This window comes from Sinohyriopsis cumingii, chromosome 6 (genome assembly GCF_028554795.1).
Source record: "Sinohyriopsis cumingii isolate HCF-2022 chromosome 6, ASM2855479v2, whole genome shotgun sequence".
In the NCBI taxonomy this organism is placed as follows: domain Eukaryota; kingdom Metazoa; phylum Mollusca; class Bivalvia; order Unionida; family Unionidae; genus Sinohyriopsis; species Sinohyriopsis cumingii.
This window is the reverse complement of record NC_142966.1, coordinates 40,752,706-41,041,063: the sequence shown is the minus strand read 5'-3', so window position 1 is coordinate 41,041,063 and position 288,358 is coordinate 40,752,706. Positions and strand designations below refer to the sequence as shown.

Below are 288,358 nucleotides of genomic sequence, written 5' to 3'. Positions count from 1 at the left end.
ATTTCATTTATTAAATTGTTATTGTTTAAATTTCATCTTTGTATTTCTTTTAATTTAACTGTCGGCATTGCTGACTGGGGGCTCGTAGCCATAAATATATTTAGTCAATAAATAATATAGTGTCCAGAATTAACCTTCTGAATAAGGACCAGGGGAACTTCTCATAACTCGTTAAAGTCTATAAGAAGAACCCCACCCCTAGACAACCAGGAAACCCCCACACTGAAAATGGGATTATCCCAGTACATTTGATTAATCATGTGAATGTATATGTTGAATGGTATTTTCAAGTTCAAACAGTGTCAAATATGCAATGTATCAGCAGTGAGTCACCTTGTTAACCTGTTATGTATAATGATAACAGAGAAAAAATTGAATCAAGATACAATGTCACGACTACTAACATTGTTGTTCTGTGTAACCAAATAAAATATAACAAAATCTTTGATGTGTTTCTTTATCCTTCATTCAATAAAAATGAAATGTTACAAGTTTTGTGTCTGATTCATCATGCAACAAGTACATACTGGAACAAAATAATATATTAAAAAGTACACGTAACACAAAAATACAACAAAAATTTAAAATGCTTAGGATTAGGAAATCATAATTATGCAACCTTTTCTAAGCTGTATACTTTCCTCCTTTCTTCAGTTCAAGAAAGATCATCTTAGAAAACACAAATGATAAACTTCACTGCAGCAAACACTAATTAATTTCACATAAATTGCCATGTGTGTAATTGAAGTCTATAGATGAATTAATTAGAGAAAGTTCCTAATAACTGAAGATGATATCCTCATCAACTTAAATGCATCTTCCAGCAAATGAATAAATCTTCTTAAGTCACAAACTCAGTGTTCTAAAACTAGCTGACAATTGTGATGACTGTAAATGGCATAAATGAACTGAATTAGATAATTCTGCCTAACAGATGCACAGGACTATTACAAGTTTTGTGTCTGATTCATCATGCAATAACATACTGCAACACAATAACACACTAAAAAGTACATGTAATACAAAAATACAAAATAAATTTAAAATTATTGGGATTCAGAAATAATAATTATGCAGTGTTAAACCTGAGATCTGTTATATCTATCTATAACACATACAAGCACCCAACTGCAGTGTCAAACCTGAGATCTGCTATATCAATTTACAACTTGCAAGCACCTAACTGCAGTATTGAACCTGAGATCTGCTACATCCATCTTTATCACACAAGCACCCAACTGCAAACAACGTTGAGCCTGAGATCTGTTATATGAATCTATAATACACAGCACCTAACTGCAAATAATGTTCAACCTGATATATGCTATATTAGTCTATAACGCGCAAGCACCTAACTGCAAACAGTGTTAAATGTAATTTCACATAAATTGTCATGTGTATTTGAATTCAATAACTGAATTAAAGAAAAGTTCATGATGATTGAAAATGATATCCTCATCAACATAAATGCGTTTTCCAGAAAATGAATGAGTCTTCTTAAGTCACAAACTCATTGTTCTAAAACTATCTGGCAATTGTGATGACTCTGTAAAAGGCATAAATGATGTTGTTGTTCTAGGGTTTAACGCCATTTTTCAGCACAAGATAGGCTATACATGGCGGCCAGTACAACTGCTGGAGGAAGAACCCTGGAAAACCCAGAGAAGAACCACCGACCCACGAGAAGCTACTAGCAGGCTTTCCCACGTACCCACGCTAGCCGAAAGGCATAAATGAACTGAATTAGATCATTCTGCATAACATATGCACAAGACTGTCAGACTACTCGTCACAACTTTCAAAGTTTCATATTCTTCTTCAAAAAAATCAAAATATCCACATTCTCCCCAGTCAGAGAGGTTCTTTGTGCTGATACAACATCTCCAGCAGTTGAAAAGACTCTTTCAGATGGCACTGATGTTGCTGGAATAGTCAACAACATCTTGGCTAGTTTGGCCAGCAAAGGGAATGATGTTTCGTTGAATTTCCACCACATCAGTGGGTTGTCACCAATATGTATACTAGATGTCTCATTCCTATAACGTGTTATCTCTGTGTCAGCCCTCTGAAAGAGGGACTTTGATGGCTCCACCTTGACCACGTACACGTCTCCAAAAAGATCTTCAAGTGCACCCTTTTTCACTGGAGGCTCATCAACTTCAACCTTCGCTGCTGCTGCTGGTCTGTTATCTCATTCTGTAACTTGTACTGCAGGAAGCTGTGGTAATGGGGGAAGACTAGATGGTAGTACAGGAGTGAGTTCATCAGTCTTCTCTGTCTTCACTACTGTTTCACACTGTAATAAAAATCAAAATTATATAATACGTACTCCTTAAGTTAATACGAATCTCGCAATTTTATGTCAATTAACATTTTAGCATTAATTCACTGGCATTTAATATAAATAAAACATGATTTTATCAATATAAGATCAATATTGAATATTAAGAAATATTTGTGTATATGAAGTTATGAACTTCAAACAATGAAGTTATGTAATAGTTTGTGTGTTTGCTCTGTGTGTGTGTGTGTGTGTCAGTGTTTCAGAGGGAGATGGAGAGAATCGGATGACACAAGAACTTTGAAGGTGACTCTGGGGCATACCAAGATCAGTGGTGCATCTAGGGTAACCTTTGGGGACAAGTGTTCAATTTTAACTACCAAAAGAAATTTCATATATCCTTAAAATCTTGAAAGGGGACAATAATATTATGTTATACTTCAACTGCTGCATGTAGATAACACAACGATACTCATATGTAAATTTTTGACTTACCTCATTGACCTTCACTGTTTGCATGACAATGGAAGCATATATTTGGATCCTTGTAGCATCGTCTACATCAGTTAGAGCCCTAAATCTTGGATCTAGGGCACAACTCTGCAACAGAAACTGCTGCATGTCCTTGTCATTGTATCTTTTGTCTAGGTCTTGGGAGATTGCCACCTTGACTGCCTTCACAAGTGCAGAGTCACTTTCTTGCACTTCCATTGCACTAATAATACAATGTTTAAGAGGAAAAATCATTGATATGGCAGGTGCTGCTTCATCGCACAATATCGTTGTAATGGTTTTCATTGGTTTGAGCAGTTTGAGAATATCCTCTGCATTTGATACATCATCCTCTGATAAAGTGTTCAAGTCCGTCTCCCTCTGTCTGATTTCCTTACTTAATAGAGTAGCTATAATGGCTGGCTGCTGCTCTAAAAATCGACCAATCATAAGAACTATTCCAACGCGTCTGGACATCTTGGACAAGTTTGTGTTTAGGAAGCTGCAACAGCTCTTGTTTGGATTTCAGCAGGGTAGTAGCAGTTGTACTGCGATGGAAAAACGAGACAATGTGCCAGATCCTCCCAAGAAGGCGTGACATCTGATGAACTTGCAACCCTCTCTGGGTTGCTAGATTTATAGTATGTGCAAAGCACTTGATATGTGGTGTGAACTTTGCCTCTTGAATAGCAACATCCATGTTAGCAGCATTATCTGTTACTATGGGGAGTAACTTGTGGGGCCTTTCCAGTTGCCATTCCTTACTGGCATCAACTAGTACTGCTCCTATATTTTTACCAGTGTGAGACTCATGTAAAGGTCTCGTCTGAAGAACAAAGCTTTTCATGCACCATTCTTTATCAATCAAGTGAGCTGTGATTGTTATGTAACTCTCTGTAGCCCTTGAAGTCCAACCATCTGTAGTAATGGCCACTGATTCTGCCTCTGATATGGTGCTTTGCACTTCTTGTCTGGTGTGAAGGTATAGGTCTGGGATAACTTTCTCTGCGAAGTGTGTTCTTGATGGGATGATGTAGCGAGGTTCTAGGGTACGAATCAACCACTGAGAAAGGGCGCATATCATGTGCAATAAACATCGCTATATGCTTAGTGATTGTCTGTGATCTTTGCGATGATGGAATTAATGGAGACTGAAAAACTTCAGTCAAACTGAGCTGACCAGTGGTTGTTGGATGTGATGGCTTAGGAGTAGGAGAAACACTGACCTTGGGAGCTGAAATCTTGTCATCTTTAAAAGGAATTCCAATGGCAATGGTTGGGTGGTGCCGTTTTAAACGTGTAGACATATTTGTGGTGTTTCCAGTATTCCTAAGAGCTGTAAAACACAGTTTGCAAACACACCTGGACTTACTTGTCTACTTTTCTTACTCCATTCTCATACTCCACAGGATATCCAAAATAGTTCCAGGCCGATGATCTTCTAATCGCAGGTAACTCGAGTTCAATTTTTTCGGCCTTTTGCGTCTGCTCCATTTGACCGGATGTTGGAATCACCTTGGTCACCCCGCTGTTTGTAGTTCATTGCATGAAAGCATCCCAAACGTCTTAGTGATTAAGAATAATCATAAGTTCTATCACCGGTTCCACACCCATACCGATAGTTTAGTCCCACGCAAAGAGAAAAGAATTGACACTTACATTATTATAATAATTTTAAGAAAAAAATTTTTCCTTCAGAAACTATTATTAATTTATGTCTTTGATTATATTTTTAAATTATGGTATTATTTAAAAAACAAAAAATAATGTAATTTCCTAGTACAAGGAAACTCTTATCTATAGAACTGGTCCGGGTGCGGGAACGGAGATGACCAACTGAATCTGACACGCTATACTTCCTGTGTATACAAAACAACTACCGTGACAGTTTGGTCTAATGAGCTCCTAATTTAATTATCATAACTGCTGAAGATTTATGTAGCTATTATAAGGTAGATATCGTTTTGTATCAATTCTTCACCTTGTGTATCGATATGTGTATTGAAATGGCAAAAGTATCGATGCATCGATGTATCGATGAATCGTTTCACCCCTATTATTTAGTGTAAATTGTCATTGTATTGATTAAAACATCCGATTCTTGTGACTATACCTATGGCTAGACAGCTTCAGTTAATATAAAACTAGCAACAAAATTATACAATAATATAAATACTCAGTAAGTTGTGTATTGTGTGCAAGGGATTAAATAAAATAATTTTTGAGTTGGATCATAATTATACCAGTAAATAAAGTGGAGTACAATGATAATGTGCTAAAAGCTAAAAACAATGTTGATCAGAGATTATCTGTAATTAACTAACTTTACCTTTCTATCAGACCAGACAGCAGAAAAGTAAAATTATTAGTAGAAGAATTTTGTAGATTAAGGAGTAAATTTGAAAACTGGAGGATCCTATGGCCAAGATGAAAGAGACATTAAATCTGACTGCTGCAGCAATGTTAAAGATCCAAACAGTAATCGGATGAAACTGATTAAGTTGCAGATGGAGACATTCAATAGTGACAATGTGCAGGATTTAATCAAATTATAGGCCCTGAAAATCTTCACAAAAGAGTTATCAGACAGGTCAGTCTCTGAGAAAAAGATTGGTCAGGAGAAACACCAGTTGAAAAACAGCCACTTGACGATGAAATATACTTCAACAGTTGATTGCACACAACTGCCCCAATATATCTTGAAACATTTTCAAAGAAGAATTAGAAAATGTACAAAAAGTATTGCTAAGAGAAAAAAAAAAGAATATCTCTTGTCAGTTAACACGTTCTTTGTTGCATATAAAAAAATTTTTTTTTATAGGAACTGTTCGTTAAGTCATGAATCATGGAGAAACTTTGTTCATCGTAGTTCATGCACTTATTCATGAAGCTTTTGTTGAACTTTCATTAATTATGATCATTTCGTAGGGGATGTATGCTGTAGGGGATGGCCTAACTGTTTGGCTCAAGGGTTAACAAGTTAATGCACATGCAATCTACATTTTCTATATCAATCTTGTCACATGTAAACTGTGCGTGTGTGTGGTTTGGATTTTTAATGTAGCTTTAACAATTTTTCAGTCATATTGCTATGATGTCCAACCCAATCACATTATCCCAACGTCCGGCCAACCAGTCATGCACTACCCTCTTAATGTTGAGCGCCTTGCAAAGCAGCTGTTGGTATCATTTTTACAAGTCTCTGTTCCCATGTAGCCAGCAATAAGCTGCTGACCATGATTTATTTTAAAGTCAAGCAGTTACCGTTCTTTGGCTCTCTCTCCGAGTGATACTCGGCTCGTTTGGAGATTCTTTCATGGTCAGGAAGACATTACAAAGGGATGTGTCAAATAAAAACCTGAACCTCAGCATTTCTAAACATGGTTATTCTTGTTAACAAAAGTCTTCTTGTAAAGTTTCTCATAACTTGGAATCCTAAACCAAGCTCAGTACCTCAACCCTCCTCACATCCACAATCTATCTGAAATTCATGATTGGCCTCTCCCATACTTTTATACCAAATTTGGTTGGCTTTGCTGGCAAGTACTGTCTATGAGACAATCTGCCTTCATATGCTGTCATACCCTCATGAACAACTTGATCTTTGGGGGGATTATAATATTCAAGACACTTTGTCATGTCCAGGATGTCTCAGCGGAGGGTTGTTAGTAATATCCTTATCATCAAAATATTTTGGGAGCTGCTCATATCGTCATTACACCTGTACTCCACAAGCTACCCATGTTCCAAGCAATTTTATATTCTGGAATTTGCATTATACTAAAAATGATATGTATTCCAAGAAATGCCTGTGAAACCAAAGCAGGTAACCACCTGGGATATGGCATATCGTTAATCTGTTTTTAACTAGAATATTTCTTCGGGAAGAAACTGCAAAAAGAGATCTATCCCCCTTGCATTTTAGTCTAAATTAAATGTTTGACCCGAAACAGCTGTAAATTAGTCCATATATTTTGGCACCATGTGCTCCACCCAAACATGACTGTCAGGCATTTCATCCTCATCTTCAGATAAACCTAATGTCAGGTGTCAAGACATAACTTGTAGTCAAGTCCAATCCTTCATCTTGAATCTGATTACAATGTCATCACTTTCAAATCCTTCAAAACTTTTGTCCGAATCATTGTTGGAATGCATGAATGTTGTCATTTTGTAATACTTTCACAACTGACCTTCCCTTCAGTGGCAATTCATCCTTACATGCTGTAAAACAATTAAAAGAATACTTCTATCTTTTTAAGGAACAACGATCTTCATTGGCTAACTATTGCTATTTAAAAAAGACTAGATACATGCAATTTCATCTAATAATGCAAAGCTTTAAAATGAAACATTTTTATGTGTCCATGGTTCCTTACTATTTAAGTTGCACAATTTTGTCTACACCATTATATGGCCTTAACATTGTTCAAAATATTCTTTATTTTCTATTGCAACTACTGCATATAAATGGAAACGTGTCAAAAAGCTCCAATCAAAAGAAGCAGCCCTGGACAAAAGAGGAATTAATAAAACATGCTGAGGAGTTTTGGACCACCATGATGACATTTCAACTACTTTCTATAAACAGAAACATGTCAAAAAGCCCCAATGGAAAGATTAAGCCCTGGGCAAAGAAAGAACTAATACAACATACTGAAGAGTTTTGGACCACCATGATGACAGCAGAATTCTATTCATGTTATATGGACATCGTAAACAAAGTAGTGCCAGGGTGCCTTAAGTTAAATGACAAGGCACCAGGTGACCTCCATAAGCAACTGTTCATGGAAAGTTCAACAGGGAAGAGTATTAGGTACTTTAATGATCAGTTACAAACTGATCTTTTGAAAGCCATGTTACTTAGTAGAAAGGACCAGCATACCTTTTCAGAACAGATTGTACATCGTATAGAATAACCTATATTGACATACATAGGAAGATTTGGAAGGTTTGGTCCAGACCATTATATAACCTTAATATTATTCAGAACAGCTTTAATTTCATTTTCTACTTAACGAAATGGAAATGTGTCAAAAAGCCATAATGAAAAGGAGGAGCACATGTCAAAGGATGAATTAATACAACATACAGAGGATTTTAGACCACTACTGTCACGGAATTGTATAAATTATTTATTAAATACATGTATTCGGGTTTCATTTTTTGTGTACAACAATTCCCGAGGGTGATTTATTTTACTGTGTTGTATTTCAAATATTTTGCAGCACACGATAGGCTATGCATGGCGGCCAGTATTAATGGTGGATGAAGAACCAGGGAATACCCAGGAAGAACCACCAACCCACGAGAAGCTACTGGCAAGCTTTTTCACATACCCACTTGTATTTGTCAAGTAATTTATTTGAATATTTCATTATTAAGTCTGTGCGTTCGTATGTTAATTAATCCAATGTTTCGATTATATATACGCACACATTATTCATAATTAATTGCTCATTCAAGTCATTCATTATTAAACATTGTATTTATATCGTCTAAGTGTTCTGTTGTGAATCCGGAAATCCCATCTTGTGCTAACCATGATGACAGCAGGATTGTGCACAAAATATTGTTTTCGTCATTTTCTACTAATAGCACAGTATACACAGGTATTTCACCCAGACTATTACTCACTCTCCTATGTATTTTAAGGTAGATTCCATTACTAACCGACACTGGTTGTTTTGAATCTCGTCAAGGAGTGAACGTTCTCCACTGTGTTCTACAGCCATAGGTGTAAGTGTTAAATTTACATTTTGTTTGAAGCTTATTCAGGTTTTAATGTCATATCGTGTAATGATGCATTTACTACTATGCCGATTTGAAACGCAAATTACAAGTTGCTATTAGAGTTTAATTTATTAGCATATATCTAAAGATTGTTCAGAACCCATTATGACCAGTTTTGTTTTATTGTCTGTACATGTGCTGGAGCCACCAATACAAGGGTGTTGTATGCTGTCTGTATGTATGTGTATATGTAATTCTGTATATGTGGATCCGTGAAGGGTGTGAGCAAAGATAAAAGTGAGCCAACCCAAGGACTCTGTGAAACTGCGGTTCATCAGTTTATGAATCATATGTCTGTACAAGTGTCATGAGGCATATGTTTGTTCCAATTGATGTTTCAATCGAGTACATTTTTAATTACTTGAGATTATTTAGAATTTAGGAGATTATGTGAATCTCACTTACAGCACATATTATTTGAAACGTATCTGAAGATTATTTGAATCTCACTTTCCATATGTCAGATTACATGAATTATATTTTTGTTTTTCAATTTGTGAATGTTTAGTGTAGAGGGATCGTGTCACGGAATTGGGTAGGAGTTATATCAATAGTATCAATATGTATATGTTATCAAAAATGTACTCTGGTTTCGTTGCCACATACAGCATCACCCAAGGGTGGTATATTTTTTTTGCTTAGTTATTTTGAAATCCTGAGCGAAACTCAGACCATGCTGCATGAACAAATGGCTTGCAGCAGGGAAACTAAGTACCTAGCTGTGCATCTGTCACAGCTAGTGTACTTAGAGAGCAAATTCTTGAAAAACATCACATTACGCCAAGCCTTGTCAGGACGCTTACCCCTTTACAGGAGCAAATCTCCAGCTGTAGAGGTAATGAAATTCTTTATTATTATTCGTCTATGTGACAGAATTGTTTTTATACTTTAGATGTTTTAGAACCTTAATGTTTCAAAAAGACTTCTATCTGCAAACATATTCATTGAATGCAGTAGCTAACGAGTGGGAAACATATTTATTCTAAATTCTACGGAGAGTCAATACCTAGGTTATACAACGCTATATTATAACTACTATGGTCTGGTTCAAGTTAGCTATTTGTTGCAACCGAATTGACAACTTGTATTTAATTATACAATGTTCGCATTAAACGTTTAATGTATTGGGTAATGAATTCATGTGCGCGCATGCGCTACATATATGACTGAAGAAGTACTTAACCGTGTCATGTGTACTACACGGTTAAGTACTTATCATTTTAGCTGCCTAAATGCCATGCCTTGTATATGGTTTAATGTGGAGTCACCAGCAGTAGAGCTACTTTATACATGCCTGCCATGCCATGTACATCGTTCGATGTGGAGTCACAGAACTCTGTGGGGGTTCCTGTGACGTATATGCTGTGTTTTGGTGACGTTGGGTCGGAAGAGTGCACTAGTTTTCTTGGTGCGAGGGACCAGGGCTTCACGACCAACAGGTCTGTGATGCAAGGGATTCTTCAGCAGACAGAGGAGCGGACCATGCGTGGGTGCTTCTCTAGCCATTTACTAGAGCGCGTGGAACCAGAGTTAACATCTTGGTCGTCAAATGGGCGCCACGATAGTTGTAGTGTTCCATGCTATTTCCACAATTGTATTTGTCATTCATTCCTATTGTTATATCGTTATATGAACGATCGATAGGTTCATGTCATTTATTCCTATTGTTATGTCGTTATATGAACGATCGATAGGTTCATAATATCATTCATCCCTATAGCTATATCGTTATATGAACGATCAATAGGTTCATAATGTCATTCATCCCTATTGCTATGTCGTTATATGAATGGTCGATAGGTTCATTACTCCATTCATTACTATCGTTATATGAATGATCGATAGGTTAATGTCATTCATCCCTATTAAGTTGTTATATGAAAGATCGATACGTTCATAATTACATGTATTGCTATATCGGTATGTCGTTATATGAACGATCGATAGGTTCATAATGTCATTCATCCCTATTGCTATGTCGTTATATGAACGATCGATAGGTTTATCATTCCATTCATTACTATCGTTATATGAAAGATCGATAGGTTAATAATGTCATTCATCGCTATTAAGTTGTTATATGAAAGATCGATACGTTCATAACTACACGTATTGTTATATCGTTATATGAACGATTGGTAGGCGAATAATTACACATATTGCTATATCATTATGTGAACGATCGATAGGCGAATAATTTCATTCATTCATATCGTTATATGAAAATATTATATGAACAATCGATAGGTTTATAACGTTATTAATTCCTATTGCAATGCCGTTGTGTGAACGATCGATAGGTTTATAATGTTATTAATTCCTATTGCAATGCCGTTGTGTGAACGATTGATAGGTTTATAATGTTCATTCCTATTGCAATGCCGTTGTGTGAACGATCGATGGGTTTATAATGTTATTCATTCCTACTGCAATGCCGTTGTGTGAACGATTGATAGGTTCATCATTTCATTCATTCCTATTTCAATGTCTGGTTACGATCAATAGGTTCGTAATTTGCACTGCTTTTCAATATCGTTTTATGAACGATAGGTTAGTAATTTACACTGCTTTTCTAAATCGTTATTTGAACGATACATAATTACATTCTTTTCTAAATCGTTATTTGAATGATACATAATTACATTCTTTGCTAAATCGTTATTTGAGCGATTCATAATTACATTCTTTTCTAAATCGTTATTTGAATGATACCTTCAAGACTTTTTATACTGAGGTGTAGGTCACTTTTATATTGTTGATCGGTGATAGGAATTCACGTTTGTTTTGAAATTCCATTTGTTAAATTCATGTCTTAATTTTTCTCGTTGAGTTAATTGTTGATAGTTCCATGTTAGGAACTTTATAATTTTCCTTATCTTTTGATTATAATGGTGTCAGATTTGTTACATTTAAATTGCGTTTATAAATAAACATCTTGTAAACGCAGTTGCTTTTGGTGTCTTCCCTAATCCAGTCCCAACCCGGCTTCATCCTGTGACAGATCGGATCAATCGTATGTTAAGAGTGTGAAAGAATCAATGTATTTATAATATATATGTTTTTATTAATTCATTTTATAAATTTCCATTGTCCATCACAATGTGTTTGCGTTGTTCTTTTAAACCAAAACCCACTCCATTTCTATTCTGTTACAATTTTAATAGTGCAAAACAGTTATGTAATGTTTTATTTTGTAATATTATAGCTGTATTGCTTGTTGTCAATAAAGTAATAACTATCCCTTCTTTTGCAATTTTCATTGCCTATTACATTAATAGACTTTTCATTGCCTATTACATTAACAGACTTGGAAATATGTTCACTAGTTGTTCTGGCGACATTTTTTGAAAATTGGCGATAAAATATTGAGGTTGGTGATTTTTGGGGCAATAACAAACATTCATTTGTTTGGTCCTTTAAAGAGTGCCTTTGGAAGTGCCTTCAATAACACAAACCTTCATCAAAGCAAGCGGAACACCTTTGCGCAAAGAAAGTCGGTAGCAAATTTAAAGCATGGTTTAATTTTTCATAGTGACTGGAACATGTCAATTGTTCCGTGATATCTGGCAGTCAAGTTAAATGAAGGTGGGGCATCTCAAGAATGCTAAACTTCTCAATTTGTTCAAATGTTTTCATTTCGCTATGAATAGCCTCATCCCTTTGGTAGCATCGGCATCATGGTAGTCTCTTGGGCTGACCAAAATATAGGCCAATTTAAGTACATGAACATGTAGCATAAAAACAACTATACAGCAATGTGCTACTAGAATAATAAATAGTGAATTGTTTCACAAAACAATTGTTGACAATGGGATACAGATCAAATGAAGACTACAGGTTTTTTTACATATACTTTACTTGTGTTTTCTAATGGGATTTGACTGCTATATAAATTTCCAACATATGATTACTGATATGCATGTATATTATGTAACATTGTGGAGTGTACTATACAAATGTAAGTTGTCAAGATACAAGTGTAGTTTACACTAGTTGTCTTCATGCAATCAAAATTTCAACAACAAAAAATTCACTGCATAAATCTAAGTCACTGACGACAGGCCATGTCTTACAAATTTCACTTGTATGCAAAATTTTAATTTATTTTCAGCCCCAACCCCTTTAAACATCCACTTTGGTCAACAATAATGTCCCAATAATGCTGAGATAAATGGATAGTACCATTATTATGAAAATGGCAATATTTTTTAAACTGGCAACAAAATATTATGGTTCATGATTTTTCTGGCTTATGCCAGAGATGGCACTCGCTTTAAAAAAGTATTCACCAGAAAACTTTGTAGAATATCTTTCTCTGTTCTCGAGGGAGACTAGATTTTATTCCGTTCAACAAAAAAAGCAGTGAATTAACTTTTTTAATGACTGTTATCAACTTGTATTTTCCAGCACAAGATATGATCTATCATAATGCAAGGTAGTTTTTCATTTTCAGACTCTTGCTTATCCATTCCTTTTATCATTACTTTGAAATAATTTTTCTCAACTTCAAACTACTGTCGCACAATTAGCAAGATTCCAAGCAAGCTCAAGCGACACAACCAGAATTTGAAAAGTGCACAACAGCATTGGAAAATGCAGTGTCTGAAATGAAGGCGGATTATACCCATACTAAATAATTAGGCGGATTCCACATGGAACTTAAGCAGACACCAGGCGGAATCTGCCTAAAATGTAAAAACTAAAGAAAGGCAGACATGGAAAATTGGAGAAGTCAAAGATGAATCCATCCAGAGTCAACCTAACTCCAAGATGGACTTCAGTCAAATTTCCTGCTATATAGTACATCTTTGGGCATAATTTTGGGCTATGTGGTGGAATTAGGAACTCAGTCAATGGCATCTATTATATGAAAGGATGAATCTGGACTTAGTTTATTTTCTAACCAACATCTAAACTGTAAGAAGAACTTAGTCATTTACATCAGTTAAATATGGCAGAATTAGGGCATGGCTTTTGTGTGTCTGTAAAGTTAAATGACTGAAAATATAGTAATATTTTGTGATTGTAATATCATTGACATTTCAATAAAAATATCAATTAGATATAATAAAAAGTATTGTTTCTTGTACAATTCAAATGATTTTCAGCAGCATTTATATTTCCTGTTTCTGATAGCTGTAATTTTATTGTTTATTTTGGGCACAATTTGTAACTTCTTTCCTCATCTTTCCTCGTTAAATTTCTTCTTCAAATTTGATACTGTATTTTTGTTCAACTTCAATTGGATTTAACTGCCCTCAAACAAGTTTTCATCTGGTTTTCCGTTTTAAAACAGAATTTAGTTTTACTCCTGACCTGAATTTCCTCGATATGGACCCATTTTTTAATATCTCTGAAACTTTTTTTTTAATGATACTCTATCCCATCCCATTCAGCAACAAGCTTTAAATAAGTATTTGTTTCATTTATTGTTAACAGATGATCATTGCAAAAAGCTTTCCGATTAGTAATATTTTTGTACTTGACCAAGGAATCGTCGCATAACAGAAACTGATGGGGAATGAGCATCTTTGCTAAACATGGCGATTTGAATTTTCGAGCAGGATATGAGATTGAATAACCATTTGAAAAATGTGCGGCACTGAGAACTGCTTGAATGCAAAGTTGATGGGAACGTAGTTGGTCAATTTGTATGAAAACTGAACGCCAGGACTAGAATTTTGCTTTTTGTGCCATAAAGAGCTTTAAAGTAGCGGCTAACATGCTATATAGGACAAGGAATTGAACAAGGAATCAGGATGATTTCGAAGTTATATAACTCCAAACTGATTAACTTCAGAGTTTAAGGAAGGACAATGTATACATCACTGGTGGGAATTGTTGCCCGATACCCATGTCTATCAAAGATAGTCATATCTTTGCAGAATTTTCTTGGTCAAAAAGTAGAATCTACTTTCAATATCGTGAGGCGATATTGTGTATATTATCAAAATATTCTAGGTGTGTTAGAATTCAGTGTAAAATAAGAGTAATTATATCACGATGAACGTTTGTCACGGCTGCTTATGGAACGAGGACTTGGATGTCATAATTACATCTTCAGTATAATTGTTTTCATGCACACTTAAATGTCACCTTGGTTAATAAAGTCCTGTTTAATTTGTATCCATTATGTCTTTGAAACCTTCTGAAATGTCTGAAACACTATTGAAGCTTCAGTACAATAATATATAATGATCAAAATTTTAGTGAAATCTTACAAAAGTTTTAGTCAAATTTCTGGTGAAACCTCACAAATATTTCAGAAATTTTTGCAAGACCTCACCAAACTTAAAAGTGAAATGAAAAATACTTAAGTGATGCCATCATGGATTAGATTTTGTATGCAAGAAAGTAAACGATGATAAGAAAAAGCTCAATCTTATTTAATATTTTCTGTCAAAATAAAAAATTTGATCGATTTAAAAAAAATTACTGAGAATATTTATCACTGATTCCCAATAATGTCTAAAAATCATTAGGCAGTTTAATAGAAATCTGAAGGAAACTTTTTTATGGTCTAGGCAGAAAGTGCTTAAAAACCCCATCTGAAATCAACCTTAACATTTTCATCATTGGATGGGGTTTCTGCAGGTATTTCCATCTAATTAGGCAGAAGTAAAGATTCCGCCTAGTAACAGTAATTTGCATGTTTTAAGCTATATTCCACCCTGAATCTGCCTAAAAGTTATAATAAGGGTAATCTAGGCTAAATAAGCAGAATAAACAGATTCTGCCTAGTAAACGGAATAAACATTCCTCCTAATAATAGACAGAGTAATTTGCATATTTCGGGCCATATTCCACCCTGAATCAACATAAAATGTATAATAAGAGGAATCTAGGCTTTAGGTGAAATCCGCTTTAAAATTCCACCTGGAATCTGGTTAAAGTCAGGGTGGAAGTTTTCGTACAGGAATCACGTCATTGATGACAACTATAACCAATTTTACGAATAGAACTATGAAAGAAGATATAACCTAAAATATAAACATTGGTGGGTGGAAGGGTCAGATCACTAATACTTGTGATTATACAAATATTAGGTACAAAAAGAGAAAATAAGGTATCCTACATTATTCGAGGTAAACATTTCCATTTAATACACTATTTAAAAAAATGCAGGCTGATAATTTGTAATGTGGTAAAAACAAACAGGCCCTAAATCTACATAAAATAGTTCAAGAACTCAAATATCTCAATTCTACTTTACAATCAAGTCAAACTGTTTTTACCCAAAGACTTCAAGAATGTACACACAAATTAAACATTACAAATCTGTTTTAGTTTAGCAAAAAAATAGATCTTGTACGCAGCTTGACAATTTTTCTGTCATACTGCTACAATGCCTGCATCTGCAGTGTGGCAGTTTATAGTGATGTCTAGCACTGGGGCATCATGCCGCAGTCATGTAGCATGATGTCCCACCCAGTTACATTATTATTGCTAATAAGTAAATTCTGACTGACCTTGACTGACCGTTGTATCCAGCTGTCCAGTAATCTTTCTTCTATTAAATACCTTAGAATCCTCAAGTTTAGCAATATTGCCTCTCAGAAGAGAGCACCTGTGTATTCAGAGACTGCAAACCTTGGACTTCAACCGCTCACGAGTTAAAGGCTGCACAACTTCAAGAACAGACTAATTCAACCGTCTACGGAAACCTGTACCACTGGGAACTAAAGCTTGAAGCTTTAAGACTATTGGGCCATCTGAAATTTGCACAAGAAAATTAAATTAGAAAAAGACCAGAGCTATAATAACTTTGAAAAGATATAAATAATTCATAAGAATAATAGAAAATATAAGTAGCAGCATTTTCAATGGTTTTTAAATCCTTACAGTGCTATATAGCTTTGTAGCTCAGGATCCCTCAGTGCTAATTTGAGAAAAATTATTTTAAATTGCCAGGATGTTTATTACAGACACACAAACCATATACAACAATAATTATGTCTGAACATTTGTACAAGTTGAATCGTGTAACTATATTATACTTAAGGTGCAAATACAGGTAAATGTACATTTTATATTTCATCTGCATTTTTCTATATATTCTTAAGTTGACAAAAGGGTGTGTTCTTCATTAATAAAAATTTTATATAGCAGAAAAACTGGCAATCTACAGTGCAAAACTAGCCCTAGCACTTTCAGAATCTACCAATTCCTTTTTCAACAGCACAAAAACGAACAATTACAGACAAAAAAAAAATACCCCACACAAATGCAAGTACAATAGAAAGTCTGCATTGTGTTTGGTGTAAATTGATTATAAAATAAAGGCTGAGCAATGTTGAGCATTCTTATGTTATAGTACTTGCTAAGTAAGGCAAGAAAGGCTTAAGGACACGCTGTACTAATTATACAAAAGAACTGAACCAGTCTCAATATGGGTCAACAAATAAGTATTTATGGGTTTGGTGGTCCATAACTGGTTAATAACGAAAATTAAAATTTTAGTAAAAATATCTTTTGAGAGCTTATCCTATATGTAATTTAAACAAAAATATAGACAAAATTCTATTGATGCAATTTTAGTATTTTTACAGGCTTGACTCAGTAGTACTCAATAATGAAAGTAGCACCTGATTCATTTGGTTCAGAATCAATAACATGTGTTTCATGCACATGAGGATAAACAAAATGCCACTGCTCATGGTGTTCACACATAAGCTTGCACCAAGGTTAGTTGTGCATGGAGAATTTTAAGTCTCATCATCAGCACCAAGAAATTTTAAGTTATTGAACTTTGAATATGATAGTGTTTCCATATGCTTACTATTGGAGCTGAATTAGTACCTCGAGTCCTTAAACAATTTAAACAATTGATATGACTCAGAGGCATCAGTGGGTTTGCTATTGACCGCTTTCTACTAATTTTACATCCCAGATGTAATATTCCATCCCTGATCTAATATTTTGCTGAGCTTACTTATGTTAAAAATTGCATGCATTTATGTTAGAGCAAAACTGTATCATATATATATATATACACACACACACACACATACAGTGGGCCCCCAAGTGGCCAAGTGTTCTAAAGTGCTTTCCAGTACGGATCATAGCCATCTCACCTCTGTCTGCGTGGGTTCAAGTCTCGGATTCAGCCAATGTGGGTATGTGAGAAAGCTTGCCAGTAGCTTATCGTGGGTCAGTGGTTCTTTCCGGGGTTTTCCTGGGTTCTTCTTCCACCATTAATACTGGCCGCCATGTATAGCCTACCATGTGCTGAAAAATGGCTTTAAACCCCACAACAACAACACACAGGAAATGAACCAAGGGTAATTGAAACTGATGCTATGGCCAAAATAAATATGGGTTATACAACACACATTGCAATTTCCACGAGTCAGAAATGGGTCATATTTCAATTCCTGGTGTGGAAAGCAGAAAATACATACATGTCAAAGAACATGCAATCTAAACCATTTAGACATTTATACACGGACTCCTCAGTAATTGTGCAACTTCTATCTATTCTTAATGGACTGGGTTCATCTTTGGCTCACACTTCTAATCACTGAATGCATTTTACATGCTGGAGAAAACATTTATTTAATATCCAATGCTTTGGATGAGGAATGACATTATGTATACTTTGAGCATAGGCATAGTCTGGTTCCCTGCTTTGCAGTCCACTATTCGTATAGTGGAGTGCAACGCAGGGAGCGTAGGAAAAAAGGAACCAGACTAGCATAGGCAATGTTATGATGAAGTAGCTTCCCATAATCTTGCGAGTTCTTGCGGGATTTCCACTGAACTCGCCAAGATATCATTTCTTGTTGCACTACAAAGTGATCACCAGATTAAAACAGCGTGGACTAAGAATCATTCGTGAAGAAAGTGAAAGAAGTAGAACACAAAAGAGTAACTGGATCTAACTTTAATGAAAAACAGGAAATAATTCCCTTGACTGGAATACGGCACATCCATTACTATTACCAGTGTGACTTCTGATAGCATGATTGCAAAGATTGCAAAGTGAATAATCTTTTCATGACAGGGTTTAAGAATTTCAAAAAATCTGCCCTTGCAATAAATTTTCACAAGATAGCTGGAGAACACATTTATCACACAAGACATTCCTTCATAACAAAGAAATCCATAAACTTGCCGACACAAATGCGTTACCTGGATTACAAAGTCAGGAGGTCATTGCAGATTTTGTCGGTTTTTAACTTCTGGCAATAAAAGAAAGATCTTAAAGTTCAAGTGTAACTTATTTGAAAGAAGATTAATCTTTAGCATTTTTGATTTTTGGATAAATGTGTGAAGTACAATGAAACCGACGATAGTACACATTTTGTGACAGGCAGTAAATAAAGTGATATTTGGTTAAATATATTTGGCTTTTTGTATTGGTTTCTATGTGTTGGTCTATAATATTATACTGCTACAAAAAGATAAGGAGACTTAAAAGTACGACTTTAAAAGAAAAATGAACTAGTAAAATTATTCTTTGAATGGACAATGCATTTGTTTGTTAATTGTGCATGTTGGTTTAATCAGGTTTTTAGAAAGAGAGAATGTTGTGCAAGTTGCAATAATTCTATTGCAGGCTGAAAAAGTATGGGTGAGATGAAAATTTGTCAGTACATTTTTGACCCCCCCCCCCATTTTTTATTTGGCCTTCAGTTCTGACAATAAACGTTTTTTTCACCCTCAATTTTACACCACTGGGGGATACACTGCACAGGTCTCGCTAGGATTTTAAAACTACGAGTCCAGGACTCCCATTCTGGTAAAAAAAAAGGAGTCAAACCATCAAAAGTTGCAGTCCCTTCTTTCCTACAGTATCAACACACACGTGAATCTATTTTTAGATGGCAACGTTTTCATAATGTAATCACTTACTATAATATAGTTTCATTACAACAGTCCATTAACAAGATTGCAAATTTATGGTTTATTTATTTGTATACGTACTTGTAGCAATTTTAGTCAAATAAATAGTATCTGATTTGCTGTTTTTTTCCCATATTTACGCAACTACATGTCAAGTCAGAAAAAAGCTTAGACCTTAAAGCGCATCTTGCGAATTCCACAACATAGCATTGTCCCATACGTTTCTGACCTACATAATTTGCATTTTAAAGTTAAATCTTTAATAAAATAATACATAGGCTTTGGTTTCAATGATTTGTATATTGTTTCTGAATATATTTGCCCATTGATTTAAGAAAACAGACAATCTAATAAACTGGTACATCCCAAACTCAGTGAAGTCCGCCATTATTTCCCGTTAGGCCCAATGGTTCACTTACAATTTCAAACTAATTTTGTGATGAAATAGTGTATAAGAGGCAGTTAATAAATATCCAGATCACTGATTCTGATTTTAAAAGACAAGTTTGTATGTTTTATCATCAAAGGATATCAGAGGAAATTGATAGTTGCTACCTTACTCAGAAAAGGGTTAATGGTCAATCAGCTATCAAAACAATGCTTGTGGGCAAGAGTTTGTAAACATAATTGATATAAAAACTAGGCCTAGCTACTGATGCCTTGATAAATACATTTCACTACAGCACTAGAACTAACCGGGCTAAGGCAAGTGGCATTTTAAAAAAATATGGTATGGTCAGTCAATGTACCTCTTAAATAATCACAGGGCAAAGTTGTTTTCGCTGTCCTAACAGAAGAAGACAAAGTTTACATTTTTAGGCAACTTGTTACCCACTTACGAATGGCATTTTGTCCAAGTCTGAACATGTCGATTCTGAGGTCACGTGCACGGCTTATTCCGCTACATTCAGAAAGAACATAGCGAAAGCTAGAGTTGTTTATTTGATGTACTTTTATAAATGACCACATGTACGTCTAGGTCTTTCTGCCTCTGAATTCAATCACTGTAAATATCAGTACATTTTCCCAACCGGCCGCTACTCAAAGCCTTTGAACTGGCTGCCCAGCTATTGCATCTTGTTCTTTCTTATGTACTCTTATAAAATGGCAACATGTATGTACATCAAGGGGTCTTTCAGTCACTGAATTCTGTCATCGTCAATATCAGCACAGCTAACTGATCAACACATTTTCCCAAAAAGCAGGTGGCTGAAGCAGGACTGGCAAGTCTTTGAATTTTGCTGCACACCTATTACATACGTATGGAGGACTCCTGCCTCAGTGATTTTCTGCATCCTAGATAAATAACTGGCATCCAAATACGCATAATTAAGCGTTTCCGAGATCTCTGCTCTGTACATATACGAACGGATCAAGGAAAACATTTGGATGCTGCAAAGCCTGACTGATGACTGTATCTTGCAAATCAGGAGCAAGCAATTCAGAATAACGTGCATTTCCAGACTCATGTTGTGTGACTATAATGACTACTGCACATGCACAGACAACACAACACTGACCTGTCAAGAAGGTAGTCAGTCTGATATATAGGGCAGGAGAGAATAGTGCAATTTAAAAAATTACTTTTTAAAATTAAATTGGGTAAAATCAATGAAAGTGGACGTATGTGAAGCAACTGGATGAAAATGGCATTCCATGCAATCAGTGTGAAATAACATCTGCTAAACATGGCAACACAAGTACTGTACAATACCATCTCATCGGAAATGAGCAGTTATTTTATTTACAATTCAACCACCTCTTAAAACAATTGCAATTCAAATTGCCATCGTCAAAAAATTTTCTTCAGATTTATACTTTTAATACAATTCATTGAAGACTGATAGGTAGCAGAAAGATGTTTTGGTAAAATACTGACAGCCATTATGTGGTGTAGTTATCTCGGCAAATAAAATAACATTCAAGTTCAAACCACATATATAATTAGTAGGTTTTGAATGCCTTAAAAAGATATCACTAACGAACAAAAGTGGGATACACATGGGCTCTATCGAAAAATGAATGCGTGTGGTACATGCTCAAGAGACAACCATCTTGTTACACAATACTTCAATATGTTTGTCTGCTCTTTCCCACAAAGCATCTGAAGACTTTTATACTAATATGTCCACTAATAAGTCACCAAAACTAAAAGGCAGCTATCAGCCCCCTTTTTAGCTGCTAACTGTATCAAATGGCATGAACATCCATTCAGATACACTGAGGGATTCACCTTAGTTATATGTCCAATTACACCTTTATTGCAACCTGTCATCACTGAAGCATTATCCAATTCAAAGGCAATACAGTTATTCCAACTTAAATTTCTTTTTCAAATCATCATCCAATGTTGAAATGTTTTCCACAGCAGAGGCTCCATCACATGTTGGCACTGATGAAAGTACTTCAGTTACAATCCCTTCTGTGCTCTCAAAATATCAAACAACTGGGCACAGCTACTCAAACATTGCTACCTTCAGTTGCTATATTGAAGGGCTGGGATGAAATATGGTTAACAATAGCTTCCGGTACTGACTTGCAGTGTTGTAATACGTTAACAGTCATTTTTTGTTCTGCCACAACTATTCGCTACTAACGATTTGGGAAACACGCACTTGAGTAGTTTAGAAGCATAGTCAGATGCAGCACTTTGCAATTTTACACTCTAAATCGTTGCCATATGATACTGGTTTTCCACTCCTTGCTAAATGTCTCCATTCATTCAGCTGCTTAGAAAAATCTACTTAGATTGTTACTGCAGTTTCTTTGGGAGTGCTTTTAATTTATTCAACTAATGTTATACATTATACAAGTTAGAAGTAAAATATATGATGCATAATTTTACAAAACAAGCCCTGTGATAAAAATTACACTAATGCCAACAAAAGGAAACAAAAAGGTGAAAAACTGACTAATACTGCATCCTAATTATTGATTAAATGTGTACAAACCTAAGGTAAAGTCAGCATTTTTTCAAATTTATAGTATTCGATAAACACACATACCTAATGTCATCTGCCACAAAGTCCAATAATTCATCCTCATTTTCTGATAAAGTTCTGAAATCTTTTACTGTCTTCTAGTAAATCATCATAAATGTCATCTGATTCCCTTTCCTTGACCTCACTGTCATGTGCAGATGCTTATTTTGAAACTGAGCTTGGCTTTGTAGGTAACAATCTGATCATAGTTTCTGAAATCTAGGTTGCAATTGAACACGTGCAAGCTGTGCAAGATCAAATAACCAACCACCCACCCACCCAAATACTAGCCCCTGTCCCATACTCATAGCTCAATGAAAGGCTTGTCACTCGTGAAGACAAGCTATGGAATTAATTTCGATTATTTACTAACAGTCGCACCACTGCTGGCAATGAAAAAGTACACATTCTCAGCATAAAACAATTTCAGCTTCTTGTTGCCAAAATATACATTGCCAAAGAAGGGTGCCATTTTTTTTCTCCATTACATACTAAATAATTGTAATGTACATCGCTTCAGTCAAAAGCCAAAAAGGGACGGTGCTTATTCTATCACAAACTCGCTACCAAGTATTCCAAGGGCCTTTACTGACAGAAACAATGCAAAATAAATACTATACCAATTGAAATTCTATTAAATGTTCTGACCCTTTCTTACCAAAGACATAAAGTCCGACACTTTAAGCCATCCTGAAACATAATTTTACTTATAGCTGTGAGAAAAAAAAGAAAACCACTCCAAGAAACGTTACAACTGTCTTACCCCAGCAGCCCGCTTACATACTCTTGCTAAAAATGCCCCCCCCCCCCAAAAAAAAAAAAACCCAAACAAACACAAAACTGATATTCAATAAACGTGATCTTTGGGAAATGAACCTCCAAACATTGTTCCCATTTGAAATGCACTCGCACTGCACGTTCGGCGAAGTCACCATGCGTCACGTCTGAATACATATATGAATACTTTATTTTTTAAAAATTCACATAACCGTGAATATTCAATATTTAATGACAATACGTTGATTACTAATGCTGTATGATAAAAACGAAAAAAGTAAAGAGACTTTTGGGCTACGTTTCTAATGGAGTCACGAGGTAATATGACATACCGGCCTACAAGCAGTTCGTGCACGTGCAACATGTCACCGTTAAGTTCAAGAAAATGCATTACCAAAACTTTGCATCTCTTTTATGGTGTGTCAATATATTTTAATGACTGCATGCATTTACAAGTCAACATGTAAATTATTTACTGTACTTACTTGTAACACCTCCGTACGCCAGTACGCCCAATCTAACAATGACTTTCTACACTATGGCGTTCCAGACTAACATTTTCGCGCGAAATGTTTTCATCAACTAATGGCCAAAATACGGTACCGTCTTGGAACAGTGAGACGGAAATCATTGGGACCGACAATTTTAAGTTTCGTGGAAAAGGGACTGAAATTTTCTTTCGAGCAAGAATATTATTAGTGTTTCTTTTACGCGGAATATATTTTTACTTTTAACTTATATAATGTATAACATAGGTTGAATAGGTTGAATAAATTAAAAGCACTCCCAAAGAAACCGCAGTAACATTTAAGACAGCGTTACATTTCTAGATCTGAAGATGATACCTTTGCATTGACAACTGAGTACAGCAACTGTACTAGTCTATGTGAAATTGCAAAAGATTATAAAATCTTCTTTGCTAGCATAGCATCTGCATCTAACAGCAGCCTTCACAAAAACTTACAATAGAAGCAGCAGAGAGACTGAGCCCACCAACTATTTCGTTCCAACAGAACCCTCTATCGAAAACACTCTTGATAGAGGGTCTTATTTCACAAAATAAACCCTCTATTCAGAAAACTATGATAAATAAGCCTTCTCTGCTGACTAGAAGAGTTATTTCATGAAAAATAACTAACTATAAAAATACTTCTTGACTCCGGGGTCTACTAGACGAAACACTTGGTGGCTCAGTCTCTCTGCTGCTCAAAATGTAAATATTCTAGGATTTCTAGTTAAAAATTGTATCTAATCCAACTCGATACCGTGTCCGAGGATCATGTAAATTTATCGTCACAAAGCCGTATGGTTTTGCCTGAGCACGACTAAAGAAATTTCTGAATTTATTTATGTCCATGTCACCGCTGCACCAAGTCCGATGAATATTTTGTAACGTGTGTGCGTCAACGCCGTTAAATATCGCGAGAACGTTACAGTTATCTCTGATCACTTTTGGTATTTGTGTATATCGTTGAGTTACATAAATCACATCAACGTTTTTATGCCTGCCGCGTGAAAATATCCTGGCAGGGTTTGATTGTTTGTCCAGCATGATATCATCGTACACGACTAAATTATTAATACTCCCATCAATATCATCGATACTCGGTGCTTCATCAATATCAGTTATAAAATCAACAACATCTTCTTCACTTATCGATTTTGCACTTTCGTTAAAATCTTTTAACACACTGTAGCATCGCTGATCGTCCACTGATGGTGCTATCAAATATAATTTATCCCACTTCATCCACTTCATTATTAAATTAAGTAGCAACTATGTCTTACCCGACCCAGATGGGCCTATAATAATCATTCGAATTGAATTTGGTAGCACTGAGTTATGTTTAATTGGCTCTCGTCGCTTTGACGCAGAAAAGTCAGTGATCTCCATTAGACATATCATAAAATAAATATGAATTTATATTGTGTGAAATGCCGAGCACATACCCCAACTGCGGATATGACAACAATTACAACAAAAAATAATCGACAAGCGCTTACAGGCAAGTGTGAACGATGCGGTATAGCGAAGTTTAGATTTATTAAAAAAAAAGGAGGTGACATCGCAGCCAAGTTAGGAAAATTACCAGGGGGTCCGTGGGCTAAATACCCAGGAGAAAAACATCTTCCAGGATATAATTACTGCGGTCCTGGAACCCGACTTGATATCAGACTTGATGCTGAAGATCAGCCCAATCCAGGTGAGTATCCGATAAACGCTATTGATAAGGCGTGTCATGCTCATGATGTAGCTTACCGAAGCAAGGATTTACAACAGCGCCATCTCGCGGACGTGAAATTAATTCACGCGTTAAATGCCATCCCTGATAAATCTTTCAAGGAGAGGTCAGCATCCTGGTTAATAAAAACTGCAATGAAATCTAAGCTTGTATTAGGCGCTGGTAATTAATTATAATGGAGTCGATTTATTATTCCCCAAGAGGATATTGGAGAGGTAACGCAGCAATTAGTAAACTTGCCAGTGCAGCAAAAGTTACAAAAGTTGCTGCTAAAAACTGGTTATCCCGACAGGCAATATGGCAAATTTATCTGCCGCGTCCTAAACAAATTCACTTTGCACATTTTGATGTTAGTGTGCCAAATGAGGTTCATCAGGCTGATATATTATTTCTGCCACATGATACTATCCGAAGACGTACATACAAGTACGCGTTAACTGTAGTTGATGTTGCAAGTAGATACAAAGATGCTGAACCGTTAACGACTAAAACAGCATCTGAGGTTGCTTCTGCGTTTAAACGAATTTATCAACGTGGTCTGCAATGACCAAATTTATTACAAGTTGATCCTGGTAAAGAATTTCAAGGTGCAGTATCATCACTGATGAAACAACATAACGTCACCATCAGACGAAGGCATACTGAAATTCACCGTGATCAGGCAATTGTTGAGCGATTCAATAGAACACTTGCTGAGCGGTTATTTGGATATCAATACTCGAAGGAATTCATTCAGGATACAAGATCTCGCGAATGGGTTGCAAGATTACCAAGCGTGATAGCTGCACTAAATAGCGAGATCACACGAACAACCAACATGAAACCTGCCATCGTGATCACAAAAAAACATATACCCGTACGACGTGATTCTTCAGCACAGCCAATACTGGGTAATGTTACAGTTAGATATTTATATGAACCAGGTGAACTTGAAGGTGATAAACGAAGAGCGACTGATCCTATCTGGAGTGTTACCACACACAAGATAACCACCGTGACAAGATCCACTGGCAGACCAGCAATCTACAGGTTGGATTCAACTGCTCCTCAACGTGGATTCACACGTGAGCAATTACAGGTGATTCCTGAGGATACGCAATTACCGCCAAAATCACTTCAGTGATTTCGATCACTTAACTAGCGCCTCTACGTCGATTACACTCAAGACAGGTCAACATGATATTATCACGTGTATGACCGCGATTGTTATCTTTTCTGTCTACGGTAAATTGTCTTGAATTTTTATTCGAATACTGCCATAGCATTATACAATTGCAACTCGCACAGTGATTATTCTGCTGTTGTTTCAGCGCTCTGATAAATTTAACATCAAGATCAAAGTCGTGATTATTTTTCTTGTCACTCTGTTTGTAACCAGAGAGTTTTTTTCTTATTACATCACCATCGCTGTTGTTTTCATTATTAATTTTATCAGCGTTTGATTCATCCAAGACAATTCTTCGCAGTTGAGATATTCTTCTGACTCTGGACACAGCCAAGTAGACTAAGTTTGACCATTCAATTCGATCATCAACGATCCAGACAGTTGTATCACTGATAGTCAGTCCTTGAGATGAATGAATTGTCATTGCGTATCCTAGCGTCCACGGGGATTTATTCATCTTTGGTGCATCTTTGACAGCATTAATATCAACTAACACAATATCATTCGGTACTAAATTCTGTTTTTCTGTCCCTGACTCAGTCAGGCGTCCTGGTATATCAACATCTATATTTTGTAACCGCGTATCAGCTGGTCTATAACATAACGGCGTTGGCAGCATTGGAAACTTTTCCTGTTGTAATTGAAATAGTTGTTATTGAAGTGTGTCTCTGACTATCTTTCTACTTGCTACTATCAAATCGTCTGGTTTCCACACGCGTAAAAAGTCGCTCATCGAAGTTTCAGGCATCATCTCGCGCATAATTTCACATTGAATTTTATTCGGTTGTAATCTGATTAATGTTTTAAATTCTTTCAACGTTGCATCAAGTGCTCTGTGATCATCAGACACTTCTTCGTAATAATCAACAAAATCTTTTAACCAATCATGCGGGGATGCGCCGACAAACGGAGGTGGTTGACCGTGATCGCCGCACATAATCACTGCAGTATTTTTCGTTAGCAGCCAATCAAGAAATGATTTTAATGTATCTAACGGTACCGTACATATCTCATCCCAAATTATTTTCTCGGGAATATATTTTGTTCCCATTCGATCTGACGTCCACACACCGCCGCTGTATTTGAAAAAGCTGTGATAAGTGCAAGAATTGACTCCTCGCTGTTTCATCTCCCTGGCGAGCCTGTGTGTAGGTGTTAGCACAATCACATCCGATTTTCCAAATAATTCAATCGCTCGAGTTGTCTTACCAGACCCGCCCGGCCCGTTTAAATAAACGGTTTTGTGTCTAGTGATTGGATCATACACAGATGGTGCGTTCGACATTTCTGACATTTCTGATGATTTACAATAATCATCCTTAATTGCAACATCAGCGGATTCACAATATTCGTGTAACATCTCCGCTTTTATTCTCCACGAACTCCATGATTCATCGCAAAAGTCTTCGACTTTCCTTGTAAAACGAGCCAGCGATTCTGAATATTTTTTATTGATATAAAATGAATCCGTTGCAACTCTAACTGCGGTGTCAGGAAATCGATTTATCATTGATAGTAAATTTATAGAAACATAACCCAGCATTGAAGATCTTAAATGTGTGTATTGAGGCGATTCTCCGTCGATATAACTTACAATTGTGCCCAACTTTCTTCCGTCGGACAAGAACACATCCTCCCAATTACAAAATATATTTCTCGCAACAGCGTCAGCAATTATAAAATCCAATTCAGCATCATCGATAATCAGTCGCGAGTGATGCATTTTATGATCAAATGCTGCACCCTGAGTAAATTTACCGATTATTCTTCGTCCAAGATCTTTTGCTGCTTTTTCACTATTACCGAGTTTGATCTTGAGAACTTTAGGAGCCTCACTGACAATGACATCCATCGGGGTATTTGGACTCTCTCGTGCATACTCGCTGATAACTTCATCTACACTGACAAGCTCCGGTGTTGGCAACCAAACTGAGGTCTGCGGTCGATATGATATGATTGCTTCACTGACAGTCAGCGATACCAGTATTCGGCTGTCAAGCATATATCGCAATAACACTATTGGTACCCAGTGCTTTTCACTGAAGTGTCTGCCAAACCAAACATAACAGCACGGATGAAGCCCTTTAGCAAAATTCAAACGAAGTCACACGAGCAAATCCTGTCAAATCAAAATCGGGTCATCGAGTTCGTGGTATGTCCAAATCGCTTAAAGTATTCGCTGCACTCGCCGTTCCCGAGAAAATTTCCTGGGTAGCAAGCAATCATATCCACGGAAATCATATCCTGGTAGTCATACCGGGTATTCCACAACCCGCCATGCCCATACTCGACACAACTCAATTGTATATCCGAAAGAAACTGACTTCGGGTTGGTCTCCACGAATTTCTTTCTCTGGCGGCGTGAGCGGCAACACTTGGAACTGTAAAACAATTAACCAATAACTGCTCAATGTCTTCGGAAACACTTTGTGTTTCCACGCTTGCGTTTCTCACATATTTCTCTGCGAGTTTTTTCATTTGTTGTTGCAACGACTCCGTCCGGTATAATTCCCCGTTGGGTTTTACAAATTGATCATACTCGGAATCTTCGGAACTCCTAAATAACCACACCGACACAGGGTCGGTTTTACTCAGCGTGTAAATAGCATCAAATATATTTCCGGAATAAAGTTTGACAACACGATCTCGTGGAAATATTGTAACCGCATCAGTCCAGGCATGAGAGTTATGATCAATAATTTCAATCGGCGATCCTGACTTTTTATAATGTTTCGAATTATATAATATTTCCCCGGTTAGTGTTTTTACTGTTATTGCACATTTTAATTTACTTGATAGCACAGCAACATCATTTATTGATGCCCCAGTATCCTTGACTTGCTCAGCCCATGCTGTTATTTTTTCACGTCGCAGATCGGTTAAACCGTTTCCTCGTTTTGCGTTTTTAAAATGTTCCATTACTCGCTCGGCTACACAATTCAGCGTTGAAAACCCTTCGGATTTTGATGACGTCTTCATCGGGATGAGTTTATCAATTTTTTTTTTTTTTTTACCGGATAGATTCCATAAATGACTGCGGTTACAGGATACGCTCGAGCGTAATATGGTTTATCAATTCCGGTCAGCATTCCTGGTTTACAACCACTACTTAACAGAATGGTTTTTCCGTTAGCAAGAACAGGGTCAAGTTTGTCACGGATAATCCATTCATCGGAATCTGTTTGCACAATAAATTTTATTCTGAAAAAATATTTCTTGCTGTGTTCATCGCTTTGATGAATATCAAATAGATAATCAATAATTGTTTTTGTTCGGGCATCAGTCATTGTAGCATCGATGACTTCGTCAACGACATTGACAGAGTCAATATCGCGGATAATTTTAAATGACGACCATACATGAGAAGCGCCGTCGTCGCGGAATTCTTTTTTACCCTCCCTGATAATATTAAATAGATCAGTTAGATTCCGTCGTCGTGGATCTCTGTTTAGCTTGTCAAGATCGAATCTCCCAGCACCAAATAAACCCTTCATATTATATTTAAGACAAATATTTAAATAAGAAATATATATATATATATATATATATATATATATATATATATATATATATATATATATATATATATATATATATATATATATATATATATATATATATATATATATATACAATGAATAACTGCAAGTGGTTAAAAGTTGGATCTGTAACAGTCTGTAATAAGCCTTGCAGGAAGGAATTCTGCGGTGAACATATAAAAAGCATCAAACGAGGAAGCACAGGACCTATCCCATGCCTGCGATGTGGCATTGGTGTCAGGGGTAAAACACAATTATGTGCGGGATGTGGGGGGAAACGATACCGGGAACTCAAGCGATACTACAATAAAAAAAAATAACGGAGATGCGCTGAAATCTGAGAGTGATTATATAACTAAGTTTTCAGACAAATTATAAATTAGACAAATATATTATTATATAAATGAATCAAGAATTTATTCGACTCCAACCATTAAAAATTATGAAGCATCACGTGAGGGAATAGTTAGAAGCAGCAGGTTGAAAAAACCAGTTGGCGTTGTTAATAATGCTGGTTATCTCCGATTTACTGTTGGAAAAAAGTTATCACATTCACAGGTTTGTATTTGAGGTATTTAACGGAGAGATCAAAGACGGTCTTGTAATTGATCACAAAGATAATAATAAACTTAATAACTCTCTCCAAAATTTACAAGCCATCACGCAGAGCTAGAATTCTGCACGAGGTAGCACTGGTAAATTTGTACAAATTCCCAGAGCTGTCAGATCTCTCAACAAAAATACTAATAAAGAAAATATATTTCGCTCAATGGGCTTAGCTGCGAAGTATTTTGGTATTAACCCCCGTTCGGTTCAACGTGTTGCAGAAAATATTATCAAATCAACTTTTTCAAGTAAATTTGATAGCTGGATTATATTTTCTTATGTAGATAACTCTGCAGCGACTGTGTGAAAATCGAAGGATTTTTGAAGTCAATGATACAATTATTTCCCCCTTGTCACCTTGACAGGTACGAGCAGACGATTTTCTGCACAAGGAAGTAAATAACTTCCCTTTATTTCCCCTTGATTTTATCAAGGTGACAGCGTCAAGAATGATTTTATCCCTGACTTTGTCAGGGATAAACGCGTATTTATCTTTTTTTTGCAGACAATATCACTATTTTATTACACTTGTTCGGGTTTATGGTTCATCTGTATTTTTCACACGATCATATTTAAGAAAAAATGTTTTAAAATCACGCTGAGCTATTTTTGAACTCCCAGGTATCAGTCGGTTTATATATAATATCGTCCGAATAATATATGGGGTTTTCGAAACCCAACGAAGTTGCACAACTTTCTCCGTTATCGCCCAGTTCAGGGTTGGTCTTTTACCACCCAACGGGATTGATTTTCGGGGTGGGGGTGCAACTTCGTTGGACGTAGAGTATAACCCCGCATCTGTCTGTGTTGTCTATATGTTTGTACCGTCCTAGGATAAGTTATATATGCAATTGTAAATATTGTAAATACAACTGCTGTAAATATGCTTCTACTGTAAATACAACTGCTGTAAATATGCTTCTACTGTAAATATTGTAAATACAACTGCTGTAAATATGCTTCTACTGATAAATCGATTCATAATAAATCGCTGTGTTTGTGCCGTCTTAAGATAAGTTAGAATTAAGTTATATGTTTGTACCGTCCCTAGGATAAGTTAGAATTAAGTACTAGGATAAGTTACATGTTATGTGTTGTCCCCATATGAACCTTGCTAGCATATCAAATGGTAAGCTAGGGGGTTCACAAATGGGGAATGTCTCGTCGTTCGCAAACACACCCTCTGGGCTTTCTAGACTGTTATTTGGCAGTTTAGGAGCTCATTGTTTCCGCTCCTGAGTTTGGTAGCCTATCATATGATAAGCTAGAAACTCAAAGGAGATGTGATGTTTTTTTATTTTAAATATATAAAAATATATACAAATATGAATCACGAAAATATCAATAATGTGATTGATGCTATTAAAAAAATTAGAAAAACAAGGATTTAATATATTACTAAATCCTGAAACAATTCTCTCTGATTTTGAATCATTATATGAATCTAAATGCGCAGGGCGTTATATTCTTCCTGCTCAATATCGATTCATAAATATGATCCAAAATAATTTGTATAAATCGCTGGCCAGCGTAGCGGAGGCACAAATAAATGAATTTGTTCCACTGTCTCGTGCAATCGAAAAGATCAGGCTGGCACTGGCAGCCGAGTATGAAACTAAAAAGATAATAAATAATCGCGTCCGAAAATTGAAACATTGTATGTCCGCTGACGAAGTCATCGCTGACTTTGTCACTGACGAGGAAGTAAATACCTCACCTTGATTTCGTCATTGACGAAGTCAAATACCTGGAAGTGAAATCGAAATTTAAAAAAAATATTACTTTTTTTTTTACTGTCCAAATTATGCAATTGTCCGATTTCGTTGGTTGCTACTAGCAATTACCCTGTCAGGATCAGTGAAATGGTCTGTGGTGTAAAAATCATATATATGAAAATCAGCAACTTGGACGATTTCGTTGGTTTTTACTAGCAATTGCCCTGTCAAAATTAGCAACTTGGACAGTTTCACTGGTTTTTACTAGCAAATACCCTATCAAAATCAGTGAAATTGTCATTTTCTCTGGTTGCTACTAGCAAATACCCTATCAAAATCAGCGAAATTGTCAGTGTTAAAAAAATATATATAATATTTGAAAATTGTAAAGAATTTTTGGAAATGTCTTTGACATTTCTAACGCTTGCACTTTCACTGCAATATCTTATCGAGATGATCCCGCGAAATACACGAGTGAGCATAATTCATGATTTGGTCTGGAAAACATGTGATCGCTATGATATGATTCTCTTGTAGTTGTTTCAACTGCGATTCTGTCAGTAAAAAATTATCATTGCCGTATTTATCAATAACTATTTTAACTTCACATAATTTCATCATTGATGAAATCGACGACGATCCGCTGAATATTTTCCTGATATATTCTTCAAGTGTTTGTTTGTCGTATATGAAACATTTCACGTGCTGATACATGCTATATTTTTTTTTTCATTTAATATAATTTATTGTGACAGTGCTGTCATTGATGGTGATGTTACCAACAGTGCCATCATCGTCGTCGCTGTCACTAACAATAAAATCACTGTCAGAGAGATCACTGTCACTAACAATAAAATCACTGTCAGAGACATCTTCACTGTAGGTGGAAACACTTTGTGTTTCACTGTCAGAGACATCTTCATCATCATCATCATACTTCTGGTAATTCTTCGAATTTCTCGGAAACGCTTTGCATTTCTTGTAAGTCGAAGATTTTTGGGACATTATTATGATATGATATTATTAATTGAAAATCGTTTCAGGACTTGAAAATCGTTTCACGATTTCACCAGCAAATTAATACTAATAGTTTCATTTGTCAGGTCCAAAAGTCTACCCTGTTGGTCAGTAACTTTAAAATTCATCCTTGTCAGCGTTGGATTTAAACACTGTAGAAATACTGGATTGATTGGCTCTTGTACAATCAAAAACCCAGGTGGTTCTTTAGGAGTAAATGAATATAATATAAACCCTTGCTGGGCTTGATTTGATATTGGTGTGTCTATGTTGTAACTGCCATCGATTACGTCACACACAAGATTGACCGCGACGACATCAGTGATATTTACGATTCCCGGAGAAATATGTCTGCCATCGCTCGCTGTGGAATTGTCATATCTGAGGATAGTTGGCGGTGGCAATATTCGCTTGTGCTGGTCAAGTATGTCATCGAAGTATTCATCGATGACATCAATGATAAATTTTCTCAAGATGACCGGGGAAACGTATCCTGGTAATTTAAAATTCGGTAGCTCAGATTCTTTCAGCGAGTACTTATTTAGAAATCTTTGTTTATCACCGGGTCTACTGTCAATTACTGCCTGAATTACTCGCTGGTTAATATATTCCATATCTGCGACAAGCTGATTTAATATCTCAATTTGTTTAATAATTTCGCTGCGTGAACTTATATCGGAAATGTGTACATTTCCAAGATGTTCTTGGAAGCGTTGCCGTAGATGCGCTAGTTGTGTTTTATGTAATTGATTAATAATTTTAAAATATTCAGTAATTTCGCTTAGACGAATAGGAAGTGCATCATACGACCTATCTGGATTTTACCTATAAGCAAAAGCCCACACAATATCGCTGCCATCTTCATAGAAGTTAATCAAGTTACTACCCAAAGTTGCACTTTTTATATTGTCAAGATGTTCTTTGTATGACGGGGTAATTCCGTGATATGACTTATTATCAGTGATATAATCAGACCTTTTTGGTTCTGGTGGTGTCGGTGGTGGATTTTCAGGCCATCCTAATATTGTTCTGATTGAACTGTTATAAATGTCTACGTGGTAACCTGGTGAAGCGACTTCGATGATCGTTGACAACGTTGGCTCGTGTGCGATTATTGATATTTTTGCTTCTTTTCCGGTGATACGCTTCATTTGGCGCTGTATTTCTTTGTTGATTTCTTCTATCTGATAAGGCCCTGTTGGTAAATGAATGACTTTCCAATCTGGAATACCGTCGGGGTTTTTCTGATACGAAAATACAAATGAATTATTTGGCAACTGTCTGTGAAATGATGTCGACCTGATGTTGGGCCAACTGGTATATACTCGTAATTGTGCCAACGCGATTTCTTTTGCTGGAATTGCAGTTGGAAAATTAATATTAAACTCTGGTTGCGTTGAAGATATTGTTATCATTGATGTTTTTACCGGAGCTGTATTTGCGGCTATGTCGAGTAAAGCTCGATGCTGAAGTGGTTCTGTCATTATTTATCAGTGATGTTTTTAAATCCTCATATATCTTGGTGAGCTCGGTGAACTCGGCCGTGGATATATTGCTGTCAGCGACGGATTCCGATAACGCGTTAGAAAGTTTTGAATAACCCCGCTGAGTAAGTTCTAATTTAGTTGTGTATTCACGGAGTTTGTTACCAGCGCAAGATGATATTTTTTTCGCGATAATACTAGCGACTCCGGCAACTGTGGTTGTCGCTGACACAGCAATGGTAACAGCGATTGCTGCTGTAACCGGAGTCAACCCTGATAATATTACTCCGGTTGATGCAACAACCGCAGAAACAGAATACACTAGCACATCTAACACGGTTACTCGACGTTTATATTCTTTTACTTTTACCGTACACTCGTTGATGATATTTTTTAACTCTGGTATTCACGTACCTGATCGTATCTGTATTGTTGAGTGTTTAATGACTCTGTCATTTTATTATTTTACGCGGTAACCAATTGAGGCGTTTCAGCTACAAATTCCAAACACCACCAGTAGGATGTTGCGGTTAATTTCTTGTCTGCGGCTTCAAGTATAAATATTTCTTCGGTTTCCTTGTTTAGTATGATAGTCACAACCCCGGAATACTTATCGGTGGAATGTCTCCAGGGATATGTTGTGAAGATTTCAAATTTTGCAGCACTAAACACAGACAGTCTATACACGCCATTGGCTGTTGATAGTATTATTTTGTCGGGACCATGTTGCGAATCCCGATGATACCGTGTATACGATGTTGGTGTATACGGGGGTATTTCCAGTGGGGACTTTAATCAGACTGGTTTTGCTAACAATCTCAGGAATACCCGATACGATATCCTGCTGTGTTTGTTTGATCGTGTCAATGCTATTTTGTATCAACGCGATTTGATCTGAAAAACGTTTATCTGTTCTGACTACACCTAACCGGGTATTAATCTTGTTGATATCGTTGGCGTTATTAGTAAGACTTGGTATGATTTCAGAAAGTTTCATGTCGATGACTGGAGGAACCCCAAAGAACTTATCAATGGACTCATCAGCTTTTGCGAAGTTTCTTCGAAGTCTTGTAAACGCGCTCACGTGAACATCATACTCTGCCCGCAACGTAGTTAGTTTACCGTCAATGGTGTCTACATATTGTTTGTTTGCGGCATCTTCCGGGGATGTTGGATCTCTTAAAACGGTTATTTTGTTACCGTTCATGCTGAGTTCATCTGTCATTGTATCACCGGTCTTCGCTACACGTTCCCCTGCGGCTTTTCGTGCATCATCCCGAAGCGCCGCGATTGATATCAGCGAATCTCTGATTCTGCCGCTGTCAGTGAATACAACGATGTTGTCTGTGGTAGCTCCAATAACCCTGCGAATTATGTCATTCCACTTAATGTTACTGGTTTTTAGCTTGCCATGTCGATCTTGAAAAATTACAACCTCATCTGGGTCTATCCCGGTTAACGTTAAAAGATTATCAATTTCATCTTTGGTCGCATACTTTGATAAATCGATATCTTTTTTTTCTTCCTTTGTTCTGCTTGATCTTCCGTAAATATCAACCATTATTAGTTATGCTGTTGTTTAAATTTGGAAATCACATCTGTGGTGTATTCATGCACGACTTTGTGAGGAGAACTCGCTGATTTCGAGATTGCATCAAGAACATTTAATACTTCACGGCCACATATCGGAGGATCGGTTAGTGTTTGTGTTGGTAACGTTGAATACCAAACTTTCGCCGTTGACGCGGGGATGTTTTTTGTATATCGAAGAAACTCAATTGGCGGTGCTAGCCCGTACGAATCAAAATAGATAATTCCACGTGGATCGATCGCGTAAGCAACCCAGTGAGTTCCTGGACCGTTGCTGTTATCAAGATTAATAATTCCGGTTTCTGGGTTATTCGGTCGTGCTGGTAATTGATCTTTCATAAAGACGCCTCTGAAGTTCTTTATACGCAATTGTTTAACAGCATCAAAGCAAATCAAAATTTGACATCGGTGTAAAAATGCTAGCATTTTTCAAAACGCTTTGTGTTTTTAGAACCTTTTTGGGTACCATGATGGCGGAGTTCCTGGGAGTCTTAGCCCGGATCCGCGGGTTCCCTTTTTTTGTATCCTCGCCCTGTGGCTTTCTTTAGTGCCATTCCAGCAGCGGTTCCAACAGCTCTTAACGCTGCAGCTTTAGCGACTGCTGGTGCTGCTGCGGAAATTAATGCTGGTATTGCCGCGAGAAGAGCAAATATACCACCGGTTTTAACCATATCTTTGACCGCGGCAGGAGAGAAATCAAGTTGAGTTCCAGTCGTTGCTTGCTTTGCTTTATTGAAATGTTTTAGTTGGGTTTTAGTTAATGACAGTTTGTTTGGACCGCCCATTACTTGATCGTGTTTTAGTGTTATCGTTGTCCCACATGTGCTCGCGTTTTTCGATTGTAATTTCTTCACCTGACCAGGAGTCAGAGTGACATTAACATGACTGTATGACATTTTATTTAATACGAGATTAATCTAATTGTTACGTATCTTCGGAAAACTACAAGTTTTCTACTGGTGCATCAACAAGTATCATTCGTCCACTAGCACCTTCAAGAAACATTGCTTTATCGGAAAGTATGACCGCGATTGCTCTGTAATTAGCTATAACTCCTGCGTCTCTATTTACGGTAGCCCGAAAGTGAATATCAACGACAGACTGTCTGGTTAAATCAAGATGCTCCAGCGAGAAGTAATAGATTGGATAATGAGATATAAAATCCAATTGTGATATTTGCAAACCAGTGTCGATATTTAGATCACGCGCTAGATATTTTGTCAATCGTTGATATGCACGTGCAACAAGATTATTACCAAATTTTAACAGTATGTTCTCAGATGGTTCCTGATGTCCGTTTATTCTCAGAGAAACGTCAGTGATACCAAGTTGATCAAATATCATATGCGAACGTGTTTCATTACCCACTCGTGCAACATCCTGAAGAGCAATGAAAATATGTCGTGGCGCTGCAACTCCCTGCTGTGATGCTATATGCCATGTGAATAAACCGTTATTGGTACTTTGAGCACTATCTGTGGTTGTTGTAAGCCACGATAGCAGCACTTTACCACCTTGATCCATAAAAGAAAGCAGTCGCTGTTCTTCAGTAATTGCAGGAGTCATTACCGGCATCCACAGCGATAGTTTTGTTACGTTTACCTTACCAGCGTCACCTAGAGGTCGCCATAGCGCATCATTGTCGTCGGCTTTTCTAACAAGCACAACTGTATGTTTTGCTCCAAAACTCACCTTTCTGACATCTCTGCAAAATCCAAAGATGTGCGACAGCGGAATGGCACATGAAAAATTTCTACGATTACCTTTTAGCATTTGTCTACGTGCAGCGAAACCTAAATTAAATTCTGCATTAGCACCATGAACCACCGGATTCACATCAGCGTCAGCATCATCGGCAAAGTTTCTTGTTCGTCTAATATCGTACTGATCACTGTTAGGATGATTAGAAGTATCCTTGGCAAACATCATTGATGGACCAGCTGATCTTGTATAATCATCAGAATATCTTGCTAGACCAATTATTGTTGTAGCAACATCGACATCCTTTTGAACTGATTCAATATTTTTTCCATCAATCATGTAGATAGCACTGTCAAACAAGGCCATAATTCCGTCATTAACAAAACCGATTTTAACCTCAGGTCCGTATTCTGCATTGGTTGTTCTTACAATTTCACTTTCTACCTCAATAAATGCTTCAGCGGGCAGGAAATATTTACTTGTATCCTGAACCTGAAGTTCAATTCGTCCTTGTTTATTTGGTTCTCGTGCGTCATAAGAATAATACTGATAATCACGTACTGATTCATTTTTAAGAACCGGTTCGTCTATGTCGAATGCTGGGTCGGATTCCTGTTTAAACATTTTATTATAGAAGTTATCGTCTAAAACGAAGACCACTTCCCGCAATCAAACTTGTATTTATTTGTTCAGGATTTATCAGCGCTGCTAGTTTTTGATTTGCGGCTTCATTTATTACTTTACTAACATTTGCTGGCATGTCTGCGGTGGCTGATAATTTTACCGGCGGCGGTTTTCTACGTATCAGTCGTGCTAGTCTGTCCTTGACTGATTGAAATGCTTTTCCGGCAAGGTCACCAACAGCGCCAATAGCTTTATCTTTAATAACATCAATGGCTTTCATCGATAATTGTTTTACGATCGGTATTGCTTTAGGTGCTATTCTCGCAAATAAACCCCGAACAACATCGCCTAATCCGTTTCAATAAGTCATCCTGTATACAGGTACTCGTGAATTTACCACCCTGACCATGACTGGTCTACGATGAGAATTGTGTACAATCATTTTATTTAATTGTTATTTCTCTAATCGCTGTCGACGAGTTCATCAATAAGTTCTCGATAGATGTGAGTATCCATGATGCCGCCTTGAAATAATCGCTGACAGATATCAGCCGCTTCATTAATTATTTCTGGTGAGTTATTTCCGGCACGCCTTCCTCCTAAGAGAACTTCTAGCTGTGATACATCATTGATGATATTATCAGGACAAGTGACCACCAAGACCACTACCGGTTACACCCGGGTCAGGCGATGGTTGTCTTCGTGGTCGAAATCGCTGCTTCGTTGGTGTTGAAATACCCCCTTTCATTTCATTAACTCGCTCAACAAAATCATCATATTCGCGCTTATATTTTTAGCCGATCTGTGAAATACCTTTATACTCACGAAATACCCTCGCGTTCCACTCATGTTCTGGAGTATTTTAAAATTCTGGCTTTAGAAGCTGATGACGCATTTGATATCCCGCTGCAGCGACCTTAACAGGATCGGCTATAACTTCTGCATAACCCTGCTGAGCAAAATATTTAGTTTTTAATTCTGGTTTAGTAGATAGATTCTCGACAATATTTTTAACGTCTTCGATTTCAGCACGTGTTTTGTTAGCAGACTCCATTGCTTCGCTGATCTGTTTTGGTAATTCCGCGATAACTTGCTGTGTTGCTGTTGTGGCTTCAGCGATCTTTTTGGTTGGCTCAGTAATTGGTTTAAATAATTCTTCTGCACCTGTTGCAAATTCAATTTGTGCTTGTTGCCGCGCTTGTAATTTTTGTCTTACACTGTCTCGCACAGGAATAATTTTTTTTATTGCTTCTAGTCGCTCTCCAGCTAGTCTAGCAGAGTGTGCTTCTTCAATGTTGGCCATTATTGTTAACTTAAATTTTTAATTCACAGCAGAAATCCTAGAATGTTTACATTTCTAGCAGCAGAGAGACTGAGTCACCAAGTGTTTCGTCTAGTAGACCCCGGATTCAAGAAGTATTTTTATAGTTAGTTATTTTTCATGAAATAACTCTTCTAGTCAGCAGAGAAGGCTTATTTATCATAGTTTTCTGAATAGAGGGTTTATTTTGTGAAATAAGACCCTTCTATCAAGAGTATTCTCCATAGAGGGTTCTGTTGGACGGAATAGTTGGTGGGCTCAGTCTCTCTGCTGCTATAGATTAAACTATTTTTAACGTTGTACGGCATAAGACATTTTAATACTTAGACACTTCAAATTCAACTGGATTTTTTTTACAAGGACTTTAATAATCTAATCCATGTAGTGAAAGAGTCCTTGAGAATATCTCAGCAAGGCTTATAAAAGATAATTCCGGTGGGTTTTTTAATCCTTGTGTTGCTACTTTGTCTTTATCAAGCGACTTCTGCCTGATGTTCTTAAATTAGCTGAAGTTAGATCACTTGAGAGAAAGGATAGTAGGGCCGATGCAAACAATTACAGACCTGGTTGTATACTCAGAACTGTGTCCAAATTTCAGAAACAACACTCCATGTTTAGCTTTAAAACTTTCCAAGGTTCGACTAAAATTCGCAATGGAGCTCTTTTACGAGAAAAATAGACTAGTTTTATGAGAAATGGATTTAAAATATTTACCATTTATAATAAATGTTTGACAATTATTGAACATGATTGGCTTGAATTACCTTTTCTTTTTATATAAAGAATTTAAAGACTTTTTGTACATAATGTAAATAACATAAACGCGAATTGTTATAAATCATGCATTCATTAAATTCCAAAACAAAACGAACTTTTGACAAAATAATGAAATACCTAATTTGTATTATTATTATTATTATTATTATCCATATATAGTGTTATGCTTATTTGATTTAATTTAAATTTGATTTAGTTCAATTGTTTGTTAGTTTTAAAATCTTTTTATTTTTCATTTCATAACATGTCGTGATAATGTAGTTTTGTTTACTAGGAACTCGATATTTTTTCAGAAAATAGTTTGACTTTGACTCTTTAGTTGCAAACACCTTAAGCTGACTTAGTTCCCGACCTTGATTTCAGAAATCACTGAGACAAGTAAACAACTTTTTATTTTTATCTTTTTCTTTGAGAAAAATGATTGGTTTTTTATTCGAGTCAAACTGGGGGCCTACGTGCTTTTAGACGTAAATATTTCTCGAAGATTCTGGAAAGTTGACCCTCATCCGGGAATCCGTTATGCGTTTCAAGTTACTGTATAACACTGGTCAACAGTGAAATCATTACTGACTTGAAAAGGCCCTAATCTGTAGTATTTTGGTGTGCCGAACACGAATATAACCGTGAAAAATTTGTATTGGCTCTCGTTTTGAAGATATTCATATACCTCATTTTCTATGTTTCACTGTGTAAATTTCTCCAGTAGGACTGCAGAAACATCCGGAATAATGATGTAACATTGCATAATACCATCATGCTCACATCATCCACAGTTGATTGCATCATTTTCTGATGCAATGCAATACTAATGCCATGCGGCTGCTGAAGTAAGTTGACGTCAGCAGTGTACTATACATGTGTAGGCCTATTATACTAATGCCAGGCGGCTGCTGAAGCTGACGTAAGCAGTGTACTATATAAAGCCCAATCAGATAGGTTCAGCATTTAAAATATTTTAGACATTGTGCGAGACAGTTCAAGCTACTGTTACATAAAACTTATTATTTTATCCATTTACGTACAATAAAGAACAGTAATGCCTCGAAAGTGTGTTAATACCGCGGACAATTTTTGCTATATTTGTGGGGAAGTGACATTTGCCAACCAGAAGAAAAGTATCAATTCTCAAGTGAAGAAGGCATATCATCTTTACTTCGGATGCAAGGTTGGTGACCAAGACAAGCCTTGGGCTCCGCATATATGCTGTGCTACATGTACAACACAGCTTTCACAGTGGTTGAATTGCAAAAGGTCATCAATGCCGTTTGCAGTCCCAATGGTGTGGAGAGAGCCAAGCAACCACCTAAATGACTGTTACTTCTGCTTGGTTCCTCCTCTTTCCGGCGGAATAACGAAGCGAAAGAAGTCGAGAATAGTCTACCCAAACATTCCGTCTGCATTGAGACCAGTTCCACATGGTGAGGGACTTCCTATTCCAGAACCTCCAGCAGAATATTCTCTTGATTCATCTGACGAAGACAAAGGTGAGTCGACCTGTTCTTCTCCTGGTCCATCAGCATGCAGTGATCCAGATTTTCACTGTGGTGCATCATCAACCCCACACAGAATAACACAGGAAGAACTAAATGACCTGATTCGTGATTTGGACTTATCAAAGAACAAGGCAGAATTGCTAGGATCAAGACTCCAACAATGGAATCTTCTAGAAGAAGATGTCACAATTACTGCATATCGAAAGCGCCACCAGCAATTGGAGCCTTTCTTCAGAAAGGAAAGTAATCTGATATTCTGTTCCGATATTGAGGGCCTCATGAATGCTTTAAAAATCACTCATGACCCACAAGAATGGAGACTATTTGTGGACTCTTCGAAACTGAGTCTCAAGGCTGTGCTTTTGCACAATGGAAACATTCTTCCATCTATTCCAGTAGCGTATGCTGTCCACATGAAAGAGACATACGATAACTTAAGGCAGCTACTGAATTCCATTGAGTATAACAAGTAGAGCTGGCACCTCTGTGGTGATTTGAAGGTAGTTGCCCTTTTAATGGGACTGCAGCAAGGATATACAAAATACATGTGTTTCTTATGCGAGTGGGATAGCCGAGCAAGGGAAATGCACTACATGAGGAAGGAATGGACTCACAGGCAGAATGTAGCCATTGGAGAGAAGAATATCCAACACCCAGCTCTGGTTGAGGCTCAGAAAATCTTGCTACCACCCCTTCACATCAAACTAGGTTTGATGAAGAACTTCGTGAAAGCCATTGACCGGACTTTGCCAGCATTCCGATACCTGCATGAAAAATTCCCTCGACTCAGCGAAGCAAAGATTAAAGAGGGAGTTTTTGTGGGTCCTCAGATTCGAGAGCTTTTCAAAGATGACCGGTTCAACAACTTGCTGGAAGGTGACGCGAAACAAGCATGGAATGCTTTTCGCCTAGTTTCTACAAACTTCCTCGGAAATGTTAGGGCAGAAAACTATAAGGAACTAGTAGAAGACATGTTGATGAAGTATAAGAAACTTGGCTGCAATATGTCTCTAAAGATTCACTTCCTTCATTCCCATTTGGATTTCTTTCCTAGCAACTGTGGTATTGTTAGTGATGAACACGGCGAACGTTTTCATCAAGATATCGCAACAATGGAACAAAGATACCAGGGAAAATGGTCCACTACAATGCTGGCTGACTACTGCTGGACACTCCTCAGAGATGCTCCCGAACAGCTGTACAAGAGACAGGCGAAGAAATCTAAGATGTAGTCAATGACTTGATTTTTTATAGGTAGGCTATTACAGTTGACCTTTTACTATTGGAATGCATTTCGTTATGTAAACATTAATTTCTTGCAGATTACAAAAAAACTAGAGCCAATTTTGCAATTTGACTGTCATATTCGTGTTCAGCACATAAAAATTGATAAGAATTGACTAATTTTATTTCAGTAACATGACTTTTGTAAAAATTTGTTGTCCAGTGTAATCTTTGTTTTTAGAGATATCTCTCAGTCGGGCTTAAGAACTCTGGGACCTAAAGGTGTTCTTTTGTTGTGTCAGTTTGGAGTTATTTTAATGTTTATTCAGATTATTTGGATTCTAATGGATAATTCTCTTTACTGGAAAAATTTGAGTGCTCATACAGAATTCTTGGACAATAACATTTCAACACCGGATTTGTGAATAACACAGATCTTAAAACACAACAAAGAATACAGTACAAGTCATCGCCTTCCATCCTGGAGTCTTCGTCGGGACTCGAACTTTAATTCATTAGAACATTTCATAATTAGGACTTCTAAAATTCAATTCGTGGATTATTCTTGGATTATTTCTGGATTTGATTCTTAAAACCGTAAGTTTTTTTCTTCTGGGAAATAAATTATTTGTTATATATTTTTTTTCAAAGCTTGTTGCGTTCACTCTTTCTAAATACGTAACAATATGTAGCAGTGTGCCGGCTAAACATTCTAATACAATGACTACTTCACAGTTAATTATAAAAGCACCTTACTTTACAGAGAATAACTGAAGCACTAGTATATAGGTATTATATTCCGATTTCAAACCCAGTACAGTATTCAAACGTAGCTGCGAGAGAGAGAGAGAGAGAGAGATGCAGAGGGAGGGAGGGAGAAGTAAAAGATAACATGTTTATCGCGAAAATTTTCTACGTATACACACACACACACACACACACACACACACACACACACACATGGACACAGACACACACCCACACAGGAAGTTAAGTGGGGCACTTCAGCCTCACGCAGACTTCTATGTTAAAAACAATGTTGCAAGTGGCTTACTTTCATTGGGCGGAACACTGGCAACAACGTTGCAAGGGGCTGACCTCAATTGGGCGGAATACTGGCAACAATGTTCTAATTGGCTGACCTGAATACGCTCTACCATAGATAGAGATAAATACAGTAGAGACATTGACATATATAACACATAAATATAGACTGATGAACATCAACCTATCACACAAACAACTAAACAACCGAATCAAATAAAAAGATAGGCGAGAAACCAAATCTTTTCGAGGCATATGAGACTTTGGGTTTCCTCTATTTTCATCCAAACCCCAAATATAATATCCACACAAACGGATGCGCACGCATACAAACACACAATCTACTATCCACACAAAAGGGAAGGATAAAAAAAACAATATCTACTACCAAAAATACCCCAATATTTACTATGAAAAACAATATCTACTATCCACACAAACGTACGCGCACGCATACAAACACACACTCTACTATCCACAAAAACTTGCGTGAACGAATATAAATACACACACACATCGAAGGGAAGAAGAAAAAGAAACCCAATATATACTATCCACGCAGAGGGAAGAGGAAAAACCATCCCCATTTGTACTATCCACACAACGTACGTGCAAGCATACATACCCCAAACATACTATCCGCAACCGGGGAGAAGGAAAAAAACAAACAAATATATTATCCACACAAACGTACACGAACGGATACAAACACAATATCTACTATCCACACAGAAGGGAATGGTAAACAACCAATAGCTACTATCAAACACCCAACATCTACTATCCACACAAACGTACGCGAACGCATACAAACACACACATATACCACAGAGGGAAGAAGAAAACACAAACCCACATATATTCACACAGAGGGAAGAGGGAAAAACACGATATATACTATGCACACACGAGAAGGAGAAATTCAAACACAATATCCACTATTCACACAAACGTACGGGAACGCATACAAATAATATATATACTATCCACACAAACATATGCGAACGCATACAACCACACACACACACACACACACACACACATCAGTAAAGTAGTGAGTGTTTATAATCGCGCTACTCCACATTCACGCCAATTGGCAACTTGAATAATCTCTTTACTAGAGTTTTTTTTAAAACCCTGATAAGGGCTGTTGCTTTTTTTTCAGCCTCACACAAGCAACGTCTACTCCAGTCCTGCTTCCAATTTACATTTGTTCTCGGGAACGCAAAGGCGGATTGAATGGCCTCATCATCCCAGTCTTCACTTTGTGCGATAGTGAAGACTGCCCTCCGTCTTTTATTTATAGTCGGGGATGATGAGGTCTCCTAATCTCTGGCACTGGTACTGGTGGCTGTAGCTGATGTTGTTGTTGTCGTGGTGCTGGTTATCGTGTTAGTTGTAGTGGTGAAAACGTCCTAACCTCAGGCTTAACCTCACACAAAGGTCTCAGTATGAGGTGAGGCAGGATCGTTCTTTTGTTGTCCTTCTCTTCATCTTTCTTTCTCTCCTCTTCCTTCTCCTTTTATCTAGCACTTTCTGCTATGGACTGCATGGCCAATTCATCTAGTATGCTCCTGACATACTCCAGGTGCATCTGAAGTTAAAAGAGTTTTGCGATTCTACTCATTTTTCATGTTGATGAATCAGCGATGTGTAGCCAGACTGACGTGCGCTTCCTTTTACATTTGTCAAGCACGGACGTGAAGGAAAATATCCCCTGATACCAAAACTTGCAAAACCCATATCATCACCAAAACAAATATGGAAAAAGCGGGTCAAAAGAAACACTCGCTCACTTTTTACCTACAATCACAAACTACAAACAAAACACACTATTTGACAAGACAGGGAAAGGAAGTGTTGATAAACACACTTCTATGTTTTGGACATAAATCAAAGAAACAAAGTGCTTATAGATACACACAATAATATGATTGGCAATTGAACTAGTATCTCTTTTCTAGAGTATTGGAGTGGCCCTCAATAGGGCTGTTTTTGTGGACAGGGAGTTATGGCAATCTTTTATCGTCTAAGATTGCATATATATGACGGCAGGCTTTCCCATAGAGAATAAGTGTACGTTATGCACACAGATGATCATACTGCAGTGGTAAATCTAAATTGTTTAGTCACTAACTTGCACATCACACTCCGTTCAAAAGTTTCCTCTTGAACTAAGTTTAAGTTGTGTAAAAGAGTTTCGTAACCCTCTAACTCTTCCTCTGCAATCTGTTGCAGTAAGCATACCTTGTAGAAAATACAATCAGTAACAAACCAATCTTTCTCGCCCACACGAAGCTGATCAATGTCTGACCACTGGAACACTTTCACCTGAATCAGTCCTTTTATAGGATTCAGATACCAGTGGTTTAAACATCGATGACGTAACGGATGCAATTATTCTTTGCGTTGAACTTGTATTTTGACCAGCTCTCGGTAAATGCGTTCTCTCAACTCCAAAAACCAACCACGAATGTTCTCTTGTAAAGTATACATGATCATGTCAGTCAGTATTTATACCCATGTTGGCGTAGCTTCTTAGTGTCCTTATTTTATTTAATAGATTATCCTAGATCAAAAGTAATGGACATTGCGAGTAATTTCTTACCACTGACATTCAGGGTAACCGTCAAGAATGGTAATAAAATAATCTTCTTATGTAAACGGTCTAAAGCGGAATAATCGGATTAATGCAGTGACCTCGTACAAGTCTTCAATGGTGTGTTGTAAAAACTGATTTTTTAGTGTCACGTTGAGGGTAGCAGAGAGGACTTCCGTGAAATAAGCATCCGTTAAATTCGTACACGATCTGAGGGTTTTCTAAGTCTCAGCCATCCACAGAATACGGTCCGATGATATTTTCTCCTCTTCCGTTTCGGGCATGTTAAAATCCATTTGTCATCCTTGTCGCACAAGTAATGTAGCCAGCTAGTGCTTTGACCGAGTATCGACGTTTGCCAAAGTTCGTCGTTTGAGGGCTTATGGCAGCAAGGGTGTTTTCGGACATGAATCGTTGGCGGTATACTAAGGAACACGCTTTGACAATGGTGCAGGCTTCTTTCAAAAGATCGATCCCTCCGTGCACCATGAACATTCTCAAAATTTTCCACAGGAACGCCGTAAAATGTCCACGTCGGAACGACAATGCTTTAACATTTCTTCTTGAATGTCGAAGGGGTCCGAGGCGTGAGTGTGGTACCAAACATAGAAAGCTTCTCGTTGTTCGGTGCGCATGTTGTCGGGGTCGCAGTAGTGAGCCTGATGTAAATAGGATAGAACGGCATGTTTATTGGCTTGCGTATTGAAAATGGGATGAAAATAACCTTTGGCCATTTCTGTCATTCCAAAGGTATGGTCAAATAACTCATCGAGTCTTTAAAAACTGCACTTGCCACACTTGCATGGAAATGATCTGGCTCCGTTCAAAGTCACTTTAGGACGTTCGGTACTTATTCCGTATACTATCTGAGAAGAAACTTGCCGTGACATGGCGATGACAATCTCCGTAACGTTCGATGTCCTCTAGGCTCCACATCTCGTCGATGGGGTCTAACATCCATTGGGCGAAAGCGGCCAGTGTATTAGATCCGCGAAATATTTTTTCACGTTCTGCAGTGAGGGCAATGACTATATATATGCTCTTGGATGCACTTCTCGCACGCTCGGTGAGCCACGCAGAAATTAGGAATGTAAATGCCAGCCCCTTGCATTCATTCGAAATCGAACAAAGATGAAATTCCATTTCTTCTTGTGGTTATCGTCTTTTTCCTGGTGTTTGGAATGGTATTTTTGAATGTAACATTCGTGGTCCAAGTCTACAATTTGGTAACAAATGTGACATCGTTTCTTTCCTGAACATATGTGAGCCTTGGCATTATTGGTACGTATGCCTTGTCCACAAGTAGGGCACACTATCAGGAGCTGACAACACTTTTCTTCTGTGAATCATGCGTCTTCAGATCTTGTTGATAACAGGCAGGTATGAGAAAAGTTATGTGACACTCGTTCTTGTCCTTCGTCAGAACAGGATTGAGAGGCCAAACATTCCTGACATCTTGATCCACAATGCTTGTGTTGCTCTCGATTGCTATAGCCATAGTCACATTTCTCACAGTAATAACTGTATCACAGGAAGCCGGTGATATTGCAGACCTGCCAACCCTGACGAGTCCGTCTCAGTAAGGCAGTTGATTTTTTTTTTCGTAAGACTTACCAGTTTCAGTAAGGTGCAACAAAATATCAATAACTACTATTGTAAACCTGGAAAAGGTAATCAACAGTTTGACGCAGCGAAGATATTCATTATGTTCAACTGAAAAGTTGGTTAAGTACGCTTAGACTCTATTTATCACTAGTACAGTGGCACAAACGTTAGTTCCGAACCCTATGCAACTCAATGACTAGTTGCTATCTCTCAACTTGACATAATTCTTGGAAATTCTTTTTCCATTTCACATGAAGACGGCAATCGTATCTCCCGCCCGAAACATACTGAAATTGGCAAATGATGACCAATAAACGTAATTGTGTCCTTTTCAGCTTTTATTCACAAGAATCTGAATACTCCTTTTTATTATTCTGTGTTTTTTTAACATTTTATAGAAGCTTGTTCTTTCTTTCTGGACGCCATTTAAAATTTTGTATAATCAACGGTTTTAGCATGCAGACGCTTTGCGTGAACACACATGTGCAGTTTAAAGCGTCTGGGGTGCTGCTGTAAAACTAGTCTGGTTCCCTGACTTGTTTCACTAATCCTAATATGAAACCCGGATCGATATCAAAGCGGATGAACCTATTATCAGGATTTTTCGGCAACTATCATTTTCCCCTAGTTTTTGCCGTAAGTCCATATTTTATGGGTAATTTTCGTATGACTTACGGCAAAATCGTAAATGTTGGCAGGTCTGATATTGGTAATGGCATCGAAATGTTCATCATAATGATAGACGTGAATTTATTTTCCGTCTTTGAAATATTTGCCCCGAAACAACAGAGGTCCACGCACTTCTTGATGATACACTTTCAATGTGTAACGTGCAGGGAAGACGTATTCAATTTTTGCATTTCAGGAATATAACAGGGTGCGTCGTTGGGTAGCCCTGCTTGTTGTAACAGTTCTGCTTCTCTTCGTTGTTTGGCTCGGTCCGATTGTCGAATAGTTTCCAGGCTCTTTTCCAGTATGCCGTGTAGTTCTTGTCGGCACACGTTCATCCCACCACGATGGCCCTGGTTAAACACGTCTGGTCTTGAGGATTGTTAATTTAAACGAGGCTCCTTTTGGTGCTGCAAAGGATATCCAACAATAACACCGTTCTGCATCTGGTCCCTTGAGGAAGAGAAACTTGGGTCATGAACAGTGTGGGTTTACCATCGGTGATGTGAAACTTGTGGTTTGATTGTTGCACGTGTTGAATCTTGTCGATGACTTTGGAAGGTGTCAATTCTGCTGGGCCGCTGAAGTAGAACCAAACGGGGAACTTCAGGCTATCGTGATAAATGATAAGTGTCAAGCGATCGTTTTCGTTGGCTTCACATTGTCGTTTCAGTGTGGTCAACAAAAAATCCAATGCATAGATGATGGACTCTTCTGCTTTCTCCAGTTGTACTTCGGACTTGAAATCGTTAACCTTCACCGTGTACGTGTAGGCCGTAGTCCATAATTTTCTAGAGACCCGCTTTTCCGTCTCTCGAATGTGGTAGCACGTTTCCGCTCATACTGGTGGACTTTAGTTGGGTGTAAACTCTCTGAGCCTGGATTCGGTCGCACTCATATCATCTTAAAAATCGCTGCCATGAATCTGAGCCAAGACTTCAGCTACTGTGTAAGGCGATAAATCACATTTCTGCCTCTTACTTTTTTCTCCATTGTCCACGAAATGATGCAATTGTTTCATCTTGACTGCAAAAAGTCAAATGACTACATTTGAAACGCCCAGTACAATGACGTTACTGAAACTAGAAATGTTGAGGCTATAAATGTACACTTGGGGTATTCAATAGGAATTTTCACAAGCTGTAGCTATAAATAGATACTAGGGTTTCCAAATCGGATCGTCACACAAGTTGTGACTATAAATAGATAGTGGGTTTTATAGAAATTTCCACAGGTTGTAGCTATAAATAGTCGTTATTTTCAAAGGAATTTCCCACAAGTTGTAGCTAAAAATAAATACTAGTTTTTACAAAAGAATTTCTTACCAGTGGTGACTATAAATAGATACTATGTTTTTCCACATATTATTTTTGGTAGTGTAAGAGATAGTTTAATTTTGATAGTAACTATTATATAATCGACTTTATAATGGGTGTAATGAATTGTATTTTTGTGGTGTAAAGGATAGATATGTTGTGAGATTTTATCTCATTCTCTTACATTTTAAGCGCATATATAACGATTGAAGTGTGTGTATTGGTCTTTGTGGTTGTGTGCGTGCGCGTACATGTGTGTGTTTGTATGTGCGTACTTGTGCGCGCGTACGTTTGTGTGTGTATGTGTACGTGTGTTTGTTTGTGTGCACGTGTGTGCCGTACATTTGTTTGAATGTGTATGTATTAGTCTTTCTTTGTAGCTATAAACTCCCTTTAACCCTATCAAATTCATTTCACCTACCTACCTACCCAATGTAATGCGTATTCAGGTCACCCACTTGCAACATCGTTGTAATTATTCCTCTATTGTCAGGTACATTGACGTCACTGAAGCTAGAAATGTAGAGGTTTTCCATAGGAATGTTCACAAGTTTGAGCTACAAATAGAGACTAGGGTATTCAAAGAGGATCGTCACACAAGTTGTTACTATAAATAAATAGTAGGTTTTTCATAGGAATTTCCACAGCTTTTAGCTATAAATAGATAGTGGGATTTCATAGGAATTTCAACAGGTTATATCTATAAATAGATCCTAGGTTAGTTTTTAGGACTTCCCTACAAGATGAAATTATAAATAGATAGTGGGTTTTTAACAGGAATTGCCCACAAGTTGTAGCTAAAAACAAATACTAGGTTTTTCCAAAGGAAGTTCATACCAGTGGCGACTATAAATAGATACTAGCGTTTTTCCACATAGTATTTTTGGTACTGTAAGAGATAGTCTATTTTGTGAGATTTTATCGCCTTCTCTTACTTTTTAAGCTAACACAGCGCGTTTGGATAGTATGATATAATGGATTGTATAGTGGGTGTAATGGACAGACATTTTGTGATGTAAGGGATAGATATTTTGAGACGTTTCATCTCCTTTCCTTATATTCTAAGCGAATGCACAACGATTGAATTGTGTGTGTGTGTGTGTGTTGTGTTGTGTTGTGTTGTGTTGTGTTGTGTTGTGTATCTGTGTGTTTGTATGTGTTCGCGTATGTCTGTGTGAATAGTATATTTCGGGTTTGTTTTCCTTCCCTACCGCGTAGATAGCAATTTTGGTGTTTGTTTTGATCCTTTTCCCGTGTGTGGATAGTTTATTTCGGGTTTCTATGCGCTGAAGTACGTTTATGTGGATATCATATTTGGAGTTTGTTTTTGCCTCTTCTCTCGGTGTGGATATTATATTTTGGGTTGTTTTTCTTCTTCCCTCTGTGGTGTGTGTGTATGCGTCCGCGAACATTTGTATGGATATTATATTTGGGGTTCGTAGGCGTGCACATACGTTTGTGTGGATAGTAGATATTGTGTTTATGTTTTCTCCTTCCCGTGTGTGGATATTAGATATTGTGTTGTTTTCTTTCTTTTCTCTTCCCTCTGTGTGAATAGTATATTTGGGGTTTTTTTTCCTTCCCTCTGTGGTGTGTGTGTGTGTGTCTGTGTGTGTGTGCATTCGCGTACGTTTGTATAAATAGTTGATTTTGGGGTTTGCATGCTTGCTCGTACGTTTGTGTAGATAGTAGATATTGGGGGTTTTCGATAGCAATTATAGGGGTATTTTTTATAGTATATATTGGGGTTTTTACTCCTCTCTTTTGTGTTAATAGCAGATTGTGTCTTTGTATGCGTGCGCGTACGTTTGTGTGGATAGTAAATATTGGGTTTTTTGACAGTACATACTGGTGTATTCTTGAATGTAGATATTGGGTTTTTTGCCCTTCCCTTCTGTGTGGATAATAGAGTGTGTGTTTCTATGCTTTAGCGTACGTTTGTGTGGATAAAACATGTCAGTTTTTTATAGCAAATATTGAGGTATTTTTGATAGTAGATATTATTTTTTTTACCATTTCCTTCTGTGTGGATAGCAGAGTGTGTGTTTGTATGCGTTCACTTACGTTTGTGTTGATAGTATATTTGACGTTTGTATGAAAATAAAAGAAACCCAAAGGCCTTTTTTAAGGACCACTCATATGCCTCGAAAAGATTTGCTTTCTTGCCTAATTTTTTTAGTCGGTTGTATAGTTGTTTGTCTGATAAACTGATGTTCATCAATCATTGTATATGTGTTATATACGTCTATGTCTCTAGCGTATTTGTCTCTACCTGTGGTAGTGCGTATTCAGGCAGCCGCTCGCAACATGTTGCCAGCTTTCAACCCAATTGAGGTCAACTGCTTGCAATATTGTTGCCAGTGTCCACTACCGTAACGTCAATTCCTATTGAGTATAAACAGGCCCATGATCAATTCCAGTTTGATGATATTGTGCCGTGACCTTTTTTAACATAGACGTCTACTTGAGGCTAGAGTGCCCAACTTAACTACTCACTGCGTGTGTGTGTCTATGCACATAAGTGTATTACTACTAGATTCAATTTTCACTTGTAACAAGTTTTATACAATAAACTATTTTCTCTACTCATTTTACCTTTTTACACTCTGTTATCATTTTAAATTATTTTTTTCTCTTATTAGCAATCTCTTAATAACAAAAAGATAAAAACAAAAGTTAGGAGACCAATAGTTCTTGAACAATTCACTGCATTAACACCTTTGAAATTGCGCTGCTTTGTAGATGTGTATATATTACTACAAGATTTTTCTTTTCTAAAATACCCAATAATAAAATACATGAGGTCATAACTCCATATGGATATATCTGAGCTTTATTAAGATTGTGGTTGTGATTTGAAAATGTAGCATGAAACATTAAAATAGATGTCTGTGAAGTTGCTACTTGTCATCAAACCTTTTCCATGTACAATCGATATATGCATATTTTTCTGACATGTAATAGAATTTCATTTCTTTATTTAAATGCACCATGTTTGGTGTTTCGCTGTTAAATATAAATTTATAGATATGATTTCAGCTGCAATAAAAAGAGATTGATCAATGTTTCTCTTTTGTTTTGGTCTATTATGGCAATAATAATTCGTCAGTCCGAAACCTGAAATCTTTGCAGATGATTACGCATATACCTTTGTTTAAAAATAAAATTACTAAATATTTTTAAAAAATATAACTTTTTCATGTCGTTTTTGGCTCAGTAGTTTAAGTTTGGTATCTCGCCCAACTTCAGCCGCGTTGGTGATTTCAGCACGTGATTTGCACTTTCACTGTTATTAATTTATCCTGATTAATACTGCATTATTTACTTCCCTTATAAACTGAATTACCAACCGTTATACAGTTTACATTAACGGAACCCGGCCGAGTCATATCAAAGACTTATCAATTTATCACTTTTATGGAAACTATCAAAGCGTAATTGTGAATGCATGTTCTAACGTGTTTATGTGCTTCCGTGCTAGCATCATTGAAAAGCAGTTCTAAATCCAAATGGTTTTTTTACCAAGTTAATCCCGTGAAAATAGAATATCATTGAAGTCCGAAAAAAATTTCATTTAATAAAATATAAATATCCAAGTCCTTGAATACATTCACATAATCCAGTCGGTACTGACTGTTTAAATGAAAGATTTTCCACTCTGTTAAATCCAACGAACACATATTGTAAATAAATCATTATTTCTTTTCAACGACTGTTCAATAACTGGCATAGACTAAAGACTAGGATATGTGGTGCATGAAGTCTCACTCTATAGTCTCTATTTAAGGAATCAATTCAACAGAATCTAATTCACTAAAAGATTCTCGAACAATTAAATCGTATTATTTTTAAATAATTCAAACAGTCATTTCATGACCTTCTCAATATATCTAACCAATCTAAAATTAGGGCATGCATGATATCTCTACAGCGGAAATGCATTCTTAATTTCATATGATGAAATCGTGACATCCATTCAAATTACTGCGTGGAGTATTTGACCTAAATAGTTGTTGACTTGACCTTGGCTATTGGCTTTAGTTTACGAAATGAGTTTCCTACATCGTAGTGGACATGTAGCTTTTAATAATGCTAGCCAGCCACTGAATTATAGAATGTAAAATATAAATGTCATAAACCCAACTGACTTAAATTTTAAAACAAACTGTAGTATAAATTTAATAGATGATACAGATCCCAGTGACATCATCCTCCTTAAAGAGGAGAAAGATTTATGCAATACAACTTTCTTACATCTAAGCTAAAGCATTGATTGTAATTAATATTGTATAAGAATACTAATGATACAATCATGTATGCAAAAGTAGTCATATTGGGCTTTTTTACCCCTTTAAGTCCTGACTAAAACCCGCAGCCTCTATTCCAAAATTTGGCAAGAAAGCTGCAAACCCGTTGTTCCGGACGTTTTGGTCTCTCACCACGACAAAACCAGTATGTTCCTCCGAGCCAACGTCACCACCGACAGCCGCAAACATGTTATAAGAAATCTCAGTGAGCCCAAAGAATCGGCATCTACACAAACATGATGTGAGAATATTATCGAAAATAGTCATTTTCAGATAATTTTACGACTTTTTTAAAATTTGGTACACATGGCTGAAAATGTGACTGTTGTGACTAGATAACTCTTACCACTGTCTAGTTCCAGCAGAGTTATCTCTCTTAAATGCAGCGGAGTACCTGGTTTTGTCCTTGTGAAATTGACAAGCTAACATTGTTCTCTGTGACAGTGTGTGGCATGCATGCTGAGGTAGGATAGAAAGTATACTTATTTCACAAAACATTAGCATTGAGGTCTATGGAAAAACAATTGGTACCGTGATATCTCAACGGTGCATTGTACATCGGCCGTAAATGGCGGAGGCAATCGTAATTATGACTACGTACCAGAGAGATGCCATTAAAGGTGTATTTGAGCGAAAGTTATTTGCGCAAACATGGACCGGAAGTGGAAACAGTGTTGAAATTTGAACAACTTAAATTGGATTGGATGTGGTGGATTCCCATCGCATCCAATGAAATTCACAGACCCAAAGGACATACGTATCTGCTATATCAGCCAAGATGTAGATAGGGTTAACATATCGGAACCTGGACTAGTGAAGATGGTAACTTCTGTGTAAAAAGTGTTCCTATATTTTATCTTTTTAAAGCCATATCAGAATCTGAAGCTTAAGATAAGAGGGTTTACCACGCTATCTTGTACCAAAACGTAAATTGCATACAAAGTATGATTGTAATAAACCGATGGTTTCTAAATAGTTAGAGGGTATAATTGTACTGTATTGCACACACACAGAGATGTGCACATACTTCATTCAAACTGCTGAATTGCATGTGGATGCGTGTATCGTGGGAGGTACTGGTGTAAAAATTTGCCAGAAGTAGGCCAATGTAGTCTACACACTCCCACTCTCTCGCGTGCTGTATTTGTGTTAATCCAAACACTATAAATCGTGTTCTCAGAACTAATCATAAGCATATCAAGACGTTCAGGTAAATCAGGTGAAGATCAATAAAGCCCCACTATATATGTGTCAGGGTGCAATGGGGTGCGAGAGAGAGAGAGAGAGAGAGAGAGAGAGAGAGAGAGAGAGAGAGAGAGAGAGATAATTGACCAAAGAAAAATCGGTTATCCCATATCGGGTTATCTAAAAGAGCCAAAAAAATATAACCATTTTAATATATTAGCACCGCATCTCTGTGAGTGCACTTACTGAATTTGATAAAAGATATGACTGGGTAATACTTGGAAGATTGTTGTGGTAGAGGAAAGAACCCGGGAAAACCCCTGAAAGAACCACCGACCCACGAGAAGCAACTGGCAAGCTTTTTCACATACCAACACTGGTCGAATCCAAGACTCGAACCCACGTAGATAGAGGTGAGATGGCAGTCATCCGTAACGGAGAGCGTTTTAGACCACTCGGGGCCCCTATACTTGGAAGAAAAGTAATTAATACAATAAGGGTAAGACTTGGGAGACATGGGATTTATACAACATAAAAGCCAGGAATAATGTCTTTAAAAATATAGAACTATCAAACTATTAATAAATTATTTTAGAAAATGTCAGGTCCTTAGGATAATATATTTTGTTGCAAAAACCCTTGTCATTGGGCTTCAAATTAGACTGAGAGGTAGGGTACATTGACCAACTTTTGGCAATTCCGTACACCAGTAACTCTCACTATACATGCATTCACATCCAATTTAGAAGTTTGAATGAAACAAGTTTACGATCGTTATAAGACCTAAATCCAAAATATAAATATAGAATGATGTAATTTGCAGCAGCAGGAGTATGAAATAATGATATCCTGTACTTAATTATATACAGGTATAATGAAAAGGTAAAAGTATCTGTAGAGAAAGAGGGCAATAACTCGGGATTCAAAACTGTGTCGTTATTCCAAGTTGTCGCCCAATGCCTCTATGGGTCTTGACGACCGACACAAAGTACTTGTTGACACTTGATTACCACGTTTGATTGATTGATACGGCTTTCAAAGTTTGCAGGTGTCCATTATGATCGTCTTGACAGAAGACAAACAAAAGAAACGTTGAAAGTGTTTCGTATGAAATGCGTTTCTTCGTTTTAAACCACCTGTGGTAAAGCGCGGCATGCGGGACTATTTATCTTACGATACTTACAAAGGTAATGTCTACATCTTCATATATGTAGTGCTCGTAATGCCGGGTTACATGGAAAATATGTACTAAATGCTAATCAGATATCTAATACGGCGACAGCTCACTTCTAATCTTAACGCCGGATGTACTGGTACTTGACATACTGTTCATACTGTTACACTATGCACCTTGCATTCGTTAATGCCTAACATACACAGCACATGTAAACTTGAATTTCGGTTTCATTATCCGGTTTCTTTCATAAGAAACTCCTTTTTTCGTGGGTTATGTTCAAAATGGGGTCCCGCATGATTGTTCGTTTTAACAGATTTGGCAAGAGACATCTGGAATATGGAGCTCCAGGCACCCTCCGAAGATGTCTGCTGAAAAATTGCAGATGTCTCCAAATCAGCAATACATTCATGCAAAATTCATTTCTTATTCCAAAGGGACACAGGTTTTTCAATTCGGGTAAGGGAATCAATGGCATATTCTCGTTCAGCAAAGCTGACTATATCGTCTACGTCAAAACTGGAGACGTTATTCATGCTGGTACCGACGCCAACGTCAGAATCATCCTCCATGCGAAAGATGGCAACAAATCGAACGAGATCCTTCTGGACAATGTGTTTAAGGACGACTTCGAAAGAGGCAATATTGATGTATTCAAGCTCAAAAACCTCTCTCATCTGAAGGATATTCAGAGGATAGAATTTTGGAGGGACACGTCCGGGTTCGGAAGTAACTGGTTCGTGGATCACATAGAGATAGAAAATATGAAAACTCGAGAACGATTCATGTTCCCGGTCTTTCGTTGGATAAAGCCTCACGTGCATTATGTCATCAGAGAAATGGACAACTATTTGCCGCAGGACGATCCGGAAATAGACTCTCGTACACAGGATTTGGAGCAAAAGCGGGAGGTATATGAGGTCGCCCAAAAAGTTTCAGGAGGCCCAGCACAGGTAAGGTAATGGTGTGCTTATTTAATATTTAGAGATAAGACAATATCGTGAATAAGGAGACAAAAATATTGAAAACACAATTTATGTGCTGCCGTTTAAAAAATTTCTTCTCAAAATAAACTTGTGAAATTGAAGCCATACTGATAACCTGCGACCCAAATCAACCCAAGAACAGAATATATAAATGTATGGTATTGATATGGATTATGGTGTTTATATGAATATGATAATCGTAAATCACGTGTTAGGCGAGCAAGTGTAAGGCTAACACATCCCAGTTTCAAGTGTTTATATTGATACGCCACTCTTCTCCTATTGTTTAAGTTAACACCCATTTAATTCAGAGCGATTTCTTAAGAATGTGACTGCTAGACTTCTCCGTAATCACGCGTCTTGTGAATTAGCTGGAAATGCAGTTAAAGAAAAATATATAAATATTGGCAACATTTGATTAAAAAAAGCCAAAATTCACGCTAAAAATTCGATCAAGAGCCATCGACAGTAAATGGACTGTATAAATGAACAGAATTGTAATCGTAGCCTGATTAATTATTATTATTATTATTATTATTATTATTATTATTATTATCGAAGTGACATAGCGAGATTTAGTGCAATGACATTTCTCGTTTATACCAGAATTTGATTATGAATGACTCCCCATCCTCTACACCACCCTCAACCCCCATACTTAGAGCCAACTATCTGCTGGGGGTGGGGGACAAAACTGTTATATCTTTGGGCGTTTGCACTGCCGGGTGTGTGCAGACAGCTCCAGAGGAGGTAGGATGGTTTAGGTTGAGAATTTGAGGTTTGATGACAGGCAATATTGAAACAACCGGTCCTTTGTGACAGATAATACTGAAAAACAAAAGCAGAAAGGCTTTTAATCACGGCACATACCACATAATTGCCCTAAGCTGTGCCAGAAATACATTTTTTGTTTGGATACGGTTCACGTTGGCTCATTGAAGTTTACGTTACCAGAGTTATCATATGGATTAGCAACTCAGGAACGTGATAGTGCTTGTATTTACAGTGCATTCATTTGAATAGAGACCAAACATCTCGCCTAGACAGTGTTTCCAACCCTTATTAATTCAGACCAACTTAGATGATTTTCTTTGAAGAATGAATTTAATTTAGCGGTAGGTTACTACTACATATTCTCGGGATGCACGACGGTTAACGATAGACGAGTTGGTGAACAAGCTATTTCACAACGGATCGCAGTTTCTCTATTTCGATCACAATATTGAATAAGTCACAATGAAGATATAACACAAAGGTTTCATGAATGGGTGTGTTCAGGCGTTTGAACAAGGTCCCAAGCGACATTTGAATGGATTTCTCGGTTTACGTTTTCTCTTTTCCCGTGATCTTTTACTCTTGAGGAAACGTGCAACTGAACACTTCATGCGCTCCCTATCTCTCGTTGTTGTTGCTGGTGCTGTAAGGGTTTAACGCCATTTTTCAGCGTAATATAGGCTATACATGGCGGCCAGTATAAATGGTGGACGAAGAACCCAGGAAAACTCCGGAAAGAACCACCGACCCAAGAGAAGAGATACTGGCAAGCTTTCTCACATATCCTTAGGACCTTAGGCAGTCGAAATCTTTTGGGCCCCCTCACAAATTATCTCCTAATACGTTTCATCAATAGTATTTTCATCCGTTGTCGTGAGGCCCTTAGGCCGGTACCGACTCTGCCTATTTGGTAATCCGGCACTACACATTGACCGAATGCGAGACTCGAACCCACGCAAACAGAGGTGAGATGGCTGTGATCCGTAACGGTGAGCGCTTTAGACCACTCCTCGAACCCACACAGACAGAGGTGAGATAGCTGTGATCCGTAACAGTGAGCGCTTTCGACCACTCGGCCACTCGCCCCCCCCCCCCCCCCATGTAACCCATTTGTTATATAATTACCTCAAGGAAGCTCCACTTCATACCCCTCTCCAGAATGTAACCTATTTGTTATCTTAATTTACACCCGGGTAGCATTACATAATCCTAGCACCAGAGTAGAGCTTGATCAGCTTAAACCGACATATCAATTTGAAGAGCAGCAGCCGGATATTTAAATACCATGTACTGCTTATTGTTCAAATTCTTATAAGAAGCGACTAATGGGGGCGACCTGTTCTCACCTAAAATGCGTCCCATTATCACGCAGGGCCTAATTGGGGGTCCGGTGGTTTCTGGATCCCAGGCTAAAATACCCCCCACCAAAAAAAAAAAAGAAGAAACAACCGTACTCACGCAAGCATTCATTCGACCATCGTTTCATTCTTGTGCATTTTTAATGGGTATTATGCACATTATGAGTAAACATACACATAGGGCGCAAAGGAGTTTTATGCACAAAATTAATGCCGCATTCACCGCTTTGTCAAAAAGGTCTATATTGTTATATATATATATATATATATATATATATATATATATATATATATATATATATATATATATATATACATAGCATAAGTAAATTATTCTCTTGACACAAACCCTTTTCCTAGGTGATAATTCTGCAAAACATTGTGTACTAAACAGGCTAATGCAACTGAAAATAATTGCCATCCAAGTCGTTTTCGAGATATTCGACTTGCCCTGAACCCACCTGTTTATGTCTATGAGAAGGGAGTGGGGTGGGGTGGTCAGCTCGTCTTCCTAGTCGACTCTTGGTATTTATCTATCTATATACTGCAGAGTAACTATGTGAGGTTTACTGTATGGCTGACACACAATGTTGAAAAGCAACAGGTCATGTAAGTTTTGTCACTGACAAAATGCATGATTTACGTGGACAGCTAAATCATAACAAAGTTGATATCTGAAGCCTACGTTTCGTTATTTGGAGTTTGTATGCATTTCTTCATGTTATTTCCTTATTGATTTCATAAATGTTTACTATCATATTTTAAGAGCTGTTGATCCAGAGAGAGAGAGAGAGAGAAGTAGTAATAATAGTAGTAGAAATACTAAGCAGGCCTGGATATGGAAATACAGGTTTGAAGAAGATACATAAGGGCAAACGTATTTCCTATATTGGAAACTAAACTAGTTCCAAAAACATTTCTCCACTGTGGCGGTAATGTGGTATCACCATGTTGCAACATAATGTTTCTGCCCTGATATATTTCTGTAACTCGTGGCATCATCCTGTTCCTCGTTTTCCGCACTCAGACATCAGAAACATGTCATGATATATCAAAGATTTCAGTTTTACACAAGCTGTGTTTCACCATGCATCATGCGCATGCCCGGAACTACTTTAAACAGTTGTTTAAATGTGTGAAAATATTAATATATTTAACTTTTGGGATGTATGTTGGCAAAAAGCAGATTGTTAGCTTCGCTAAATATTTTAGTTACTCAGCAATCATGAAACACAAGCATAATCAACACCACCAGTTTTGCAAACAGTTAGCAGTGCTAACATCGTCGAAGGCGAGCTCACCCAAGATCATTTCAACTCCTTGGTACCATTTAATCACAATATAAATTAGGCCAAACGCCAAAACTGCTTACAGGTTTCCGCAAAACTGATCCCTGCAATTGATCGGTCGCCAGCCACAAAATAAGCAACATTTCCGCCAATATTTATGCATGTATGATCAAGGTAATGGTGTAAGTAAATTTGCATGTTTGTGTTGACGCTACTGTGAAATAGCAAGATTATTTCTCTTGTATAATTCCCTAATTTACGGGCAAACATAAATCAAAAGTGATAAACAAAATCGAAAATACACAATTCATTACCATCTTAAGAGCGAAAATATCGCATGAATTTTAACAATATCCAGAAGCCCACTTTACATCTAGTACCTTTCACCAACGAGGGTAATTTCTGTTTGGATTGTCATTATTACTTTTGCCAGTACCTTCAGAGAACACGTTTTATTCTGGCATGCCGCTGTCCGTAAAGCCAGGTGCATAACTTTATGGATGGGCTTTTTTCGCAATTAGTTATTCTTGCCACAAAGTAAGAATAGCAAATCAAATTGCAAAGTAATCATATCTAGGGGGAATTGTTCTATAAAAATGAGCTATCAGTGATGATTTACAGAAGCTCAATTCATTGTCAGAAGTTCCTCAAATGCGATTTTAGTAGAATAAAACTTTGTTTTGACACCTAAAAGACATGCCCGATTTTAAAAATATGGTGCCGATCTTCATGTGCATGATGTTCACTGTCAATAATTTGGAACGCAAGCACCTTGAACTTTTTTGTGTACAAGGTGGTAATGTCTGTGGATATTTCGTGCATGCTAAAACCCACAGATTTAAAAACACAGAGAAATGTAATTTTTGTGCGATGCAAAAAATGTATGGTCAGCGAAAATGTCATTGTTCTCAAAGCATCAAACATTGAAACCCAAGACAAAAAAGGACCTTTAATCACTTCTTTCAATAGAAAAAAACCAGCAAGCAGCGCTTTTTTCCTCTAATGATACGACTAGGTAGGTAGACTAATATATTTTTTAAGAAAGCAAACATAAATTTAAAAAAATCACAAGTGGAGGATGAACTTTTCTGATGTGACTTTGTTATATTTGAGTTACAATGAGTGTACTGCGTATCAGAATCCGTTTCTGTAGCGGTTCTACTGGTGTTGATATTGTGAGCTTGTACCTTCTTACAAGGTGTCCGCTTTATTTGGCTATCGTTATCTAGAGGGTGATCGCCCTCGGTATTGTTGCCTGGATCGAGTATATTTTAAAATAAAGTGTGAAAATATAGATGGAATAAATATATATCTGAGCAGATATATAGAACAGAAGGACACAAGCCCTCTTATATGGAAAAACAATTTTTTTTTTATAAATTACATAAACTGGGATAATACATTACATTAGGAAGATGCACTTCTTTTCTAAATAAATCTTTCACCTAATTTCAAACTCAATATATTTATATAAATAGCCAACATGTTTTAAATGATAGAATTAGTTCATCATATAATCGAGTGAACGATCGAAGTCATTGCTTTGTACAACTTCATAACCTGCTTATGCCGGTCCACTACAACTTCACCGCGGTGGTTCCTTTAGGTCCTTTCGCTTTTCCCCTTTTCCAACCTCCCTACTGTCTCGCCTCTTTCGACCCTCAAACTTAGTGTGGGTAGGTGGATACGTAAGTACGTAGATAAGTAGATAAATGGATAAGTAGGTACGTGTATACGTCAGTGGATACTTCAGTGGATACGTCCGTGAGCTACTTCCCATTTCAAAATAAACAGATAAGCAACCTAAATCTTCTGTCAGTTTTCCCACTGGGAACAGATCATTACTCCCCTCTCGTTATGTCAGATATCGTTCTATCAGAATTCAACAGACCAAAGGCTATCTGGTCAAGCTAAACATGGCATACCATAAACAAACCTAGTTTCAAAAGATTAACGTACTTCCTAATGGCTATTTGATCACTGATTCCCATTAACATTACACGAGACATAACAGTTCCGTTCTCATGTCAATTACACAAATGAATGAATGAAATTCATTATACGCTTAACAACGTTATTTTCAGCGAACACACACATTCAAGTCTTTATCATCCACGAAATCATATAAGATAGGTGAATTCGAACGGATTCTCGTTAATCATATCAACTAAAGTAATGCATGAAATCTTAGAATACCCAATTTCTATACAAACAATACGACAAATTCCAACAATTCGTCAAACTTATATAAAAGAGATCATTGTACGAATTCAGATAGCTGAACTCATAGTTACGCTCATATCGAGAATATTGATCTACGGATTTAAACAAATAAATTCATGCAAATGTAAGCAAATAAATTCAAGCAAATCATTATATTGGTATTAACGAATTACATGAAATTGAGTCAAATACCTTGTGCTTTCAAGCTTTGTTCGCTTCTACCTCCGAATTGTGTCCTTTGACTTTCCATACACCCAGACATCCGCTCCGTTTGACAAATGTTTCAGGAGAGAATTTCTTATAAATTCAATCTCGGAGTCCCTTATAGTTTCACTCTTGCAGGAAAGATGCAGACTGACTAGATTTTTTCGATGAGTGCCATTTAACCCCAAGAAATTTCGTATTTAGCGTAACCAATCAGGATTAAATATATTTCCCGCCTTTTATAACTAGGCGATCGCTTTGCTAGCAATTCTTATTTCAAACAAAATATTCGTGTGGAATTTATTTGAAACGTAATCTGCTTAACAGGAATGAGAAGTCACGTGCGTATGATATGTGGTGGCATGCTCGTATAAAACGTACGATAAAATCTCTGACAACACCAAATAACATTATCGGTACTATAAATGGACACAAGGAGTGCAAGCGTGACCCCAGCTCGACACGAATTTTCTCACGCTCATTTTATCGCTTCAAAATCGCAACAAGACAGAAAGACTACAATCCGGCGAATTGACCTTTGTTTTCACCATTACGGTCACAAACCCTTTCTAGCAGAATCCATCAGATGGAAGTAGCCCATTCTATCAGTTTCTACCATGCATTAAATAAGTGTTAGGGTCTAATAATCTAAATCGATTAGTTGAATTTGCTCAGAATAATGAATTCATCATGAAAATGTTATTTACATTATTATATTACTACCATTTTCAAAAGTTGTAAAAAAAATGCTCTCACTGTGCATTTACATACATACATACATACATGCATCCATACATCCATACATACATACATACATACATACATACATGCATACAGTTACTGATAGCGTTCAGACTTTCCTTGCATTATATACACATTATTCCTGATAGTTTTAGTATTTTGTGTTACCTGTCTGTCTGTCTGTTTGTCTCTCTCTCTCTCTCTCTCTCTCTCTCTCTCTCTCTCTCACACACACACATCACCATCAACATCAACATCAATGGTTACTCAGTGGTAAAAAGTTTTTCAGCTTTTCTTCTTTCCTACTGCTTTTTTTTCTCTCTCTCTATAATTATCATCATCATCATCATAAATAGTACAACTCTAATACAAGTATCATATTTTCTTTTTCACTATTACTATCTGTTATGAAAAAAACTAAGTACAAACAACAGATGATCCTACCAGGTGGCAACATATAGAAAGTCGGTCAAACACATTTTTAAATCTACCGGTTCCAGCATCCGTCTGGGCTTTAATATTTGGAAGTGTGATGCCATCATCAACCGTTATTTCTACAATCCGAACTTTAAATACATATTTCTGTTCTGGAAATTTATATAAAATTATCATATGATACAGTCGGAAATAAAAAGCAAGTTAAACATTTTATCTTGTGAAATTGCTTTCATAATGTTATTCAGCCCGTGGTAGAATGGGCTACTTCCGTCCGATGGATTTTGTATGAAAGGGTTTGTGACCATAATGGTGAAAATAAAGGTTAATTCACCGGATTGAATTCATGCGATGGTCGTCCGAGAGCTATGCGTTGGTACATTACTGTCTTTTGAATGGATATGTGTAGCTTTGAGTCTTCTTGCGATTCTGAAGCAATAAAATACACATGAGAAAAGTCGAATGGAACGGATGGTTGGGGTCATGCTTGCACTCATTGTGTTCATTTATAGTACCGATAAGGTGATTTGGTGTTGTCAGAGAATTCATCGTACTTTATTGATAAAACGCCAGACTCATGTGCTCGTATCTAGCCGGAAACAGCGGTCTGGTTATATTCGCCGATGGCAGGTCTTAAGATTATTGCACAAGGAATCTTTGCTAGCCAAGGTTCCGATAACACTATCTACACCTTGGCATATCGAGTAGATATTTCTGTGTTTCCGGTCTGTGAATTTCATTGGATGCGGCGGCAAGCCACTGCATCCAATCAGAATTAAGTTGTTCAAATTTGAACACTGTCCCTACGTGATCGAGACAAGGGGAGCGAAAAACTTGAATGAGCTGATAAATAAGTACTTTTCCAGTGCCGGTACGTGTTGTCACCAATACCTTTCACCAAAATAGACCTGTAATGGTTTCCCTCTGGTACATAGTCATACTTTCGATGTTAAACGTACAAAATATCCTTTTCAGGTCAATTGCCATCACCGTTTTCGGCCGTTGTATAATGCACCACGCTATTGGTTAGCTGAAAGTACAAACTAATAACACATGAAATCCAATAGATGTCGCTAGGACAAAGCGCCGTATAGCTGTTCAATCCACAAAGGTGCAGATTGGGTTATCGGAACCTTGGCTAGCGAAGATGTGGCACGACGTAGCAGAGTAGTTAAAAGGTATTCCGATTTTTCATTTGTACTGAAAACAGGCGATGTCATTAGGTGTAAAGACTCGGCATAAACACATTAAACTGATCATATCCTACTCAAAATGAAAGAATATTCCTACTTCAAATAAAGTACATGACCTGCTTTTTATGTCTCATGCCACTACCGATTGCATAAGTCCACCACCACCCAAAAAGCAAACAGTCATTGAATATAGCGCAGCCATCAATGGTTTTGTAATGTTAATAATTATGTGTCTAGTATAAATACATTGTATTCTGTTCATGTTAGAAATTAATCGTCACGATGAAGGAAACAGAAGTCAATATTTATCCATTCAAAGAAACGTAAAGAATCGTTTCATCCCATCAGGATCAAATTTAAAAAAACCCCCAAAAAACAAAAACAGAACTTCTATCAATAGTCCCTACGATATTGTCATTGATTGGTCCCACGTTCTACTTTTCACCTTATCTTTCTTCGGGCAGCTAAAAAAGAAGAAAGAAAAGCATTTGCATACCCGGTATGACATGTCAAAAGTATTCAGTCCCCTTTCCTGCACAGATTGACAGTTTAGCGACCTCTTAATGATCACAGATGACGTGAATTCAGATTTGTTTTCTCCGCTTCCCTTTTGGTATTTAGCTATGCATGCTTATAAAGTTATTCTTAGATCTAAAAAAAAATATACAGAGAGGAAATATGATATCGCGCGATATTGTCGTGAAATGGCGTTTCTATATAGTCATTAGAACACCCTGCAGGTCTTCAAGTCAGTTTGTCGACTCAACAATTTTACAGTTAAAATATAAAGTTTATTTTTCCTCCATGTATCGCACCATCCATACACCTGCCGGTAATGGAAAACAAATATAGTGACTGTCTTTACTAAGATCAATAGGGCACTCTAGGAATGAAATAAAAATCATAGTGCAAATTGTATTTTAACTAGTATTGTATTAATTAGTTTCTAATGTTAAGATCCAATTAAACAACACGCTTGTATACATGAAGCTACGGTTATAATCCAAGCCGATTTCAGAAATATATCTACGCCTTATGAACATCGAGATTAATCATCACTCTTGCAGTAAAAGCATTGCATACACTTGTACACAGTTTCTAAACAAATACCCTTCAACATTTTATGTTTTAAATACTGAAGCCCCATTTTACACAAGGAAGCCCCATTTTACATACTGAAACCCCATTTTCACTTCACATCTCAAATTACTTTCTTCAATATTTGGGTCTGTTGTACACATCTTTCTTACTGTTTCGTTTTAACAGTGATTTTGTTTCAATGTGTATCCAGCAGGCATCAATAATTCAAACGTAGTCATAATGTCGTGAAAAGGTTTTGCTTTATTATTAAGAGTCAATGCTAGGCAATCATTGACCTTTTTATTAATAAACACCTGTCAATGTCAGGCTGTTATTGACAATTTTATTAAGAATAAATACTAGCCAATTTCAGGCTGTCATTGACATTTTTATTAAGAATAAACACTTGTCAATGTGAGGTTGTCATTGACACTTTTTATTAAGAATAAACACTAGTCAATGTAGGTCTCTCATTAACATTTTTATTAAGACTAAACACTAGCCAATGTCAGGCTGTTTTGACAATTTTATTAAAAATAACTACTAGCCAATGTCATGCTGTCAATGCCCTTTTTATTAAGAATAAAAACATTAGCCAATGTCAGACTGTCAATGACCTTTTTCTTAAGAATAAAAACACTAGTCAATGTGAGGCTGTCGTTGACCTTTTTAGTAGGAATAAACACTAGCCAATGTTAAGCTGTCATTTTACTTTTTTTTATAAAGACTCAACACTAGTTAATGTGAAGATGTCGTTGACTTTTTATTAGGAATAAACACTAGCCAGTGTGAGCAGGTTTTAAACGAAATAATTATTCCTATTTCATTCTTCCTTCTATATTTACCCTTGAGGAATCTTTAAACATTTACCAAACAAGGCAATGCAAAATATATATTTGTGGAGAAATTCTAAGAAAATTGCAGAAAGTATACCCTAGTCATAAACTGATTTCATTAAGGTATTCATATTTCCACCTCATGAGTCCGTATTCATATTTACACCTCATGAGTCCGTATCTTGTGCTGTAGCTTAAATTATTCTACGAAGGCATTCGGTTCCATTCTACGAGGGCATTAGCATCCAACAGATTACTGAAAAGTGTTTTGTTCTTACTGTTTTACAGCTTCGCGACAGACTCACTCTCAAAAACACTTTGATAGGCTTGTAGGAAAGTGGGATTGAGTAGTAAAAAAAGGTTGCATGGCCTTGAACTTTCTTGAGGCAAATATTATCCAAATCAGAAATAGATTGTAAAGCGCGTTCTTCATCAATCTCAGTCGTTTTCCGGGTTTTGTAGCAAGGAGGGCAGGGGTCAGGAATTTCCATAAGTTTACTTTCAATTCGCTCTATGCATTTCAATAAATTCAATGAATAGACAGTGCAGCCTGCTAAAGAAAAAAAAAATGAAATGAAGAACTTTCATTGTTTCTTTGATTCTGGTCATGTAAAAGATAAAATTAAGTTAGTAGATCAATCCCAAAAGACTGAAATGTATGATCATGCTGGCCATTAATGAATATAACTGCTGCATTTTGTGTCATTCAAATGCAGCTGGTAATTGCGATTCGTGATATTTGCAGTACAGTCCTGTGTGTGCGTATGTGTGTGTGTGTTTGTTTGTGTGTGTGTGTGTGTGTGTGTGTGTGAGAGAGAGAGAGAGAGAGAGAGAGAGAGTGAGAGCGAGACAGAGAGAGAATAGGAAGTCCGCGTTTTATGCATATGATATCACATTTGGTTTATAGTATTATTCAAACGATGTCTAAGTATCGTTACGCGAAGACGTACCTCACCAGATATTCAGTCATGGATTATGACTTTGGCAATGCACATAGGAATCGTTTCATCTGTTTTCTTCGTTCTCTCATTTTTTCGTGGTAAGTCTACACAATTGGCAGATTTAGCATTTTAAAAGTTGTGCTCGGGGCCATCCTTTTGGTACGTACGCAAAAATCTGGTAAAGTTTGACCCCTCCCCCTCCCTGTACACATGCGCACTATTTTTACACACCCCACCTGCGTACATACGTTTGACGCATCCTCACCCCGAATTCTTTTGAACGGCCTATATTTAATCCAGGCAGAAACAATCAAGGATTAATAATATTAACATATTTAATAAAACAGATAGTCCACCGACGTTAAATGTCTGTCTGCATCCAAGAAATAAACAGCGTAACTTTAAACAGTTTGTATAGTGTCCGCTAAAATTCAGTCGAACAGGTTACGTATTAGACAAATTATTATCGAGGTTTCACCCCCTCCCTGTTTCCTATGCGTAGGTACATTATCAGCAGCCCCCCCCCCCCCCCGCAAGCGTGTGTATTTGGGTACGTACTAAATGGACGGACCCTTATTTTGCCTGTATTTCTACTGAAGTTTTATGGGGAGAAATCCTCTTTTTTGTTCTCGCTATTCTAGTGAGATGCTTTCCGATTTACGTATGAAAGAAGAAAGATAGAGCCAAAATTTAATATCGTACCGTATATACTCTTTTATACGACAAGTCTTACTGCTAACTGAACAGACTCAAATCTGCCTTCGTATAAAATAGATCTTGATCTGCAGGAGCGTTGTGCTACGGAAGATCGTGATCTCTGTTTCTTGCATTTTGAGTATACAAGGTACCTAAGACTGAAAAGCTACTTTTGCATAGGCTGGTGTTTTATGGTGCAGCAACACATGCCCGTTATTCGGCACCTAGCTAATTTAGAGTAACATGCCTTGACTAGGGACATTACAGTATCCAACCTAAGCTGATTCAGTACTAGGATGGAAAAAAAACACCCCCACCTCCCCCCCCCCCAAAAAAAACAGGCATACTTTTTTCGTCGCAATTCCACACACAAACCATTTAGCTACGGCGGCTCTGCGAGTGTTGGCACCATGGCGTATGACTAATATCAATCCTTGTTTAAAGACTATCAGTTCCATATCTGGCATAGTGAAGAAAAAGTCGCAAAGAAATCATGATCATGTCACAGCCTTAGAGATCAATTTTGTTTACACAAAAAGTTTTTTTCCCCGAGATATTTATTTAAATTCGATATTTTAATCTAATGTCAAACGATTTCATAACAAGACGCATTTCATTGTTAACCTGTGAGTGTAATATATTTCATATTGTTTTAATTTGTTACGTTTTTTGTTATGGATTCACATGAGCATTAGTTAGGGAATTAATCACTAAAGTACACATACTTGAGGATACTGTTTTATTCATGCTTCTTGGTTCAATTGACAACCCTATGCAGAATCTAAACACGATAACGCACGATTAATTCTCTTTCTCTTTTTCACGAGCAAAATGATACATGATACTCATCAGATACAGATGTGCATCGCACCAAACCCTTGATATATATATATATATATATATATATATATATATATATATATATATATATATATATATATATATATATATATGAAACATAACCCTTAACATAGGCATGCATTTTATTCAAAGATTTATTATGTGATGAAAAAACGATACTTTCCATCGTTCACTCGAGAAAATAAGTTTCCAAATTTACAGAAGGTTTCTTTAATTTTCTTTATTTTACATTTTAATTTGTAAGATATAGTTTATTTGCACCCTCCCGTTGTTATTATTATATTTTTTTTGGTACCTTCTGCAGATTTTGAAAACAAAAGGCATCGAAGTCATATACAAAACTCAGTCATTTCATTCATCAATTTATCATTTCACGACAGATATAATGTAGTTCACCGTCTATGATGGTCTTAATAGTAGAAATTTTGGAGCTCCGTCTCTTTAAACACATGAATACTAAAGTTCATCCGTATAATTGTGTTCAGTTTGTCTTAGAAATAAGAAAACTATACATTGCAAATATTGGTTTCACACATAATTAGTCCATCTACATATGCCTGTAGACATGTATGCCTAATTTCATTTGTGTGTTTGAAATCATTTCTCCTTAATCGTCCTAAAAATCAGAAAAAAATTGCTTTAATGACATGCAAATCTATTAGGTAATCTTCACAGGAATAACAGATACACCCTTCTTTACTTTGCCTTCCGTAAGTGGTGCTTGCGTTACGTGCAAAAAAGCGTTTACTGTCATAAAAATAAAGAAGAGAGAAAGAAAAGAAAAACGAGCTGCAAATTTTAAGATTGTATTACGACGAATTCTATGTTTACTTTAACAGTCTGAACATGTAATGAGATTTCTACAAATCGACAGAAAAATGATTGCCAAATTTACATTACGTTGTTATTTGTAGGTCTTTTTTTATGTGCACTCTTTCTTGCTGATCTCTCAGGACAGATGAACTGACGGTAGGGACAAAATCAAGACGATCCCTCTAACAGCTGTCAGGGCTTGTTTAAATGAGGTGATAAACCGGAAGGGTGTGCAAGATACGCGTACACGTTATTTAAGTAGTATTTGCATAAGGCGTTCCAAAATATTACATGTGGTAGCATTAGTACGGTCACCTGCCCGTTGTATGAGCCTTCCATCGTTTTGATAAATGGTTTTTACTGGTTCACCTAATACAACTACCCTATTTCCTGCTATTGCCAGGGTTGGAAAAAGCGTTTGACAGGAGAAGTAAATAAAAGAGAAGTATATACAAATGCTGAGGGTGCAAATGACAGCTTTTATGCACAATTTGTTTTGCCACATCCACTTGCCTAATATAAAAAAATCATATTTTTGGATAGCTATTTTTAAAACAAAGCATAAGGATATTATTTACGTAACCTGACAAGTAAATGGCAACCCTACCCCAAATCTATACCTGCATTTTTCACGACTGAAGGTCATTCTTGACACCAAGTGAGCATGCTCACAGTGCAAACACAAGCCCTTTCCCTAGGTGATAATTCTAAGATATATCGTGTACTATACATTTAATGCAATTCAAAATAGTTGCCATCCAGGTCGATTCTGAGTTATTCTTCTTGCTTTTAACCCACATGTCTACTGGTATGGGTGGCCAGCTTTTCTTCCTAGCCGACTGTTGGTATGTCATTGTCTACATACTGTGAAGTCACTATGGAAGGCGTAAATGACTTTTATCTGTTTCAAGAACAACACAAGCTTGAAACGCCTAATTCACAAATATAGCTATGTATTTAATTATTAAATAATAATTTCTGAAGATTTCACACCATAACCTCAAGTTCAGAAATTCGACATAGGCCAGTTTACGAAACTACCCCCTGCCATTGTCTCGCGACAACTAATTAGCACAAGCAGTAAATACGTTGCTGTACGATACATAATTACAAAGTTTCAACTGCATCATCCTACCTATGAATCAGTCTTTCTGCTTTAAATAATCAGTATTCTACTTTATCCGCACATGACTACTTTATCAGCACTTGATAAACTCGTGCACACTGTTTTGATATGCTTTTCTGGTATTTTGATTAACGGAAATTGAAGAAATACAGACTCACGAACTCGAGAGCAAAGTGGGCAGGGACCAGTTTTTATGCACAAATTTAATGCCGCAATCACCGGCCTAGTATTAAAAAAAATCATAAAAGTAAAATACACAGGTGGGTCAAAAGGTCCATATTTTGGATACCTGTATTAAAATAAAGCATAATAATATTATCCACATGACCAGAGAAGTCAATGGCAATTTATAGCAAGAATGTTTATGGAACCCAACTCCAAATTTATAGCTACAATTTTCATGTCCGAATGTAATTTTTGACACCATGTGATGCTCACAGTGGAAACACAAGCCCTTGTTCTAGATATCAGTTTTAAAAAAACAGTGTGCACTAAATAGGCTGATGCAATTGAAAATAGTTGTCATCCAAGCCGTTTTTTTAGGTACTCGACTTGCCCCAACCCACGTGTTTACTGCTGTGGGAGGCTAGCTCTTCTTCCTAGCCGACTACTGGTATTTATCTATGTACAGTAGAGTAACTATGGAAGTTGTACATGCCTGACACCAATGTTAAGAACAACACAAGCCCGAAACACCGAGTTCACAAATATATGCATAGCTTTAATTAGTAAACAATACTAGCTGAAAAAGACACACCATAGCATTTAGTTAAGAAATTTGACGGGGGCCAATTTTCGAAACTAGCCGCTTCCACTAAAACAGATACGCTGTTCCTTGATTTGCTTTGAAATAGCGGGATTTAACAGATTCCCAATTTAAATTTTTTGTTATTGTTTGTTTTTTAATTCTGTTGCACAATATGCATATAAATGATAGTACCCAGTCGAGTTTATTGTAATTGTGTCGTTAAAGTTCACATTATAGCTCCGGTCAACTCTAAATTATATCCTCCTGATATCCAAACACGAAGTACTTCTATAATTAGCACAGATAAAAACTGGTTACAAAATAATGATTGGATGATGATATGATAGTGACTTTTATGCTCAGTGTCCCGTGTTAAATGCTATGATATCGACCTTATACTCAGTGTCTCATGTTAAATGACATGAAAGCGACTTTTATACTCAGTGTCCCGTGTTAAATGATATGCACGGAGGAGAAAGTAAGAATAAATTGTACACTAACTAAAATGTGGAGCGATTCTTTTTGGAATGAAATCGCATTTTTGTGAACAACCTTGCTATTTATTCATACGTGTACAATACGCCAACAATTAGATCGTACACACCAGGCTATAGGCGCATCCATCAAAACTGAGAACCGGACTTCAGTTAAGGGCACAAAGGTTCTCTATACAAACGCAGATGGTTTAATACACATACCTGGCAATCCATCCGTCATATAACCCTGGAATCAACCATAGTCGAATGCGTCGCTCCGTATTCAACTATGGATAAGGAATTTACGTCGCGTGAATATATAAAATTTGTAAAACCTAATTATGAAAGGAAAATGTGGCATTGTTTTTATTCATGTTAATAATGGTGTGGTATTAGTTATATAATATGTAATAGAAAATGCTTAAAAAATATATCTAGGCTTGTTTTTACTAAGTTATATCTTTTTAGATTTTGTTTTTGAGTCGTTTCCATATTTATGTTTAGCACATCACTATTTCATTTTACCCTGAATAAATAACCAAAGACATAACTGTTTTTTTATATAATTTTTTATCCATTTATGAAGCGGCTCAAAATTGAAATATAAATTTAAAAAATGACAAATTGGAAGTTCCAATAATCTAGCTTTGATGTTTAAAATTTTAACTTCTTGTCAAGAATCAAGCAAAGTGCAAAATACGACAATATTTAAAAATGTAAAAAAAATCATATGTTTATCATTCTCATGTAATCCTACTATGTTATATATATATATATATATATATATATATATATATATATATATATATATATATATATATATATATATATATATATCGCATACATGTTTTCTTGCCAGTAGCTTCTCGTGGGTCGGTGGTTCTTTCCGGGGTTTTCCCGGGTTCTTCCTCCACCATTAATACTGGCCGCCATGTATCGTGTGCTGAAAAATGGCGTTAAGCCCCACAACAACAACAACAACATACATACTTTGTTCTGGAGGAAAGCATCAGCCTGACGGCCTCGACTTCCGCCTACGCCATATTGAACTAGTTTTCTGTCCACTAAGAAAATAAAAACATAGAATTATATGCAATTTTGTGTTGGGAAGAATCTTTACACAGAAAATAAATTTGCTTTGTACTTTCAAGTATCAAATATCATCCTAAATTGGCCTTGTCCGAAGTTATCTTCATGTGTTATATACTGAATCGAGATTTAAACTGTTACTTGTACTAGCGCCAAAGGGCAGCCTCCAGCAATAATAAAATATAAGCAAAACAACCCCCACCCCCACAACCAAACAAAACAAACAATATACTCTTAATCTCTTATAGATGCAATCATGGATTAATTAATTTTTGTCCTTTTGGATTTTCAAGTCCCTTTCGTACAAGAATATTCACTTTTTGAATCAGATAATTTTACCATGGAAGAAATTCCACAAGGACTCATGAATCAGATAATTTTACCATGAAAGAATTCCACAAAGAGTTAAGCCGGTTGAGTTTCCTAACTCCTTAGCGATAAAGACCTTGAAAAAAAAAAAAAAACATGAAGCCGATTATAGCGGGCAGCTGTTTCTTTGAAACTGCGTGATAACTCCCGGTGTGGGCTATCAATCCGACTCTTGGGAATGTCAACTTTGGCCAACATTCCAACCAAACATTGCTCCATTTCATATTTTAATGTTTGAGATTTGAATCTCTGAAAAATATACATACAAACTTAACTTTGGCGGATACGTGTTTTGCAGAGAGAGAGAGAGAGAGAGAGAGAGGGGGTGGGGGAGGGAGAGGTGTCCCCAATGTTTCAATTGATATCATTGAACCAAGTTACATTCACGACGTACCCTAACCAAAAAAGGGAACATCTAAAAAAATATCCCCGACCGTCTGAGTAGCAGTGTTCCTGTTATTATCAATAAAAAGGATACACTTTTAAACACTTGATATTTGTTTTCTTTGTTAGACATTATTGGTGATATCTGACATTTTTAGTACACTTGAAGTCAGATATCAGCCATACGACCGTCTTCAGTATAATGAATTATCTATTCCGATCAGTCGACTCAAGGGTTATATCTGTAAATTAAAAAAGACATGGATGAATTTGTTTGACAGCAGTTTGATGGTAATTTTATCAACAACAATGGTACTGAAAACACTACATACGAAAATGAAGATCAATATTGTCTAGATGTTTTAAAACTAATCATGATTGACGCGTTGGCTTGTTTAGCTAATTAGCCCGGCAACTTCTGATGACCTCCTCCATCTGTCTCTCTTTCGCAACAGAGAGAGAGAAAGACAGACAAACAGACATACAGACAGACACACACACACATACGCACAGGCAGGAGCACTGCATGCACGCATTAATCTAACACAGATACTTTTGTTGTAGACGCGTAAATCTTGAAAGACTTAGGATCTACACCCAGTGTACTGGACTTAGCAACATTCTCCCCGCGCCCAGATTCAGATTTAACAAAGCAAAATATGCACTCATTTGATTGAATTTAACAATAAAGGGGAGTTCGAAGCCGTGGATACCTCATTTTATTGATTTCTAAGGTACATAAAGTAGAATTTACAAATTCGAATGACAAACTATATGTCAGCTATTTTCCTAGTGGTAATTGTAGATATATGGTCGCACGACGGTATGTTTCGCATTAAAAAGTAGTTCATCGAAGAGTTTGTTAGCATTATCAACCACTGATCAAGGTTACAGGGTTTAATTTTTGCTAATTAAATTATACGTTACATGAACTATTCATTATCAGTTGATACATTTAGGCAAGTAATATTTTCTAAAACATAAGAGAAAACCCAAAAGGTGAAAAGCCGGGTAAACAATAACATAAACTCGATGAAATTTCATGCAGTTGTACAAGAGAGAAAACAATATATTGTATCGGAAGGTGTAATCTCGCCGTCGACCACGCTGTACTGTGTGCTACCCTGTATCATACTGTACTGAGTAATACTTTCAACCACTCTATACCGTGTGCATGCCTTCGACCATGTTGTACTGTTCTGTATGCCTTCGACCACGCTCTACAACGTGTTGCGTTCGACCACGCTGTACTGCACTAGCCATGCAAGTCATATTACTCCATACAGTCCACACTCTATTGTTATATGGAGGGCAAAGAAAAGAGAATGAGAATACAAGTAATATTGTTAACCAAATTTGACAAAGAAGGGTAGTATCAACAACAAGAAATGGTATAAAAAAACAACGTGCCCATAATGAAATAAATTATGAGAACTTTGTACAAAGCAAACAGGTTGTTATGTGTGTGTGTGTGTGTGTGTGTGTGTTTGTGTGTGTGTGTGTGTGTGTGTGTGTGTGATTTGGAATTTTAACGTAGCTTTAACAATTTTTCAGTCATATGGCTACGATGTCTGCAGTGTGGCAGTTTATAGTGATGTCTAGAACTGGGGCATCATGTCGCAGACATGTAGCATGATGTCCCACCCAGTCACATTATCCTGACACCAGGCCGACAAATCCTAACACTAGCCTCTTAATGCTGAGCGCCAAGCGAGCAGTGTTAGTACCATTTTTGTAAGTCTTTGATGGGACTCGGCCGGGGATCGAACCCACGACCTCCCACAACAAGTTGTTGCAATTAATATGAGCCTACTTAATAATTCAAAATATGTCTGGCCAGTGCGAACGCAAGTTACGCAATTAGGTTGTTTTAGGAAGCCGCGCTGTCTCAGTGGCAAGCGTGTCAGACTCGCGAAAACAAGAACAAGACATGGACGGAGGTGTCACTGGGTAAGGTACGCTCGTTCACTTGCCTAGGTACGAAATACGCTTTCAGGTGTTGATTTGTCTTTAAGCGAAACTCAATAATTAATAGCCTAATCATTTTTTAATCAAGCCGTACCAATGAAGTAGTTCATTCCCATCATTAAAATGTCTGTCTCTAGCCTGACATGTGTTTACTTACGATGTAAACACGAGGTATACCCACAGGCGTGTGTAAGAACTATAAAATGCCAATTAGTTGGCGGATGTTACGGGCTTAAATGCAAAGATAAACACTTGCATCTTGCAATGATTCAGACAGACCGCATACTAAAGCAAAGCACTGAAGTCTTTTTTCCTAACTTATTCTTTTGTTTCGGAAAAGTTGGGATTGTTTCCAAGAGCACTGGGTTTGGTATTCTCCAAGACCTCCAATTTATCATAGGAAAGGTCATCGCCGTTGGAAACTTAAGTTGCATCTAGAGCTATCTGGGAGAGGCTGTAGTTGCTTTATCAGTTGATATATTAACCATTCAAGAAACAAATCAAAAATACTCCCAAAGGGCTCCTGTGTTGAACTCTCAAACCGCTGGCTTACGCTTCGCCTTTGTGTGCCTATCTGATTGTTAGAGATGTGAGGGAATTTATGAATTGAAAAGTATTCCAAGCCCACGGACTTGCGTGAAGGTAGCATTTCTGGCAGTGATTTATTTAAAAACTGCGTGAACAATGAGCTCAGAAGCAATTTATCGGACGATCCATTCATATTTGTTGTTTTTCAGTGTGACTTTCTGATTTTATTGTCTGGAATTTTCGAAAGCGTTTTTCCAAACATTTTAAAAGTTCATACTAACAAGACTCTGCAATGTGAGTATACTAAACGTGGATAATTTTGATTTGTGTTCTCCTCGAAACCCGAATAGAGGATCGAGAGTTAGTGCTTTTACGTGTCTTATGTATCTTTCAAGCTCTAATGTCTGCTTAAAATTTGCAAACAATTTTATCAATATTACATTTCGGGACAGTATTCTGAGGGTGAAATGGACGATGAATCAAAAATCCGTTTTCCCGCTTTTATATATTTTGGGATTAATCGCTTGAACTTAAGCAATAGCGAAAACAAAACCTCGTTACACATATCAAATTCACGAGTGACACATCTTTCAACAAGGGTCGGAATAAATAATAGAAATAGAACGAATCTGTGAAGCGAATCTGAACTATTCTTTGGACATTTTTTAAAAGCTATTCAAGTAGTTGTATTAATATCACGCTGCAAGATTCACATAATTTCGCGCCGATCTAAGGTTAAAAATAATAGACACGATATCGTTGATGGATACCGCAACTTTGATATGAATTTTCATATGCGGTTAAATTGATTGTTACCATTTCTTTTCCATAAATTTCTTTGAATTTCGAGATCTTTAAGTATAACTGTTCTTCGTCGACTTTACATCAGCTTCAACACCATAGAATATCTTTCATTTCTTGATAGATTCCAAGTTTTAAACTTTGTTAAATATGATGCCCGAATTGTGCTACGTTAAGGATTTGTGTCCTTTATCCTCGAGCAAATAATATAATGGTATACCCACCGGTAGATGCATCATAAATTTTATATTTTAAACATGTGGCAGTAACAGCTTTCGACAGAAGAACTATACACAGTGTCTATAATTCTAGTTTCTTTCGTTGTAGTAACTGAATCATGTTTTAAAATGGATAACGTAAAGTATGAAATATTTGTTCGTACTGGTGACAAACTGTTTAGTGGAACTGACGCTAACGTGTTTATTGTTCTTCACGGCGAGAACGGTAAGAAGTCTGATATCACCAAACTTGACTGCTTTTTTCGCAACGATTTGGAACGGGGACAACTGGATCAGTACTCCGTCAAATGCATAAAATTAGGTAAAGTCAATGCAATAGAACTATGGCGTGATGACGCTGGTTTTAAGAGTAACTGGTACGTGGACTACGTTAAAGTCGTTGATACGGCAAGCTCTGATGAGTATAGTTTCCCGATATTACGTTGGATAAAAGCAGACTTTCACTACAGAATTGCCCATCTCGACACTAGTTTGCCTGCAGATGACCCACAAGTTGGACAGAGGATTGAAGGGTTGAGGGACAAAAGAAAAGTTTACGTTTTGAGGAAAGGACCATACAATTTACCGGCACAGGTAATGATTGTGCTTATTTTTTTTGCATGCTTATTATTCTTTCTTAGAGAGCAAACATTCATTGGTTAACACGCATGCAGGGCCGGCCCTAGGTCGGCTGGACCGATTTGACCCATTCAAGCCCCGCGGTCGCTGTGATCCCGCGCCTTATTAATTTTTAAAATATATCTATTGAGATATAAAAAATTAAAGCTATGGAAGAAAATGTTAAGTTCAGTATCATATAAAACGTTTTACAAAGTTTATTTCCAAATGCCGTGCTCACAGGGGGCCCCGCCAAAATGATAAAATTCGGACCCCGCGTTTGCTAAGGCCGCTCCTGCACGAATGGTTTGATACTGTTGTTGTTGTTGTTGTTGTGGGGTTTAACGCCATTTTTCAGCACGATAGGCTATACATGGCGGCCAGTATTAATGGTGGAGGAAGAACCCGGAAAACCCCGGAAAGAACCACCGACCCACGAGAAGCTACTAGCAAGCTTTCTCACATGCCCACATTGGCTGAATCTTAGACTCGAACCGCCGCAGACAGAGGTGAGATGGCAGTGATCCGTAACGAAGAGCGCTTTAGACCACTCGGCCACTCGGGGCCCCGGTTTGATACTGCGATGCTTATCTATACAATTAGGTTAGGACCCAGGGCCAGCTCAAGCCATGTGCAAGCACTTCGACAGGGAGCCGTTTTCAGAGGGGCGCCAAATCGGAGAAGAAAAGGGGTGCAAAAAATCAAATATGGGAGATAAAATAAAACAAAACTTCTGTAGTTTTCTTCATATGGAAATCATTTTATCTAGTCATAACTTACGTCAATGTCTTACGAGCTTTCGTATCAGCAAATATTTAAATTAGGGGTGAGGATGGGGATACTAATGAATGTTTCACACAAGGCTCCGGATTGCCTCGCTTCGGCCCTGCTGGGACCATAAGAAACCTTGGGACATTCGACACCTACATACTACTCAAGAATCCCAAAATCCATCGCACCCGTATCCCCAACCACGATAAGCCACTGTTGTTCAGTGTTATGCGTGCTATATTCGTTACCAGAAGGGTGTGGGGGCCCCGAGTGGCCGAGTGGTCTAAAGCGCTCTCCGTTACGGATCACTGCCATCTCACCTCTGTCTGCGTGGGTTCGAGTCTCAGATTCGGCTAATGTGGGTATGTGAGAAAGCTTGCCAGTAGATTCTCGAGGGTCGGTGGTTCTTTCAGGGGTTTTCCCGGGTTCTTCCTCCACCATTAATACTGGCCTCCATGTATAGCCTATCGTGTGCTGAAAAATGGCGTTAAACCCTACACCAACAACAACAACAACCAGAAGGGTGCTGGATGGCAACATGATCAGACCTGGGCTGATAGGCCGCTGTATGATTTCTCCAGTCAAGGCACTCTACTACAATTGCCTGTGCACGATTTAAACTTTCATGTTGTCAGTTACCGTTAGACACTAACCAGCCATCCCCGATTGTATTTACGACAGGGCAGAGCAAGGTATGTTTACGTCTGCACTTCCGCGGATAATCGAACTTTCAATGGTATCATGTACACATATAACTGAAAAATGGCAACATAAATATAGAAACGACAACAATTAATAATAAAAGAATATAATCGGACTAGAACAGGAACAAATACAAGTGAAAATTTGCCTTTGAAGTAGTTATTGGCGCCATAAAACATTTGATTGGCACTAAACAAAGGAAAACCTACTGTTTTGTTGAATCAAACTGCCCTTGAAACCGTCTAAGCTACTGTTATACATGACATTTTAGTTTTTGCTTGACTTTGACAACTTTTGCCTCAATCAAAACTGTAAAATAATTATAGGCTGGACTCAAACAGAATGGTCATTCTTATGTCAAAATGGTTTTAATGGCAGATAATTATTTTACGGTTTTTTTTAATTAATATGAGCGTACCTTCCCACCTCTCATTTCCATTTCTGTCATCTGTCTGATATTAGTACCAGGAAAGAACTACACGTTAAAGTCACATATTCATAACAGAGTACCAAGCGTGTAGAATTTCAAAAAGCAAATATGTATTACTAATTAAAGAAGTTTGCACCATACAAGCTGCAATTGGGAGATGCAACGATATTTTGGAAGCATACGAAGGACTAGTAACCCCGGTCGAGTCATACCAAATATTTTTAAAAATGGTACTAATGGTACTAGGCACTCAGCATTAAGAGGTTAGTGTTAGGACCGGTCAGCCTGGTGTCAGTGAATGGGTGAGACATGATGCTACGTGTCTGTGGCATGATGTCCCAGGACAGCGGCGTCGCTAGGGTTGGTGTCACCCAGTGCGGTAAACTCATGGTGTCACCCCTCCAGACTAGACCGAGCAGTGTGTGCTCTGTAAAACTTGCAATTTTTCATTTTGGTGTCACCCCTCTGAGATGGTGTCACCCGGTGCCGTCCGCACCCCCCGCACCCCCCTAGCGACGCCACTGCTGCCAGGACTATAAACTGCCACATCGCAGCGATATGACTGATCAATTGTTAAAGCTACATTAAAATCCCAATCCACACACACACACACACATATACACACACACAAATATTGCATGGATATCAAGCTACGTTAAAAATCCAAATCACACACACACACACTCGCGCGCGCAATATCTTTCACTTTGTCGATTCTATTGCTTCCATATCTCCAAGTTTCAATTTCTCAGAATATGGGAAAACACTCGGGAGTTTTGCCGAAACTGATCGATGTTTATGGTTACGCAAGTATTTCAAATCATCTTCGAACCAGATGTCAGTTTTGTATTGTTTATATGTAGACAGTTTGTTAGAAAGTTGTAATTTATTATTCCAGCCTGATAGAAAAGCATCTACAACCTTTTGTTTAAAAATTGGAACAAACTTTGAGCTATTTATAGCATCAGGAATATCCACACTTCGCCAAAACCAAGTCTGTTTAAAGACTATTTAACCCAGTTGATACTATTATTTGATTCGAGTTCAATGTACAACTGCCTATATTCCATGCTCAGTATAATACTTGCATAATTTTTAATTCTAAACCAATAGCATTTCTAGCCTTATATATTCAAGTTGGATTCTTCCAAGTTCACCCTGAACACCGCCGTCAGAATTAGATATCTGATATTTAGCAAATATTTTAAAAAAACCTTCCTTGTACACGATCAATGGCGGCAGCGAGGTGAGAACCCTATATCTCTGATGCGTAATTCAACGCTGAAACAACATAAATATAAAAATGTTTCAAACATACATTATGTAATTCATAATGTAATACGCACACCAAACACCATTTGGAGACCCTATGAAAAGATGACGATTGCACATTGTGCAGTGTGTGTGAACTTAAGTTCAAATATCCTGGGTGACATGGAGTAAGGTAATTCTATAGAAGTTTGTTTCCAGAATTTATTCTGGTGGAATAATGTTAATTATTAGCTCCACCGTGCCAATCAACCTCCTTTAATCACACTGGTCAACAGTGAAATCATTACTGACTTGAAAAGGCCCTAATCTGTAGTATTTTGGTGTGCCGAACACGAATATAACCGTGAAAAATTTGTATTGGCTCTCGTTTTGAAGATATTTATATACCTCATTTTCTATGTTTCACTGTGTAAATTTCTCCAGTAGGACTGCAGCAACATCCGGAATAATGATGTAACATTGCATAATACCATCATGCTCACATCATCCACAGTTGATTGCATCATTTTCTGATGCAATGCAATACTAATGCCATGCGGCTGCTGAAGTAAGTTGACGTCAGCAGTGTACTATACATGTGTAGGCCTATTATACTAATGCCAGGCGGCTGCTGAAGCTGACGTAAGCAGTGTACTATATAAAGCCCAATCAGATAGGTTCAGCATTTAAAATATTTTAGACGTTGTGCGAGACAGTTCAAGCTACTGTTACATAAAACTTATTATTTTATCCATTTACGTACAATAAAGAACAGTAATGCCTCGAAAGTGTGTTAATACCGCGGACAATTTTTGCTATATTTGTGGGGAAGTGACATTTGCCAACCAGAAGAAAAGTATCAATTCTCAAGTGAAGAAGGCATATCATCTTTACTTCGGATGCAAGGTTGGTGACCAAGACAAGCCTTGGGCTCCGCATATATGCTGTGCTACATGTACAACACAGCTTTCACAGTGGTTGAATTGCAAAAGGTCATCAATGCCGTTTGCAGTCCCAATGGTGTGGAGAGAGCCAAGCAACCACCTAAATGACTGTTACTTCTGCTTGGTTCCTCCTCTTTCCGGCGGAATAACGAAGCGAAAGAAGTCGAGAATAGTCTACCCAAACATTCCGTCTGCATTGAGACCAGTTCCACATGGTGAGGGACTTCCTATTCCAGAACCTCCAGCAGAATATTCTCTTGATTCATCTGACGAAGACAAAGGTGAGTCGACCTGTTCTTCTCCTGGTCCATCAGCATGCAGTGATCCAGATTTTCACTGTGGTGCATCATCAACCCCACACAGAATAACACAGGAAGAACTAAATGACCTGATTCGTGATTTGGACTTATCAAAGAACAAGGCAGAATTGCTAGGATCAAGACTCCAACAATGGAATCTTCTAGAAGAAGATGTCACAATTACTGCATATCGAAAGCGCCACCAGCAATTGGAGCCTTTCTTCAGAAAGGAAAGTAATCTGATATTCTGTTCCGATATTGAGGGCCTCATGAATGCTTTAAAAATCACTCATGACCCACAAGAATGGAGACTATTTGTGGACTCTTCGAAACTGAATCTCAAGGCTGTGCTTTTGCACAATGGAAACATTCTTCCATCTATTCCAGTAGCGTATGCTGTCCACATGAAAGAGACATACGATAACTTAAGGCAGCTACTGAATTCCATTGAGTATAACAAGTACAGCTGGCACCTCTGTGGTGATTTGAAGGTAGTTGCCCTTTTAATGGGACTGCAGCAAGGATATACAAAATACATGTGTTTCTTATGCGAGTGGGATAGCCGAGCAAGGGAAATGCACTACATGAGGAAGGAATGGACTCACAGGCAGAATGTAGCCATTGGAGAGAAGAATATCCAACACCCAGCTCTGGTTGAGGCTCAGAAAATCTTGCTACCACCCCTTCACATCAAACTAGGTTTGATGAAGAACTTCGTGAAAGCCATTGACCGTACTTTGCCAGCATTCCGATACCTGCATGAAAAATTCCCTCGACTCAGCGAAGCAAAGATTAAAGAGGGAGTTTTTGTGGGTCCTCAGATTCGAGAGCTTTTCAAAGATGACCGGTTCAACAACTTGCTGGAAGGTGACGCGAAACAAGCATGGAATGCTTTTCGCCTAGTTTCTACAAACTTCCTCGGAAATGTTAGGGCAGAAAACTATAAGGAACTAGTAGAAGACATGTTGATGAAGTATAAGAAACTTGGCTGCAATATGTCTCTAAAGATTCACTTCCTTCATTCCCATTTGGATTTCTTTCCTAGCAACTGTGGTATTGTTAGTGATGAACACGGCGAACGTTTTCATCAAGATATCGCAACAATGGAACAAAGATACCAGGGAAAATGGTCCACTACAATGCTGGCTGACTACTGCTGGACACTCCTCAGAGATGCTCCCGAACAGCTGTACAAGAGACAGGCGAAGAAATCTAAGATGTAGTCAATGACTTGATTTTTTATAGGTAGGCTATTACAGTTGACCTTTTACTATTGGAATGCATTTCGTTATGTAAACATTAATTTCTTGCAGATTACAAAAAAACTAGAGCCAATTTTGCAATTTGACTGTCATATTCGTGTTCAGCACATAAAAATTGATAAGAATTGACTAATTTTATTTCAGTAACATGACTTTTGTAAAAATTTGTTGTCCAGTGTCATCATTTGGGCTAATTAACTTCATAACCAACGACAGGGGTCTGCAACTGTTTTCTGGTGAACTCACCAGTCTGTCCACTCATCGTTGACTCGCCAACCAGTAACATGCCTTCGAAGTTAGTTAAGCATAACGAAGTCCACCTTCATTTGCATCGTGTCTGGCAAATCCTGATTAGAAACCCAGAAGAACTGGAGAATGTCAATAGGATAAAAATGGCTCAAAACCAGATAGAAGAGATCTTCCATGAAGACGTGAAGCAAGAATAGGCACAGACTACAACATAAAATGAAGTAAGATGAAGAGAAAATACAGCATCAGCAGGAGGAGGAAGATTCATGGATTGCTGAGTTGACACCAATGAGGTTTTTTCTCCTTCCGAAGAGGCTGGCTTTATCATGTGGGAAAGACTGCAGTGAGATAGGGCAATTCTCTCAGTCGTTAAGGGATTGCCAAAACAAAACAGCCCCTTTCCAGGCTACCCCAACCAAAACAAAACAGCCCTTTTCTGGGCTAACCAAATCTCTAGAAAAGAGGGACTGATCAATTGGCCAAAGCTTTATTTTTGCATGTTTGTGAGTTTTGGTATTTGTGTCTTTCAAACAATTCATTGCACCTTGTGTGTATGTATGTGTGTGTTTGCATGTGAGGGTATAGCAGTGTGCCTGTAAACATTTACTACCATAGCTTGTTTGATAGTGTGTTTTTTGTAAATAAGATGCATATGTTTGCTTCTTTTCCTGAAAGAAAAGCCTCTATCACCCACTGTGTGATTGTATGAAATAAAGTTGAGAAAGAGTTTCTTATTGGTCCGTGCTATTATTTATTTTGGATCGGTTGTTTTTTTATATTTGTTTTGTGCAAGGGGATGTTTTCGTTCACCTCCGTGCTTTAGGAACATAAAGCGTAGCGTTCGTTAATCGATTTCCCATCGTTGACGTATCAACATTAACAAAATCAGCCGTCTACAGAAACTTTTGGAGCTCCAGATGCGCCTGGAATGTGCTCGTCGCCTTCTGTACCAACTGGCTATGGAGGCAATACAGGAAGCGAGGAATCTAGAGGCAGAACAAGAAAGGAGGAATATAGGAAGAAAACGTCAATTCTACCCATTTAACTTGCGAGGTCAAGCCTGTATTTACGACAACGTCGCAGAGCCAACCACCAGAACATAGGGTTTCTGTCCATTAAATCGAGAACTCAGATCAGGAGTTGGAGCAACAAAGCCAAGAGTGGTAAGAACAGCGGCAACATCCACAAACTTATCATATACGTCAGAGGAGTATAATCTTTATTAGTCCTCCAACAAAGGATTGTAGTTCTGAAGCCACCTAGCCCCCTCTGCACATCCAAATTTACCATTATATGGAAGAATGACTGCAGTCTTTTCTGCGCGTGTGTGATGCTCGGCCCTAGAGGTGTAGAGATTTACCAGATACACTGGAAGAAAAAACTACTCTTTTCTGAGCCAACCAGATCTCTAGAAAAGAAAGACCGATCAATTTGTCAAAAACAATTTGTGTTTGTGTTTGTGCATGTACGAGTTTGTTTTTTCCCCCAATAAAATATCTCTTTTTCTTCTCCAATATGTTTGTATGTGAGGGTTTAGTGGTGTGTATATAAACTCTTTGTTCCCTCGCTTGTACGATAGTGTTTGTTTCGCATGTTTGGCGTATGTATCTATGTGTTTGTGCATGTCTTTAGACAATTTTTTCTCTCATCAAAGAGTGTTGGCATGGAGGATAGTTTGTTTTGTTTGTAATAGTGTGTTCGTGTGTAAAACAATGGAGAGAGAGAGAGAGAGAGAGAGAGAGTTTTTATTAGGTCCGCCATTACTATCTATATTTCATATTAGGGTCTTGTATGTGACATGTAGTTTGTGTGAAGGGATTTTTATTCCCTAACGTCTGTGCTTCAGGCATATAAAGCGGTACGTTCGTCACTCGGATTACCCTCGTTGATTCGTGAAAACCAACAAAAATGACTTCAGTGACTGATTTGAAAGACGTTTGAGATTGGATTGTGGATGTGGAGTGTGTTCTAGAAACGATAGCGGCCTATTGGAGGTATCCAGTCAGCCTACACTATGTCACATGACAACTGACAGCTCTAAAAGCAGCCAGGAAATTTGTAAAAGAGGTGATGGACGAAGAAGAGAAGAAGATGAAATGGCTGTTGACATTTGAACATTATAGAGTGGGTAAATTGAAGCAGGCGTTTGATAGCATGGCGAGAGTAAAGCATTTTTTTGTGTGCAAGAAACTGAGACCTGCGTTGATTGGTCATACCCACCAATACGTACTCTGGGAAGGGGACCAGAAGCCCTAAACAAAGCTGAGAACCTTGTAAGAAACGTATTAGAAGAGAAAGAGAAAAGGTACTGAGCAAAGAAACAAAAAAGGAAAATATAAATGAATAAGGAAGACTTTGAATGACTGAATAATAATTGGATGAAAGTCCAGGAAAAGTGTAGAGTTATGGGCATTCAGGACTAGATGTCTGAGAATATAGAAATGAAGAAAGTGAAGTTGGTCGACAGAGTAAACAACTGGTGGAAGACATGGAGATCAGTCAGGGAGGAAGTAAGGCTAAGAACCCAACGGTGCACTTCATGGCCATTCATTTGCCTCGAAAAGATATAATCTTTGACTATTGCCTCCCAAACAAGAAATTGTCTTTGTATTGTATAAGTGTTTGTTTGTGTCTGTTGACAACTTCAACTTAAAAGCCCCCTACTCATTACCCTTCACACGTACCCCATCAACCTTTTTGAAGCTTTAAACCCTTCTGAGGCAAAAGTACCATTCCCATATTAATTTCCTGTTTGAGTCGATAAACATTAAGCAATAATGATTTCCATACTTACCTAGGGTAGCGCGTATTGAGGTCAGCCACTTGTAACGCTGTTGCCATTTTCCCAGTGACGTTAGTACCGTTACGTCACCCATGTTTAATTTCATTTGAGGGCATAGTGTCCTTTGGACTTAGGCCTATGGAACGATCCCATCGAGGCCCCTTCGCCACATACCACTATTATTGTTGTTGTTTGTTAAACGCCATTGTACAGCACATGAGAGGCTATAACTGCGACCAGTTTATCTGGTGGCAGAAGAACCCGGGATAGCTTTCTCACATTCGCGCATTGTCCGAGCAAGAACAAAGCGCTGAATGGAATACTGTCCTCTCATTGGTTAAAAGAAAATGACGTCCTGTATTTATAACTTATTTTCAGTTGGCCAATGAGAATATAGTATTCCATTCAGGGCATTGTTTTTGCACATTAAGCTGGCGCGATCAGGTACATGTCGGGCGGTACCGTGGGAAAATGATTTGGCATTCTTTAAAGGTATGCTATTAAGTCAAACTTTTGATAATGGATATCCAGTCAGATGCCTAGGCTAAACATCGGTAGCAAATTTATTACGCTACGCGATATGTGGCTTGAAATAACAGCGTTTATTCTTAAATGGATAGCGCGAGAAAGGAGAGAAGTGTCATCTGTTGTAGTTATTATATAGTACATGTATGACAGGTTTGATTTACGCAACGATACGAGCCCTTGTGCTCTGACAGAGGTGAGATTTCAGTAAAGGCGAGCGCTTTAGAATACGCGGCCTTACGGGGACCCACAAAGATTTAAACGACTTACTTCCAATTACTGCACAAAATCGGACATATGTTTAGCCTATACATGACCTTCACCTTTTCATAGCTATCGTCTTAACTCATTTTGAGTATCTCTCCAATTTTTTTTATGTTGTTGGTCAGTTACCCTAGCTACCTAGCTGACTTTCAAATTCCAAGCGTATAAAACCTGGTTCGGAAAACAAAAATTGCTATTTTGCCCACAGCTCCTGAAACTAGCACAGCTAATTCTCTTAGTCGTCTGCTCAAACCTTGTAGGTCATACATACCGTAACCCAAATGACTAGTCTTGTTGTAATAAAAATGGGTACTGTAATTGTCTTTTAAATATATAAAAAACTTTATACAGTTATCGTGAATTTGTTTTGCGAATTCAAATATCGTTACAGAACATTTTCATGAATATATGTTGACGCAAATGTAATACGTTTTGGGATATCGATCTTATCATTTTTAATAAAGACTTGGCTAAATTCTCGAACATTTTATGCCCGTGAAAATGTCATAATTTGCAACAAGTCCTGATTGATGTTCTTGTCAACATGTCCATGACGTAACCCATGAATTTGAGATACATAAAGCAGATCAAAAAATAATAACCAATATCAACAGATGAAAAATTTATGACAAGTTTGATACGGCCTACCCATTCAAGCCATTTCTACACCCACCCACCTCAATTGTCCCACACCAGTGCACTGGTTTGAGGTGGGATGGTGGTGTCAGTATTGATAGGCTTTTTGTTTCACCCCATACAGTCTTTCGACGCATGAATGTAACTATGTCCTCCGCTTTTCTGAGACCACGTGAGCGCGGTGCTGGCCGTGGAGCTTGTTTCATTTATTTGCTTACTCAATTAAACTTTTAAAATTCTTTCAGGGTTGGGTTTGATCGAAGTAGTGTAAAGTACGAATGTAAGGTAGAAATAAATAGGATACCCTGCCAATGTGTTAAATGCGTGTCACGATCCAAGTCAAATGTGAAAATGTTTACACTTGCTTAGTATTCAAGTTCCTTAGGTTAACCATTACAACGAAAAATTCTGCAACTGACATGTATCTAATACAAAGCGTCTACTAAGCTTGATTAAATTAAATGTACCTTGTATTTATTTTTTATATTTTGCTCTGCTGAAACCAGACATATTGGATATTGGATAAGACATGAGTTACTCTATAAAATGATTGCCGAATATGGACATTAGTATTTGTGTCACCTCTGGCTGCGTGGGTTCGAATCTCGGATTCAGCCTATATGGGTATGTGTGAAAGCTTGCCAGTAGCTTCTCGTGGGTCGGTGGTTCTTTCCGTGGTTTTCCCGGGTTCTTCCTCCACCATTAATACTGGCCGCCATGTATAGCCTATCGTGTGCTGAAAAATTGCTTTAAACCCTAAAACAACAACAACAAAAAACAAGTATTTGTGTGAAAAAGGTATAGGGTGGACGAGAGGTCTAAAGCGGTCGCTTTTTTCGATCAATGCCATCTCACCTATCTGCTGGAGTTCGAGTCCCGGTCACGGCCAGTGTGTTGGTGTGTGAGAAAGCTGTCAATAGCTTCCCGCGGTCGGTTGTTTTTACCGGATTTTACCGCGTTCTGCCTCCACCAGTTTTTGCTGGTCGCCATGTATAGTCTATCTTGCGCTGAAAATCGGTGCTAAATCCAAAACACTGACAAAAACAATGACAGCAACAACTTTTTAGATTTATGTTTGGGTTTACGCCAATGTTTTGAATAAACTAAATGAAAACATATAAGTGGCTTGTAATGAGGCAAAACTTCGCCAAATCACAACAAAAACTTCGATAATCAAAGCCATTCCTGATCTCGTATGTATAAATCAGCACACCAGATTCGATTTTAATAGACATATGATTTCTAAATTAGCAGCCTAAGGTATGTGTTACGGTTCTTACGTGCAACTGTTCTTTTGATCACTGTGAGCGGCAAAACGATTTTCGATTTATATCTTACAATTCAGTGCCAGAATAATTGTTTCCTGAAATAAAAATGTTGTTCATTCCACTTTATATTAAAATGATACTTCCGTTAAATGATGGCTTTTTCTCCATTTAAGAAGAGGTACAGACTTTATGTTGACTTGAAATCTAGTGGACCGCAAATACAACGGGATCGAACTAGAGAAATTGTGAGGCCTGTATTAAGCAATACATAACTTTATCGTGCGGAATATGATGAAATGACAAAAGAGTCCCACCACGCATCCACCTCCCCAAAAAGGCGAGAATACATTTTAGGCACAAAAAATTCATTTGCAGTGGGTACCATTTAGACATACAGTTTGTACACACCCCTCCGTCAACCCCCACCCTTTCTTTCCAAAGCGTCGACAAATGAAATAATCCTCTGCTTGAAACTCATTTTCAGATCAAGTTTGGAAGATGTTATCATGGTAGGGATTTCAGAGTGCTTTTGTCTGTTGAATGAGGTTAAAGGACATACTATGTAGGTGACGCACCGGCTTATGTTATGTTGACAGAACGCAGTACTTTAAGATAACCGAGACCCGATGAAAGAAAGATAACGCCTCCTAGTTTCTTATCGGGGAAGTTAATTTACGTGACAGTTCACTGAGTCATATACTTGAGTACCATCTATGCATTAGCTCTCTCTTTCTCTCTCTCTCTCATATATATATATATATATATATATATATATATATATATATATATATATATATATATATATATATATATATATTACTTATTTATCAATTACAGCGTCATTGAAATGTTTCTTGGATAATTTGATCATAATTTTAAGCACGGATCCGTTCAAGGACGATGACAGACATCGTTTACATTAAGGGTCACTACTTGTATGTGTTATATTGGTTTTGATGGAAAATCAGTACACAGTGAAGTTTTGGGTTTGCAAGAGGCGACAGCAACGACATGGCAAACATAAATTTAAGGATATGGTTTTATATGCTAGCTTTACAAAGGAAATGACACCTTTTAAATCCACAAGTTAACAAAGTCGCGTGTCCGTTTACTAAATTAAGTACGTAAATACTGTAATGACACTAATGTACCTTTATGGTACATAGAGTCGATTTTATTGTTGTATGGGAATTAGATCCATGAAAATGGTATACGGTTTCCAACCTGTAACTGCTTAACTACAATCACCTTCCATTTGTGTTAAGTCGATGAAGACATGTAGAAACGCATCAATAACGAGGCTACATGAAGTGAAAAGTCACTGCCCGACAGCAGAACGAGGCCAAGAACACATTGAAACATATCAGTTTGTTATATACTATCTGAATGTTTCATACTTAAAAAATGATAGTCTATACTCTCTATCCCTCACTCGTTTTTGCCAGTGGAGATAAACAGGTGTGTGCGTGCGTAGTCCAAGTGGCGTCACTCGGGTTGGTGTCATCCAGTGCGGTAGCTCATGGTGTCACCCCCATGGTCCTCCTTCCGTAACAGACCATACAGAATCCTTAGTAATGTCATTTTGGTGTCACCCCCTCTGATGGTGTCACCCGGTGCAGTCCGCACCCCCCGCATCCCCCTAGCGACGCCACTGCTGTGCCTGCTAGTCATGTATTTAACTATGATCGGTTATCCGCTTATGAAATCCGACTAGACCGAGCAGTGTGTGCTCTGTAAAATTTGCAATTTTTCATTTCGGTGTCACCCCTCTGAGATGGTGTCACCCGATGCGGTCCGCACCCCCCCCCCCCCCCGCACCTCCCTAGCGACGCCAGTGTGTAGTTCTACTCCTGAACAGGGTCTTTCTGACAGTTTATAACTGGAGTTAAACATGTATGTGTGTGCGTGTTTGTTGTACAGTCCCACTCTCTTAAATATCTATCCGAATGACTAAGGAAAATATCTCAAAGGACTCGTGAGAATATATCTGGGGACTCGTCAGAATATATTTAGGGTCTTGTGAGAATATCTTGATTCTCAGTCATTGCACTCAATTTCTGAAGAACTCCAATTACTGGCCTTCCTTAGTCATGATCTTGTCCTCTCGTAATGTATAAAAATTGGTCTTCAGATGGAAACAACTGTTAGCAAAGTTGTATAGAAACTGGAACGCCAAGTGAAATTAACTTAAGCTTTAAAGCCACGATTTTTCTGGGCATAACCTTTTACTACAATGGTAATACGAAATGAGCTGTAATAAATATAAAAGGGTAGGACGCTCAAATCTTGATTTTAATTCATAGTCTCTTTGTATCTCAGAAAACACTCACCTTAATACTACACTATCTGTTTCAAGGTGACGCAAAACTGATCTGTTTTCATGAATGTAAAGTGTCGAGTGCTACTGTTATCAATTTAGCAATACATATTTGGTCTTAGATTGGAATACTATTTAATGGAACCAGATTATGTTATCAGAATGTCTAAATCCGTTCCGGAGAAACCACTGCGTTGTAGTAATATAGGAATAATCGAAAAACTTGACCTGCATGCTATATCACTTAACATATCTGCATCCATGCTTAAATTCCACCAAAGCCCTTCCCATATACCTAATAGTATTCTAGATACAACGCCTTCAAAGAAATCCAGAAACTCGTTAGTTACTTGGCGTTCATATCTTCATGATACAAGAGATTCGCTTTAGAATTCAGTCATGTGATATATGTAGCATGGAAAGTCTCCCATGAATCGACCCTAAAGGGAAATCTAAAAAGAAAACTACGTCTTACGGAAAGATAAAACTTATTTACACAATGCCATCCAATTGACCACAGTCATAGAATATACTATTGAAAGAGAATTAACCTGTCTTCGTTTTAAGTTCACATCTTCTCATGTTCAAACGTGGAAGATACAAGGCTTTGACTATTAAAGACAGAATGCGTTCTTTCTGCCCAAACAAACTTAAAGATGAAGCACGCTTATTTTATATAGTTTTGTTCGCTCAAACTATTTCTAACCCACAATCCTTTATGTTTGCCCTTTTCTGACGGGGAAATAAAAATAAATAAAGCCACCTCCACCTTAAACGCATTTCGCCCCAAACTTGCAGAACCGTAGCGTTTTGGTGCAGGTAAAGCCAGCTTCTAAAAATGAAAGAAAGTTGCTCACGACCATACCTTTGTAATGATATATTCTCCATCGGTTAGTAATATCTGTGAGCACCTGGGCCCATACAAAATATTCCCAGTCTCATATATTCATATCACTATATTCCTCGCGGTTTGTTTGGTTTTTTCTCGTTAGGCAATCACGCTTATTTTCAAGCAAATGTATGTCGTGCTACCTTTGGTTCCACACTACTTAAAGTAGAAAGCTCCAATTTCTCGCAGCAAACGCCATTTGTTTAACTTTAGCCGTGTTCCATTGTCCTTACTTCTAATCGCTTACAGTAGCTTTTGAATGTTTTACCGAGTACAAAAATTATGTTAATGATCTAATAAACTTAGCAGCTGATGAAAGTTGTACTGAAGAAATAATTTATGATAGTTAATGAAACCTTGAAAAGCTATTACAGGTAAATAAATTTTGAAAAATAAAATATCACTGGCTTCGCATTTCTATCTACGATGCATTTCAAACGCGATCGAATGTTGGCATCGTGGAATTGTAACAGGATGAAACCATGTTGATATTGGATATAGCGAAAACATTGACCACAGTTCTGTAATGTGATATTTATCTTGTGGCGTCTAGTCGATGATCTTGATATATTTCTGGTTCCACGGCCTTCACTGAATGGTCAAGGAGTAAAACGCGCTTGACCTACTCCTACCAATATGCCGAAGGATCCTTCGATAGCCTTTTTATCCCTGCAAATTAGCTGGTTCCAAACCTTTGGTCCCTCACTGCGAGTAAACCAATACCGTTCTTTCAGCCACAATGGGCCGCATTATCCGGGTTACACGAAAGCCCATAATGTTATGACTCATCATGAAACAGCGAAAATATGCAATAACTGAGCCGTGCAATATATAAGACATGGTTAAGTTCGAATATAATGACATACGTTACACGTGTGGGCGCATGAATTGTCTTCATTGTACATAACATTATTTCCCATGGACGACTGTACGAGATCATTGCAATAACCACGTACATACACGAATCTGAGTTCGACAAGAATAACCTCGCGGAATTACTCATCATTTAATGCAAACTATATATAATTTAATTCAGTTCGTCAGTTCAACTACAAAATGTAAAGCGAAACTTTATTCTGTATACTATATGGTCACGTTCGAGGCCAGAGAGCTTGCGGTAATCCGGCTTCTCACTGCAGGAACTTTGCGCGTGCATCACTGGGTGAACCGAGCTCGGTGTTTTGAAATGACCACGGCTATAAGCAACAATCATCATCGGGTAGTTATTGTTGTTGTGGGGTTTAACGCCATTTTTCAGCACACGATAGGCTATGGCATGGCGGCCAGTATTAATGGTGGAGGAAGAACCCGGGAAAACTCTGGGAAGAACCACCGACCCACGGGAAGCTACTATCGGGTAGTGGTGTACGCGGCAAAGGAACACGATAACATGTTCGTTCATATATAATGTACTGACATTAAGTACACACAGTTCAGTGGTAGATGGAATCAAAAGCTTAAATAGCTATTGGAATTTATTTATTCTCAGGCACTTTTGGATTTTTTGCCGTCGTATTTAAAAGTTTTGTCTCAGAATACCTGTCACGGAATAAGGCAAGAAATGACTTGGTTTCCCCTTTGAGCGATTTGATCATTTTGGTCGTACATGTTTACAAAGTTACTTGGGGTGGATAATTGTTTTTCTAGGTAAGCGACTGAACTAGCATAGTCGTAGATCACTAGCGGCGAGACACTAAAAGCACGGTATTCACGGGTATTTTACCCGTACTAATACACACTCTCTAAGAGATTTAAGGCAAGTTACTTTTCAAACGGACACACTGGTCTTTTCGATCTAGTCAAGGAGTGAATGTTCTTCATTTTTGTTCTACAGCCATAGGGGTAAGTGGTCCATTTGTATTTTATTTGATCTGTGAAGCATCTTCAGTTTTTAATGTCGTATCGTGAAATGATACCTTTACTACTACGAGGTTCTGAAACGTTGTGAACTTTTGGATTGTTACAAGTTGCTATTAGGAGTTTAATTTAGTAGCATGTATCTATAGATTTTAATTCCGTACCTGTTATTATGACCAGTTTGGTTTTATTGTAGCTGTCTGTACGTATGTGTGTGTGGGTATATCAGGATGTGTGTCTGACCATCTGTGTGTCTATATGGATCTGGAAGATGATGTAACCATCAAGGACATATAAAGACAAAACCGCTAATTTTTAAATTTGTGCGCATGGTGGATCCATGAAGGGTGTGGGCGGTCGATACAAGTGTGGGCCAACCCAAGAATTCCGGAGAAATGTGTAGTTTGCAAGTTTTTACAAATATTTACGAATCATACGGCTGTACAAATGACCTAGTCGTATGTTTGTTTCAATAGATTATTTTTTTAATTGAGTTATAAGTCATTTTGATTACATGAGATTATTTGAATCTTACTTTCATCACGTGAGATTATTTGAATGTCACTTTCATTACACGAGATTTGAATGTCACTTTCATTACACGAGATTTGAATGTCGCTTTCATTACACGAGATTTGAATGTCGCTTTCATTACACGAGATTTGAATCTCGCTTTCATGAAATGAGATTACATGAAATTATTTGAATCTTACTTTCATTACGTGAGATTAAATGAATCATTTTTTCCTATGTGTGAATGTTTCGATAAAGTAACTGAACGAGACATACGTTTAGAGCGTGAAAGAATCACTGTATTTGTTGAATATATTTTTATTAATTCATTTCATAAATCTCCATCTTTTATCACATTTGTGTTGTGTTGTCATTTGATCCAAGCATCAATTCAGGTCTATCCTGTTACAGTACCATTAGCGTCAAGCATGTAATGCTACAAAATTGTTCAGTTGTATTGGGTGTCATTTGTATTCGTGCTTCTATACTTAGGATGTGCCAATCCTTAACCACTCTTTCACTTAAGCCATTTGTAGCCAAACATTCATTTGTGCAATTTTAAATGCTATGTCCGGTACTTGAACATTTCTGGACCATTCGTATTTTGGTTCTACTGGTCACATACCAGAGATTATAGGATGGTTTGTTGTCCATCGTAGAGCTATCGCTAATCATCCTCTACTACTTGGAGGGTTGACAGGACCACACAAACATATTATTCAGTGACCTACTTGTTTTTAAAAGAAATGGGCGCTTTTCGGACATCCTTTATGGCCGCCTCAACGGACATTTTGCAAAGCTTCTTATCGCTACGCCTCCACAAAGATGTTCATGCTAACATTGTTGTTATCGCTGAAAGGGTCTAGTTTGTCCTAAATGAAAATGATGCCGATTTTATGCCCAATAAGGTCATTACGACAGCTATCTTGAAAAAAATCTTGCTATCGTTATTCCGTCCGAGTTGATTGTATTATGAGCATGGGGGTTTTCACTAAAAACTTTCATTATCATTTCTAGTTGGGTCTAAAACAATGATGCAGATCTCGCATCGAATATAGTCACACAGACACCATGTTGAATATTTGTTATTGCTGCCTTCCCTTGGTGGATTCACATGTCAATATGGTGTTTTCAATAAATGACTTTTAGTCACGTCGAATTGGTTCTAAAGAAACGGTGTCAATCTGATGTCCAAACTGGAAAAATCTTGATAACGCTAAATCTCTCGAATGGATGGTCATATCAAAACTGGACCACAACGTGTAAACAGTCCAGCAAATGTTGATCACTAGCGCGTAGAGTCAATTTGTTACGGACAATGCTTGCTCAGTAATAAACTGTGACAAAGGCTAATCAAGGGTAATTGAGGCCTAGGCTCCTGCCTAAAGCAACGTGCGTCATCAAAAAACGTGTCGTACAAGATGAATTTTAACATAGGTTATAAACGGTTCAACTTTAAATTCTCGGCGACAAAAACAAGGGTACTTGTCGATGAGAACCCCGCATTACGGTATGTGGAAGGAATAAATTACTAGGTGCGACTAGATAGATAAATTTGTGTTCGACTGAATGCAAGTTATAACCTGAGGAACTAGAAATTGTACAAGAATAATCAAAAAGGAATCAACAAATGCAGATTTATAACTGATTGAAATCAATAAATCGTGAATCAGTATACGATATGTGTGTTTTTCATCATCCTTATGAATGGCAAAGCTTTACATAAGTCTGAAATATGAAGGAAAAAAAGAAAACGTTGATAACTGAAAAAAAAATAACGTATCCGTTGTTGTGGATATCCTGTGTCAATGGTTAAAGTATTTGCATATTTTTTATACCTTTTTTAGATCATTGACAATGAGCATTATTAAATACAGTTCTGGACGATCCTGAAAATCCACTTACTTGCACAATCATCACCCAAACGTGAATAAAAATTAATAAATGTAAACAATTCCGAACTGTAAAAATGGTTGATTGAGCAATCTACATACACATTACAAAAAGTGATGAGTGTAATTTTGTCACGTGGATGTTCAGTGGCAAACAGATTGTTGCTACATATGCGTATGTAAAATACAACAATGGATATGCGTATGTAAAATACAACAATGGATATGCGTATGTAAAATACAACAATGGATATGCGTTTGTAAAATACAAGTCTACTCATATAATATAGAGGTTAAAGCATTGAAGGAAAAGGAAAATAATTTCCATCTGTTCCAGACAAAAATGTATTTATGTCGGAAATTTCAAGTACTATAGAGACTAAAATGTGGAGTATTTTGCTCAAAATAACACAAGAAAGTTGCTTTATGCTTTACCAGTTTTAAATGAGGACGCGCGTCGTGTACATGTCAGCGTTTGAAGCAAGCAGGGAATCGAGATCAAATATATAAACCAATCCATTCGGTAATTTGACGGGTTTAACATTGCGAACGCCCAAAATAAAACTATTGAAACAGTCATACTTTTAAAATACAAAAAAATTTTGACACACAAGTTTTCGTACTCTTTGTTCTCTAACTTTGTAATCAATTATCAACTTCTTCTGTAGCTCTGAAAGTATGTTCATATGGAATTCATTTCTCGGCAGCTAACGGGATCGAAACACTAATTATAGAAAGAACTTAGTGCCAGTCTATTGAAACATAAACAATAATTTTAGTTCCCATACAGACAACGCATGCTTCCGTTCATTAGAGTAAAAGAATTTTTCAGCCTTGAAAAGTTTTCCGCAGTATTGTTTTAGGTTTATGAATATAAACATGGCGATCGCTTGATCTACACCTAATAACGTAAGAATGTATATGATATATTGTCAGTATGAAATTAAATAAAGGATGTTTATGAAATTAATAGTGTAATACTAAAATAACTGAATCCATTCATCGGTCAATGCGTGCATCACAAAATATCTAGTACTTTATTTTTGTTCTCCCACCAGTAAACTAGCTGTAAAAGTATTAGTCGTTCTGTACTATTGCTCATACAATGATCTTCGAAATGTTTTTGAATTTCCATGCAACAGATTTCACTATTCAAGTACATCAAATGATGTATCCATATAATTTGTTTAACAGTTGCCCATTTTTTTGGTGCCTTAACGTATTGGCTCATTATTCATCCCTAAGACCTTTTAATTACGGTGCCGTACTAAGCAGGTTTCGGAATCGTAAACCATCGATTGTGAGACGGGCTTGCTAACCACTGGGCATAGTCCTTGGCAAGGGATTACAGACATTGTTTAGCGCGTCCTCTTTATTGGAGTTGCTTTTATACATACGGGTATGCTGATGCCGTTTCTATTTACTAAAGTAAAAGAGTACTTCCTTCTTTGACCGTCTTCCTCAGCTTCGTAAATAAAAATTAACCATAATAGCAGACTGGCGTGTCATGCATGTACGATGTAATATGAATAGTGTGCCTGACAAAATCGGACTGTTTCTCACCTAGATTCAAGGCAAAAATCTTGTTTTAATAGAAGTTTCATGTACCGGTCTCTCGTGAAGTAAATAATAATAATAATAATAATAATAATAATAATAATAATAATAATAATAATAATAAATAATAAGTGTACACACCCAATAAATCTTGGTTTTCGATAATAGCATGTCCCTTTTCAACAACTTGTGCATTCATAGTAGGGAGGTCGGAGGTCGGGTATAAGACATAACTTTTAAAGCAAAAAGCTTTCTAAAAGGAAACGAACGAAAAATTACTTCAAATGATTGATTTTATTTGCTCCATAGTCATTCTTCTTCAGCCGCATCTCCACGAAAACGCATCTGACACTTTATATGGTCGGCCCAGAGTGTTAGAAGCTGATAGCAGGGGCAACAGTTCAAGACTCACTGGTTGATTAATTTTCAAAAATATTTACTTTAAATTTGTTTTCTGTCTGATTCAAAATGTCAAAAATAGTACAACTGGGATTATGTGCAATGTAAAAATGACGAAAATCGCGTTTACAGAAGGTCAAGCCTTGACGTAGATAGGAGTTTCAGAATAAAAAAATATCTGCCTAACCTTGAATAATATGGTAATATTGCGCGTTAGTGCGCAGTCGCAAAAGCACATGACAGGAAGACCTCTAGATGCTTTCACCATAATTTCTTTTGGAAGAAAAGATGAAAAAAATCATTTTATTGCTGTCGATAAAAGATGAAATCGTTTTAATGCACAATAACGTATTATGTTAATATACAAATGAGATTTCGACCCAAAACAAAATTTGACCAAGTCTCCAACAAGTAAAAAAGTAAAACAGTTTTGATCCGCTATAGATCAAGCGAGTCATTTCTGGTGTAATGGGCTTATTTGTCATTTGGGTCATTCAAAATGTGACTGTTTACCGTGAGAAAGTTTATTCTCTCTCTCTTTCTCTCTCAAACACACTGTAGCTATGTTATAAATTTTTCGTAGATTTTGTGTTAGTGTTGTTTTGCATATAATTTTCTCTTCCCCACACGAAGATATCCCTTCGCCGGAAACGTGGGGAAAGAAACCGTTTTGCATTTACACACACACGCACACACACGTTTACATCTCTCGGTAAACACATACATACATACATACATACATCATTGCTTTATCGCGCATAGCTCAGTTTCTATTACACTGTTACATGCATGGCCATGCAACTTGATGTGTACATTCACATTTATCACTTATGTTTACACATACAATGTAACTGCGATTGTAATGACCTAATTTTCTGGCGAAAGTGGCAGTTCCAAATGTGTGGATTATGTTCCACAGCGAAGCATGCGAGACATCATTCAACATAATTCCTGTTTGTTCATTCTGAGCACAAGCCTTCAAATTTGTATCTACTTAATACATTAACCCCTGGTGACGAGTTTACGTGGCAGGAGGTATTACCTACTGCTGAGCTCTGTAGCGTCAAGGTCATGTATGATACACTAAAGTGGGTGGTATTATAGAAAGGTAGAAAGATGTAGCTCTACAATGATACCAAATAATCTGGAAGTTCAATGCACTACAAAATAGAGAGGGAAAAACCTCATTTTTTGGACCGGATTTTTTCCACCCAAAATAAGCCTGTGTTCGGAATCCGATTTCGTGTCCGGATTTTAGACTTTTTTGTCCCAGATATAAGGTAGACCGGTATGAACTGCAAACAGACAGATGAACCTTTGCAAAAAGTAGGTTAAGCAGGTCATTTAGACTAAAGAGTGGTCTCGATACGTAAATAATGGATTCGTTAAGCGCACAAAATAATCCAATTTTTACTCTTCTGCTCATGCGCGAGCCAAATAGCCAATTAAAAACGAAGTTTCTAACAGAACTAGGCATTGTGTTATTGGAAAATCACCTGGAACTTGATGTATTAGGATGTATTCAGAAATAGCTCTCAAAATAAGTTTTCTTCTCGAATTTCAGGCGAAAACGACAAAAAAACTCCAGGAGTTCATGTGTTAAACGGGTGAAAGACGACAAAAATCTTCCATTTGGATTAAATTCACATTTTATGCAAGTTGTCTCAAGTACAATTTTGTTCTTGTCCTTCACATGACTTTGTGGTAGCCGCAGGAGCTGGTATGGTCGCTTACAAATATATCTAATACTACATGGGAGGACACTTCTTCCATTTCTCCTGCGATCTGTTGTGTTTAAGAATTAATACTGATATCTTAGGTTGCACTTCGTGTAGCGTGCTAACTTTGGCACCAGTGTTTATCATATATAAAAGAAAGTTAAGAAAATTGCATAACAATTTAGGACAGCAAACTTCTTTATGCTAAAAATTAAGCGAATGTTTTTGGGGAACGCATTTCTTGCCCTGATTTATACAGTGAATTCGTGGTGGGGTGGGAGGTATAAGGGTACAATCACAGAGCGGTTGAATCGGACAGCTAACAAGACGTAAATCTTTAACATATGAAGGTTTTAGTGATTGTGAGTTTACCTGTCCTGGCTTGCTTATTTATTTTTTATTTCTGGATTCAAAAGTTATTTTAGGGAATTGGCGCTTGACTAAAATTTCAGTAGTCACTGAGATCAAACCTTCCGTGCCCGATTTTTCTATTATCTACAAACTTAAGTGTTTGTGCAACGATAATGAAATTTGCTACTTAGCCAAATATATGTATTATATATCATCGAGAGCGTAGCCTTTACAAATAAGTCATTCGTCATTGCGTTAATGATGTGTTTCAACAATCGGTGACAGTGACTCCCTAATAGAAACAGGTCATGGTAAGTTCAATAACTGACAATTTTCATTAGCTGAAGATTCATGGGGAACTTATTTTCAATAGACTAAAATATAAAATCACTTGTGGCGTGTTTGGAGTTTTGTTTGAAGGTGTTTGACTGACACACTATTGGTTCACAAATTATGGTCTGTTCGCACCGGAGAGAGAAAGAGAGAAAGAAAGAAAAATAGAAAGAGAAAAGAGAAAAAGGTTTTAGAGAGAGAGAACGAAAGAAAGAAAGATAAAGAAAGAAAGAAAGAGAGAGAGAGAGAGAGAGGGAGAGGGAGAAGGAGAGAGAGAGAGCTTTATATATAGATTCTGAATAAAAGAAATAACATTATACATTAGCAGGGGAACCCTACCCTTGGTATGTGACTTTATAGGGAGGTGGATGGTATCAAAGGCAAATCACGAGACAGGTTTATTACGTAACCACCAAAATTGCAAGGCTTAGAAAATCATTACTACCTCTCCCCGTTCTTTCATCTTCATTTTAGAGTTCATTATTGGAGCAGTTGTTATCAGCGTTTACCTATTTTACATGCACAAAAGAAACTTAATAAAGTATGGTTATATGGCTGCTTAATCTCACTGTCTTGTCAGGAACGTCTGAAACACACAAAAGATCATACAAGACTAATGAAACAATAATTTTAGTGCTCTGTTAAATCCGAGATCACGTATCAAAGTACGTTCCTCCTTGAGTGTAAAAAATAATAATAATGGCAATCGATGTTTCGAAAAGAAGCTCACGTTAGTGTTACATCCCGCGAACGATCAAACAGATCAGACGCGACAATACCAGCAATACCTGTGTGAACTCAAGTTTCCTAACATATAATTTTATGACTTTAGAACTTAAAATAAGTAACATAAAAACGTGAAACCAACAATTTAGGTAAAATCAACAACTTATTTATTTCTTAAGTTACAAAGTGTAAATTTAAGAAACACATACAATATTGTGAATTAGATCACACATAATCCAAAAGAAAACAATGTTTCGAATATATTCCGGTAGACTTGAATGTCCTGATGTATCACAATAATGTCTTTGACTGATTTCTCACTAATCTCAAAATAATGTGTTAATCCAGTCAATGAACACTTTAGAAATTCCAGTGAGTTTAAATAATTCCTGTCGAATTATATCTGAACGCAACTACAAACTCTGATCATAAATTCCACATAGACTGATATGAAATAGGAATGAATACATGTTTAGAAAGCCTCTGTTTATAGAACTTCACTTGACTTTAGGTGCAACAGACTCTTCTAGAAATCCCTAGGTGTAAGCCTTTTCTAATTGGAGAATTCCATCAAGTTGTTTCTGGGATATTCTGAATCCAAAAGCTATGCCAGCATCTTAATGCAACTAACAATCATGGACAAACCTTAGCTTTGTAAATATATTATTTACTAATGAATATTAGCTTAAAGTACAATCCACAATCACGGACAAAAGATTAAGCACACAATAAAGATATACATATCATTACAAATGTGTCATAATCCGGTAAGATGATTTTGAAATTTCCCGCTGTGCAACGAAAACTTAAGATTCCGTAAGTCACCTACGCAGACTTGGAATACTTGAACGTTCATGAGGAAGCTTCGCTTTACTACACTGTTGTCAGATGTGATGGAGCTACTTAACCACGAATGTTGTATCATGGCCAGTAAAAGTGTTGATGTGATTGTAACAGATACCCATGTGTTCAATGAAGTCGTCAGAGAAGCACTAATGAATATTTTACTATCAACACCACCTGTGTATTAGTCAATGACGGAATTACCGCAGAAATTATTTACCGAAGAAGATAATCGATTCTTAAAAATTGTATGCTAGCCATTTATTACAGCCCAAGATAATGCGACGAGCTCGTTATAAAAATACCAACGGACTCTAACGTTGTGAATAAAATATGGCACAAGTTGACAATCAGGAGAATTACTAAAAGATCACAGGCATCCGGTCATGCGTGGGAGCCGCATCAATGCGTAATCTAACGATTTAACAAGAGCGACGTTTATAACGACATAACATAGTATTTAGAATGTATGGAAATATAGACGAGGGGAGAAAACATACAAAACAATAAAAAACGTTTGTTTTGTGTGACTCAGCCAATAATAACTAGCATATGTATGATTCGCAAACTCAAACCAGCTTCCGGAAAAAGTATTGGTGGAACAGTAAATGAACCTGTGGATCGACCGGAAGCAATTGTGGGGTCGGTTCACACGGAAGAAACCGCACGATAAGTCATTAACGAGGCCGCATCGATTTATCGGCGGTTGCTCACCAACGATATCATGGACCCGGGACGTTTCGCTTGTTGATGCACAAACTTCGTGACGACATCGATGACTTTTACAACATCGATTACGAGTTCTTAAGCGTTTCGCGTGTTATGCGAAATCAATGCCGCGATACAGTTACCACAATGATTGCAATTATATAAACGAAACCAGAATTGTATGTGACTGATTTCTGCACTTGTCACCGCGGTCATGTCTCGCACACTCGAGATCGCTTTAGCATAGTTGAGTATTTATCGCTAGTGGCCTTATATTCGATTGTGGTCATTTGGGGACTTCATCGTGAAGAACTCTTTTGCATTTTCATCGTATGGTGGCGCCAGCTGAACCGCTATTAAACACATGAAATCAGACAAAGGATTTCATTAATAACCTAGCGCTATTTTAAGATCTATATACGCGAACATAAGCCTACAGACAGATCCGCCATCTTGATCGACTCTCCAAAGAATACGGTTGACATCGGACAGTCGTTGTTGAGAACAGTTATTGGTTGGCCTAACATAATAATGAGATTTCAGCGGATGAATTTAGAATCAGCACCCGACAGTACCAGTTAGAATATCGCGCCAGATATTATCAGGATTACCTCAACAGTTCAATTTAATGCAAACTGAAACGCTCCCAGCGGCAGTAATGAACCCTGAGCTTTCAAAAGCATACATTTGAGAGGCGTATCCTCCCAGTGTTCGATATTGTTCGGATTCACCCAGAATGTGGCCAGGGGGATTCGATATTAATTACTCCCTCAGCACATGTGTATATTCCTTGCCAAAAAAAAACAACAACAACAAAAAAAAGAATGGATTACACACTTTCTTTTCTCCTTTGTGGACCAGGTCGAGCATATGTTAGATCTACGACGGAAGGCCTTGACAATACAACTGTACACTAAAGATCGACCTGATACTGAATACTATGAAAGTCGTATAAAAACGTGTGTTACTCGTGCGTATTTTAAAACACGAGAAAAACCCGTTTACATGACATAGTACGGAATGTCCTTGGCGATGTTTTCCAGGGATTTTTTGCTGTTGTACAAATGTGCTTGTGGCCTTGTCCTCGTGCGCTTCACCGATCTCTAAACAAGTTTCACTAAGTGTCGTTGATAGTATCAAAAATGTACTGCGAGTCGGTTAAAAGATCTAGGAATGTGTGCTTTTCAATTGATTTGAGATCGACTACCGCGATTAGTGACTTGAGCACCATCAAGCGGGGTTGAACGAAACGCACTTATACCTCCATGAACAGCAAAAATGCCTGCCCCTTTTAGCAAAATCATTAATGATACTGCTCAACAACGTCTGGCTGATTCAGTGATTGTAATTTCAGTAATGAGAAAGAGAATATGGTTGTGAACTAGGCCTGGACGCGAGTGGCATAGCCACCGAAACAGGTATTAGACAAAACGAATAACCTAGAAACAATGTCTGACTTCAAATCCTTTTCACTTCGATCTATCATCACAAGCACTTCCAGGTCAAACGCAGTATCCGGTAGTTCCGCGTTTGATATGGATGTGCTTGTGATGATAGATTTATAAGTGAGAAATATTTGTCGTATTTTGTACTCAGATAAAGATCATAAACAAGAGGGACGAATAAAATTACAAGCGCATGGTACGTAGCGTTGTTTTCTTCTGTGTGATGCCTTCTTGAAAATCGATGGAAAGCCAAACGCTCTCCCAGGTACCAATTACGACCCCAATGATAAGGTTGGATTTGCATATAATAGCGTCATGGCGTTGTTCAGCAGCAAGGAACAAATAAACTCATTTATCAAAATGCCAAAGGAAAGAGCAGAAGGCTGTGTTCTCTATATCCTGAACATAACCTATGTCATCGATGTTGCAAAATACATACATTAAGGGAAATCCGCAACAACGATGTTTCATGCCTTTAAAACATTTTACATTTTCCTTACTCGTTCCGAAGCAAATCATTAAAAAATAATATTTAGACGGGACCTATCACTTCAAGACTGAGTATTCGAAAGTATTTGTGTTTTTGCTCATGGTTTTGCTTTCCCATGGATCATTGTTTAATATGGAATTTTTGGTTGGTTTTAAGGCACTTTTAATACGTTATTATTTCATTATCGAGGAACTGGGAGACAAGAGCCTTTTCCAAGGACACATTGAGGCAGCCGACCCATGCCGGCCTGGGAGTGCCTTGAACCAATGACCCTTGGATTACGTCTCCGCACCACGACTCCGAAATAAAATTGTTACGATCTCGATCAAATATCTACAACGAATCTCACTGCATTTATATTTGCAAGTTCTTAATCTACAGTAACAGGACTGAACAGATCTTTGGTCAGTTATATAATACATATGTGTGTATGCAGTAGGGATTAAGGTACGTCATCACAATGACTAGATAGTGCCCATTATAAAAGTTGATATGTAAATATATTAACATTCTGTAAAAGGTATATAAAAAAGATGGGGTAAAAAAAATATTAAAATCCCTTTTACATTTGGTTAAAATTTGTTATATCAACGGCACTTCCTGAAAATATCCAAGATTTTTCTGGTGATACATCATCATAAAGTTTCTTCATCGAGCTTGCATTTTAAAAAAGAAAGAAAACATCTGACTCACAAAATGGAATGAATTCGTCACACTGGACAATACTATGTTCCACAATTAGTGGACATTAGCATGTACAGGAGGTATACATGAATCAGGCACGTGTGTCCGATAAGCGACCATTATAATACCACCCAGTTTCTTGAAGTCTCATGTAAACGTGAAAGACAGTGTATATTAACTGCTGCATCCAAGTCAAATATGGAGAATCCCTCCCGTGTGGTCAATATTGCCAGACCCACTCACCCCCGCCAAAGAGTCAACATAAGTAGGAATTTTGAAAATTCAAACAATAACCAACAGGATGAACAACAGCGAAAAAAATTGACTCCCCAGGGCACAACAAAGAAGACATACGCAGAAGCCGTAAAACGGGGGAATCAGAAACAGTGACCATGAGAAAGACACTGACAAACCTGGTAAAGATTTTACAAGGTCTAATAGAGACGACATCACAAGACAAAATAATAAGAGGTTCCACAGATTCAAAAGTAGAAGAGAGTGGAAAAAAGAAACAAAGCGATGAAAACAAATTAAGAGAGGTAAAGAAACAGTCTTAAACCTCTCACGTAGAATATTAACTGATGATGACTATATACGATTAGGCAAAAGGGTTAAAATTTTGTCCCAAACCAAAATGTCACAATAAAATTAAATTAGCTGAAGACATTTTTAATTTCTCTAGACGCTTAAAATTAAAAGAATTTTTTTTTATGATAAAGCATACAACAATTCAGAGAGTAAATCGATTTCTTTTCATTCTTAAAAAAATGGGTTATTTTGATACAATTAAATCATCTTTTACACCAGCCAGTGGACGTGATTCATATTTAAGTTTTTATATTGACGCGATCACAAAAGAGATATTAACTGATAATCATAAAAAGCAATATCATAGTAATATTTCTAAGGACGAAATTAAGTCTTTATATAATCTAATGAATGACGACAGTATAGTTATTAAAAAGGCTGATAAATCAAACACTATTATTATTATGAATCAAGATGATTATGTTAAAGAAGTTGAACGTCAATTAAATGATGAAAAATACTATAAACATATTGACAAAAACCCGTCCATAGAAATTAAATCAAATATTTCAACATGCATTAATGAGATTGCTAAAAATAATAATTCCGTAATTGAGGAATTTGATACTTTCCCTCTTAACATACGTACACCTCAATTCTACATATTACCCAAAACTCATAAAAAATCCTGACCATAATTTACCTTTAAATTATCCAGGACGACCAATTGTATCAAGTTATAATTCATATACTGAAAACCTATCCAAATTTATTGATAGTGTTTTACAACCTTTAATGAAATCACTTCCTTCATGCATTAAAGATACCACTGATTTCATTAAAAAGTTGAAGTTTATTCCACAGCTATCTGATAACTCAATCCTTGTATCATTAGATGTAACATCACTATATACCAACATTCCGCATGCAGATGGTATTGAAGTTTGTAAATATTTTATTAATAACAATCTTAATAATAGCACACTATCTAGTGAAGATATATGTAAAATAATAAAACTTATATTGGAAAACAATTATTTTCAATTCAATAATATGAATTACATACAAATAATGGGTACAGCAATGGGTACTCCTATGGCTCCTTCATACGCTTCCCTTTTCATGGGTAAATTAGAAAAAGATTTTCTTCAAAACGAAAAGTTTAATCCATCTGTTTGGTTCAGATTTTTAGATGACATATTTATGATCTGGAACAATTCAAATGAAGAACTGAAAAAATTTATTGATCGCCTGAATCATTTTCATCCGACAATTAAATTTACTTATACTGCATCGAGTACGCATGTTTCATTTTTAGATGTAAATGTAATAAAAAATATTGATAAGACTATCTCTACAAATATTCATATCAAGGAAACTAATATCCACCAATATGTAGAATATTCTTCATGTCATCCCATGTCATGTAAAAACGGTATACCATATAGCCAGGCCAAAAGATACCGACACATTATTTCAGACGATTGTCAATTACAAAATTCTTTGAATAAATTACGAACTTATTTCCAAAATAGAAATTATCCTACATACATAATTGATTCTGTACTGAACAAAGCCCGTAATCTTACTCAACATGAGGCTTTAAACACAGCAGAATGTAAAATAGAGAGAGATGTAATTCCTTTCACAATACAATATAATCCTTCATTACCTAATATAGGTCGTATAATTAAATAGTATAGTCTCCTAAATTTATCCAATAAAACTAGCGTCAAATCACTTTTCAAAATTAAACCAATTCTCGCTTATAGAAGACCCAAGAATTTGCAAGATTTTTTAATCAGAACTAAACAGACAGAAAATAAAAAAATACACTTTTCGTCATCTAAATGTAACAGACACCGGTGCTCTCAATGTGCAAACATAAAAGAAAGTACTTCATTCAGTAGTGCTAATACGAAAGAGGTATTTTCTCTACGCGATAACACTAACTGCATATCAACTGATGTGATTTATTTAATAACCTGTAAAAATGTAGCATGCAATATGTTGGACAAACACGACAACAAGTTTCTAAGAGAATGAATAATCATCGCTTTCATATAAAAAATTATAGAGATCCCCAGTTTTCCTCTAATGTTTCAACACACTTTAACACCAATAATCACTCTCTACTTGATTTTTCTTTCATGCCAATAGATATTGTGCATGGTGACATGAATAGACTCATAAAAGAAACTTACTGGATTCATAAGTTAGATACTCTGTATCCTAATGGACTTAATGCTAATGCACTATATAAAATTGTATAATTTAAATTGATATATTGTATATCCTTTATAACAATATAATTATATGTATGACTGTTTGTCTTTAGTTTATTTTATTAATGTGTAATACATTGGAAATTTAATGTCATATTTAATAATAAAACCTTAAAAGCAGCATTTATGATTGAACAGGTGCAAATTAAATTATTCATTCTATTTGCACTAAATAATTTGTACACCCTTTATCACCCGTCAGGAAGTGACAATCAACCTTGATAAAATAAAAATTACATAATCAGCATATAGAACATGGGTGTACTTTTTCTTGGGTACGTAATGCAATAAAGTAAACTTTTAAACAAAACAGGCCAGATAAGTGTTACCCTAATTGTTCTCAGTGACACCTATATGAGTATAGCACCCTCAGAAAAAAGTTAGCTCTATTCTATTTCGTACGAAAATGATAAAATATAGAACTTGGCTTTTAGTACAAAGTTAAACAAATGATTTTTTTAGTATATTTATTCAACCGTTGTTCATGTTTACTACCAGCCACATGAATACTAAGTGCTCACAAAATGACCCGATACCGTCTCCTTAACCTCTTGACCTCAAGTATTCGCTTGCATTACATTTCAGAAAAGTTGTATGACGCGCCGTAGCGAACAAAAGTGTGTCCAATCAGAACGTTGCCTTGAAATTTTAATGTCATATGTCCAGAATTCCAATTTCACTTGTTGTATCCATTTTTCTAGGTCGAGAATTTAGATTGTATCCATTGAACTAAAGAGTAGTGGTTGACAGTTATATTTGCTATGTCGAGGTTTTAGATTGTGTCGTTTGAATTGCACTGCGGTGGTTGAAATTTAAATGTCATACGTCGAGAATTCCTAATTTACGTATTGGTTCAAAGAGTTAATGTTGAAAGTTCAATTTCATATGTTGAGTATTTAGATTTCATCTACTGAATTACAGAGCGCTAGTTGAAAATTTGAGTCCAATGTCGAGTTTTTAGATTGTATCTTCTGAATTACACGGCGGTAGTTGAAATTTTAATGTCATATGTCTCGAGTTTCACTTTAAAATGTTGAATCACATTGATTGTGCTGAAAGTTCCATTTCGTACGTTGAGTTTTTAGATTGTATCTATCAAATTAATATCGAGTATTAAGATACATCATTCGTGTATTCGACTATGAAGGACCATTAGATTTCCTGCATTTACAGTTTGAAAGTTACCATTCACAGGTCGAGAATTACTATGAATTTCTTCGCTAGACGTCGCTCTCGTGAACAGACTAAGTTATTTTCAAACAAGGAGGTTGCTTCTCGTAGCTGTGAAATTCAACAGATCAAAAATAAATACTCGCCATATGAAGTGGAACTTTCATCACAAACAGTTACATACAACGTTTGAATTAGGGATTCTCGGCATATGATATTGAAATTTCAACCACCGCTGTTTAATTCAAAATATACGCTGTAAAACGCCGCCGTAAGAAATATAACTTTAAACCACCACTGCATAATTCAACATATAAAATCTAAAATCTCGATCAAAGAAAATGGAACTTTAAGGACATGCAATTTGATCCAACACATGATATTGGATTTCTCGACACACGTCAACGAAATTTCAACTGCAACTTTCTCATCGGACCAGCTTTTGTCCGCTACGGCGCCTCATAAAGTTGCACACGGGTAATAACAGCTACGTAAATGCGGAGGGTTGCAAATTGATCCATGCCATCACTTAACCTCCTGATCTGACATTTTATTGTGCTTGTCAGAATTGTTATTTTTATATGGTGAAATGATGTGTTGGTGTTAAAAGTAACATTACACAATGTCCACTTTAACAATTCAAAATGATATCGAGTATTATGATACATCATTCGTGTATTCAATTATGAGGCGCCGTTACATTTCGTGCATTTACAGTTTGAAAGTTACCATTCACAGGTCGAAAATTGCTATGAATTTCTTCGCTAGAAGTCGCTGTCGTGAACCGACCGAGTTACTTTTTATAAAAGAAGGCTGCTTCTCGTTGCTGTGAAATTCAACAGATGAAATCTAAATACTCGCCATATGAAATGGAATTTTCATCACAAACAGTTGCATACAACGTGTGAATTAAAGATTCTCGACATATGATATTGAAATTACAACCAGCACTGTGTAATTCAAACTATACACTGTAAAACGTCGACATATGAAATATAACTTTAAACCACCACTGTATAATTCAACATATAAAATCTAAAATTTCGATCTAGAAAATGGAACTTTAAGGACATGCAATTTGATATTGGATTTCTTGACATACGACATCGAAATTTCAACTGCAACTTTCTCATTGGACCAGCTTTTGTCCACTACGGCGCCTCATAGAAAAGGATCATTGAGCCGCGAAGGACAACATACTGGTACGCAAACCACACCCGAATGAATCAGCCCATTTCATTCCATGCTGAACATATATTTAATATTTGATTCTGAAACAAGATTATGTCTGGTTTTATGCTTTATTCGTAATATATTACAGAATAACACGAATGGATATTATGAAAAAGAGACCAGTAAGCTGTGAATGACATCATACCAGTACGCAAATCACACCCGAATGAATCAGCCAATTTCATTAACACGATTTCGTTTGAGTGACTACTACGGTTCACCCCGAAATAAGTTCGGTTATGTATTCATAATTGAAGGTCGCGTTCCTTCACAATGTAGAGGTTGTATATTTAGTTCACAAGTGCTCGACGCAAGCTTAAAGTTGAAAACAACAGCAACAATACATCCATCCCCAACCCCCCACATCCCAATAAACTGAAGGGAAAATCATATGGAGTTGAGTGACAAAATTACCTCAGGTTACCCACATGATTCGTTCTGACATAGGATCCTTTCTATCGTTCTATACACTTTTATAGTATGATAGAAAGGGTCCTGTGTCAGATCGGGTCATTTGTAATCTAAGGTAATTTTGTCACTCGGTATGATTTTGTTCCCTTCAAATTATTATTTTTTCAACATTAAGCTCTAGTCGAGCACTTGTGATTTAACTGAATAAATTATCACTGAGATTACACCCATAATTTAAAAAAAAAATTACATCCATAAACAATAAAAATATATTTCGTACAACTTAAAGACTGAAATACACACTCAAATCATATTCTGAATATCCATACAATAGTCAACTTTTAAAAGGGTAGCCATTTTATTAGCAGGAGATATAGGTCAATAGCTGTTTGCTGATACAGACCGTTCTTGTGCATTTATCCCCTGAATGATTTCAGACTGCTTGGAAAGCAGTGACGCGCGCGCGCACGCGTGTGTGTGATTTAGACTTTTAGCATAGATTTAAAATGTTTAGTCATATCGCTACGATGTCTGCAGTGTGTCAGCTTATAGCCATGTCTAGCATTGGGTCATCAAGGTAAAGACATGTTTCGCACCCAATCACATTATTCTGACACCAGGTCCACGAGTCCAAACACTAACCTTTTAATGCTGAGCGCCAGGCGAGGCAGCTGCGAGTACCATTTTCACAAATCTTCATTTTGACTCGGCCGGGTTTGGAACCCGCCACCTCCCGCATCCGAGGCGGAGGCTGACGAACTAATCACTGAGACCACCAGAGCGGTCAAGCCGTGACAATTTGACAATTAAGTTATAAAATGCAAAGATCAAATTGAAATTCATAGCAATAGAATAATACATTTCAAGATAAAATGCATATCTTGTGTACAAGTATTTTTGTCAGTTTATGTTGTTATTTTGTCCTTGTTTGCTTGTTTTATGTCGGTGGAAATGCTTTGGAAATATCGATCGTTTGTATATTCAGTTGTTAACATGAACTTGGACTTTAAATTAGTCCCCCTTTTACCAATACGTAAACGTTTTAATTGTAAGTCCTAAATTTGTACACGGAAACGTGTCACATATATCTTCTTCATATCTTGATCACCTCCTTCACAAAAATATTGCGATTTTAATCTTTTAAGCATTTTATTCAGACCGTCGACGTTAACTAAAATGGCTTGCATCTTGTATAATATTTCCTGTAATGCCGGAATTAGAGACAGATTTTCTCTTTCATACCATTCAGCCGGATAATTGCAAATAAATGAATATACAAGTTCGTATACACGGTAGCATTCTGAGTTAGTAGATAATCAGCAGTAAAAAAAACAAAACTTTAAGACAGTTTTTATTTTATTACATGCATTTAAATTGTTGATCATTGTATGGTGGCGATGCCACAAATTGTCACTATCTGGTGTGCCCCCGCATGTTCAAGGAAACAAGTATTTATTTAATACTTGGGCGCTGAATCAAAACTTGTTGATTCACGGGGTAATGTACAAAGGATTGTATTGAAGGTGTATAGAAAATCAGGATGAATAGCTTGCAATGTTAGGTTTAACTTTTTTTTGTCACCTTGGCAACATTCATGATATGACAAAGATTTATTTGAGCTAATTGGTTAGAGTGTCCGCCTCGAATGCGGGTGGTCGCAGGTTCGAACACCGGCCGAGTCATATAAAAAACTTACAAGTATAGCACTAGCAGAAGCCTCACTTGGCGCTCAGCATAAAGAGGTCAGTGTTAGGACTGGACTGGTCGGCCTGGTGTCAGGATAATGTGACTGGGTGGAACATGATGCTACATGTCTGCAGCATGATACCCGAGTGAAGACCTCACTATAAACTTCCACACTGCAGGCATCGTAGGATATGACTAACAATTGTTAAAGCTACGTTAAAAATACAAATCACACACACACACGCGCGCGCGCGCGCGCTCACGCATTCACGCACACGCACAACGATTTTATCAAAGTACTATCAGACGACAACAACGACAATGTTCCTCTAGCCTGCATTGTAACTGTTAAAGTAAGAATATTGACTACAAGGTTAACATTTATGTATTCGAAAGTACCTGACAATAGAAGCAGCGATGGTGTAGCGTAAAAGTGATATTTAAAGGCCTTACGACCAGCTCATTCGTCTGGAATGCATTATCAAGTTGGGGTTACTTGCAAGGTTTCATAGTATGTTCGTTTCTAGTGATTATATCCCGATAACAAGTGCTCCTTGATAGAATAAAGCATTAGTGCAAAATAGTAAATAACAACCCATTATATCAGTGAATACTTGGCCACTCAGGGCCACCCGCAGAATTATTTTCAGGTGGAGTGGGTGCAAATATGTATTGTACAGCTATCAAGTTTTACGAATGTAGACCAAAACATGTCAGGAGGTGAAATCCGAGTGGAGGGTGGCAAGTGCCCCGTTCCCCCATCTCCACCCCCAAGTGCGGACCACTGACATCTAACCATGTAAGCTACAAAGAAAGTTTTTAGGGAGAAAAAACAAACTCACGAAACTAATACTTGTTTAGGTATGTGTATGCGTCTTGGTCATTACTCCGTATATTTGGGACAAAAATGTTCACATTATCACTGCAGAAACTATACATTGTAATTACTGATGGTATTACCTTGATAACATTACTGCAATTATAAAAAGGAAAAACAAAGTTATGTAACCAGCTGGTACTAAAACAAGCAATTTATTTCTTATTTTAGCTTACAATACTTCCCTGCATAATGGCAATGTTCAAAACATTTTAAACAACAAATGCATATGTCCCTCCATACCACAGTGGCCTTCATTTCAAACCAATAACCTTACAACTATTTATTTGAAGTACGCATTTTTTTTCTAACTTGAGATTTACTCCCCTACCTACCCACACTGGCTGGCGTTGGCGTATGTCTGTGTCTGTGTGTGTGTTTGTGTGATTTGGTTTTTTAACGTAACTTTCATTCATATAGCTACGATGTCTGCAGTGTGGCAGTTTATTGTGATCTATAGCACTGAGACATCAAGCCGCTGACATGTATCATCATGTCCCACCCAGTCACGTTATCTTGACACCAGGCCGACCAGTCCTAACACTAACATCTTAATGCTGTTCGCCAACCGAGGCAGCTGTTAGTACCATTTTTACAAATCTTTGGTACGACTCTGTCGGGGTTTGAACACGCGACCTCCCGCATCTGAGGCGGACGCTCTAACCACTAGGCCACTGGAGCGGTCTTGCGCTGGCGTCTGCACATATAAAAGCCTCTCAACCATTCGTTATTCCTAGGTCCTAGGCAACATCTTGGATTGGGTTTTATAGCAACGACCATTGGGGATGGACTAAGGGGCTTACTTTGTAGATTTATGTATGTTTGGTAAATTAGGAAACTTGGTGAAAGATGCATTTTGATGAGTACTGAAACCGCATCACAAAAATAGGTCAATGTGACCCATATCTCATGTTTCACAAACTTGGGTTACATGTTATGTTTCAAGTTTATTTCTCATGCTTTATTGATGCTTAAATGATCAAAAAAGAGGATAGTATTCATCTCTCTTAGTAGTACTAAGATCGATACCTAAGTTGTTAGAAACACCGGACTCGTTATCTAAGGTTCACTCAAGCGATGCTGGGTTGACAGCTGTGGTATGTCCATTGGAATAGTATTTAGGTCCTTTTTTCCCCAGCAATGCTTTACCCACTAATGTATTCAATTAAGCCAAACCGAACAACAAAACATGTAATTTTCACATTTTCCTGAATTTGAAGGGAAAAAAAATTGCATTTGGTTCATAACTCGTAGGTTTGATTGCGCACTGTATTACATTCTGTTATACAAAGAAAAATTAATTATGGCGATGAGGTACATCATGATATTACATTCTCATCAGATAATTAGATCACTGTGACACGTCGTTCAGACTTCACTGATTTGGGTCCCATTTTTGTGCCTTAACTATTCATGCTTGAATCATTAAACTATATGATTATGTACATTTCTATTAGTACCACACATGTATAAAACAAATGTCCTGTGCCCTACATTTCACATTTTACTGGCTTAGGTTAGATTTGTGCGTTGAGCTCACGACCAAATTATGTTTATAGTATGCTGTGTACATATACCAACCTATCTAGAAACAAGAAAGCTGGCGAGGGTATGCATTTTGTCGTGCACGACTTCCTCTTGTCCGAAGTAGGTCATTATGATCCATATTTTTCGCTTCACAGACTTAACTTACAGTTTGTATTAAATGTTCATTGCTGATAAATGAGGGGTACATCTTTTAGTTTATAGTGCATTCGTACCCAGCCGTGGTAGCTTAGTTGGTGGAGCGTAGGACTTGTAAACCAAGAGTCACAGGTTCGACACCCACCCTGCCCAGAAAAGGGTCGGCTGCTTCGGTGTGTCCTTGTGATAGGCGCTTAGCTTCCATTTGCTCGGTATGATGTAGCCAATAATGTGCTAAAAGTGCCGTTAACACAGACAAAAGATGAAAAAGGAAAGAAAAGGGACAACCATAGCGATATTTGGAGCAATGTGTGGTAACGAATTGTTACTGCTGGCGTAGTTGGCGAATCATCAACCTTTTCCAAGAAGACGGAAGTTATCACCGCTGTCGACAAAATGGGCAGATCATAATGTCGTTTATTAATAAGCCTGTTTCTTGTCATAGATTTTACCGTGGTCTGCTACATCGCGGGAAATATATGCAGTTTGTAATGAAAAGATATGACCACGGAAATTTGTATATGAATGCTAATAAGATATCTGTAACATTTCCTGTTTAATTTTCCTGTACTTCGTCTACGTGCTCAAGCAGCATAACCCCCAGACATCTAGGCCTATCGTACGTTAAATTAATTTCTTGCAAGGCAATTTTCACCTTTTAGTGTAATTTAATGAATAGTAATGAGGTAGTTTGAGTAGCAAACAGCATACAATAAGGTGTGTATGCCGTTCAACTATGAGACGATAAATCAAAGGTGCCGCTGTTGTTTTGTTTTTGTTTTATTTGATTTATTAACAAACCGCTTTAATCAGTGAACGTATAGAAACAGCAAGGCCGACAAGTCTTTACATTATTGATTTAAAGTTTAATTTGATCGGTAATTGATTTTTATTATTTGGCTTAAACGCAGTTAACAGGGGCGGATCCAGGGATATTGGTTTACGGTGGTCTAAACAAATGAGCATCTGGTATGGAGAAAGTCTCTAGACTCTTTTCGCCTCTCCCCCACCCCCGTCTGCCTCTGGTTAAAATAATGAAAAAAAAAATAAATAAATGCTGCAACTATTTCCGTTGCTAATTCTACAATGAAGAAGACGATTTCTTCGCTAACTTAATACATCATATGAGTATTTGCCATGAGACACTATATATAACGAATATATACGTCTTTTGAGTAGAGTGGAAACACTATGTTATTATGAGTGAAATGTTCCCATTATTATATTAAAGCAGAACTTGCATGATATACCCTCCCACCATGTTATGCGATATGGCATAATAATTGAGAAAAGTTGCTTCCAAGTTGTGATTTTTTTTAAAAGTCAAATTAATGACTGTCTAAATATGAAAAAGAAAATCGTTTAAGGAATAATTGTATTGCACGACTCATAAAAGGTAGGTGGGTGGGGGGACACTACTCTAATTATCACGAAATGGTTAAGACTGCTAATAGAGGTGCCCATTTGTTGTAGGTATCATGTAATATTTGACAGTGAGTGTGTGAAAGAATAACGTATAATTAAAATTAATCCATAACTTTTGTCCACACGCATTGATGATGTGAACAGTAATATCGCATATGTATGTAGTGAGAAAAGAAAGGTGACTGACACATGTATAATCCATAAAGAAAATATGAGCTGTTCTGCACATACTGTTTGCAAATAAAAGGAATTTCGGTCAGCACCGAATAACTTTGACAACGCTTCCTATGAAAAGTACGGAGGCCTTTACTGGCCATAACCATCATGGTATATATGTATGTATGTATGTATGTATGTATGTATGTATGTATGCATGTATACATATATCTTGGTATTCTTGCCCCCCATATTAAACACCCTGCCACATTAAACCGTCTCCTATCATCCTGCTTTCTATAGCATTGCATGTCTTTGCATATGACCGCAATGTACCGCCATAAAACTATTCTACAAAGTGTTTAAATGCTACACACACACATACCAATACAAATAACTATTTATATCAGATAGCAGCAAATATCACCAAATCACCACTAATACATACATAACTAAATTTACAAATAAGCGTAAACTTTTTTGATTGTCGCGTGTTATGCAATTCTTATTCTGCGTTTGATGTGATGCAGTTCTCGGTCTAACATTTAGGGATATTTTTTCTTTAAAGCCACGCGTGACGTATATTACTTTTTACAAGTCCGTGTCGTATGTTTACCAATCGACATGGAGATGAGCAAGAGCTGCGTTTGTCTTCAACCCATATTCATTTTTTTAAATATTCAAGCGCCCCAGCTGAACACCAATGTTCACCCAAGTCTTATTTTGATCTAATGCACGCTTTTTCGTCTCGTTTCCGCTTACAATCGCGGACCAGCCTCTCTTCATTCCCTATTGGATAAATTTGTCCACCACGTGCTAATATTGCTATTATTAGATCAGTCGCTAACGGAATTTGTCGAATGTATCACATCACTTCTTTTGGACTATTCACAAAAAGAACGGAATTATGAGCGGCTTCGGTGACAAAATTAAGGAGAGGCACCTCTTTATTCTAAACTGAAATTTTAAACGTCGTTTAAACGTAACATCATGATTATTTCGTCGAACAGTTTATGTCAGATAGCCTTTTTAACAAATTATTTCCTTCCTTCGAAATATTAGTTAAATTGGAAGAAAGGTGAAATTTATCAAACATGGTGGATCTGGGGCTTTAACAGTTCCGTCCACAACTGTAATTTCAATATGGATAGTTTGGTAGCCATAGGAATAAAGGTATCTGTGTAAAATGACTGTCAGCGCGATATTTCAATACTATCTCAATACTGTGTTCTATTGCGCGTCACATGCAATATCAAATTACCTGTTTTATATCATATAAAATACATTCTCTGCATAGTAGATTAACCCAGAGGCGTAGCTGGGGGGGGGGGGGGGGCAGGGGGTACATATGTCCCCGGGCGCCAAGGTACATTATAATAAGTAAACAAGGGTAATATTTAAAAATGTGATTAAACGGGGAGGGGGCTGGGGCGCCAATTTTATAGTTCGTCCCCGGGCGCAAAATATCATAGCTACGCCTCTGATTAACCGTACACCTTTAAACGACAGTTTTCTAAGATAATCATTTTTTACTTTTCACTTATTTACGTACAATACGTGAGAACTAACCAAACATACCCAACCAACCTTTTTTACGCATATTCGCATTACTAATAGACCTTAAACTTCGTTTGCACATGTTGTTTGCATTAATTGATACAGTGAGCATTTGAGATTTTAGAAAGTTGATATAACAAGCATTTAAGATTACTATCTTTAAATAAAAGACTGGATTGATTTCGAGTTTAGCCATTAGGATTCTTCTTGCGTATTTTTTTTCATTTTTGCATTTAAACGTGAGTTCTATGCCTTTGGCAAACATGAAATTGAATGGTAATAGCTCATTTAAGATAAGTCATTGCTTCTTGTAGAAAATTGTAGTTATTTTCACCAAATTAAGGGAAGTAACTCCTCAATGATTACTCAAATTCAGTCAGGAATATTCTTACTCTAATTTATGTTTGTTTTTTCTAGAAATAACTGGTGAAGATAGCAAACTTCCGGTTTCAATCTAAACTTTGACATTTTAGCTGTTAGGGATGAAAGCTAGTTAAATGAAAACAGATTTATGCAGCATGATTCAAATATCATAAGTAGTGTTTTATCTGACAATGACATCTTAAGCATTGTTCATTGTGTGTGTGTGTGTGTGTGTGTGTGTGTGTGAGAGAGAGAGAGAGAGAGAGAGAGAGAGAGAGAGAGAATAATGAATGAATTATGTCTAAATATGTAAATATAAATTTGAATAACATATATAAAGAAAATATATTTCCAGAACAAGATTTTTTTAAAAAACTCTTAATACATTTCAATATCTTATTATCAGATTGAAATAAATACAGTTACAACTTGAGCTTACATTCTCTCCATGTAATTTTGTTTTCCTGCCGTAAGAACTCGAAAAATCCACGCATTACGTGACACTAATGACCTCGCTCTTTTTCCAGCAGCACACATTTGCAACTCCTTTCCTGACATGTCACTCGGCAATAAAATACCCCTTTAAAGTTTCAGGATGATTATAAATATTGAAAACAATCTTACTTCAACCTATCATGATAATGTATGGTCCATTTTTTTGTCTGATTCTCTTTAATCCACATCATCAGTATCGTATGTCTTAAAAGAGACAGCTAATCAAAATGGTTGTTTCCATTACGTATTTGAAATAGTGTAAAGGATAAAAACAGTTTTAAAATGGGAATTTATGGGAATTTTGTCAGAATACAAAGTAATATTCTCTAACCTGGATGATATATATATATATATATATATATATATATATATATATATATATATATATATATATATATATATATATATATATATATATATGTATATATATATGTATATATGTATGTATATATGTATGTATATATGTATATATATATGTATATATGTATATATATATGTATATATATATGTATATGTGTATATATATATATATATATATATATATATATATATATATATATATATATATATATATATATACATATATACATACATATATACATGAAACTGCCGAAAGGATTCGTAACACAAATTTAAACATTTTGTGCAGGTGAGTTTCTCTTGCTTTTAAATATCATTATGTGTGATTTTCACAGTAAAATGTTATATTAATATGGATGTTATGCATGAAAATGGGCTAATTATGCTTATTGTGTTGGTACTGATACACCATGCCTTGCGAAGACATTGTATGTGGAATGCCCTAAATTGTGGGAACTAAAAATCTTAGAACTCAGAATTAAAACGAACCTAAATTTCAAATTTCTGGATAAAGTATTTTAAAAATATAGCAGAAGTTTTTTTTTTTGAATCATTTTTTTTTGAAGTTAAGAAGATTTTTTTTTAACGACAAAGCAGATTTGCTTGCTTCCATTTACTGGTGTCAGCAGAGTGAGGAAACATTTCACCCATAACCCATTGACCATATGTTTTATCTTCATACAAACTATGAACAAAATTATCCAAAGACACCAAAAAATAATCGTGTCATTTTCAAGTTCCTGTCTTTTAGCATCACGTTTGTTACCATGCTGAGAAAATGCATAAAAACACAGGAACTAACTTTTCACCATCCTATGGTACAGAGGCAGTGGCGTAGCAACCTTTCAAACAACCTTTTCAACAATATGACAGTGGAGGCCAATCACTATTAGACAACATTTTTTCTTTGGGGGGGGGGGGGCATTTTTGCGGGGAAAGGGGATGGGTTTCTTGCTACGCCATCGTACGGGAGGGGAGGGGCTTGTGTGAGATTAAATACTACTGTTTTGTGAAAGAAATGCACGTGAAACGTTCAGAAATATTTTTGTTGTTTTAAAGATGCTTACGTCTTAAATATTTCATCAAAAACAATATCTCTTTGCTCTTTAGATCACCGCTCCGGTGGCCTACTGGTTAGAGCGTCCGCCTCGGATGCGGGAGGTCGCGGGTTCCAACTCCCGCCGAGTCATACCAAAGACTTTTAAAAATGGTACAAGCAGCTACATCGCTTGGCGCTCAGTATTAATAGGTTAGCGTTAGGACTGGTCGGCTTAGTACACACACACACACACACACACACACAGAGACACACACTGCTCTTTCGATCAAATTCGAACAATTGTGCAATTGTTTCTCTTGTTTTCATATCATCATGTGGACTATATCATATGCATTATGAATATACAGTCGTACTTTTTACATACTTGAGATTTTGTTTCTCTCCAGATATGTAAAGACCGCATTGGTTCTATTTTAAGCAGACGACAGTACACGTTTGTAGGTGACCTATATCTGAATTATAAGAGACGCCTTAAATAGGAATTGTCAGCCTACATGGTAAGGGCAGCACAAAAATAACTTGATTAAGGTGGCTAACCGTTACTTACATATACAGATACGATTAGACTATATACATAAATATATTTAAGCACAATGCAAAATAAAAGTAGGCAGGTGTAAAGAAACTTGCAAATGATGAATTGGATAATTGGATAAGTAGATATATTTTTGAGAGCCATTTAAATGACGGTTTCTTTATTCAAAGAGTTCGATTAGAATGTATAACTATGTGTCAAAATCTACATGACTGGAAGAGTTAATTGTCATTATCATAAAGCAGTGCACGCCTAGATGGTAAGATCTTGCCCTGGGGTACGTTCAGTTAGAATTTACAGTGTCATCGGTCGACCGCCATATACCTGGCAAAGTTTCCGTTCGACGCAAAAATCGTAAAATGACATTTCCTTCGTTAAGTATGTTACAAGGTAAATACTCTAGATTTGGCAGCATTTCCCTAATTATAAATATTTAACGGAAATCAGTTCTCTTACTGACTCTGTGGAAGGGAGGCCTTGAAATATTCCCTTAAAAGGACCCTTTACTCTTCCTATTTTCTTCAATCTTTCTTCTTAATCAAAGCATTATTTTAGTGATCAGATAAAAATAATAAATAGATTTGACTTCGGAATGAATATTACTAAAATATCACACTTTAGGTCAATATGTTCCATATTTCCAATGAAATTCGCATACTATCATCCGCCTCAAGTCTGTAAAAGCAATTATGTGTGCATCCCACAGACTTTCGGACAAATCCACACGTGTGACCAGTTGGTAGTTAACGTTTGTTTTAAAAAACACAAAACAAAAAACCAAAAACAACCCATCTAACCCCAACCACCCAATATGTATTCCAATTACGTTTGAGCTTCCAGTCTCACCTCCGCTTCAAACTAGGCGGCTTACCATCAAACTTGAGATTATCGTCAATGATACGAACGATAAATCTTATTTAATCGCCAAAGATACAATCGATAATTCAATATTTTGGGGATTGCTAAAATGTTGTTTTGAAAAAAAAATAATATTTGGAATAAATAGTTGTCAGAAAAGGCAATTTTTCAGACTTAAAAATAAAATATTGTCCAAGAATTATCTAAGAACAGCATTGCTCCTGCAGTAAAATTTTATTGTTTTCTATTTGCTAGCTGAATAATAATGATAATAATAATAGTAATAATAACAACAACAATAATAGAGTTTATTTGTAATACAGACTACTGCCTAATGATACATTCCCATATAGCATGCGGTACAAAAAGATGCTATAATAAGTAACAAAATAATATCGTATCTATTGGAAGTGATATACATGAAAGTAATCATTTTTGCATTTTTCGAATTGGGCTAGAAACAAGTATATATTACACATTAATCACACAAACGAATTTAAGTGTAACCCTAAAGCCTGCATGGAGCAAGATTTGTGATATTGATATAAAGTCTAATGTAGCAGGGGTCGTTCATATAACGGTTTCTCTAATATTTAAAACTGCTATAGTAAACATTGCTTAATTACTCATCAGAATTTTACTAGAATCATTTTGGATAAAAGACCTAAATGTTTTCAAAAGTTGGATTTTTATATACAAAGGTGGGTAAATATTGTTTTGTTATTTCTCCATATAGCGGACAAGCAGTATTAAAATGGAAATCATTTTCGACGTTAACGTTATAAATTTGGCACAATCTTTCCTCATAACTTCTCGTGTTACCTATGACTGACAAGTTCTCCACTCTAAGCATAATGATTATATATCAAAAATAGCTACTTAGAATTGTTGGAATACTACTATTACTACTAATAATGATAATGATAATAATACTAAAATTACTTCCTTGTTTCTTTCTACGCTCAGCTTTTATTTGTGTCATTATCGTACGTCTGTTGGTGTTCGTGTGTTAATATTGGTTTGACACCGACCCGGTACGTTTTCGGGTGTTCGTGTGTAAATATTGGTTTGACACAAACCCGGTAAGTTTTCGGGTGTTCGTGTATAAATATTGGGGTGACTCAAACCCGGTACGTCTGCGGGTGTTCACGTGTTAATACTTATTTGACATCGACCCATTACGTATTCGGGTCTTCGTGTGTTAATATTAATTTGACACCGCCCCGGTCACTGGACTTGAAAACCCTTAACTTCATCTATGGTTTCACACTATCTCAGCGCGTTGAAACAAAACTATTTACTTTAAATTGCTCTTTGAACTTTTGAACTTTTATCGGTGATCAAGACCGCGAAATACGTACTTTGGGTGGGTTTGGGTGGAAGTGATAGCCATTGATGTATGTCTTTTTCAACATACAAACAATACCTGGTGTGGTTGGGCAAATCTCGCTGTCAAATGTTTTGCATTAAGGCATGTGTTTGTTCAGGAAGTCATCCTTGAAGTGGACAATTTAGTGAATTTCCTGACAAAACTCGTTGTGTTGTCAAGTTTAGAGTTAAATCGTAATCATCATCAAAACAACACATACACAACAGATAATGCAAAGAAAACCCAAAATGTATTCCAAAAATTACGCCATTTAGCTCCCTGCCTATTTGTCCCGAAAGCATGGATAATTTGGTAAAGGCACTGAATTTTTATACTGATGCACAGTGAGGAATATAACAAACTAAAATACAGTTATTTGCATATTTTGTCCAACTCCAGTATAACATTTTTTTCTTCTTACCTTCTATTGATAGTCGGATAAGTGTATTATAAGGCTGAGAGTTCATAAGAACAATTACATTGTAATTCATTACGATTTTTCATGTACATGTTGCTAATGCAAATCTGTAGAAACCTGGAATTTACAAAGACAGTGTAATTCTACATCTAAAACATTTCAGCTTCGTAAGAAATCTTTTCTAGTAGCATTGGTTACATTAAAACACACACACACACACACACACTGAAGACTAAGGTATTAATATCAGTTTCTTTTTTCTTGTTTATGCATTTACTTGTTTCTTCGTGATTCGGGTCTTTATGTTTTAGTCATTAAGTACTTATTTTACGTTTTGACAAAGAGATCTAAATTCAGAATAGCTATCTAGATTAACTAAAACTTCGGACAGTCCACAGCGTAATCAAAGTGAGTGAAACCTCCGAGGAGTTCTGGATATCAATGCTTTAAACAAAATGTGTCAAATCTCATGTTATTTTTTTCTTCCCCACTACACACACTACAGCAGAAGGTTCGTGATGCGATAAGAAAGCATGTAGTTTACTCCAACCATTACTTTTGGTGTAGGAGCATTAATTTTAAAATAGATAATCTATTAATTCAATGTGAAATGTTTCGAGGATTATTTTTATTTAACTCTTTTATTTATAACAACAGACTTCTGAACAGTATGACGTAATATGTACAATTAATGAATCAAGTGAATTCAGTTGGCTTTATATAAATAAGTACTATGTATTTATAAGATTTCCTAAGAACTTAAACTGTCTCCTATTTAGCCGTTTCGATACGTTTGTGCCTATCTGTCGAAAGGTGAGCTTGACAGTTGAAAATGAGGAGGAGATAACTATGTTTTCAGGTGCTGATCACAGTCTTGTGTATCGGCTATTGTTCATTTAGTAGATTTCTCTATTTTTGGGGTGGGGGTGGGGGATTCACATTCAGATCCGAAGTACTGGCAATGCTTTCATAACAATTGCAATAGTTCAGGAGATCCAGCAAAAATAACTGTACTGTATGCATTAAAACATAATTTACCAAATATTCAGCACCAGAAGAGTCCAAAGCATCATGGACTGTGTTGTCAATGTATTCAGTTCATTAGGTGCCGTACAAACGAAGTGTATCAGGTCATTAGGAAAGTGAGACAAAATAATAATATAAAAAAATCGGAGAAATTAGTTTCCACCGACGTACTCTGATATTAAATTATTTTGGAATGATGAACACGTATAGCCGTTTATTCTGACACTGGATTCCTCAAAAGTGTGTACAACAGTGCTGTCCAGCTACCGAAATCACGGTTCTGGAAATCAATAAAGGCACAATAACGGTTACTTTTGTTACTGAATTACAAAATAATTAGGAAATTAAAAGTAAAGATTTTATTGGATTTTACTTTGCTGCTTCTTGACTGTGCTTATGTTTCACCATGTAAACCATCCGGTTCTATAGTATCTGTTGGATACCCCTATCCCAATACAACCCAATATGCTTATTACTTATGAGAATTAACGATATTTCGGTAACCATTTTCCGATACAGCATACATTATTTGTTAATGATGAAATGTCTGCTACAGCCTAAACTGCTTATTAATGATGATAATCCCGATACAGCCTCAACTGTTTTGTGATGATGATTATTATTATCCCCGATATAGCCTGAATCGCTTTTGCATCATGATATATCCGACACAGCCTTTAACTGCCTATTAACGATGATAAGCCGATACAGCCTAAATTACTTTTTGATCATAATATATTCGATACTGCCTAAACTGCTTACCAATGATGGTAAGCCTAATGCAGTCTAAATAGCTTTATAAGTATGATACACCCGATACAGCTTAAACTGCATTTAAAGATGACAAGCCCGATACAGTCTGAATTTCCTTTTAACGATGGTAAGCCAAATACAGCCTAAAGTACTTTTTAATCATAATATATTCGATACTGCCTATATTGATCATTAATGATGGTAAGCCCAATACAGCCTAAATTGCTATTTAAATATGATACATCAAATACAACTTAAATTGCTTATTAATTACAATAAACATGAAATGTCCCGAATTGCTCAATAATGACGTTTAAATTGTTTATTTATGATTTTTAAATGTTTTACTAGCACGTTTACGAATCGTTTAGAGGGGCCACGAGTGGCCGAGTGGTCTAAAGCGCTCTTCGTTACGGATCACTGCCATCTCACCTCTGTCTGCGGCGGTTCGAGTCTAAGATTCAGCCAATGTGGGTATGTGAGAAAGCTTGCCAGTAGCTTCTCGTGGGTCGGTGGTTCTTTCCTGGGTTTTCCCAGGTTCTTCCTCCACCATTAATACTGGCCGCCATGTATAGCCAATCAAGTGCTGAAAAATGGCGTTAAACCCCACAACAACAACAACAACAACGAATCGTTTAGTTAATCCTAACTAGATACGGTCGTATTTACCTGAAAATGATGAGAATTACAAATAGTTTTTGATAACCTATCAAGTTACAATCTAAATTGTTTATTAATTAATAATTGTTATGAGTCACGCTCTTACAAAAAGCAACATAAAATAACGAAGACAACAAGCTTTTTAAAATTTAACAAATAATTTTTTCCCTAGAATATCAACTGAAAAATGAGAAAAAAGAACTTACGGTTTTACGAATGAAATCCAAAAATAACCCAATAATTAAAACATAGAAGTCATAATAATAAAAAGTTCTGAATGAGACTGAGTTCGAATCCCGATGAAATCCAAAATGGAAAACGATGACATCTGTTGTAACCTGCGAAGTGCTGCACTGTCAACAGTCTCTTGTTGAATCACCGAAAATGTTATTCCAGTTTTTGAATTCTGTATAAATTTTGATAAATGTCCTTGTTCGAGAATTAATTCAGAGCACTAGCATTTCAGGGAAAACAATCACTTGAAATTAAAAAATTTGAAGAAAATAAAATGATCAACCCAAACTGGCAACATCATAAAACATATTGACGTCTCAAGTGTTAAGGCATGACTGACAATTCTTTCTCAATACATCTCAATACATAGTCTAATTAGTCAAACTAAGACACAAAAATATTGCCGGATGGGGGTCAACCATCTAGAAATGGTAGTTTGTTAAATGATAAATATCATGTAATCCAGGTATGGCCTTGACTTAATAATTCTTGCTCTGAGAAAGAACAAAAATAAAATTAAAAAAGTTCTTTCCTAAAACTATCACTGGTCTTGAATCAAGGTCAGAAGCTAGATACAGTGTTTCTATTATTAGGTGTTTACCAATGAAAATTAATAAAAGTCAGAACTGAGCTTAATTCTAAACAAAATCAAGTCCAATAAACAATATTACATTACAATAGCATGCAAAGAAACGAAATAAAAAATAAAGCATTAGACAAGCAATTAAATTATACATAACATAATATACTGATAATCCGGATAGAGCCTAAATTGTTTATACAAGATGATAAGCCTAATGCAGTCCAAATTGTTTATACAAGATGACACACCTGATACAGTTTAAATTCTTTCTTTATGATTTTAGTATTTTTAATTTACTAGTACAAGATTGAATATACATTCTGTGCAATGTTACACCTCCAACAGTGCCATTTTGGGTTTTGGTAGTTTCTTTAAAGTACTTATTTTTACCTATTATTTACCTCCAGTTTGTGGTCTTTTATTTTAACGTTAGAAGACATATCAATAATATTATCAAACTTTTCAGCTGCATACACCAGTATGTATAATTACATTGCATAACGAAAAGGTCGGTATCAAGATTCCAGCTGCTTAAGCTTGAAACAAATGAAACCAACCTATAACAAATGAAAGCAACCTATAACACATGAAAGCAACCTATAACACATGAAAGCAACCTATAACAAATGAAAGCAACCTATAACACATGAAAGCAACCTATAAAAAATGAAAGCAACCTATAACACATGAAAGCAACCTATAAAAAATGAAAGCAACCTATAACAAATGAAAGCAACCTATAACACATGAAAGCAACCTATAACACATGAAAGCAACCTATAACACATGAAAGCGACCTATAACACATGAAAGCAACCTACAAAAAATGAAAGCAACCTATAACACATGAAAGCAACCTATAAAAAGTGAAAGCGACCTATAACAAATGAAAGCAACCTATAACACATGAAAGCAACCTATAACACATGAAAGCAACCTATAAAAAATGAAAGCAACATATAACACATGAAAGCAACCTATAAAAATGAAAGCAACCTATAAACACATGAAAGCAACCTATAACAAATGAAAGCAACCAATAACACATGAAAGCAACCTATAAACGCATGAAAGCAACCTATAACACATGAAAGCAACCTATAACAAATGAAAGCAACCTATAACAAATGAAAGCAACCTATAAAAAATGAAAGCAACCTATAACAAATGAAAGCAACCTATAACACATGAAAGCAACCTATAAAAAATGAAAGCAACCTATAACAAATGAAAGCAACCAATAACACATGAAAGCAACTTATAACAAATGAAAGCAACCTATAAACACATGAAAGCAACCTATAAACGCATGAAAGCAACCTATAAACGCATGAAAGCAACCTATAACAAATGAAAGCAACCTATAACAAATGAAAAGAACCTATAACAAATGAAAGCAACCTATAACAAATGAAAGCAACCTATAAACACATGAAAGCAACCTATAAACGCATGAAAGCAACCTATAACACATGAAAGCAACCTATAAACACATGAAAGCAACCTATAACACATGAAAGCAACCTATAAACACATGAAAGCTACCTATTTGCCCTTTACAGATCTGCATGTTCCTCAAACGTAGCAGCGTTTGCAGCTTTCCAGTAGTCCTTTTAGTGCCGTAAACAGAATAATTTTGTTTTGAATTTATGTCATTATTTGCGTTACCATTACTAGAGAATGTCAAAGTCGATGCTGGTTACTGAACAAATGATTCAATGAAGAACAAAAAGAAAATATTATGATAAACAGACTTCGTGATGCAGTAAAATAAGATTTTACTTGCATTCTTCATGTGAAACGTCCTTACGAAATCTCATTCCCGGTTCTCCGATTAACTACACACATATAAGAAGTTTTACGTGAATTATTAATTCTATCATGCTTGTTATTTTAACTTTGTAAAGTTTGTAATACAGCTGATGTAAAATATTGAACATAATGAACTTCAAATGCATAAGTTAGGAGTGATCAAATCATCAAGTACACCAGTGTAATACAGTTAATGTAAGTTGTTAATAAATAGTCGCTAGCGAAACATATGTGCAAAATTTTCACGAGAAGTTAAACGGACAGCATCATCTTCACTGGAATAGAAAAATAAATAATGGAACTGAATCTCGAATCCAACAGTTAATTGTAAAAATAAAACAGATTTTTGACCTTTAATTTGCTTATATATTTTCAAAAACATGATACACACTGAATGAACCTTTCACCATACTTACGCAGTCGTTTCCAACAATTACTCATGATTTCTTACGATTCTTACGTTTCCTTTTTAAATTAACAAAGACTCTACTTAGATATTACCACACTAACACTTGCAACTTTTAAAATTAACAAAGACTGTACCTAGATATTACCACACTAACACTTGCAACTTTTAAAATGAACAAAGACTGTGCCTTATATTAGATATAATCTTGAAGATAGATTTAAAATAATGTTCAGTTTCTTTCAGTATTAGGATGTTTCTGTATGCTCACCGAAATGATGAAATATAAAGTTATGACGGTGTCCTTCTGACCATGAGTTTGTATGTTGTCTTTGTTTACAAACACTCGTGTAGAGCATGTAATAGTGATAAGCAGGAGGAATGTTGCTTTTTTGGGTTGAGGGGTCAAAAAGTCGAGGTCGCTGTGATTGAAACAAGAAAAATGATTTCCTTTCAAACGAATAAGTCATATACAACATATATCTAAACCAAACTTTGTGGATGAAGAAATAATTCAAACTGCTTTGTTGAATAGGTCAAAGGTCATGGTCACTGTGACTTTAAGAAGACTTATTGGCTTTTTGCACAGCAAAGTTTTCTTAGATTATATACCTGAACCGGACTTTATAGAGGACTTGCACTTAAGGTTAGGAGCCCTGTATATTTTGTTCAAGGTCAAACAGGCGCTAGACCATTGTTGACCATACTCATGTATAGAATAGCGAACATCACAAAACATTGGATGCGTTGTTATGTGTATTTAATTTGCTGCGTATGTTAGTTTATTTTTATTCGTCATATGCTGTGGATAATTGTATTTGAACTTGACCTTGTCCAAAATCAACTTCATTTTCTACCTGACCTGATTCATTGAATTTGGTTTTGTAAACATTTTTATCTCAATCTTAATCCAGAACTTTTGAAACTGCCCGCGAAAAGTCGGGTCTACCTTTTTTCTCCCACATTTGATATTATAATTTTATTAACAGACCTTCTGATTAAAACTTTATTTTATCTTGTGAACATTTGGAACCTTCTAGAATGAAATGTTAGATAATGTTAATTGTGACGTGAGATAGAGGATTATATAATCTTGTTTGCCTATAAAATACTCATTTGTGCTGTAAATTCTTAGAAGAATCAGTTCCATTATTGTTGTGCCCAGTATTTAATTTGGGCTAGAACTTCTTTATTCAAATTATTTAATTCAAGTTATTCTTCTCTGGAAATAGAAAATTTTAAAAAATAATTTTCTTGGAAATAGAGACTTGGAATTATAGTGAAATTTCAAATGTGACTATATTCTTGGATTGTAGTATTGTGCTTCAGCACAAGACTGTTGGCACATCATTACGACACAAGCCACCACAGGCACATGACCAGTGCCAGCGGTGGATTGTTTTTGGAATAACACTAATGTTTATTCAGAACATTAATCATTAGGACTTGTGTTAAAAATTGTAAGGTTATTTGGGATTTAATTCGCAATACCGTAAGTTCTTCTTATATTTTTTACTTTTTATTTATGGAAATAAATTATTTGTTGAATTTTACGAAACTTGTTGGTTTTCGCTTGCATCCATTACATTGTTCAAGACAAAAGAGACGTAAAAGAAAATTGGAGGCTCGTCCGAGGGATATGCATTTCTCTAAAATATTTCAAAAACCTTTATTTTTAAATGTAAATTCACTTTGTTTTGGAATGTTCTTAGTCATAGGCATTATTTCACATTTTAAAAATATTTAGTGAAACCAAATATCTTTTACAATGTCATCTAAAGTGATAAACTTTGTTTTATAACCTAAAGTCATTGATAAAGGCTGAATTGCTTCAGCTTGGCAGAAAATATGATCTTTCTGAGACTAGGGCTACTTTAACGAAGCAGGCATTAAACATATGTTGGTCTAATATTTGGTATAAACGAATATTATGGATAAAATTGCTTTGAGTTTGACTAGTAGGTCTCCATCTGCCTATAAATTTACAGTTTAGGAACTGAAATTAAAATGCAAGAATGAAGTTGAGTTAATAACGCTCGGGTTTCAGAGAGAGAGAGAGAGAGAGAGAGAGAGAGAGAGAGAGAGAGAGAGAGAGATGCACCTTCATAAATAGGAGAGAGAGACAAATACAATTGCAGTTGCAGAAAGAGGAACGAAATAGAGCGAATATAGGCGAGTACAAATAAAGATGCAATGGGAACAATAAGAGAAAAACAGAGAGATAGCGATAAGGAAGAAAATGAATTTCAATTTAGATTAAAGGAGTTACAACTGGTAAATATAAAACATATCACCATTTTACACACAAGTTCAGGTTTTGATGTTAAGAAAAATATTAGGTTATTACCGCCTTTTTAAAAAAACAGTAGATAAATATTTGTCTCATTTAACAAAGACTGCTGACAATTTGAAAGAGAGCATCGTCCTTGGCTTTTACAAAGTGCACTTTTTGTCAAAACTCGCGATATCTACGCTTTCTTGTCATTACAACAAAATGTTGATTATGATCTGGTTAAGGAATGGATCTTGAAGGGTTTTGATTTGGTACCGGAGGCTTACCGACAAAAGTTTAGGAGCTACCAGAAAGAAACTGGACAAACCAATATCGAATTTGCAGAGAGGAAAAGAACAATTATTTAATAGATGCTGCTTAGCCAAGGAAGTAATTCAAGATTAAGAAAATCTCAGACAACTCATACTAGTTGAAGAGTTCAAGAATATAGTCCATAGTAACGTTAAGACTTACTTTGATGAGCATATAGTCGAAAATGCTGCTCGTAGAGCTGACGAGTATTCCAATGTCAATAAAGTTTATTTAGTCAGTAAGTCTTCCATTCAGCAGCCGTCTGTTAAAATATATATTTCAGACCAACACGAGCACTTCAAAATCTGAATTTTTGAAACGTTTAGAAATCAAGTTTATGATAAGACTGATCAGAAATCCTTATCTCTTCTTAGGTGCACTTATTTCAATGAAAAATAATCACTTTATTTCCGTTTGCTACAGACTTGTAAAATAAGCAACAGAATCAAGAAAGACATATTCCAGATACTCTTATTTCTATTACGTCAAGGTCACGGTCATATATAAAAAACAATATATTTGTTGGGTCAAAGAAACCACAATCTGGTTTTATTATGAAGAATTATGAATCATTCATGTCCAAAGATTCTATATTTTCATAGCGATTCTGCTAATCCTATCTCTATTAAAATTGTAAGAGACACAAGAGCTTCATAGTCTTTTAGTATCAGATACTTTGCCGTTTTCTGAGAAGTATTCTTTTTGTGAGAGTATTCTTATTCAGGAAGTAGTGTGCGGTTTTATTAACTATCCTCTCCATTGTGTAAATTTGTCGTCAGACGTAGTATCAGGACCCGTACAGTGCGAAAAGTGTAGTCTTCACCCATACAGGTTATTCCTTTATTACTAGGCAGTAATGAAGTGGAAGATAAAGATGTGGTTAATCCACTTGCAATTGACAAGCCTTGTTTGGGTCAGAGAGTCAATCTGTTGAAAATTATCCTATTAAACAAGATATCCCTGATTTATACCCAGGTTGTGTAGTTACTAGAGCTATGGCAAAAGAAAGATCTAGAGAATGATGTTTATCAGGAAATTATTCCTTTAGCTCACACAAGTGTTCGTCAGGCTTTTGATGAAGTCATGTATGCTCATTGTTTGGATCAATCAAAAGGTATTGAAATATTGATCACAGTGATCTTATGTTACATGTTTAGGCTCTAATAAACAGTAACAAAAGAAAGAATGAAAACAAAAAGCTCTGAAAAATTTAATAAATAATTTACTTCCCTGGAAAAACACTGTAAAAATTGAAATAATTATGAACTTACGGTTTTAAGAATCAAATCCAAGAATAATCCATGAATTAAATTTTAGAAGTCCTAATAATGAAATGTTCTTATGAATTCAAGTTCGAGTCCCGACCAAATATCCAAAATGGAAGGCGATGACGATTACTGTAACCTTTATGGTGCTGTATTGTCTATAGTTCTTTGTTGTCTCACAGTCAATAATATTCCGATGTTTCAATTTCCGAATAAAATTTAAATAAATGTCTTTGTCCAAGAATTCTGTATGAGCACTCATATATTTCCAGGAAAAAGAAATTATTGTTTAGAATCCAAATAATTTGAATACAAATTATAACTCCAAACTGCCACAACAGACACATTCCAGTGTAAAGGAAAAAGCGCATCTGAGAAATATATATATATCGACATCTGTATAAAACCGGACTACTGTGCAATTTCGGAAAACCCAGAATTGCGAAATATACGCTGTTTACGTATAAGAAATCACACACCTCTATTATGACCTTGAGAATAAAATAAAAATAAAAAGTTGTTTACTTGTCTCTGATTTCTGAATCAAGGTCGGGAACTAAGTCAGAAATAAAAACAATGTTTCTATTATTAGGCATTTAGAAAAGATTCAGGTCAAACTGAATTTTCTGGAAAATATATCGCATTCCTAGTAAACAAGATTACATTACATTGACATGCAATGAAAAATAAAACAATTAAAACTTACAAACAATTAAATGAAATCAAATATAAATTAAATCAAATAAACGTAACAGTGATCCTCCTTTAACTACTCTTTCTCTGTATTTTAATCAGGGTGACAAAGGACGATCGCCTCCGTCGAACAGGAGTATGATCGTGAGTTTTCCTGTTTATTTCAGAGAACTATTAGCGAAACTTAAGTCTCAGAAACATCTATATGTTATTTTGTTAAAAATGGCGTCCTTATGAGAATATGGGGACAACTTGAGGTACCTGCTGGTGACGACTTGTCAGTGAGCTATTAAAGTTTGCTCCAAAGTCGTATAGGCAGGAAATCCTTTGTTTGGCCCATGAAACTCCATTGGCGGGTCATTTTGGGACCAATAAGACTTATCACAAGGGCTTGACTCATGGGTTTGGCACAAAATTAAAAGTAATGTTTGTAAATACTGTAGTTCTTGTCACACGTGTTAACTTGTAGAAAAGTCAAATCAGAAGATACCTAAGGCTCATCTGCAACCTATTCCTGCGTTTAACGAACCATTTAGCATTATAATAGTAGAATGTGTCTGTCCATTATCTAAGACAATGTCAGGCAACCAATACTTGTTGACTAGAACGTGTAACTACAAGATTCGCATAGGGAATACCCTGGCGGAGTATTAAAACCAAAAGTAAAAGCTTGGCTAAAGTTCTGAAAACTCAACAAATCTGTTCAGTCTGATGAAGGATCAAATTTTATGTCTAGAATTGTTCATGAAGTTATGCATAAATTCATGTCTTCTGCTCACTGTCAAAAAGAGGGACGAATATGATTCGGTTATATTCTTTGATAATGGAAAAGAGAGGGACGAAGGTTGTTCATTTACTGCTGTTTACTGTTTTGGAACCAGTTCAAGAATTTTTAGGATTTGGTCAATCATAGCTAGTTTTTGAACATACTCTTCGTGGGCCACTGAAGCTTCTAATAGAGAAACTTCTTTCAAATGAAGATACAGAAATTAATCTTCTCGACTATGTTTATAATTATAAATACAAGTTGTCAAAGGCCCGTGAAGTTGTAAGAACTAATCTGAACTCTGCTCAGTAATGAAACTTAATTATGACAAAAATGGAAAGGAAATAATTTTCTGCCTGGTAGAGTTCTGGCTCTCTTGCTTACACCTCAGAACTATCTTCTGGCTAAGTACTCCAGTCCTTGCACAGCTGAAAAGAAAGTAAGTGATTTAAATTATCTCATGGGAGACGAATATTAACAACTTTGCCAGATAATTGTATTAAAGGGGTGTATTGATAGAGATAGATAGGTTAATCATGCAGTAATTTATCCATACTTGTCCCACACAGCAAGCATTTAAGCGATGGAATGCAACCGGACTGTAATTACCTTGGTGTAACCAATCTTCGGAATTCAGAAATTATGAATAATCTGGACCGAAAACTTTCATTCTGTAGCAACTAGAAAAGAATACGTAAAACAGCTATTACTTGAAAATGATCAAATAAAATTTACCATGACAATGAAACTGTGTATTTCACACCTTTGAAACAGCATCCGTATAGGATGAAACCTCTAAAATAGAAATTTTTGAAAAGAAATTCAGCATTTGCTAGAGAATGATTTCATTGAACTAAATAAAAGTGACTGGCGTTCAATATATATAGTTGTACCAAAACCTGATAATACTATCCGCATGTGTACTGACTAAAATTTAATAGTGTGACCAAAATAGATTCATTTCCATCCACAAGAATTGATGACTGCATTTTTAAAACTGGAAATGCAAAATATGTAACTAAATATAACTTTCTGGCAAAATACACTGACGGAAAGGGCAAAGGACATTTCGGCATTCGTGACTCCACATAAAGTGATGCCGTTTGAGATGCACGGTTTGTCATGTTCTTTTTCAACGTTTATTGAACATGATTACATCTGGTCATCTACACCGACATCTGGAAAGATAACTTAGAATCAATTAAGAAATTCTTTGCCAGACTCACTGATGCAAATTTGACAATTAATTTGTCCAACCGTGAGTTTTGCCATGGTTATGTCACATTGCTATGATGTACTGTGGAAAATGGACAAGTTACTGCTGAACCCCTAACAAATTTATTGAGTAGGGAAACCACATTTCATTGGTCTGAAAAATGTCAGGAGACTGGACCGAAAACTTTCATTCTGTAGCAACTAGAAAATAAAATAAAGGCGATACTTAAGAATGTTTCAGCTCCAAACTACAATCATATAAATTGTCTGTTGATGCAAGTGATGCTGCGGTTGTTGGAGTAGTGATTGAAGAAGACAATAATGGTGTGCTATTTTTCTTAGATATTAATTAAGCACCAGGGAAATTATTATAATATCGAGAAGGAATGTTTGGCTTTTATATTGGCTTTGCAATGCCTTTACGTCTATTTTAGCTGAGTTCATTCTCCGATTATTGTATTTAGTAATCACAACTACCTTACTTTCTTTGTCAAGATGAAAAACAAAAATCAAAGGTTACCAGGATAGATTTTGATGTGGCCGGTATACAAAATTGACATCGGTCACGTCAAGGGAAAAGACAATCTAATTAATAGTAGATGCAATTTGACATGTACAGAAATATTATATTGTATTACGACTCTTTGATCTGAATATAAGTAACAGAAAAGTGCAAGAACCCCAACAATCTGTGAAATTCAACAAATATTTTATTTCCATAGACTACAGAGTGAAACATATAAAAAGAACTTACGGTATTGCGAAATAAATCTTAAATAATGCTTCAATTTCTAACAGAAGTCCTAAGGATTAAAGCTTGAAACAAACTTTCGTAGTATTCTAAAATAAATCCAACGCTGTGAGTGTCCATGTGCCTGTGGTGGCCTGTGTCGTATTGATTTAGCACTTTGTATTTCCAGATCAGATAACTTGAATTCCAAATCTGTTTCCAAGAAGGCTTTTTAGTACTTTGTATATCTAGAGAAAAATAACTTGAATTAAATATTCTGAATAAATAAATTCCAGCCCAAATGAAATACTGGGCACAATAATGATACAACCGGTTCTGCTGATATCTTACTGCACGAATAAATAGTTTTATAGATAAACATGATTTTATAGTCCTCTATTTGACCCTAGGTCAAAATTAAAATTTTGAAAAATCCCCGTAACTATTATCTAATGGAAAATTTCATTCTCGGAGATTCCTAATGTTTACAAGATAAAATCTTAGTTATAATTTTGGACAAGGTCAGGTCCAAAATGCAACTATTCATAACATATAATGAATTAAAAGAAAAGCCTAACAAAGAGTGTTAAACAAACCGCACACGAATATCGTGCAAGAGGCATTGAGAAATGAGTGAAATGGGGAGAGAACAAAAACCCAATATCCCGATGCTCATGCGATATTAAAGAAGACTGAATATATTTCATACAGATTCGTTACATGCTCTTTAAAAGAATTAAATTTAGCTGTAACATTTATCGATAAACATTTGGGATAAGGCATTAGGAACGAAATAAAAAGAAATCGAGTTGCAACATGTATCAAATAACAAAGCCAGAAAAATGTGTTTGAAACAAAAAGCGACATTACATTTATAAACAGAATGTGCATTATTTTTTAGTGAAAAATAAGCCTGCTGAACTTCTGAAATGCGTGCAAAAAGTCTTGTTACCTTCAACGTCTCGCCAGTAATGCACGAAAACTGAAGTGATAGCCGACAACTGGAGACAGGATAGATTCAATACAATGATAAAAGCGATCTATGTATTTGTGCACAATATATGGTAATTATAATAGGCGTTTCACGTAGTATCTCCAATTGAAATAAGGTCAAATACAACACGCATCTAGAGGACAGCTTTTATTGGGCTGTATACGACACACTGGCCGAGCTAGCAAGCAGAGATCGCTGTCGTTTGTGTTTGGTTGATCAGTCAGGTGTAAAGTGAGTCGCAATATGTTTTACACTCTGACAGTGCTGGTAATCAACACATATGAAAACATATTCGCCGACATATAGGCTTGGGAATCAAAGTTAATCGCTCTTGCGAAAGGAGCGGACGTTCAGATCGGACAGTTAGGAAAGTGAACGGGAAGTTAAGCGTCTTCGATTGAGTGGAGTCAGTTTTAAGGCCTTGATTTTGTAAACACGCGCAAGGAAATGGGGTGCTGTTTTGGGATTCAAAACGCCCAATTTGTGATATATGTCAAAACGGGCGACAAAAAATACGCCGGAACGGATGCTAACGTAAAGATTAAGTTGCACGATGCTAATGGGAATATCACAGAGGACATTGTGTTGGATAACTTTTTCAGGAATGACTTCGAAAGTGGTCAGTTGGACGTGTTCCCTATCAAGTGGTTGAAAAGCTTCGATGGCAAGGTTGCAATGATTGAGTTTTGGAGAGACAATTCTGGAATTGGGTCGGATTGGTATGTGGATAAAATTTTGGTAGAAAATAGGAAGACGAATGAAATATACACCTTTCCAGTGTTTCGATGGATAAAAGCGGACTACCATTATTTGATCGAACATTTGGACACTTCACTTCCCCAGTTCGATTCTCACAGAGATCAGCGGGCCGAGGAGCTGAGAGATAAGAGAAAAGTTTATGAACCAACCCAGAAAGCTCCAGGGTGTCCAACACAGGTATGGTGTACCAAAATGCAATTTCGAAACGGAAGTACAGTTCGTTGTGCATAAAAAAAAAAAAAAATTCAACAAAACCAGCAGGTTGTTCTTCGCCTGAGCTTTACATTTTTTTGTTAATATTTTTGCAAAATAACTTCTTGCGTTACTGGCTGTAGTTTTTAAAAATTCTTTTTGATATTTTTACGATCGATTTAGATACCCATAAATAGGAGGATCAGTTGGTACGGAATATTTTTTAAGATACTGATATGAAATTGTAAAATGACAGATCAAACATGGTTTCATTAAATTAAGTCTCATTCATCCAGTCATATTGTCCGTTTCTGACTCTTCGCAATATAGTTACCTATCCAAATAAATCTAATGGGTGAGAAAAGTCGCAGAAAACTCTTACTACCAATCGCATTACGAGGAGGGCTTGTTTTGACTTCTTATTTCTTCGTTATGTTAAAGTCGCTAATGTGTTCACTTGCTTTTAAAAATCAAATAAAAGCCCTTTAGATTGCACCCGTTTCAGCCGGTATGAAGGTATTCTTGTCAAAACACCGATTTAGAACGGAAGTGTTTTTTTTTTAAATATATATATAAAAATTCACAGCCATGTCGAGAGCGTGTGAATATTCTACCTCAGAAAATGATATGTGTAACGATATGTATATATTGTAATATTTATATATAAGTACTCTGTACCATTCATTTTAATATTGGCACTTATAACGTAGTGGGCAGTGTCTCTATTGGACTTATGGTTATTGATACATGTGTGATTTTGCACAAAATAGCGAACTATAATAGCCTAAAAATCAACATTGAAGAATGTAATACATGTAGTACATCTGTACTTTCAGTATTATTTAATTATCTAGCCTTACATCTTTAGAAAGTTACGTTAATCGGCAGAATATTATTTCTGTGTTAAGGCACCGTTAAACGTTATACATATAATACAAGTTAGCATATCGGCGTTAGTTTCACTGACGGATTTCGAGGGAGTTTGACGGTTCGGTTGAATCCCCAATTGGTCGAATCCCCTGCCCACCCACCCCCTTCTGTTTTTTCCGCGACAGAATAATTGTCGATTTTGAGCAAAACGATCTCCCGATTTTCAGATGGTATGCAACATGGAAGTAGTCTGACAAGGTGATGTATTGTTCCGTAATTACACAATGACACAGACACACGTTCGTGATGTAATATTACGTATCCTGTCCGACGTCCGCAGGGCAATATCATTATTGTCAATCTGTATAATTGCATGATCAAATTACTGCCCTATTTTTTGTGCTATGTCACGTGCGTGCGTAGGACAAGATGAATGGGTCACTATAACTGTATACATGTATTCTCAAATTTTCACATCGGGCATAAAGAAAGAATTTACTGAAAGGGCTAGTGGGTTTTGATCTTATCTTATTTTGTGTAGGCGGCCAAGGTGTGTCACAGGCCAGGGCTTGGCTGTGCAAAGGAGTCTGACGTTTTAACGAATTATATTACCGGAAAGGTAATTTCATATTGTCGGAGATTTCGTCGTACTTATTGATAAAACGTCAGACTCCTATGGCTTGTGGTAGATGAAAACATTTACCCATAGTTTTTATCAGATTAAAATCAGATGCAGAATTTAGAAAATATGAGTGAAAACTGTTGGTGTTAATATTTTTATGAAAAAATGCAGACACACAGGACTTTAAGTTTTTAAAACTTTATTATAGTAGCCAGCTTGCCCAGGTCTAGTACACTGGAAATATCAGATAGCCCTTAAGACCTCAGAGCTTGCCCCAAAAATATGATAGCAAAATTTCACAACTGAAGTAAAACAAAATAAGAAAACATGGTAAAATAAATACTGTAGGATGCATATGGAAATTATATTACATTCATTTTACAAATATAAAACTGTTGTTTTATTTTTATGTTTGCTTGCACACCATAACCATATTGATATAATTAAAATCATCAACAGTATATATGTAAATAGTCCACATAGGTAGTTATGTAGATGAGGAAGAAAGGAGGTGTTTTAATACAGACAAACATATAACAGAAATAAATGGATAGGTTTATAAGACATTTGGAAATATTTAGAGAGATGCTAAAGTAAAACACTTTAAACTGATCAGTTAACCAACCAAGAACAGAACTGTTTATTTAATTTTAATCATGTTTTAATATATCATAACATTTTTTTTTCTGTCTGCATTTCCAACTAAACAACTAAAGTTCATTTGATAATGCTCATCCAGGTATCCATCCATTAAAAACATAAGGTCAAAGAGTCACTCTTTAAAATGTCACTGTATCAATGTATTCATACTTTGCATTTTTCTAGGGAGTGTTGTGCCCACTCACATGCCTGCTTCTGCTTCCACATCCTGATATTTTTACCTTGAAATTGGCAGCATACGTGTAAACACTCTTTGACAACCTAATTTTGAGCATCATTTGAGAACACTTAATTTTTATATATTTAATTATTTGCAAAATAGTAAGCATCTCTCAGTCTGTTACGATATTAATGCAAGCAAAAGATGATAAAACTGCCAGTGGGTACTACAGCTAGATGCTGGTTTGAGATGAGGGCCATTTATTTCACAATCTCACAAGTCACATGTACAAGGAATTATGGCTTAGACACCTTGACATTGATGGCATGCATTGAAATGATCTTTGGGAAACTGATTTTTGTATGGAATGGACTTTTAATTCTTGTTGGCAGTGCTAGGGCAGTGCTAGGGAGATGGAAATGTTTCTGAGGAAATATTTCCAGCTGTTAAATAGCTGGCCAAAAATATTCTTGCTCAAACTTTTAGCAACAAAAATCCCCAAACAACCTATTACATTTATATCCATTATAGTAGTTGGAAAAAATAAACTATCTTGAGGTAAAAGAAAAAGAAGTATTAATTTGAAAGAAAATTCCAGGTACCCCATCCCCTTCAGAAAATTCAGTGGTTGGTCCCAAATGTATGCCCTGATAACATCAGAAACCTTCTATTACGACTCCCTCGAAAGTTTGTTTTTTCATATTTACAATGGTTTCGTGTATAAAACTATGTATGATCATGATACATGCATTTGTGAATGATGGTTCTGCAGATTATGTCTCTAACATAATTGAACTAATATCATCAACTGCTGAATATAATCTCCAATCAACAATGAACTCCAAATTGCACATTTCTAATTTGTCAAAAACAGCTTGAAGTAGCAAATACATGTATTTAAATTCTCATTTTTGAGCAAGAAAATGCAAGATTGATATTGACTACAAGATGGAAATGACAGACTTTGACGAAACAATGTCAGAAATAAAGGATTGATAGATTAAAGAAATGGGGGAGCAGTTTAGCTATGTGTGTTTGTTGGTTTGTTTGTTTAACAACATTTTTTTTGGTACAAGCTAGTCTATACATGGTGGCCAGGATATTTGGTGGAGGAAGAACTCGGAAAACGCAGGGAAAAATCATCAGCCCATGTAAATCTACTGGCAAACTTCCTCAGTTACCTGTATTGCCTGAGCCTGAGACTAATGTGAGATTGCAGGGATTGATAAAGGCAATTGCCTGTGACCACTTACCCACCCAGGGCTTGATGGGTAATTATGTAATTTAAGAACACAGTACGAAAGTTAAATAAAAGTACTGATATGCCGTATTTATTCACTTATAAGTCTAGTCCAATGACAAACTGCACAAACCCAGATCTGCCATCACATAATATGCCAACAGAGCTGGGTCTGTGCAGTTTGGTAATCAGTAGAACAAACAACATATACCCTGGTTGGAAGGTATGTTATGCTATAGCACATCAGGATCAATGTTGTTTGCAATATGAATCGACTTATAAGTGAGTACGTATGGTATGTAATGTGGCTTAAGCTCCCAGAGTATAAAACTTATACAACATAAAGCATTTCAAACTGAATATGACCTTCCTCTCCCTTAGTTTTTTAAGACTTGCCCTTGGGTAAAGTACCTTGAAAACTTCAATTTGGCCAAGCCAAATTTGAGTTTCTCCAGGGTGTGAGGCAAGTAAATTTGTTAATCTCTGTACAACGAAGAAAACCACACCGTATATGTATTCCATTCATTATTAAAGTTTAATAAAGAATTAACAATAATGTAGTATCATTGAGTAAATCACCTTTTCAGATGATTAAATGGATAGTTTTAATTGCTTGACACATAAGGAATGATATAAAATTACAGATACTTCATTATGGAATCCTTTATGTAGTTGTTGTTGTTGTAGGGCTTAATGCCATTTTTCAGGACAAGTCTAGGCTATACATGGTGGCCAGAATAAATGGTAGAGGAAGAGCCCGGGAAAACCTCGGAAAGAACCACTGACCCACGAGCAGCTACTGGCAAGCTTTCTCATGTACCCACATTGGCCGATCTGAGACTTGAACCCACACAGATAGAGGTGAGACAGCAGTGATTCGTTATGGTGAGCACTTTAGATCACTCGGACACTTGGGCCATGAGTCCTTTATGTATGTGTATGTGTGTGTGTGTGTGTGTATATATATATATATATATATATATATATATATATATATATATATATAGGTGCACAGTATTACCATTATATTGTTTTACTATGGTATTTTTTCCAGTGGAATGTATACATACCATGGTACTTTTTCACTATACTTCAGTAGTTATTTATATCCCTCTGATCAAACAGGATGTGTTAAGGCAAGAGATCATATTATATTTCTTGGAACAAATATCGTTTCTCTGTGACTGGAGAACCAAATATGGATTGTATGTTTTCATTCAATATGCACATGATACCAACCTTTTTATGGATATTTTGATTAAACCTAATAATAAATGTAAAATAAATCAAACATTGGGTGGCAAAGGTCAGAGGAAGTTCTGGATTATAGTTTTGGATGCATCCTAGAGAAAGGATAATTAACTACACACTACACCAGGGCATCAGTACTCTTTGCAATCTGATATTATATTAATTGGATACATCTACATTAAATACACCTTGTCCAGTAATGCTGCACACAGTTGTATGTTTGAAGAATTGGTGGAAAATGTTTCCTAACATACATATATTCACATATTGCAAAAAAGTTGGAGATAGATATAGTCACAAGTTTTGATGGCCCACTTCTGCCACCATCTATTTGTAGACATTGAGTTTGATTGATTATTATGCTCTTGCTCATGAATTGAAGGTCTATCAATCAATTTCAGATTTTTTTAGGTAGGCAATTGATATGTTACATATGTTTTACATAAGACAATGACAGATCTCCTACAGTACATCCCTAGTGGACTTTAATGCTGTTGGATAGTTTAGTCTAGTGCCATGTTGAGGCTTCCACCATTTGTCCTATTTGATTTCATACCTGTGAGTCAAATGTAGCCTTTGGCTTGTCTTTTGAACTAGGTTTTCTTGTTAAGTTCAGAAACAGTAGAAATAAGATGATGTAATGCTCCTATCACAGGCCAATTCTTGTGTGTGTGTATGTGTGTGTGTATGTGTATGTGTGAATGTTTGTGTGTGTGTATGTGTGTGTGTATGTGTGTGTGTATGTGTATGTGTGAATGTTTGTGTGTGTGTATGTGTGTGTGTATGTGTGTGTGTATGTGTATGTGTGAATGTTTGTGTGTGTGTATGTGAAGGAATTTCTCAACATTTATACTGTCATGTCTGGTCCAACTTTTCCAACAGGTGGGCCAATCCCAAGAACTTATCAATGTTGTTTTTTTTCTTCTGACTTTATGTTGGTTGTTTATTATTCACACTTCTAGCTAGATGTTTCTTTGCCCCAAAAATGACTTAAGTTTGGAAGCATCACTACAAGTACTTCCAAGTCTCTTTTACAGAATCAGAGTAATTTGACTTACACCAGACAAGAGGAGGATGTTTCAGTTGATTCAGTTGATTAAACACAAGCACCTTCTTCATCATGCTCCAAAAGCTTGTCAGTTCAGATCAGTTTTGTCGCCCATAAAAGATCATCAGAGGCTTCTGTCCTGTGCCATCCCCTTGAGCTGACTCCAGGTGTGACCCATCTTGTTGATTTCAGAGTAGTATAATCTCCATAAGGCTGTGTCACCCTTGGGTAATCACCCCCTGGTAATCTAAACCATAGTACATCACCACCAGTTGCATCTTCAGTACAAAAAAAACTTGACTGTGGCTTAGCAATGACTCAAATCCAATCTAAAGCAAGGGAAAATGAACCTGACAGTATTTGGCATGTCAGATGAGCTACATTGAGGCATCATTGATATGTTATGTGAACCCTTTGCTCCATTATAACAAGTTAAGAATTCCTGAGATTGTTGAACCTACATATTTGTCAATTTTTTTTCCCATTCTGCACAAAAACTGCTGTAAGGATTGCACCAGATTTTGCACAATATTGATTGTGATGCTAAATGCAACTGAAATCCTATGGTTTCTCGAGGTTTCATTTTACACCAAACTTACATTGTTGTGGAACTGAACTGTCAACATATCAAAGGAAGAGGACCCACTGCGAGGAATTTGATGCTTCTTCATGATCAGTTTCTTGTGACAACAGGAAGTAGGACAAACATAATAAACTTGTATGAATATTAAGGCAGTAGTATTTGCTGTGGTAATGGTTTAATAGCTTACAAGTCAGGTGCTTGTGAATGTTTGCAGACTCAGGATGTACTGCTTCCAATTAATTAAATGTTGCCATATCTCTGCTTAATGTGTGCCTTTTATATCAATTATTTTCTCAGAATATGTATCTGTGAATTTCACAAAAAAATGGGGCATTACTAAAAAGAAGTTGATGAAGATTGGTTATACAGTGCATTATGCAACATTACACCTTAGGTAGTCATTGTTGTTTGGAGCTTTTACTTCTCGGATTGGCTATACATGGTGGAGGAATTTGTAAAATAATTTCATCATGTAATACAGTAGTAGGAAACATTTTATTAAAACTGTCCGAACACATTCAATAAAGATAGAACCATCGGATACAGCCAGTAAAGGCAAAATTGTCAGATACAGTTAGTTACAGCTATCAGATATATTCAGCAAAGACAAAACTGGTAGATACATTTGGTAAAAAAAGCTGTCATATACATTTAATAAAGACAAAACTGTCCGTTACATTTAACAATAACAAATTCTCTGATACATGCAACAAAGACAAAACTCTCAGATGCATTCAACAAAGACAAAGCTTTCAGAAACATTCAATAAAAGAAAAAGCTGTCAAGATACATTCCACAAAGGCAAAACTGTCGGGTAAATCAATAAAGACAAAACTAAGATAAATGTAATAAAGACAAAATGTTAGATACATGCATCAAAGACAAAGCTGTCAGATACATTCAGCAAAGACAAAGCTGTCACATACATTCAACAGGGACAAAGCTGTCAGATGCATTCAACAGGGACAAATCTGTCAGATACATTCTGCAAAGATAAAACTGAATTTTCATAACAAGAGGTAAAACATACAGCCAGTAAGCCAATTACTAGTTGAGCAGAGTAGTACATGCACGTAACTTCTGTCAGCTGTTCAGTAAACCAGATATGTAGGTGTGTAGCATTTGTCAGCTGTTCAGTCAGCGAGATGTGTAGATGGGGGAGCAGCTGTCAGCTGTTCGAGCTGTTCAGCAAATTAACCCCTGCTTTGCTGGTTTTTTTTTTTTTGTTCTCTATTATAACACAATTTTTCACCTTCCATAGGTAAGAAAGAGTCAGGTTACTGTCAAGTATCCCTTAGCCCTGAGGATATGTTCCTTGATGTTTCTTTAAAAACAAATTATGGGAATGTTAATGAGTGACTTGCGGCCATATTTGCAACTCATTAAATATAAAGATGTTTGTTTGGAAAGGGTAAGAGACCAATCCCTGTATAATGGACCTATTGCCAAAGGAGAGATAATTCTGTCCCACCTATTAGTACAATACATTTACATCATGTGCGTTAATGTTAATATTTTAGTTAATACTGATCGCTCCGGTGGCCTAGTGGTTAGAGCATCTGCCTCAGATGAGGGAGATTGTGGGTTTTAACCCTGGTCGAGTCACACCAAAGATTTAAAAAAATTGTACTAACAGGTGCCTGGCTAGGCACTCAGCATTAAGATGCTAGTGCTAGGACTGGTCATCCTGGTGTCAGGATAAAGTGACTGGGTGGGACATGATACACCATGTCTGTGGCATTATGCCCCAGTGTTACAGGGGTCAAGCTAGGCTTGATTTTTTAGAGAAAAGTGACTTCTCCGTTTGGACAGAATATGGAGAAGTGACAGCTGAACAGGGAAAAGTGGGACCTGAACAGGGGAAAAGTGGGAGCGATGCGAGACATGTAATATATGTATGTGTGTGTCTGTGTGTTTTCTCTCTTATTTGGATTATGCCAAATATTTCCCAGTATGCATATTTGCATATAACATTGGTTTTAATTTTAGCAATACTTTATTTTCAAGTTCTATCTATATTGTAAATACATTTGGTGCATGTTTAATAACTATCATATTCATATTCAGTGTAATTTGGCAATATATATGAATTAAAAAGAGAACAACAGAATCTATACATTGTTATGAATTTTAACAGAGTAAGTAGATTACAGTATTGTAATTGCAAGATTTGTGTCCCAGATGCTGAATTTATACATCTTTTGTTCAGCCCAGGTTTATTCTTCTCAGATTGATATACCATACATATACATGTATATACATGTACTAGCATATGAGTGAACTCCTGTAACTGCAAACAACATACACCCTGATCTTCTGCATAGTTTGGCCAAAAAGCAGGGTTTATGTTGTTTGTTCTACTGATTATTCCTAACAAACTTCAGTTTGCAGTTGGACTCGACTTTTAAGTTAGTATATACGGTACCTATGATTCTGTTATTACCATGCTTTTAAGTGACATTTATGGAAGGCATGCAACACTTACTTACACATAACATGGTGTATGTAATTTTCTTCCCGAGTGATGCTGTACTGGTGTCCATGACTAATATAACATCAATTACTTATTGGATTAACTTGGTCCTATTTACTGTGTTTTTTTTCTGTTCAAATTATTTCAAAATTATTCTGTCTCCATATCGTGTTAAAAGTTGACATATTTTTCATTGATACCCCTAATTCTCCCATTCATGTATTAAAAGGAATCATGTGCAAACTGGACTGAGAACATTAATTTCAGATGTGTTTTCTTGTTCTTGGGGTTCAATTGAATTAACTCATTTTTTGCAGATTTTTTTCATTTTCACCTGAAATGAGAAGAAACATTTCTTTTAATTACTTCTTTTTGCATCCAAACATCTGTTTCCAAGAAATTTTTGGGTGGTTGTACAAGTGTATAAAATATATTTGATTTGTCTGATTTGCCTATGCATGTGAATAAGAATTAGAAATTGAACTTCTTTTGTTCTTTTTTAGCTTGTTGGACCTATGATTTTCTTGTCCTTGCCTCTTGTTGATCCAAATGTCATGATTACCCTGTGTTTCCCAAAGGTTCATCTATGTAGTTGGGACTAGACTGCTTTAGAACTGACAGGACACTATAGTTCTGAAATTTGTAAATTTTGACCTAACAGGAATCTGGTTACATATATATTTTCTGCTGTATTTTTAAATGTGAGCTGAAAGTTTATATTACTTGGTATTGTTGTAGAAATCATCTTTCTCCTTTCCTGGAATATCACCTGCATGGTTGTATCATGGGTGATGTTGAATAATGACATAGTGTACTACCTTTTGATACATAAATGATGTTGAATAATGACATAGTGTACTACCTTTTGATACATAAATGATGTTGAATAATGACACAGTGTACTACCTTTTGATACATAAATGATGTTGAATAATGACACAGTGTACTACCTTTTGATACATAAATGATGTTGAATAATGACATAGTGTACTACCTTTTGATACATAAATGATGTTGAATAATGACACAGTGTACTACCTTTTGATACATAAATGATGTTGAATAATGACAGTGTACTACCTTTTGATACATAAATGATGTTGAATAATGACACAGTGTACTACCTTTTGATACATAAATGATGTTGAATAATGACATAGTGTACTACCTTTTGATACATAAATGATGTTGAATAATGACACAGTGTACTACCTTTTGATACATAAATGGTGTTGAATAATGACACAGTGTACTACCTTTTGATACATAAATGGTGTTGAATAATGACACAGTGTACTACCTTTTGATACATAAATGGTGTTGAATAATGACACAGTGTACTACCTTTTGATACATAAATGATGTTGAATAATCACACAGTGTACTACCTTTTGATACATAAATGATGTTGAATAATGACACAGTGTACTACCTTTTGATACATAAATGATGTTGAATAATGACACAGTGTACTACCTTTTGATACATAAATGATGTTGAATAATGACACAGTGTACTACCTTTTGATACATAAATGATGTTGAATAATGACATAGTGTACTACCTTTTGATACATAAATGATGTTGAATAATGACATAGTGTACTACCTTTTGATACATAAATGATGTTGAATAATGACATAGTGTACTACCTTTTGATACATAAATGATGTTGAATAATGACATAGTGTACTACCTTTTGATACATAAATGATGTTGAATAATGACACAGTGTACTACCTTTTGATACATAAATGATGTGCATAAGAATAATGAGTTGAATGTTCTGCAATCTTACCTAATGTAATTGAACAGTGTAAATAATAATGATTTTGTTTCTTGCAGGTGAAATCTATGCCACCAGATGAAGCCTTCTCATTTGATTATAAAGTAAGTTATTTTTTTTTAACTAGCAGCTGAACACTGACGATCATGTCTTCAGTAGAGATGCTGATTAACATCTGGATAAAATGACGATAATGAATAGTCAGAAAATTGCATGTTACTTTTCTTTCTGTTGCATGATTGCCAAAATTCTGTCTCCTAATTCAGAAATGAAAGACGGATGTTAGAACTCTCTTTAACTCAATAATTCCAGGTTTCAATGAATATTTGCATATAAATATTTAATATGCTAAACTTGCCCATTAAAAATTGGAAGATTTTAATGTTTATTCCTGTGCATACTGTATGTAACTTTGGTCTTGTCTATAAGTCCAGAAATAATATGCATAAAGGTCACTGCATTTTCTGTGTGGCCATAGGCATTACTTTGCAGTGGTCAATTTAACATTGTTTTTAATTTTCAGTTTTGTTTCATTTTCATGGAAAATTAGTAAACTATACATTTTTGACAATGGAAGAAGCTTTGCTAGGAAACTTTATAAAGATCCTAAAATTTCTTAAAGGTCAAAGTTCAGGGTCATAGGGAAGAGGTTAAATTTTCTCACCCATGTGATAGAGAAACCTACTAGCTGTTTTGCTAACCTTACTTTCCTTATCTCAGTTTAGTCATCTCAGTCAAGGTGTCCGCTCACTCAGAACTACGTTTTAAAAAAGAAAACCTTGTTGTCTTTTGCTGTGCCTGATGTACCACCATGTCAGCCAGTTTTGCGTGTTGGGTAATTCTGCACAACGATACATCATTTCTGGGAACATTGGGTCATGTGTTATTTTGGGTCAAAAATCCATTTTGTATCAAGAAAGAATGGTCATACTTTAATTAAGACAAGTGATATTCATAACGTTTACATAAATATCCCACATTTTGACTCAAAATGCACATGAAAATGTGATTTCTAAATGCCAACATGAAGACACCATGACCTTCTTTAACCTGTAACCCAGAAATCATATTTGCTATGTATCTTTTAGAATGATACAAATAAATACATTATTTAAAAGATCTCATTGTTTACCTTAATAAAATTCTGCATCTTAATCCAAGTTTTCAATTCTGCAAGAAGTTGTCCCACATATACAAAATTGTCTGCTACCCAATGTGTCAACTTGCTGCTAGAACATATTCTCAAGAAATTCCTCATTGTATAGTCAGTTTCTGAGTTCTTTAGTAATTTTCCCCAATAAACAAGACATTCTAAACACATTACATCCTATGCATTGTTGTTTTTTTTCCACATAGTATCTTATTTTTTCAAAAATGTTGAACTAATTCTTTTACAAGATCGGTTTAGTTTGCTTAATATCTCTTGCCATTTATTGGCATTGTTACATTGAATTTTGTAAAACTAGCTATAAACCTGACCTAATTACTCAACTGAACTGGTGACAGAAGCAATCCAAAGTAATGTATTTCATTTCTATAGCTTGATGGATAAACATTACATCTTTTCAAATCTGTGTGCAGAATAGGCAGACAATTATCGCAGGTCATGAAAACATGGAAGTGATATCCCATGTGAATATTATTTTGAGCAGAATATTCTGATGACAATTTCCTCTTTTAAAATGTTAAGCGTTGCAGTATTTTATTTGCATCAATCGGTCAAATTCAGTATGCGTTTTGGTTCTATATTGGTGACAGAAACCATAGGTGTGCAGAAATGCCAGACATCAACACTAAACTAAAAAATATATAACACAAACATAGTAAATTAAGGTTAGTGAGGACACACCATACAAAACATTCTCAAGAGACACACGCACACAGTGTCGAGCTATTTTGTATTTTGCTAGTTAGTTTCACACACCATGGTCGGTTTTATCCTATATGCAGGCTTAACTCCGCACATTTTCAGGTCATCGTCATTAAATGTAGCTATTAAGCTACTTAACTAGTTTTAAATACTTTATGTGAAACAAATTCTATACTGTTAGCTACATTTAATGATGCTGACCTGGAAATTGACTGTGCTACAGCTGTGTGGAATGAACTATGACAGAAAACACTGATCCATGCACATAAACTAGGTATACACACTTCATAGCCTCGTGGAGAGACAAATAATATAACCCCTTGAGTGGAATTTCCTTGTCTTGGTCCAAAATCCCAACAAAGATTCTGTTATTCAAGGGACACTCAGGCTATACACATAACCAGCTACAGAAATCCCAACTCTCTCAACAACTACAGAAAACTTAGTAACAGCCAGAAATGTGTTATGTCAAACATGCTTTCTTCTAATTTTGTTAAGCATCTCCATTGTGCCCCAGCTGAATCCAAAATATACCTACAAGCTTAAATGACAAATAATGCAATTGCCAGACAGAAGGAACCATTTATCCATCCACACATTAATCCATACGCAAATTTCACTGTAGCACTTGCCATATTTCCAAGACAGAGTTTTTTTTTTCTCCAAAGAATCAATGAACTTGAAATTCAGTACATGGTTATCTGCTAGAGTCTGTATTTGGAGGGTCTTTCATACAAGGGGGTGATTTTGCAACCAATATTAATTACAACATAAGTATGTCACAAATAGTTTCACCAAAGAAGAGGAGAGTTATATATGATAGTGGCACAGATCCCTTAGATATATAATTACCCATGAATAATCTGATGCGACATGTTACTCTTCATTACAGCTTATACTAAGTATAACTGCAGTAGCGATGTGTACCCAGTATTGTTTCATTATTTACAATATAACTTTTCAAAATTGGAACTGATATTAAATGTGGTAATACCTCATTACTGTGAGAGGGTTTATGTTGTTATTTTACTTTGCCTACATGTATAAACTGTGTACTTCGGATGCAATGGTCACACCACAGACCTTATTAACATATTTGAATTAATGAGCTGCATGTAAACATTTGAATGTGAACTATATTACATTAGTGAAGAGTTCTTTTTACTTAAAATGAAAATACTGGGTGAGAAAAATAACCTACATTGGGGTTTGGACCGAGACAAGGAAATCCCAGTCATGGGGTTACATTATATGTCTCCCCACAAGGCAAGCCTCATGGGGAAACAAATAATGTAATCCCGTGACTGAGATTTCCTTGTCTCAGTCCAAACCCCAACATAGATTCTATATGTCTACATTTGTAGCTGGCTGAACCATACATTTAAAGTTTTTATTTCATGCACATGTATAATTGTTAAGTTCTTTTTTTCCAGTGGGACATTGTGAAGACCAAAGCGCAGCTCATTTTTGCTAGCAAGATTGTTATGCTGCAGAGTGGGAACTGGGAGAGTTTGATTCATCTTCGAAATGTATACACAAAAGAGATCTTCTGTGAACCCTGGGTAAGCAAGCAGTTTGTATACTTTTCATTTGTTAGGAAAATTATAACAGGTGGAGATGACTTTGTTGATTGCAGTGTTCTTTGCATTTTGATTAATTTGGTGTGGTGTTTAACAGCACATAAACTCATCAGTGTCATTTAGAAATAACCTTTATTGAGTGTTCGGCATTTAACACCTGTGTTGTGCATGTAGTGGATTTAAATCCAGCCATCCTCATTCAGCATTGTGTTTCTGGCAAGGCTTTTTAATGCATTTGCCTTGGCACTAAATGAAGCATATGGAGTCTATATACTGTCAAGCACACAGTATAAATTAAATATACATAATACATGAGAGAGATATGTGAGAAAGTTTTGTATTTTTCAAGTTTCCATGTAAGTATATTATGGTCAACTGAGTCAAAGGTCAGTGTATACAGTTCCAGCCAATTCTCCATTGTCCAGTTGAAAGTAGCCACTCATCAATGAGATTCGATAGCACAGACTGACAGGGGTCATTTAAATCCAGAATGAGATTTTTGTTCATTTTTCAAATCAAAACAAGACATTTGTCAGTGTGAAAATTTATACTGCTGTGCAAGACCCTTTGAATCAATTTAATTTGTTGACCAAAAGACCTTTCTAACCATGCAAACTATTCTCCTGTATTTTTTCCCCTGCTGGTAGAAGTTTTCACTCCTGTTTATTGTTTGCTAAATCATTTATGTAATTATTATATTTAGTGGGTGTTTTGGTGAAATGAAAAGGAACATGAGTTTATTTTCATGTTCAGATTTTATTCCATACAAGGAAATTATACATCATTAAAGTACAAAATAATCACAGTTAACATTACAGTGATAAATACTGTCAATGACCAATACATATTGATACATATTTGAAGTATAAACATGCTGTACTGCAGTATGTTTTTTCCTGGTAATACTCACCCCAATCAGCCTTAGCAGCCTTCACTTGAAATGGGAAGATTCCCTCAGGAAAGATTTGATTAATTATACCAAAGACTTATACAAATGGTACTAACAGCTGCCTTGCTAGGCACTCAGCATTAAGAGGCTAGTGTTAGGATTGGTCAGCTTGGTGTCAGGATAATGTGACTGGGTGGGACATCATGCTACATGTCTGCAGCATGATGCCCCAGTGCTAGACATCACTATAAATTGTCACACTGCAGACATTGTAGTGATATCACTGAAAAATTGTTAAAGCTATGTTAAAAATCCAAAATCTCTCTCTCTCTCACACACACACACACACACACACACACACACACACACATGTACAAGATGGAAAAATAACATCAGCAAATTTGTTTAATGTGAATGGACTTATTTGGCTTGAACCAACAGATTTCTTAGAATTCAACCTTTTCAGTTCACTTATATTATGTCTGCACCTGACATAAATGGAATACTGAAATGTACATTTTCAGGAATTTTAAAAGTAATAAAATGTTGCAATTTGTTCTTTTTTTCTTTAGTGTCTTAGATATTAGAATTTACATTTGTTACATTGCTCATTAATCTGTTAACAATATAAAATATATCATTAATTATTGTCCCATCAGTTAGTTGCAGTACCCCAGGTAGCCAAGTCATCTAAAATACCTACCTTTACTGAGCACTACTATCTCACCTCTGTCCGCATGGGTTTGAGTCTATGCTCAGCCAGTGTGGGTAGGTGAGAAAGCTTGCCACTATAGCTTTCCTTGGGTGGATGGTTCTTGACGGGGTTTTCCTGCATTCTTCCTCCACTAGCTATACTTGCTGCTATGTACAATGTACTATCATGCACAAAAAATGATGTTAAACCCCAGACAACAGCAGCAATATCATTAGGTGATTGTGGATCTTACTCTTTCATTTTGGAGCAAAATCAGATTTTTCCACCTTTCATTTGGATTTTCTACCATTTTAATAGATATTTTAAATAAAATTCTTTTAGCAGACTGAATCACGGTAGTACATCTGTTACACCAGAGTTTGAAGTTGTGCCAGTTCTTGGTTTTATGAAAAGAGTCTCTATATGTCTGGCTTCTTTGATTTCTGTTGTAGGCCATGCAAGATTCTGAGGGTGTTTCACAATTCTTGGTTTTATGAAAAGAGTCTCTATATGTCTGGCTTCTTTGATTTCTGTTGTAGGCCATGCAAGATTCTAAGGGTGTTTCACAATTCTTGGTTTTATGAAAAGAGTCTCTATATGTCTGGCTTCTTTGATTTCTGTTGTAGGCCATGCAAGATTCTAAAGGTGTTTCACAATTCTTGGTTTTATGAAAAGAGTCTCTATATGTCTGGCTTTTTTGATTTCTGTTGTAGGCCATGCAAGATTCTAAGGGTGTTTCACAATTCTTGGTTTTATGAAAAGAGTCTATATGTCTGGCTTCTTTGATTTCTGTTGTAGGCCATGCAAGATTCTGAGGGTGTTTCACAATTCTTGGTTTTATGAAAAGAGTCTCTATATGTCTGGCTTCTTTGTTTTCTGTTGTAGGCCATGCAAGATTCTGAGGGTGTTTCACAATTCTTGGTTTTATGAAAAGAGTCTCTATATGTCTGGCTTCTTTGATTTCTGTTGTAGGCCATGCAAGATTCTGAGGGTGTTTCACTCATTTTGGTTCTAAAGGAGTATTTTGATCTAAAACAGTTCATAATGGTATTCCAGGTCTGAAGTGGTTCAGTGAAGTCTTTATTTTCTTTGCAAAAGAGAAAGCAGATAAATCAGATAAATTGTTATCAGCATTTAATTGAAGCATCTGTATGAGATAACTATATGCTTTGCATTGCTTATATCCTTACTATTTACTTGTTGTGTGATATAAATTGGATATTTACAGACAAGTAAAAGACCTGTACTTCAGTGATATTCTTTGATTTATTACTATAGACATGATCAGTTAGTGTGCTTGATGTTTAAAGTGACTTTTGTTGGTGAGGTGTTAACAAGATGAAACAACTCACAAGATTCAATTGTGCATAGCCATCTTGCATTCTCACAACCAAAATACCTCTCCAGTGGCCTAGTGGTTAGAGTGTCCATTCTTGGATGCAGTAGGTTATGGGTTCAAACCCTGGTAAAATCATAACAAAGACTTATAAAAATGGTAATAGCATCTGCCTTGCTTGGTGCCCAGCATTAAGAGGTTAGTATTAGGATTGGTTGGCCTGGCGTCAGGGTAATGTTATAAGGTGGGACATGATGGTACATGTCTGCAGTATGATGCCTCCGTGCTGGACATCACTATAAACTGTCACACTGTAGATATTGCATTGAAATGACTGAAAAAGTGTTAAAGCTTAGTAACTTTAAAAATCCCAAAACACACACACACACACACACACACATATAACTTAAATAATCAATGTTGTGGGATCTTAATAACTTCTAGACCATGATGTAGAGCTACCTAAAATTCAATTTCAAACTTCTCTATCCAAGAGACAGGTGAATCAGGTGGCTTATAATAAACATAACATATTTGCTGTTGTTGTCGTGGGGTTTAACACCATTTTTCAGCACACGATAGGCTATACATGGCAGCCAGTATTAATGGTGGAGGAAGAACCCAGGAAAACCCCAGAAAGAACCACCGACCCACGAGAAGCTACTGGTAAGCTTTCTCACAAACCCACATTAGCTGAATCCAAGACTCGAACCCACGCAGACAGAGGTGAGATGGCAGTGATATGTAATGGAGAGCACTTTAGACCACTCGGCTGCTCGGGGCCCCTAACATATTTGCATTGACTTGGATGAGGCAAGACATGATTTTGTATCCATATTGTCTCAACCTGACTGATCTCAAGGTCATTTATCATTACTAAACAAATCAATTAACCATGAAAGGGAAAGACGTCTCATGTTTTATTTCATACATCTCACACTAGACTGTGTGTTAACTGCTAAATGAGTGATTGGCAAAAAATTTCACTGCTCTGATGGTTTAGTGACAGCTGGGTTTTCCATCTGCAAATTCACTGACCTTGGGTTTGGAGATTAGTGTTAATTTTGAACCATGGTCTGGGCTGATTAGATGGTGGGTATTGAACCTGCAACCTATTGATCATTAATTCAATGCCTTGACTAGTGAATCACCATAGTAATTGCTTTAGATGTGGGTCTGGGTGGTTTCCAAACTGGGTAAGGAAAGACCCATTAATCCATCCTGACTGCACAGATTTACTTGCCTTATAATGATGAGTAAGGGCATGCACTTTTAAGGTGGTTCTTAGAACAGGTTTTTATGAATCAATTTCATGTCCCATTGGATAGGGAGAGATCAAGAGGGAGAATGCTGGTTGTGTAAATCACTTATGCAGAGGAAAGTGGATAAAATTCTTTGTGAGTGTGTGAACATGAAATTTTCAACACTAAGATTATAAATGAGAAGATATACAGCAGTACTGCTCCATCTGTGAACTGGCTGCTCAAACATTATTGTATTATTTTTATGAAACATAACTGTAATTAAGTTAACAATGAGATTATAGTAAATGTAACTTCTTTACAGAGTGGAACTGTTGCTGGCCTACTGAGTTATTATTTTGTTAACTTACTGGGATGGATTTAGACCAGCTGTCTTCTGATTTTATGTTTTGTGTACAGGTAACTAAAAGGCAGACTTCAAAGAGTGTTCACTGCAAATGTAGGGACATCAACCAGTGATCATTTTAGTCAAGAGAATGAAGTCAAAACCTGATAAACGTTTGAAGAAGAAAGCTGATGATGTGTTCTTACTTCAGTTAGATCGGTAGTGTCTGCCCATTAACTGTATGCATATGACATGAGAGAAGAACAGACTTCTAATGGGATAGTGATTGCTATAACTTTGAATTTGAAAGATCAACTCGATGGCCTGTGATAATATTTGTGTCCATCCACTTTGGTTGCAATTAGCTCCATTTGCATGTTGGGTATAGAGACTCACGAGAATGGGATGATTTGTTGTCCTTAACACCTTTCTGTCTTTCTGCATTTTATGGTTGGTATATGGCATTATTATACTCAGGCATTCACACCTATACAGTAAATGTCCTCCATCGCAGTGCATACAATTTGATTTGCATGCATTAATTTTTTTATCCGTGGTTTCAGACAAATAAAGTATTTAAACCACTTTCAAAAATTGAAGTAACTGTCAGAGTAATGTACAATGATGGAATTTTATATTAGCGTAAAGTAATCCTTTATTTGGTTGCTGTACCATCACATCAAAGCTACATATGCATGTTTATTCATTGACAAGCATGATCCAGTAGTTCTACCTTTCATTAAAATCATTCAGTCATTGAGAGTGATGTGTCACCTACTGTGTGTTTGACATGAGCCAGATCCATTCTGTGAGATAGGATTCATGCACAACATTCCTTATATTTTTTATACGATTCTGCCAAAATAAATTGTTCACAAAAAGGAAAGCTTCCTGTCACTTTACAGTGTTTGATAAGCATTACTACCTTGAAACATAGATCAAAATCTTTGAATAAAACTTTAAGAACACTTAAAATACCAAATACCATATATGCTTGCATTTCAGTTAAGTCAAATTGCAAACAACAAAGATCTAGTAATTTTTAAAATTTTTTATATATCTTATAATGATTAGTATATATAATGTACTAAGCTCATCAAGTTACACTGGGATAAATCAGCTCAATTTCAGGAATTGCTTTATTTAATTTTTTAATACCAAAAGCAAGGATGTTTGGTTGACTGGAAACTTATTGTTTTTTAGATTAGACTTATAAGTGATTATATATGGTAGTTTCACAGTTTGTCAGCAATTTTCCTTTATATACCTATATATAGTCCTTGATATGCCTGTATATAGTCCTTGATATACAAGTATATAGTCACTGATATTCCTTTATATAGTCCTTGAAATACCTGTAGATAGTCCTTGAATGATATACTTGTATATAGTCTTTGTTATTCCTTTATATAGTCCTTGATATACCTTTGTATAGTCCTTTATATACCTTTATATAGCCCTTGGTTGATACACCTGTATATAGTCCTTGATATTCTTGTCATCCTTGGTATACTTGTATATAGTCCTTGATATACCTGTATAAAATGGCTGAATAATAAAAAGCAATTAAGAAAAAAGATTTCTAAAATCTGTTGTCCTGTATGAGATGTCTCTTATATGAAGTGTCCAGTTATAAAAGGTTTCAGTAGTTTAAATTAGTTTAATAGTAAATTATCAACACTAAGACATTTCCTTTACTATTTATGAGTGTTTTATATGGCTTCAAACATTATGTTGGAATTTGAGGAGACATTTCTTTTTTGTAAGAAAATTCATGTTTCTCATTGAGGTGTTTAACCACACTAAAAGCATGCCCCAGTGGAAACGTTGGCATAAACAAAATCCCATTAAATGTTAAAATATCACAATGTAAATGTCAGCATGCCTGTATCAAAGCACATTGTAACATATTTTGCTGTTATTATGCTGTTGGAGTTTAAATGTCATACTAGTGATTCCTATTATCAAGAACATTTTCAAATTGATGTCTTCATTTTAAGCTGATTAGAAAGATTGAAAAAGGCTGATGCATGCTGCAAATACTCAAAAGTGTGATCCATTATTTCTTTTCTATTCTGTATTGCGCATTATTGCTGAATTAGAAAATGCAAAATCTGCATTGCCTGATTCATCAACATATTGGACCTATTATTTATTGAGAACAACATTCATAAACTGATTTTCTTAACTTGAATTCTGCTTTGAAAAACACGTTTCCCTATATTTTTTGTCTTTACCTCAGTGAAGTTTGACACTCTTGAGCAGTCCATGGTTGGGGTGGGGGTTGGGGTGAGGGTGGTTATTGCCTCAAGGTCAGATGCTAGTTAGGTATGTGTATCTGCCATTTCATGTCTTGTATATATGTATGTATGTATGTATGTATGGATGGATGGATGGATGGATGGATGGATGCATGCATGCATGCATGTATGTATGTATGTATGTATATGTTGGGGAGCTTACAGTTTTGAAGTGGCGAATCAAGGGCTAAGTCCTCCAGAGGTTAAATAATCTGTTGTACTTAAAAAATTTAAAAATATTCTGTCGTGTTTTTATGACTATAAGGTTGGGATTTTAAGTTTCCAAATTATGACCCAGGGGTTAAGTTCATGGTGATGAGCATGAACCCGAGGGTCAGTATCAGTTGCATGCATTAATTTTTCTTTTCATGTTCAATAAGTGTACAGATAACCTATAAATTTGTCTTTTCATGTCCAGTAAGTGTACAGATAATCTATAAATTTGTCTTTTCATGTCCAGTAAGTGTACAGATAATCTATAAATTTGTCTTTTCATGTCCAATAAATGTACAGATAATCTATAAATTTGTCTTTTCATGTCCAATAAATGTACAGATAATCTATAAATTTTTCTTTTCATGTCCAATAAATGTACAGATAATCTATAAATTTGTCTTTTCATGTCCAGTAAGTGTACAGATAATCTGTAAATTTGTCTTTTCATGTCCAGTAAGTGTACAGATAATCTATAAATTTGTCTTTTCATGTCCAATAAATGTACAGATAATCTATACATTTGCATTTTCCTGTTGAATAAGTGTACATATAATCTATAAATTTGTCTTTTCATGTCCAATAAGTGTACAGATAATCTATACATGTCTTTTCATGTTCAATAAGTGTACAGATAATCAAAACATTTGTCTTTTCTTGTCCAGTACATGTACAGATAATCTATACATTTTGTCTTTACATGTCCAATAAGTGTACAGATAATCCATAAATCTGTCTTTTCATGTTTGATAAGTGTATAATCTATAAATTTAGTCTTTACATGTCCAGTAAGTGTACAGATTATCTATAAACTTGTCTTTTCATATCCAATAGGTGTACAGATTATCTATACATTTGTCATTCCATGTCCAATAAATGTACAAATAATCTATATATTTGCCTTTTCTTGTTGAATAAGTGTACAGATAATCTACAGATTTGTGTTTTTATGTCCAATAAGTGTACAGATAATCTATACATTTTTTTTCCTATGTCTAATAAGTGTACAGATAATCTATGAAGTCAGTTCCTGCCCAGTAAGTGTACAGATAACTTTGGGTGGGAATCAAAATAGTTTTAATTGTTTTGATTTAGAGGCTGAGATTGGGAAGACCTTGGTTTTTTTCTCTATGGTCCCCAGTCTGAGCAGACATTAATCCTGTCTGCATATGTCTAACTTGAATACTGTAATTCAAAGACATTTCAGATGCTTCTATGTCTATTGCATTGACCCCATCTGTACATATTGGACCGCACTCTTGCAAGATTTGTACATTATATTTTTGGAACAAGAAATTTTCAATTAATTCTGTATATTTGTACCATAGTCTATATGTATATATGTGTGAGTTATACTTTTACTTTAGCTTTACAGTTTTAATCATATTGCTACAATTTCTGCAGCACAGCAGTTTATAGTGACATTTAGAACAGAGGCATCATGCCCCAGACACATGGCATCATGTCCCACCTAGTCACATTATCCTGAAACCAGGCCGACCAGTCCTAACACTTAATGCTGTTTGCCTATTAAGGCAGCTGCTTGTACCATTTTTATAAGTCTTTGGTATGACTTGGCTGGGGTTCGAACCTGTGACATCCAAGGCAGATGTCCTAACCACTTGGGCCACCAGAGCAGTCCTATAATATATGCAACTGTATTATTGTCTATACTATGAAAAGAATTTGATTCATATTACCTTTGTTACAAAAGTCAATAGATTTGCATTTTACTTGCCTGGCTAAATGACACTTTTTACTTCTAGGGGACCAAACGTTGGAGCAATGATCTGTTTTTTGGACACCAGCGGATTGCCAGTATGAATCATTCATTGATTGAGTTGTGTACAGAAATCCCTCAAAAGTGAGTATAGCCCTCATTAGTCAATCAACAGTTGAAAACATACAATATATAAAACAGGCATAATCTAAATTTATTTCTATTTTATGCTGATTGTGCTCAGTGGACCAAAATCTAAAACATGTGAGCATGTATGCTGATCCACTGGATTCACTCCTGCAGTGATGTTGCAATATTATGCCAGCATTACTGCTGGTGACATGCTTCTCAAGATCAGTGTCTGTTCTGTAAAAAACAGAACATTATTTCATCCTTGCATTGTGCAGAGAGATAAAATGCATTCATGTTAGAATACATAATTGTTCACACATTGCAATTTTGATAAGATCTGTCAGCCAATAGACAGTCTTCTGGTGGTAGACAGATCGTACATTGGGAAATGTTAATTAATGAGTTCTTTAACTTGTTCTGTGTAAAGTTGTACTGTATTTGTAAAGCTTTTTACCCACAGTAAACAGCATGGACCCAGATCCACAGATCAGGCTGTAGGCTGTTTGTTTTACCTATGATTCCCATTGAATGGCATGGACCCAGATCCACATATCAGGCTGTAGGCTGTTTGTTTTACCTATGATTCCCATTGAATGGCATGGACCTAGATCCACAGATCAGGCTGTAGGCTGTTTGTTTTACCTATAATTCCCATTGAATGGCATGGACCCAGATCCACAGATCAGGCTGTAGGCTGTTTGTTTTACCTATGATTCCCATTGAATGACGTGGACCCAGATCCACAGATCAGGCTGTAGGCTGTTTGTTTTACCTATGATTCCCATTGAATGGCATGGACCCAGATCCACAGATCAGCTTGTAGGCTGTCTGTTTTACCTTTGATTCCTAGTGAACAGTATAGACCCTGATATGACTTGCCATAATTTAGACACAGAATAGGATGTAGCTATTTGTTTTACAGATAATTCCCAGTGAACATCATAGACCACAATATGCCATAGCATAATTTAGACACATATTAAGATGGAGGCTTTGAATAAAAGATCACTTTTTCAACAGAAAAATAGGGCCTATCATCGGTGGCAGTTTTGTGTGATTTAGTATACAATGTGTATGTATTTCTGTCTGTCTTATGGTTTCCTTTTGTCATACCTATATGTTTGAATTATACGTCTTTATAATTTTGTGTATATTTATGTTGTATTGCTAAATGTCATGTATGATGTTAAAGGCAATATAAAAATTATTCCTATTATTATTATTATAACTTTCAGAAGAGATCTTAATTGTGGTACATTTTGGTTAATAATTATTCCGGCATGAAATGTCAGCAGATTGGCCACAATTTAAAGGCTGACATCGATCAGTGTTTTCCTTGCAAAGACTGGCATCTTCTTAATGGGAGTATTATAGTATTCATCTGTTAAATACTTTTATTTTGCTTTTATCCTGCCCCTTTCCATGTTTTCCTTCATCCCCAATATATATAGCTAAAATGCCTAATAAGTGTTTGCACACAATCAAGAGACAGTTGTTTCAGTGATCCAGAAACTAATTATCTATTTATGGCACCGATGTGGTGTTATTTAGCATATATCTAAGTACGTATGTATAGGAAAGAAAATCCAACAAACATACTGGTATCACTTCAGTTTAATAGGCAGCAAAAAAGAACATGTCAAAAGAAAATTTATTAAAACAAGCTATAAATTTTATTGCAATTGAGCTAATTCTGAATATATTTTCATTCCGCTACTCCTAGTATTTCTCCTTCCTTTAGAATCTTACTTTGAGTTTGAAGTATTTTTAACTTCAGTTTTTTTTAGCCTTTCTCTCTTTTGCTTTTCTTTGTCTGTTTTCTTTCTCTGCTGCTTTGTTTCCCCTTGAGAAAGAGAGCCATTTCTTTCTCATAAATTATGCCATCACTCATCAAAAGGTGATGTGATGTGATAGCATGTTTCAACTTTGGCCTTTATGTTCTGTCTGCAATGGTAGTACCAAAAATATTATCAAATTTGGGATTCCATGATACTCCAACATCAGATTTTGCGCTCTTGTTGTCATTACTCGTTGATGACAGTGAAGTATATGGCATTTCTATCTCTTTCTCATTCCCGCCTTCAATCAGTGATGTTCCATTTGCCAAATTGATGAGCAGTGTGCCGACTTCTAGCTCGTCATTGGTTGTACTATCCAAAAGCCAATGATGTATGGAGAATGCTGAAGGTTTTCAACTGCCTCACTGGGTAACTCTGCTAAAATAAGTCCTTCATTCGGTGTTGTTTCAGTATCACTGGAATCCTGAAGTGTCATTGAGGCTGACAGGACCTTTATGACAGAGATTGTGTTACTTGCATTAAATGGAGAAGCTACAGGATCTGAAGTTGTTAAATTAGGGTGGTATGTAGCCGAGACTACTGATTGATGATGCTGTTGAAAGGGCAGGCTGAGGCTGAGGCCTATCATATGGTACTGATGGCAAGAAAGCAGACTGTGGTATAACTGTTCTATTGATTGGGAAAAGACCAGTTCCTTTGTTGAAGCCTCTTATTATGTTGCTGGATGTGAATGCATCTTGCCATGCCAGACAGAATAATCTTGGTGATGTGGCCTTATTGATAAGTAATCCAGGATTGTCTGTCAGGAACTCCATACATACCCTGTTGTAGGCTTTACTGAAATGCCCAAAGACACTTCTATCTAAGGGCTGTAAGTAGTGTGTGGTGTGTGGCAGTAATGCTAAAATATGGATATTCTCTTTTTTTGCCTCTTCTAGCAATCAGTGAGTTCATGCAACCCATGAGAATTGAGGTTCAAAAGCTGTGGTCGATCAAGGTCACAATTCTTCAAGAAAACTCCCCATAACCATTCTTCACCTAAAATATCACACATCCAAGCTTTCTTCTGGAACATCCATACTGTACCAGATGGGGCATCCATGCAGTTAAATGACTGCAAACACTTCTTTGTCAGTCTCCTGGCAATGCACATGGGAGTCATCGCTGTTCCTGCTGCACTGACACAGGCGAGGATTGTAACATTTTCTCCAGAGTTCTACCAATTACACTTCTGGCCCCTTTTCTTGCACACACAGTTGTTGGAGTGTGTTTAAACTGTTTGCCTGTCTCATCACAATTCCATATTAAATGAAGACTGCCATGTAGATTTAAATTTGTTATTATTTCTTGAAGGTCTTGGAAGAAATTATCAACAACTGTGGGGTTCATCATTCTGGCACCTGATGTTAACTTCTCAGGTTTCCTGAGTGCCAATTCAGGATATCGAGCCTATAAACCTGTCTCCTGGAATCCTAATTTTAAATGGTGTACTAATTTTTATTCTGTTGCATAATTGGCGGTCTTCATCAACAGCTGCTTCTTGGTAATCCCAAATCCTTTTGACAATGCTTCCAGTGACTTCGCAACAATGCCTTCTTTAACCTTTGCGGGTATATCCTGAGGTCGTCCTGGTTTGGACCCAGACAGGTAACAACCAGTTACATGGTCCACTAAGGTAGTTTTGGGGATTCCATTTTTCAAGCTGGTTTTCCTATAGCTCAACCTGGCTCTTATTGCTGATAGAGTGGTTTCTAAATCTATAATGCATATTCTTTTTCTTCATCTGGTTTTTCTTTGGTATCCTGCAAGAGTTTAAGCTTATATATAGATAGACAAAAACAGTCCTATACATACCTACCTACCTACCTACCTACACATATATATATATATATATATATATATATATATATATATATATATATATATATATATATATATATATATATATGATCAGGCTGTTAATTCATTGATCAAAGTTGATTCATTGCTCTGAGTGTCAGCTTCTTGATGTATGCATACAACCGAATGAAAAGCCTAAAAGTTTTTATCACATGCAAGACTGGTTGGAATTACCCTTGGTATAGGAAAATATCATGGGTAATTCCGACCATTTTATTTCTTTGGAAATATTTGAAAAATATAATTAATTGGATATATAGTTAAGTTTAGATTGCAAAGATAAAACTCTGTGAGGAAAAATCAATGATGTACATTTATAATATGATAATACAATCCTGGTATGGGAATTGTCCAGACCAAAATCTTCCTTGATGAAACGTGAAATTTCCCACTTGTAACACATTACTGGAATAGCATGTGACATAGCTTTGCATTAGCACGATCACGCAATATTTGGTGCCATTAGGGTAACCACTCCAGGTTACAGAGATGCTTTTCTTTTTTGGTACTTGTTAATTTGCATCAGATATTTACTTCCTGTATGTTTGATATTATGATCATGAAAGTGAACAGGATCATCCTGGTGGTCGGAATAAGATCCATTTACCCTACTGGCTAATCCTCTATATTGCCACCATGGTGCTGTTTTAGAAAATATTGATATTTCTGCTCCTTGCGGATGGATATTTATATCAACATGGGGTTTTCACCAGTATAGTCTTCTTATGATACGTAGTTGGTTCTAAATGAAAATGGTGCCAGTCATACTTTGAATATTGCTGCCACAATGGCTGTCTTGAAATCTTACTGTCACGATGCTCCCTGAATGGATTATCATTATGACAAGGGGCTTTCAACAAAAGACTGTCCATGATGGTTGCTTTATATGACATGGGGGTTTTCAACAAAAGATTGTCCATGATGTCTGCTTTATCCTAATTAAAATGGTGCTAATTTGACATCCAGTATGTCCACCACAGGCTGCAGCTAGTTTGAAAATCTTGTTATTGCTGAAGAATTTTGAAATAGTTTTATCTTGAATTGTAGGAAATTCTTTTAGCCCATCAGAGTGTCTTTGCTTTCAAGGGATTCTTGATTTCCAAGTTTCCAAATAGCTTTAATATCTAATTTTTTCTGTAATTTCATACTAAATTCAGATACTTAGAAATTGATCCAGACAGACTTCATAATATAATCAGAAAATTTCAGCCATTGTTTTAATGATTCTGCCATATTTAAAGACAAAATCAGTCATTATAAAGAAAAGTTTCACGAAGATTTTAGGGCGTGTTGGCTACACCTGATTTCAAGCACCTGCAGATTACAAAACCTGTTATTGCTTTCCTCCTCTCCCATTGAAGGAAAGATTGATGCAAAAATCTGCACTATTACTTTAGTTATTAAACTAAAATGTATTATATTGAAAGATTAGGGGTGGGGAAATGTCCTGAAATTAGTGTATGGTGATGTGAACTTTATGTTTTCACCTTTTTAGGCAAAAGGACAGATTCAGATGTGATTAATCTGCATAAGTCACCTTTAGCATGGACATAAGGCTTCTGAAACATTTTAATGTTGAAGAATCTTTCATAAATGTTTTATTTTTTTATGTATAAAAATTCCCAATTCCATGAACACCAGAGCCAATTTTGAAAATGGTAGAAATATCCTTGCTTCATATACAGAGTACAATATTTCATTGCAAACGACTATCAATTAAAATAGAGACTCACTGATTTCTAGGGTTTCCGAATCAAGTATGAAGGTTTTATGTCAGTGTTAAGTTCCTCTTTTTAAATTTTTTTGGACATTTCTTGCATAATACAGTTATCAAACTTGACAAGTACATTCAGTTGGAAGACTAATATTCATAATGTTAAAAATTGGTCATGGTGACCCACTTTTCTGGCTCTCTAATAATTACTGATTTGTCTATTTGTTTAATATAGAACAACCATGACAAATATCATTATGGAAAATCCTCATTCTTTTTGTAATTCTTTCAGTTCAGTCTGTGAGGAAGATGTATGGTTGGATTCATTTGCATTTGGCAACCATTTTTAAAGTCATTATTTAACTACCATATTTACTCGCTTGCAAGATGAGACAAACTGCAAACTGCACAAACCTAGATCTACCTTTGCATGATGTGTAGGCAGATCTGGGTCTGTGCACTTTGTATGAATAATCAGTAGAACAAAGAAGATAGACCCAGATCTGCATGCTCATTATGCTATGGTAGATCAGGATCTTTGTTGTTTGCAGTTTATCACGACTAATACACGAGTATTTATGGTAAATCTCTTTCTCTTCATACTGTTATAGCATTTATATGTGTGTTTGCAAAGGTTGGATGTAACAGATGAAATACTGCGGCCATTCTTGGAGGGCTGGACACTGCAGCAGGTCATTGATGCCAAGAGGCTGTTTATATGTGACCTACATCTTCTGGATGGCATAAAACACAGGGAAGGCTTCTATGTAAGTATTTGTACTAAATATTTACTGGATGGTTGATGAATAGAAAAATGTTGCTGTCAAGTGTTTCAAGTTGCTGTGTGTCATCATGTCACATTCTTTGGATCATTGGGTCAGGCTTGCTGTGTAGAAGAAAGCATGCAATTACAATGGTAACACCACTTGGTCTTTTCCCTCTCACTCAGGAAGAAAAGACAAAAAAAATGATAGATGTGATGGATGATACGTTAAGCTAGAGTAGTGTTAGGATTGAAAAGGATGCATTCTCATCGTGACTTCATCTCTTTCTCCTACCATATATACTCTCATATAAGTTGAGTCAAATTGTAAACAGCAAAGATTCTGGTTTGCCATTGCTTAATGCACCTGCAAATCAGGGTCTGTATTGTTCTACTGATTACCTTTAACAAACTGCACAGACCCAGATGTGACAGAAGATCTATGTCTGTGCAGTTTGCATTAGGACTTATCTTATAAATGAGTATGTATGGTACCATATTGTAATATACACAAAAGTAGTTTTGAGTATAGTTCTTGATAATATCAGATTTCATCAGGAGTTATATTCTGTTAAAAGAAACCTGATAATAAGGATATCCTGGTCACATGTGATTGGTTGATAGGATGATGACATCATCTCATGAATATGCAAATTTAGCACTTAAGCATCATAAACCCTACTTATGAATACCTACTTATGAATACCTCTCTTGTAAGAGTGGGACTTTACAGATTGGATTCATTCAAATTCTTTTATTTTTGTACATATCAATATATTTGTTGTTTTGCATGAAAAAGCTTTTTCCTCAATACTGACAGTTACGGATTGGGGAAGGGGTTAGCTCCCTTAGATGAATCAGTGTTCATTTTATCTTGGATTAATAGTATGTACTGATCTACAAAAAAAGTGAATTTACATAACTTTATAGCAGCCTTCTAAAACTTTCATCAAAGAAACAATCTATTGGTGTTATCCCAATGACTTTCCTAATTATGTCAAGAGTAACTTGGTCATGCAGCTTTTTGATTGATTCAGCATTTACTAAATCTGCCTGACTTTTAAGAAGACTTTCGGTAAGCCTGTATACCATAGAAATTTTTGGGCCGAGAGTTCTTGCTAGCCTCGCTGAACCTATTCTAGTTCTTCCACCAAACTTTGACAATAACTTAAACTTTATTAGCCATGGGACTGCTGAAATCATGAAAATAACTAGACCAACAAGGAGGTGCAATGGCTCAGTGGTTAGTGTTTCAGGCTAATGACCATAAGGGTGCAGGTTGGAATTTTACCAGTTGACCAGTCTGGGTCAGCTACCATGGTGTGTCCTTGGGCAAGGCACTTTACTTTGTTGGCCTTGGCATTTAAAATAACCTACTTGAATTGCAGTGTCATGAAGCATCAAATCATAAACCAAACCAAAACTAGTCCAACAGGAAATGGAAATTGTGTTAGCCTTGGACTAGGAGACTATTGCTAATTTTGATCCCTGTATTACTTCCATCATTGGGTGCTTGATAACAGCAATGGTGTTGTCTGGACATACTTGCATACACTTGCCTCGTGTACAGTCATATTGAGGGTTGACATTGACTGTGTCAGGAAATCAACTATTAAACACAACTTACTGCTACAAATTTTTTTTCTATAGTGCCGGATTTCTCACTTTTAGAGTCAGATTAACAACATAAATAAGTAAGGATATGTGTTTTACATTTATTTCAAGCATATAAACTCAGTGCTGCTCCATATGGTACAGTATAAATTGCTCCATAGGGTATAATATTAATTGAGTGCTGTCGCAAAAGGTACAATATTAATTGAGAGTGCTGCTCCATTGAGTACAGTATAAGTTGGGAGTGCAGCTCCATAGGGTACAATATCAGTTGGGAGTGCTGCTCCATAGGGTACAATATCAGCTGAGAGTGCTGCTCCATAGGGTACAACACTGAGAGTGCTGGGTACAGTATAATTGTGAGTGCTGCTGCATATGATATGATATCAATAGAGTGCTTCTTCACTGGGTACAATATCAATTGAAATTGCTTTTCCATAAGATACATTATCAACTCAAAATGCTGCACCATAGGGTATAGTATTAATTGGGGTTGCTTCTCCATAGGGTATAGTATTAATTGGGTTGCTACTCCATAGGGTATAGTATTAATTGGGAGTGGTACTCCATAGGGTATAGTATTAATTGGGGTTGCTTCTCCATAGGGTATAGCATTAATTGGGAGTGCTACTCCATAGGGTATAGTATTAATTGGGGTTGCTTCTCCATAGGGTATAGTATTAATTGGGAGTGCTACTCCATAGGGTATAGTATTAATTGGGGTTCTACTCCATAGGGTATAGTATTAATTGGGAGTGCTACTCCATAGGGTATAGTACTAATTGGGGTTGCTACTCCATAGGGTATAGTATTAATTGGGAGTGCTACTCCATAGGGTATAGTATTAATTGGGGTTGCTACTCCATAGGGTATAGTATTAATTGGGAGTGCTACTCCATAGGGTATAGTATTAATTGGGGTTGCTTCTCCATAAGGTACAATATTAATTGGAAGTGCTACTCCATAGGGTATAGTATTAATTGGGGTTGCTACTCCATAGGGGATAGTATTAATTGGGAGTGCTACTCCATAGGGTATAGTATTAATTGGGGTTGCTACACCATAAGGTACAATATTAATTGGAAGTGCTGCTCTATAGGGTACAATGTCAGTTGGGAGTGCTGCTATAGGAGGTACATTATCAAGAATGTTGCTCCAGAGGGTACAGCATTAGTTGTGAGTGCTGCTTCATAGGGCAAAAAACATCTTTGCAGGCCAAGGTTCCGATATTATAATACTATCTACACCTTGGCATATCCAGCATATATTTCTGTGCTTCAGGTCTGTGAATTTTGATAGATGTGGCAGCAAACTACCATACCTAATCAGTGTTAAGTTTGTCAAATTTGAACACTGTTCCTACATGATAAAGACAAGTGGAGCACACAACTTGAATGAACTGATAAATAAGCAATGTTCCACTGCTGGTCCATGTTTGTACAAATACCTTTCACTCAAATACATCCGGAACAGCTTCCCTCTAATACATAGTCATACTTTTGATTTAAACTTACAAAGTATTCTTTTTAAATCAGTTGCCTCCACCATTTCCAGCCAATGTAAAATGCACCGCTGTTACACACTCTTGGTTTTTGGCATTAGATACTTAGGTAGGCAACTCATAAAATCCAACAGATGTCACTAGGACAATACACTAAAATCTCTGTTTGATCTGCAAAGGTATGGAGGAGGTTATCATATTGGAACCTTGGCTAGTGAAGATGAGGGCAAAATATCAAGTGAGTACTGCTCCATAAGGTACAATATAAATTGAGTACTGCTTTATAAGGTACAATATCAATTAAGTACTGCTTTATAAGGTACAATATCAATTAAGTACTGCTTTATAAGTTACAGTATCAATTAAGTACTGCTCCATAAGGTACAATATCAACTGAGTATTGCTCCATAAGGTACAATATAAATTGAGTATTGCTTCATAGGGTACAATATCAATTGAGTACTGCTTTATAAGGTACAATATCAATTGAGTACTGCTTTATAAGGTACAGTATAAATTGAGTACTGCTCCATAAGGTACAATATCAATTGAGTATTGCTCCATAAGGTACAATATAAACTGAGTATTGCTTCATAGGGTACAATATCAATTGAGTACTGCTTTATAAGGTACAATATCAATTGAGTACTGCTTTATAAGGTACAATATAAATTGAGTACTGCTCCATAAGGTACAATATCATTTGTGCTGATTGTATCCCCAAAGAGGCTTAATGACACTTAATTTATTAATCATATGTCGATTTAGTTATTAACACCCCCATCTGTGACTAGCTAAAACAGACATTGTTTATACAATCGTTGGTTACAATATGGTCTGCTACTTAGTTTTTCCACACACATGACCACGTGATCAATTGATAAATTTAACATACCACTAGAATTTGACCAATCAGAGATTGATACATTGACACACCTCCATACTTGGGTAGGTGAATCTGTGTTATCCAACTGACTGTATTTCCATATGCGATTTTTAGATTATTTTGTTTTGGACAGAATTTTTTCAGATTGTCGAGACAAGTTTTATACTAATTTTATACTTTGGTCCCCGACTTTGATTTCCAGATCCCAAATGCAAATTTCTTGATTAACAGAGCAAATTAACTTTTAGGAATTCCATTCCTGTTGAATGATGTCCAGATAACGAGGCTTCTGGATAAACGGAGTCTGGATTAATGAGGCTCCTCTGTATTTTTATTTTAGTTATAGTGCAATTATTGTTGTTGTTGTTGTTGTATGTTTTAACGCCATTTTTCAGCACAAGATAGGCTATACATGGCGGCCAGTATTAATGGTGGAGGAAGAACCCAGGAAATCCCCGGAAAGAACCACCGACCCTCGAGAAGCTACTGGCAAGCTTTCTCACATACCCACATTGGCCGAATCCGAGACTCGAACCTACGCAGACAGAGGTGAGATGGCAGTGATCTGTAACGGAGAGCGCTTTAGACCACTCGGCCACTCGGGGCCCCGTGCAATTATTGTATACTGCATGAAAAAATAAGTGTATTCACATAACTTAATCACTGATTTCTTTATAATATTTCTTTGCAAGTTTTTGTTATTTTCGTGGATGAAAGGTCTTGTACAGATTACAGTATAATTTGCTTGATTCAGTTCTCAAACCATGCTTACAGTATCACTGAATTGTCAACAGTGGAGGCTAAACTAACATCATTTAATAAAGTACCACTTGAAAGTACTTGAAGTCTGATCCTTAAGTAAAAGATGTATCCTGTACCTTTAGTAATTATCATTTCTCCACCATGTGTTGCTTCTGGCTCCCTGTCAGGGGTTGGTATACCATGTGACGCTTCTGGCTCCCTGTCAGGGGTTGGTATACAATGTGATGCTTCTGGCTCCCTGTCAGGGGTTGGTATACCATGTGTTGCTTCTGGCTCCCTGTCAGGGGTTGGTATACCATGTGATGCTTCTGGCTCCCTGTCAGGGGTTGGTATACAATGTGATGCTTCTGGCTCCCTGTCAGGGGTTGGTATACCATGTGTTGCTTCTGGCTCCCTGTCAGGGGTTGGTATACCATGTGATGCTTCTGGCTCCCTGTCAGGGGTTGGTATACCATGTGTTGCTTCTGGCTCCCTGTCAGGGGTTGGTATACCATGTGTTGCTTCTGGCTCCCTGTCAGGGGTTGGTATATCATGTGTTGCTTCTGGCTCCCTGTCAGGGGTTGGTATACCATGTGATGCTTCTGGCTCCCTGTCAGGGGTTGGTATACCATGTGGTGCTTCTGGCTCCCTGTCAGGGGTTGGTATACCATGTGATGCTTCTGGCTCCCTGTCAGGGGTTGGTATACAATGTGTTGCTTCTGGCTCCCTGTCAGGGGTTGAGCAGCAGGGAAGTTCTACAGACCAGACCCCCAGACCAAAATAAAGCTTCCTACGAGAACTTTCTCCGTAGAAGCCTCAGATTTCAAAAATAAGCCTTCCTGCGAGAATTAATTTGCGTAAATTCGTCACCGATTGCAATTTTTGTGTGCAAATTCAATGATTCCAAACAAGTATTTTAGGGGGGGGGGGGAATTTATTCTGGTGTCGACGAAGTTTGCAAAGATTGGCTGCAAGTCTCATGAATAAAATTGATCAAGACCGATTCGATATCTACTACGTGGATCATGAAGATTAATCGTGATAAAACCATGTGGTGTTGCCTGGGCGCGGCTGAAGAAAATTTTGAATTTGTTTATGTCCATATCGCCGTTGCACCAAGTCTGATGAATATTTCTCAGCGTGTGAGTATCGACGCCATTGAAAACTGATAAGATATTGCAATTGTCCCTAATGACTTTAGGAATTTGTGTATATCGCTGCGTCACGTAAATCACATCGGTGTTCTTGTGTCGGCCACGTGAAAATATCCTAGCCGGATTAGTTTGCTTATCCAGCATAACATCATCGAATACGACAAGATTATTAACATCGCCATCTAAATTTTCCACTGATGGAGTTTCATTGATGTCTGTGATGAATTCGGTCGTGCCTTCGTCGGTATTGTCGCTGAATTCCTTTAGTACCTGATAACAACGCTGATCATCAACGGACGGTGCAACCAAATACAATTTATCCCATTTTAGCCATCGCATTATCAAATTTAGCAACAATTGCGTCTTTCCAGAACCAGACGGGCCAATAATTATCATCCTTATCGAATTTGGTAACGCCGCGTTGTGTTTCACCTGCTCACGTTTCTTCGTGGCCGAAAAATCAATTACATTCATGTTACTAGAATACATGGATCTATATTGTGTTAAGTGTCGCACTCACACAGCTACGATAAATCCAATCGAAATTGTCACACGCAATAACAGGAACGCAATTGCAGGAGAATGCGAAGTTTGTAGCACGCGAAAATTTAAATTTGTAAAAAAAAAAAATAGAAGAACCGGAGGAGACATTGCCGCCTCCATGAAAAATCTACCCGGGTTGCCCTGGGCGAAATATCCCGGAGAAAAGCATCTGCCAGGATACAATTACTGCGGACCCGGCACAAGGCTCGATATAAGACTCAACGATAATAATCAACCAAATCCCGGCGAAGATCCAGTAAACGCCATCGATAACGCGTGTTACTATCACGATCTTGCGTATCGCAGCGGGGATTTACAACAAAGACATCTCGCTGATATTAGGCTAATTCATGCAATAGACGCGATTCCTGACAAAAGTTTCAAAGAAAAATTGGCAACTTGGTTGATAAAAGGCGCAATGAAAGGTAAATTAGTACTCGGCGCTGGTAAATAATAATGGAGCAAATATATTATTCTCCGCGAGGTTTTTGGCGAGGAAAATCAGCAATAGCCAAACTCGCCAAGGCCGCTAAAGTAAAACAATCCGTTGCTAAATCGTGGCTATCGAAACAGGCAGTCTGGCAAATTTATCTTCCTCCACCTAAGAAAATACCGTACGCGAGTTTCTCTGTCAGCGTCCCTAATGAACTTCATCAGGCTGATTTAATGTTTCTTCCTCATGATACCGTTGACGGAGTCACATACAAGTATGTGTTGACGGTTGTTGATATCGCTAGCAGATACAAGGAAGCGGAACCGTTATCGAATAAAACAGCAACAGAGATTGCTAAGGCGTTTAGCGAAATTTATTCACGATCTCCATTAACATGGCCGAAGCTTCTCCAGGTTGATCCAGGTCGAGAATTTCTTGGCGCGGTTACTTCATTGATGAAAAAGAATAATGTTAAAATCCGTCGCGGTATTGTAGGTGTTCATCACAATCAAGCTATCGTTGAGAGATTCAACAAAACTCTTGCAGAACGATTATTCGGATACCAATACGCGCGTGAATTTATTCAAGATAATCGATCTCATGATTGGGTATCGAGGTTGCCTCATGTGATTAACGCACTAAATAACGAGACAACGAGAACAATAGCAATGAAACCCGCAATTGCAATTACAAAAACAAATATACCCCTAAAGTGAGATTCCGCAATTCCGCCTGTATTAGGTAGCGTCACTGTCCGGTACTTATATAAAGAAGGCGAGGCCGAAGGAGGAAGGAAAAGAGCAACTGATCCAAATTGGAGCGTTACAACACACAAAATATCAGCCGTAACAAGATCATCGGGAAGACCAGCAATTTATTTTCTAGATTAGCTAGCGCCACAACGCGGATTTACCAAGGAGGAATTACAAATAATACCGAAAGATACTCAACTACCGCCGGCGTCATTAATGTGAAACCGAATTCTACCTAACTGAGATAATTTTCTTACTCTCGACACGGCTAAATACACTAAATTTGACCAGGAAATTCTATCATCGACAATCCAAACTTGGCCATCCACGGTTAATCCCTGCGATGAATGTATCGTTGTTGCGTATCCAAGTTTCCATGGCGATCTTTCTGCGTTTATCGCGTCATTAACAAGATTAATATCAACAAGAATAATATCGCTCAGTACCAAGATCTTTTCCTCTCCGCAGGGTAAAGTAACACTGATATTTTGTTTTCTGGTATCAGCGGGCCTGTAACACAACGGCACCTGTAATGTTGGAAATTTCTCGCAATGAAGTTTGAATAATTTTTCCTGAATAATATCGCGAACAATTTTTCTGCTAGCAACAATCAAATGATCGGGACGCCACAAATTTAGAAAAATATCCATCGGAGTCTCGTCGATTATTTTTCTCATCACATCGCATTGAATTTTATTCGGTTGTAATCGAATTATTTTCTTAAATTCAGTCAGTAAAATATCATCGGATCTATAATCAGCGTCGATTTCCTCATAATAGTCAACAAAGTTCCTGAGCCATTCGTGAGGAGATTCACCATCAATCGGATCAGGTTGGCCATGATCTCCGCACATTATCACGGCTGTATTTTTCTCCTCCAGCCAGGTCAGGAACGATTGTAATACAACTAAATTTACTGTGCAAATTTCATCAAATATTATAATTTTGTTGATATATTTATTTCCCATACGAGCCGAATCCCATAATCCACTGCTGTATTTGAAATAACTGTGATAAGTACCAGAATCAACGCCGCGTTGCCTTATTTCTCGCGCTAATCTGTGAGTTGGAGTCAACACGATCATATCAGATTTCGCAAATAAATTTATCGCTCGCGTTGTTTTACCGCTACCACCAGGACCATTCATGTAAACGAATTTGTTACGTGAAATCGGGTCAAATGCAGATGCAGCCGTCGATATTTCCTCAAATTTATCTTGATGAAATTTATCGCAATCTTCGACATCGGCGTCCTCACAGTAATCTAGGATATCTTCGTTTTTTATCCTCCAAGTGCCCCAAGAACCATCAGTGATTAAATTCTCCAGCCTATACTGATATTTCTTATCGATATAAAACGAGTCCGTTGCGACCCTTACCGCGATATCAGAAAATTTATTTATCATCGACAGTAAATTTATACTAACATAAGCGAGCATCGATGATCTCAAATGCGTATACTGCGCTGATTCTCCGTCGAGATAGCTAATTACGGTACCTAATTTTTCTCCGTCAATAATAATATTCTCTCTGTTGCAGAATATTCCTCGCGACACTGTATCGGCTATAATAAAGTCCATCTCGGCATCGTTGATAAACAATCTAGCGTGTCGGTGTTTATGATCAACGGATCCTCCTTGAGTAAATTTGCCAATTATTTTTCTTCCGATATCCTTCGCGTTTTCACAATCCGTCGGTAACCACACTTCAGTTTGTTTTCTATACGATATAATCGCCTCGCTCACCGTCAACGATATTAACATTGATGAATCCAGCATATACCTCAACAACACTATAGGGACCCATCTGCGTTGAGATAAATGCCGACCAAACCAAATATAACAAATTTTATGTAAATTTTCAGCAAACTCGAATGAAGCAACACAAGCGAATCCGGTCATGACAAAATCAGGCAACGGTCCGTTAATTGCTACCCTTGTCATTTCGTTGGTGGGATGGCCGAATTTAGCAAAATAATCCGCACAATCGCCATATCCGAGGAAACTTCCAGGATAGCACGCGCTCATGTCAACGGATATCATGTCTTCGAAATAATATTTGGTATTCCACAATCCGCCATGGCCGTATTCGATACAGCTAAGTTGAATATCAGCGAGAAATTCGTTTCTCGTAGGTTTCCATGAATTTCTTTCTCTGGCAGCGTGAGCAGCAACAGACGGAACAGTAAAACAATTTGTCAGTAACTGATCAGGATTTGACGAATATTTCACCGCGATATTTTTCATAGATTCATGTAATTTTTCATCTCGATAAATATCCCCTCGAGGCAAGATAAACTGATCATACCTTTCTTCGCTCGAGAATAACCAAACCGATATCGGATCAGATGCGGCTAATATTTTGATATATCTGAACATGGCATCGGAATTATCCTTTGCGCCTTCCACGGGATAAAATTTAACAGCGCGATTTCGCGGAAATATCATTACCGATTGTGACCACGCATGTGAATTATGATCAACAATTTCGATTGGTACTCCTCGATATCTATACGGCGACGAATATAATATTTCTCCCGATAGTGTTTTCACCGTGATAGGAAATTTAAGTTTCTTACTCAACACAGCAACATCATCAATCGATGCGCCATCAACAACAGTCTTCGCCCACGCGTTAATTTTATCCAACCTCAATTGTGTCAGACCAGATCCACGACGAGCGTTTTTCATGTGCTCGATAACGCGCTCAGCCACGCAGTTTATCATCGGTGATTCTTTCATCGCAGGTAGATTTTTCATGTCGGGATTATTATTCAGCCGATAAATTCCATAAACAACAGCGCTAGATGGATACGCCCTAGCATAATAAGGACCGTCAATTCCCAATAACAATCCTGGCTTCGAATTTTTATCAAGAATAACATTTTTCTTACCGCCACGCACGGGATCTCGTTTATCGCGAATAATCCAAGTGTCGTCAGGCATTTGTGCGATGAATTTTATTCCGAAGATAAATCGCTCTTCCTTGTGTTCGAATTTTATATGCTCGATTATCTTCTTGGCCCGTTCCAGATTCATCGTAGCATCAACAGAGTTAGTTTTCCATGTCGACCAAACATGAATCCCCCCATCATCAAGGAATTCTCTCTTGGCACGATCAACCTCAGGAATGATATATTCTGCCTCATCAAGATCAAAAATATCCATTATTATATTTTAGACAAATATTTAAATTATAATATGCAGTGCAAATGGATACCAATCGGATCAACAAAATCATGCGACAAATCCTGCAGAGACGATTATTGTGGCGCTCACATATATGCGATTCGACGAGGCAGTAAAGGACCACAGCGGTGCTTAGTTTGTCAAGTTGGCACTCGAGGAAAGACTCGATTGTGTTTATCCTGCGGAGGAAAGAATTATCGGGAATTGCTCAGATATTACAAAAAGAAATCTTCCTCGGTGATAACCTGCGAAGAGGATTATATTAATCGATTCAAGGCAAATTATGATTTAGACAGATAATTATTATATAATGGAAATGAAATCAACGATTCCTGCAATGAAAATCACACACGAGTTTAGATCTCATCCTACGATCAAGGGATACGAGTCATCATCAGATGGTATTGTCAGAAACATCAAAACAAAGAAAAATGTTGGTAATATTTGCAATTCTGGTTATTTGATATGTAACTTCAGTAATAGTGGGAGAAGAGGTATAAATTATCTTTCTCACAGATTTATATTCGAGTGTTTCCATGGACTCATCAAGAATAATTTGGTCATTGACCATATCGACGGAGATAAACTTAATAACAAATTATCTAACCTTCGAGCGATAACTCCGAGTGAAAATTGTATATATGGCAATACCGGCAAACATCCGAAATATGCCAAGGCCGTCAAATCGATAAATCAGGAAACGTGCAAGGAGATGATATTCGAATCAATGAGCGCCGCTGCAAAATATTATAATATTAATCCAGCATCAGTGCAACGAGTGGCAAAGGGAATAACTAGCGCAGCATTTTCCTACAAATTTGATGAGTGGATCGAATTTTCTTATATACCAATAATATTCGATTCGGAAAGCGACGAAGAATAATTGAATATTACAGATTATATAATGGACGAAGAAAATATAAATAACATCATCGAAGCCATCGATGACCTGAAGAAAAAAATAAATCTTCCATCAGAGTTGGACACGAGTAAAATCCGATCCGAATTCGAAACAATCATTCAAGGAAAACTCGAATACAAATACACGCTACCATCCGAATACAAATTAATAAAAAAGATCCAAATCGCGATGTATCAATCGCTTGCAACAGTCAGCGATGATCAAATTGAGGATTTTGTTAAATTATCTACGCTGGTAGAAAAAGCTAGATTGATTTTATCAGAAGCATACGAATCAAAAAAAATTACAAGTTCACGCATCAGACAGTTGAAAAAGCTTGTCGATGAGAGCAAGGCCAAGGAAATATCTTCCTGAAGAAATTCCACAAAAAAAAACAAAAATTAAAAATTTTTACTAATTTTGAAAATTTCCCCGGTTTTTATTTATTTTTTTGGCCTGTTTTTCCCTGGAGGATGGATTTACGATTTCACCAGCAGATTGATACTAACAGTTTCCCCGCGTATATCAAGCAAATTTCCTTTCTGGTCCGTCAGTTTGAAATTTATCCTTGACAACAATCGATTATGACATCGCAGATAAAACGGATTCACCGGCTCCTTTATTATCAAATAACCCGGAGATGCGCTAGGTGAAAACGAATACAAGATAAATCCCTGTTGCGCCTGATTTGACTCTGATGAATCAACATTGTAGCTGCCCTCGACAACATCCGCGTGAAGATAAATCGCGATAACTTCCGTTATATTAACGATACCTGGCGAGATATGCCGCCCCTGCCCGGCGGGATCATTATCGTGTCTGAGAATCAATTCCAATTGTACTTTTTTAGTCCACGCGGCATGTAACTTCGGAAATAAATCATCGATGGTATCAGTGACGGATTTTCTCATTTTATCAACGTCATAATCAGGAAATTTGAAATTTGGTAGCGTTTCCTCGGTTAATCCAAATACTCTCATGAATTTTTGTTTTTCTCCTGAATTTCTGATCAACTCGAATTTGCTAATAGGAAGAACATAATCGGCAATTGATATATCGTCGACTATCGCCTGAATAAACATTCCATGATAATATTCAACATCATTCGCGAGTTGATTTAAAATCTTCACGCGTTTGATAATTTCGCTACATGAGCCTGATTTATTTAAGATGCATTCATGAAAGGATTCCCGCAATAAATTTAATTGTAATTTATGTTCTTGAATAAATTCGTCGAGTGTTCTTCTTACCAAGATACCGTCTATGGGGGCTATTATCTTAATGTGGGTAGCGTCGAAGATTTCCACGCCGGGGGCAATTTTAGGAAGAGGCAACCACGAGAGAATTCTTTCGTTAATAAAAGTAAAAGCGAATATTACCAGGTTAATTTTGTGGTTATTCATGAGGTTGATGGCGCTATCGATCAGAGGCTTGTGTTTGATATCTCCGTACCATCCTTCGTCGGTGGTAAAATCTGATTTTTTTGGCTCCGGTAGTTCTGGAGGAGCTTCCTCGTACCAACCTGGAATAATAAAATCTGATTTTTTTGGTTTTGCTAGAGGTGCGATTTCAGGCCAACCTAATATGGTCCTAATCGATGATTGGTAAATATCTACCATGTAAGGTGATTTCACTTCTATCATCGATGACAGCGTGGGATCGTGCGCAGATATTTTTATTCCCGGAGTAGCATCGCCGGTTATATTTGATATTCTACTGGTAAATTCTTTATCCAGCTGATCAATTTCGTAACTGCCTGTTGGTATGCCAACGACGATCCAATCAGGTGTTCCATCGGGTTTGTTTTTGTTGGCAAAAACAAGTGAATTGTTTGATAATAATCTGCCAAATGATTTCGATCTAACATTGGGCCAGCTATTGTAGACACGCAATTGTGTTAACGCAATTTCTTTAACGCTGATTGGTGTTGGAAAATTGATGCTAAATTCAGGCTTGGTTGAGCTTAACGATATTAGTGTTGTTGTCGGCGGTGTCGTGTTTGTCACGATCTGGGCTAGCTCGGACATTATTAATATTCATTTGTTCAATCTCGGAGTAAATACCAATCATTGCCGAAAATTCTAGATCGGAGATAACGCCATCATTGAGACTCTCCGAAAGCAACGATGATAATTTCGAATACGCGTCATTGACCTTAGTTAGTTTGTTTTTGTACAATGATAACTTTTCACTCGTGCACGAGGATATCTTTTTCGCTACGATATTGAGAACACCTGCGATTGTTGTTGTTGACGAGATTATTATCGTTGCAACGATCGGCGCGATTGTTGTTAACGCGGATAAAATTATTCCCGCACCAGCGACTACCGCGGATACCGTGTACACGGCGACGTCAATGATAACTAATCTACGCTGGTATTTCTTTATTTTTGTTTGATATTCGTCGAGGAGTTTTTTTAGCGAATCCTGCCATGATCGCGCCTGATTGTAACGGTAGTCAGATGCGGTCATTTATTAATCTACGATAACAATTACGGATTCTGCGTATATTCGGATAAAAATTCGAAAAATATAGTATAATACACTGGTCCCATGTTGGTTCTATCTGGTGGTTCTAGCATAAATGTGACCACGTAACCTGCGGCCATAAAGTAATTAAAATTTTCGTCGAAAGTGTCATGTGGGACTTTTATTTTAAATTTTATCGGAGCTTGAAGAAATATTCGATATATTCCAGTAATTGGCGGGGTAAATTTAAATATGTTATTCTCGGGTGTCCATGCGCCCTCTTGTGTCTCTACCATAAATGGAACACGGCATTGTATATTTTTTGTTTCTACTTCCGCTGGTATCGAAATACGCGATAATCTTCCAAGATTCAGTGGTGATATTTTTGTGTTAATATCGCTAATTTTTGTAGATGCGTCGAGAAGATCCTCGTTGATTTTTTTTATTTTCTCATCTGTCAATTCACGCATCGCGTTAAACCCCCTAGTAAATTCGGGAACAACAAGTTCGCTGAGTTTATTAATTTCCTTGTTGATATCATCGATTGTTGCTCTCTGACCTAACGAGATATTTATTTTGGTAATTTCCTCGTTAATGGATTTTACTCTCTCGATGAGATCGCTGTGTGATGTTCTATCGGCTTTTTGAAATATTAATGCACGTGCCGATTCAATCTCTCTGTTGATTTGGGCGATATCTTCGTTTATTTTCTTTGTTTTCTCGATGAGATCGCTGTGTGATGTTCTATCGGCTTTTTGAAATATTAATGCACGTGCCGATTCAATCTCTCTGTTGATTTGGGCGATATCTTCGTTTATTTTCTTTGTTTTCTCGATGAGATCGCTGTGTGATGTTCTATCGGCTTTTTGAAATATTAATGCACGTGCCGATTCAATCTCTCTGTTGATTTGGGCGATATCTTCGTTTATTTTCTTTGTTTTCTCGATGAGATCGCTGTGTGATGTTCTATCGGCTTTTTGAAATATTAATGCACGTGCCGATTCAATCTCTCTGTTGATTTGGGCGATATCTTCGTTTATTTTCTTTGTTTTCTCGATGAGATCGCTGTGTGTAGTTGAGGAAGTTTCGATGAATTTTTTTATATCCTCGTCGAGTTTTTTATTGAGATTTTTTGATGTATCGTCTAGTTTTTTAAGATCGTTAGTTAGCTTGGTAAATCTTTTTATCATTCTGTCCTGAAGATCGTCGTGTAATGCTTTATCGGCTTTTAGAAGCATCGCCGCTGATAGCTCTTTGTCGGATTTTTCTACATCCGCGATATTAGCCTTTAGTGGCAATACCGCTAATAGATCGGTAATATCAGCTATAGATTTCAACACTAATTCCGATTGACGAGTAAACTGACTAATATGATCATTATATTCTTCTCGCTTGATTATATCAGTTATTTTCACGTTGCTGGTGTGTAATCGCCCTTCGGTATTTTGAAAAACAGCAACTTCGCCAGGGTCCACCTCTGACAGCGATAGAAGATTGTTAATATCGCTCTTGGTTGCGAACTTTGATAGATCGACGTCAGTCACTTCTGCCTTTTCCTTCCTGTAGATAAATCTACCGTAAATATCAACCATGATATTTATCTACGGCGTATTCAAATACAATTTTGTGATACGGACCGGATGATTTTGAAATTGCGTCAAGAATATTAATTGACTCTGGACCGCATATTGGCGGATCCGCTAATGTCTGCGTTGGAAGTGTCGAATACCAAATCGGAAGATTTAGTTTTGACACATAGCTGATAAATTCATTTGGCGGTGCTAATCCATAAGAGTCAAAATAAACGACTTCGCAAGGATTAATCGCGTATGCAACCCAGTGCGTACCAGGGCCGGTATTTTTATCGAGATTTATTATTCCCGTCTCAGTAGGGTTTGGTTTGTTTGGTAGTTGATCCCGCATAAATACGCCTCTGAAAAATTTTATTATTTTTTTCTTTGCTTCGTTAATTAGATCTAAATTTGAATAGGCCGTGCTAATCTTAGACCGGATCCATATGGGGGTCGTCTTAGATAAAGGCCGGATCCTTTTTGTTGTTTTTGCAACATTCTCTCGATTAGGGGAGAGAGGGCGGGAAGTAACCCTCCCTTTTTTTTACTGTATCTCCCTCCCACCACCTTCTCTCCTAATTTGGAACCTATGCCTGTTAGCGCGCCTAATCCTACTGTTTTTGCAATCATCGGAAGAGCCATTTTTATCAGAGGAAGAAAAGGAAAAATTCCGCCCGTTTTGATCATGTCTCTGATTGCGCCTATTGAGAGATTCACATGAACACCGGAATTCGCTGATTTGGCCTTGGTAAATCGTTCACGTTGACCTCTAGTTAGCGACAGTTTGTTAGGCCCACCGTGAATCTGATCGTTTTTCAGTGTTAATTTCATACCGCATCGCTTTGATATCGCTGTTTGGAGTTTTTTTATCTGACCCGGGGTCAGAGTTACACTGACGTGTTCGTACGGCATATTAATAATCGCTTAATCTAAATTTAGAATTTGTTACATTCTTTCGACAGGAGCATCGATGACTCTCATTCTACCGCTGATTCCCTCCAAGATCATTGTTCTATCGCTGAGAATTACCGCGATCACTTTGTGATTAAGTCCAGCTGTGTTAATTCTGGCTTTGAAATGGATATCAACGACGGATTGTTTTACCAGGTCGAGATGCTCCAGGGAAAAGTAATAGATAGGATAATGAGTATTAAAATCTAGCTGCGATATTTGCAATCCCGTATCGATATTTTGATCGCGACCCATGAAACTTAACAAGCGATGATACGCACGAGCCGTCGAATGATTTTGAAAATCAATTGATATTTCCTCCGATGGTTCTTGCTGGCCATTTACTCTCAGTGATACATTTGTCGCTCCAATGCGATCAAATATCATATGACTGTATAATTGATGATATCTATCAGTACGCAAAAACGCGATAAAGATATGCCTGGGTGTGGAGGTACCTTGCTGCGATGCAATACGCCAGGTAAAATCACCATTAATATTGGTAATTGTGGAATCTGTTGTTGTTGTCAGCCATGACATGACAGATTTACCGCCTTGGTTCATAAATGACAATAATTTTTCTTCTTCGATTATTGACGGGGTTATCGCTGGCATCCACAAGGTAAATTTTAGTAATCTTACTATGCCGTTATTATTCGCGGTATCATTGGGACCTATCACACCAGTATCGTAATCGACGGCACCTTCTCGCCAGATAGCATCGTTGCTATTTTCCTTTCTGACAAATGTTACGGTGTGTTTTGCTCCGTAGATAATTTTCCTGAAATGTCTGCAAAATCCGAATATATGGGATAACGGGATAGCACAAGCGAATCTTCTGTTACCTGGTGATAGCATGGACTTTCGCGTGGTAAATCCGAGATTATAACCAGAATAAGGTTTAATGATCATATCTTCGATACCAGCGGGAGCAGCAGGATTGGCGCGATCGTTAGGTTGTCTGATGTCAAACGGCCTACTTTCGGGACGATTAGTATTATCCTTGGCAAACATCATACTAGGGCCAGCTGATCTAGTAAAATCATCCGAGTATCTAGCTAGGCCTATTATCGTCGTTGCTAAGTCAATATCATTAGTAATTGACTCAATCTCTCTTCCGTCGATCATGTAAGTGGCGCTCTTGAATAATGCCATAATACCGTTATTGACGAATCCGACTCTAAAATCTGCCCCATAATTGGTACCATCCGCTTTAACAATTTCCCCGGTAACTTCGATATATGCCTCAGATGGAAGAAAATATCTTGTTGTATCGTGAACTTGAATTTCCAAGCGATTAGGTGTATTTGGTTCAACTGCATCATACGAGAAATACTGGAAATCTCGCACGGATGTATCCCTACCTACAGGCTCGTCCATGTCGAACACTTCATTTGACACTTGTGCGAACATTTATTATTAAGAATATCATCTAAAACGAAGACCACTGCCTGAAATAAAACTTGTATTAGCAACTTCATTTGCAAGATTTGTATTTGCAACTTCTTGCGCTAGATTTGTCTTAGCAACTTCCTTTGCGAGATCATTTATTTTTTTATTTGCTGCGTCGTTTATGACTTTACTGATCTCGGGTGGCATTTCTCTGGTGATGGGTAATTTGACGGGTTGTTTTTTGCGCACTAAATTTAATATTTTACTTTTGACAGCATTGAAACCCTTGCTGGCCAAATTACCGATACCAGAAATGGCAGTCTCGCCGATCTTTCCTATTGCTTTTAACCCGAACTGTTTGATCACGGGTCCGATTTTAGGTATTATTCGCGTAACGAGACTTCCAATGATATCACCGAATCCATTGCCGTGGATATATTTGTACACGGGCAATCTAGAGTTTACTATGCGGACCTGTTGAGGTCTGCGCTGATGTTTGTGAACAATCATGTTATTTCAATTGTGTTGTTTTAATCGATGAGCTCATCGACAAGTTCCTTGTAAATGTGAGAATTAATGATGCCACCGCGGAATAACCGCTGACAAATATCTGAGGCTTCGTTAATTACTTCGCGAGAGTTATTTCCTGCTCGTTTTCCTTCGATTAATACCTCGAGGCGAGATACATCGTTGACAACACTGTCAGGGCAAATGGTATATCCGCTTCCTGTTTTTGGTTCTGAAAATGACGATGGCGATAACGCTTCCTCGAATACTTCTCCTGACGATGTCCCTGATGACGACGTTAGTGGTGATTCTAAGGGGAGTTGAAGGGAGGGGGGGTGAAACACGGGGATTAATATATCACTCTTCCTTGTAGATGATGAACTTGTCCTTATCTTCGCTAATTTGTAATTACCAACATCCGATATAAATTTTGCGAAATTTTTATCAGAATAGTCTATTGGTTTTCCTAAACTACCAAAATAAATTATCGCCATCCAATCAACTTCTTCGACTTTATCAGCAACAAATTTTCTCAAAAAAAATCTTCTATTTTCAATAGAATCATCTGCAGCCATCTGAACTTTTGAATCATAGTTACTAAGTAAATACAATTTGTTCGTGTTCAAATAATTATCAGCGGTTACACTAGTATCAAGTTTTATTGGATGAAGTTCATATTCTTCCTTCATCCTTATATCTTCGGAAAGTTGTGCCTTAGGTTGTGCTGGTTTAACTATCGGTGCCTGTGGTTGAATATCTTCTTTTTTCCTTCTTGATTTTATCTCTTTTTTCTGAGGTGGAATTTTTTCTTTTGGTCTAGCTCCTAATTCCTGTGGTTGAACTATCGGTTCCTGTGGTTGAACTATCGGTTCCTGTGGTTGAATATCCTCTTCCTGTGGTATTACTTTTCTCTTCCGTGTTTTAGTTTTTTCTCCCTTCTCCTGTTGTTTTCTTTCCTTCGCTTGCTGTTTTATATCTTCCGCTAGTTGCTTATTACGATTATATCTATCATCTGCTGCTTCTAAAAATCTTCTAAAAAATGGATCCCTTTCACTCGCATGTGTTTTTTCCGCATAAACTTTATATAACATACCATACCAACTATTACGGGTTTTATATTTTTCCTTTCCTATTTCAGTCAAATATTCATTTCGAATACTAAACATATCTTCCGCAAATTGACCAATTCGATCTATGGTATACAGTGTCGAGAGCGGTCGTGATATTATTTCCCATCCCTCATCGGTGAAATTTTCTCTTAAATTCTCGATATTAAACTTCCCTTTTTTTACTCCCGGTTTTCCTACTACGGTTTTTCCCTTACTTGCTCCAGAATCAATTGCAGGTTGTTGCCCTTGTGCTGCTGCTGCTATTGCTAATCGATCGGGTAATGTTCGTGATTGTTCCTCAATACCTTTCAACATGGGAAAAATTCCCCTTTTCTTAGTATCCGGATCTTTTTCGTCACCAAATACAACTTGCTCGATTGTTCCGGTAACTGGCTCCAACCATTTCGATGATGCCTCGGCAATTCCATGTTGTACATCTTCGTAACCGCGAACATTTCTCTTAAATAATTGTTTTGTCGGGATAAGCTTCTTTAATGCCGCTAATTGCTCTCGTGCTAATCTGGCAGAATGAGGCTCTCCAACTGTGCTAGCTTTCGGACTCATATTATTTTCAACTATATTGTTTTAATGCGAGGTAAAATTAGGATCAGCAGCCAAATCTTCGCAAACTTCATCGATGGAATAAATTTCTCCTACCCCCCCCCTAAAATTGCTGTCCAAAATCAATGATTTTTGCACACAAAAATTGCAATCGGTGACGAATTTACGCAAATTAATTCTCGCAGGAAGGCTTATTTTTGAAATCTGAGGCTTCTACGGAGAAAGTTCTCGTAGGAAGCTTTATTTTGGTCTGGGGGTCTGGTCTGTAGAACTTCCCTGCTGCTGGGGTTGGTATACCATGTGACGCTTCTGGCTCCCTGTCAGGGGTTGGTATACAATGTGATGCTTCTGGCTCCCTGTCAGGGGTTGGTATACCATGTGTTGCTTCTGGCTCCCTGTCAGGGGTTGGTATACCATGTGATGCTTCTGGCTCCCTGTCAGGGGTTGGTATACAGTGTGATGCTTCTGGCTCCCTGTCAGGGGTTGGTATACCATGTGTTGCTTCTGGCTCCCTGTCAGGGGTTGGTATACCATGTGATGCTTCTGGCTCCCTGTCAGGGGTTGGTATACCATGTGTTGCTTCTGGCTCCCTGTCAGGGGTTGGTATACCATGTGTTGCTTCTGGCTCCCTGTCAGGGGTTGGTATACCATGTGTTGCTTCTGGCTCCCTGTCAGGGGTTGGTATACCATGTGTTGCTTCTGGCTCCCTGTCAGGGGTTGGTATACCATGTGGTGCTTCTGGCTCCCTGTCAGGGGTTGGTATACCATGTGTTGCTTCTGGCTCCCTGTCAGGGGTTGGTATACAATGTGATGCTTCTGGTTCCCTGTCAGGGGTTGGTATACCATGTGATGCTTCTGGCTTCCTGTCAGGGGTTGGTATACCATGTGGTGCTTCTGGCTCCCTGTCAGGGGTTGGTATACCATGTGATGCTTCTGGCTCCCTGTCAGGGGTTGGTATACCATGTAACGCTTCTGGCTCCCTGTCAGGGGTTGGTATACAATGTGGTGCTTCTGGCTCCCTGTCGGGTTGGTATACCATGTGATGCTTCTGGCTCCCTGTCAGGGGTTGGTATACCATGTGGTGCTTCTGGCTCCCTGTCAGGGGTTGGTATACCATGTGGTGCTTCTGGTTCCCTGTCAGGGGTTGGTATACCATGTGGTGCTTCTGGCTCCCTGTCAGGGGTTGGTATATCATGTGATGCTTCTGGCTTCCTGTCAGGGGTTGGTATACCATGTGATGCTTCTGGCTGCCTGTCAGGGGTTGGTATACTGTTCATCGTTAACAGTGTAATAAATATGTTATTCAGGACATGCTTCTGTTTCATAAAATCTGTATGCATTCATTTTAATTTTCCTTATTCACTTGTAATATTTTTTTGGGTCCATATATTTAATACAAGAATCTCTGTTTGCCTGCATTTGTGTTTTGGACTATGTTTTGATTGCAAAAAATTGACATTGTATATTTTTTATTAAGGTGTGTTTATCTTTGATACCAGAAATATTGTCTGCAAGATGAAAATTTGATGCTAATTTCGTATACTTGTTAAGACCATTGGATTAAAGCAAGGCCAGCAACTCGCCAAACTTGATGAGTATAAGAGCGACTTTTCCATCATTTTGCTTAGAATATTCGCTAGATAAATAATGTCTCCCTTGATGTGACCATTAAATTACAAAAAAAGTGGAGCATCAGCGTAATCCAAATTTGCTTACACTTTTAAGATGGGTGATAACTTTTACTGTATTTAATTGTGTGATTTGATTTAGTCTAAATCAGTGTCAAGGTCACAAGTCAGCTCTTTCATAGAGGCATATACTGCTTAGCAAATAATCTAAGTGCTGGCGGGTAATAGATTAAGGGCTGTCTAAAATTTTGGCTTTAGTTGATCTATTACCTGCAGTTTATCATTAAGATTGTCTTCAGTTAGTTTCGGCTTTCAAATCAGTAGTTTGTCCACAGGGCTATGGTTTGTCTGCACTTGTGTTTACCTATGATGTTGTCATTTACCTATGATATTACCTGGGATGATATCTTGCAAAATTCAAGATACCTTAATTACCAATTTACCTTGAACTAATTGGCTGCTTGAATGAAGATGGTGCCCATATTTCCCAGTGTACATAGAGATAACCTGTGCCAAGCAGGAAAATAATACAAATTATTGACTCTTTCTGTACTTCAGTCATGAATGTTTTAAGTCAGGTTTACGTGCACCAATCAAACTAATGTAAATATGGGGTGACCTACTTGAAACTTGTATTTCCCATTTCAGATTTAAAGTCAACAGGCTTTAAGCCTTCCCCACGCAAATATGTGTTTCTGGTCAGCCATCCATCCTTGTTTCTCATTGCCGACTCTATCACATTTTTTCCCTCAATGGTAAAGAAAATATTAAAAAAAATTATGTTAAATTAATGTTAAAAAATATCCCTGCCTACCTTATTTTTAAAACCAGTGCAATAGTGAACACAATTTTTTTGCCTAATAATGTGGTTGCTGCTTGACATACAGAGCAGAAATCTAATGATTGGGGAAAAACAGAAGAAGATGACAAAAAGTGATGCTTTTAGTTTATTAGGCAAAATAAGGGTTACCATATATACTTGCTTATAAGTCAAGTCCAACTGTAAACTTCACAGACCCAGATCTGCAGTTTGCATAATACACCAGTATGTCTGGGTCTGTACAATTTGTTAGGAGTAATCAGTAGAACAAACAACATAAACCCTGATCTGCAGGTGGATAATGGTATGGCAGAACAGGATCTTTGTTGTTTGCAGTTTGACTCAACTTATAAGCAAGTATATACAGTATTTAGAAGAAGGATAATATTATTGTTATAGTATGCCTATATCTGTCTGGTAGGACTGTTGGCAGTCATTGTCAGCTTCTACCTTTGGCCAGGTATTACAATTTACTACATGGAGTTCTCAAAACCATGTTTCTGAATGCTGACGGGCATAACATTCACTAATAAAAGGCCATAATCTTCATTTTTTTTGTTGAATTAATAATGCCTCGGCCAAATCAGCTATAATGGTCATTCAAGAGAGATTACCGATTTTACTGCCAACTAAATTTTCCCTATTTTTCTTCATGTCTTCATTTTTCTAGATCTGTGCCATTAACTGAAATTAATATGTTTTTGACTAGTCACCAGTAGGCAGTAGACCAGGCTGGTCACATGTAAAGGTGGTGATGATGCAGGAACCTGTAGTTTTATAATTGAAAAGGAATTAATAATAATTTTAATAATATAATGTTTGTACTTGCTTGTGACTAGAGTCAAGCTGCATACAACAAAGATCCAGACGTGCCACAACATTATGTAGCTGCAGATAAGGGTCTTTGTTGCTTTTTGTACTGATTAACACCTAATAAACTGAACAGATCCAGATCTGCTGGCACATTATGCGACAGAAGATCTGGTTCTCTGTAGTTTGAAGTTGAGCTGGTCTTATAGGCAAGTATATATGGTATAGATGTTATGAGAAGGAACTGATGTAATTTTGTACCTTCTAAATTATGATTCAGAAGGTTACAAAATGGGGGGGGGACCATTTGTTGATTTTCACTTGCCAATTCTGAAGTTTTAATCACATTTTAGTTGCAGCTTGAAATCTTGTTTGGATGGGAAGGGTAAGAAGACATATTTATGTAAAATGTGAAAAAAAATTCAAAGTAAGGAAAGCATTCTGTTTGGGAGGGTTGCTCTAACCACTAGGCCACCGGATCGATAGTAGAAATAGGCAAAAACACATTGATGTATTTATCCTTCATTAAATTACTAGAAATATAAGCAGAATGAATAGAAAATAAAAATTGTGTGTAGGTGTTTTAGGGCCTGTAAGCAATGGAGGGGCTACCTGGAAGACTGTCATTGGTAATTAGCCAATTTGAACAGATGAAACGTCAAGTGTAGAGGAAATGGCACTGAAGGCAGGGAGGGGGAGTATCAGATTGGCAGAGTTTGTACTGCTGGAAGGCCATATTTCTGATCTGATTTTTATCAAGCTTGGAATATGTGTATATACTTTAGATCATGAACAAGTTTAACTGTGAGCAAGATCCATGCATTCTAATGAGATGATCTTGGATCTGATTGGCTGATTTTGTGACCTCGCTGGAAGCCATATTTATGATCTGTTTTGCATCAGACTTAACATGTGGGCTTATATCTTTGATCATGGATGGGTTAAGTAATAATCCATGCATAATAATGAAGTTATAGTCTGTCATATCTTGTTATCATTCTGGAGGCTGCATTTCTGATCTGACGGTGATCGTACTTGGAATATATGCTGATGTGAGATCCAGATGTATTAATGAATGGATCTCATATGATTTCATCTCATCAGATTACCTTAATTTTTAAGCAAGTAAGAAAAAAAACCATGGATTTCTTTAATGTTTTGCCAGTATATATTATAACTATATATGTTCATACATTTAAAAAACTTTTATCACAAGCATAACAGTATGTTTAAATATTTTGTAACATAATTCCACTGTCTCATTATTGAAATTCCGATCATTTTTGGAGGGGCCCAGAGTGGCCAAGTGGCCTAAAGCACTAACCATTATGGATCACTGCCATCTCACCTTTATCTGCATGCTTTCAAGTCTGGGACTTTGCCAATGTGGATACATGAGAAATCTTGGCAGTAGCTTCTCATGGGTCATTGATTCAGACTTCCTGGGGTTTTCCTGTGATCTTCCTCCACCTGTTATACTGGCCACCTTGTATACCCTATCTTGTGCTGAAAAATGGCATCAGACATCATAAAAGAACAAAAATAACAAAGTTTTTCTTGGACACAGCAAAATTATTTGTAATAAATCATTACCTCCTGGATAACAAGCTTAAATAGATAATAGTAGCAATGGAAACTAAAAGGGAAAAGTTCTGTTGATACAAGTTTCAGTGAATGTACATTGTGAGAATAGAACAGGTTTAAAACAGGCCTAAATGTTTTGGATGGGTAGGTGGATATTAATCTGGCTGTGCCCCAAGATTCTGCTTGCACCATACTGTACTTAAATTGAACTGACATGGGAAGTCAGGCATACAAAAAGTTTCTATTGTTGGATTTCACTGCACATATTGTTGAAGGTATTTCCCATGAACAGCATGGAACTGCTCATGCTGAACGTGTGCTCACTGGATGCACAGAAAAACCCCATGGTAATTAACCCATTTTAAATAATGAGCATTGTTTAAATTCTTACACACATAAGGAGAAATACATAAATTTATTTATTAATGTATTTGTATGGCAGTATGGTGTGTGTGTATATATATATATATATATATATATATATATATATATATATATATATATATATATATATCACAAGCATAAAGCAATGTCCATTTTTTAAAATATAATTCCAATGTCTACATTTGCAATCCTGATAAACTCATCTTTTTTTTCCACCTGCGAAGCCATGGGCTCATGAAGATAAATAAATTATAAAGACCCAGGCATGAGACATGTATATAATTATGTTGTTATTGTTGTTGTTGGGTTTAATAGCATTTTTCAGCACAAGATAGGCTATACATGGTGGCCATTTATGGTAGAGGAAGAAGCAGGGGAAATCCTGGAAAGAACAACCTACCTGCGAGGAGCTACTGGCAAGCTTTCTCACATACCCACATTGGTATAATTATGTAAATTCTTGTTGCTGTATTGTTGTTGTTATTGTTGTTGTTGTTGTTGTAGGGTTTAATGCCATTTTTCAGCACAAGATAGGCTATACATGGCGACCAGTATTAATGGTGGAGGAAGAACCCGGGAAAACCCCGGAAAGAACCACCAACCCACAAGAATGTAGCAGTATTGTACATAAAAAGGAACACTGCAAAATGCAAGGAGAACTTTATCTGTCCAAACATATACATGTATCTATGTACATATTAATGATTGTTTTTATATACAAACACATAAACTTGAATGTACTCAGCCATTGAAAAAAGTAAAAACTGGATCACCACAGTAATGAGACTAGTAAATATATACAAGAGGGAAATACATATATCAGTTCATTTATTATTATACCTTGATTAATATTGAGCAGTATTGTTTTCCCTGTCTGTTCCTCCACAAGTTATACTGGCTGCCTTATATAAACCTATCATAAGCCAAAAATGGCATTAAAGCAGGGGTGGGCTATAGCCCACGGGCCGCATGCGGCCTGCCAAGGGCTTTCATGCAGCCTGCCAAGGGTTTTCATGCAGCCTAGGAACAAGTCATCATTCGCACTGACTTTGTTTATGTTACTGTTTATCAAATAAATGTGCTTCTTTTGAAGTTTAAGTTTTCAAATATTAACAACATATTAACAACTGAAAATGAATTAGATGTTATTTAGAAAAACCTTTTGTTTTTGCTCTTTTTGAATATGAATTATTTTACTTAATGAACTATGCGGCCTGCGACAAGGTGTAAATTTGTGAATGCCGCACTTGCACTGGAAAGTTTGCCCACCTCTGCATTATAGCCACAACAACAGCAAGAACAACAACAAAATCAAAAGCATATATTACAGATGCTAGAACATACAAGCAACCAGGATTAATGCACTCAACTACACTTTAATAAATACGTAATGGAGCTCTCCAACAATCTCTAGACCCATTGTACTACTTGAAACAGATAAGACAGAATTGTTATCACCTATGTGCAGCAATCAAATGCAACAGATGCAGTGTGCCTTAAACTTTTTGAAAAACCGTATGATTTATTGTAGTGTTGTAGAGACCAATTTGATAATTGTACATAACTGTCATCCCCTTATTCTAAGATTGGTCAGTCCTAAATTGTTTACCTACATATGAACACCTGTATTGTATACCTATGTATGAACACCTGTTTAGAGATGAAATGGAGGGACTGTTGACCTTCACCTTAAATCTTGCCACAGCCTCCTTTATGGCCAAATATTACAGATGTCTAATGAAACTTATTTAAATAGCTAAATTCTTCTGTCTTTAAAATATGTCACCATGTCATTAATTATATACATGTGGATTGGATCTTATCAACACAAATCAGACTACATCATGAAACTGCTATTTCAGATTTGTGCTAGGGATATGTATAAAAGAATAGCTCAGTTTGGGTACATGAGTATTAAAAAGAAAAATTAACCATGAGGCAGTGATGGAGTCTCCAAAGCTTGATAGTTTTGTCCAGGTTGTTGTTGTTGTTGTTGTTGTAGGGTTTAACACCATTTTTCAGCACACGATAGGCTATACATGGCAGCCAGTATTAATGGTGGAGGAAGAACCCAGGAAAACCCTGGAAACAACCACCGACCCACAGGAAGCTACTGGCAAGCTTTCTCACATACCCACATTAGCCGAATCTGAGACTCAAACCCACGCAGACATAGGTAAGATGGCCTGGCCCCATAATCCGGTATGGTTGATACAATGAACATACTGAAAATCTTGTCACTAGTTGTCTTGAACATATGGTCATATTGGCATGGGGATTTCATAAAAAAATCTGATAATGTCCTAAATGAAAATGGCTCTGATCTGATATCTAGTATGCTGCTATCATGGCTAATTTTGAAAATCACAAAGCTATAGAATATCAGATATCGTGTCAACATGTTTACAGTTAAAAAGAAGATAGAGTCTTGTCCTGAAATCCTGGAAATTCTTTTCAGGAAGTGGAGATCATTCTCTTCATGGGACTCTTGTTTCATTTTGAGCTTCTTGCTTAAAATAAAAATTATCAAAAATCATAAAACTCTGATCTTGGGTCTGATTTTGAGTTCTATTATCATCCAATCAGAAATGAACTTTTAGAAGTGCATGTAATATTATTTGTGATAGGTCCAAATAAAGTCTTTATGTCAAAGCTCAAAAGCTTTTGTTGAATTTGAGGCCAGATCTGCTGTCACATGATACACCAGCATCATTTGTGCTATTTAATCTAATTATATCAGCTAAACATCATGGACCCTGGTATGCAGGTATGTTATGTGATGGTAGATCTAGTTCATATGTGATACGTTTAATATTAAGCAATGTAAATAATTTCAGGTGTGTTCTCCTGTTGCGTTGTTCTTGATGAATGGCAATCATCAGCTGGTTCCCATAGCAATACAACTACACCAGAATAAAGGACCAACAAATCCTGTAAGTGCCTCAGGCTTTTTGATGAAATTAACAGTATCTAATTGTGTTAATTAAAGAAAACATAATTGGTATTAATGTTCAGAAACAAAACTTAATAATTGTGTGTTCCCGTTTCTGCTTTTTCTTCTTCTGAAGTAATGAAAACTCTTGGTAGCCTTTAGCAGAATAAAATCTCAAACTCTTATTAATTGGAACAAGAAAATTTTATAACTAAGGATCATTTCCTTACATCCACTCATTTTTATGATTAAAAACCATTTATGTCCCGTGCTCATGACCACTAATGGCCCATGCTGTCGTTAAAAACCATTGATGTTCAGTGCTATCAGTAAAGATCACTAATGTCCCATGCTATCGTTAAGACCACTAATTACCCATGCTGTCCTTAGAGCACCAATTGCCAATGCTGTCATTAAGGACCATTAATGGCCCATGATATCATTAAAGACCACTAATTGCCAGTGCTCTCATTAAAGACCACTAATTACCCATGTCGTCATTAAAGACCACTAATTGCCTATGATGTCATTAAAAACCATTAATGGCCCATACTATCATTAAAGACCACTTATTGCCCATGCAATCATTAAAGACCACAGATTACCCATGGTATCCCTTAAAGACCACTAATAACCCATGCTATCATTAAAGACCACTAATTACCCATGTATCATTAAAGACCACTAATTACTCATGGTATCATTAAAGAACACTAATTACTCATGGTATCATTAAAGACCACTAATTACCCATGCTATCATTAAAGACCACTAATTACCCATGTATCATTAAAGACCATTAATTACTCATGGTATCATTAAAGAACACTAATTACTCATGGTATCATTAAAGGCCACTGATTACCCATGATATCATTAAAGACCACTAATTACCCATGTATCATTAAAGACCACTAATTACCCATGTATCATTAAAGACCACTAATTACCCTTGCTATCATTAAAGACCACTAATTACCCATGCTACCATTAAAGACCACTAATTACCCATGCTATCATTAAAGACCACAAATTGCCCATGCGGTCTTTAATGACCACTAATGTTAAGCTATCATTAATGACTACTAATGTTCAGCATTATCATTAAAGACCAATATTTACCAAATTTATTATTAAAGGTCACTATTTGCTAATGCCATGCAATCACTAAAGATCACGAATATTCCATGCCATTACTAAAGACCACTGATGTTCCATGCTATTAGTACAGACCACAAATGGCCCATGCTATCATGCCCCACATTATCATTAAAGACTAGTCATGGCCCTTGTCATAAAAAACCCTCAAATTGCAGGTGCTGTCATTAAAGACCACTAATGGCCCTTGTGATTGTGCTAGACCATTAATGCTCCATACTAACAAAGACCACACATGGTCAATCATTAGAGACCACACATGGACCATGTTATCATGAAAGATCACTAATACCCCATATTATCATTAAAGATCACTAATGTTCCATGCTGTCATTAAAGATGACAAATGGTCCATGTTATCATTAAGGACCACACATGATCCATGCAGTCGTTAATGACCAATAACGGCCCATGCTGTCATGAAAGACCGCTAATGTTCCATTCTGTCATTAAAGACCACTAATGTTCCGTGCTATCATTAAAGATGACAAATGGCCCAAGCTATCATTAAAGACCACACATGGCCCATGTAGTCATTAAAAACCACTCATGGCCCATGTTATCATGAAAGACCACTAATGACCCATGTTATTATTAAAGTCACTAATGGCTTGTGCTATCATTAAAGACCATTTGTGACCCATGCTGATATTAAACGCCACCCATACCCAATATTATCATTAAAATTAGTCCTGGCCTATGTTAAAAAAGACCACAAATGGCTCATGTTATCATTAAAGACCAATAATGGCCCATTATTATCATTAACATAGCATAATTAACTTCCAAAATAGATGGGCACTGGAGTAAGATCTTCCCACTTGGAAGTTGAATTTTCCTCTTTCTATCCAACTTTTAATCAATTTAAAGCATCTTTCTCCTTCTTATGTCATAATGCTTTTATATCAAGTGCATATCGTTTACAGGTTTTCCTGCCGACAGATCCCCCATACACCTGGATGCTGGCAAAGATGTGGTACAACAACTCTGATGCAGCATACCATCAGGCTCTCACTCATCTGGGTAGGATAGCAGTCATTTCTTAAAGCACTGAAATCTTTATTGTCAAGCAAACTGCAAATAATCAGACATGTGACCAAAATTGGACAAAAGTTTACATGTGTCAATTATAGAACAGTATTCAAATGTATAACCTCTTTGAAATGGAAACACAAATAACATGTTTAAGAAGGTATTAAAAGTAAATACATGGTAATAATGCTTTCATTTTCAGGTTTTACCCACTTGCTGATGGAGGGAATAGTTGTAATCACCCACAGAAATTTGTCCCAGTCTCATCCACTATTCAAGCTGCTTGCACCACACTTCCTGTATCTTATTGCCATCAACACGTAAGACACATTAATTTCATGCTGAAAATATTTAGTCTTACTGTAGAAAAGTAGCTTGTATTTTTTGTTACTATGGGTACTATAGTGGTCTCACTTTGGTTAGTTTTCATATCCAGTGAGATGTAACTGATATGATTTCTGTTTTGCTGTATGTTAAACACGGGAAGATTATATTGTGCCAAGGCAATTAGAGTTACATGGAAAGATTATTGTGCCAAGACAATTAGAGTTACATGGAGAGATTATTGTGACAAGACAATTAGAATAACATGGATAGATTATATTGTGCCAAGGAAATTAGTAACATGGATAAATTATATTGTGCCAAAGTAATTAGAGTTACATGGATAGATTATTTTAAGCCAAGGCAATTAGAGTTATATGGATAGACAATATTGTGCCAAGGCAGTTAGAGTTATATGGATAAATTATATTATGCCAAGGCAATTATTGAGTTAAATGGACAGATGATATTGTGCCAAGGCAATTAGAGTAACATGGATAGATTATATTGTGCCAGGGAAATTAGAGTAACATGGATAGATGATTTTGTGCCAAAGCAGTTAGAGTTATATAGACAGATTATATTGTGCCAAGAGAATTAGAGTAAAATGGATAGATTATATTGTGCCAAGGTAATTAGAGTAAATTGGGTAGATTATATTGTGCCAAGGCAATTAGAATAACACAGGTTGATTATACTGTACCCAGGCAGTTAGAGTAACATGGGTAGATTATAGCGTGCCTAAGTAATTAGAGTTACATTGATAGATTATATTGTGCCAAGGCAATTTGATTTACATGTATTGCACAGGCACACAACACAGTAGTTGACCTAGGCTAATCTGATGGTAGCATCCTGCCTCTTTCTTTCAGTCATGAGTCTGGCATGTTTTGCCATTGCATAATTCATAACAAATAACAACAGTGTATAGATCCAGATCTGCCATTGTATAATGCATACACAACTATCAACTGTGTATAGACCCAGAGCTGCCATTGCATAATGTATACACAAGTACCAGCTGTGTATTGTCCTAGATCTGCCATTGTGTAATGTATACACAACTACCGTGTATTGTACCAGATCAACCTTTATAAAATGCATACCCATACTACGAGCTGTGTATAGACCCAGATCTGCAATTGCATAATCCATACCCAACTGCCAACTGTGTGTAGAACCAGAGCTGTCATTACTTAATGTATACCCAACTGTGTATAGACCCAGAGCTGTCATTACATAATGCAAACCCAGCTATCAATTGTGTATGGACCCAGATCTGCAATTGTATAATGTATACACAACTACGAATTGTGTATAGACCCAGATCTGCCTTTACATAATTTAATTGCATATTAGACTCAATTCTTTAATTGCATATAAGATTTAGAGTGATTGGCATGGTCCCAGATCTGCCAGGTTCATCTATGCAAGAGTAGGTCTGGGTCTATGTACACTCTTTAGTTTGATGCAGGTTAGACATGGAAAGCTAGGATTTATTATCTAATATATATGCTGAAAACTTTGTAATTAACAAACAGAGGGTGTTCAATGAAAACTTAGTAATTAACAAACAGAGGGTGTTCGTTGAAAACTTAGTAATTAACAAACAGAGGGTGTTAAATTGTTTACAGCCGATTAACAAGAGGGAAGATGAAAGTTGCAGCCTTTCTTAAAACAGATTATAAATGAAGAATTGTGACTTTGCTTGTGTGAAAAGTGTACAGATGAGAAAATATCACTGTGTAAATGTCATCAGTTTGTACAATTAGGCATTTGCCTCCACTTTGCTTCTCATGAATTATTAATTGTATGAAGCCAGTTTGAAAAAGAAGGAGAACCAAACAGAACTAATTATTTTCTGGTTCTGTGAAAGAAACCATTTTAACTCCCAAACTGATTTGCAAAGATTTAGTTAATATTTTTTAGGTAGTATTGATGGACCTCGTGAGTGGGAAAAAGTTGTGTCTGTCATTAAGAAGTGCAACATATCAAGACATCCGTTTCCGTAAATTTACACCATCATCATCTGAGAGCACTAAGACATGCCAATTTATGAGAGAAAAAAAAACTATTAAAAAATACACTTTTCTGCTCCTTCCCTCAATACTTTGTCTCACCTTTGATTCATATGATTTTATCTTTTATTTTAAAAAAAAGAGAATCTTTCATCTTTCAACAGTCGTGGTCTGGAGGTGTTGGTGTCACCAAATGGCTGGGTAGACAAGACCATGAACATTGGAATTGTGGGAATGTTTGAGCTCATTTCCAAAGGGTTAGTACATAGTGATGAGGAACAAAATGTTTTTCTGAATCAATAAAAGATACATGTATGTATTTTGATATCATATATGAAACAATCAGCGTCTAGACTGATAATATCTGAAGTACTGTTGATGATATAAAATCAAATTAAAAGTTTATTTTTACCGATATTGTCTGAAGTACTATTGATAATATTAAAATCAAATTAAAAGTTTAACTTCCTTTTTGATATTGCAGCAGATTTTTCATCAAGTACTGACAGATTAGTGTAATATGGGAGACCATTTTAGGGAAGTGTAATTTTGAAGACATTTCAAGGGATTACATAATAATTCATATGATTTGGTGTCAGTGTAATTTATGTGTGACTTAATTTAAAAGTGAACAAGCCAGCTGCTCATCAACAGTGAACATTTTGACCCAGCTAAATTTTAATACAATCTAGAAGGAGTGTTGATCATGTTTAGTCCTTAGTCAAAATTAATTTTACTTGCATTTATAATAATAATAATAATAATAATAATAATATAATAATATAATGATAATAACTATTTTATTTATAGAGGGTAAATCTGAGTTAATTACAACTAATCTCCCCTGAGATCCTCAACAAAGAATGTGATATGTGGATATCTTCATACTTGCATGCATATGACTGAGGTAACTTGCATTGGATTGGCTGACCTTGTTGCCACTTTGGAGGCCGTTTTATGATCCCGTTTTGATGAACCATGGAATATATGCTTATATTGTTAAGTTCTCTGATGTATTCATTAATGAGAGTGATCGATGCACACATATGAGGTCATCTTATACCCAATTAGCTGAACTTGTTGCCATATTGGAAACCATATTTCTGATCCAGTTTTGGTAAAACTTGGAATATGTGCTTATGTCACCAATTTTTCCGACAAGTTTCCTAATGGGAGTGAGCCAATGTATCAGTGAGCTCTTTCTACTTCAGATTGACTGAGCTTGTTGTCGCTCTAGAAGTTGTCTTTCTGATCCAATTTTCATTAAACTTTCAATACATGGTTATGTCATCATGATCTTGCATGGGTTTGATAATGAGCAAGATCCTTGCATAATTTACAATGTAATCTTGCATCTAGTTTGTTGAGTTTATTACCCTTATAGAAGCCATGATTCTAATATAGTTTTGATCAAACTTAGAATGCATGCTTATGCCATGAAAATCTTGGACACTTGCAAGAGAGATCCACATATATGAATGAGTGATTGTTCATCTGTTTGGTACAGCTTGTTACCGCTTTGGAAGCCCTAATTTAGATTTGATTTGAATAGGACTTCAAATATTGCCTTATATGATCAAGAGCTCACAGGAATTTGATAATGTGCAGGATCCATGCATATTATTTAGACGCTCTTTAATGTGATTAGCTGAGCATCTTAGCACTTTTAGAGTCTATTTCGGACCTAGTTTTGATCAAAGATAGCAAATTGGCTTATGTGATTGAAATATTGGAGGAATACACATATTAGCAAGACTCATGCATCAGGTGATTTTGCAGATGATTGGTAATTAACATGTATCATCAAGCCATATCTTATATTATGAGAAAGATATATGCAAATTAATGAGGTGATCTTTCTTATGATTGGGTGAGTGTCTTACAACTTGAGAGATTATTTCTGGCTCTATATGTTCACCAAACTTGGCAAATAGACTAAAACCATCAAGGTGTTGTTCTCTTTGTATTATGAGCAACACTTGTGCAATTTATGAGCATTTTTTGCATCATATTTGGACTGAATTTTTCTTATCACTCGATTGACTATTTGGTATAGGATTTTGATCAAACTTGGTACATAGGCCCACATCATAAAGATCTTGGTTGAATATTATTATAAGTAAAATTCATGCATATTGATGATGTCATCTTTCATCTAATTAGCTAAACCTGTTAACATTCCATCAACTATATTTGTGATTAGATTTTGATCAAAATGTTAAATAGTCTTATGTTATGAAGATCTTTGATGCTTTTGATGTCCATACTAATGAGTATTCTTATACTTGATTGTCTAAGCTTATTAACAGACTGGAGACAGAATTCCAGTCAGATTTGGCTCAACCTTATGTGTACATTTTATTTATAATTGTTGCAGACAGGTTCTTTAATAAGCAATATCTGTGAATATTATTTGGGTATCTTGCATCCAATTGGCTGAGTTTGCTACCTCTCTAAATCTAGAGACTATGACTGTAGCCTTGGTTTCTATAAAACTTGGTACATGGATTTATATCAAGTTTTTTTTAACTTCGATTATGCGAAGCTAATTTACGTATTAATTATGCATGATAAATAGTAAAATAAATAAATTCAAAATGATAAAACATTCAAGAGGGTTTTGACAATACAGTAAAATGTTTATACAAGACAATACAAATCTACTTTGTGAAATAGTGAACTGTTAAGTCATGTAAGCAAGGTGAGCAATATGAAGTCCACTTGGTTCTCTTGTTCATGCTTTGTTTGATACAGGTAGATAACAAAGCTTTACATGCTTCATCATTCACGGCTCATATCTTACATGTGGTATCCATGCACCATAACCCTTCAAGTCAGTTTATTGAAGATTTGAATGGCATTTTTATTTTGTCTGTATTTCTTTCCATATGCTCGACATTATCAGACTGGTTCCGCTGCTTCCTAAGAGAATCGACCAGACTTTGTGACAGAACATCAGAACCATTCTTTTGTCTGATATGGTTATGTGTAATGATAAATGCATCAATCTTTCCATTTTATTACAGATTTATTTTGTTCTGAGTCAAGGGAAAGAACTCATTTGATATAGCTTATGAATACGTCTCAGTCCGGCAACCTTGCTGTATCTTTATGCCATGCATATCAAAAGCATTCTTTCTGCTTTCTCAGAACAATTCTAAAATGCTTTTTTGGGAGCTTTTTGTATCACCACTCCAGCCTTATGATATACACCGAAGCGCAACCATGCAGGCAAATCACATAGCTTAGCCACATTCCTACAAAACTTATAAGAAAGATCAGGTTGATACACTGAAAAGTACCTCATTTTGGTATCACAGTACCACTTGAAACCACTGTTATTGACTTTAAATTTCTTTTTGGGGTCATAATTTGGTTAATTATTACATTGTTATTTATTTTTCAGAATTAATATGTGGAGGATGAATGTACAAGGTACTCTACCAGAAGATCTGAAACGCCGAGGGGTAATTTGATATATAATTTTCCAATAAGCATCTGTCTGTTTTAGACTCTGGATACTTTGTAAATTTCTTGATTCATTTTATCATCTTAGCATTAGAGCTCTGACACATCATTCATAGGAGTTGGCGATAAATATAATATATATTTTCTTTGTTTCAGTAAACCCTTCTTTGTGAAATTGATCAGAATATGTTTAACTTCTTCTCTTTGTCTAGTTTCACAGTAATTATTTCAAGTCTTGTTTGGTATATATTTGACATTATTTGACAAACTATCTTAGTGGTCATTTACTAAAAGTCAGTGTCATTGGTCAATATTTTAATTTGCATATCAGTCTTTTCTTTCCAATTTATGACTGAAGAACCCTTTCATTGATGAAATTAAATGATATACTTGTCCGTTATTAATAGAAAGAGTCTCATATACCACATTGCCTGGGGTTGTGTCTACATGGTCATGGTCGTGGGTCAGTATTTTGGGGGGTATATCTTCAGGGTCATGGTCATGGGTCAGTATTTTGGGGGGGGGTGTATCTTCAGGGTCGTGGTCTTTGGTCATTATTTTGGGGTGTTATATATTCAGGGTTGTGGTCATGGGTCATTATTTTGGGGGGTTATATCTTCAGGTCATGGTCATTGGTCATTATTGCTGGGAGTTATATCTTCAGGTTTGTGGTCATGGGTCAGTATTTTGGGGGTTATATCTTCAGGGTCATGGTCATGGGTCAGTATTTAGTTTTAGATTTTGAATACTCTTTCCTGAACCCTGAGACACATGTATTATTATTAGCAGATGGGTCAGATACCATATTTGAGATTCTGCATTTTTACAATGTCAAGGTCAAGGGTTAGTCTTATACGTTTTCCTTGACATTTTCCAGCCTGTCATATTAGATCCATTTGAGACTAACTGATGAAATTTATTCTATTTTTTTTCTTGTACTACACTGGAATTTCTGTCTTTAAGGTCAAGGCTACATGCCAATATTTTGGGTTTCAGTAATATTTGTCCCTCAAGTCAATAACCTATGATCTGTTTAAGATAAATGAATTAAATCTACTACACTTGAATATTGTCACTTTCGGTTTTTGTTGCATTTCACATTTGAAGAGATACAGTCTGGATGTGCATGTGCTCAAAATATTGCACACTTTGTTTTATTGAATTTGCACACTTGGAAAGCATTGTTTCATGAGAACTCAGAGAGATTACTTCAGAGTCAAGCCTTCAGAAATCCACCCTGCATTATAAGTATAATGTTTTTATTTAACTGTTCATATAAGTTAAATAAATAAGAATATCAGAAAGAAATTAAATAGTAAGAAAACTTATTTCATCAAAATGCCTTTGTCCATTCCAGAAAGCAGGTAGATATAGGTTAATGCAGGTGGATGCTTGGAAATGCTGCTGATTACTATAACAGAAAATTCCGAAGGGTTCTGCAGTTGATTCCATTTCCTGACATTTGCTTATATGTGAACTTTGGTCAATTTTTGTAAGGGATTATAGGAAATGGCTGGGTGGAAAATTACTGATTCCTTTCAAGTTAAGTTAGTGCTTGTGTGAATGTATAAGAATGAAGTATGGGAAAGATAAAGTGGAGTTACTTGCCAAACAGAGGACGATAATTCTGATATGATGTCAGATGTTCAGTTAGATGAATTCATAAAAGAAGAAACCAGATGTTGACACAAAGTTTCAGCAATCTTGACTGTTACATGACATTATTATAACACAGCATCAAGATGGGATGATGTGGGTTCAAACCCCAGCCCAGTTATAACGAAGACTTATAAAAATGGTACTAGCACCTGCCTCACTTGGCACTCAGCATTAAAAGATTGGTGTTAGGAATATTCGGCCTGATGTCAAGATAATGTGGGTGGGACTTGATGCTACATGTCTGTGGTATGATGCCCCAGTGCAAGACATCACTATAAGCTGCCACATGGGAGACATCATAGCAATATGACTAAAATTGTAAAGCTACATTAAAATTTAAATCACCCACACACAATTATGATGGGGGGATATATTGTATAATATGTATAGAAATTAAGTGGAAAATAACCTTTTTGAGTTGCAAATTGGCATTTTAATAGTAGAATGTTAGGTGACAAGTTTTAGAGATATTCATGGGAAAATATTGCCATAAAGAACAGTTTCCCAACTTTTGAAACTGGCTAAGCTATCAAGATGGCAGACTGTGAAAGGGGTTATCAGCACAAAATACTATCCATACACATAAAGAACAAATGAAGCTCAGAAACAGTCAACAGATTAATACGTATACAACTAGAGCTGACATCTTTGTAGGATTTTGGTTTCAGTATAGAGCCAAAGAAAGTTGATTTGTCGTGAGAAATGTTTGGTAAATAATGCACCGTGTTGATTGCCCCCACCCCCCCAACTTTTTCTTCTCCTACTCTCTCATTGTCTTGGCCACAAGCAGAGAGATCGCACTTAAGACAAAATCCTGACAGTATATCTGCATTCGGAGTTCTGTCTTCAAGGCTGAAGACAGTGTACATGTCTATATTTGTGGTTGCTTTTCTTTCCATTTTATATCTCCAGATCTGTTCACTGTCCAGGGATGAACCATAGTAAACATACATTTCTCTATTTGATAACACCTTGTGTAAAATAGGCAGTTATATATCTTCAAGGTCAAGGTTACTGGTCAGATTCATTCCTCAGTGTCAACACTTTTAATTCAGATGTTCTTTGAAATAGTTACATGTAAAGTGGTAAAAGTATCTCTACGGCTCTGTACAAATGGTCACATCCAGATTTCTTCATTTTGTAAACATTTATTGAATTTGTTTTATTTCAAATTTTGAAAGGAGGAATATTTTTTTTTTACAGCTCTACAGTCAGAACGTGTTACCAGGATACCACTTCAGAGATGATGCCCTGCTTTTGTACAAGGCAATCAACAACTATGTTTCCAAATATGTTCGCCTGTATTATGGTGAGTTAGCTAGACCACACTTGGCTTGAAAATGTAAAACGTATCTTATGACAGATTTTGATGAAACTGCACAAAATTCAGATTTTTTTACATTCAGTTTTATATAAAATTCAGGGCAAGATATATAGTTTCTTGCTTTCTAAGTAAGAGTTTGATTTGCCAGATTGTCAGATGTGAGACAAGTGATTTTCCAGCATTGCTTATCAGTTGCAAGTCATACTAACATATAAGATGAACCCAACTGCAGACTGCATCGACCAGATCTGCAGTTGTATAATGCACTGTCAGATCTGGGTCTGTGCAGTGTGTGAGGAGTAAGCAGTACAACATAAAACACAGATAATGATCTGCAGTTGCATTATGATATGGTAGATTAGGGTCTTTGTTGTTTGCAGTCTGACTCGACTTACAAGTGAGTATACATGGTTATACCTGAATTTGACCTTGGAAGAGAATTTTGCTATCATACATCAATTAACAGCAGTGATGAGTAGATATGACCATTCTCTGTTCAGTAAGGTTAGTGTTATTTGGAGTTCTATGAGAACAGTCGTCCTGTGTGGGCTAAAAGTGAAGAGCAGAAGGTTGCAAAAGTTTCATTGTTGAGAGAGAGGTATCTTTCCAAAAGCAATGCATGTTAATTTTGTTTCACCCACAGAAAAGCCTGCCAGCTGTGACATGTTACAGCTAAGAGAACATAGATATTCAGTTTATTTTTTAATGAGATACACCTGTCATGTATTCATCAATATGGATTAAAGTAAACACTTTCTATGGCCAGGTGGTGCTTATTTACTAATCTTTGAAGAGCACAGTTTAAAAATTGGAAAATGCAATGCTGTGCTAACTTGTTGTGAACATGTGTCCACCATATTGAAAATTATCAAGTGTGGCAGGCTGTTTAGTGGAGCATGTTGGCCTCCTTTGCTAACAATGCCTAATGCCATAATTACCATTGGTCTACCATATTAACATTACCTAATGTCATCATTACTGTTGGCCTCTTGTGCTCCAATGCCTATTTCCATAATTAATGTTTGTCTCCCATCTTAGCAGTGTTTAATGCAATCATTATTGTTGGTCTCCTTTGCTAACAGTGTCTAAAGCCATTACTAATGTTTATCTCCCATCTTAGCAGTGCCCGATGCCATAATTATTGTTAGTCTCCTGTGCTAACAGTGCCTAATGCCATCATTACTATTGATCTCCCATCTTAACAACACCTTAGTTGCCATCATTACTGAACACAGGCTGTTGACACAAATCACGATCTTCCTTCTCTCATTGTTATAAAGTCCATATCAAGTAGTTTGCTGTTTGGCATTTTATACATGCAGTTTGTTACAGTAAAGTTGTAAAATGTATTGTTGCCCTTTGTATGTATTTGTACATTTTCTTGGGTGGTTTGATAATCAGCATTAATTCAAGCACTTGTAATAGAGTTATTATATCAAGGGAGATAATTCAGATCAGTGTACTTTCATGTCAAATTTGTTCTGATTCTGAGCTAAGTTAGCTAAGATTTATACCTGCCTATTAAAACAAGAATAAAATCTTGTTCTTAGCCTTTTGACCATTCACCCACATAGTATTGACATTATAAGGAACTGAATGTGTTTCCCTTGTGCATGTCCAGCATGTCCATTGCTTGACCATCTCTAAACCAGCAGTGTACTTCAAAATAAACTTTTGTTAGTTATGGTGTACATAAACTTTTTATATGAAACATAGTTTTGTCTCTTAATGCATTCCAACAGGTACGTAAGGCCAATTACTTGGTAGCTTGTATGGTTCCCAGTTTGTCATGATCTTTCAGTCGGATGCAATTTGCCCTGACATTGTTGTTAGAGATGATGGGTTGAAATCTTTTTACTTTGACCTTTTGTTAGACTGTCAATGTGTTCTTGTCAGATTTAGTACAGTATAAGAACGACACTCATAATGTTTCACCTTTGAAGACCATAAGAATTTGTCGTGTAAGCATTTGTCGAAAGCTCATAAGAACCTGCCTTGTGATACCATCCTTCTTTTATCTGCATGGTGTCTGCCAAGACAGGTAGTAGAAACAGAGATTGTCTTGTTATATCAAAGAATTAATCCATGCATTAAGAATCTGGTATGAATGACATGTAGTCTCCCACAACAGTGGCTGTTGAGTTTGAGCATAAATGTGTTCTTTCTTAAATAAATATTCATATATAAATTGTCATTTTATGTTAAATCTCCTTCCTGTGCAGATACACCAGAGAAAATAACAGGAGACTGGGAGCTCCAGAGCTGGAGGGAAGAAATGACCAAGCCACGGGAGCAGGGAGGATGTGGTCTGGAGGTAAATTAGTACTGTGCTTCTTAATATTAGCTGCTTACATTTGCAATAAACTGAAACCCCATTGTATGGTAACTTAATGTTGTTAACAGACACTATAACCTGTAAGTGAACGTATAATGCATGTAATGGGCACTTTTAGCTGTAACCACATTGTTATCTCTACTAAACTTAAACCAACAAGGCTATCTTGAAAATCATGTTATTTGTTACATTGTCTGAGTAGAAAATTGGTATTTGCATGAGAATTTCATTTTGTGACATTTTATGATGACAGGCTGACTTCTGTGCATGAATTCTATCCTTTGCTCTTGTGATACATTTTTTAAGTTTTACTTTCATTTATATTGTACATCACTTGTACTGCAAGAAAGGAAGATAATTAATAATAATATCAGCCATTAGAATGGGAATGATCATAGGAATGGAAACACTAATTATAATATTAAACAAATCATTCACAAATTAAGAAAAGCTTGTATGTTAAAATCAGAACACTAAATTATATAAATAAAGCTGTAATCCGATGCTCATAATGTCATTCATCTATGCAGAATTGTGCAGTTTATATCATGCTTTATGCAGTAAATTTATTTTATTTGAAGTTTAGATGATATCCCAAGGAAATGGAGAAAATATTAAAACCTTGATTATTGTGTAAATTTGTAATAATTGAGAGTAAAGAATTTTACAGTCACAAATTGGTAAAGGGTTAGCACATTATTACAATTTATTCTGCCAGGTTTGTGCCATTGACTTGTTTATAATATGAAATGCCTTACAATTTATTATTACACAGTGATGCATGCACTGTTTGCCCTCCGTTTCCATGCCTCCATAGAGGCAGAAGGATTTCTCATGTCCAGTAGCCGTTTCACCCATCAAAAAATCTTTAGACTGCAACTAGTTCAGTTCACTTTGGATTTTGCCATGAAACATTGTAAATCAACCATTCTCTGTAATTTTTATTAGACTTAATTGACCTTTTTGTGTCTTACAGCTGAATGCAGTTTATGACAGAATATTACAAATGCAAAGAGTCTAAATTTTTCATGGATCACTGTGAGAGTTTAATAAATTTTTGGTCGTAATCTCAAGATCAGAATTTAGACGTTATTCACTGTTATTTTGGTATTTTTTATTTAAGTGCCACGTTCTTGCTTGGAACTGGATCTTTATAGAGCAGAATATTTTGCATGCAACTAGTTACAGTTTTCAATGCATCTTGAACAATTTAAAATTTTTATGGCCATCATCTAAAGATGTTGCATATTGATGAATCAACATCTTCCTACATATGCTGTTAGAGTTAATGCCCTTTTGTTTGACAAAATCTTGTGAAGATGTGAAGTCTCCTAGTTTTAGATGGATAGCTATGAAAATTGATGTATAATGTGATCATTATTTAAAGATGTTCATAATGGCACATCACTGTACATCTTTGATTTTTTGGAAGAAATTTTGCCACTTTTGCCTGTACATAAACTGAATGATGTGAATGCAAACTACACATTGTGTTGTAGTTTTCAATGGATTGCTACCAAACTTGATACATATTATGGGTATCATCAACAATTTGAATGTTGACCAATTATTGTAATTGAACAATTTCTGGAATAGTTACTGGACTTTGTCGATTTAAGTTACTGATGGATTCAGTATATGACAGAAATTCATGAACTCATCTAATCATGAAAGTTTTGATTTGGATTTCTGCTTACTTGGTATCATCATCATCATCATCATCATCATCATCATTGGCGACTCGGTCTCGAAAGACCATGCGAATAGTGCCCTTGGGGTGTTGCCTGTCTCTGTTGGCAACGTCTGCTGTGGCTGTGCAGGCCTATACGTGAGTGACAGTCCCTACTGCAGTTGGTGCAGACATACTGGGAAGTCTGCATTACTGTGGTTGCTGTTGCGTTCTTCTTTCTCTTACGTTTCTCTGCCACCAACTGGCCTCTCCTCGCATCAGCGACTGATATGCCTTTGTTTACCATCAGTCTCCAGGTGCCTCGGTCCTCAGCCAGCTCTTCCCAGCCATCGGGTGAAATGTTGCATGCCTTCATGTCCCTCTTGCACACATCTTTGAAATGGAGTGAGGGGCGTCCGACTCTTCTCATGCCAGTGGCCAGCTGTCCATATAAGATGTCCTTTGGCAGCCTTCCATCCTCCATGCGTCGGACGTGACCCAGCCATTGAAGGCGGCGTTTAATTAGCAGGGAGTACATGCTGGGGGTACTTGCACGCTGCAGGATCTCGCTGTGTGGAACACGGTCTTGCCAGCTGATTTTCAGGATGCATTTTAGGCACCGTATATGGAAGGAGTTGAGCCAGCGTTCTTGCCTCATGTAGGTACTCCGCGTCTCACTTCCATATAGAAGGGTGCTGAGAACGCAGGCCTGGTAGACTCGGACCTTGGTGTGCTCTGTCAGCGCGTTGTTTTCCCAAACCCTCTTTGTTAATCGAGCCATGATGGTGTTTGCCTTTCCAAGCCTTCTGTCCAGCTCCATATCAATCGAGAGAGTGTTGCTGATGGTTGACCCTAGGTAGGTAAAGTTGTTGACTGCTTCCAGGGTGACACCGTTGATTTTGATTGAAGGGGCAATGGTGGTATCTTGCACGCTGACATTTGTTTTTTCCAGCTGATTGTGAGACCAAAGTGCGTGCAGGCAACAGCAAAACGGTCTCCTAGTCTCTGGAGGGCTTCCTCGGTGTGGGCCACAAGAGCTGCGTCATCTGCAAAAAGCATCTCCCTGATGAGCACAGCTCTCACTTTGGTCTTTGAGCGCAGTTGTGCCAGGTTGAACAGGCTCCCATCAGACCTGGTGTGTAGATATATGCCATCCGTGGACGTGTCGAAGGCATAGGACAGGAGCAGGGAGAAGAAGATCCCAAAAAGTGTTGGTTCCAGCACGCAGCCCTGCTTCACACCACTGTTAATTGGGAAGGAAGTTGAGGATGATCCATCATACAGGACTGTTCCCTTCATATCTGCATGGAAAGAGATTATCAAGCTGAGGAGTTTTGGGGGGCAACCGATCTTACTCAGAAGTTCAAAAAGGCCCTTCCTGCTGACCAAGTCAAAGGCCTTGGTGAGGTCGATGAACATCATGTAGAGTGGTTGACCTTGCTCTCTGCTCTTCTCTTGGAGTTGTCGTAGGGAGAAGATCATGTCTGTCGTCGACCTGCCTGCTCTGAAGCCGCACTGTGATTCCGGGTACACACAGTCTGCCAGCAACTGCAGCCTGTTGAGTATGATGCGGGCGTACACTTTACCAACAATACTCAAGAGCGAGATCCCTCTGTAATTATTACAGTCACTGCGGTCGCCCTTGTTTTTGTAAAGGGTCACAATTGTGGCATCACGCATGTCTTGGGGGACTACTCCTTCCTCCCAGCAGCGGCAAAGTAGCTCGTGCAGTGGTTTAATGAATGCTGGTTTTCCACGTTTGATAGCTTCGGGCGGGATGCTGTCACTACCTGGTGTTTTATCGTTTGGAAGGCAGTCGATTGCTTTGCTGAGCTCCTCTAAGGTTGGCACTTTGTCGAGCTCTTCCATGGTGGGCAGATTCTTTATGCTGCTGAGGGCTGCATCAGTGACTGACGTTTCTCTGGAGTATAGTTCTGAGTAGTGCTCCACCCATCTGGCCATCTGTTGCCCACGGTCTGTGATCTTCTCTCCCATCAGGGATTTCAGGGGAGCGACCCCTTTCACTGTAGGGCCTAGAGCCTTCTTGATGCCACTGTACATGCCTTGGATGTGTCCGGACTTGGCACTGCGCTGGATCCCTTCACACAGTTGTTGCCAGTACTTGTTCGCACACTGTCTAGCAATGCGTTGGGTGTTACTTCGGGCACTTCTGAGAGCAGCAAGCGTCTGTTCATTAGGGCATTTTTTGTAAGCTATGAAGGCTTTTCGTTTCTCCTCGATTTGTGGTTCCATCCTTGATAGGTGTGCATTGAACCAGTCCTGGCTGGGTCGTTCCTTCTTGCCAAACGTTGACATAGCTGTACTGTAGATGGCACCCTTCATGGCGTTCCACTTGGCTGTAGCGTCATACTCAGGCAGGTCCTGGAGAGCCTTGTTCAGGGCAGACACATACTCCTCCACCTTGGCAGGGACTGACATCTGTGCAGTGTTTATGCGAGGACATCCTTTTGGTTTTGTGCGGTGTAGCACGTGTGGCTGTAGTCGCACTCTGCTGCTCACAAGGGCATGGTCGGAGTCACAGTCTGCACTGTGGTAGGTTCTGGTGGAGAGGACGCTGTTAAGGGCAGAGCGCCTGGTGATGACCAAGTCGAGTTGGTGCCAGTGATGAGATCTGGGGTGTTTCCATGACATTTTGTGTTGTGGCTTACACTTGAAGAAGGTGTTTGTGATGCACAGGCCATGGTAGGTGCATAGCTCCAGCAGTCTCTGGCCGTTTTCATTGGTCTTTCCAGTGCCATGATATCCGAGGCAGGTAGGCCAGGACTCGTGGTCCGCACCTACTCTGGCATTAAAGTCGCCGAGGAGGAATAGTGGTTCATTTTTGGGGCATCCTTTAATCTGTTCGTCCAGCTGCCCATAGAACTGATCCTTCACGTCTTCTGATGACGTGAGGGTTGGGGCATAGACACTGATGATGTTGACAGGACCTGAAGTAGTGGTGAGGCGGATGGACAAGAGACGCTCAGTGCCCCCTGTTGGAGGTTCAACCGAGGCCAGGAGATTGTTTTTGATGGCAAAGCCCACTCTGTGCTGACGGGGCTCTTCAGGTTCTCGACCCTTCCAGAAGAAGGTGTAGTTTTCCTCTCTGAGGGAGCCACTAGAGGCGAGCCTGGTTTCCTGGAGGGCAGCTATGCTGATATTTAGTCTGGTGAGTTCTCTATCGATGATGGCCGTCTTTCTGGTGTCGTCCACTTCTATGAGGTCGTCGGAGATGCCTGTACACATGGTACGCACATTCCAGCTTGCAAATCGAAGAGCTGGAGTCTTCTTTATTGGTTTCTTGTTTCTTTTGTCTGGTGTGGAATTACCGTCTGCTTGTCATGCTGAACAACACACTGAGCTCCAGACACCCACTGGAGCAGGCAGACGATGGCGGGTCAACACCTTATTGACCGGGGGCTGCCCGGCTTGAGGCGGGCGATAGTTGGCCAGTGGGACACGATGATCCCTCCCACCGTCAAAGCTGACCCGTGGCGCCCCTTCCCTACGTCAATCGGGTGGGACTTATAACCCGTAAACTGTCAGCTTCCATGTTGTTTCCTCACTCAGTAGCGAGACTGGAGTGTCCTCTCCAGGGCGCAAGCCTGGGCGTGGAATATGGAGATCCTGGGCTGCCCAGACGTCAGGATCCCCCTCTCGTCCTTGCTGGTGGGGTCCAAAGGAATGCTGAGCATGACATTTGGCACCAGTTTGGATGCAGGAGCTGCCGGAAGGAGGTCGTAGTCGACCCCCAGCCACCTTAGGGGCTCCACTCCTGATTTTCTGTCTGGGTTTACTCCCGTAGCCTTTCCTTCTCCCGAACATATCCACAAGGCAGTGGAGCCATAATCCAATGGATGGGACTTGGTTGGTTTTGAATCAAGGTTTCCTTCTCCTAGATGAACTGCCTGACAAGGCTAACGAGCTTCATCTGCCCGGGTTTGGGGTCAGAGTTTCCCTTCTCTTAGACTGGTTGCCTGCCAAGGCTAATGAGCCCAGTCTGCCCACCCAGTTATACCGCCGGGTACTCGGTCGCGCCACACAGCAGGCTCTGTTAAAACGGGGCACCGCGTGAAGGTGCTGCTGTAGACACAATAGTGTAGGAGAGGCCATATGCAAGTAACCTCCTGCCCCGCAGAGCGAGACAGTGGTCCTGCGGCGATCACTACACCTGGGAAGGAGAGGCTATGAGAGACGCTTCACTTTCCTTTGGCAAGCGGGACGTCAGGCCCAGACCACGCACCCCCTTGGTATATATTATAATTATCATGATATGTATGTATAGACAAACCATTATATTCCTATAATTTTGTTATAATTATTGCCCTTTATTGATTTGCGGCAAGGCCATTTTGAGTTATAGATTAGTTCTATTTATGACATAATCTTGTGACATCAATTAGTCTTAAAGATGGATTTCAGTTATATTTGTTCTTTAGATACAAATATTTACCAGTCATTTTGTTAGAGTTATTGCCCTTGATTGAATTGCAGATAGTGGAATGTATGACAATAGTTTTGCTGTAATTGCAGTAGCTGAAGAGGGTTTATTACATTGTTTCTGTACATCTGTATGTCTGTTCCAAATCAATTTTAACATTACAACACCCAGATTATTGGACTTGGAGTTATGAAACGTACATTATCATGGTAACAGGTGGATGCCATAATTTGATTTCAGGCCATTACAGCACTGTTTCATCTTTTTACATATTTTTCATTGTTGATGTTTAGACTTAAACATTGTGAACATTTGAAGTGGGCAAAACAAAATTCAGTTTATTTGTATTCATTTGTAGATGATCTAATTAGAAATTTCAGACTATTGCTGCAATTTTCTTTTGTTATAACTATTTTAAAATGTTTGGGACATTATTATTTACAATTTTGAAAAAAATATCATGATAGTTCAAACAATCAGTTTTGTAACAGATGACCAGATTGGCTTTTCATGCCATTATAGCTGTGTTTTTGCTTTAAATTGTTCTACAGTTTGGAATATTTGGGATTTGGTTTTGCTTTGGTCTGCCGTTTCAGCTATGGGGCATATGTGTTTTACAAATGCAAATACAGTTTGTTCATAATGACCATTCTCCTTTTTAGGGTGTTCCTGAAGAGAATGGCAAGTTTACAACAGTTGAACAACTTATCTTGACCTTGACCTCTATCATATATACATGCAGTGTTGCTCATGCCTCCACCAACTTTCCCCAGTACGATGAGTATGCCTACCCACCAAATTATCCGGCCCTGATGAGAGGAAAACCTCCATCTTCTAAGGTATGTATCCTTAATTATTGAATAAGCATCAGAATGGAGAATTTCTTTTAGCATAGAAAAGGAAGTTGTGAAATGCTTGGGGCAGTATTTTGCATACATAATCATAAACTTGTAAGAAAAAGTACTGTTGGCTTGGAACTACCTGCTGAACTCCATTGCAACATCCATACATTTACTACATTTATCCTGATTAGAACATCAGTCTTGGAGGTTGAGTGTTTAAACCCCAGCTGACTTGTAAAGAAATGGCCCTCAGGTTAGTGTTAGGACTGGTCGGCCTGGTGTCAGGATAATGTGACTGGGTGGGACATGATGCAACATGTCTGCGGCATGATGCCCGAGTGCTAGACATCACTATAAACTGCCACACTGTCGACATCGTAGCGATAAGACTGGAAAATTGTTAAAGCTACATTAAAAATCCAAATCTCTCACACACACACACATGCATACTTGGTAGCTGAGATTTATGTACTTGAAGTGAGACTGACTTTAAGATCATACTAAAATTTAAATTTGGATACAACTTAAATGCATTCCATAACCATTATTAAATGCATTCCATAACTATTATTAAATGCATTCCATAACTATTATTAAATGCATTCCATAACCATTATTAAATGCATTCCATAACCATTATTAAATGCATTCTATGACCATTATTAAATGCATTCCATAATCATTATTAGATGCATTCCATAACCATTATTAAATGCATTCCATAACCATTATTAAATGCATTCCATAACCATTATTAAATGCATTCCATAACCATTACTAAATGCATTCCATAATCATTATTAAATGCATTCCATAACCATTATTAAATGCATTCCATAACCATTATTAAATGCATTCCATAACCATTATTAAATGCATTCCATAATCATTATTAAATGCATTCCATAACCATTATTAATTGCATTCCATAACTATTATTAAATGCATTCCATAACCATTATTAAATGCATTCCATAACCATTATTAAATGCATTCCATAATCATTATTAAATGCATTCCATAATCATTATTAAATGCATTCCATAACCGTTATTAAATGCATTCCATGACCATTATTAAATGCATTCCATAATCATTATTAGATGCATTCCATAACCATTATTAAATGCATTCCATAACCATTATTAAATGCATTCCATAACTATTATTAAATGCATTCCATGACCATTATTAAATGCATTCCATAATCATTATTAGATGCATTCCATAACCATTATTAAATGCATTCCATGACCATTATTAAATGCATTCCATAATCATTATTAGATGCATTCCATAATCATTATTAGATGCATTCCATAACCATTATTAAATGCATTCCATAACCATTATTAAATGCATTCCATAACTATTATTAAATGCATTCCATAATCATTATTAAATGCATTCCATAATCATTATTAAATGCATTCCATAACCATTATTAAATGCATTCCATGACCATTATTAAATGCATTCCATAATCATTATTAGATGCATTCCATAACCATTATTAAATGCATTCCATAACTATTATTAAATGCATTCCATAACCATTATTAAATGCATTCCATAACCATTATTAAATGCATTCCATAACCATTATTAAATGCATTCCATAATCATTATTAAATGCATTCCATAACCATTATTAAATGCATTCCATAACCATTATTAAATGCATTCCATAACCATTATTAAATGCATTCCATAATCATTATTAAATGCATTCCATAACCATTATTAAATGCATTCCATAACTATTATTAAATGCATTCCATAACCATTATTAAATGCATTCCATAACCATTATTAAATGCATTCCATAATCATTATTAAATGCATTCCATAACCGTTATTAAGTGCATTCCATAACCATTATTAAATGCATTCAATCATTATTAAATGCATTCCATAACCATTATTAAATGCATTCCATAACTATTATTAAATGCATTCCATAACCATTATTAAATGCATTCCATAACCATTATTAAATGCATTCCATAACCATTATTAAATGCATTCCATAATCATTATTAAATGCATTCCATAACCGTTATTAAATGCATTCCATAGCCATTATTAAATGCATTCCATAATCATTATTAAATGCATTCCATAACCATTATTATTTTAGCTTTTGCAAATGAGTGTGACATACAAATGACTTATGGCTGAAATCAGTTTATACATGTATGTAGTCATATATATGTTGTTTGCAGTTGATTCTGACTACTCTGTAACTAAGCTTCATATCAACAGTGCCAATTTTTTTTTTTACATGAAACATATTGGTTGGAAATTATTTAGATGCTGCCCTGTGAAACACTTGAGACATTTTATAGACGTTTGTGCATAAGTATACAGTTGGATTAATTTAAATTCCATGAATTACATTGTTGACCATATGAATCAAATTAAACCTTTACTGAATGTAAGTGGTGTACTGTAGTAATAAGATCAGATGTTATATAACCTAAATTTCTTACCCCTGTAGGAGCCTCTGGCAAACCAAATGTTATTTAACCTACATTTTTGCTACTGTAGGAGACTGTGATTGAACAGAAACCTACATTACTTACTCCTGTGGGAACCCCATGGCAGCAGGATGTTATATAATGTATGTTTCTTACTCCTGTAGGATGCACTGACAGAGCAGGATGTAATCAACAATCTGCCAGATAAACCCACCACATTGGACATGATGGTTGTCACCAAGATCCTCAGCAGTCGTGGAACCAAAAGTCTTGGAGACTTTGAAGTCCAGTACATATTTGAACCCCAGGCGAAGAAAGTTGTTGAAGAGTAAGAATTGAGGAATATTTAGAATTGACAAATTTCATAGTGACAATTTTGTATTTTTTCTGTTTTTCACTTCCTCCATAGAATTATTAAAAAGAACAATTAATGGGGTTTGAATGTTGCAAAAATATGTAAAAGAGAAAAATTAGACCCTTAAAGTGTCACGAAAGATTAATTGTTGTTGTTGTTATGGGGTTTAAAGCCATTTTTCAGCTCAAGATAGGCTATACATTGCAGTCAGTATTAATGGTGGAGAAAAAACCTGGGAAAACCGCAGAAAGAACCACTGACCCATGAGAAGCTACAAGCAAGCTTTCTCACATATCCACATTGGCCGAACCCGGGACTCTAACCCACACAGACATAGGTGAGATGGCAGTGATCCAAGATTGAGAGCACTTTAGACCACTCGGTCACTTTGGGCCCCCACTAAAGATAAGAGAATAAAAATAATCCAAGAACAGTTGGATAAAAAATGTATAGTTGGATAAAAAATGTATGGCCTATTTCCTATGCTGCTCATTTGTTTGTAAAAGTTGTAGTTGCTGTAACTGTTAACCACATAATCAGATCTCCAAATTATGACTGTAAATGGCCACCCAGATGACAAACATATCAGCATTTAATCATTTTTGTTAGGCTATTGGTTGATGCTAAAAGGAACAAATCAAGTTAACTGTCATAAAATGTCTGACAAAATTGTCGACTGTGTATTTGAGATTTTACAAACGTGAATAGTTAATAGTTACATTTATATCACCTCAGTGAAGCACATTATATCGTGACATTTTCGATTTATGGGAAACATTCTGTGGGTAATCCTTGTGATTTAATTTTTGAATGATATTTTCAGGTTATATTCAGCTATGCATAATGTTTGCCTGCTACAAGAACATCCCATACATATGAAACCTGTATATGGCTTATATGTCACATATATTAATTACGTTTAAAGGGCTTATTAGCGGTTATAAGTGATTATAAGTAATTATTTACTTTACTTATAGTAACTTATAAGTAGCTTATAAGTGAAGGATTATGATTATATATATGTGTAGGCCTTTCATATGCAAATTAGGCATTTTGTTTATTAATCAAGTATAATATACTTAAAACGTGAGACTTAACTTACTATACTTATAGGTAACTTATAAGTAACATGTAGGTGAAATAGACATTTTACTTACTAATGAAGTATACTTCACTTGTAAGTAAGATGCAAGTCATTCACATACTATACATGTACTTGAGGTACATGTGAATTCCAGCAATAAATTTGTTTTTTTTTTTTGAACCCATGACCCCACCCCAAGAGGAAGTCACTTCCTAATATAAATATGAGTCATCAATTTGATAGAATGCCTAAATGTTTTGACCATTTACAAATCTCATTCATTTCCATTTAAATGACTGAATTTATTGAATGATTGCTGTTGCATTGAATCATCACATTTCAAGCAGCTTTCTCATTTATTGAAAGTTTAGCTGAAATAAAAAAAGTGATAACTGTAAATTTAATTTATTCTGCAAATAAAAAATAATATATTTCATTCAAACATACATTTTGGTCAAAATACATCATCATCAAGTAGGCATTTACAACCAAGTTGAAAAGCAGGTTTCCACTCCCTGGTAGCAGTGTAGTGTTATTTTGCAGTCCATTGACCACTTTGCGTAGGCTGATAAATGAATACTGTCTCAAATTCAGTTGTCAGCATGTGAACCCAAGGATATCTGTGTATACTGCATTATGCTTGAAAGCACAAAGAGTGCATAACTTTTTTTATTTTTATGTCATTAGAATGAACACAGTTAAATGTTTTGGTGCCATATAATATTGTTTTAAATAAATTTTTGGATGTAAAAAAATTCCTTGTTTACAAGGTGTGTCTGCAATGTGATTATGTACCCCATTATGCAGTTTAAACACAGACACATATGTACACACATGTACACACATGTATACACACATATATGTACAGACATGTGCACACACATATGTACACATGTACACACACATATGTGCACATGTACACACACACATATGTACATACATGTACACATGTTACTTTATTCTACATAAGATCCATCAAAGTTAAAGTTTTATTTTAATGTTTTACTTTGAAAATATATTTTAAGATACAAATTATGAAATTCTTCTTTTTGTTTTTGCTGACACGCCTCATTAAAAATGTTAAATCTGGTAGAAAGCTTAAGAAAAAAAATAAGAGCACCTTTGTTCAGAATGGGTTGCATATTGCTGTGAAACTTGGACTGGAGACTGATTTGGGGTAAACTGTTAATTAGAAAATGATCATCTGATTAGGGCTTATACCATCCATAGATGACTTGTATGTGTAATGTTGGTGTAGCATGTGTTAATGATGTTTTCACTTGCAGTACTGTACATGTAATTGTAATGACTAATATTTTGTTGACTTCATTGCATATGCAAAATATAAGTAACTTGTAAGTGATCTGTAAGTCAAGCAGATGTCGTATGTAAGTCAGACTTAGATTATACCTGGAAGGGCACATTATACAGTAGACTTGTTTTCACTTACACTATAGTTACATAGACTAATGGGGGCTTTCGAGTGGCTGACTGGTCTAAAGCACTCTCCGTTACGGATCACTGCCATCTCACCTCTGTCTACTTGGGTTTGAGTCTAGGATTCAGCTAATGTAGGTATGTGAGAAAGCTTGCGAGTAGCTTCATGTGGGTCAGTGTTTTTTCCTGGGGTTTTTCTGGGTTCTTCTTCCACCATTAACACTGGCTGCCATGCATAGCCTATCATGTGCTGAAAAATGGTGTTAAACCCCACAACAACAACAACAACATAGACCAAGAATTTCACTTCATGACTTAAGCAGAATATAAGTAAGTTATAAATGACCTATAAGTCTGATGTAAGTCATTTATATATATATATATATATATATATATATATATATATATATATACTTGACTCTAAAATAGAATAATCAGATATGGAATATGGATTATATTTGGAAGATAGTGCAATTTGGTCTTGAGAATAAGTTTATTTCATCAATACATACAGTTGAAAAGTACAAATGCACAAAAATGAACTTGATTACCAACCTTATGTTGTATATTTTCAAGTTTTTCTTTATTTTAGGTTTCGGCAGGAACTGGCAGAAATCAGTAAAACAATCAAAGAGAGGAACAAAACAAGAAACCCACCTTATCCATTCCTGGATCCAGAAATTGTGCCAAACTCTATCAGCATTTGAGAAAACTTTTTTTCACTTCAAGTTCTTTTCCATTTGGTTTTTCTATGTACAGTCTTATTTTTAACATGTTGCAAACTTCCATATTTACATGTATTAGATAAGCTGGCTTGTTACAGGCATGCACCACAAAATGGATTACCTCCCTTTAATAGGATAATGAAATTTTATACAGTAAAAAAAATTTGTGAGCCAGTGCCAGCTGGATTAAATCATGCTCTTTATGAACTTTACAATACTAAATTTAGATACAAAGACTTTGTATACAATAAAATTTTATGATTGATTCCTACAAGCGATGGTGCTAAAAGAGCAGTGACTTCAAAATGGTAACTTTTGTGCAGAAGTCACAATACAAGTGCCATAATAATATATCTAAACTGACTTGCCATATTTAGTCTGGTTCCTTATTGCTTTGGTTTTAATCAGATTTTAATGCCACCTTAGGGGACATCCAGGCATGGTTGTTATAGACAAATCCACAAAGTATATTGGACTATGGTTTTAATGATCATGATGACCAAACAGGATTATCTGGGAGCCAGATTAATCTGAAAACTTACGAGCCGAGCTTTAAGAAATGTTCCAAAGAAAGTTAAGCTAATTAATTTAATGAATTAGATTTTTATTATAATCCATCCCAAATTACTGTATATGTAAAAAGCCAGTTTTGTTTGAAATGGAAACATTTATCTCCAGCTCATGGTTCAAAGTAGCATGACTTTCATGCCAGGTTTTCTTTTGTGTCATGGGTTTTGGATCATTCACAAAATCTTAATAGTAAATTGTCTTTATAATTATTTTACAAGACTGAACTGTACTGTTTATTCTCACTTTTACATTTTGTCCAGATGAAAACAACATAGATGCAGGTCTGCCATTGCATAATGTGCTGGTGGATCAGGGTGATTGTTTGTTCTACTGATTCATCACAAAATGCATGTACCCAGATCTGCAATGGTGGTGTATGTGATGGCAGATCTGGATCTATGCAGTTTGTAATTTGATCTAACTTGTAAGAGAGTGTATACAGTACTTGAAATACTTTTTGTTTTTGAGGGTGGTAGTGGGGTTTGGTAAAATTTTGTTTTGGAATTAGGTATAAAAGTGATTTTGTGGAACAACCTATGTTGTAAATTATCATGCTTGGAATAATTCCTGCATATGCTTCAATAAATGTACACCACAGTTTTGGTAAAAACTCTTAAAAAAATGATCTGTTTTTAAGTGCATGAAACTTGATCCTTGCTTGCAGCATGGAATGGAAGCAGTTGCTAAAAATTCACATAGAACATCTGGGCGTACTTGAAACTTATGAACATATCTTGTACAGCGTCTTGTTGCCACTTTTTTGGCTAAATGAGTCTAAAATAAACCATATAGGTGTTTTAGTTTCTGTTTTGGAATTATGGGACACTTCTGAAGGAGGGGTAGGCACAGGACAAAGTTGTTTGCTTGTTGTACCTTACAGTGTTGAGAAAGTTAACATGCATTTCTTTCATTTACATGGATTGTCATTTATTCTTTTTTATTACTCTAAGGAAGACCATGTGCTAAGATTATGTGTGTTTAGGAAATGTACTTGAAATAGCACAACATACAAAAAGAAATTATGGGCTGACCTTCTTGTAATTTACGTCTAAAATAATAGAAAAATAAAAATAGTCATGTAGAGCTGGCAGTCTTTTGAGAGATGCACATCCACTGTAAGGTCTGCCTGTGTGCTAACACAGATCAATCCCCATCAATGAGATGTCTTTCAACCTCCACTTTTTTTACAGCAAGGATTTCCAGTGGAGAAATCTGAGGAATTGTTTTTCTTTAAATTTTGAACTTGGTGCAAAAGAGTGAAACTCTAGAGCAGTCATGAGACAAATTTGAATAATTGCACAAATTCCTTTTCACCATTTGATTGCATTGCATATGATTCGCAGAAGAAAATGGTGTATTAAAATTGATGCTTTGTATAGCTGTAAGCTAAATATGCCTGTTTTGCCCTTATTTGTACAAAATGCTTTGCAGCAGTATGTGTGAAATGTACCTTTGGAAAACCTACAATTTAAAGGATAACAAAACTAAATTCAATTTCAGGTTTTAGAATAATTTAGCTTAATTTACCCTACAAAACCCAGATCAGTTCTCATCATTCAGATATCACAATAAAGGAAAGGTCAAAATGATGGGAATTAGAGAGGATTAAATCTCCCTGATGATCTGCATATTTCTTTTAAATATCATCAATTACCAGCTTGAAAAAAGCAGGGAATACAATTTCATTAAATTTTAAAGTTGTGCAAATGAGCAAAACTTTAGAGTGGAGCCTTATTGGGTGCAGCCAGATTTGGAAAGAATAAACCTCCAATGTGGAGAGTTCTTGACATAGACAAAGGAGGTAACTCTTGTAACTCATGCCCTTTTTAATTATTAGTATTTAATGCATGTCCAGCTGCACACAGCATAGACGCAAATTTGCTGGCCTATATTAGGCCTTTAGATTTTGGAGTCAAAAGGTCAAGGACTGTTGTCACTGACTGTATAGCAACATTTTTAAAGCCTGTTGATTTTGGGGTCAAAATGGTGAGGTCAGGGTCACTGACTGAAGGAAGATTTTTTTCTTCTGCACAAATACTTTTCACTGGTGTTTATAGAGATTGTACATGTTATGCAAGAAAGAAGCATTTTGAATTTTGGCCAGAAGATCAGAAGTCATAATCAACAACAGAAAAGGAAAATGTTTATTGCAGACTTAAACCACTTTGAGCAAGGTTTGTGAAGGGCTTAACATGTATGGAAGAGGCCTAATGATTTTGCAGTCCAGCAAATGTTTGAGTCACTGTGTCAGAAAGAAAAATATATTTTGTAGAAAAACGTTTGCTCCAGAGTAAGTTAATTGACCAATTTTGTGGATGACTGGTCGTTCAGGTAATTAGAAACTTGTCTTACTTGTGTCGACATAGAGGACTAATAATTATGCATGGGGTTCAAAGTACTCGTGTTTTGCCATATCCTCCCAATTTTAAAATTTTTTATAAAATAATGTTATTAGTCTATTTGCAACTATTTCTTGTTTAAAATACTGTGCATTTTGATGCACATGTTTAATATGTCTATTTATTTGAAGACATTTTATATTGTCTTATGTTTATATTGCATTTTGATGAAATTCAATTTTTTTGGACATTGTGCAATGTGTAATTCCATATTTCATTCTTCAGATGATGCATATTCTTCATTAAGAGGTTTCATTCCACCAGTCATTAATTAAATTTATTTAATTTTATTCAGTTTAATTGAATCTAAAGTTCTACGTATCAAAAGGACCAACTTTGCAAGAATACAAAACTGACTTTCAAATAAAAATAACCATGTTACAGACTGTACCAGGTAGATTAAATGAAGTTGTCTCCCTTATTGGAAAAAAATAACTGTTGCTGTATTATGCAAGCTCTGTCGCATTATTTAATGTCTGTAGAAAAGAAATAGAACTGATGCTACCAAAACAAATTTCCATGAATTCTGAGTTGTTTAAGATTTCTTTTAATATGTTGTTATGAATGGTACTAAAAATCAGACACTGAATAATCATACAATAAAAATAAATTTTCATCCCAGTAATGTAATAATTTAATCTGTTTGACAAATTGTGGAAAATGCTCAGATGTTCTTGTTCCAATGAAAAGCATCGTTAATGGCTCATGTACTTCTTTTGGACAATCACTATCACTGAGACTGTGCATAAATTTGGGATAAAGATTGTGTCAGTCAGCCAATCAGAATTGACTTTAATTATATAAGGCCATTTCTGATTGGCTTAAAATAGTATTATCTCCAGCCCAGGTCTTAAATACACAGAAACGTTTCAGGTTTCATGATACATAATTCTGCAATCATGATGGTCGTTTCACAGTAGTTTAGCTTTTTTGCTGTTGTTGTTTTCATTCAAGTTTGTACAAAACCAACTTTGTCCTGTGTATGGTCACATTGCTTAGTTTCTTGTGCTTTTAATCATTTATGGATTTTTGTATTTTTTTAAAACATTTGTTTGAAATCAATAATTGTGTCCATATATTTTCTGCTTTTCAGATTTCGATGAAAGTTTTTTTGTTAAATTGTCAATTTGGAAAGATTGTCCTATTTATAATTAAATGTAACTTTATACAAGTACATGTTCAAATTAAAATTAGTATTTTTCTCCTCTATCCATGAACTGCCTTATTTTGAGAATATTAGGATGATATTCTCCATTGTGTAGTTGATTATGTTTTCTCGAATGTAGGCAGAAAAAAAACATTTGTCATGCATAATCTTCATTACATGCATATTTTTCATTTTATTTTGTAATTTCAGTGCTTGTTCTTATCTTTTTGCATACCGTATACATACATATGCACTTGAGAAGCTCATGTGTATATATCTAGGCAGCTTTTGTTTGTTTTCTCACATGTATAGTGATATGTGGTGGCTCAGTGGATAACTGTTATTAACCTTGTACCCAGGAGATTGCAGATTTGCTGTTGTATCAGACTTGGCTATCATCATTATTGTGTGCCAGTGCAAGACACTCAGATCAGGATGAGTTAGCTGCTGTGGTTTGTCCCTGGTAAAGACATTCAGAACAGCTTGGGTCAATTATTATGATGAGTCCATCGGCATGGTGCTTGGAACAGTTACCATAGTGTGTCCCTGACAAGGTACTTGGAACAGCTTGGGTCAGCTTCCATGGTGTGTCCCAAGGCACGGCATTGAGAACAGCTTGGTTCAGTTACCGTGGTGTCCCTGGGTAAGGTACATGGAAAAGCTGGGGTCAACTGCTATGGTGTGTTCCTAGGCTCGGCACTCAGAACAGCTTGGGTCAGCTTCCATGGTGTCACGCTAAGCATGGCACTCAGAACAGCTTGGTTCAGTTACCATGGTGTGTCCTTAGGCAAGGTACTTGCAACAGTTTTGGTCAGTGGCCATTGTGTATCCTGGGCATGGCATTCAGAAGTGCTTAGGTCAGCTACCATAGTGTGTTCCAGGACATGGCATTTTAATTGATCAGCCTTGGCATAACATAACATATGATGTTAGTCACCAAAACCAACCAGATTAGTAACATAGTATTTACTGGTGAATTTAATGCACTGGGATGCAGTCAGGATAGACTTAAGTAAGTTAGAAGGTATCGGGTCAGAGCCAGTGCTGATGGCTTGCAATCTAAGTTAAAGAAGTGTTCATTGACAGATTAGGCTCCGTATTGTCCAGTTCATTATGTTGTAACCATATATAACTATGGCTTTGTGTACAATGTATTATGTTGTATTCATTGGTAACTATGGCAATATGTACATCTTATTGTGTTGTATTCATTGGTAACTATGGTGGTGTGTAAAACTGATTGTGTTGTATTCTTTGGTAACTATGGTGGTGTGTAAAACTGATTGTGTTGTATTCATTGGTAACTATGGCAGTGTGTACAACATTCGTGAAAAGACTGACGAAGAGTTGAAACTAAGAATTTGTTCATGACATTGAAATCAGACCTGCTAATTGATAACTGATGTTGATTCAGCCTATCCATTGCTTTAAAAAATGTATCTTCTAATTAAAAAACTCATTACAACCTACCTTCAATCAAAGTTACGATGATTACAAGGAAAATGTATTAACAACTGTTTTAGAAGACAAAAGTCCAATGTACATTATTTGGCAATTGTTATTTTGTAAGTGACTGAGTACTAACTTTAGTTACTTGGTTCCTCACCCTTTATGACGAATCGAATGTACATTCTATTGCAGTTGTTATTTCTATAAGTGATTGGGTACCAGCTTGAATCACTTGGTTCTTGACCTTTTATGAAGGTTCCCGTCTCACAAAAGGAATAAGAACCATTTGGCTGACAGTGACAAGGTAGAAATAATAATTGAAGTCTTGTGCATACAGATTTGTTTTTCTCCTAAATTATTAAATTGGTAATCAGCCCAAAATTTGTCTCAGCAAATATTTACTAAGGTACCATTGTTTAAGATAGATAATGGTTATTAGTCATCATGTAGGTAATGATAATTAGGGATCTGTTGATACAGTTTGTATAAAGCTCCAGAATGTCTGTATAACAATAATGTTTGGAAAACTTTACTTTAACTTTGGGATCATTTACCTAAGGGGATGAAAGTAAACGTTTAGGTCAGTTGTAACTTTACTAATAAGTAGGAATGAAGTTTTATTTGACATTGTGCTTATTCTAGGATGTCGGGATACAAATATAGACACATTGTGTTATGAACATTTTAAATTTTACATAATTTACATTTGTACAAAAAACCCATGGATGTTATTAATGCATTGAAACATGACTTTACTGTGATGTGTTATATGATGACATTTGTGATGTACGACAACAGTCATGTACAATTACAGGCATATTTTGTATGACAGCAGTCATGTCATGAAAAATGGCAGTCATGCCATGTAAGTTAACAATCATGTTGTGTAAAACAACAGCCTTGTCATGTGAAATGACATGTGATGTAAGGCAACAGTCATGTCATGTAAGGCAGCAGTCATGTTGTGTAAAACTTCAACCGTGTCATGTAAAATGACATGTCATGTAAGGCAACAGTCATGTCTTGTAAGGCAGCAGTCATGTTGTGTAAAACAACAGCCTTATGATGTAAAATGACATGTCATGCAAGGCAATACTCATGTCATGTTACATGACAGTCATGTAAGAGTAATGTGACAATCATGTCTTGTAGGGCACCAGCAAATGTATAATAGATAGAAAATCAGGGTCATGCAGTGTGTTGGCATCATTGTCATTGTCTAGAAGGACCCATGCCATTGTGCTGGCATCATTGTCATTGTGTAGAAGGACCCATGCCAGTGTGCTGGCATCATTGACAGTTTATAGAATGACTGATGATAGTGTGTTGGCATCATTGTCATTGAGTAGAAGGACCCATGCCAGTATGCTGGCATCATTGATAGTTTTTTAGAATGACCATTGCCAGCGTGCTGGCATCATTATCATTGTGTAGAAGGACCAATGCCAGTGTGCTGACATCACTGACAGTATATAGAAGGATCCTTGCCAGTGTGTTGGCATCATTGCCATTGTATATAATAATTCTTGTCAGTGAGTTGGCATCACTGTCAGTGTGTAGAAGAATCTTTGCAAGTGTGCTGTCATAATTGCCAGCTTATAGAAGAATCCTTGCCAGTGTGTTGGCAACATAGCCATTGTATAGAATAATTCTTGTCAGTGGGTTGGCATCATTGCCATGATTTAGAAGGATCCTTGCCAGTGTGTTAGAATCATTGCCATTGGACAGAAGGGTCCTTTTGTAACATCTTGGCATGAATTTTCAATATTAGTCCTCACTTTTTCATAAGTGAAAATACAGATTTCTGCAAAGTACATGTACTATATAACTAACATGTATAAAAATGTCATTAGAAATAAGCATGATTTTCATTTGCTACATTTGCTTTGCTACAGTTTTCCAGAAAACAATCATTGCATGTTATTACAATTATCAATCATTTTAAAGGCTAAATCAATGACACAATGTGATTTGTTTGGAAGATTCAGCTTTCCATGTATTGTGGATTACATGTTTTTGGTAAATAAAGACTTTTTTTATTAAACTCCTGCTTGTATTTTTCTCTTTTTTTTATTCCATTAACTGTTATATATACATAAATCTATTTCTTGAACATTTGTGTCTTGAATTTCAAAATAATCATAATCAATTAGAGGAAAATATTACTAATATTTTGGTGTCATTAATGTTGTATTTTCAAAATTTTCCTAAGAATGCAAACAATTATTCCTTAGTTTAGCAAAGGCAAATAAGGATGGTATATTAAAAGTAGATTTTGTAATTATTATTATTACTATTATTACTATTATTTTTATTATTATTATTATTATTATTATTAATTATTATTATTATTATTATTATTATAGTATTTTCTTGTTTTTGATGGCACACAGATGGGATATGGAATAATTATATCAATTGTGGGTGCTAAAAATCAAAGGTTAAGATCACCATAACTGAAAAAATGAAAATGCTTTTCCACACAATAATGTCATTTCTGTATTAAATACCTTTCCCAAACTTTGTAGATGTCATTCTTTTTGGTGTAATTAAGAAAGCTGTTGATTTTCCATGAAACAATTAAAAATCAAGGTCCATGTAAAAGAAGGAGGAAAAATGGTATTTGCACAAAATTTCATTTAATCTTGTCAAGAACCAGGTGTTACTGTACTTGTTTATTGTACTGTTCACTGCACTGGTTTCTAAAGGGTGTTCTTACTAAACACACACCATCTGATTCACATACCCACACACCTTATAACGGAAATCCTTTAATATAAGCATGGAGATTCTGGTCTCCAAAAACAGGTGGTCTCTCATTGCAGTGATTGCTCAAGATAGGATTTACTGTATTACAATGCTAATTTCATCCTAATAGAGATGATATAACATATCTTTTAAACTATCATTCGGCTGATATCACTACAAAATACAAAATTTGTGTATTATTGTGATGATATTAATAATAACAACAATAATAATAATAATAGTAATAATAATAATAATAATAATAATAATAATATCAGTGCCAGTAATTAAATGATTAAAAGTAATAGAGAAACTAAGGAAATAAGATGTGTGCTTTTGGTTTTTTTCCCTGTTGCTATTTTATTATTGTTATCAACTAGGAAAAGCTGACTAAAATGAATACTAAACCAGTCCCTGCGTATAATTAAATGCATGTCCATGTTAAACATGTACAAAGAAATTTGCACATATTGACTCATCGGCTTAGAATGGAAATCGTTTTGACCCTTGCAATTGAAACTAATTATGAAGTCCTTCATGTACCCATATGATATTGGGATGAGGCAATAATAATACAGTCGACAATAAACCCTGTCAGCAAGGTCAGAGATTATAGATGGTATTTTTAAACTGATTGATGATTTATTTCACTAATCTGCAAAAATAGTGGTGGGGAGTTTGTATTGGGAAAGGAAGCTTATATTATATATCATACCGATTCACTAATGCATTAGTTTCTTTACAATAACATTTGTTTGTGTTTTAGATGATGGGCTTGACATTTTGGAGTCCAATCTCTCATAGGACCCAAAATATACATAGTTCTCATTGAATTTTACTTATAAGTCCAATTGTTTTGATATGCTTATCCAACAGCTAAATATGTAAATTAGATGGCTTACTCATTGCTGTTTTCCCTTTCAATGTACCTTCTTCTAGGTGCTAAATAGGATTTGCTTTTCTATCGATTTGTCTGTTCATCCTTTATTCCAGGGCTGTAACTCGTATGCATCTATAGAGTCCTAACTTGCAGTATAGGTGCACTTTGAGATAACGATACATTACACACCAAAAGTGTGTCCCTGTGATATATATATATATATATATATATATATATATATATATATATATATATATATATATATATAAATGGAAGATAGTAATTTCAATGGATATTGAACTACAGGTAAACTAACACACATGAACAGATTTTACTAGCTGGAAGATATCAATTTCAATGGATATTGAACTACAGGTATACAAACACACATGAACAGATTTTACTAGCTGGAAGATAGCAATTTTATTGGATATTGAACTACAGATATACAAACACACATGAACAGATTTTACTAGCTGGAAGATAGTAATTTTATTGGATATTGAACTACAGTTATACAAACACATGAACAGATTTTGCTAGCTGGAAGATAGTAATTTTAATGTATATGGAACTACAGGTATACAAAGACACATGAACAGATTTTACTAGCTGGATGATAGTAATTTTGATGGATATTGAATTACGGGAAATATAACACATAATCAGCATGTACATGTTCCAATCTGTTAATAAAGTAAAAGTAAAGTAATAAGATAGCATAGCTATTGTGTGTACTATTTAGCTAAATGTTCAAGGTTACACATGCTGTATATCGGCCCTGTTCAATTCTCTGAAAGCACCCCCCTAAGCCCCCCCCCCCCCCAGGTCATACATAGGCTTCATCAGTTACATTCACTGTGAACTAGTTAAATGTAATGCAGTCTACCTTTTGGTCCTAATGAGTACATTTGTTAATCATTTTAATATACAATTTAGCCATGATGCACCTTATAATTATTTGATTAACAATATATTTTTAATTTTGTCAGATTCATCTAAAGCTAACATATTTTCCAAGAACGTTTCTGTGTCACTATTCTTTAAAAATATGCCAACCTTCTATCAATTAATGAGTAATAAATAAACTAACAAGTACCTTATTTTAATATTAATTAACAGTCCTGTGTAAGGCATAACTGTTAAGCTAGTTAGTTCATAGCTTTCTTACTACTGCAATTTCCCATTGTATTTGACTTGAAGATGATACTCGTGATCTTTCTATCCGTTTCTTGCTTTGTCATTAACTGTCTCATCAACCATTGTGAAGACAATAAATGGGATGTCATGTCCAAGCACTCAGCAGAGGTCATAACACTATTGTTTGAAGAAGATTATGATTACACTGTTTTTCACAACACAGTATTGGTCATACATACCTTGTAAATAAGGTTAAAGGTCATTTTGAAGATTTTATTGTGTATGTCTGGTTGACTTGCACCAGTTTCCCTTTCCAGCAAATTTTCTTTCTATGCTATGTTCTGTCAAATTCAAACTGCCATACCCGTACCTAAACTATCTCTTCAATAACAGTTGATAATGGTGTTAAAGAGACAGGAAAAGTAAGTACTAGGAATACAAGACATTGACAAGCAAAACATTGAGAGAAAATATGCTTAAAACTGATTTGGTACAAGACTGTAGATAGGTTACGAGTATAGGCTAGACGTGGTATAGAGATTAAACGTTATGTGCCAATTATATTTTTGCAATTTTCTGACATTTTTGCACATTGTTGTTTATCCACTCACATTTGAAGGCATTCCCATGCCGATTTGGTATAGTAAATTTGTGCACTGTCTTGCGCATTGCTATGCAGTAAAAATATATAAGTCTAAACTATACATTCAATTTTAAATGTCATCTCTATTTGAGAACATTTCTGGACCACTCATATTTTCCAAAGAAATTATACCCTAGGATCCCGGAACTGTATATACAGTAGTACTGATTACAATGTATAGACAGAATCACTCATACACTACACATAAAAAGTGTAAGGCATTTACTATGTTCCATCAGAGTATATCTAATGTATCTACATTGTCCCATCAGGGTAATATTAAGGTAAATACAATGTTCTATCAGGGGTAATTCAAAAGTATATACAATGTCCTATCAGGGTAATTCGAAGGTATATACAACGTTCTGTCAGGGTAATTCAATATTTACGGTGTTCTTTATGATAAATTTAGTAATATAATCTTCTTAAGAAAATGTCAAAGTCGACCTAGGTCAAGAAGAGGGCTTCATACTCTTGTTTGCTGAGATAATTTATAAATTCCTGCAATAAGGACTGAAACAGAAATCAGACTTATTGTTGTGTTTAGTATTTCATTTGGGCTAGAGTTTGTTTATTCAAATTATTTGCTCACTGAAAATACAAAGTGCTCCTCAATATTTTTCTTGGGCACCGTCTAGAAACGGGAATGGAAAAGAAGAGCTAATCATGATAGTTATCGGCCTGTATCATTGTTGCTAGTGCAGTATAAATTATCAGAGGAAATTGAGCGGCAAACATTACTAGCTTCTTGGTGACGAAGGAAATACTATTCCTTATCCGCAATAGCAAGGCTTTCATACGAATCTAACATGTTTCGCGGCCTTCTGTAATCTTCAGGAAATAGTTAGACGGGATGGGGGACATGTTCTTCACCTTGTTGTATCTGAAATGTCTAGATGAGTTGCTACGGCACTGAGTTAAAAGCAAATGTGCGCATAAAATAGCATATTTGGAGTGCTGCTGCCCTACGTATGAAGATAACCTTAAGTGGCTATCAAATTCTCCAGACAACGCAGCTAAACCGGTAGAGATTATTTTCTGTTAGTCTCGAATGAAACTACAAACTAAATTCTACAAAGTCATATATTATGATCTATGGCAAAATAGAAAGCTTCAATTATATGCTGTCCCTTACCTTGGCGAATAAATAATTCTTCAAACTGATATGTGATTCAACTGGGAATACTACAAGATAGGTTATAACTTTCCATCAAGCATGCCCGCAACGTTTGCGTGAAAGCAAAGCAAGTCGTTTTAGGTTTCGTAAACGTTGGGACGGGTACATTAAGCGTTCACCTCAAAACATTCCCCAGTTGCTGTAAGCAAATTGTGATTCCAACCTTAAATATGGATGCCAACGCTGGAAAGACATTTATAAATGCGATGTAATGGAGAACACTTCACAGGAGTAAGAATTCCTGAATAAACGAGGTCAGTTATGTGCGAGTCATGTCTGGGACTGATAAAGATCACAACCAAAACTGATCGGTGTAAACTTCCTAGGTAAACGCTAGACCCTATCATATCCAAGCAAATATTCCTAATACTTATTCATATTATGACCAAATCACACCCAAACTCAGACTCATATAAGATTGTGTTATCTAACTTAAGTTAAAAACATGGAAATCCGATTCTATAAGTTTCGTGTGTCTGACTTTGAGTATAGTTCCTATTATTGTAATCTTGTGACCGTGTTCTTAGCACCTTCTATCACTTCTAAATGATTCCCAAATGTGTAGGACAGGCAATGCTGAAGATTTATTTGAGAAAAGGTTTGCGCATTGCTCATATCTGATATCTCATTATTATGTCTTTTGGGATATGAGGATGGGTTGTGCTTCTCTTTGATGGACTCTCTTACTTTTGCGTGTTGACGTTTGATTGCCTTTGTGATCAGTGGAGATTGTGATGGCCTAACTTCAACAGGTCTCTTCGGAAAACATTGGCAGATATACCGACAAAGTAGCCAGTTATATGTTTTGTATATTTGTGAGTATCGTCTCAACTTTCAGGACTTATTGTTCAGTGTCCTCTTTATGGATTTCTGTGACTCCTGTGATCGGGAGTCAGTTTTGGCGGCTATACTGTTCTGCATTTAACTGATAATTTCGAATGCTGTCTCTGTGATTAGTATTCGCAGATTCCAGCTGTGTAATTCCGGCAATCTGCGCTGTTGTAACCCATTCGACAATAGACTTAACCATGTTTTGAAGCTGTGCACTAAATATTGAATTCAACAGCTGAGATTTTCAGAAGCTCTTCGATCCATAGTGTTAGAACACTTTTGGATGACGCTGATAAAATCGTGTGTGAGTCCAAATTACCACTAACTCTATTCTTTTCCGTTTTGAGTCTACATTCGGCGATACTAGCTGTATTTCCTTATTTGGCTGCCCCGGTGTAGGTGAGATACCGCTCATAATATATATATATATATATATATATATATATATATATATATATATATATATATATATATATATATATATATATATATATTCAGTTACAAATGCTAATACTGTTACTGAATGTACTGTTTCTGCAACTTTTGTCATTTAATGATCTAAGGACATTTATTAGCAGTACATTAACAAGTATAGAAAAATGCAATAATTAAAAGTTACAATTTTCTTTTTGTATTATATGAACTCTGAAAATATTTCTTTTAGCGGAAAATACAATTAACGTTCAACGAAATGGAACATCTGCGGATGCAACAGGTAAATAATTAAATTAAATTGTTTTGAATTTTACTGTAATAAATATTTAATTAGAGTCGCTTTGATATGTGCATACCCATTGATTCTGGATCACAATTGATTAGTAAAAATTAATTAGCAAATTGGATTTACTCTAAAAATCTGGATAAGAGTGCAACCCTTTTTATCGACTAAAACTTGCTGTAGTATAAAGGCGACTATTAAATGAAGGTGAATTCTGCATGACATGTATGAATTCTATTTTGTTTGGTCTTTGAAAAGATATCTGTCTAATAAAGGTTGTAGTTAGAGCTAATTTCATTCTATGCCATGTAATGCAAACAGTGTACAACTAAATATGTTTGTTGTTAATCTTTTCGGTGATAACCAGACCTATACAATTTTCTTAGTTTGTAGTGATTTATAAGCATCTCAGTACTGAGTCACTGATTCTGTGGTATGCAAGCTCGTTCATTTTCAGTCCAATGACTTTTCGAAGATCCGTATATCCTAATATTGACTCAATAACCTGGAATTATAATTTATTAAAAGAAACTGATACATTGATGTCTTATGTAACAGCACAGCAAATACAAATGACAGTATTAAACATGCTTAAACTGTGATTTTATTTTATGGATGAAACATTAGTACTGCTTCACCATATTATATAGAGTTTAGAGTGATCAACCTCTCTTACGGTTCCATACATATAGCTGTCTATTTGTGACGTCTCTGGCAAGTAAACACGAATACAAATTTAGTTATTATTAAGTAATAAAAAGCAGAAGAAATCTGAAGGCTCAATGTTCTTAATGTATTGAACATTGAACATATAAGCACATTCAGCGGTTATATTTTGTTATGTCTCAGATCTAGATATGAGTGCGGTAATTTTAGTGAAGAAGCTTTGCGTAAAAAAACCCCTCGAATATGAACATGCGTTTGTCATGCAAGGAGACGGACGAAAAACATTATGCTATGACATATATGATTAGATGTATCATTATAACGGAATTTCAAATGTTGATACCGACGACGACCATTCTACTTAAGGCAGTCAGTGAAAGCAATATGTCTCAAATATTAACTTTAATTAATGTCCCCTTAGTGATTTACTTCAAATACTAAGAAATAGTTTTATTCTGCGGTGCGGAGAAATATTATACAATGTAACATCTGTTTCATTCACAGTGAATATAAGTATTTTATAGCATTTGCCTATGTTCGTTTCTAAGAACAGCCATTCTATTAGTCCTCATCGGCGAGAGTACATTGAGTGGCACTCCAAAAATCAAACGATATACACTTTGTGACCAGTAATATACATCATCACACATTTTTTAAGGGTGATATTGTTATAAAAGGTTGTAACGGAAGGTTCCACAGTTCTCTTAGCACAACTTGGCATCATGCTGGTGCATATAACTGTGAATGAAAATCAAAAAAAAAATAAATAAATCAAGCACCCAATTTACAACAAAACTATGAAACAAATTAAACAAAATGATTACAATGAGAAATGAATTGCAATACATTTTATACACTACGACATCCCTATCCTTCATAATGTTATGTTCAGACGATTCAGCAAACATTAATTGTAAGCTATAATGTATAGTGATACTTAAACACAATCACAATTACAGGAAATTGACACACAAATCTCAAGGCAAGACCAAATACCATCCCTTTGTATCTTGACAGAACAATAATTACAGTGTTAATAAGTAGGATTCATGTTGCAGAGATTACGACGTTTAACTTTAAATTGAAACGTTTTTAATTCGAATCTGGGTAGTGAAAAAAAGCTATATCACTTGAGAACAATTGTTTGTAACCATTCTGGAGACCATATTTATCATCCGAATTTTGTATAACGTGAAAGGTTGGCGCTTATCCTGTCAAGATCTTAGACGAGTTTTAAAATATGCGAGAATTATTGATATTAAAAAGATATATCGTCATTATGATTTTTTCGCTCCGTTACCAATTGAGCTCTTGCGTTCAAGATCGAATACCAGCCAAAATACGTTTTAAAGAAATGTTTGTATGAATAATATAATTGTTAATGTTTCAGGATCAATACTGTATTGAAGCAAGATGATTAGCAATGCACTGAGCGTTTAAGACGTTATAATTTTATGTTGACAATACTAATTTATTGAAAGTAATGGACAATTTTCAATAAAGATGTTAAATTACGACTAAGTGATTCGAGATCGATTATATCATGTTCAACTGTTGTAGTGTCTATAACTTAGAATAACATGAACGGTAGAGATTTCCTGGAGTGCCTTTCCTTTGGTGAAAGTTTTTCTTCTCCTTTATAACGTTGAACCCGATCACGTACGTTAAAATTGTCGATTAGCCTATTACAGACGTTTGTGGATATATGGCCACTACAATTTGTAGATGAATCGTTTTGCTTTATTTAGTGAACATTCTGACAATGACACAAACACACACACAATATATATATATATATATATATATATATATATATATATATATATATAATACAGACCAGTACAGTGAGTGCCCCAATCTGCCTATACCTGTCGCAGTCGGAACTGTTGGAGTTGTCAGTCTTATTATATGTTGTTTAATATGGATTCGGCGCAAAATCACAAGTGGTATGGAAACAGGTATAAACTAAGTGTAGCCGTAGTTATTTCTATTGTATTGCTTACTAATATATTTCAGTTTGCTTTCCTACTGTTAACATTTGCTTTAACACGGTTGTTTATGGTTGTTACTGGAATTCAAATTAAGTACAACATGTTCAATATAAAATGTTCCATGTTTAAATACATTGATTACGTTCATTTAGTAAAAATAAGCATTCACATTGCTTTGGAATTTACCGACGGTAAGTTCCTAAATAAAATAAATCTTTCGATATAAACACAATTGTTAAGCATACAGAATAAATAAGTTAGTTACCTTACGTTCTCTATTGCGAATACGAAAGAGTTTAAAAGTGTAAGTTAATTTATTCTCACACAAAACACACACAAAAACATAGATTGCTCAGCAACGTATGCAGTTAGGAATATGATTTGATAGAATTGTCTCCATCACGCTTTCAATTTTGTTTTCCTAGACCAATGTCATGCACATGTGGAATGTGATTCTGATTTATATCTTACTCCTATTGGAGTAGAGACACCTCTGCCGATTCCTTTGATGAACGATGGATGTTCAAATAATTTCAATACGGCACAGAGTGGACAAGTTGACTCCAGCATGCTGTTATTACATAGAACCCCAAATATGTGTATGGATGGATATGAAATGGTCATGTCAAATAATGATGATCGTCAAGGTACGTTTGATAATGAGGGGCCATTTGTAAAGGAAACATATGTGAATGGAGCAAAACTGTTAACATGCCTATGCAGGACACATCTGGGTATTTAACAGTGCCGGGTGTGACGGATACATCCGTTTGAAATATATTCATTTCATACCTTAAGTGTTTTTAGTCACAGTTATTATGATATCAAACGTGAATTTACCATTGCCAGTGGCATGATGTTAATATATTTGTGTTGCATTCATATATGAGAGGGAAAGTAATTAAGATTAAATGATTATTCTAACCAATCAGGATTCTCGTTTTTAATGTGTCAGTAGTGCACAGAGAGACTGCTTCGGAGATAGATGCATTACGTTATGGAATTATGTGAGTGCTGTTATCTTTTGATATGGCGTAAATATAACAACGTCAAATTATAGCTTGAAAATCCAGATGGCATTACGGTGTGGTCTGTTTTATTTCAGCCCGTTCATAAACATGGTTTGAGTAGATACACTCAATATGGTGGGACCATGGCAATGAATATATCGACATATATCTCACAGGTTGGATGTAAGAAAAGCATCTACGTGAAAGTGAACATAGAAGTAATTATTAGACTTTGTGTGCAACTTATACAAATGCTGGTGTCCGACCGAATATGGAAGATATTAAAATTAAACAATAATAGTAGCAAAAATAAAACACAGTAAAAGTGTCCTTTGCGATTGGTACACTTCTACCAAATATTAAAAACCAATGAAACGATATTGAAAAGAAAGGATTAAAGAACCAAATGGCAGACGCCATTCGATTTAATATAAATGGTTTAATACATACACTAATAAAATCACAGTACACTCTAATTCATCATTAACATTACTAAAACAACAACAACAACAAAACAATATTCGTAGGATTCATATATATTTACGTTAATACAAATTTGTAACTCACAATCAGAGAAATGACTTAAAACAGAACATAAATCGCTACATTTTTGGATTTACATACAGGCGTGGTTTCGTTTTTTTAGGGTTAAATGCTATATTGCAGCACATTATAGGCTATGCATGGCAGTCATTATATTCTGATGGAGGTAAAGCGCGAAAAAAAAAAAACATATCAAGAACCACCGACTCACTGGAAGTTTTCTCACATACAAACTCCGGTCGGCTCGAACAAACGTTGACAGAAGAGAGTTGTGAGTGGTCTGTCAAGGTGAGGCTTAGACCACACGACCACCTGGGGCTTCGTCATGTGCGGAGTTGGTGACTGAAATTGACATATAACAGGCAGTTATAACATGATATGTATTCTCCGAAAGTGTTAAATAAAATAAAATATTACGCATAATGAAACAAACACGTTTAAATGTTTGCCATCAATTTCAAAAAGAGTGTGTTCAAAATTAATGAAGAAAGGCCTTATATATATATATATATATATATATATATATATATATATATATATATATATATATATATATATATATATATATATATTTATTTATTATAGGACTTTTTGATCTGTTATTGTATGCAATGTGATGAAAGTTGACAGTCACATGAAATGGGATAAGATCCTTACATAATCGGAATTATATATAGAATATGTGAAAGTAGATATTCTATTTCGGTCTGTTTTGACTGTTTTATATATTTAACTTGCACTATGTGCTTGACCTTTGTCAGTAATTGAGGGTAGATGATTGGCCTATCTGACCGTTTTCATGTTTTATGTCATATGTGAAACGTATTAATGAGTTGTTTACTGATATTTGAGGTGAAGTTGTAGGCGTATTTTCGAACTTAGTATATTCTGCAAGCAAACTTGTTACCCACATCTCGGTTATTTAATTGTGCCTCATGTCCTTGTATCAGGTTGTGGTAAAGAAAATGATTCATCCCTTTCTTAAAATCAGTCAGTTAAATAATTTACAGTTGTGCTCAAATATAATTTTCGAGTTATCATCTCACGATGTGTTTCAGTTTCTAAACGGTAAACCGAGTGATATGTTGGTGAACACGCACATCTTTGTAAGTAGAGACAAACTGAATAAGTCATTTAGTACCTTAAAGTAGGTCTGAACATCGTTATAAATAATGTTATGACGGTGTTTTAAGATGGCCGTGACAATGAGGTGGCTATACAAGGACATTCTTCTTTTTGAATTCTTTCATGGTGATAAAACAGTACAGTTTCTTATTTTATTACTATGATCTTTAATGTTTATTTTTAAGATACATAGATCATACACATATTTTGTGATTTATTTACATAATTGTGTTTGTTGACGTCGTTGTAGAGTTCTAATTAGAGCTTGAAAATTTGTGGCATCCATTTTAGTTTTATTTGATGCCAGGCTTATAGCTTTAATGACGTTATTTCCATCTGTTTAATCAGTAAAGTGCTTACATTCAGTTTGCAATATATGTTCCAGAATTTTATATTGATTCGTTGCCTCGGTTGCGATAACATAATGAGTTCCCTTGCGTTTTTTAATCAGGGTTGTTTGCTTGAAAGTTTATCATGTATGTCAATAGTGTCGCTAGCAAATCCTTTGTATTTGTATATTAAGTATGTCAATGGGTGTTACGAATCCATGGTCTTAACCTATGTAACAGAACAAAGTAAAACCATTAAGTTTAGTAAAATTCAACAGAATAATTGATTTGCATACTCTCTCTGTCTCTCTTGTCACTCGTAGTTTACTTTCCCTCACGTTCCTCTGAAGTGGAAGCTTTTCAAATTCCTATTGCACCTTTTTGTTAGCTGTACTTCCTTTTTGATAATCTCTAACATTTTCATTGAAGATTTAAAACAATGTTCACTATATTAAATGGCATTGGGAATGCTTGTTGATTTCAAAAAAGAATATATGAAATTAAAATTGATACTAGGTGCTACGAAAATTGCGAAAGAAAGCAAATTAAAATTTATGAAGACATTGTTTAAATATCTCTGAAATATTTTAAAGAAATTCAGATCCTGGACGAGAGGCAAATTTATGTTACTTATCTATGGTCTTTAATTAAATAGTGAAAACAAAGGGTTTTGTAAAACTGGACACACAATTTATTTCCATAGAGTAGCACATGCAAATTTAAAGAGATCTTATCGTATTGTTAATTAAATCCCAAATAATTCTAAATATTCTATCGCAGGTCTAAAAATATAGAATGCTCTGAATAAATTCAAAGAATCTTGAATGTGCTGATGTACCAAACGTGTTTATGTATCACAACGATTTAATATGGAATGTCTTTGAATGATTAGCATTGTTTTAGTTCAAAAGTTAATGAGAACTGTGTAATTCCAAAGAATAATTAAATCAGTATTTCCTCTAAAATTATAATTGTGCAGAAGGCAAAGTATTTCCAAAAACTGATATTAAGAAAGGAATGAACTATATTGCTTTTCAGAAACTTATATTAAAACCTAACACATAATATAAAATCTATGATGCGATCATGAGTTCGCTTCCAGAATATTCTAAAATCAAAAGGCCAGCATCAACATGTTTACATAGTCTCAAAGTTCAACCAACAAAGAGAAAAGTTAACTATCTAAACATTTATTTACAAGTGGCCAGTAGCTTGATCTCTAACTTACAATCATTAAGATAAGCAAACAATGTAGATATGCGTATATTCTTTTATTTCTGCTGGTTTCATTCATTTCAAACTATTTTGAACAATTGCCTCAATTCCTCTTGAACAGTTCTAGTAGCTATTCATTTTACTATTTTAGCAAAAGAATATACAGCTGACATCTCCGAACCGCATTCATAACATGCGATTGTTATCATTTATTAGTTGCATTATCTCAAACAATTTGACACATAGCAGCCAATTGGTGAAATTGTAGCGGTGATATTGATATTTAAGCACGATGCTAACAGCTGATTATTTCATTATCCATTAAATTCATAACATGTCGATCACAAACATGAACACTCACTAGTCAAGACAGTTAAAAAACCTCTGCCACTGTATAAGTCAATGAACTACTTATGTGAATTGATCTAGTGATATGGTATTGAAGGCAGTCAGACAACAATGACAATGTATTTTCACGCGGATAAATATGTCACCTCCTGGAGATAAGAGCTTTGTCATACACAAAATCATGAACCAACCCATATCAGGTTAGTGTAGTATATAATTTGAATGTGTCTTATGTACTTGATTTAAAATTTGACATAGTATGCAGGAGAGCACTCACAAACAATACGCTTAATCTGATCATTTTCGAATGCGTGTTCCAGTCAGAGATGTATAATAAAGAACGTATGTATGTTGTTTCTATCAGAGGTGCTGAAAAATATGTTGTCCTTCATACTAATCGATACTGTGCATGGAGAGATGAACAGACTGATTAACGGATGTTACTGGAATCATAAGTTATATACTTTGTATCCAAATTACCTTAATACCAAGGTACTGTATAAAACTGTATAAATTGTAATAAAATAAGTGATGTGCTATAGAACCTTTATGAAAATATAATTGTATGCATGACTGTTGGTCTCTACATTATTATTTCACTGACTCAGTTTTCATTAGAGACTCGTATTTTCTTTTATCCTGTTGTACATATAAAATTGTTATGAGCATGCATGTCATTTTTCAGGTTATTTAAATAACTTAATTGTTAATTTAAATTACAAAGACGTCATCCATTTTTTCAAAACAATCTGTGTCTGGAGAAGAATACAGGAAATTAAAAACTAGTTGCACATATTTATCAGCGTGTTTGTGTTTATTATTATTATTATTATTATTATCATTACACACACACACACACACACACACACACACATATATATATATATATATATATATATATATATATATATAGAGAGAGAGAGAGAGAGAGAGAGAGAGAGACATAGAAGTAAGCGTTTTATTTCTTCAGCCTTATAGAGCTAAATCTATGTAGATCTATATATATTCATTCCACGGTGTTGTTGATACAAACAGTTCTCAATTAAAGGACAAGTGTTGCATGTTTAGAAGGAGTAACTTTAAAATTTTGTGTTGAGGATCAATTTTCTTCCAATAGAGAAAGTACACACAATGGAACTTCTAAAATATTTATTTTTGGGCTTTTTGAGATACATAGCTGTATCGAAAACGACACATTTGTAAACAGTGCATTAGCACAATTCATTTGCTTAGGTGAGGCGAACAGTTTAATCTATTGCTGTCCTTACACATGTAGAATTTATGTTGTGCATGCATAGCTGCTTAGGACGTAGTTATAGAGACAAAAACAAAGCAGCACGCGTAGAAGTGAAAACACATGATAATAGTGTCCGCCAGGTACACCAAAACATATTATCGTGTATATATCCGGAACTTGCATTGCACATACGGCTAGGTTCTCAATACTTTATAAATGCATGAATAGTTCCTTTGAATAAAGAATAATAAATGAACCGTACATTCAAGTCATCTATATGTAACCGATTCCCAAGATTCACAGTAATCTTTATTATATGCTCATTTTTTCCCCGTTTACTGTACATTGTCAGAATCGTGCGGTATTACCCGATAGTGAACCAGCGCGCCAATACACATATAGCATTCACGTGCATAAAGGAACTACTTTTTATTGTAAACAAACACTGGACGCAGACGCCAGCACTTTTGATTTGTAAACAAATCATATACATTTGCGTAAGAGGCGCTTAACGTTGTGGTTGTTTAAATTTGTTTCTGAATGAACTAAAACAGAAGGTTCGTGGACTGCCACATACCAGCTGATTTGGCACATTCCTCGTTGATACAATGTTTCGGATTTAGGCTAGCTACATTATACAACAGACGCAAGAAAATGTCCTTACAAATAAAATAAAAGTGACAAGTCATATACTGTCTTCTTTGGCTGGTGATAAGAATGGCAAGAAAATATACTTACAGTTTTACATCCTGACTTACCTGAAAATGTACTTTCTTAGTTCTGCAAATCCGAATTACATGAGCCATGTCATAGGTTCTCAATCTTGATTACACATTTCAAACTTGTACTGTAATTTCGATGAAAATGCAATTACATCCTCCTTACTGCACTCAAAATGAAATTGGCATTACATTCCATAGCGTCCTTTTGATAATTGTTGTTGTTGTTGTTGTTGTGGGGTTTAACGCCATTTTTCAGCACAATAGGCTATACATGGCGGCCAGTATTAATGGCGGAGGAAGAACCCGGAAAACCCCGGAAAGAACCACCGACCCACGAGAAGCTACTGGCAAGCTTTCTCACATGCCCACATTGGCTGAATCTTAGACTCGAACCGCCGCAGACAGAGGTGAGATGGCAGTGATCCGTAACGAAGAGCGCTTTAGACCACTCGGCCACTCGGGGTCCCTTTGATAATTGCAATTCAAAGACTTCATATTGTTCCCACATTATGATTTCAAACATTCAATGACAGAAACAGAAACACATTTGCACATGTCAGCACGCTTCGTCCTAGCTTATCCAATCCCATGTATTTCATGTTGATTTGTGACATACAAATCCAGTCCATAATCACGAAATTTCGTAGAATCGAAACAAATACAAAAATCTATTCATTCCAGATCAAATGGAAAAAGTTGTTGCAATGCCCGTTCATTCACAATATGACTCCAAATTTCAATTTTAACTAGACATGACCTTTTTTTCGAAAGTTATGTCGCGCGCGCGACTAAGTTCAAATTATGTGCGCATTTATAATGTTGCTGTTGTGTAATGATGAATATGCGCTTGTGCATTTAGTTTGGAATACGGTATACATTCATTTACGTTGTTTCTTGTAGTGTATTTTGTTTGTATAATTAAGCCTTAGGTATAATAAAAAAATGAGCATATAATAAAAAGGTTACTGCATTTGTATGGGAAAATAGAAACTCGTTTTGTCGGATGGATATACTGCACTCCCATGGTCGTGCAGTATTACATCCCCAAAACTCGTTCATATTTTCCCATACAAATGCAGTAACCTATAAATACAGTAAAATTATCAACAACTTAGATTATGATAAGATTAGACTCTAGTCTGTTGTCATTCTCTGTATCATCGACCGTTGTCAAACCAATACATCGAATATTACGTGCACGCTTTCGGTATAGGTCATAACACTATTGTTTGTTAATGTTGGTACCTGATATTTTTCATGAAACAGTATTGCTCATATACTATATTTAGAAGAGTGTATAGTGTATAGTGGATTTTCTGCCCGCGCAGTTGTGTTATGAACTTAATATAAGTATAATTTCTCTCTAGTAACAGCTGAAAAGAATGTTATTGAACTGAAAAGTAAGGGACGTATTTGGAATACATGTGGTTGAGAAACCAATATTGAGGGTGAATATGTTTAAATGGGGATAATCGCAAGATTATTGATTTAAGTGTTGCAAGTTGTAGCCCACCTTGTGAGGGTGGGTTAATTGGCGGATTGTACCTTCTTACAAGATGCCTCTTTATTCGGATCTCGTGATCTAGTTGTTGCCCGGATCCAGTAAATATTAGTATAAAGTGTGGAACTTATAGGTGGAATAAATATAGATCTGAGCAGATATATAGCACAGAATGACACGAGCTCTCGCATATGAAAACGACAATTTATTCATTTACATAAACAATTGTGACAACACAATACATTAAGAAGATACACTTCTTTTTGAAATAAATCTTTCACCGAATTCAAACACAAATATATTTATATAAATAAGCTATCTGTTTAAATGATATACTTGGTTGATCATGGAATCGAGTGAATAATCGAAGTAATTGCCTTGTACAACTTCATAATTCCTGTTCACTCCAACGTCGCGGTAGTTGTTTCTCTCGTTTTCTCGGCTCTTTTGTTTTTCTCCTCCATCCTCCCTACTGTCTCGCCTCTTTCCTGCCCTCAAACTTTGTGTGGGTAGGTGGATACGTAAGCATGTAAATATGTAGATACTTGTGTCAGTAGATACGTGGATACGTCACTGAATACTACAGTGGAGCTATGTACCCCTTTAAAATAAACAGAGAAGTAACCTAAATTTTATGTCGGTTATTCTACTGTGAATCAATCATTACTCCCCACTCGTTATGGTCAGATATCGTTCTATCGTAATTCAGACAGATACCAAGGCTCTCTAGTCAGTTAAACATGGCAGATCATAACAAACCTAGTTTCATAAGATTAATGTACTTGCTAATGGCTATTCGATCCCGACTCACATTAAAAGCACACGAGACATAGCAGTTCTATTCATGTTTCAATTACACAAATGAATGAATGGAATTCATTATATGCCTTAACTACGCTATTTTCAGCGAATACACAAATTCAAGTCTTTTTCATGCATGACATCATGTAAGATCTTTATATACAAACGAATTATCGTAACTCATATCAACTAAGGAATTGCATGAAATCTTATGATATCCGATTCCTATACAAACAAGACAACTTCAACAAATTCTTCAAGCTTATATAAAGAAGATTATTGTTCGAATTCAGATGAACTCAAACACTATTATACTGATATGAAGAAAATTGATCAACGAAATTAAACAAATAAATTCATGCAAATATAAGCAAATAAATTCATGCAAGTCATAACACTGGTATCAACAAATTACATGAAATTGACGCAAATACATCTTGCTTGAATCTTTGTTCGCTTATACGACCAGAAGTGTGTCCGTTGCCTTTTCAGACATCCGTCCCCTTTGATAAATGTTTAACGAGAAAATTGCTTCCAAATTCTGTCCCGGATTCCCTTATAATTTCACTCTTGCAGGAAAAATGCAGACTAATTAGATTTTTCGATGGGGGTAATATTTAAAGCCCAAGGAATTTTGTGTGGGAAGTACTCCTCTTATATAGCGTATCCAATCAGAGTGAACATTTTTTATCGCCTTTTCTAACTAGGCGCCACAATTGGAATCATCCTGGCCCCTACGTTTCCCGAATAACTGTTTTGGAGAATTTCAATTCTGACAGTTAAGATATTAAATCGAAGTTAACCGTCCCTTTTTTAGTTGTCTAAGGGCTATGTAAATGAAGACTTAATTAAAAATAACTTCCTCTCTTGACACAGAGATTAGAAATCATTGCAGTATAGCGATTTAACAAGCGCCTGTCCCCATAAATCTATTTAATTTTTCTCTGCCCCAAGTTAATGCGCTTTCCATAGATCGACATAAATCCTTACACAAGTAGTTTATTGACTGTTAGTATAGAGCAAAACATATTGTTTGCAATTAATACTTAACAAAATCTTATTTTTTAAGCACCCAATGTCCCTGTCTTATATATAAATACTCGGAAAGAGTATAAAATATATAATTATTTCCATCAACATGTTTAAATCTCAAATTACAAATATACGCTTGACTGTAAAAACTAAAACTGAAAAAGGGAGATGAGAGACACTATGGCTGTAAAGAAATACTCAGTGACAGAGAAAAAAGTTACAGCATGAGGAGGCAAACGAGTTTTACAATAGAAGAATTAACGGCTCTTTGGAATCGAAAACCAGTGAATAATTTTCAACTTACTCATATAAAAAGGCATGTGTAGTTGAAAACGATTAACACAACCCCATATAACATGATGTGGATGCAATTAAATTACAATGAAAGTAGAAAATGGGTTGGTGCGATACTAAAACTAGTTGAGAATACAATAATATTTATCAATGATGAAGCAGGAAAGAGACATATTAAAGTTACAAATAACGCTTGTTCTTTAGCTGATAACATATACCGCCGGAAAGAAAGCCTTCTTTACAAACAGACTAAAGGATACAATTTCAAAATAAAAACCTATCTTTCTAAAAGCTACCTTCTACCATTATTAAGGAAATATTTAAAATTAGGAAAACAGTAGTACGTCTTCCAGGTATTTAGAAAAAGGGACAGTCGAGGGAAATATGTAGAAAACATCTTTTGGGAATAAGTATTATTTCTATAATTCGCAGAAAGCAACTAATGCAATCATCATACGAATAGTCCAAAGCAAAGTTACTGATGTCATTTCAGCTAGCTCGAACAAAATATTACATATATATTTTAAGTTTTTACTAATTTTCTAATCACCCGTGCCTTCTGATGGAGTACTATTGCCATGTTTGTCATGCCCCACTGCAAAATAGTTAGCCAGATTTCATATATACAGGTTATTCTTTTATCAGCATTTTATCTAATTATAATTTTTTGAGTTGAGGTTTCAATATTTGTTCTCTGAAATGTCTGTATTATATGTTCAACTTGATGTTTTAAAGCCTTGGACCAGTTGTTCTCTCGATACCCTTTTTACGTGACAAATATGTTACTGAAATATTGTAATGACATATTTCATATATTCAGTATTATAATTATTTCAAGGCAGTTACACAGACCCTTCAGTCACTTTCATATATATATATATATATATATATATATATATATATATATATATATATATATATATATATATATATATATATATATATATATATATATATATATATAATGCTACCATTAAATTTTCTTCTATGTATGTATGTATGGATGTATGTATGTATGTATGTACGTATGTATGTATGTGTTTGTGTGTTATATTCTTTCCGTTGTTTATTGTATTCATGAGATCTGATGGACATTCTTACTCTCAATCTTCGATATCATAATCTACGTCCACCATTTTTCATCTTTATAAATTTGAAGAAACTCATCAATCCAGCTAGGCGCAGAATTGTAATTTATATATGGTCAATATTCTAAATTCCTCTTTCAACAGAAAATGAAACGTACCAGCAGGAATTAATCATGAACTAATGCAAATGGAACAGCAAAATAAAAAATAAAAAAAAGGTTTTGAAGATTTAACTAAAAAAGAATTTAATAAGCGATTGGAAACAAATTTAAATTACATACACAATTTATTATAATCATAGAAGTGTTAAACTATCTAAGGGGTTACTGGATGAAATAACGTCGTGTGACATCAATGATTCTGCAGGACTTATACTGAATTTGCCTCTACCTTCTCTGAATACTAGGCTGATAACACTGGTATACATCCCAAATGCTTCCGAAGTAAATGTAGTCCAACTATGCTAATTCAGCAGTGTATCTCTTTCATGTATCTTCTTATTCTTTTAGTCAAAATTAAAGCTATGACGTGATACTACGTGTCGATATTGACCAGATTTGTTTTACACACTAAAGGGCACAGGAAATGTTACACCTAAGAACATATGCAGAGCACGACATTTATAAAATATCAAACACTCATGTGCTATACTCCTTTAATACTGTCCCTTAAAAGCTTGACATTGCAACGGGATAGAAATATAAGACATCGTATGAAACAAATATAGTTTTGACACAATGTGCAACATTACGCTCTGACATTTATGTTTCCTACATCATCAACCGTTTACCAGCGACTATGGATATTAAAACATTAGTAGATGTATTATTTTCAGATACGATTACATCTGTCAGAATTGTCCTTGAATAAACGGAAACATTTACCGTGAGGTAGAAAGCCTAGCAACTCATTATGAGAACAAGTACAAGGGTATACAACGGACACATGCATAGTCTTAAACGTAGTAGTTAGAGTCTAGCATTTAGTGATAGCACTGCAGATGAAGAGAGAGAGAGAGAGAGAGAGAGAGAGAGAGAGAGCAGACTGTTAAACGTATATTTTGATGATAATACAAATGTTGTACAATAGAATTACAATCTGGAAGAGGAATTAGATAAACGAAAATATGTAGTTTAAGCAGAAAGTTGCTATAATATTTGTTTTGTATACCTCCGTACTGTTTTCTCATTGTGTCAATTTAGAGTTTGTTCAGGTGGTCGTACGATACCTTTTGTCCGGTATCGGCAGCTCTAACTATCTGGATTTTAGGATTTATTTTTGTTGGAACAAAGAAAAAGATACTAGTATTTCTATCAGATTTAGCCGTGCTCCATTACGTTTTCCTGAGGACAAGCTAAAACGGTAAATTATTCATATCACTACGGCACTCAAAACATACACTATGAAATACAGAAAGTCATAATTAATTTGTCTTTTGAACTTTTACGATTTGTAGTCCTTACTATTTTTTTGTTACATTTTATTAGGCATAGCTGCCAAAGGTTTTGATTTCTCTTTTGCTCTTAATAATGCTCAGAGTTTAATCAATTAAGCGCGGAAGAAACATTTGCATACTATAAAGAAGTAAACATACACGCTATGCTTAGTATAAGTGCAATGAAGAGTAATTCATTTTGCGCTCGGAGATTGCTAAAGCTCACTAGCTTTTGGAAGCGTGGTGCGAGATCTCTAAAAGTCATTATCTATTGGAAGCCTATCGGGATATTGCTAAAACTCATTAGCTATTGGAAGCGTTGTGACAGATTGCTAAAATTCATTAGCTATTGGAAGATTAGTGGGAGATTGCTTAAACCCATTAGCTATTGGAAGCATAGTGAAAATAAGCATAACACAAGTTGTTTAAATTAGCACTGAGCAAACCTTTTCCCATCATTCTTTCGCTGAATTCAGTGTTGCTATCTGTTTAATTGAATTTCTGTATATGTCCCATTGCATATTGTGTCTAAATCTTTATTAAACAGTTCTAATATGACATATAGTTGCTGTATGTAACTGGAAGACCGTCAGCAATTGCTCCAAAAATAAATCTTCTTGCAGCCATTCTACTATTGAAGATCAAACAAAGTTCAAACGTTTGCCACAATGTAATTTTTATCCTTGTTGAAGTTACCTTCTTGGTATTTTGGTCTGATTTATAAAACATTTAATGTATTTTTGCTTGAAGGTTGTTCAGAGACTAAAATAGTAAAGATACTGACGTATGTTAAATTCATAAAAGCTAACAAAAAGGAAAATACTGCACAGAGATTTAAATATGTCATTCCTTCCTATCATTATATCACATACATCACTAACAGATGTAAGACATGTGAATAGTGTACAAATTTGAATTACAAATCGAAACCGAAATATATCGATAATACTGGGATTATTTTTAATCTCGATTGATACGAATGTGAATTAGAATGCAATTATAAGCAATTTGAGCTAGAATGCTTATGAAAGACATCACCATATCTTACTGAAGTGATGTTATATTCATGTTTAATAGAGTTCATAGATTGGTGGTAGCGTATATAGGTTTGGATAAACATGAATCAACTCGCCATCATGAGTGATAAATTGAGAAAATGACGATCTGGGCGCCAGGCAATACTAGCTTTGAAGATGTGTATGATGTTTGTATAAGCATTATAACAAAACTATCAATTTAAATCAGATATGTTTTGCGTTCCCTTGCATTAACTTGAGAGAACACCTCCACATTATAATCTGTGGGTGTATAACTGTAGAAATGTAGACTCTATATGTAAACATTTTGATTGCACAGTCGCCATATGTTCAAAGTTGTTTTGTTCAGTGATACTAAGATGTTAAAGTGGTTATCCCGGTAAAGAAAAAATTATGATTGTAATATATCATGAGGTTCTGTTGGATCAGTGGTTGGAACTATTGCTTCATGTATAATAATAGAATAATACTTTATTTCTGATTTAGGACTGAACATTTAGACAGTTGAACTATTAATATGGGCCACCCGACAAACGTATAACTTAGTTATAAAAGAATTTTGCAAGAATAGGCAGATTTTACAGGTCGTATCTAGCAAAGACGAAACAGTTAAGGGAATTTTGTTCTAAAGTAATTTATCCTGTTATTATCGTGAAGACTCCAGCGATTTACTGCACATCATAACACCATAGCAAACACGTCCCGTGTAATAAAAAAAATGTCAGCTCATAACTTGGTACCAAGTTAACACAGACTAACCCAATGCGATCAAAGTCAAATGTGAATGAATGCATTGAATATATAGTACATGTGTGATCAGCTATTAATACAGGCCATTGGATATACCGTTCTCGTTAATGTTAATTATTCGATGGTTTATGAATTTTTGTCCTGTTTGTAAGTTATAAACAAGTTGGTTATTGATATCTAATTTCAACGTTTACGTGTAGCCTTATTTACACACTTAGAATGTTTCTGAAACGAGTCTGTAACCCACATCCGGGTCATTTTATTGTGCTTTAGGTTTTTATACAATGTTATCATAAAATCTTGTTAAGAGCTTACGTTTCCCAAATATTTGTTGCACACGATGAGCGTGCCAGTCATTGCTATTTGATATTTCTTCCTGTTTTATCTTACTTAAAAATGAAATATCTCTAAACAACCGAGTCTTGTCTGCGTCCTGCACCTTTTTGTCATTGTCGGTTTGGCTTAACGTGATTGTTCTAACGTATCTAATTAACTTTGATCCAGATGCATCAGAAATAGAGAAACCGATATATGGAACGATGGATAGAAAATCACGATGAGATCTCAACAATCTTTAGGACTATCCACACTTTATTTTTATGAGTAACATAGAATTTGTATTGCATTCTTTTACCTGCTCAATTGACATTCGGCAAATAATTAATATGGTATGATCAGTGCACGTGCTATAGCTTGATGAACTGTGTATAATGATTCTTATAGGACGAATATTTCTTTTAAATATTAACCATCTTAACCCTAATCGAATATGATGTAATAATTATGTTGTTATACATCAGCAAAATAAGGAATGCATATCATCAATTATTCATTCACACGAGGGAGCCATAATAATCGTACCATACCATGCGTTCCACAAAGTTATTAATAATTATAAGCAGTGTGAAACATGCCTCACTGAGATTTCCTAGAAGCCACATGCTATTTACCTTTCTACATTTAGAAAAGAAAAGTCTGCAGTATCGACGGGATTGAAACCTCTACCGGGAAATATACTATCTGACTGAACACAACTGTTTCTGGAAGTTTAAAATTATAAAGACGTCTTAATAATGAACTAAAGGCAGATTTAGTTTATGTTCTACTTTTCGATATAAAAACCTTTCGACAGCATACATTTTACTTACACTTAAGCATATACTATCCACAGACTTCTCTAGCTGGGGTAAGTTTTGATATTGTTTACTTTTCCTATACTTTACGCAGAGAGAGAGAGAGAGAGAGAGAGAGAGAGAGAGAGAGAGAGAGAGAAAGAGAGAGAGAGTCTCGTAACTGTGCAAAAGGATGACCAACTAATTATTAATTTAGGCAGTATACACTTAAAATAGACGTTCAGTATGACGCCGGTGCAGACAGCAAATGATGGCGAGCGCTTGTAAATGCTAAAAACAAAGATTTAACAAAAATCCCATTTATTCTAGCACATTAGCAATTGATATTTCATGAAATCAATGTAACTATGTAGAGGCAATTTAAGTGCAAATTGAATAGTGTTTTTTGGTATCTTTTAGTCAGCTTGTCATACAATATCTTATCAACCCTTACCATTACAATGGGTCGCATGTAACGTACACGCACTCAGCAGAGGTCATAACACTATTGTTTATTAACGACAATGTTACATTTTGAAGACGCAATATTGTCCATGTACTATTAACCTATTGTTTATATTGTGGCGTTAGAAGGCACGTACAAAATTACATCGTGTATAGCTGGGTATATATAGTGGAGTCTCAAACAATATCTACTTAAACTCGGTTGGCATTTTTGTTCATGTGTTTTATGTAGCAACTTAGAGACGAATGATCTCTTTACAGCCCTAAATGTGCATAGTAGAGACGCATACATAACTCTTGACCTCGTATGGAAAGATACCAAGGAATTATTGGAACAAATCATATTTCAATTATTCCTATTTTACGGAGGAATTCGAAAGGGTCAAACGAAGAACGGGGAAACAAACATTGGTGGATTTATTGCCTACGATTACAAGATGGTTTTGCTGAAACAATGGAATATTTTCATTTGCTTGTTCCTGTCAGCAAAAGGTAATATTAAAACCAGATAATTTTGATTGATTTTAGAACGAATATCATGCACGAATTATACAAAAGTTTGAGTAAGCGTCTGCGCCAACAAAGTATGCTGATCAGTCAGTCGTTAATGTCTGGTATAATCGTCCATCGAATGAAGTGTTCAAAGACATTATTTATTGATCTTAACACAGAGTAGTAAAACTAAGTCAGTGATCACTGGATTATTATGTCTGTTTATTCTTATTTAGAGTCATTGATTTATAAATCATTTCTTATTTGGTATAAATATTAAGTTTAAATATCAGACATTTCTGAATATTATGGATAAAATTTCAACAAATAATTACACTAACTTAGGAAAGTGATAGTTTCGTGAAAATATTTGAGTATATATCAAATCGTTTGTTTTCTTCTGAGGGTCCAATCCTTTTATTTTGTACATCTCAATTAAGTGGAAAAAATACTTACACTGAATTTATGGATCTCCATTTTGACGAAAAATCACCAAAACAAACAAAGCCGAACAAAATGTAACCCCCTACCATTATGATGTGTATCTTAATTGTTAATATATCTATTATTTTAAGTTGCAGGTAACAATCTAAATGACTATGACGACGATATAGTAGACGCTATAGCTGGACAAAAAGTCATAATTGCAACATGGCCATTGAATGGTTCATCTCTGTTCATCAATGTTACAAGGGGCAATAGTACCCGTCTGACGACGTTGGTAGATGGAAGAATTGACAAACATACAACAGTCCAGAACGGACGATTGATCATGAAATATAATCACACCATAAAAGAAGTGACTTTAATGTTCGACAAAGTCAGCAGGGAAGATGAAGGGTCATATGAAATAGAAGAGAGTTTATATACAAGTAAAGAAGCCTCACACGAGATCGAAAGTGACGGGCGTAAAACAAAAGATGGATCATGGAGGTTGATATTATCCGTTCTTGGTATGTGTAATGTCGACAAAATTGTTTCCAGGAGTGAATGGAGGTATTGGATTGAGTATATGATTCGCTTGCAGCTGTATCATAATAATTATATTGTATAACAGGGCCAATACTTGTTTCTCTGAAATACACATAACACCAAACATTGAGTGACTGTATTTACTTGTTACGTAATCGTTATACATACAAACATAATGCATAATTCCTGAAATTAGATATGCGTAAATAATTAACATTCAAATAACTTGTTTATTCTTCTTAAACACATAACGTAAATTTGCTTAATTTTCTTTCAAAGTATGATATTATGCCTGGATTATCTAAGTTCTGACCCAAAGATTGTTTCAACTGGCCATGCTCATAAAATGCAATAGGGCAAAACATACTACAATATTAGGAGTAAATAAAAAATTATGACAAGCTCAACGTCATAGTAATTGATTTTTAGATGTTTGCATAAGATAAATTTACAGCATGGAAATTTCATGTAGCAGATTCTTCCAATGCTTAGCCTACACCGCAAACATTTACCGTGCACATGCTACACACTGTTTTTTCACTGGTCAGGAAAAGCTGTAATAACTAACGTAAACTCTTTTGGCTACTGCTACTAATATATATATATATATATATATATATATATATATATATATATATATATATATATATATATATATAATATGATTGTTCTTTCACAATGGTGAATTGATGCATTCATTGGAAAGTATATAGTTTTATATAAATCAGAACCAAGTGAAGTAAAGCTAGGCTATGCTGGAGAAGACATCATCATGAAAATGGAATTTGGAAAAACATCAGATCAATCCAGAATAAATCATTACGACCAGGCGGTTGCACTCTTGCTTGGGTCCGTTTGTAGCATATTGACGGATTCTTATTGGTATGGCCGACTGAGGTGTACAAGAGACGATCTGGATATGATCTACATGCTTACTATCGAAAACGTCACCCAGAGGGATGCCGGTCTCTACGAGGTAACAACTGGCAGGGATAAAGTTGGGAGATGCTTCCTCGACATCAGAGGTATTTGAACAAAATTAATGATAATAACGAAAATGTATCACGGTCATCAGGATTACCCTTGAACATTATGGTAGAGATTTGGTCTCAAAGTAGTTTTGTTATGTTTTAGCAACACTCTCCATATTTACCACGGTAACCTTAAAATAGTGAAATTTCAAACCACTTTTCCAGACAAGCCATGCACATTTTATAATACTTGTCATGTGTATGTGAAGAATCTGCTGCTGTATTCAGTTCAATTACAAGTTATGCATTCGTTATTAATATGATTTAGTAGACATGATCCCGAATCTTTCTTTCCATCGAGTTTCCGAGAAAAAGTAAGATACTAACAGAATAAAACCGAACATGACATTTTCATTAAACTACATGACCTAAAAGTTAAAAAGAAATGAGAAAAGACCAATACCAATAAATAATGCACTTTTGTATATAACAGGTAAACCCACTCGTGCAGTTGTTGACGAAAACACGACAATCGGATGGTTCTACAATCAACAAGGGATGAATCGCACACTTCTGGTCATTCATCCGAATCAGAAAGTAATGATGTTGGTGCCACCAACCAATATTCCCGAAATTAAGAGTGATTTTCAGCATCGGTTGTTTTACAGCGGGGACGCATCAAAAAGTTTTATGTCGTTCACATTGATGAATTTAAGACACTCTGATGCAGGCTTATATGCCATTAAAACCGTACATGGAAATACCATATCTGGCAGCAAAGAATTGATTGTAGAAGGTAGGAATGGTATATATATATATATATATATATATATATATATATATATATATATATATATATATATATATATATATGTGTGTGTGTGTGTGTGTGTGTGTGAAAATATTAACAGTCAAGATAAGTATAATTTGGTAAATAAAATGAAAAATGGGTCATTATCTAGTTGAAAGTAATGGGAAAATGAAGAATATAACTAAAGTAAGGCAAAGAAAGAAAGTGCTCGTTTTACTAACATTTCCATTTTGTTTGAATTGTATGAATTGCACATTACTGTAGAATTAAGGTCTAAAATAGATTACGCTAGACTAATGGAACAATGTATGATATGCTGATATAAGTGGTATTGGAAAGTGTGGGTTTTTCCTGCTCTCTCTCTTCCATGCATAACAGACAAAACTACATGAAAATCTGTGAGAGAGAACAATCTTTGAACTGGATAAAACACGTGAATATATAGATCATTAGTTTCAATTTAAAAAATGCATTTGCTTCCGGTGCTCAATTTGCTTGAGTCATTTATCATCACACTAAGTGAAAACATTATTTAGCCTAAGGCGTATACACAGTATATGATTCGTATGCAAAGAAGTTTACAGTTATTCAATATTTTGATTGGAAGAAAAACACAGTTATATCAACAAAATAAAGACACTAGCGAATCATAATGTTCATAATTTAGATGTTATCACATGTTGAAACAGCTATAAAAACCATTAAAGTAACAATAAATCCAACGGCGAAAGATGAAAAGGATTGAAAAAAATATCATTCGCGATCAAATTTTGAAAGGAAGTCATCAGTTGACAAACAACTGGTTTGATTGTCCAAATAGGTGATATTATTCAATTAAATAAATGTAATACCGGCGAAACTGGTCAGTAGTGTCTTACGGGTTAGTGAATGGCAAAAGTCAATTAAAAGAAATGTATAGTCATTTTCTATCGTTCATATTTTACCCTTTTATATTCAATATCCTGTATGTAGGTAGCCACTTTATATATATATATATATATATATATATATATATATATATATATATATATATATATATATATATATATATATAAATTGTGTGCCATTTTTATATTTGCCTTGATTTGTCTTTGCAGCTACAAACCTAAATAGCATTACAACAGTTGAACCGGCTATAGCCGAGTCAGGTAAATGTTTTGTGTAATTCGTTCTCACTTTGATATGTATCTATCTTAAATATCTCTTTATTAAAGTATTTGTCACATTTGCTTCTGATGCTAAAGTATTCAGTGACAGTTATCATGTCATTATGTGAAAATGATTTATATCGCATATACCATATACCGCTATAGGAGTCTGTTAGTGCCACGATGACATCAATTTGTAATTACAGTTACGACTAGTTATCTTGAAATTACGGTTTAGTAGTGGGTAATTAATACTTACAATCTGGTAATTACGAGTTATCTATCTCGTAATTAGGAGATACCATCTCAAGATATCGAGATAGCAATCTCGTAATTATCACTTACTATCGCTTCCAAACATTTTATTTCCTTTCGATCACTTGTCTGTATTTTTATCTTCTTTTCCTCCATGTAAACGTGTTCAACTTTATCAATGGCTGCGCTACATTGCAATGTAATATATTTTATGTTTTAGCTTTTATCAGTTCTGAGACAGTTAACAACAAGAAATATATATTGTATCTTGGATCAGGTATATAAATTAAACGTCTTATAGCATAGTACCAGTATGACGAAAGCTGCTACATATTTTAGTTAAGCAAGCTTACCAATGATTTCGAAATTTTTTCTCTGTATCTATCTATCTATCGACCTATTTATCTACATATCATGTATGAAGGATATATTTCATGTTGAGCGCTCTCTCTTTATATATATATATATATATATATATATATATATATATATATATATATATATATATATATATATATATATATATATATATATATATATATTAGTGAGTGTAGCATGCAAAGTCGAATCTCTTGTCTGGGGAGCCGCTTGTTTGGTTCTACTGATGATTGTCTGCCTTGTTTGTGTGCAGCGCAGGAGCAGCTGCAGGCTGGATGCAGGTACAGACAATTTTTATTAACAGCAAATTGTGGTTATTGTTAAGTTATTAAACTGTGTTATCCACTTTAGATAGCGTCAGATTTAATCTTGTTTTTCATCTTTCTATATTGATATAATTATCATCTTGACGTTTATAATACCATCTATTAAATCAATTTTCATATAAGTAAATAAGAAAACAAAACATGTTAAATATTTGTCACACAAAACGGTATAAAACATTGACTAATTTTCCGTACTTACGATTTCGCTTGGTTGAGAAGTAAATAAAACTGCTTTTGTCAATTTTGTAGCACAGCGTGTTTTACTGGATAAATATGAAACCGTTTCCTTTTCTACTCATGGTACTATAAGGAGACCTCTACCAATGCCTCCATTGGAGGAAGTAAGGATGGATCAGTCAGCTACTCAATCTGATGGAGTTTGCAATGCGATACTTGGGCTTCACTACGCAGCCAGTATTGACTTAGCTGCTGCTAATACCGAATGCAACAGCACCTATTCGCAAGTGCACTTGGAATATGACAAACTAACAAGCAATAAAGTCGTGGATTGCAACAAACCAAGTGACCGATTCAATCGGACGGGATCGACACCGTGTCATGATGACTTAGAAGAGGGTATTTTAGAGGTGGGATCTCCGTCTGTCTTTACATTTGTGACAACAATAGGTATTGATGAATATAGGTACCATGGGAAGGATACAAGTCAGATGCCCCAAAGCGGTCTAGCTTTCTATGCAAAAGTAAAAAACAGACAGAAAGTATCACCCCTGAATACTGGTATGTGCATTCAAATTACGGTCTTTGATAACATTACTTTTTCTACTTTGCAAAGTTGACGTGTTTTCATAGCTTGTGTATGTTGGTATTTTTATGAATGAGAAAGGGAAACCCAAACCTTATTCTTAACAATCCTTTTTTTTATTTATCATATTTAATGTTTGCAATGATTTTATAGCCAATAAAATGATCCTTATTCTAGCCGTTATAAACGTAAAACTTGTAGCGTTGATTCAATAAAGGTACAGTTTCAAGCATAATTATATTAAGTGTAGAATAATTTTATCCAGTTCTATCTATGTTATGATTGAACCCTAATGGTTTCATCAATAGGATTGGGGTTGAATACAGATAATGTACTAGTTTTCCTTTCATAATTTGTTGGATTTCATGTTTGCTCGACAAAAGTAAACAGCAGACGAGCAAATATTCTCATGGTGCAAACAAAACAACCCCATATCAGTACCGAAGTAAATGGTGTTTCTAGCAAATCAAAAATAAATAATACGAAAATCATGCAGCAAACCTTTGACACTTACTTTTCTCTTGTCGTCGTCTCTAGCAGTTTTGATAGTGCTAGTAGCAGTATCAGGAGTATTCATAGTAGAAATAGTAATAGTCATAGCAGAAGTAGTAGTAGTAGTAGTTAACTATATCAGTTACATACTCCTAATATTTGATTCAACTTATCACACAATCTACCCTTTTAAGTATTAACTTCCGAATTTGATTCAGACAATTTCGTCGGTACGGGTGGGACTGACGTTTTTTACGGATTGTACGGATGTGGTTCAGAAATGGTCGATATTTCACCTAGCATTGAGCCTTTGAAAACTTCGCAAAACGATGAAATCGTTTCGGTTTCGGCTAGATCCCAGACTCAGTCGTGTCGAGGTATGTATGGTTTAATTCAGTTATTTCAATCAACAGAGTTTGATGCAGTTTTGCACAATAATATAATTTTAAGAGATTATGGTGCTATTTATTGTTTGTCAATGTAATTTGGTTCCCCTCTTTTGTTTGAACTTCTGAAGCAGCACTATATTTACAGGTGAAAATGCTAGCTTGACAACACAATATATTTGTATAACTTATTATGCTCTTATAAAGAATATTGTTGACTGCAGTAATTATTTGAGAGTTTGTGAAATACATTGCATTGCATTACGTAACAGCATCACCAAGTCAAAGGAATGAGCTTGTTCGGGGAACAGAAGAAGACGATTTATACGAAACAGCCACCACTCCAATGGATCGGAGCTCGACTGAAGACATTAAGGTAAGGTCACTTGAAATTGTTTAAATTAAACAAACGTGAAAGTGCAAATGCCACTCGAATGTATCTGAATGGAGCATTCCTTTTCTAACACAATTATAATTGCTATTCCTGACAAAAATACAACTAATAAGTTTTAGTGATTTAATTCATTGAATACTTTGAAAGAAATACAATTTTAAATCCAGGATCTAGTATTAGAATCCTTCCAAGCAACTTCGAGGTGAGGGAGTGAAGCCCGTACACAATGTCAGGTCAATGTATTGTACTAGCACTAGTATTTGGGGTGTGGATTCTATGCTTCTCTCGTCCCATTGTATTTATATTATTTTATCTTCTTAATTCATCATGTTCATGCATTTATTTTATCAAAATACTGAATAATTCCCACTCTACTGCACTTCGCGTTGTTTCTTTCTTTTTATGTCTAACCCTGTCTCTATCTTATGATTCACATGCTATTTGTGATAAGAAATACCTTTTACTTTACCTTTATGTTTTAGGATGCGAATATATTCAAAATGGAGTAACGTTTATACAAATGATGTATATTATTCTGATAAAGTATTTATGCAATATTGAATATTATTTCAACGCAATAGTTTTTGAATATTGTATCTTGCAAGGTAACTAATATATGAGTGAAATGTAACTTAATACAAATTAATAAAAATCCTTTCTTTCCCCAGATATTTGAGGATGAAGATACATCTGGAATCAGAGATATGTAGCAGAAAGAAACAAAATATAATGCCTGGAACCGACTTAAAAGATTAGAACGATATTGATAATTGATAGTGGCATTGTAGTCACTCAAGCATACGGATGATGGTTTCTACAAATAAATGTTTTGTGATATCTTGGGAAGGTTTAATGTTAAGTGGAACACTACGTTGTATTAGACGTAAAGGAGTACGACCGAAAACTTTACTTGGAAACAGTCTTATAACTTTGAATTAACTTAAGGATGATGTAAACTGCCATGATAAATGACAGCGAGAAAAATGCTTATCTTATACTTGTTTAAACGTAACGCAGGCATTTCAACTAAGATATGGAACTCTTACGCATACAGAGTGTCGCCGAACAGAAACCGAGTGGGTTTTTGGACAAAATGAATAAGACAAACACAATGTGAGAAAGATAGAAATTTATGAAATGAATTAATAAAGAAAAATATATGATGTAAACATACAATGATTCTCTCACGCTCTCAACATACTATTGACTCAAACCACTTTACACAACATTCACACATTGAAAATAAACCAAAATATTAAATCAATATGAAGTACAGATCCAAGAAACCTCATGGACTGCAGATACGCTTCAAACAGTATTTTACACTATAAGAGAGATTCACATAATTTCAAATTTGAACTCTATTAAGATTCAAAATAATCTTATGAACACAACTAAGATTCAAAATAATCGTATGAACACAACTAAGCTTCAAAATAATCTTATGAATATAAAAATGCAGTGGAACAACAATTGATCCAAACGTATGCTTCAAGACCCCTTGTACAGTCGCACGATTCCTTGGGTTGGCCCACACTCTTATCGGCCGCTCGCACCCTTTATAAATCCACCACGTCTACAGTCATACGTATACACATGTACAGACAGCATACAGCACCATTTTTAATTTGCCACGTCTACGTCCGTGGCACAGATATACGTACATACATACATACGTATCGACAGCACGGAGCCTTAAATACTCTGGAAACTCCAGACAGCTCTAAACAACTTTAGACAGCTTCAGACATCTTCCGTCAGCTCTAGTCATATTCACAGTCAAATTGACAATCACACTTCACGGCGACAGACACAATCACAGCGACAGACACAATCAGCTACAATAAAACCAAATTGGTCATAATAAGTTTCCGTATAATCTCTAGATATGATAATACTTTAACCTCTAATAATGACTTGTAATTCAAAAATCTGCGTTGTAATAAATGCATTATTACGCAATAAGACATTACAAACCGAATAAGTTTCGCATATCAAATAAAAATGTAAATTTAACACTTACCCCTATGAGTGGAGAACAATGGAGAGTGTACACTCCTTGACGTGATCCAAAACGACCAGTGTCGGTTTTAGAAATTGATCTTGCTGAAATCCATAGGAGAGTGAGCACAAGTCAGGGTAGAATACCCGTGCATATCATGTTAGTAATGTTACTTCGTCACAAGTAATCTCTGGCGAGGTACATGTTAATACAGTCGCTTACCTGGAAAAACACGTATTCACCTAGATAACGTTGTACGCATGTACAACGAGAAATATTCGAATAGTTCCAGGGCAAAACCAAGTTATTTCTTTGCCTAATTCTGTGACATTCTCTGAAATGTCTGTATCATAGGTTCAACTTGATGTTTTAAAGCTTTGGCCAGTTATTGTCTCGATGCCCTTTTCAAGTGATAAATATGTTGCTTGAATATTTTAATGATTTTTTCAAAGGCAGTTACACACTGTATGTATGTATGTATGTATGTATGTATGTATGTATGTATGTATGTATGTATGTATGTATGTATGTATGTATGTATGTACGTATGTATGTACGTATGTATGTATGTATGTATGTATGTATGTATGTATGTATGTATGTATGCTGACCTCTCCGGAGGCCTAAGTGGCTAGGGTTTGTTGGATTCAATAATATCGTATGAAATCAATGATTCTGCAGCACGAAATACAACAGAAATACATATTGTATTCGATTTGTGTGACTTATATTGAATTTGCCTCTACCTTCTCTGAATACTAGGCTGATAACACTGGTATACAGCCCAGATGCTTCCGAAGTAAATGTAGTCCAACTATACCAATTCAGCAGTGTATCTCTTTTATGTATCTTCTTATTCTTTTGGTCAAAATTAAAGTTATGACGATATACCACGTGACCAGATTTTTTTTCCACTAAAGGACACAGGAAATATTACACCTTAGAACATATGCAGAGTAAGACCTGTATAAAATATAAAACAATCATGACCTACCTTCCTTTAATACTTTCAGTTAAAAACTTAACATTTGCAAAAGGATAGAAATAAAAGCCATCGCCTGAAACAAATATATTTTGGACACAATTTAGTATGCAACATTACGCTCTGACATTTATGTTTCATAAATCATCAACAATTTACCTGCGCCTTTGGATATTGCAAATTTAGTAGAGGTAATCTTTTCAGATTAGTTTATCCAGTTCGCAAACGATTTCATCTGCCAGAATTGTTCTTGAAAACATGTATTGCAACGGAAACATTTACCGTGAGGTAGAAAGCTAAACAATTCATTATGAGAACAAGTACAAGGGTATACAACGGACACATACATATTCATAAAAGTAGTAATTTGAGTCTAACATTTAGTGGCAGGCCTGCAGAAGGAGAGAGAGAGAGAGAGAGAGAGAGAGAGAGAGAGAACATAATTATTTAAACGTAGATTTTGATGACATTAGAAATGTTGTACAATAGAATTGCAATCTGGAACATGAATTACATAAACCAGAATATCTAGTTTAAGGATCAAGTCGAGATAATGTTTGTTTTGTATACTGTCGTATTGTTTTAGCATTGTGTAAATTTAGAGTTTGTTCAGGTGGTCTTACGATACCTTTTGTCCGGTAACGGCAACTCAGAATATCTGGAGTTTAGAATTTATTGAAGTTGGAACAAAGCAAAAGATGCTTGTTTTTCTATCGGTTTTAACCGTGTTCCATTACATTTTCCTGAAGACAAGCTAAAACGGTAGATTATTCATGTTACTATGACAATCGAATCAGACAGTCTGGAATACAGAAAGTTATAATGAATATGTCTATTGAAATTTTACGATCTGTAGTCCTTAATATTGTTTGTCACTTTTTATAATACATAGCTACCAAAGACTTTGATTTCTGTTTTGATGTTAATAATGATCGGAGTTTAATCAATTAAGCGCGGAAGAAACATTTGCATACTATCAAGAAGTAAACATACACGCCATACTTATTACAAGTGAACCAAGGATGAACTCATTTTGCGTTCGGATATTGCTAAAACTCATTAGCTATTGGAGCATAGCGCAGTGAGCATATGCATCATACAAGTTGTTTACAATATCACTAGCCAAACCTTTTTCCATCATTCTCTCATTGAATTCAGTGTCGGCAATCTGTTTAATTGAATTTCCTAATTTTTTCTGCATATGTCCCATGACATATTGTGTCTAAATCTTTATTCAACAAATCTAATATGATAATATAATTTGAACGTATAGTTGCTATGTGTAATTGCAAGACCGTTAGCTATAGCTCCAAAAAAAATCTTCCTGCTACTATTATATTATTGAAGATCAAGCAAAGTGCTAACTGCTGCCACTATGTAATTTATATCCTTGTTTGTTGAAGTTACCTTCTTGGCATTTTGGTCCAATTTGAAAAAATAAAAAGTAGTTTTGCTTGAAGGTTGTTTAGAGACAAAAATATTAAAGATATTGACGTATGGTTAATTCATAAAGGCTAACAAGAAGGAAGGAAATACAGCAGATAGGTTTAAATATCTAATTCCTTCCTATCATTATATCACATACATCACTAACAGAAGTAATGCATGTGAATAGTGTACGAATTTGAATTACAAATCTAAAGCGAAATATGTCGATAATACTGGGATGTTTCTTCATCTCAATTGATACGAATGTGAATTAAAATGACCACAGTGTAATTATAAGCAATTTGAGGCCAAACGCTTATGAAAGACTTCACCATATCTTACTGAAATGATGTTATATTAATGTTCAACGGAGTTCATAGATTTGTGGTTTCGTATATAGGTTTGGACAAACTTAAAGTAACTCGCCATCATGAGTGATAAATTGAGAAAATGACTATATGGGGCCCAGGCAATACTGGTTCTGAAGATGTGTATGCTGTTCATATAACAATTCCAACAAAACTATCAATTTCATGAACTTGGGAGAACACCTCAACATTATAATCCGTGGGTGTATAACTGTAGAAATATAGACGCTATATATAAACATTTTGATTGCACAGTCGCGTTATTTTCAAAGTTGTTTTGTTCAGTGATACTAAGATGTTAAAATGGTTTCCCCCGGTAAAGAAAAAATTGTGATTGTAATATATGATGAAGTTCTAATGGATCGGTGGTTGGAACTATTGCTTGATGTATACTAATAGAATAATACTTTGTTTCTGATTTAGGACTGAACATTTGCACAGTTTAACTATTAATATTGGCTACCAGAAAAAAGTGTAACTTAGACATAAAAGAATTTTGCAAGAATAGGCAGATTTTACAAGTGGTATCTAGCAAAGACGAAACAGTTAAGGGAATTTTGTTCTGAAGTAATTTATCCTGTTAGTATCGTGGAGACTCCAGCGATTTACTGCACATCATAACACCAAAGCAAACACGTCCCGTGTAATTAAAATAATGTCAGCTCATATCTTGGTACCAAGTTGATTTAATAATCCGTTGACACAGACTAACCCAATGCGATCAAAGTCAAATGTGAATGAATGAATTCAATATACAGTACATATGCAATCAACTATTAATACAGGCCATTGGATATACTGTTCTCGTTAATGTTAATTATTCGATGGTTTATGAATTTTTATCCTGTTTGTAAGTTATAAACAAGCTGGTTATTGACATTTGATTTCAAGGGTTTACGTGTAGCCTTATTTACACACTTAGAATGTTCTTGAAACGAGTCTGTAACCCACATCCGGGTTATTTTATTGTGCTTTAGGTTTTTATATAAAGTTGTGGTAAACAAAATTATCCATTCCAGTTGTGTGTTTAGTCTGTTAAATCATTTGTTGTTGTGCTTAGATATAATTTGAGATGAATCATTTGTCTAAATTATTAATTGGAATCACAAGTTGCTCATTAATGTTTGGACAAAACCTCTATGTTTGGATTATTGTGACGTTATTCTAAGACATTCAGGATGATATGTTGTATTGTAATGTTGTATTGTAATACATCAACACTGTTGGTACATGAATTATTCAAGACTGCTGACACATTAGCACAATCAAATCTTGAATTGATTCGGAACACCATATTCCATAGGATTTTTGAGGTATCATATGTTTTTATTTGGGATGTATTTCACAATACTGTAAGTTTCTTTTTTTTTTAATTTGTACCTTAGAGAAATAAATTTAATTGCTGAGTTCACTAAACTTGTAAGTTTCGAGATTTTGGTAACATAGTTTAAGAGTCACAGTCGTAGCAGGATATAATCACCTAATCTGTCATTTATAAATGGTGAAAATTATATTTTCGCCAGTGAAGGTAAAAACAACGTTACAACAATTGAGGAAGATTGAATGGTATACGTTCATAGCCAAAATAAGACCGTATACTGTTTTACAGTGTCAACATAGAGGACCAGGTGATAAATCAATACAAAAAATATTGCATTAATTCTAACCCGGATCATAATATAATAAAGCTGAATTTAGAAATGGAAGATATATTGGATTGAATATGTGCTATACACTGATTATTACGGATTATTACTGATAATACAGTGAATTGGATACTGCATAATTGTCTTCCAGAAGTGCATTGGCATTAAATATTGTAAAGTGTATGTATTACTTTGTTTAGATCTATATACAAGACAGTATTTTATTATTGCAGAAGTCTGATGAGATCTACCGACACCTTAATAATGCACATTTACTTTACGACGACCATTCCAGGTGTTAAAAAGTGTGTGGTATATACAGACATAACCAAACGTGTGTCATATATACTGAAATAATAAAGCAATACTTTATCAATTTGAAATCGTTAGAGATTGCTTTTCTTATTTTGAAACAATCCTTTCAACATTTTAATCAAGGTTAGGAAAGGACAACATATAAGTAGCAAAAGAAACACATTGTCTGCTGTAATGATCGATAAAAGCTGTATACTGTATAACTTTATGTGTGGCTCGTTTTTAGACTATAATATTTTGAAATCCTATGCACGAAATGCCTAAAACGTATCTTAACGATAATCTCCCACTCACCCATACAGTAGTTTGGCTTTTGTTACGGCTAAATACTGAAATGTTCTTTCCATTTGTAGTTTTGGAAACAAAAAGCTAACAATGTTATCATAAAATCTTGTTAAGAGCTCACGTTTCCCAAATATTTGTTGCACACGGTGAGCGTGACAGTCATTGCTACTTGATATTTTTTCCTGTTTTATCTTACTTAAAAATGAAATATCTCTAAACAACCGAGTCTTGTCTGCGTCCCGCACCTTTTTGACATTGTCGGATTGGCTGAACGTAATTGTTCTAACGTATCTAATTAACTTTGATCCAGATGCATCAGAAATAGAGAAACCGATATATGGAACGATGGATAGAAAATCACGATCAGATCTGAACAATCTTTAGAACTATCCACACTTTATTTTTATGAGTAACATACAATTAGTATTGCATTCTTTTACCTGCTCAATTGACATTCGGCAAATAATTAATATGGTATGATCATTGCACGTGCCATAGCTTGATGAACTGTATGTAATGATTCTTATAGGACGAATATTTCTTTTAATATTAACCATCTTAACCCTACTTGAATATGATGTAATAATTATGTTGTTATACATCAGCAAAATAAACAATGCATATCATCAATTATTCATTCACACGAGGGAGCCATAATAATCGTACCATGCGTTCCACAAGTTATTAATAATTATAAGCAGTGTGAAACATGCCTCACTGAGATTTCCTAGAAGCCACATGCTATTTACCTTTCTACATTTAGAAAAGAAAAGTCTCCAGTATCGACGGGATTGAAACCTCTACCGGGAAATACACTATCTGACTGAACACAACTGTTTCTGGAAGTTTAAAATTATAAAGACGTCTTAATAATGAACTAAAGGAAGATTTAGTTTATGTTCTACTTTTCGATATAAAAACCTTTCGACAGCATACATTTTACTTACACTTAAGCATAGACTATCCACAGAGTTCTCTAGCTGGGACAAGTTTTGATATTGTTTACTTTTCCTATACTTTTTGCACAGAGAGAGAGAGAGAGAGAGAGAGAGAGAGAGAGAGAAAGAGAGAGAGAGTCTAGTAACTGTGCAAAAGGATGACCAACTAATTATTAATTTAGGCAGTATACAGTTAGCATAGACGTTCAGTAAGAAGACGGCGCAGTGAGCAAATGATGGCGAGCGCTTGTAAATGCTAACAACAAAGATTTAACAAAAATCCCATTTATTCTAGCACATTAGCAATTGATATTTCATGAAATCAATGTAACTATATAGAGGTAATTTAAGTGCAAATTGAATAGTGTTTTTTGTTTTTGTATCGTTTAGTCAGCTTGTCATACAATATCTTTTCAACCCTGACCATTACAATGGGTCGGATGTAACGTACACGCACTCAGCAGAGGTCATAACACTATTGTTTATTAACGACAATGTTACAATTTGAAGACGCAATATTGTCCATGTACTATTAACCTATTGTTTATATTGTGGCGTTAGAAGGCACGTACAAAATTACATCGTGTATAGCTGGGTATATGTAGTGGAGTCTCAGACAATATCTACTTAAACTCGGTTGGCATTTTTATTCATGTGTTTTATGTAGCAACTTAGAGACTAATGATCTCTTTACAGCCCTAAATGTGCACAGTAAACACGCATGCATAACTCTTGACCTCGTATGGAAAGATACCAAGGAATTATTGGAAGAAATCATATATCAATTATTCCTATTTTACGGAGAAATTCGAAAGGGTCAAACGAAGAACGGGGAAACATACATTGGTGGATTTATTGCCTACGATTACAAGATGGTTTTGCTGAAACAATGGAATATTTTCATTTGCTTGTTCCTGTCAGCAAAAGGTAATATGAAAACCAGATAATTCTGGTTGATTTTAGAACGAATATCATGCACGAATTATACAAAAGTTTGAGTAAGCGTCTGCGCCAACAAAGTATGTCGAGCAGTCAATCGTTAATGTCTGGTATAATCGTCCATCGAATGAAGTGTTCAAAGACAGTATTTATTGATCTTAACACAGAGTAGTAAAACTAAGTCAGTGATCACTGGATTATTATGTCTGTTTATTCTTATTTAGAGTCATTGATTTATAAATCATTTCTTATTTGTTATAAATATTAAGTTTAAATATCAGACATTTCTGAATATTATGGATAAAATTTCAACAAATAATTACACTAACTTAGGAAAGTGATAGTTTCGTGAAAATATTTGAGTATATATCAAATCGTTTGTTTTCTTCTGAGGGTCCAATCCTTTTATTTTGTACATCTCAATTAAGTGGAAAAAATACTTACACTGAATATATGGATCTCCATTTTGACGAAAAATCACCAAAACAAACAAAGCCGAACAAAATGTAACCCCCTACCATTATGATGTGTATCTTAATTGTTAATATATCTATTATTTTAAGTTGCAGGTCACAATCTAAATGACTATGACGACGATATAGTAGACGCTATAGCTGGACAAAAAGTCATAATTGCAACATGGCCATTGAATGGTTCATCTCTGTTCATCAATGTTACAAGGGGCAATAGTACCCGTCTGACGACGTTAGTAGATGGAAGAATTGACAAACATACAACAGTCCAGAACGGACGATTGATCATGAAATATAATCACACCATAAAAGAAGTGACTTTAATGTTCGACAAAGTCAGCAGGGAAGATGAAGGGTTATATCAAATAGAAGAGAGTTTATATACAAGTAAAGAAGCCTCACACGAGATCGAAAGTGACGGGCGTAAAACAAAAGATGGATCATGGAGGTTGATATTATCCGTTCTTGGTATGTGTAATGTCGATAAAATTGTTTCCAGGAGCGAATGGAGTGATTGGATTGAGTATATGATTCGCTTGCAGCTGTATTATAATAATTGTATTGTATAACAGGGCCAATACTTGTTTTTCTGAAGTACACATAACACCAAACATTGGGTTACTGCATTTACTTGTTACGTAATCGTTATACATACAAACATAATGCATAATTTGTAAACCTAGTAAACGTTAAAATGTGAATGAAGATTCCTGAAATTAGATATGCGTAAATAATTAACATTCAAATAACTTGTTTATTCTTCTTAAACACATAACGTAAATTTGCTTAATTTTCTTCCAAAGTATGATATTTTGCCTGGATTATCTAAGTTCTGACCCAAAGATTGTTTCAACTGGCCATGTACATAAAATGCAATAGGGCAAAACATACTACAATATTAGGAGTAAATACAAAATTATGACAAGCTCAACGGCATAGCAATTGATTTTTTGATGTTTACATAAGATAAATTTACAGCATGGAAGTTTCATGTAGTAGATTCTAACAACGCTTAGCCTATACCGCAAACATTTACCGTGCACATGCTACACACTGTTTCCAATCACCGGTCAGGAAAAGCTATCATAACTAACGTAAACTCTTTTGGCTACTACTACTAATATATATATATATATATATATATATATATATATATATATATATATATATATATATATATATATATATATATATATATATATATATATATATATGTAACATACTTGGAGATTAAATACATGTTCACCATCGTTACGTTTTTCTTCGACATTAAGTTTGACTTCCTTGCTATACTGAAAATTAAGCAATACCTATTAATAATACCTATAAATATGATTGTTCTTTCACAATGGTGAGTTGATGCATTCATTGGAAAGTATCTAATTGTATATGAACCAGGATCAAGTGAAGTAAAGCTAGGCTATGCTGGAGAAAACATCATCATGAAATATGGAAAAACATCATATCAATCCAGAACAAATCATTACGACCATTTGGTTGCACTCTTGCTTGGGTCTGTTTGTAGTATATTGATGGATTCCTATTGGTATGGCCGACTGAGGTGTACAAGCGACGATCTGGATATGGTCTACATGCTTACTATCGAAAACGTCACCCAGAGGGATGCCGGTCTGTACGAGGTAACAACTGACAGGGATAAAGTAGGGCGATGCTTCCTCGACATCAAAGGTATTTGAACAAAAGGAATCATAATAATGAAAATGTATCATGGTCATCAGGATTACCTTTGAACGTTATGGTAGAGATTTGGTCTTTAATATAGAGTAGTTTTGTTATGTTTTAGCTACGTTCTCCATATTTACTGCAGCAACCTTAAAACAGTGAAATTTCAAAACACTTTTCCAGACAAGCCATGCACATTTTATAATACTTGTTGTGTCTAATGGTAAAACCTACTACTGTATTCAATTCAGTTACAATTGCTGCATTCATTATCAATATGATTTAATAGACATGGTCCTGAGTCTTTCGTTCCACCGAGTTTGCAAAAAATTTGATACTAACAGAATAAAACCGAACATGACATTTTCATTAAACTACATGACCTAGAAGTTAAAATGAAATGAGAAAAGACCAATAAAAAATGCACTTTTGTACATAACAGATAAACCCATTCGTGCAATTGTTAAAGAAAACACGAGAATCGGATGGTTTTACAATCAACAAGGGATTCTTCGCACACTGCTGGTCATTCATCCGAATCAGGAAGTAATGATGTTGGTGCCACCAACCAATATTCCCGAAATTAAGAGTGATTTTCAGCATCGGTTGTTTTACAGCGGGGACTCATTAAAATGTTTTATGTCGTTCGCATTGATGAATTTAAGACACTCTGATGCAGGACTATATACCATTAAAACCGTACATAAAAATACCATACCTGGCAGCAAAGAATTGATTGTAGAAGGTAGGAATGGCAAATGTATTTTACTGATTAGAGAGGCATGTCTCTTACTACATCTAATGTGTTATATATATATATATATATATATATATATATATATATATATATATATATATATATATATATATATATATATATATATGAGAATATTAACAGTCACGGGAAGTATAATTTGGTAATTAAAATGAAAAATGGGTCATTATCTATTTGAAACTAATGGGAAAAATTAAGAATATAACTAAATTATGTCAAAGAAAGAAATTGTTCGTTTTACTAACATTTCAATGTTGTTTGAATTGTATGAATTGCACATTACTGTGGAATAAAGGTCTAAAATATATTACACTAGACAAATGGAACAATGTATGATATCCTGATAGGAGGGGTGTTGGAAAGTTTGGTGTTGTCCTACTCTCTCTCTTCCATGCATAACAGACAAAAATACATGAAAATCGGTGAGAAACAACAAACTTTGAACTGGATAAAACACGTGAATTTGAACTTAAAGCATGTAACCTACATAAGCGTAGGTGCTGGTAATGGTATTTGTAAACCTTCCATGGGACATATCTACAGCGTTTACAATACAAATTATACAAAGTTGCAATAGATTGTTGACACTGTACCGTGTGTGTGTGTTATTAGGATTTTTAACGTAGCTTTAACAATTTTTCAGTCATATCCCTACGATGTCTGCAGTGTGCAGTTTATAGGGATGTCTAGCACTGGGGCATCATGCCGCACACATGTAGCATGATGTCCCACCCAGTCACATTATCCTGACACCAGTCCGACCAGTCCTAACACTATCCTCTAAATGCTGAGCGTTTAGCTTTCTGTACCGTAAATATATCGGTCAGGCGGCACGAACATATTGCAATCTTTCAACGCTTTTGTTTTATTATGCTTGTTTTTGTACCTATATAACAAGGTTACAAACTGTGTTTGAATGTTAAAGATACATAAGTCTGCTATCCCTCTGTTTCTTTGTCTCTCACTGTGTTGGTTGGTCAGGCAGCCAGCTAAATGACCAATAGAGAACATGGGCTCGGCGGTGTTGTTCAGGGTCTGTTCAGAAGGATAGCCCCAAAAGCAATACCGATTGGAATACAACTAGGAATGAAGACTATTGACGTTGTTCGTGATAAAGGGATTAGTGTTGCTGGTGATGTTGCTGGTAAAGCGTTCTAGGAAATCAAAGAAAGACTAACACGATTAATATGATGAAAACCTCAGCGACCAGTGAAACTGGCCAGCACACTGAATTTATGCCTGAAAATGTCAGTAAAATAATAAATCAAGTCGCAGATCAAAAGCTAGGAGAGCTGGCTGGTGTGCCACTATCAGAAAAAAAATTTAACTAAATATTACTGCTTGTGTGATAGCAGGAAGTGGTCTTCGAGTTAGACTATTACAATTATGATAAAATGTTCAAACGTGTATCCTGCCCAGCATTTGACATGGACGCACCAGATCTCAAAGATGAGTCTGTGCGTGATGATCAGTATTATTCTTATGATGCACGTATACCTAACACACGTAGAAGAACCGAATTACAAATTCATGATACAAGTAGGTATTTCTTGCCCGCTGAGACATTTATCAAGGTCGAAGGTAGACTTTTAAAAGCAGATGATACAGGATACGGAATTGGTGATCGCGCTGGTCTCATATCTTTGGATTTTGGCGATAAACACAGGATTCAAATCTGCATACTTTGGTATATAGGTGTATTTAGCATTTAGAAGTATAAATCCATTGAGTACGTGCATGAAGCTGACCGTTCAATTTAATTTCATTAGCATGTGCTCCTCGTTGACATTGATTTTTCTCCTTCTATGTTCCCTCCCCACCCTCATATGTCGGGTGAACGCATGGTCAAGTTGATCATATATATATATATATATATATATATATATATATATATATATATATATATATATATATATATATATATATATATATATATATATATGATTGTGTTTGCATATTTTATGTCTAAATGTTCGTCTGGTTTGACAGAAAATATCATCATATCTTTGAAATAATAATGTTGTTAATGTGTGCAATCATATGTACAAAATACAGCGATATCTTTCAAAAGAGACACTCTTTTAGCTTAGTTTGATGGTTTCAATTGTTTTTTTTCATATGAATAACAATAACACATGTCTTATAAACCCATCTACTCTGCAAGCGAGACATTTGATGGGTTTATAGCAGCATTTTGACAATGGGCTAATCGCCATAAAAACGGCAACTTTATAGACCACGTGGCAGCTTATGATCCAGAAATAATTCAATGATATAGAGCTGTAAATGCAATAAACTGACAACGAACCGTGCAAAACTAGTATCTAATTAGCCTGAGCGCTTTAGATTCCTAACATAACAACTGCTATGATCGTTGTCAGTTTAATGCGCTTATCGTAAACAATTCGTGACACACGTGATCCCTTGCTGGATCCAGTGGACTTGAGAGGAAATTTATTCGCCATATGACTTGTATTCTTTATATATATCCATCTATGATGCCAATATATTGAAAAAGCTCATTTGTTATTTTGTAAATATATCCTTGGTACATCTAAGTCTACTCCAAATGCATTCGTATATAACAAATTAGAAATAATTAGTATACAGTGTATAAGATATAAAAGTGTTTTGAAATATTGGCTAGTAAAATATTGAAATAAAATAGAGACAGTCATAAATATAAGTATATTGTTATAAAGGATATACAATACATCAATTTAAATTATACAATTTTATATAGGGCATTGGCATTAAGTCCATTAGGATACAAAGTATCTAACTTATGAATCCAATAAGTTTCTTGTATGAGCGTATTCATGTCACCATGCACAATATCTATTGGCATGAAAGAAAAATCGATTAGAGAGTGATTATTGGTGTTAAAGTGTGTTGAAATATTAGAGGAAAACTGAGGATCATTTATATGAAAGCGATGATTATTCATTCTCTTAGAAACTTGTTGAAGTGTTTGTCCCGCATATTACCTGCTACATTTTTTTTACAGGTTATTAAATAAATCACATCAGTTGATATGCAGTTAGTGTTATCACGTAGAGAAAATACCTCTTTTGTATTAGCACTACTGAAAGAAGTACTTTCTCTTATGTTTGCACATTGAGAACACCGGTGTCTGTTACATTTAGATGACGAAAAGTGTCTTTTTTATTTTCTGTCTGTTTAGTTCTAATTAAAAAATCTTGCAAATTCTTGGATGTTCTATAAGCGAGAATTGGTTTAATTTTGTAAAGAGATTTTACGCTGGTTTTATTGGATAAATTTAGGAGACTATAATATTTATTAGTTATACGACCTATATTAGGTAATGAAGGATTATATTGGATTGTGAAAGGAATTACATCTCTTTCTATTTTACATTCTGCTGTGTTGAAAGCCTCATTTTGAGTAAGATTACGGGCTTTGTTCAGCCCAGAATCAATTATATGTGTAGGATAATGTCTATTTTGGAAATATATGTTTGTAATTTATTCAACGAATTTTGTAATTGACAATCATCTGAAATAATGCGTCGGTATCTTTTGGCCTGGCTATATGGTATACCGTTTTTTCATGACATAGGATGACATGAAGAATATTCCACATATTGGTGGATATTATTTTCCTTGCTATGACTATTTGTAGAGATAGTGTTATCAATATGATTTTATTATATTTACATCTAAAAATGAAACATGCTTACTAGTTGCAGTATAAGTAAATTTAATCGTCGGATGAAGATGATTTAGGCCATCAATACATTTTTCCAGTTCTTCAGTTGAATGGTTCCAGATCATAAATATGTCATATAAAGATCTGAACCAAACATATGGATTACACTTTTCGTTTTGAAGACAATATTATTCTAATTTACGTATGAAAAGGGAATCGTATTGAGGTGTACGTATGTTAAGAGGGAAAGTATCAAATTCCTCATATACGGAATTATTATTTTTAGCAATGTCATTAATGCATGTTGAAATTTCTGATTTAATCTATTGACGGGTTTTTGTTAATATGTTTATAGTATTTTTCATCATTTAATTGACGTTCAACTTCTTTAACATACTTTTCTTGATTCATAATAACAATAGTGTTTGATTTATCAGCCTTTTTAATAATTATACTGTCATCATTCATTAGGTTACATAAAGACTTAATTTCGTACTTATAAATATTACTATGATATAGCTATTTATGATTACCAGTTAATATCTCTTTTATAATCGTGTCAATATATAAAGCTAAATATCAATCACGTCCATTTGGTGGTGTAAAAGATGATTTAATTGTGTTAAAATAACCCAGTTTTTAGAATGAAAAGAAATCGATTTACTCTCTGAATTGTTGTATGCTTTATCATAAAAAATTCTTTTAATTTTAGGCGTCTAGAAAAATTAAAAATTTCTTCAGCTAATTTAATTTTATTGCGACATTTTGGTTTGGGACAAAATTTTAGCCCTTTGCCTGACAGTATATAGTTATTATCAGATATTCTTCTACGTGAGAGGTTTAACACTGTTTCCTTACCTCTCTAAATTTGTTTATTTAGGTTTATTTCTTTTTTCCACTCTCTTCTACTTCTGAATATGTGAAACCTCTTATTCTTTTGTCTTGTGATGTCGAATCTATTAGCCCTTGTAGAATCTTTACCAGGTTTGTCAGTGTCTTTCTCATGATCACTGTTTCTGATTCCCGCCGTTTTACGGCTTCTGCGTATGTCTTGTTTGCTGTGCCCTGGGGAGTCAAGTTTTTCGCTGTTGTTCATCATGTTGATTCTTGTATGAATGTACCAAATTCCTATTTATGTTGACTCTTTAGTTTACTGATATTTTGGGAGGTGCTATATTTGTATTACTGTTTCTTGCTGTAGTTTCATAGGGTTTTGAATACTTCCTTTCTTGCCGTTCATTACTCTGCTGTTGTGATGATTTACTGCTTTTTTGCTGCTTCTTATTCTGTTGTTGTGATGATTTGCTGTTTTTCTGCTGCTGTTTTTTCGGTTGTTTATGGATTATATGCTGTTCTCCAGTTTTCTTTACTTGTTGATTTTTCTCTTCTTTACTATTTCGTAAATTGTTCAGTTTTTCATTTTGCTTCAGAAGTATATCATTTTTCGTTGATTCTGTTTTTTGATATACTTCTTGGTTGAAACTGAAAAGACGTTACCCATCTAGTTTCTTCCTCAGTTCATTCCTAACCTTTTCCATCTGTTTTCCGACGTTTTGTGATATTTTTTGTTCTTCTGCTAATCTCTCACATATATTTAACGAGACTTTATATAACAGACTGTCGATAGAATTTTTGGAAATTTTCATTTCCACTTCCTATGCATATCTTCAGTTTCAGTCGTAAACCTGATGGAACGATCCCCTCCTCAACACATTTGTTCAATAAACTGCTGTGAAGGCTGATTTTCGTTTGTTTTTCAGATAGTTTTAGTATTTGATATTTCAAAGACGACATTACTCTCGGTGGATCATAATTTGATGCCATTATTTTGTTGAAAAATTTCAGAATTGCGTTTGTGTTTTTTTAATCACAATTCTGAAATATTGGCTAAGAATTCTAAAAATGCTGGAAGACAGATATCCTAAACTAAACTACAATTTACAGTTAAGATTGGGGGAAATTGTTATTGCTGGGCTACCTAGGTTACAAACCTTCTATTTACATTTGGATTTGGCCATGTTTGGTGTACTCAGGGCGTAAATGCTGAAAATATATTTCTTAGACTGTTCAGCCGGAGATGTGAAGATATTGTTAGGCAAAAGTTGCAGGATGAGGTTAAGTCGATGGAAAGACCGCTCTTCTATAGGACATTGGGAGTAGAATTTACTTGTCAAAAATATCTAGTATTGTTGGGAGATAACGATCTTTGCTATATAATCTCTGTGCTTAGAGTGGGGGACTTACCAATTAGAGGTTATACTGGAAAATATGAAGGTTTCTTCTATGATGAACGATTGTGTCAAAGTTGTAACGTTAACATTGAAAATGTATTCCATTTTATTATTTTATTGTCCGCTATATGGAGAAATACGAAGAAAATACTTACGCACCATTTTATATAAAAATCCAACTTTAGGAAAATTTAGGTCAATTATACACAATGATACTAGTAAAATTCTTTTGACTAATTTAGCAATATTTACTATAAAAGCCTTAAAGATCAGAGAAACTGTTTTATCAAAGACTCCTGCTACATAAGACTTTAGAGCAATATCACAAATCTTGCTCCACACAAGTTTTCGGCTTACCCTTAAATCCGTGTGCTTGATTACTGTGCAGTATATACTTGTATCTCACCTGTATCCGAAAAAGCAATGACTATTACTTTCATGTATATTCTTACAAATACGATATTCTTTTTGATACGCACTATAACATCTTTTGTACCGCATGATGCATGGACATGTATCATGGCCTGTGGCATATTTTTACAAATAAAGACTAATAAAAAGATATCTATCACTCTATCTACCTTTCTATCTATCTATATATATATACTTAATAATAATAATAATAATAATAATAATAATAATAATAATAATAATAAACTATAACTGAGGCTACCTTTTCAAATTTGGCTTTAATTTCTATTTCATCAGAATATAAAAAGATGTTCACATTTAACTGTCTATATTTGAATTATGTAATATATTTTAAATTGATCGTATCTGACATCATATATATCTTTCGTGAGCACCTCTTTCAATGACCTTTACTTTTCTTGATCAACTCAGCTGTTTGTGTGAAGTCACTGGTGTCTATGCATTAGATAATTAATATCAAGGTTATGTAAGTTATATTTAATGAATTACTTAATTCATTGCAAATATAGAATGTTGATATTGTGATACTATTGGAATACCAAATGCATTTATATAAAAATTATGACATCTTTAAATGAAAACAAAAGTGATTGTGCTTATATATATGATTTACAAAAGAACTTGCATGAGGCAAATTGCAAGAAAGAAACTTTAGAAAGAAAATATTAAATATATAATTGTAATAACGTACATTTGACTTCTATTCATGAGAGCTGTCTTGATATTTCTTTTCGAGCGCGTGTAACAGGAAATTAGATGATACGTAATTACTAAATCAGATAAATGCTTTGTATGGCTCATATCGCAGTGTTATTTTTTTAAAAGAGTCTCTTTGTGAAATAGTCTAATATTTGCTTTACAATCGTAACTAATAATGCAAATTAATACTCTTGTAAAGGAATTATTTTTCTTGCGTATAACATGTACAAATTCCTATGATGAGTGTTCACACCTATTTTTCTTGCGTATAACATGTACAAATTCCTATGAGGAGTGTTCACACATATTTTGTCATTTTGAACACCTAATCGAAATTTTTGTTGACACCATCATCGTGTGCAAACTAGTATTTTCCCTTGTAAGCTAAGAATATGAATACCATTAGCTTTCATCATATCTAAGACAATACATAATAATTATTATATACCATTTCTTAGTTCAAGGTTAGAAAGAGTTTTGTTTACCATTATTTTCAAATATGTCACGAAGAAGCAACTGATATTTTGGGACATAAGCTCGGTAATATTGGACAATCTAATTTGTCATTACTTTTATCGTAAAAGTGTTTATGGACTTAATAAAGGATATATTATTCCAGACAAATACGTATTTATTCATCACACGACTTGTTCAATGAAATTAGCATTTTGATCATAGGATAAAAAACGTACCTTAAGGTCGTTTTATTGATATTTGCAGATATATTGAAAGATTCAATCATTGGCACGCAGCTGCTTTAACAAATTATAACTATTTCAGATTTCTGCATACATTTGCTGTGCGTATCTCATTCGTATAATATAATACATTTTCCAGGCAGACAAAGAGATTGTTAAAAAGTATTCATATATAAATCGGGGATGGATTTGTGGGTTTAGTTCAATAGACAGAGTACGCATGGCGGTCACTATAGCTACTTGAAGCAAACCATGTGAAGAACACGCACGCACGCACGCACGCACGCACACACACACATCTAACTATCTACATATATATATATATATATATATATATATATATATATATATATATATATATATATATATATATATATCTGTGTGTGTTATTTCTTTTTATCTCTTCTAAATCTATTTTCTATTTTCTTCTTCAGAGGAAAACACAATTAAAGTCCAGGGAAGTATAATATCTACGATTGAAACAGGTACTTGATACTACCCACAACAAAAAATAGATATAAAAAGAATAATGCCATAGTCACTACTAGTAAACATCGGAATATGAACTGAATGATTTGTAATTGAACAGTGCAGTCAAGAAAATGGTAATTGCGTACAGGAAGTTAGAACGAATCCGAAACGTTTGTGATTTAATAGTTTTAATTTGAATCAATTTCAAAGAGGCAAAATGCACCTAGGTTAGGCTAAATTTAACATACAAATAGTTATACATTGGAAATTATGGAAATGGGCTCGCGAGACTAAAATAACATATTTGTTTGAGGGAAGGTCAAACAAGTTGGAAACCAATGACATTTGTTTACATTTACATGTAGGGATGTCGTAAGAACGAGCTAATTGTTTTTGAGTTACAACTCTCCTTACATAAATTTGTTGAATGAGCATGACTAATCTGTACCAAAAGTGACGCTGTAGAAAAGATTTCGAAAATTTTGGGATAACAGGACGTATTGTTGCAAATATTCTAATGACGATTTAGTGACTGACAATTTGAAATAACTGAATGATCTTGTATGGCAATTATTTTGCCATGCTAAGGCACAATATATTCTGACCTAGGTCCTGTGATAATTATCTGTCACTCTGTTTTGTCATATAAGCGCTTAGAAAAGGAAATATTTTTTTTTTCTTTCCAAAAGCTCAGTTAGTCGTACAGTCCAATTTGTATTGGCATTTGTATTTGTCATGTATTTTCAATATATATAGATATACATACAGTGAGATTACCAATGTACATGATACCCACATTCATTGGAGCGGTTGCTGTGATCAATACTATGATATGCTGTTTAATACTCCAAAACATCCGACAGATGAAACCATGGAAACCAGGTATGAACAAAATGTGTAGCCTTAGTTGCTTTTATCTTCGTTCTAAATTAACCATTTCTGATGCGTAACGGAGAGCGCTTTAGACCACTCGGCCACTCGGGGCCCCCATTCAATGACGTAACCTATTAGGAATATTCACAGTTTAATATAGGAATCCAATCTGCTTTGAAATATAGTGAATTTAATTTCCTAATTAGAATCAGTCCTATAAAACAAATTTTCAATAGCATTGAGAGCATATAATTTAGCCAACCTACATTGACGACTGTGAATGCCAATATTTTAACAGGGTAGACTTTTTATTTTCACATACGAGAACTGATTGCTCAGTTGCTTACGCAATTGGAAATATAATTTAATAGAATTATTTCCATGAATCTTTCCATTTTGTATTTGCAGACCGAAGTCATACGCATGAGGAAGTTGATACCGATTTATATCTTACGCCTTTTGGAGTAGAAAGATCTCTGCCGGTACCTTTGACGAATGATGAACTCTTAGGTCATTCCGCTACATCACAGAATCCACTGTTTGATACTAGCATGCTCTTATTACATAAAACCCAAGATCTGTGTATGGATGAATATGAAATGATTGATATGTCAGGTAATGTTGATCCTGAAAGTACATCATATAATAAAGAAACCATTTCTGAAGGAACCATTTGTGAGGCGACCGAAACTATTAAAAGGCCTTCTATCGATACTTCGGGGTATTTAACAGTGCTGGGTGAAAGCACATTAAATACTGAAGACACCAATTGTAAATAACTCATTCTGAGTTTACCTCTGGGTATTTAGGAAAGCCGGGTGTGATCTAGACTTCTGTTTGAAATATATGCATTCCACATATCTTAAGTCATTTTAGTCGCAGTGATATAAACACAATATTTACCGATGCCAGAGGCATAATTTTAATAGGCTTGCTATTTCTTCCTAGCTGGGCGTAACATAAATTAAAATAAACATTGAAAATAAAATGTTCATTCGAAACCGTGTTGATTATGTCAGGAGTACACATATATAATACTTCAGCGATTTATACTCGAATCAACGGGACAAAAATAAGTTTTGAGTGATCAATACAGTTGACTGTGCCATGTGGAGAAGAAGAGTGGAATTCAGGGGAAACAGGCAGTTTATAGTTTCTTATATATTCTTTGTTTATGGGTGTGTGTGTATGTGTGTATGTATGTGTGTATGCGTCTGTATGTGTGCGTACATATGTATGTATGTATGTATGTATGCATGCATGTCCGTCTGTCTGTCTGTCTGTATATATGTATGTATGCATGCATGCATGTATATATGGTCGCACGTACATACCATCTTGATAGTTACGTTATTTAAAGCCTACAGATCCTAATTGTTTTTGATCCATGTAATATGTCCTGGATCGTCTGCCCGCGATATCCCACTACGATAATAATTTATACTGATGGCATTGCCATAAAAATACAAAGCTGGGTAATACATAATTGAGATTATGAGGTTGTGCCTACTTGACTAAATTAGTTTTTTGTTTGCAACATATTACATAGCAAATGTTTGGTAATGATTGTAGACTATATATTAATATTACTATTATTTATTCTTGAAAATGATTACTTGGATTTGAGTGTAAGTCATTGGTTTTCCCAACGGGAATTCCTCGTCTACTTTTTTTATGCCATGTTCGTTACTAAAGATTTAATCACAGACCTAGCAGCAGGGGGGGCGAATCGGACATTTTGTCCAATCGTTATTTTGCTTAATTATTACTTTCTGCACTCAACGATCTAGTGTCGTCAGCGCCTGGTAAAAAAAAAACGACGACGTCGTTGGGGGATCGTCCAATCGTTATTTGGTTTAATTAACACCTTCTGCGCGCCGATCCCCAGCGTCGTCAGCGTCCGGTAAGCACGTCGACGACCGCGTCGATGTCATCGCCCCCCCCCCCCCCCTGCTGCTTACAATGAAAGTCTTTATGATCTTACAATTTAACCGAATATTTGGTCAAGTCCGATACGATATCGTGTCCGAGGATCATGTAAATTTATCGTTACGAATCCATGTGGGGTCGACTGAGCATGACTAAAAAAGTTTCGAAAAACATTAAAGTCCATGTCACCGC

The 288,358-nt window shown here is 35.9% G+C and overlaps 3 protein-coding genes and 1 long non-coding RNA gene across 6 annotated transcripts in view; 3 read left to right on the top strand and 1 right to left on the bottom strand.

Moving 5' to 3' along the window:
• LOC149796768 (uncharacterized) overlaps window positions 1–33 on the top strand; it is a 1,469-nt gene extending 1,436 nt beyond the window's left edge. Inside the window, exon 2 of the long non-coding RNA XR_016421455.1 lies at window positions 1–33. This exon is cut by the window's left edge and continues 324 nt beyond it. This is a non-coding gene — a long non-coding RNA (uncharacterized LOC149796768).
• A 1,685-nt stretch (window positions 34–1,718) lies between these two features.
• On the bottom strand, window positions 1,719–3,108 carry LOC149796767 (uncharacterized). Its single transcript, XM_089960273.1, has 2 exons — window positions 2,777–3,108; window positions 1,719–2,296 (listed from the first exon to the last, which is right to left on the bottom strand). The coding sequence occupies exons 1-2, from the start codon at window positions 3,077–3,079 to the stop codon at window positions 2,192–2,194; spliced, it is 408 nt and encodes a 135-aa protein (XP_089816399.1). The 5' UTR covers window positions 3,080–3,108; the 3' UTR covers window positions 1,719–2,191.
• A 54,126-nt stretch (window positions 3,109–57,234) lies between these two features.
• LOC149796766 (allene oxide synthase-lipoxygenase protein-like) lies at window positions 57,235–233,152 on the top strand. 3 transcript variants are annotated; one of them, XM_089961422.1, is made up of 15 exons: window positions 57,235–58,520; window positions 152,321–152,365; window positions 155,565–155,693; window positions 164,497–164,594; window positions 170,629–170,761; window positions 199,094–199,189; window positions 201,273–201,369; window positions 201,581–201,698; window positions 203,885–203,977; window positions 207,127–207,187; window positions 210,051–210,156; window positions 212,394–212,485; window positions 219,279–219,455; window positions 222,103–222,266; window positions 225,407–233,152. In XM_089961422.1, the coding sequence occupies exons 1-15, from the start codon at window positions 57,843–57,845 to the stop codon at window positions 225,519–225,521; spliced, it is 2,202 nt and encodes a 733-aa protein (XP_089817548.1). In that variant the 5' UTR covers window positions 57,235–57,842; the 3' UTR covers window positions 225,522–233,152. The 3 variants fall into 3 exon arrangements, with proteins under 3 accessions (XP_089817548.1, XP_089817550.1, XP_089817549.1); XM_089961424.1 differs by lacking the exon at window positions 57,235–58,520 and adding an exon at window positions 79,819–80,298; XM_089961423.1 differs by lacking the exon at window positions 57,235–58,520 and adding an exon at window positions 140,575–141,553.
• A 25,877-nt stretch (window positions 233,153–259,029) lies between these two features.
• LOC149796765 (uncharacterized) lies at window positions 259,030–287,045 on the top strand. Its single transcript, XM_089960272.1, has 10 exons — window positions 259,030–259,387; window positions 260,135–260,431; window positions 260,871–261,173; window positions 262,286–262,336; window positions 263,137–263,250; window positions 263,545–264,033; window positions 264,769–264,927; window positions 285,328–285,378; window positions 286,121–286,246; window positions 286,646–287,045. Exons 1-10 carry the CDS (start codon window positions 259,207–259,209, stop codon window positions 287,014–287,016), a joined length of 2,142 nt encoding a protein of 713 aa, XP_089816398.1. The 5' UTR covers window positions 259,030–259,206; the 3' UTR covers window positions 287,017–287,045.
• The last annotated feature ends 1,313 nt before the right edge of the window (window positions 287,046–288,358 follow it).

What these genes read in the sequence shown, in the direction of transcription:
- LOC149796765 (XM_089960272.1), top strand. Translation starts at nt 259,207, where the DNA reads ATGAAATATAATCACACCATAAAAGAAGTGACTTTAATGTTCGACAAA. An exon ending in AATATCTACGATTGAAACAG is followed by an intron (nt 285,379 to 286,120) that starts GTACTTGATACT and finishes CAATATATATAG; the next exon opens with ATATACATACAGTGAGATTA. An exon ending in GATGAAACCATGGAAACCAG is followed by an intron (nt 286,247 to 286,645) that starts GTATGAACAAAA and finishes TTGTATTTGCAG; the next exon opens with ACCGAAGTCATACGCATGAG.
- LOC149796766 (XM_089961422.1), top strand. Translation starts at nt 57,843, where the DNA reads ATGTTCAAAATGGGGTCCCGCATGATTGTTCGTTTTAACAGATTTGGC. An exon ending in TATCTTATTGCCATCAACAC is followed by an intron (nt 201,699 to 203,884) that starts GTAAGACACATT and finishes ATCTTTCAACAG; the next exon opens with TCGTGGTCTGGAGGTGTTGG. An exon ending in GAAAACCTCCATCTTCTAAG is followed by an intron (nt 219,456 to 222,102) that starts GTATGTATCCTT and finishes TTACTCCTGTAG; the next exon opens with GATGCACTGACAGAGCAGGA.
- LOC149796767 (XM_089960273.1), bottom strand. Translation starts at nt 3,079, where the DNA reads ATGAAAACCATTACAACGATATTGTGCGATGAAGCAGCACCTGCCATA. An exon ending in AAACAGTGAAGGTCAATGAG is followed by an intron (nt 2,297 to 2,776) that starts GTAAGTCAAAAA and finishes TTTTTATTACAG; the next exon opens with TGTGAAACAGTAGTGAAGAC.